General features: G+C 38.1%; 1 protein-coding gene across 7 annotated transcripts; it reads right to left on the bottom strand.

Annotated features, from left to right (window-relative positions):
• Positions 1-8,062: 8,062 nt before the first annotated feature.
• Positions 8,063-231,789, bottom strand: MTMR8 (myotubularin related protein 8). 7 transcript variants are annotated; one of them, XR_014258437.1, is made up of 15 exons: positions 225,175-231,789; positions 174,580-174,702; positions 171,483-171,645; positions 170,042-170,199; positions 154,454-154,582; positions 153,134-153,268; positions 150,215-150,347; positions 148,778-148,887; positions 142,595-142,720; positions 141,685-141,734; positions 138,762-138,962; positions 135,832-135,960; positions 41,332-41,381; positions 31,793-31,919; positions 29,522-29,632 (listed from the first exon to the last, which is right to left on the bottom strand). XR_014258437.1 is itself a non-coding variant. In XM_082444952.1 (14 exons), the coding sequence occupies exons 1-14, from the start codon at positions 225,196-225,198 to the stop codon at positions 29,162-29,164; spliced, it is 2,079 nt and encodes a 692-aa protein (XP_082301078.1). In that variant the 5' UTR covers positions 225,199-231,789; the 3' UTR covers positions 8,063-29,161. The 7 variants fall into 7 exon arrangements, 6 of the variants coding, with proteins under 6 accessions (XP_082301078.1, XP_082301079.1, XP_082301080.1 ...); XM_082444952.1 differs by lacking the exon at positions 41,332-41,381 and having other exon boundaries at positions 8,063-29,632; XM_082444956.1 differs by lacking the exon at positions 29,522-29,632 and having other exon boundaries at positions 31,779-31,919.
• Positions 231,790-288,358: the final 56,569 nt, after the last annotated feature.

The following is a 288,358-nucleotide window of genomic DNA, read 5'->3' on the forward strand; positions in this document are numbered from 1 at the left end:
GAAACAGCTTTTAGTTTTATTGATCTTTGCTATTGTTTCCTTCATTTCTTTTTCATTTATTTCTGATCTGATATTTATGATTTCTTTCCTTCTGCTAACTTTGGGGTTTTTTGTTCTTCTTTCTCTAATTGCTTCAGGTGTAAGGTTAGGTTATTTATTTGAGATGTTTCTTGTTCTTGAGGTAGGATTTTATTGATATAAACTTCCCTCTTAGAACTGCTTTTGCTGCATCCCATAGGTTTTGGATCATCGTGTTTTCATTGCCATTTGTTTCTAGATATTTTTTGATTTCCTCTTTGATTTCTTCAGTGATCTCTTGGTTATTTCATAGTCTATTGTTTAGCCTCCATGTGTTTGTGGTTTTTCCAGATTTTTTCCTGTAATTGATATCTAGTCTCATAGCATTGTGGTCTGAAAAGATACTTGATAAGATTTCAATTTTCTTAAATTTACTAAGGCTTGATTTGTGACCCAAGATATGATCTATCTTGGAGAATGTTCCATGACCACTTGAGAAGAGAGTGTATTTTGTTTTTTTTGGATAGAATGTCCTATAAGTATCAATTAAGCCCAACATTTTTAATGTATCATTTAAAGCTCTGTTTCCTTATGTATTGTCATTTGGGATTATCTGTCCATTTGTAAAAGTGGGGTGTTAAAGTCCCCTATTATGACTGTGTTACTGTCGATTTCCCCTTCTATGGCTGTTAGCATTTGCCTTATGTATTGAGGTGCTCTTTTGTTGGGTGCATAAATTTTACTATTATTATATCTTCTTCTTGGATTGATCCCTTGATCATTATGTAGTGTCCTTCTTTGTTTCTTGTAATAGTCTTTATTTTAAAGTCTATTTAGCCTGACAAGAGAATTGTTACTCTAGCTTTTTTTTTATTTCCATGTGCATGGAATATGTTTTTTCCATCCTCTCACTTTCAGTCTCTATGCATCCCTAGGTCTGAAGTGGGTCTCATGTAGATAGCATATATACGAGTCTTATTTTTGTATCCATTCAGTCAGTCAATGTCTTTTGGTTGGAGCATTTAATCCATTTAAATTTAAGGTAATTATTGATATGTATAGTCCTATTACCATTTTCTTAATTGTTTTGGGTTTGTTATTGTAGGTCTTTTTTTCTCTTGTGTTTCCTGCCTAAAGAAGTTCCTTCAGCCTTTGTTGTAAAGCTGGTTTGGTGGTGCTGAATTCTCTTAGCTTTTGCTTGTCTGTAAATGTTTCAATTTCTCCATTGAATCTGAATGAGATCTTTGCTGGATAGAGTAATCTTGGTTGTAGTTTTATCCCTTTCATCACTTTACATATGTCCTGCCACTCCCTTCTGGCTTGCAGAGTTTCTGCTGAAAGATCAGCTGTTAACCTTATAGGGATTCCCTTGTATGTTATTTGTTGTTTTTCCCTTGCCACCTTTAATATTTTTTCTTTGTATTTAATTTCTGTTAGTTAGATTAATATGTGTCTTGGCATATTTCTCCTTGGATTTATCCTGTATCAGACTCTCTGCGTTTTTTGGACTTGATTAACTATTTCCTTCCCCATATTAGGGAAGGTTTCAACTCTAATCTCTTCAAAAATTTTCTCAGTCCCTTTCTTTTTCTCTTCTTCTTCTGGGACCCCTATAATTCGAATGTTGGTGCATTTAATGTTGTCCCAAAAGTCTCTGAGACTGTCCTCAATTCTTTTCATTCTTTTTTCTTTATTCTGCTCTGTGGTAATTATTTCCACTATTTTATCTTCCAGTTCACTTATCTGTTCTTCTGCCTCAGTTATTCTGCTATTGATTCCTTCTAGAGAATTTTTAATTTCATTTATTGTGCTGTTCATTACTGCTTGTTTGCTCTTTAGTTCTTCTAGGTCCTTGTTAAACGTTTCTTGTATTTTCTCCATTCTATTTCCAAGATCTTGGATCATCTTTACTATCATTATTCTGAATTCTTTTGCAATAGACTGCCTATTTCCTCTTCATTTGTTTTGTTTGGTGGGTTTTTACCTTGTTGTTTCATCTTCTGTTTGTTTATCTGTCTTCTCATTTTAACTTAATGATTTTGGGGTCCCCTTTTCACAGGCCGCAGGTTCGTAGTTCCCATTGTTTTTGGTGTCTCTCCCCCGTGGCTAAGTTTGGTTCAGTGTGTTGTGTAGGCTTCCTGGTGGAGGGGGCTAGTGCCTGTGTTCTGTTGGATGAGGCTGGGTCTTTTCTTTCTGGTGGGCAGGACCATATCCGGGGGTGTGTTTTGAGGTGTCTGTGACCTTATTATGATTTTAGGCAGCCTCTCTGCTAATGGGTGAGGTTGTGTTCCTGTCTTGCTAGTTATTTGGCATAGGGTGTCCAGCACTGTTGCTTGCTGGTCGTTGAGTGGAGCTGGGTCTTAGCATTGAGATGGAGATCTCTGGGAGAGCTTTCACTATTTGATATTACCTGGAGCCAGGAGGTATCTCATGGACCAATGTCCTGAACTTGGGTCTCCCACCTCAGAGGTACAGGCATGACACCCGGCCGGAGCACCATGACCCTGTCAGCCACATGGTTCAGAGGAAAAGGGAGAAAAAAGAAAGAAAGAAAAAATAAATAAAATAAAGTTATTAAAAAAATAAAAAATAATTATTAAAAACAAAAAATTAAATAGTAATTTAAAAAAGAAAAAAAAAGAAAGAGAGCAACCAAACCAAAAAACAAATCCACCAATGATAACAAGCACTAAAAAGTATACTAAAAGAAAACAAAACAAATAAAACGGACAGAGACCCTAGGACAAATGGTAAAACCAATGCTATACAGGCAAAATCACACAATGAAGCATACACATGCTCACTCACAAAAAGAGAAAAAGGAAAAAGTATATATATCGTTTCTCCCAACGTCCACCGCCTCAATTTTGGTATGATTCCTTGTCTATTCAGGTATTCCACAGATGCAGGGTACAGCAAGTTGATTGTGGAGATTTAATCCACTTCTCCTGAGGCTGTTGAGAGAAATTTCCCTTTCTCTTCTTTGTTTGCACAGCTCCTGGTGTTCAGCTTTGGATTTGGCTTTGCCTCCACATGTAGGTCACCTGAGGACATCTGTTCTTCACTCAGACAGGACGTGGTTAAAGGAGCAACTGATTAGGGGGCTCTGGCTCACTCAGGCCTGGCAGAGGGTGGGGTACAGAATGCGGGGCAAGCTTGCAGCGGCAGAGGCCGGCATGACGTTGCAACAGCCTGAGGCATGCCGTGTGTTTTCCCAGGGAAGTTGTCCCTGGATCATGGGACCTGGCAGTGGAAGACTGCACAGGATCCCTGGAGGGGAGGTGTGGATAGTGACCTGTGCTTGCACACAGGCTTTTTGGTGGCTGCAGTAGCAGCCTTAGCGTTTCATGCCCGTCTCTGGTGTCTGCGCTGATTGCCGAAGTTTGCGCCCATCTCTGGAGCTCGTTTATGCAATGCTCCGAATCCCCTCTCCTCGCCCACCCCAAAACAATGGTCTCTTGCCTGTTAGGCAGGTCCAGACTCTTTCCAGGACTCCCTGATGGCTAGCTGTGTCACAGTAGCCCCCTTCAGGCTGTGTTCACACAGCCAAACCCAGTCTGCTCCCTGGGTTCTGAACTCTGAAGCCTGAGCCTCAGCTCCCAGCCGCCACCAGTCCTGGTTGGCGGGTGAGCAGAGAAGCCACTCGGGCTGGTGAGTGCTGGTCGGCACTGAACCTCTGTGCTGGAATCTCTCAGCTTTGCCCTCTGCACCCCTGTTGCTGTGCTCTTCTCTGTGGCTCCGAAGCTTCCCCTCTGCCACACGCCCCCATCTCCACCAGTGAAGGGGCTTCCTAGTGTGTGGAAACTTTTCCTCCTTCACAGCTCCCTCCCAGAGGGGCAGGTCCCATCCTTATTTTTTTGTATCTGGTTTTTTCTTTTTTCTTTTGCCCTACCCAGATATGTGGGGAGTTTCTTCTCTTTGGGGAAGTCTGAGGTCTTCTGCCAGCGTTCAGTAGGTGTTCTGTAGGAGTTGTTCCATAGGGAGATGTATTTCTGATGTATTTGTGGGGAGGAAGGTGATCTCAATGTCTTACTCTTCCGCCATCTTGAAGGTCTCCCCCAGTAACATACTGACTTGATTACTGTAGCCTTGTAGTATAGTCTGAAGTCGGGAAGCCTGATTCCTCCAGCTCCATTTTTCTTTCTCAAGATTGCTTTGGCTCTTCAGGGTCTTTTGTGTTTCCATACAAATTGTGAATTTTTTTGTACTAGTTCTGTGAAAAATGTCATTGGTAGTTTGATAGGGATTGCACTGAATTTGTACATTACTTTGGGTAGAATAGTCATTTTCACAATGTTGATTATTCCAATCCAAGAACATGGTATATCTCTCCATCTCTTTTTATCACCTTTAATTTCTTTCATCAGTGTCTTATAGTTTTCTATGTATAGGTCTTTTATCTCCTAGGGTAGGTTTATTCCTAGGTATTCTATTCTTCTTGTTGCAAAGGTAAATGTGAGGGTTTCCTTAATTTCTTTTTCAGATTTTTCATCATTAATGTATAGGAACGCAAGAGCTTTCTGTGCATTAAGTTTGTATTGTGCTACTTTACCAAATTAATTGATTAGCTCTAGTAGCTTTCTGGTAGCGTCTTTAGGACTCTCTATGTATAGTATCATGTCATCTGCAAACAGTGACAGCTTTACTTCTATTCTGATTTGGATTCCTTTTATTTCTTTTTCTTCCCTGATCACTGTGGCTAAAAATTCCAAAACTATGTTGAATAATAGTGGTGAGAGTGGGCAACCTTGTCTTGTTCCTGATCTTAGTGGAAATGGTTTCAGTTTTTCACCTTTGAGAACGATGTTGGCTGTGGGTTTCTTATATATGGCCCTTATTATATTGAGATAAGTTCCCTCTATGCCTACATTCTGGAGGGTTTTTATCATAAATGGGTGTTGAATTTTGTCAAAAGTTTTTTCTGCATCTATTGAGATGATCATCATCTATTGAGATGACCATATGGTTTTTATCTTTCAATTTGTTAATATGTTGTATCACATGGATTGATTTGCGTATATTGAAGAATCCTTGCATTCCTGGGATAAACCCCACTTGATCATGTTGTATGATCCTTCTAATATGCTGTTGGATTCTGTTTGTTAGTATTTTGTTGAGGTGTTTTGCATCTATGTTCATCAGTGATATTGGCCTGTAATTTTCTTTCTTTGTGACATCTTTGTCTGGTTTTGGTATCAGGTTGATGGTGACCTTGTAGAATGAGTTTGGGAGTGTTCCTCCCTCTTCTATATTATGGAAGAGTTTGAGAAGGATAGGTGTTAGCTCTTCTCCAAATGTTTGAAAGAATTCGCCTGAGAAGCCATCTGGTGCTGGGCTTTTGTTTGTTGGAAAGTGTTTTAATCACAGTTTCAGTTTCAGTGCTTGTGATTGGTCTGTTTATATTTCTATTTCTTCGTGGTTCAGTCTCAGAAGGTTGTGCTTTTCTAAGAATTTGTCCATTTCTTCCAGTTTTTCCATTTTTTTGGCATATAGTTGCTTGTAGTAATCCCTCATGGTTCTTTGTATTTATGCAGGGTCAGTTGTTACTTCTCCATTTTCATTTCTAATTCTGTTGATTTGAGTCTTCTCTCTTTTTTTCTTGATGATCCTGGCTAGTGGTTTATCAATTTTGTTTATCTTCTCAAAAACCAGCTTGTAGTTTTATTGTTCTTTGCTATTGTTTCATTCATTTCTTTTTCATTTATTTCTGATCTGATCTTTATGATTTCTTTCCTTCTGCTAACTTTGGGTTTTGTTTTTTCTTCTTTCTCTGATTGTTTTACGTGTAAGGTTAGGTTGTTTATTTGAGATGTTTCTTGTTTCTTGAGGTAGGACTGTGTTGTTATAAACTTTCCTCTTAGAGGTGCTTTTACTGCATCCCATAGGTTTTGTGTCGTCGTGTTTTCATTGCCATTTGTTTCTACCTATTTTTTGTTTTCCTCTTTGATATCTTCAGTGATCACTTGGTTATTTCGTAGTGTAGCCTCATTTGTTTAGCCTCCATGTGTTTGTATTTTTTACGGGTTTTTTCCTGTCATTAAAATCTAGTCTCACAGCACTGTGTTCGGAAAAGATACTTGATAGGATTTCAATTTTCTTAAATTTACCAAGGTTTGATTTGTGACCCAAGATATGATCTATCCTGCAGAATGTTCCATGAGCACTTGAGAAAAATGTGTATTCTGTTGTTTTTGGATGGAATGTCCTATAAATATCAATTAAGTCCATCTTGTTTAATGTGTTCATTTAAAGCTTGTGTTTCCTTGTTTATTTTCATTTTGGGTGTTCTGTCTATTGGTAAAAGTGGGGTGTTAAAGTCCCGTACAATGATTGTGTTGCTGTCAATTTCCCCTTTTTTGGCTGTTAGCATTTGCCTTACGTATTGAGGTGCTCCTATGTTGGGTGCATAAATATTTACTATTGATATATCTTCTTCTTCGATTGATCCCTTAATCATTATGTAGTGTCCTTCTTTGTCTCTTGTAATAGTCTTTATTTTAAAGTCTATTTTATCTGATATGAGAATTGCTACTGCAGCTTTCTTTTGATTTCCGTTTGCATGGAATATCTTTTTCCATCCCCTCACTTTCAGTCCGTATGTCCCTAGGTCTGATGTGGGTCTCTTGTGGACAGCATATATATGCATATTGTTTTTGTGTCCATTCAGCTAGTCTACATCTTTTGGTTGGAGTGTTTAATCCATTTACATTTAAGGTAATTATTGATATGTATGTTCCTATTCCCATTTTCGTAATTGGTTTGGGTTTGTTTTTTTCGATCTTTTCCTTTTCTTGTGTTTCCTGCCTAGATAAGTTCTTTTATCATTTGTTGTAAAGCTGGTTTGGTGGTGCTAAATTCTCTTAACTTTTGCTTGTCTGTAAAGGTTTTAATTTCTCTGTCAAATCTGAATGAGATCCTTGCTGAGTAGAGTAATCTTGTTTGTAGGTTTTTCCCTTTCATCACTTTAAATATGCCCTGACACTCCCTTCTGGCTTGCACAGTTTCTGCTGAAAGTTCAGCTGTTAACCTTATGGGGATCCCCCTGTATGTTATTTGTTGTTTTTCCCTTGCTGCTTTTTTATATTTTTTCTTTGTATTTAATTTTTGATAGTTTGATTAATATGTGCCTTGTCGTGTTTCTCCTTGGATTTATCCTGTATGGGACTCTCTCTGCTTCCTGGACTTGATTAACTATTTCCTTTCCCATATTAGGGAAGTCCTCAACTATAATCTCTTCAAATATTTTCTGTCCCTTTTTTTTTCTTCTTCTTCTGGGACCCCTATAATTCGAATGTTGGTGCATTTAATGTTGTCCCAAAAGTCTCTGAGACTATCCTCAATTCTTTTCATTCTTTTTTCTTTATTCTGCTCTGTGGTAATTATTTCCACTATTTTATCTTCCAGGTCACTTATCTGTTCTTCTGCCTCAGTTATTCTGCTATTGATTCCTTCTAGATTATTTTTAATTTCATTTATTGTGTTGTTCATCATTGTTTGTTTGCTCTTTAGTTCTTCTATGTCCTTGTTGAACGTTTCTTGTATTTTCTCCATTCTATTTCCAAGATTTTGGATCATCTTTACTATCATTACTCTGAATCCTTTTTCAGGTAGACTGCCTATTTCCTCTTCATTTGTTTTGTTTGGTGGGTTTTTACCTTGCTCCTTCATCTGCTGCGTATTTCTGTGTCTTCTCATTTTGCTTAACTTACTTTGTTTGGTGTCTCCTTTTTGCAGGCTACAGGTTCATAGTTCCCGTTCTTTTTGGTGTCTGACCTCAGTGGGGAAGGTTGGTTCCATGGGTTGTGCAGGCTTCCTGGTGGAGGGGACTGGTGCCTGTGTTCTGGTGGGCGGTGCTGGATCTTGTCTTTCTGGTGGGTAGGACTGCATCTGGTGGTGTGTTTTAGGGTGTCTGTGAACTTATTATGAGTTTAGGCAGCCTCTCTGCTAATGGGTGGGGTTGTGGTCCTGTCTTGCTAGTTCTTTTGCATGGGGCGTCCAGCACTGGAACTTGCTGGTCATTGGGTGGAGCTGGGCCTTAGTGTTGAGACAGGTATCTCTGGGAGAGCTCTTGCTGATTGATATTATGTGGGGCCTGGAGGTCTCTGGTGGTCCAATGTCCTGAATTCAGCTCTCCCACCTTGGAGGTTCAGGCCTGACACAAGGGTGGAGCGGCAAGACCCTGTCAGCCACACGACAGATGAGTGGCTTATTATCGAGGATATTTAACCACACAACAAACAGCCAGATGAAGAGATTCATAGGCTGAGGTCGAGAACAAAGAAACTTCAGTCCTCTTGGAGTTTGGAGCCCAGCACAGTGGCACATGGAGGCATTCTGCTTCACCAACCTGGAAGCTCTCTGGAACCTCTCCTTTTGGATTTTAATGGTGGCTTCACTACACAGCCATGGTTGATTAAATCCTTAGTCATCGGTGATTAATTCAACCTCCAGAACCTTTCTCCTCCTTCTGGTAATCAGGGTGTCGGCCTGAAAGTTCCAACCATCTAATCAAGTTGGTTTCAGAACACTTTTATAGAGGGGGAAAGGAAGTTGGCAAGGCTATAGTAAACAGAATTCATCACTTTTCATTGGCAGAGTCCTTGCCAGGAAAAAAGTCCTCTTCTTCCTATTGGGCTCTGCTATCCTCACAGGGCATGAGAGCTCCCCCTTCTTGTCTCCCAAGTATTTAATTGAGAGTTCTCTGGTTTTGCTTTTACAGTTCTTCCATGTCTTTTTATCACTTAATATCTCATTTATTTTCAGTGGTGGATTATTTTCCATTTTCTGGATGTTCCACAATTTATTTATGAATTCACCTACTGAAAGACATTTTGGTGGCTTTCAAGTTTTGGCAATTATAATGCTGCTAGAAACATCTGTATGTGAGTTTTTGTGTGGATATAAGTTTTCAATTCCTTTGGGTAAATTCCAAGGAGTGCAGTTTCTGAAATGTATGATAAAATTATGTTTAGCTTTGTAAGAAACTGCCAAACTGTCTTCCAAAGTGGCTGTACCATTTTGCATTCCCACCAGCAATGAACAAGGGCTCCTATTATTCCAGATCTCAGCATTTGGTCTTGTCAGTGTTCAGGATTTTGGCAATTCTAATAGGTGTGTAGTAGTATCTCATTTTTTTATTTTGCATTTCCCTGATGAATATGATGTAAGCATCTTTTCATATGCATATTTGCCCTCTGTATATCTTTTTTGGTGAGGTGTCTGTTATGACCTTTGTCCCATTTTTTAATTGGGTTGTTTGTTTCCTTATTGTTAAGTTTTAAGAGTTCTTTGTGTAATTTGTATAGAAGTCCTTCATCAGATGTGTCTTTTGTGAATATTTTCTCCCAGTCTTTGGCTTCTCATTCTCTTAAAAGTGTCTTTTGCTGAGCAGACTTAAAAAAATTTAACTAAGTCTTGCTTATCAATAATTTCTTTCATGGATCATGCCTTTGGTGTTGTACCTAAAATGTCATTGCCATACCCAAGGTCATCTAGGTTTTCTTCTAGGTTATCTTCTAGGAGTTTTATAGTTTTCCATTTTACACATAGGTCTGTGATCCATATTTAGTTAATTTTTGTGAAAGTGTAAAGTCTGTGTCTAGACTCATTTTTTTTTTTGCATGTGGATGTCCAGTTGTTCCAGCACCATTTGTTGAAAAGACTATCTTTGCTCCATAGTATTGCCTTTGCTACTTTGTCAAAGATCAGTTGACTATATTTATGTGGGTCTATTTCTGAGCTTTCCATTGATCTATTTGTCTATTCTTTGCCAATAACACACTGTCTTGGTTACTGTAGATTTGTAGTAAGTCTTGAAGTCGAGTAGTGTCTGCTCTCCATTGTTCTTCTCCTTCAATATTGTGTTGCTTAGTATGGGTCTTTTGCCCCTCTATATGAAATTTATGATAACTTTATAATCAGTTTGTTGATATTCACAAAATAACTTCCTGAGATTTTGATTGAGATTGCATTGAATCTATAGATCAAGTTGGAAAGAACTGACATCTTGACAATATTGTGTCTTCTATCCATTAACAAGAACTATCTCTCCATTTATTTCATTCTTGATTGATTTCATTCATCAGAGTTTTGTAGTTTTCCTCATGTAGATCTTGTACATATTTTGTTAAGTCTATCCTTATGTATTTCATTTTTGGGGTGCTAATGTAAATGGTATTGTGTTTTGGATTTCAAAATTCTTATTCATTGCTGGTGTATAGGCAAATGATTGGCTTTTGTATATTAATCTTGTGTCCTGCAAGCTTGCTATAATTGCTTATTAGTTCCAGGAGTTGTTCTGTCCATCCTTTTGGATTTTCTACATGCAATAATGTCATCTAGTACAAAGACAGTTTTATATCTCCCTTCCAAATTTTATACCTTTTATCTTCTTTTCTTGTCTTATTACATTAGCTAGGACTTCCCGTATGATATAGGAAAGGAATGGTGAGAAGAGATATACTTGCCTTCTTGCCAATCTGCGTGGGAATGCTTTGAAGTTCTTACCATTACGTATGATCTTAGCTGCAGGTTTTTCACATATAGTGTTTATCAATTTGAGGACGTTCCCCTCTACTCCTATTTTAATGAGTTTTTGCCATAAATGAGTGTTTGATATTGCAAATGCTTTTTCTGCATCTATTGATATGATGATGTGATTTTTCTTTTTCAGTATGTTGCTATGATATATTACATTAATTGATTTTCAAATGTTGAACCAACCTTGTCGTCATTCCACTTGTTCATGTTGTATTATTCCTTTTATACATTGATTTTATTTGCTAATATTTTGTTGAGGGGTTTTGCATCTATGTTCATGATAGATATTGGTCTGTACTTTTCTTATGAAGTCTTTGCCTGGCTTTGGTATTAGGATAGTGTTGGCCTCATTGAGTGAGGTAAGAAGTATTCCTTCTGCTTCAATTTCTGGAAGAAATTATAGGTAACTGGTATAATTATTTTCCCTTAAGTGTTTGGTAGAATCCACCAGTGAACCCATCTGAGACTGGTGATTTCTGTTTTGGAAGGTTATTAACTTTTTTAGAAATTATAATTGACATACAAATTATATGAGTTTCAGGTATACAACATAGTGATTCATCAACATGATAGATCTAGTTACCATCTGTCACCAGACAGAGTTATTACAATATTATTAACTATATTCCCTATACTGTACTTTACATCCCCATGACTTATTTCTTTTATAGCTGGAAGTTTGTACCCCTTAATCCCCTTCATCTATTCACCCATCACCCAACAACCCTCCCCTCTGGCAACCACCAATTTATTCTTCATACCTATGAGTCTGTTTCTGTTTTAGTTTGTTTGTTTGTTCATTTGTTTTGTTTTATAGATTCCAAAACATATAAGTGAAATCATACAATATTCATCTTTCTCTGACTTATTTAACTCCACCCATATTGTCATAAATTACAATATTTCATTCTTTTTTATGGATGAGTAATATTCCATTATTTATGTATCCCACCTCTTCTTTATCTATTTGTCTATCGATGGACACTTAAGTGGCTTCCATTATCTTAGCTATTGTAAATAGTACTGCAATTAATATAGGGGTACATATATCTATTTGAATTAGTGTATTTTTATTTCTTTGGATAAGTACTCAGAAGTAGAATTGTGGATTAGATAGTAGTTCTATTTTTAGTTTTTTGAGGAATCTCCATACTGTTTTTCATAGTGGCTATACCAATTTACATTCCCACCAACAGTGTATGAGGGTTCCCTTTTCTCCACATGCTCTCCAACACTTGTTTTTTGTCTTTTTGATAATAGCCATTCTGACAGGTGTGAGGTGGTATTTCGTTGTGGTTTCAATTTGCATTCCCCTGATGATTAGTGATACTGAGTATATTTTCATGTGCCTGTTGGCCATCTGTATGTCTTCCTTGGGGAAAAAAAAATCTATTCAGCACCACTGCTTATTTTTTAATAGGGTTGTTGGTGTTTTGATATGGAATTTTTTATATATCTTGGATATCACCCCCTTATTGGATATATTGTTTGCAAATATCTTCTCCAATTCAGTTGGTTGCCTTTTTGTTTTGTTGACAGTTTTCCTCACTGTGCAAAAGCGTTTTAGTTTGTACTGTCATTTGTTTACTTTTTCTTTTGTTGCTATTGCCTGAGAAGACATGTCCAAAAAAATATTGCTAAAACCAATGTCAGAGAGCATACTGCCTATGTTTTCTTGTAGGAGTTTTATGGTTTCAGGTTTTACATTTAAGTCTTTAATCCATTTTAAGTTTATTTCTGTGTGTGGTGTAATGAAGTGGTCCTGTTTCATTCTTTTGCATGTAGCTGTCTAGTTTTTTCAACACCATTTATTGAAGAGACTGTCTTTTCCCCATTGCCTCCTTTGTTGTAGATTGAGCACGTAAGTGTGGGTTTGTTTCTGGGCTCTCTATTCTGTTTCATTATTATTTCTTGATTCAATTTTTAAATAGATATAGGCCTATTCAGATTGTCTATTTCTTCTTGTGTGAATTTTTGTTGATTTTGTCTTTCAAGGAATTGGTCTGTTTCATCTGGGTTATCAAATTTCTGGGCATACAATTATTCATAATATTCTCTTACTATCCTTTTATTGTCCAATTAATAATTTGTGTCTTCTCTCTTCTTTGCATAATTAACTTGGCTAGAGGCTTAGCAATTTTAGTAATCTTTGCAGAGCACCAGCTTTTGGTTTTGTTGATTTTCTTTATTGAATTTCTGTCTTATTTGATTTTTTGATTTTCCTCAATGTCTGCTCTAATTTTAATTTTTTTTCTTCTCCTCTCTTTGGTTTAATTTGCTCATTTTCCCTAGTTTCCTAATGTGGAATCTTATTTATTTTAGATCTTTCTTGTTTTCTATTCAATGTTATAAGTTTCTCTCAATGCATTACTTTCAATGCATCCCATGAATTTTGATAAGCTGTATTTTAATTTTCACTTAGGTAGAAACATTAAAAATTTTCTCTTGAGGCTTCTTCCTTGACCCATCTGTTATTTAGAAGTATGTTGTTCAATCTCCTAGCATACTGGGCTTTTCCAGCTACATTTTGATTATCAATTTCTAGTGTAATTCTATTGTGGTCTGAGAGTATACTTTGTTTAATTTCTATTCTTTTATTTATTTTTCCAGCTTTATTGTGATATAATTGGCATACAACATTATGTAAGTTAAAGTATACAATGTGATGATTTGATACACATATATATTGTAGAATATCTACCAAAATAAGGTTAGTTAACACATCTTTCACCTCACATAATTATCAATTGTTGTTATGGTGAGAACATTAAAACTCTATTCTCATAGAAACTTTCAAGTATAGAATATAGTATTGTTAACTGTATTTAACATGCTGTACCTTAAATCCCCTGAACTTATTAATCTTGTAATTGAAAGTTTGCAAACTTTGACCAATGTCTCCCAGTTTCCCCCATCCCTCAAGCCCTGACAACCACTGTTCTGTTTCTATGAGCTTGATGTTTTTAGATTTCACATTTAAATGAGATCATTCAGATTTGTCTCTGTTTGTCTGACTTATTTCATTTAGCATAATGCCCTCAACGTCTATCCATGTTGTCACAATTGGCAGGATTTCTTTCTTTGAAATGGCTGCATAATATTATATATCTGTATCTATATTTAAAATGTTTTCTTTATCCATTTATCTGTCAGTGGACACTTAGGTTGTCTCCATGTCTTGGCTGTTGTGAATAATGCTGCTATGAACATGGCAGTGCAGATATATCTTTGAGACAATGATTAAATTTCCTTTGGATACACACTCAAAAGTGAAATTACTGGATCATATGGTAGTTCTACTTTTAATCTTTTGAGTAACCATACCATTTTTCATAGTGACTCTACTAATTTACATTCCCACTAGCTGTGCACCAGGATTCCCTCTCTCCACATCTTTGCCAGCATTTATTACCTCTTGTCTTTTTGGTAATAGTCCTTTTGAAACATGTGAAGTGATATCTCATTGTGGTTTTGATTTGTATTTCCCTGATGATTAGTGACATTGAACACATTTTCATGTACTTATTGTCATTTGTATATCTTCCTTAGAGTCATGTCTCTTCAAGTCCTTTGCCCATTTTTAATCAGGTTCATTTTGGTTTTTTTGTGTTGAGTTGTAGGGTTTCTTTATATATTTTAAATACTAATCCCTTATCAGATATATGCTTTACAAATATTTTCTCTTATTCTATGTTTTACCTTTCCATTCTCTCAGTAATGTGTTTTGATAGACAAAAGTTTTTAATTTGGGTGAAATCCAATTTATATATCTTTTCTTTTGTTGTCTCTGCTTTTGATGACATGTACAAGAAATAACTGCTAAATCAAATGTCATGAAACTGTTCCCCTATATTTTCCAATTCGATTCTTTGGTATGTAGATATCATTTTACCAGTACCACCTGTTGAAAAGACCATCCTTTTTCCGTTGAGTGATCTTAGCACTGTTATTGAGAATCACTTGATCATATATATGAGAGTTACTTCTTGACACTCTACTCCATTAGTGTATTTGCCTATCTTTATACAAGTACCACATTGTTTTGATTACTGTAGCTTTCTATAATTTATGAAATCAGGAAGTGTGAGGTCTCCAGCTTTGTTTTTCTTTTTCAAGATGTTTTTGTCTCTATGGGGATACTTAAAATTCCATATGAATTTTTGGATGGAATTTTCTCTTTCTGACAAAAAATGTCTCTGGAATTTTGATAGGGATTGCACTGAATCTGTAGATTACTTTGGGTAGTATTGACATTTAACAAAATTAATTCTTCCAATCCATGAATATGAATGTCTTTCCATCTGTGTCTTATTTCTTTCAGCATCCTTTTGTAGTTTCAGTGTACATTTCTTTTACCTCCTTTGTTAAATTTACTCCTAGGTATTTTATTATTATACATGCTTTTGTAAATGGAATTGATTTCTTAATTTCCTTTTCAAATTATTCACTGTTAACATATAGAAATCCAACTGATTTTTTGCATGTTGATTTTGTATCCTGCAATCTTGCTGGGTTCACTTATCAGTTCTAACACTATATTGTATATTTCATTTATTTTATATCTTTATGTATTCAAACCTAGATAACAGATTATTTTGACTCTTCCTTTCCAATTTGGATCCCTTATATATATATATTTTTTTCTTGCCAATTGCTCTTCCTAAAACTTCCAGTACAATGCTGAGTAGAAATGGTGTAAGCAGGCACTATCGTCTTGCTTCTGACTTTAGAGAAAAAGTTTTCACCATTGAGTATGATGTTCACTTTGGATTTTTCATATATGGCCTTTATTGTGTTGAGATAGTTTCCTTCTATTCCCAGTTTATTGAGATGTTTTTGTTTTCTTTTAATCATGAAATCGTGTTGTATTTTTTCAAATGTTTTTTCTTCATGAATTGAAATGATCATGTGATTTTTTTCCCCTTTCATTTTATTAATGTAATAGGGAAGAACAAATCTGACTCCATATTAGATCCATTCTTTTTACTTTAACCTTACTTTAAGCTTTGTACTCTGTTGCCTGTGCTTAGGCTGTCTCTGCACCTTTTGTAAGAGAATGTTGCCTATATCTTGAAATATACAAAATAGCCTGACCATGACCTGGCCTGAACAGAGAATAGCATTTGTCTTGTTGGAGGTTTACAGGAACATTGTGACCTGACTGTGACCTGACCTACATGGACAGCTGCAAGAACAAAGGATCCGACACCAAGAAGTTTGCAACAACTAACTACACTCCTCCCTCACCTTGCCTTTAAAAAGGCTTTGCTGAAAGCCTTCGGGAGTTTGGGCTTTTTAAGGCATGAGCTATCCGACTCCTTGCATGGCCCTGCAATAAACCTTTCTGTGCTTCAAACTCTGAGGTTTCGGTATTGTTTGGCCTCACTGTGCATTGGGCACACAGACTTGCATTTGGTAACGTTAATGTGGCATATTACACTGATTGATTTTAGTATGTTGAACCATTTTTGTATTCCAGGAATGTATCCCACTTGGCTATAGTGTATGTGCTTTCAATGTGCTGTTGAATTCTGTTTGCTAGTATTTTGCTGAGGACATTTACTTCAATATTCAAAAAAGAATATTGGCCTGTACTTTTCTTATAGTGTCTTTGTCTGGCTTTTGTATCAGGGTAATGCTGGCCTCATAGAATAATGTAGTAGGTGTTCCCTGCTCTTCAAGTTTTCAGAATAGTTTAAGAAGAATTGAATTAATTCCTCTTTAAGTGTTAGAATCCACCAGGATTGCCATCTTGTACTGGGTTTTCTTTGTTGGGAGGTTTTTGATTATTGATTCAATATCCTTAGTAGTTATGGGTCTATTCAAATTTTTCTTTCTTCATGATTCATTCTTGGTAGGTTGTGTGTTTCTAGGACCTTGTTTATTTCATCTAAGTTATCCAAGTTTTTGGTATACTCTATTATAATCCATTTCTATAAAATTCTATAATTAGAATATAGAAATGTATGGAAAATTTATAAAATTAGTAGTAATTCTATTAAATTCTATATTTTAGATATAAAAATGTATGGAAAATTTATAAAATTAGTAGTAATTCTATTAAATTCTATATTTTAGATATAAAAATATACAGAAAATTCCATAAAATTGGTAGTAATTCTATGAAATTAGTAGTAATGTCCACTCTTTTGTTTCTAATTTCTGATATTTGAGTCTTCTCTCTCTTTTTTTTTTCCTTAGTAAATCTAACTAAAGTTGCATGAATTTTGTTGATCATTCCAAAGAGCCAACTCTTGTTTTTGATTTCCCTTATTGTTTTTGTATTTTCTATTTTACTTATTGAAGCTCCAGTCTTTATTATTTTCTTATTTCTGGCAGCTTTGGGCTGCTATATCTTTCTGGTGAATTGATACTTTTGTTATTATATAATGTCCTTCTTTGCCTTTTGTCATAGTTTTTATTTTAAGTCTATTTTGTCTAGTATTAGTATAGCCACCCCTCCTCATTTTTGGTTACTATTTGCGTGGACTATCCTTTTCCAACCTTTTTCAATCTATTCATGCCCTTGGATCTAAGTTGGGTCCCTTGTTGATAACATACAGTTAGATTCTGTTTTTTTTTTTTTTAAATCCATTTTGTCAACATATATCTTTTTATCGGGGAGTTTAATTCATTAACATTTAAAGTAATTACTGTTGGTGAAAAGCTTACTATTGTAATTTTGTTATTTGTTTACTGTGTTATACCTTTATTGAACCTCATTTTCTCCATTATTGCCTTCCTTTGTGCTCAGTTGACTTTTTTTGTAGTGATACATTTTGATTCCCTTCTCATTGCCTTTTGTATATCTTCTTTAGATATTTTCTTTATGGTTACCATGGGGATTACATAAAACATCTTAAAGTTATAATAATCAATTTTAAATTGATACCAGCTTAACTTCAATTGCATACAGAAACTGCCCTTTACAGTTCTGCCTCCCTTTCTTTATGTTAGTGATGTCACAAGTTACATCTTTATACTATGTGCACCCATTGACACAGAGTTCCAATTATTTTTTAGGCATTTGTCTTTTGCTTCAACTTGAAGGACTCAAGTTTTTTGAGTAGGGCAGGTCTTGTGATAACAAATGGCTGCTTATAAATGTAATAACTCCCCTAAGAGTTAACACCCCAGCTTCTCAAGGCCTTTGCTTTTATACTGTGCTTCTCTACCAGTATTTTCTTGCCTCCATTTTCTGTGGCTCTGTAGTCCTGTGACTTTCACGAGATGTGCTCAGTTTCATGTGGTTTTTCCTAGCCTGAGATCTGAGGTCCATTTTAAACAACACAGAGACTGATCCTTCCAGCAGCCCCCAGGAAGGTTACAGCATGGCAAATTAGTTCCACTCTGCTTTCTCTGGTTTGACAAAGTAACTGGGGACGGGGCCACTGCTTCCCTCCATCCACATCATGCCAAGGAGGGAGTGGGTCAAGGATGAGTAAAAAAAAAAATCACAAAATTTTCTAGCTTTGCGAATGGGGCTTTTTTTTTGATTGGGCATTTGATTGGATACTATAGATATTTGTCTGATATCCAGAAGTCTTATAAAGTCATTTTATTTAGTCTCTAGTCATTTTAAAATATGTTTCTATGGGGGAATGAGGATTTGGATCTTCCTATTCTACCATCTTGCTTTAAGCTTTTATCTCCTTCACATTTGAAGAATAATTTTACTGGCACAGAATTTTAGATTGGTGGTTTTCTTCTTTTAATGCTTTAAATATTTTATTCTACTCTCTCTGTGCTTGCATGGTTTTGAGGATTAGTTTAACACTTATCCTTGATTTGTTATAGGTATAGCATTTTCCCCTCTGTGGCTCCTTTCAAGATTTTCTCTTTGTCTTTTATCTTCTGCATTTTAAATATGATTTACATATGTGCAGATTTTTCTGGTATTTATTCTTCTTGGTATTCTATGAACTTCCTAGATCTGTGGTTTGGTATCTATCATTAATTTTCAGAAATCCTTAGTCATTATTGCTTCAAATAGTGCTGGTTTTCCTCCCTCCCTCCCTTTCTTTCTTTCTTCCTTCCTTCCTTCTTTCTTCTCCTTACACCCATGTTATACCTTATGTAATTGTTTCACAGTTCTTGGTTATTCTGTTATGTAATTTCCATTTTAAAAATCTCTTCGGATTTCAGTTTTGGAGGACTCTATCGATGTTTCTTCAAGTCACTGATTCTTTCCTTGGCTGTGTCCAATCTATTGATGAGCTGATCAAAGGCATTCTTCATTTCTATTACATTGTGCTTCATTTCTAGCATTTCTTTTTCATTCTTCCTTAGCGTTCCCATCACTCAGCTAAAATTACCCATCTGTTCTTGCATGTTGTTCACGTTTCCCTTCTGTTGAAGAACTTCATTTAACCAGTATTTAAGAGTAGGTCTGCAAGCAAAAAATTCTTTTAGTTTGCCCTCATCTGAGAATGTCTTTTTCCTATGCATTCCTGAAGGATAGTTTCAATGAGTATAGAGTTGGCAGTTAATAGGTTTTTTTTTAACAGTTGAAAAACTATCCAACTCTTCTCTGGCTTCCACAGTTTCATATGAAAAAATCACTCTCACTTGAATTGGTAGCTGCCTATAAAATCCTATCGATAATGTGTCATTTCACTCTGGCTGTTCTCAATAGTTATTTTTCTCTCAATATTTTTTGTCTTTAGTTTTTAGAAGTTTAATTATGATGTGTCCTGGCAGGTATTTCTTTGGGTTTATTTTGTTTGGGGTTTGCTCAGCTGAAATCTGTAAGTTTGCACTTTTCACCAAATTTGGGAAGTTTTCAGCCATTATTGTTTCACATACTCTTTCAGCCCCATTCTCTTTCTACTTTCCTTCTCCAATTCCAAAGATACAAATGTTGGCTTAAAAAATGTTACACAGAGGCTTCCCCGGTGGCACAGTGGTTGGGAATCCACCTGCCAATGCAGGGGACACGGGTTCAAGCCCTGGTCCAAGAGGATTCCACATGCCGTGGAGCAGCTGGGCCTGTGCGCCACAACTACTGAGCCTGCGCACCACAATCACTGAGCCCACGCACCACAACTACTGAAGTCCATGCACCTGGAGCCCATGCTTCGTGGTGGGAGAGGCCACCACAAAGAGAAGCCCACGCACCTCAATGAAGAGTAGCCCCCCTCACCACAGCTAGAGAAAGTCCACACGCAGCAACGAAGACCCAACACAGCGAAAAATAAATAAAACAAACAAACAAACAAAAAATGTTACACAGGTCCCTGAGGCTCTACTTATTTATTTGTTTATTTTAAAAGTCAATTTTCTATGTTTTTCAGATTGGGTAAATTCTATTAACCTGTCCTTAAGTTCACAGATTTTATCCTGTTATCTTCATTCTACTAGGATACCAACCAGTGAAGTGTTTTTCTTTCTTTTTTTTAATATGAAGTGAGAGAGTAGCATTGACATATATACACTACCAAATGTAAAATAGATAGTGGGAAGCAGCTGCATAGTATAGGGAGATCAGCTCAGTGCTTTGTGACCACCTAGAGGGGTGGGATAGAGAAGGTGGAGGGATGCTCAAGAGGGAGGGATATGGGGGTTTATGTATACATATAGCTGATTCACTTTGTTATACAGCAGAAACTAACACAACATTGTAAAGCAATTATACTCCAATAAAGATGTTAAAAAAATTTTATTGTATTTTTCTGTTGTATAATTTCTGTTTGGTTCTTTTTTTAAAAAAATAACTTCTATTTCTTTACTGTGACTTTCTATTTTTCATTTGTTTTAAAATAATTTATTTGCCTTTTTATTAGTGTTTTATGATGAGTTTTAAAATCCTTTTCAGATAATCTGATTCATCTCAGTGTTGATGTCAGCTGTTTGTCTTATTCAAATTGTGATTTTCCTGGTTGGAAAATGACTTTCTATTGTATCCTGAACATTTTAGTTTAGTATGTTAGGAGACTCTGGGTCCTATTTAAATCTTTTTTAGTAGGCAGTCACCTTAATTTTAGCATGTGGATTCTGGCCTACTTCTGTCAGCTGTGGTTCCAATGGAAGTTTAGGTTTTAGAACCTTTGTGGTGCTATTTTTCTGCCTGATTTATCTGGTGTCACCAGGGTTCCCACTGGTTTTTGCTTGTGCTACCTCAGAGGGTGGAAGGGCTTTCCCCAGGCCTGTTGCCCAGTGTCTCTCACTGGGGGATGGAAATCTCAGGTCTGCAAGAACAAAAAGGCTTCCCTGGCTGGTCTTTTACTTTTACAGTGTCCTCCCTGCCTGTGGAAATGGAGAGAGCTTCCTGGGATGAGCACTTGTTGTGGCAGGGCATCTCTTATTGATGCCTCCTGGCTACTGCAGTGTCTCTGGGTGGGAAAGGGCAGAGATGAGAGCCCTTCACTTAGTTTATTATTATTAGTGGGGAATATGGTCTTGTTCAATCCTCTTTGCCAATGCTGCCAGGCTCACCTCCTGTCAGAGGGAATCCTGTTCAATCTGGGGGAGAAATGAGCCTCCCTGGGCTGCCTTCTGTTGTTAAGTTGGAGGTCAGGAAATACCCAAGAGAGGCCTAGAGAAATGAGGGAGACTTTCAAATGTGCTGTGACTCACATATACCCAAGTGACATTTTCCACTTAAAGAAGTGACATTGTCAGTTCTCAGTTATTTGGTTCCTTGCTTCTGTGTGATAGCGTCTATGTTTGACAGGAAACCTGAAACTTCTAGGTTCAGTTTGACGGGATTTACCAACTTATATATGAAAATCACCTCCAAAGTTATAAAGTGATTTTGCAGCTACAACTTCCCTTGCTTTCCACAATCACAGTGTGAGACCAGCAAGATTGAGATTATTCCTATTTTGCTAATAAGAAAACACAGTAAGTTGGGAGACTGAGACTCATCCAGAAGTGATTTCTCATTCAGGGCCTTCCATTGATACTTTTCCCCTTGTGAAACCAGACCTTTACTGGGTGACAGGAGGCTGTGGAAATAGTTGATTTAAAGGGACCCAGCTTGCCATGTCCTCGGCTGCAACTAACACAGTAGGTTACCATGGAACTACAGAGTGGATAAATAAGTTCAAGTTCAAGCTTATGTTCCGTATAAAGTACCCTGAGAATCTGGAAATCAAATTACCCTTAGAGAATCTGTTGGTAAAAAATCTTCCCAGATAGATGAAATTATCCATCTGAACAGGTCACCTCAGGGAAGAGGGTATCATATCAGAAAGGAGGTTGCTGAATTCCAATAGAGGGAAATGGGGTGTAGTCCACAAAGGCAAGATTGAAATTTGATGTAAAAAGCTGTAGCCTGACCAAACAATAGGGAGTTGGTTGAATAAACTATAGTTCATACAGTGAGATACAATGTGATCATTAAAAGTGAGATCAATTTATATATATATAGAGGTAGAAAGGTGTTCAAAATATATAAGCAAGAAACATATAGGAGTGTATAGTACGATCTGATTTTTATTCTATATGCATGCATGTAGATTTATCTCTGCATAGAGGAATTATGAAGTCTTTTTTTTGGTTCTCTATATTTTAAAAACATTCTATAATGAACAAATGTTTCTCAGTTAATTATAAAATAGAGCCATAGCCTAATCCACTTGTTATGAACTGAATGTTTGTGTCCCACCAAAATTCATATGTTGAAATTCTCCCTCCCCCAATATGATGATAATAGGAGATGGAGCCTTTGGAGGTGATTTGGATTAGATGAGATGATGAAAGTTGAACCCTCATGAATGGGATCAGTGACATTTTAAGAGTCATGAGAGACCTTGCTTCTCTCTCTGCTCTCCACCATGTCAGGATACAGTGAAAGACAGCTGTCTAGAAAGCAGGCTCTCATCGGACAACAAATCTGCCAGGTCTTGGGCTTCCCAGCCTCCAGACCATGAGAAATAAATGTTTTTTATAAGCCACCCAGTGTCTGGTATTTTGTTATAGTAGCCTAAATGGACTGACAGAAGTTGTATTGTAACCTTATTGTATTGTAACTTGATTGTCTAAAGACAATGTGTCAAGAGTAAGAAGGGTGTTGAATGGATTGAAGAAAAAGGAAGCCTAAGAATAAGAATTGGTTTGTTTAATTAGTAGCAACAGGGCTGAAAGTAGAAGGAGCCTGACTAATGTATTTTGATTGATTTTTAAAAATTTGCCAGGCACTTAAGCAGGTAGTACGTCACATGTTAGCTCAGTTAATCTGCATAACCACTCTGTGTGGAAGGTATGATTATTACCCCCATTTTCCAGATGAGGCCTCTGAGCCTCACAGAGGGGAAGTAACTTGCCCAAGGCCATACAGCTAATAAATGGCAAAGCCAGGACTAGAACCCAGATCTCCTTGTGTTCTACCCACTGGAGGCCCTGGGCATGTAGTTTCCAGAGAGGGAGGCTCTGCTTTGGGGCAAGGAGAGATCACTGGCCTCTTTTGTGGCCTGGAGGAAATAACCGCTGAGTTCATGAGGCTCCATGTGTGAATATTCTTGTTGGATGGGAGGTGGAGAAAAGAGAAGGGGCCGTGGAGGGGGTGAAGAGCCAGATCCCTGGATAGATCTATCCCCCAATGTGAATGAACAAACTGGTGTTCAGTCAGTATGCTTTTGTGAGTTAAGTGGGTGTCAGTCTTGTCCTCCCAGCTCATCAATGCTAGATAGACTCTGCACTCCACAGTGCTGTCCAGAACCAGGCATCCTCTCTGATACCTGTTTTGTCTTATTTTAACATCAACATTTAACCTACCTGCAGATTCTGTCTTTATAAGGTGGTTCATCCATTAAGGCTAGGTCAGGGTACCTTTTTTTTGAAGGTACGCCACCTTTCCTTTAATTTGTAGCTATTACACAGTAAACTCACACACATAAATGATTGAAGGTTTTAAATTCTAGACCAAAAAACTGTATCAACCAACATCTTCAAATCGGAACACAAGTGCAGAAGGGAGCCAGTGAGCAATTTGGCACTGGACTAAACGAATGACAGTGAACATTGTGACAGGGTCACACACCCATACCCCACTGGTATGACAGGTTCAAGATAACACACAACAGGAAGTTTAAAGTCAATCATATACACTGTTGTATCTTGGAAAGTTCAGACTTGAGCTGCTGCGACAATCATTCTGTAAACCTGGGGCTAATGAAAAGTCAGGTTCTCAAAGAACCTACACAGCCTGGGTTCTGATTTATACATCAGTTGCATGACGTTCATGCAGGTATATGGCTAACATTATCACACTACAGGTAACAATGGTCATATATTTGAATACTACTTCTAAAGCTGCCTGATCAATACACCCCAGCAAAAAGGACAATTACTTCACCATCACTTTGGTTTGTATCTCTGGCTTAACAAGTCCTAAAGTCCCCATGGCACTTAGCTGGACAATATCAAAGTTAGAGGTCTAGCACTAAAACAGTTTTTTATTCTTGGATAAATTCTCTTCATCTGAATGCCCAAATGACCTGTCCAACCAGATGCTACTGAAGTTACAGTAAACACATACACATACACAAATACTCTTACTATGAGTTACATTCCAAAAAGACTGAATTTATTACCTGTTCCTAAGCCTGAGGCACTGTTAACTAGAATACAGGACATGGTCTGTTTCAAAACTAGCATACATGCTCTGCATTCCTATTGGCATTCACAAAATACAGAAATAACCCTGCCTGCAAATGTGAGGTGGTGGCATGGAAATACTTTATATGAACTGGTGTGGCCAACTGCATGTGAGGTAGGATCAGAGACATGAGTCTTTTGACAGTGATCACCTAGTGACTTTGGTGTACATAGTCTCATCTGACTGGTGGCAGGGGTTCCAATGATGTTTCACCTACAAAGAGGCAAAGAAGGAACTCAGGACCCAACAGCCTTAGAGACATATATTAATGGGAGAGAATACCACCTACCATCCTTGACACTTTAAAAGAAAAGGAAACCCAGGACCACATACCCTAGAAGAGAAAATTGTTGACATAGAAAATACACAACTCAGAGCATTCTAAAGGAAATAATTTCTACCAGTGTAAAAGATAGCCTTAAAAGAAAATATGTCGGCCATAATACTACCTGGAAAAGAGGACCTTTTTTGGACCTTATTGGAGCACATTCAATCTTAATTAATTGGTATGCTGGTCATCCTGGACTAGCATATACTCCTTCAGCTTAATTGGCCAGGTGTATTTCTATACTACCTTCTCTTTCCTCCTCCCTTCCCCCCACCTTCTCCACAACTGGGATTCTATAAGGGCTAGTGTAGAGCTCTCTAAAGAGTCAGAGTACAAAGCCATGAAAGTGGTTGAAAAGCAACAAAGCTTTGGAAGAGAAAGAGGCTTTTAGGTCACCCCCAAAGCTTTAGAAAATACCAGGGAAGAGAGCACCAGGCTTAACACAGAAGCTGTTGGTTTCACACAGGCCAACTTCTGAATATGTTTTTGTTTAGCCCCAGCAAGACACATGGGCCTAAATTAGTTTTCAAAGCGCACTTGCCTTTTGTGAAGACAAGTCACAAATCACAGAGCATGTAACACACTTTTACTTGCACTGACATCTAAAGGAGACATGGGCTGCTGTGACTGGTGATGAAACCAATACTTCCTATTTAAGGGGAAGGCACAGACTGTCAAGTCTCACAGCCAGGGAATCAGAGAAGACATGTTCTGTATGGCTTGAAAATCACTTTTTTTTTTTTTTTTTGCATTGGAAAAGCTTCTGTTGCTGCCATCAAATGCTTTGAAAATGGAAATGTCTCTAAAAGGGAAACAAACTAAGAGTCCTTTACAACCCCAAATCTTTTCCCTTGTCCTTTGTTTGTTTGGCGTCACCTAATAGCCAAGCCATTTCTTCACATTATGTTAAAAAAATAACTGAATAGGAAAAAAAATTAAGGCTTAATCCATGTCTGCTTTTTGTTTATAAATGTCTATATAAAAAGTCAGGTCTAGATTTGGCACTTAGAAGAAAGTAACCAGATTTGGTTACAATCACATCTGCCTGTATCATACATAGAATTCTGGGAGGGAGAGGCCTGAGGGTGGGGGAGAGATTTGGTACAACAGATATCATTAAATCATATACTTTGGAACTTGAGAAAGTGAGAACAATCTTCGTAGGAAGAAACCAATCTGAAGTATAGTATACCCCTTTTGAGACAAGTATTTTTCTTACAGGAAATTTACATTTCCCTACACAACTGTTTTTTTAAAAAGTCACTTTATAAAATGCTCTCAGAAAGATTTCCCAGTGGTACATCAAAGCTTAATATCATCAAGAAAAGGTGTTATGTGTTTAATAAAAGTCACTATGTAACAAAGATCGGACATAGTTATTAAACTTCTCTGTCTGCTAAATTCAGGCCAAGCTTAAATATTTACCAATCTGGTTTGAAAGCAACTCATAAAAAGACTTGGATTCCTTCTGGTTGGAAGTGTTCAAGGAAAGATCTTGCATTCAGTGAAGTGTGAAGTGTTTCTTAGACAAAATATGTCCATGCATGTTGACAGGCATGACAACTGACTTGGTAGTAATTGAACACAGTTTCTAGGATGACTTTCCAAAAGATACCTGTGCCTAATACATGTACCATAAGCTTTATGTTCTTGCCCAGTTAGTGCCAAATAAAGTTTCATGCTTTCTTTCATACAGCAAACCCCATCCTTGAATTTCTTCTTTAAAAAGCTGTTACTTAGGTTTGTTATTTAGGATTGTTTTAGTTATTACCATGAGGAATCTGTTATTCTATAAACTAACACTTAATGACTTTTTAAGAAAGGTGTTCATGTAGAATCTGAGCATGGCCACACTCCCAGGCACAGAGCCTGCCTCATGCTTGGAAAAGATAAGGAGTGACCCCAGGCCCATGTAAGCTGTGTAGGAAACAGGCAGATGTCAGGTTCATGGATGAGACAGTGGCAGGTGGTTAAATGCCTTCCTATTTAAGTGGGGCAGTCACATGAGAATGGAATTTTCTACTCAGGGAACTGGAAGGGTAGGGCAGTGGCGGAGGGCGTCACATTTCTTTCACAGCATAGGTGCTATATGAGGGTATGAAATGAAAGCCATTAATAGATGATCTTTTTTAGTATACCCAGTAACTTTCCTTCAGGAGCCTCCCCTCTATTGCTAGGCTCCTGACTACAGATAGCTACTGGGTTTTTACCAGTGCATAAATATTTGGATTCTACTGAACTTTTTCCCTCCTTCAGATTTACAAATCCAACTGTAAAACAGGGAGGTGTTATGTGTTGAGAGTAAATAGGGGATTTTCACAAGGTTTTCCTTAGTTCCATGTATGTCATATACAGGTAACATAGGACATGCTGGGGAATAAAAATAATAAAAGACCAAACAAATTGACTGGAAATAGCAGTGTTGCTCTTCACCACTTCTCAGTCTAGAACTATATTGAAAAGAACTTGTCACTAATGATTAATTTTGTTTTGGATCTAAGAAATAAGGTTTGGTACTATGTACAGGTCTGTAGAAATAAATCTGAGACCCTTAAACTAACTTTTTATAGGATTTGTAAAGGTCATTTGCCTTTTTTCTTTCTCTGAAAAGACCTTAACACACTATTGGAAATATCATACTAGTTAATGGACTATAAAATTCAGATTGAGATATGGGAGAAAGCCCTGGGTATAAAGCAAGATCCAGAATAAACTCATTTGTAGCAGATGATTGGTATTGTCATCCTCTTTGATAACTTCCTTCACAGAGCCAGGGTTTAGATAGAGCTTCCAGATCAAAATGACTTGTACAAATACCAATTATTTTCCAGAATTAAGAAGTCAAATGACAACTGGCAACATCTGATGATTTATGTTATATAAGCCAAAGACCAAACAGTGGAAAGAGGGGATGAGAAGATACAATAGGAAATCACATTGATGTTTTAAAATTATAGGAACAAGGCAGCTATCAAGGAGAGGTAAGTAGAAAAATGGCCCCTATTTACATATGAAAAAAAGACAACCAAAATGACTTAGAGTTCTTCCGCTAAATAGGAATTTTTTTGTGTGTCCATAGTTTAGCTAGGGGTAAGAAATCAAGGAACTATCCTGGGTCTTCTCTGCTACTTCTAACACTTCGATTAAAAGGTCCCTCTTTCTTATAGAGAAAAGTAACTAATGAGGTGATCCTTCAGAGGTGTCTGTATTTACAAATGGATATGGTAGTAACAGAGATGGCTCTTTCACTAAGACATCTAATTTTTTAGCTTAAACTAGACATATGGTATACAGAATAGACATCTTAGGTGAAGACATGGATTCTATTGGCAATGGGAGTTCTGAAAATGCTGACAATACGTAGTGCATGACCCAAACTACCCAAGACTTACCCTACCCCAGCATGTGGAAGTGGGTAAACTATGACTGAATATCCAATAGGAAAGTGTACAGCGTGTATCAACCCCAAATGGGGGAAAGTTTGGTGTTTAAACAACACATCCCCTTCTCCCTGGAGTATTTGGGCATGCTTTAAGAATAGACTTTTTTCAAAAGTGTACATTAGCACAAGGTGTTAAGACTACGAGATTTTAAAAGTAGTGCCAATTATGTCTAAAAATCCACAAACTTGATGTGATGTCTAGGGAAGTAAAACCACTGGTCTTCATAAAAATACCTAAGAAGAGGGACTTCCCTGGCAGTCCAGTGGTTAAGATTCCATGCTTCCACTTCAGGGGGAATGGGTTCGATCCCTGGTCAGGGAACTAAGATCCCACATGCCATGCGGTATGGCCAAAAAAAAAAAAAAAAAGACCTAAGAACAGTCCTGTTTTAGGAAAACTTAGATGGGCACATATACCATGTGCAAGCCAGGGTCTAAAGCGCTGAGATTTTCAGTTGTCTCCTGAACTGATGTTGAGAATGCTATTGATCAATATTATTAATTCAGACCTCACTATTTTGGAATTGATCATTTTACAATGTAGTGGATTTAAGTTTATCAATGGGCTATCTATTAAAAAGGGATTTGGCTGAGTATTATAAGACCTAATCAGGGTGTGAGTTGGGGAAAACAAGTGTTGTAACCTAAGAAAACTATTTCCTTATATGTTCTAAACCACCAAGCACCCATGGATCATTTTGATTTATTTCTCAGGCAAATGTTGGGGTCTCTATTGGCAATAATGTTAGCTTACATTGTATGACTAAATATAATTCCAAGTAAAATTTTCTTTTAAGCTATTATGCAATTCAGCTACCTGTTGCACACCATCTCTCCCCTCAACAGGGGCTTAATTCTCCACTGTGACAATATTTCAACTTGTTCTCATGCTATAATAGTAAGGGTGGAAATGTTAGGGAGGCTGATCTTTAAGGAAAATGGAATAATGGAACCAGCCTAATATCTCAGCTGAAAAGCAATATTTTTAAAGCTAAATCCCATTCTAGAATAATAACATATTCTTTCTCTTGCCTATATTCTGGGCTGCTTGACATGCATATACTGGTTGCTTAACTAGTAAAGGCCCTAAATCCCCTTCCAGACTCTTAAGTGGGACGAGGGGTGCCCTGGCCTTGCCCATTTAATCCAATTAGAAAAGCAGCACAGCCTTTTTTTGAGACAAGGATCATTGTGGGTGTTGCAGGTGCACCTAATATGGAAGCAGATGAATAGCTCACTGTTGCTTAGAGAAACCTGCCTCCTTGATGATGGCCTTAGAGAGTCCTGTGTCTTCAGAGAGGCCTGTGGTCCCAGAGAAGCTCATGGCCCCAGAGATGCTGATGTCTTCATAGAAGCCCATAGCCTCAGAGGTGCCCGTGTTGCCAGAGATGCCTGAGACCCCAGAAATGCCTGTGTCTCCAGAGAAGCCGACATCCCCAGAAATGTTTATGGCCCTAAGGTTGCCCATGGTCCCATAATAGTCAGGGTGGAGGTCTGCACACTGGCTTTTTACTTGATCCATCTGAACTCGAGGGCCTCCTTCCCTAGAAAGAGTGCCATTCTCCATCAAGGTATTCAGGTCTCCATCAATACCCATAAAGCTGAGAGGATTGGTTAAAGGAATTCCCAGGTGTTGAGATAATAAACGCCCTAATTGAGAGCAGGTACAGACTTCTTCTGGTGGCTCATCATGGGCTTTCACTTTCTGTCATGGGAGCAAGGAATGGTTGAAAAGAATTAGAAACCGGAGTAAAACTAGGCAAATATCACATTGACTTATAGGGATCCTGCCTGCTGTCACTTATATGGTAGCAAATGACCTTTTGCCCCCTCCTCATCCTCAAACATCTTTTCTTCATCACTTGACATAGTGCTTTAAAAGCCCTACTACTAAAGACCCTCAAGGGTCTTGTATATATAAAAGTTCCCTTTTCTGATAAATGCAATTTTATTACTGGGAGCAGGGAGGGCAAGGGAAAGGATCACTAACATTTATTGAATACCTCCATGTGCCAGGCACTTTGCATATAGTATTTCCTTTTATACTTAAGAGTCTTATTAGTTAGGAATTAGCTGTATTTTACAGATGAGGAAACTGAGGCTCAGAGAATTTAAGTCACCCCAAATTCACACATTTAGGAAGTGGTAGAGCTGGGATCTGACCCTGCCTCTTCTTAATGCCAAAGTCTATTATCTGTCTACTACTTCATGCTATCTCCAATGGATATTTTCACCTTCAGGGATAACACAATGATTCACTGATACTTTACAACAGTGATTCTTAACTTTTGTGGGTCATAGACACCTTTGAAAATCTGAAGAAAGTGATGGACCTTCTTCTCAGAAAACTGCATGCATTCACATGTGAGTGCATGAGATGGCACACAAACAGTTTTTAGGTATAATTTCAGGGGTTTCACACACAGATCCCCTGAAGGGCATCTGTGGATATCTATGGGTTCATGGACTCCAGTTAAGAACTCCTGCCTTAGGGTATAAGCATACCACTCTTATTTTCCTGGAAATCACAAAATCACACACACACACACACATACACACAGTGATAACCCTTGGAGAGAGAAACTGAATGGGTAGGTGGCTGGGAGAGTTTTTTCAATGTTCCATTTTGTACATTTTTGTATTCTGCATATTCTAACTTTATACTTGTACTGCCTTTTTTTTTTTAAATGTCAACGGGGTTATCTGTTGGGCTGCTTTTGCTTCTCTTCTCTGTATTAAAAAAGGAATGTTAATAATAGTTATTATTTTAAAAGGAAGCCTTACTTACTTTTGAACTTTAGAATCAGAAAGTGATCTGATTCAATCTAGAATGAATCTGATTCTCTCAGGAATTAGGCAGGAATAAGTGAAAGGGCTGGGTTTAGAATAGGAGACCTGCTCTGGAGGCCTTGTGGAGAAGGCTGCTAATAGGTAAAAAAAGGAGGCAGGAGACACTAGGAAAAAGGTTTCCTACTTTTCAGTTCTGCCTAGGGCTTGACCTTCCTGGGGCTGCTTGTTTCCTTTGTTTCCTATGATTTTAAGTTATGCTCCAGTTTTTTCCTTCCCCTTCCCCTTCTTCTTCTTTTTTTTTTAATGGAACCAACTAACTGACCGTTACCTGCCAAGAGGACATTCAAAACTTTAGGATCTGATGTAATCACAATACATTTATTTTCACAATAAAAGGATATTTGTTTACTTACAGTGAGCAGAAAAGCTATGCCTTATCTGGTCGAAAGGAGGTTCACACCCAGTTCCTAAACAGCACACCCTTTCCAAGAATTCTTTTCTAAAAAATATCCCTCCCCTCTACTTCAAACACACCCTTAGGGACCTCTGGATTCCAGAAGCAGTTCAGCATTTTCCATTTTTTGAAAGGAAATCCCTGTTGACTTGTTTAACTTCTAATTAAAAACAAGTGTGTGACTTTGGTTTTGCTGGTACAATAAGCAGAGTTTATAATCTACATGGGAAGGAAATCAGATTTTTTATAAGGTTTTCCTAATTGGAAATATAACAATTTCATTGTTCTCATTAGTACACCCAAGAAGTTATACTTATTCTCTTGATGGATAACAAATACTTGTATTACTTCCCTGTCATTCCCTCTTGTTCCTCCTAATAATTCCATCCAGATCCAAAAAGGGAACCAATCCACTTGTTTAGCTGAGTGTTATATTTACCACTTAATATGGGACGTAAAAAAAGAGTTGCACCTTAGAGCTTTATAGACACAGGATGCTTGGAAAGCAGAGAGTATAACAAGCCAGCCAGGCAGCTTCTCACATGTACCAATTCAACTCTCAGTGGATTGGGCCTACTCAGAAGGGGCAAGAGGTTCTCATTTTGAGATTTAACTCTTCACCTTTTCTAGTTTGTGCACATCTGCCTCCAGCATTGATCTCTGCTTCTTAATTTCCAAGAGGCTCTCTAGCATACTCTGCTTGGGCTGCAGCCCTTTGTCAAAGCGGTTATACATCCCACACCAGAACCTTGAATAAACAAAAAGAAAAAAAGTGGGTTAGCTTAGCTGGAGAAATAGATTGTTTATGTTTTCCTCATGTCAAGAAAATATTAGCCTGGTAGGTAGGCAGATCTCAAAAGTAAGGTAACTTTGATGACATTAAAAAGACTGGACACGCTCATAATTCAAGAGTAAAGTTCCTAACAGAAAGATCTCTGCTGAAGACAGGCTTCCTAAAGTCGTACTGAGCTCACAGCCACCTCTAAACACACCCCTTGACATGGCCCTGCCCCCATAGGGACAAGACCCAACTTCACCCACCAGTGGGCAGGCACAAGCCCCAGGACCAAACTTAACCACCAGGGGGCAGACACCAGAAGCAAAAGGAGCTATGATCCTGCAGGCTGCAGAAAGGAGACCACAAACACAGAAAATTAGACAAAATGAGATGACAGAGAAATATGATCCAGAAGAAGGCACAAGATAAAAACCCAGAACAACTAAGTGAAATGGAGATAGGCAATCTCCCTAAAAAATAATTCAGAGTAACAATAGTAAATATGATCCAAGATCTCAGAAAAAGAATGGAGGTACAGACAGCGAAGATATAAGAAATGTTTAACAAAGAGCTAGAAGGTTCAAAGAACAACAAACAGATGAACAGTACAATAACTGAAATGCAAAATACACTAGAAGGAAATCAATAGCAGAATAAATGAGGCAGAAGAACGAATAAGTGAGCTGGAAGACAGAGTGGTGGAAATCACTGCCACAGAACAGAAAAAATAATGAAAAGAAATGAGGACACTCTCAGAGACCTTTGGGAAAACATTAAATGCGCCAATGTTTGCATTATAGGGGTCCCAGAAGGAGAAGAGAGAGAGAAAGGGTCTGAGGAAATATTTGAAGAGATAATAGCTGAAAACTTCCCTAACATGAGAAAGGAAATGCTCACTCAAGTCCAGGAAGCACAGAGTCCCATACAAGATAAACCCAAGGAGGAACACAGCAAGACACATATTAATCAAACTGACAAAAATTAAAGACAAAGAGAAAACATTAAAAGTAACAAGGGGGCTTCCCTGGTGGCGCAGTGGTTGAGAATCTGCCTGCCAATGCAGGGGACACGGGTTCGAGCCCTGCTCTGGGAAGATCCCACATGCCGCGGAGCAGCTGGGCCCGTGAGCCACAATTACTGAGCCGGCGCGTCTGGAGCCTGTGCTCCACAACAAGAGAGGCCACGATAGTGAGAGGCCCGTGCACCGCGATGAAGAGTGGCCCCCGCTCGCCGCAACTGGAGAAAGCCCTCACACAGAAACGAAGACCCAACACAGCCAAAAATAAACATAATAAATAAATAATAAATAAAAATTAAAAAAAAAAAGTAACAAGGGAAAAGCAACAAATAACATACAAGGGAATCAAAATAAGGTTATCAGCTGATTTTTCAGCAGAAACTCTGCAGGCCAGAATCTGGTGGCATGATATATTTAAAGTGATAAAAGGGAAGAACCTACAACCAAGAATACTCTGCCCAGCAAGGCTCTTATTCAGACTTGACAGAGAAATCAAAAACTTTACAGACAAACAAAAGTTAAGAGAATTCAGCACCACCAAAAAAGCTTTACAACAAATGCTAAAGGAACTTCTGTAGGAGGAAATGAAAAGGCCACAACTAGAAACAATAAAATTATGAATAGGAAGGCTTACCAGTAAAGGCAAACACGAATTTGATAAAGCTGCAGGATACAAAATTAATACACAGAAATGTCTTGCATTCCTATACTCTAACAATGAAAGATCAGAAAGAGAAATTAAGGAAACAATCCCATTTACCATCACATCAAAAATAATAAAATACTTAGAATAAACCTGCCTAAGGAGGGAAAAGACCTATACTCTGAAAACTATAAGACACTGAGGAAAGAAATTGAAGATGATGCAGATAGATGGACAGATATACCATGTTCTTGGACTGGAAGAATCAAAATTTTGAAAATGACTATACTACCCAAGGCAATCTATAGATTCAATGCAATCCCTATCAAATTACCAATGGCATTTTTCACAGAACTAGAATAAAACATTTTAAATTTGTATGGAAACACAAAAGACCCCAAGTAACCAAATCAATCTTGAGAAAGAAAAAGGGAGCTGGAGGAATCAGGCTGCCTGACTTCAGACTATACTACAAAGCTACAGTCATCAAAACAGTATGGTACTGGCACAAAAACAGAAATATAGATCAGAACCAAGATGGCGGGGTAGAAGGACGTGCTCTCACTCCCTCTTGCGAGAGCACCAGAATCACGACAGGCTGCTGGACAATCATCGACAGGAAGACACTGGAACTCACCAAAGAGGATACTCCACGTCCAAGGACAGAGGAGAAGCCACAGTGAGACGGTAGGAGGGGTGCAATCAGAGTAAAATCAAATCCCATAACTGCTGGGTGGGTGACTCACAGACTGGCAAACACTTATACCACAGAAGTCCACACACTGGAGTGAAGCTTCTGAGCCCCACGTCAGGCTTCCCAACCTGGGGGTCCGGCAACGGGAGGAGGAATTCCTAGAGAATCAGACTTTGAAGCCTAGTGGGAATTGATTGCAGGACTTCGACAGGACTGGGGGAAACAGAGACCCCACTCTTGGAGGGCACACACAAAGTAGTGTGCACATCGGGACCCAGGGCGAGGAGCAGTGACCCTGGGGGAGACTGAACCAGACCTACCTGCTGGTGTTGGGGGGTCCACTGCAGAGGCGGGGGGTGGCTCTGTTTCACCGTGGGGACAAGGACACTGGCCGCGGAGGTTCTGGGAAGTGCTCCTTGGCGTGAGCCCTCCCAGAGTCTGCCATTAACCCCACCAAAGAGCCCAGGTAGGCTCCAGTGTTGGGTTGCCTCAGGCAAAACAACCAACAGGGAGGGAACCCAGCCCCACCCATCAACAGTCAAGTGGATTAAAGTGTTAAGGAGCTCTGTCCACCACAGCAACAGTCAGCTCTACCCACCACCAGAGCCTCCCATCAAGTCTCTTAGATAGCCTCAACTACCAGAGGACAGACAGCAGAAGCAAGAAAAACTACAATCATGCAGCCTGTGGACCAAACCCCACAGTTACAGAAAGATAGACAAGATGAAAAGGCAGAGGGCTATATATCAGATGAAGGAACAAGAAAAAACCCCAGAAAAACAACTAAATGAAGTGGAGATAGGCAACCTTCCAGAAAAAGAATTCAGAATAATGAGAGTGAAGATGATCCAGGACCTCGGAATAAGAATGGAGGCAAAGATTGAGAAGATGCAAGAAATGATTAACAAAGACCTAGAAGAATTAAAGAACAAACAAACAGAGATGACCAATACAATAACTGAAATGAAAACTGCACTAGAAGGAATCAATAGCAGAATAACTGATGCAGAAGAACGGATAAGTGACCTGGAAGACAGAATGGTGGAATTCACTGCTGCAGAACAGACTAAAGAAAAAAGAATGAAAAGAAATGAAGACAGCCTAAGAGACCTCTGGGACAATATTAAACGCAACAACATTTGCATTATAGGGGTCCCAGAAGGAGAAGAGAGAGAGAAAGGGCCAGAGAAAATATTTGAAGAGATTATAGTCGAAAACTTCCCTAACATGGGAAAGGAAATAGCCACCCAAGTCCAGGAAGCGCAGAGAGTCCCATACAGGATAAACCCAAGGAGAAACACACCGAGACACATAGTAATCAAAATGGCAAAAATTAAAGACAAAGAAAAATTATTGAAAGCAGCAAGGGAAAAACAAAAAATAACATACAACGGAACTCCCATAAGGTTAACAGCTGATTTCTCAGCAGAAACTCTACAAGCCAGAAGGGAGTGGCAGGATATACTTAAAGTGATGGAAGGGAAGAACCTACAACCAAGATTACTCTACCCGGCAAGGATCTCATTTAGATTTGATGGAGAAATCAAAAGCTTTACAGACAAGCAAAAGCTAAGAGAATTCAGCACCACCAAACCAGCTCTACAACAAATGCTAAAGGAACTTCTCTAAGTGGGAAACACAACAGAAGAAAAGGACCTACAAAAACAAACCCAAAACAATTAAGAAAATGGTCATAGGAACATACATATCGATACTTACCTTAAACGTGAATGGATTAAATGCTCCAACCAAAAGACACAAGCTTGCTGAATGGATACAAAAACAAGACCCATATATATGCTGTCTACAAGAGACCCACTTTAGACCTAGGGACACATACAGACTGAAAGTGAGGGGATGGAAAAAGATATTCCATGCAAATGGAAATCAAAAGAAATCTGGAGTAGCTATACTCATATCAGATAAAATAGACCTTAAAATAAAGAATGTTACAAGAGACAAGGAAGGACACTACATAATGATCAACGGATCAATCCAAGAAGAATATATAACAATTATAAATATATATGCACCCAACATAGGAGCACCTCAATACATAAGGCAACTGCTAACAGCCATAAAAGAGGAAATTGACAGTAACACAATAATAGTGGGGGACTTTAACACCTCACTTACACCAATGGACAGATCATCCAAAATGAAAATAAATAAGGAAACAGAAGCTTTAAATGACACAATAGACCAGATAGATTTAATTGATATTTATAGGACATTTCATCCAAAAACAGCAGATTACACGTTCTTCTCAAGTACGCACGGAACATTCTCCAGGATAGATCACATCTTGGGTCACAAATCAAGCCTCAGTAAATTTAAGAAAACTGAAAGGATATCAAGCATCTTTTCTGACCACAATGCTATAAGATTACAAATGAATTACAGGGAAAAAAACGTAAAAAAGACAAACACATGGAAGCTAAACAATACGTTACTAAATAACCAAGAGATCACTGAAGAAATCAAAGAGGAAATCAAAAAATACCTAGAGACAAATGACAATGAAAACACGACGACCCAAAACCTATGGGATGCAGCGAAAGCAGTTCTAAGAGGGAAGTTTATAGCTATACAAGCCTACATAAAGAAACAAGAAAAATCTCAAGTAAACAATCTAACCTTACACCTAAAGAAAGTAGAGAAAGAAGAACAAACAAAACCCAAAGTTAGCAGAAGGAAAGAAATCATAAACACCAGAGCAGAAATAAATGAAACAGAAACAAAGAAAACAATAGCAAAGATCAATAAAACTAGAAGCTGTTTCTCTGAGAAGATAAACAAAATTGATAAGCCATTAGCCAGACTCATCAAGAAAAAGAGCGAGAGGACTCAAATCAATAAAATCAGAAATGAAAAAGGAGAAGTTACAACAGACACTGCAGAAATACAAAACATTCTAAGAGACTACTACAAGCAACTTTATGCCAATAAAATGGACAACCTGGAAGAAATGGACAAATTCTTAGAAAGGTATAACCTTCCAAGACTGAACCAGGAAGAAACAGAAAATATAAACAGACCAATCACAAGCAATGAAATTGAAACTGTGATTAAAAATCTTCCAACAAACAAAAGTCCGGGACCAGATGGCTTCACAGGTGAATTCTATCAAACATTTAGAGAAGAGCTAACACCTATCCTTCTCAAACTCTTCCAAAAAATTGCAGAGGAAGGAACACTCCCAACCTCATTCTATGAGGCCACCATCACCCTGATACCAAAACCAGACAAAGACACTACAAAGAAAGAAAATTACAGACCAATATCACTGATGAATATAGATGCAAAAATCCTCAACAAAATACTAGCAAACAGAATCCAACAACACATTAAAAGGATCATACACCACAATCAAGTGGGATTTATCCCAGGGATGCAAGGATTCTTCAATATATGCAAATCAATCAATGTGATACACCATATTAACAAATTGAAGAAGAAAAACAATATGATCATCTCAATAGATGCAGAAAAAGCTTTTGACAAAATTCAACACCCATTTATGATAAAAACTCTCCAGAAAGTGGGCATAGAGGGAACCTACCTCAACATAATAAAGGCCATATATGACAAACCCACAGCAAACATCATTCTCAATGGTGAAAAACTGAAAGCATTTCCTCTAAGATCAGGAACGAGACAAGGATGTCCACTCTCACCACTATTATTCAACATAGTTCTGGAAGTCCTAGCCACGGCAATAAGAGAAGAAAAAGAAATAAAAGGAATACAAATTGGAAAAGAAGAAGTAAAACTGTCACTGTTTGCGGATGACATGATACTATACATAGACAATCCTAAAACTGCCACCAGAAAACTGCTAGCACTAATTAATGAATATGGTAAAGTTGCAGGATACAAAATTAATGCACAGAAATCTCTTGCATTCCTATACACTAATGATGAAAAATCTGAAAGAGAAATTATGGAAACACTCCCATTTACCATTGCAACAAAGAGAATAAAATGCCTAGTAATAAACCTACCTAGGGAGACAAAAGACCTGTATGCAGAAAAGTATAAGACACTGATGAAAGAAATTAAAGATGATACCAACAGATGGAGAGATATACCATGTTCTTGGATTGGAAGAATCAACATTGTGAAAATGACTATACTACCCAAAGCAATCTACAGATTCAATGCAATCCGTATCAAATTACCAATGGCATTTTTTATGGTACTAGAACAAATCATCTTAAAATTTGTATGGAGACACAAAAGACCCCGAATAGCCAAAGCAGTCTTGAGGGAAAAAAACGGAGCTGGAGGAATCAGACTCCCTGACTTCAGACTATACTACAAAGCTACAGTAATCAAGACAATATGGTACTGGCACAAAAACAGAAACATAGATCAATGGAGCAAGATAGAAAGCCCAGAGATAAACCCACGCACCTATGGTCAACTAATCTATGACAAAGGAGGCAAAGATATACAATGGAGAAAAGACAGTCTCTTCAATAAGTGGTGCTGGGAAAACTGGACAGCTACATGTAAAAGAATGAAATTAGAATATTCCCTAACACCATACACAAAAATAAACTCAAAATGGATTCGAGACTTAAATGTAAGACTGGGCACTATAAAACTCTTAGAAGAAAACATAGGAAGAACACTCTTTGACATAAATCACAGCAAGATCTTTTTTGATCCACCTCCTAGAGTAATGGAAATAAAAACAAAAACATACAAATGGGACCTAATGAAACTTCAAAGCTTTTGCACAGCAAAGGAAACCATAAACAAGACAAAAAGACAACCCACAGAATGGGAGAAAATATTTGCAAACGAATCAATGGACAAAGGATTAATCTCCAAAATTTATAAACAGCTCATTCAGCTCAATATTAAAGAAACAAACACCCAAATCCAAAAATGGGCAGATGACCTAAATAGACATTTCTCCAAAGAAGACATATATAGACGGCCACGAAGCACATGAAAAGCTGCTCAACATCACTAATTATTAGAGAAATGGAAATCAAAACTACAATGAGGTATCACCTCACACCAGTTAGAATGGGCATCATCAGAAAATCTACAAACAACAAATGCTGGAGAGGGTGTGGAGAAAAGGGAACCCTCTTGCACTGTTGGTGGGAATGTAAATTGATACAGCCACTATGGAGAACAATATGGAGGTTCCTTAAATAACTAAAAATAGAATTACCATATGACCCAGCAATCCCACTACTGGGCATATACCCAGAGAAAACCGTAATTCAAAAAGACACATGCACCCCAATGTTCATTGCAGCACTATTTACAATAGCCAGGTCATGGAAGCAACCTAAATGCCCATCAACAGACGAATGGATAAAGAAGATGTGGTACATATATACAATGGAATATTACTCAGCCATAAAAAGGAACGAAATTGAGTCATTTGTTGAGACGTGGATGGATCTAGAGACTGTCATACAGAGTGAAGTAAGTCAGAAAGAGAAAAACAAATATCGTATATTAACGTATGTATGTGGAACCTAGAAAAATGGTACAGATGAGCCGGTTTGCAGGGCAGAAGTTGAGACACAGATGTAGAGAATGGACATATGGACACCAAGGGGGGAAAACTGCGGTGGGGTGGGGATGGTGTTGTGCTGAATTGGGCGATTGGGATTGACATGTATACACTGATGTGTATAAAACTGATGCCTAATAAGAACCTGCAGTATAAAAAAACAAACAAACAAAACAACTAATACTAAACTTTCATTGGGTTATTTGTATGGAAATATGTTAATATAAATGTTTCAGATATTACATGAAATTTCTAAAAATCTTATATGTTCTGGTATAATGTTATAAGTCATAATCCTAGTTATTACCTTAAAATGTATATCTCAGAAATAACTAATTTTCTTGTCAACTTCATTGTTATGAACTTTCATCAAATTTTTAACTGTGGTCATTTTTAAGTCTTTTGTCATTTACAGACAGTTCTGTGTGTACTCTCATGCTTTTTCAAATATGTTCCTATAAAAGGGTTTCATCTTTAAGAAATTCATGGAAAAGACTCTGACAAGTACAGGTTTCTGGTAACTGACTGTACTGTTGAACTGAATGAATAAGCATTTTCAGAACTCTAATGAAAAACTGATGAACTCATAAAAGTGCTAACAAAAGATCAAGATGAAAAAAAAATTAATTACATGGGACTGAGTGAACTGATGAGGATGAGTATAATTTTTGTGACTTTCTGTCTGAATTAAAAAAAAATCCAAAAAAAAAAAAGAAATATAGATCAATGGAACAGATAGAAAGCCCAGAAATAAACTCTTGCTCCTATGGTCAATTAATCTATGACAAATGAGGCAAGGATATACAATGGAGAAAAGACAGTCTCTTCAATAAGTGGTGCTGGGAAAACTGGACAGCTACATGTAAAAAATGAAATTAGAACATTCTCTAACACCATACACAAAAATAAACTCAAAATGGATCAAATACCTAAATGTAAGGCCAGACACTATAAAAGTCTTATAGCAAAACAGGCAGAACACACTCTGACATGAGATTAGCTCAAGTTGGTGGAGTATAAGGATGTGAGCTCACACCTTTTTATGAGAACACCAAAATCACAACTAACTGCTAAACAAACATTGACAAAAAAAATGCTAGAACTGACCAAAAAAGATACCCTATATCCAAAGACAAAGAAGAAGCCACAATGAGATGGTATGAGGGGCACAACTGTGATAAAATCAAATCACATTCCCACCAGGTGGGTGACCCACAAACTAGAAAACAATGAAACCACAGAAGTTCTCCCACAGGAGTGAAATTTCTGAGCCCCACATCAGGCTTCCCAGCCTGGTGGTCCAGCACTGGGAGGAGGAGCCCCCAGATGATCTGGCTTTGAAGGCCAGTGGGGTTTGATCTCAGGAATTCCACAGGACTGGGGGAAACAGAAACTCCACTCTTGGAGGGTGCACACAAGGTCTTGTGTGCACCAGGACAGAGGGGAATAAAGCAATGACCCCATAAAAGACTGGGCCAGACCTACCTGCTAGTATTGGAGCGTCTCCTGCAGAGGCAGGGGGCGGCTGTGGCTCACTGTGGAGACAAAGACACTGGCAGCAGCAGTTCTGGGGAGTACTCACTGGCATGAGCCCTCCTGGAGGCTGACGTTAGTCCTACCCAACAGCCTGTAGGCTCCAGTGCTGGGACACCTCAGGCCAAACAACCAACAGGATGGGAACACAACCCCACCCATCAGCAGACAAGCATCTTAAAGTTTTCCTGAGCATGGTCCTGCCCACCAGAAGGACAAGACCCAGCTCCACCCACCACTGGGCAGGAACCAGTCCCTCCTATTAGGAAATCACAGCAATATCTTTTTTGATCCACCTCCTAGAGTAATGAAAAAGAAACAAAAATAACAAATGGGACCTAATTAAACTTAAAAGCTTTTGCAAAGCAAAGGAAACCAGAAACAAAACAAAAAGACAATGCACAGGTTGGGAGAAAATATTTGCAAACAAAGTGACTGACAAGGGGTTAATCTCCAAAATATACAAACAGCTCATGCAGCTCTATGTCACAAAAACAAACAACACAATAAAAAAATGGGCAGAATATCAAAATAGACATTGCTCCAAAGAAGTCATACAGATGGCCCAAAAGCACATGAAAAGATGCTCAACATCACTAATTATGAGAGAAATACAAATCAAAACTACAATGAAGTATCACTTCACACTTGTCAGAATGGCCATCATCAAAAAATCTAGAAACAAATGCTGGAGAGGGTGAGGAGAAAAGGGAACCCTCCTACAATGTTGGTGGACTGTAAATTAGTACAACCATTATGGAGAACAGTATGGAGGTTCCTTAAAAAACTAAATATAGAAGTACCATATGATCCAGCAATCCCACTCCTGGGCATATATCCAGAGAAAACCATAATTCGAAAAGATACATGCACCCCAATTGTAATTGCAGTGCTATTTACAATAGCCAAGTCATGGAAGCAACCTAAATGTCCACTGATAGAGGAATGGATAAAGAAGATGTGGTACATATATACAGTGGAATATTACTCAACCTTAAAAAAGAACAAAATAATGCCATTTGCAACAACATGGATGGACCTAGAGATTATCATATTAAGTGAAGTAAGTCACACAGAGAAAGACAAATATCATATGATATCACTCATATGTGGAATCTAATTTAAAAAATGATACAAATGAACTTATTTACAAAACAGTTTCACAGATTTCGAAAACAAACCGATGGTTACCAAAGGGGATACATGGGGATGGGGAGGGATAAATTAGGATTTTAGGATTATCATACACACACAACTATATATAAAATAGATAACCAACAGTGACCTACTGTACAGCACAGGGAACTCTACTTAATATTCTATAATAACCTATACGGGAAATGAATCTGCAAAAGAATGAATATATGTATATGTATAACTGAATCACTATGCTGTACACCTGAAACTAATACAACATTGTAAATCACCTATACTCCAATAAAATTTTAAAAAAAAACAAAGGACCTGAATAAGTTTTTTCAAATAAGAGATACAAATGGACAATAAGCACATGAAACTATCATCACTACTCATTAGGGAAATGCAAACTAAAACCATAACATATCATTTCATACCCATTAGAATGGCTACTATTTGAAAAAACAAAAAAACAAAAACAAGTGTTGGCAAGAATGTGGAGAAATTGGAACTATTGTGCACCACTGTGGGACTGTAAAGTGGTACAGTTTCTATGGAAAACGCTATGGTCATTCCTCAAAAAAATTAAAAATAGATTAACCATATGATCCATTAATTCCACTTCTCAGTATATATCCAAAAGAATTTGAAAATAGGGCCTCAAAAATAATTTTACACCAACGTTCATAGCAGCATTATTTACAAGAACCAAAAGGTGGAAGTTATCCAAGTGTCTATAGATAGATGAATGGATAAACAAAATGTGATATGCAATCAATGAAATATTACTCAGCCTTAAAAGAGAATGAAAATTCTGACAGAAGGTTCACATGGATGAACCTTGAGGACATCATACTAAGTGAAATAAGCCAGAGATGAAAGGACAGATAATATATGGTTCCACTCATATGAGGTATCTAGAGTATTCAAATACATAGAGACAGAAAGTAGAATGATAGTTGGCAGGGGATGGAGTGAGGCAGAAATAGAAAACTGTTTAATGGATACAGACATTTCAGTTTTGTAAATGGAAAATTTCTGGAGATTGATTGAACAATGCAGATATACTTAATATTACTGAACTGTACACTTAAAAATGGTTAAGATGGTAAATTTTGTGCCATGTGTATTTTACCACAATTAAAAAAAGAAATAATAAAGAGTGATCCCCAAAATGCTTTACCCAGGTTCTTCAAAGGATAACTAGTATAATATCACAACTAGGATGATATTGATATTGTCAAGATAACAATTCCCTCACCATAAGGAGTACTTCTATTGTACTTTTATAGCCACACACATCTCTGTACCCTCTATCCTCCACCCTGTCCTTAACCCCTGGTAACCATTAATCTTAACCATTAATTTTGTCTTTTTAAGAAATTTATATAAATGGAAGCATAAAGTACGTAACATTTTGAGATTAGCTTTTAAAATTCATCACAATTCTCTGCAAGGTGTTGCATGTATCAATAGTTCATTCCTCTTTATTGCTGAGTAATAATCTCTGGCATTGATGTACCAGAGGTTTTTTTTTTTTTTTACCTATGAACAATTTACTTGTTGAAGGAAATTTGGGTTGTTTTCAGTTTTTGGCTATTATGAATAAAATTGCTATGAACATTAGTGTACAGGTTTTTGTGTGAACAAAGTTTTCATTTTTCTGGGATACATGTCCTAGAGTGCAATTAGTGCAATTGTTAGAGCATATGGTAGTTGCATGTTTAGTTTTTTAGGGAAGTGAAAAACTGTTTTCCATAGTGATTGTACTATTATACATTACTGTTATATAAATGAGCTAAAGATGGCCTCTGCATATTGGCTCTATATTGTTTACTTCTTCATAGAAGGCTGGGACGTGTTAGCTGAAAAGCCCATCAGTGCCAAACTCAAAATTTTACCCATCCAATTGTTTTAAACATAGCCCAAATAAGCAGTTTTTAGCCATTTAAAGCCTACTTGCTTTGCATACCCTGAGAATCTGCACTCAGTATCTGCAAGCCATAGATAAGATGAATTTCAGTGCAACAACTGAACAGGTGCTCTGAACCACTAGACATGTGTTGAGTTCTGCCAGAGGGTGCTTCTCACCAGGGCACTGTCTAAAGATGAGGTAGAAGCTTAAACTTCTGGGGGAGAGGAAATGGAAGGCAGGACCCTATGAAAGAGGACTAGTGCCCACTAGAGGGCAAGGCAACACAATACCATCATGATAGTGATGAGGATATATTATCCTCTGCTTTTCTGGTAACTACTTGCAAAAGTTAAAGATATAGAAATGGCACAAGGGGAGGGCCAAAAAGGAGGGGCTGGTTCTCAGTTGGATAAAGAGATATAACCTCTCTTTTTTCCTGAGGCCCAGTCTCTCCTTAAAGACCTAACCCTGGAATCAAGTAAAAAAGGGGCTGCCTGGCTATATAGAATAGATCTGGTGAGGAACAAGCTTCACCTTATGGGGGCTGAAATTGGTTGCCAGAATTGGTGGCTCAAAATGGAAAAAAATGGTGTCCCTACTAATTAGTGTGAAAGGTGGGAATGACCAACAGAGGAGGCTTTGGACCCCAGTCTATATATACCTTTTGATATAGATTTTTATGGCTTGGAGGGCTAACCATCCTATGTTAGACCTCATAAAGGCCTAGGAAGACTAGCAATGGAAAATGTTAACTGAGGCCAAATATCTCCTCCATCAGCTGGGATGTTGGAGTGGACTTACTAGGTAATAGAGGATACAGTATGGCATGAAGTATGATGACTCTGCAAGTCCAGAGGTGACTTAATTAGGTCCTGAGTCTACCCAGTTGTTTGTCAGGAGGGCTCCTGTTAAGTATAAATTCTTTTTATGAGCCATGACAGCTAATGCTAAAACAATTGAAGAGGTCACAGCTGCCCTACATTTAAAAGAAACTCATGAAAGACAAACTCAGAGTTGTGTCGCTTGTTAATTCTACAAACAATACCCTATTTGGCCTAAATTGAAATTGCTATCAACAGTGATGCCTCTTTCCTCTAGGCTAAACAAACCAATTACAACCAGGCCCGTGCTTAAGTGTGAACTATGAGATGAACAAGAGAGGTTATACTGGATCCAAAGAAACAAAGGGAATCCAAATTGGATGATCTCTGGTAAACTGGTGGAGTAATTACAATATTTACTAGGGTTAGATTACAATCCTCAAAATGCATCACATTCAAAGACAGCTACCCCTGCAAAGACTACTCCTGATCTCCTTTAGTGGCAGGCACCAGCCCCCATATAGGGATCTGGCAGTCACAGAAGGGGTGGTTGTAGAAGCCAGCCCCTTCTAGTAGACAATCACACTTTCAACATATTAACTATAGTTTTTATTTTTTTGATATTGAGCTGCATGAGTTGTTTGTAAACTTTGGAGATTAATCCCTTGTAGACTGCATCATTTGCAAATATTTTCTCCCATTCTGTGGGTTGTCTTTTTGTTTTGTTTATGGTTTCCTTTGCTGTGCAAAAGCTTTTGAGTTTAATTAGGTCCAATTTGTTTATTTTTGTTTTAATTTTCATTACTCTAGATGACTGATCAAAAAAGATATTGCTGTGATTTATGACAGAGAGTGTTCAGCCTAAGTTTTCCTCTAAGAGTTTTATTGTGTCTGGCCTTACATTTAGGTCTTTAATCCATTTTGAGTTTATTTTTATTTATGGTGTTAGAGAATGTTCTAATTTCAGTCTTTTACATGTAGCTGTCCAGTTTTCCCAGCATCACTTATTGAAGAGACTGTCTTCACCATTGTATAATCTTGCCTCTTTTTAGTGAAGATTAATTGACCATAGGTGCGTGGGTTTATCTCTGGACTGTCTATCCTGTTCCATTAATCTATATTTCTGTTTTTGTGCCAGTACCATACAGTCTTGATTACTGTAGGTTTTTGGTATAGTCTGAAGTCAGGGAGCCTGATTCCTCCAGCTCCGTTTTTCTTTCTCAAGATTGCTTTGGTTATTCAGGGTCTTTTGTGTCTCCATACAAATTTTAAAGTTTTTTATTCTAGTTCTGTGAGAAATGCCATTGGTAATTTGATAGGGATTGCAATGAATCTGTAGATTGCCTTGGGTAGTACAGTCATTCTGACAATATTGATTCTTTGAATCCAAGAACATGGTATATCTTTCCATCTGTTTGTGTCATCTTTGATTTCTTTCATCAGCATCTTAGTTTTTGGAGTACAGGTCTTTTGCCTCCTTAAGTAGGTTTATCCCAGGTATTTTATTCTTTTTGATGCAATGGTTAATGGGATTGTTTCCTTAATTTCTCTTTCTGATCTTTGGTTGTTAGTATATACAAATGCAACAGAATTCTGTGTATTAATTTTGTAACCTACAACTTTACTGAATTCACTGATGAGCTCTAGTAGTTTTCTGGTAGCATCTTTAGGATTGTCTATGTAAAGTATCATGCCATCTGCAAACAGTGACAGTTTTACTTCTTCTTTTCTAATTTGGATTCCTTTTATTTCTTTTTCTTCTCTGATTGCTGTGGCTAGGACTACCAAAACAATGTTGAGTAAAAGTGGGGAGGGTGGACATCCTTGTCTTGTTCCTGATCTTAGAGGAAATGCTTTCAAATTTTCACCATCGAGTATGATGTTAGCTGTGGATTTGTCCTATATGGCTTTTATTATGTTGAAGTAGGTTCCCTCTATGCCCACTTTCTAGAGAGTTTTCATCATAAATCGGTGTTGTATTTTGTCAAAAGCTTTTTCTGCATTTATTGAGAGGATCATATGGTTTTTATTCTTCAATTTGTTAATGTGGTGTATCACACTGATTAATTTGGGCATATTGAAAAATCCTTGCATCCCTGGGATAAATCCCACTTGATCATGGTGTACAATCCTTTTAATGTACTGTTGGATTTGGTTTGCTAGTATTTTGTTGAGGAATTTTGCACCCATGTTCATCAGTGATATTGGCCTATAATTTTCTTTTCTTTGGTATCCTTGTCTGGTTTTGGTATCAGGGTGATGGTAGCCTCATAGAATGAATTTGAAAAAACCAAACAACCCAATCAAAAAATGGGCAGAAGACCTAAATAGACATTTCTCCAAAGAAGACATACAGATGGCCAAGAGGTACAGGAAAAGATGCTCAACACCACTAATTATTAGAGAAATGCAAATGAAAACTACAATGAGGTATCACCTCACACCAGTCAGAACGGCCATCATTAAAAAGTCTACAAGCAATAAATGCTGGAGAGGGTGTGGAGAAAAGGGAAACCTCCTGCACTGTTGGTGGGAATGTAAATTAGTACAGCCACTATGGAGAACAGTATGGAGATTCCTTAAAAAACTAAACATAGAGCTACCATATGATCCAGCAATCCCACTCCTCAGCATATATCTGGAGAAAACCACAGTTCGAAAAGATACATGCATCCCAATGTTCACTGCAGCCCTGTTTACAATAGCCAAAACATGGAAGCAACCTAAATGTCCATCTACAAATAAAGAAGATGTGGTACATGTAGACAATGGAATATTACTCAGCCATTAAAAAGCATGAAAGAATACCACTTGCAGCAGCATGGATGGGCCTGGAAATTATCATACTAAGTGAAGTCAGACAGAGAAAGACAAATATCATATGATATCACTTATATGTGGAATCTAAAAAAAAACAAAAAACAAATGAACTTATTTACAAAACAGAAACAGACTTACAGACATAGAGAACAAACTTTTGGTTACTAGGAATGAAGGGTTGGGGGCAGTGATAGATTGGGAGTTTGGGATTGACATATATACACTACTATATTTAAAATAGATGACCAACAAGGACCTACTGTATAGCATAGGGAACTCTGCTCAATATTCTGTAATAACCTAATGGGAAAATAATTTGAAAAAAGAAGAGATATATGTATATGTATAATTGAATCACTTTGCTATACACCTGAAACTAATACAACATTGTAAATCAACTATAGTCCAATATAAAATGAAAAAAAATTTAAATAACTATAGTTTGGGTTTCAAGATCTAAACAGCACTGTCTGGCTTTATTGGCCACGTTTTTCCAAATCTCCCTTATCCCAGAAATCACTTATGTACTTATGTTTCAAAGGGACCCCTCGACTCCCCACCCCACCCAAGAGGTGATCAGCTTGGGAGGAAGAATAATTAAAGTAGTAATTACCCACTTTATTAAAATTGGCCCAGTTCTACAAAAAGAAGTTTCTGCCCTGGTTGTAACTGTCACCCCCTATACCAAGACTATCCATTTTCCTATTACGGGGATGGAGCTCTTCAGTCAGCAAGTATTTCATGGAACAAGTTTAAGTGGTGGGCATTGCATGGTAGTAACCAGTTAATCATCCATTACTGGTGCAGGTGCTAAATATGACACAGTATCAGCTAAGACAAGGCACTGAAGGATTATGGCCTGACTTAAAGATCCCAGTAGGAAGCCTCACCTGTAAAAGGGTGCTATCAGGTGATCCATCCAGAACACCAAGGTATGCTGACTAGGAATATCCTTGTTGAAGTGAATCTGTGAGGTCTGGAAGAGGAGACTGCTTACTCAAATGTGCAGATCAGGTAAACATGACACCACCAAAGGAAATTAATAAAGTTCCAATAACTGACCCTAAAGAAATAGAGATGTATGAAATATCTGGCAAAGTGTTCAGAATAATCCTCTAAAAGTTTAGTGAACAACAAAAACACACAAACAACTAAATAAAACTAGGAAAACAATCCATGAACACAATGATAAATGCAACAAAGAAATAGAAACAAAAAAGTTTATTCTAGAGCTGAAGAATACAATGACTGAACTGAAGAATTCAACAGAGCTTCAATAGCAGACTCAATTAAGAATAAGAAAGAATCAATGAACACAAAGATAAATCATATGAACTTATCCAGGCAGAGGAGCAAAAAGAAAAAAGAATTAAAAAGTGTGAAGAAAGCCCACTGGATTTATGGGACAAACCAAAAGAAACAATAAATGCATTATGGGAATCCAGGAAGAAGAGAAAGATAAAGGAACAGAAAATATATTTAAAGCAATAAAGGCTGAAACTTACCAAATATATTGAGAGAAATGGACGTCCAGATTCATGAGCCCCAAAAGGCCCCCAAAAGGTTGAACACTTTTGACACCAAAAGCAAAGGCAACAAAAGCAAAAATAAGCAAATGGGAATATATCAAACCAAACACGTTTCTGCACAGCCAAAAAAATCATCAACACAATGAAAAGGCAACCTACCAATTGAAAGAAAATATTTTCAAATCAAATATTTGATAAGGGGTTAATAGCCAAAATATATAAAGAACTCATGCAACTCAGCAGCGACAAAAAACAAACAACCCATTTAAAAAATGGGCAGAGGCTCTGAATAGGCATTTTTTGAAAGAAGATATACAGATGGGCAACAGGCACATGAAAAGATGCTCAACATCACTAATCACCAGGGAAATGCAAATCAAATCCACAATGAGATATCACCTCACACATGTTAGAATCACTGTTACCAACAAGACGAGAAGTAACAAGTGTTGGCAAGGATGTGGAGAAAAAGGAACACTTGTGCATTGTTGGTGGGTTAGTTGGACCACTATGGAAAACAGTATGGAGGTTGCTCAAAAAATTAAAAATAGAATTCCCAGATCCAACAACTCCACTTTTGGGTATATACCTGAAAGAAATAAACTCACTGTTTCAAAGACATATCTGCACCCCTATGTTCACTGCAGAATTATTTACAATAGCCAAGACATGGAAATAACCCAAGTGTCCATTGATGGATAAATAGATAAACTGTGGTATATATATATATATATATATATATATATATATATATATATATAGAATAGAATATTATTCAGTCATAAAAAAGAGGAAATCCTGTCATTTGTGACAATATGGATGAACTTTGAGGGTATTATGCTAAGTGAAATAAGTCAGTGGAAGACAAATACTGTATGCTCTTACTTGTATGTGAAATCTTAGAAAATAAAACTGAAACCTAATACTAATACACTATTAAATGTCAATCAAATCTCAATTAAAAAAAGAAATGGGCAAACAATTTGAACAGACATTTCTCCAAAGAAGAGACACAAATGGCTAATAATTACATGAAAAGAGGCTTAGTACTAACCATTAGATAAATGCAAATCAAAACAACATGATACAATTTCACACTCATTTGGATGGCTACTATAAAACAAACACACAAAGTAAAACCAGAAAATAACAAGTGTTGGCAAGGATATTGAGAAATTGTGCCCATTATGCAATGCTGGTAGGAATGTAAAATGGTGCAGTTACTATAAAAAACAGTATGGAAGTTCCACAAAAAATTAAAAATAGAATTACCATATGATCCAGCAATTTCATTTCTGGGTATATGCCCATCAGAATTAAAAGCAAAAACTCTAACTGATATTGTGCAACCATGTGGATAGCAGCATTATTCACAATAGCCAAAAAGTGGAAGCAACACATCCATCAACAGATAAACTGACAAACAAAATTTCATGTAAACATACAATGTAATATTATTGAGCCTTCAAAAGGTAGGAAATTACTTTTTATTGAGGTTTAGATGATGTAAAATATTATATAAGTTTCAGGTATACAATATAGTGATTCACAATTTTTAAAGATTATATTCCATTTACAGTTACCATAAAATAGTGGCTATATTCCATGTGTTGTACAATATATCCTTGTAGCTTATTTATTTTATACATAGTAGTTTATACCTGTTAATCACCTACCCCTATCTTGCCCCTTCCTCTTTCCCTCTCCCCACTGGAAACCACTAATTTGTTCTCTATATCTGTTAGTCTGTTTCTTTTTGATATATTCACAAGTTTGTTGTATTTTTTAGATTCCACATAGAAGTGATAACATACACTATTTGTATTTCTCTGTCTGACTCCTTTCACTAAGCATGAAACCAACCAGGCCCATCCATATTGTTGCAAAGGGCAAAATTTCATTCTTTCTTATGGGTGAGTAGTATTCCATTGTGTGTGTGTATATATATGTATATATATACATATATACCACATATTCTATTTAAAAAAATTTTTATTGGAGTATAGTTGATTTACAATGTTGTGTTAGTTTCAGGTGTATAGCAAAGTGAATCAGTTATACATATATATGTGTGTATATATATATATATATACATATATATATACATATATACATATATATATATACATATATACATTCTTTTTCAGATTCTTTTCCCATATAGGTTATTAAACAATATCGAGTAGAGATCCCTGTGCTATATAGTAGGCCCTTGTTGGTTATCTATTTTATATAGTGTGCATATGTAAATCACAATCTCCTAATTTATCCCTTCACCCCATGTTTCCCCTTTAGTAACCATAAATTTGATTTTGAGATCCATGAGTCTGTTTCTCTTTTATAAATAAGTTCATTTGTATCATTTTTAAACTAGATTCCAGATAGAAGTGATATCATTTGACATTGGTCTTTCTATGTCTGACTTACTTCACTTAGTATAATAATCTATAGGTCCATTCATGTTGCTGCAAATGTCATTATTTCATTCTTTTTTATGGCTGAGTAGTATTCCATTGCATATATGTACCAATCTAGGTTTCATAAAAAAATTTTATTGGAGTATAGTTGATTCACAATGTTGTGTTAGTTTCAGGAGTACAGTAAAGTGAATCAGTTATACACATACATATATCCACTTTTTTTTAAGATTATTTTACCATATAGGTCATTACAGAGTATTGGGTAGAGTTCCCTGTGCTACACACTAGGTCCTTATTAGTTTTCTGTTTTATATATAGTAGTATGTATATGTCAATCTCAATCTCCCAATTTATCCCTCCCCACCTTCCCCCCGGTAACCATAAGTTTGTTTTCCTCATCTGTGACTCTATTTCTCTTTTGTAAATAAGTTCATTTGTATCATTTTTTTAGCTTCCACATATAAGTGATATCATATGGTATTTGTCTTTCTCTGTCTGACTTCCTTCACGCAGTATGACAATCTCTAGGTCCATCCATGCTGCTGTGAATGGCATTATTTCATTCTTTTTTAAGGCTGAGTAATATTACAGTGTATATATGTACCACATCTTCTTTATCCACTCATCTGTCAATAGACATTTAGGTTGCTTCCATGTCTTGGCTATTGCAAAGAGTGCAGCAATGAACATTGGGATGCATGTATCTTTTCAAGTTATCTGGTTTTCTCCAGATACATGCCCAGGAGTGGGATTGGTAGATCACATAGTCGTTCTATATTTAGTTTTTTAAGGAACCTCCATAATGTTCTCCAAAATGGTTGAACCAATTTACATTCCCACCAACAGTGTAGGAGGGTTCCCTTTTCTCCACACCCTTTCCAGAATTTATAGTTTGTAAATTTTTTGATGATGGCAATTCTGATTGGTGTGAGCTGATATCTCACTGTAGTTCTGATTTGCATTTCTCTGATAATTAGTGATGTTGAGCATTTTTTGATGTGCTTTTTGGCCATATGTCTGTCTTCTTTGAAGAAATGTGTATTTAGATCTTCCACCCATTTTTTGATTTTTCTTTGTATATAGGTGCATGAGCTCTTTGTATATTTTGGAGATTAATCCCTTGTCAGTCACTTCATTTGCAAATATTTTCTTCCATTCTGTGGGTTGTCTTTTCATTTTGTTCATGGCTTTCTTTGCCGTATAAAAGCTTTTACATTTAATAAGGTCACATTTGTTTATCTTTGTTTTGATTTTCATTACTCTAGGAAATGGATCAAAAAGACGTTGCTGCAATTTATGTTAGAGAGTATTCTGCCTATGTTTTCATCTAAGAGTTTTATAGTATCTGGCCTTAAACTTAAGTCTTTAATCCATTTTGAGTTTATTTTTGTTTATGGTGTTAGAGAATGTTCTAATTTCATTCTTTTACATGTAGCTGTCCTGTTTTCCCAGCACCACTTATTGAAGAGACTGTCTTCACCATTGTATAATCTTGCTTCTTTTTATTGAAGAGGCAAGATTTTTTATTTATTTAATTGACCATAGGTGCGTGGGTTTATCTCTGGACTTTCTATCCTGTTCCATTAATCTATATTCCTGTTTTTGTGCCAGTACCATACAGTCTTGATTACTGTAGCTTTTTGGTATAGTCTGAAGTCAGGGAGCCTGATTCCTCCAGCTCGGTTTTCTTTCTCAAGATTGCTTTGGTTATTCAGGGTCTTTTGTGTCTGCATACAAATTTAAAAGTTTTTTTTTCTAGTTCTTTGAAAAATGTCATTAGTAATTTGATAGGGATTGCAATGAATCTGTGGATTGCCTTGGGTAGTATAGTCATTTTGAAAATACTGATTCCTCCAATCGAAGAGCATGTTATATATTTCCATCTGCTTGTGTCATCTTTGATTTCTTTTGTCAGCATCTTATAGTTGTCAGAGTACAGGTCTTTTGCCTCCTTAGGGAGGTTTATCCCTAGGTATTTTATTCTTTTTGATGTGATGATAAATGGGATTGCTTCCTTAATTTCTCTCTCTGATCTTTTGTTGTTAGTGTATAGGAATGCAACGGATTTCTATGTATTAATTTTGTATCCTGCAAATTTACCTAATTCATTGATGAGCTCTAGGAGTTTTCTGGTAGCATCTTTAGGATTTTCTATGTATAGTATCATGTCATCTGCAGTGACTGTTTTAGATACTCTTTTTCAATTTGGATTCCTTTTATTTCTTTTGCTTCTCTGAATGCTGTGGCTAGGGCTTCCAAACCTATGTTGAATAAAACTGGCAAGAGTGGACATCCTTGTCTTTCTTGTTCCTGATATTAGAGGAAATGCTTTCAATTTTTCACCTTTGAGTCTGATGTTAGCTTTGGGTTTGTCATATATGGCCTTTATTATGTTGAGGTAGGTTCGCTCTATGCCCAGTTTCTGGAGAGTTTTTATCATAAATGGTTGTTGAATTTTCTCAAAAGATTTATCTGCATCTGTTGAGATGATCATGTGGTTTTTATTCTTCAGTTTGTTAATATGGTGAATCACACTGATTGCCAATATTGAAGAATCATTGCATCACAGGGATGCATGGTATATGATCCTTTTAATGCATTGTTGGATTCGATTTGCTAGTATTTTGTGGAGGATTTTTGCATCTGTGTTCCTCAGTGATATTGGTCTGTAATTTTCTTTTTTTGTGGTCTTTGTCTGGTTTTGGTATCAGGGTGATGGTGGCCTCATAGAATGAGCTTGGGAGTGTTCCTTTCTCTGCAACTTTTGGAAGAGTTTCAGAAGGATAGTTGTTAACTCTTCTCTAAATGTTTGATAGAATTTGCCTGTGAAGCCACCTGGTCCCGGACTTTTGTTTGTTGGAATTTTAAAATCACAGTTTCAATTTCAGTACTTGTGATTGGTCTCTCATGTTTTCTATTTCTTCCTTGTTCAGTCTGGGAAGGTTGTACATTTCTAAGAATTTGTCCATTTCTTCTAGGTTGTCCATTTTATTGGCATACAGTTGCATATAGTAGTCTCTTATGATCCTTTGTATTTGGGTGGTATCAGCTGTAACTTCTCCTTTTTCATTTCTAATTTTGTTGATTTGAGCCCTCTCCTTTTTGTTTCTGATGAGTTTGACTAAAGGTTTATCAATTTTGCCTATCTTTACAAAGAATCAGCTTTTACTATCATCAATCTTTTCTATTGTTTTCTTCGTCCTTATTTCATTTATTTCTGCTCTGATCTTTATGATTTACTTCCGTCTAAGAACCTTGTGTTTTTTGTTCTTGTTTCACTAGTTGCTTTAGGTGTAAGCTTAGGTTGTTTATTTAAGATCTGTCTTGTTTCCTGAGGTAAAATTTTACTGCTACATACTTTTCTCTTAGAACTGCTTTCACTGAGTCCCATAGGCTTTGGATCATCGTGTTTTTGTTCAAATCTGTGTCTAGGTATTTTTTGATTTCCTCTTTAATTTCTTCAGTGATCCATTGGTTGCTTAGCAGTATATTGTTTAGCCTCCACATGTTTTTGTTTTTTAGAGTTTTTTTTCCCCCTGTAATTGATTTCTAATCTCATAGTGTTGTGGTCGGAAAAGGTGCTTGATATAATTTCCGTTTTCTTAAATTTACTGGGGCTTGATTTATGCCTCAAGATCCTCAGAAATGTTCCATGTGCACTTATGTGTTCCATGAGAAGAAAGTGTATTCTGCTTTCAGATGGAATGTTCTATAAATATCAATTAAGTCCATCTGGTTTAATGTGTCATTTAAGGCCTGTGTTTCCTTAGTGCTTTCCTGTCTGGATGATCTGTCCATTGGTGTAGGTGGGGTGTTAAAGTCCCCCACTATTATTTTGTTGTCAATTTCTCCTTTTATGGTTGTTAGCATTAGCCTCATATATTGAGTTGCCCCTATGTTTGGTACATATATATTTACAACTGTTATATCTTCTTGGAGTTATCCCTTGATCATTATGTAGTGTCCTTCCTTGTCTCTTGTAACAGTCTTTATTTTAAAGTCTATTTTATCTGATATGAATATATTGCTTCTCCAGCTTTCTTTTGATTTCCATTTGCATGTACACCGGTTTCCATCCCCTCACTTTCAGTCCATATTTATCCCTAGATCTGAAGTGGGTCTCTTGTAGACAGCAAATATATGGGTCTTATTTTTGTATCCATTCAGCCAGTCTATGTCTTTTGGTTGAAGCATTTAATCCATTTACTTTTAAGGCAATTATCACTATGCATGTTCTTATTGCCATTTTCTTAATTGTTTTGAAATTTACTTTTTAGGTCTTTTTTCTTCCCTTCATCTTTTGTTCTCTTCTCTTGTGATTTAAGGACTATATTTAGTGTTGTGTTTGGATTCCTTTTTATTTTTCGTGTGTGTATCTATTTTAGTTTTTTGGTTTGCAGTTCCTATTAGGTTTTGATATAGCATTGTATACATATACAAGTTAGTTTTAAGTTTCTGGTCTCTTAATTTCAGATGCATTTCCCATTTCCTGCATTTCTACTCTCCTCATTGTTGCTGGTTTTGATGTCATATTTGCATATGGATGATTGCCTACTTCTACTGCATGTTTGCCTTTACCATTGAACTTTCCTATTTGTGATTTTCTTTTTTTTTTTTTACTATTTTTTAAATTTAAGTATAGTTGATTTACAATGTGTCATTCTCTGCTGTACAGCAAAGTGACTCAGTTTTACACATATAAACATTCTCTTTTTAAATATTCCTTTCCATTATGGTTTATTCCAGGAGGTTGGATATAATTTCCTGTGTGATACAGTAGGATCTTGTTGTTTATCTATTCTAAATGTAATAGTTTGCATCTACCACCCCAAATTCCCAGTCCATCCCTCTCCCTCCTTCCTGCCCCTTGGCAACCACACCGTCTGATCTCTATGTCTGTGATTCTGTTTGTTTTGTAGATAGGTTAATTTGTGCCATATTTTAGATTGATATATATGTGATATCATATGGTATTTGTCTTTCTCTTTCTGACTTACTTCACTTAGTATGATAATCTCTAGTCACATCCATGTTGCTGCAAATGGCATTACTTTGTTCTTCTTTATGGCTGAGTGGTATTCCATTGTATATATGTACCACATGTTCTTTATCCATTCATCTGTCAATGGACATTTAGGTTGTTTTCACGTTTTGGCTATTGTGAATAGCGCTGCTATGAACATAGTGGCACATGTACCTTTTGGAATTATAGTTTTGTCCAGGTACATGCCCAGGAGTGGGATTGCTGGATCATATGGTAATTCTATTCTGAGTTTTCTTAGGAACCTCCATACTGTTTTCCTTAGTGGCTGCACCAACTTACATTCCCACCAACAGTGTAGGAGGGTTCCCTATCTCCACACCCTCTCCAGCATTTGTTATTTGTAGACTTTTTGATTAAGATAGAATAATGGAAATTACCCAGTCAAAATAGCAGACAGAAAGCCAAATGAATAATAAAACGAAAGCAATATAAGAGACCTGTGGGATAATATAAAGCATCCCAATCTATGCATAGTAGGGATTCCAGAAGGAGAAGAAAGAGAAAAGGGGATTGAAAATGTATTTGAAGAAATTATGGTAGAAAACTTCCCAAACGTAAAGAAGGAAACAGATATCCAGATGCAAGAAGCACAGAGGGTTCCAAGCAAGATGAAACAAAACAGACATATGCCACGACATAGTATAATAAAAGTGGCAAAAATTAAAGATAAAGAGAGGATTACAAATGTGGAAAGTGAAAAACAAAGAGTTAATTACAAGGGAACCCCCAATAAGGCTGTCAGCTGATTTCTCTACAGAAACACTGCAGGGTAGAATGAAGTGGCAAAATACATTCAAAGTCTTGAAATGGAAAAATCTGCAACCTAGAATAGTCTACCCAACAAGATTATCATTTAGAATAGGAGGAGAAATAAGGAATTTCTCAGACAAGCAAAAACTAAAAGAATACAACAATACTAAACCTATCCTTAAAGAAATATTGAAAGATCTTCTCTAAATAGAAAAGAAGCAAGAAGATATAGAAAGAAGGAAATAATAATTTGAAAGTAAATCAAATTAGCCAGTACACAGATCAAATAGAGAAAAAAAAACCTATTTGTGAAAGTGATCATAAACACAAGCAACAGCAAAAGGATGAATCTGAAGATGTAAAAAAGGAAATCAAAATCATAAAACGTGGGAAAGGAGAGTACAAAAATGCAGTCTTTTGGAATGTGTTTGAGCCTCTGTGACTATCATTGTAAAGCAATAATATATAGGAAGGTGTTAACATACATGAAAAACAGGGCAACCAAACATAAAAAACATACAAGATATTCATAAAAGCCAAAAAGGAGAGAATATGAGCATAAAATAAAGGAAATCATCAAAACACAAAAAGAAAGACAAAAAGAGAAATAAAGGAACAAAGAAGAAACAAAGAATCAACAGGAAAACATGGTGTAAAATGGCAATAAATACATATATATCAATAATTACTTTAAATGTCAATGGACTAAATGCTCTAATCAAAATACACAGAGTAGTAGATTGGATGAATAAAAAAAAAAAAGAAAAAAAAACAAGAGCCAACAATATCCTGCCTACAAGAGACCCACCTTAGGGCAAAGGACACACACAGGTTGAAACTGAGGGGATGAAAAAAGGTATTTCATGCAAACTGAAATGAAAAGAAAGCAGGAGTTGCCATACTCATATCAGATAAAATAGATTTTAAAGCAAATGCTATAAAGAAAGATAAAGAAGGACACTATATAATGATAAAAGGATCAATTCAAGAAGAGGATTTTACAATCATCAACATAGATGCACCTAACATAGAAGCACCCAAATATATAAAACAAATACTAACAGACATAAAGGGAGAAATTGATTGGAATACAATAATAGTCGGAGTTTCTAACACCCCACTCACATCACTGGACAGATCTTCTAGAGAGAAAAATCAATAAGGCAACAGAGATCCTAAATGATACAATAGAACAGTCAGACTTAATTGATATTTTCAGGACATTACATCCAAAAAAAAGAAAACACATTCTTTTCAAGTGCACATGGAGCATTCTCTAGGATTGACCACATACTAGGGCACAGAAATAACCTCAACAAATTTAAGAGTATAGAAATTATTTCAAGCATTTTCTCTGACCACAACAGCATGAAACTAGAAATCAACCACAGGAAAAGAAATGAGAAAAAACCCGGCTACATGGAGACTAAAAAATATGCTACTAAAAAAACCAATGGTTCAACAAGGGAATCAAAAAGGAAATTAAAAAATACTTTGAGACAAATGACAATGAAAACAACCACCATACAAAATCTATGGGATGCAGCAAAAGCAGTTCTTAGGGAGAAGCTGATAGCAATACAGGCCTTCCTCAAAAAACAAGAAAGATCTCAAATAAACACATAATCTACCACCTAAAAGAATTAGAAGAAGAACAAACAAAACCTAAAGTCAGCAGGAAGGAAATAATAAAGATTAGGGAGGAAATAAATAAAATAGAGATAAAAATAATAGAAAAAAATCAATAAAACCAAGAGCTGATTCTTTGAAAGGGTAAACAAAACTTACAAACCTCTGGCTACGCTCACTAAGAAGAGAGAGAACACAAACAAAGTAAGAAATGAAAAAGGAGAAATATTAAATGAGACCCTAGAAATACAAAAAAAAAACATAAGAGAATACTATGAACAATTACATGCCAACGAATTTGACAACCTAGAAGAAATGGAGAACTTTCTAGAAACATACAGCCCACCAAAATTGAATCAAGAAGAAATAGATAATTTGAACAGACAGATCACTAGATGTGAAATAGAATCTGTAACAATTAAAAAAAAACAATTCCCTACAAACAAAAGTCCAGGACCAGATGGCTTCACATGCAAATTCTACCAAACATACAAAGAAGAACTTATACTGATCCTTCTCAAATTGTTCTAAAACACTGAAGAGGAGGGAACACTCACAAAGACATTCTCTGAAGCCACCATCACCCTGATACCAAAACCAGACAATGATACCACCAAAAAAAGAAAATTACAGCAAAAATTCTCAGCAAAATATTAGCAAACAGAATCGAACAACACATAAAATAGATCATACCCTATGACCAAGTGGGATTCATCCCAAGCTCACAAGGATGGTTCAACATATGCAAATCAATTAATGTAATACACTACATTAACAAAAGTCAAAATCCTATTTCTGATTTTCTTGTTTCTAGTTGTGGCCTTTTTTTTTTTTTCTCCCTCCTAGGGAAGTTCCTTTAGCATTACTTGTAAAGCTGGTTTGGTGGTGCTGAATTCTCTTAGCTTTTGCTTATCTGTAAAGCTTTTGATTTCTCTATCAAATCTGAATGAGAGTCTTGTTGGGTACAGTATTGACTGGAGGTTTTTCCCTTTCATCACTGGAAATAATCATGCCACTCCCTTCTGGCCTGCAGTGTTTCTGCTGAAAAATCAGCTGATAACCTTATTTTGATTCCCTTGTATGTTATTTGTTGCTTTTAACATTTTTTTATTTCTATTTAATTTTTGTCAGTTGGATTAATATGTGTCTTGGCATGATCCTCCTTGGGTTTATCTTACATGGGACTCTCTATGCTTCCTAGACTTGAGTGCTTCCTTTCTCATGTTAGGGAAATTTTGGGCTATAATCTCTTCCATTATTTTCTCAGGACCTTTCTCTTTCTCTTCTCCTTCTGGGACCCCCATGATGCAAATGTTGGGGCATTTAATGTTGTTCCAGAGGTCTCATTTCTTTTAATTTTTTTTCTTTATTCTGTTCTGTGGCAGTGATTTCCACCACCCTGTCTTCTAGCTCACTTATTCATCCATCTGCCTCAGTTATTCTGCAATTGATTCCTTCTAGTGTATTTTTCATTTCAATTATTGCATTGTTTATCTCTGTTCTTTAAATCTTCTAGCTCTTTGTTAAACATTTCTTGTATCTTCTCGGTCTGTGCCTCCATTCTTTTCCTGAGATTTTGCATCATCTTTATTATCATTACTCTGAATTCTTTTTCAGGTAGATTGCCTATCTCCTCTTCATTTAGTTGTTCTTGTCTGAAACCTATTTCTCTCTCATCTCATTTTGTCTAATTTTCTGTGTTTGTTGTCTCCTTTCCACAGCCTGTAGGGTTGTAGTTCCTCTTGCTTCTGTTGCCTGCCCCCGGTAGGTGAGGTTGGTCCAGTGGCTTGTGCAGGCTTCCTTGTGGGAGGGGCTGGTGCCTGCCCAGTGGTGGGTGGAGTTGGGTTTTGTCCCTCTGGTCAGCAGGGCCATGTCAAGGAGTGTGTTTAGAGGTGGCTGTGATCTCAGTACGACTTTAGGCAGCCTCTTTGCTAATGGGTGGGTCTGTGTTCCTATCCTTCTGGTTGTTTGGCCTGGGGCATTCCAGCACTGGAGCTTGCAGGCTGTTGGATGGGGCCAAGTGTTGGTGCTGAAATGGGGACCTCCAGGAGAGCTCACACCGATCAGTATTCCCTGGGGCCTCTGCCACCAGTGTCCTTGTCTCCACAGTGAACTAGAGTCAACCCCTGCCTCCCCAGGAAACCCTCTAAGACTCATAGGTAGGTCTAGCCCAGGTTCCTATGGAGGTACTGCTCTGTGCTGGGTCCCAGTGCACATGAGACCTTGTGTGCACCCTCCAAGAGTGGAGTCTCTGTTTCCCCCAGCCCTGTGGAGCTCCTGCACTCATGCCCCACTGGCCTTCAAAGCCAAATGCTCAGCAGGTTCTTCCTGTTGATGTCAGACCCTCAGACTGTCTTAGAGGGCTATTTTTATGTGGGAACACCCCTTTGTAGCCTACGTGGGATAAATATTTTTTGGTATGAGGGCTGTTTTAAGTATGGATATCTGTCACCTCTTTCAGTGTATGCTGGCCATTATCTCCTTGATAGGAGGTGTGACTGATGCTATGGTGACCAGAGCCTGCACTGTATATTGAGTGGGGCCTCTCTGTTGCCCTGTGTTTGTCACTGCCCTTTCAGGGGCAGGGTCTGCTCCTTAGTTGTTGGAGTAGAAGCCTCAGATCTATTTTTTTATAGCTACTTTATTTATTTATTTATTTATTTATTTATTTATTTATTTATTTATTTATTTATTTATAGCTGTGTTGGGTCTTCGTTTCGTGCGAGGGCTTTCTCTAGTTGCAGCAAGCGGGGGCCACTCTTCATCGCGGTGCACGGGCCTCTCACTATCGCAGCCCCTCCTGTTGCGGGGCACAGGCTCCAGACGCGCAGGCTCAGCAGTTGTGGCTCACGAGCCCAGTTGCTCTGCAGCATGTGGGATTTTCCCAGACCAGGACTCGAACCCGTGTCCCCTGTATTAGTAGGCAGATTCTCAACCACTGCGCCACCAGGGAAGCCCCCAGATCTATTTTTGTGCTGTGTTTCTGATCTGTGGTATGAGGTAGGTGGGATTGGAGCACTCCCATTGGGAAAGAAGGCACTGAGTATTACTCCTCTGGAGCTGTTCACCTGTTGAGTGTGCTCTGTTGTGACACTTTTCACTTGATGTGCAGGCTCACAAAAGTACACTGTTGTTGGAACTGCTCTCAGCACCACCTTAACTGTGGGTATGCTGGCAATTGGTCCTGGTGTCACTCAGACATTGTTTTCACCAGGCCACCAGTGCAGATCCACTGAAGTCAGGTCCCAGGACTGCAGTAGTCATGCACCTGGACCCATTGTGGGAACTATGGAGGCAGCTCAGACTCTGGCCTGGCTCACCCCGACGTGTATGTGCCCACAAAGAGCATAGCTGCTAAAGCCAGACCCGTCTCAGCTGCAGGAGCACTTGTCTGTTCAAATGTTCTTCAGGCATTGAATTTACAAAGCCGTCAATGGAGGTGTAAATCTGTGGTTTGCGCAGCTGCACAGAGAGATTTCAGCCCTTCTTCCTTAGCTGCACAGCCCTGATGCTCAGCTGTGGTTTCAGCCCTACCTCTGTGTGTGGGTCACACACTGGCATCTGCTCCCAAGGCAGCCCTGGGGTACACAAGCCTGCCCATGTGGGAGGGGGCCGGGGCCATATTCAAGGCTCACGAGCCCACTCAGGTGGTAGTGGGTCAGAGCAGTGATTGGGTTGTGCAAGCCTGCTCAGGCAGAGGCCAGAGCAGTTATCAGGGCAACCATGCCTGTTCAGGTGGGAGGGGGCTGGAGTGGCAACTGAGGTGCATGAGGCCACTCAGGTGGGAGGGGGCCAGGGTGGTGGTTGAGGTGTGTGGGCATGCCCAGGTGGGAGGGAGCTGAGGCAGTGACTTGGGCATGGGAGCTCGCTCAGGCAGGAGGGGGCCAGGGTGGTGATCTGGGTGTACAAGCCTGCTCAGGTGGGAGGGGGTTGAGACAGAAGTTGGGGCATGTGCGCCGCCCAGGCAGGAGCACTTCCTAGTGCCTGTGGAGGCACGGGTTGGCGTGTGGGGAAAGAGGCTGCAATGGCAGCCCCACTCTTTGTGTGCCACTCAACAGTGGCACTTTGCTTCTATGGCAGCCTGGGCTTATTGCATGAACATTCCTGGTTGTGGAGCTCCACACTCCTGTCTCTTCAAGCTGTCTCCATACAGCCAACAGCAGTCCTCTCCGCAGATCTGCTCTCCCAACTCCACATTCCAGCACTCAGCCCCCCTCCACACCAGTGGACATATGTCTCAGGCGGGGCACACAGGGCTGTGGCACTGACCATCTGTGTAGGTCTCACTCTGTCCTGCCTGCCACAGACCAGTTGTCACGCTCTCCTCCAAGCCCCCGAAGCTCCCCTTCTGTTCCTGATGATCACTCTGCTGGTGAGGGGGCTTCCCTGGGTGTGGGAACCTCTCTTCTCCTTCAGCTCCCCCAGAGGCACAGGTCCCATTCCACTTCCTCTTTTCTTTTCTTTTTTTCTTTCTTTCATCCTACTCAGTTACACAGGGATCTTTCTTGTCCTTTTAGGTGTCTGAGGTCCTCTGTTAGTGTTCAGCAGCTGCTCTGTGAGAATTGTTCCATTTTTGATTAGATGTATTTTTGATGTATTTATGGGGAGAAGTGAGCTCCATGTCTTCCTACTCCACCATCTTGACTGATACCACATATTCTTTATCCATTCATATGTTGATGGATGCTTAGGTTGTTTCCATAGCTTAGCAATTGTAAATAATGCTGCTATGAACATTGGGGTGCATGTATCTTTTCAAATTAGTGTTTTTCATTTTTGGGGGGATATATACCCAGGAGTGGAATTGCTGGGTCATATGGTAGTCCTATTTATAGTTTTTTGAGAAACCTCCATACTGTTTTCCACAGTGGCTGCAAAAATTTACATTCCCACCAACAGTGAACTAGGGTTCCCTTTTCTCCACATCCTTGCCAACATTTGTTGCTTGTGGCCTTTTTTTAAATTACAGTATATTAATAATAGTTTTTATTTACTTATATATTTACAACCACAGCAAGAAAGTTCTTAAAAATTTTAAATGTCACATGATAACCACAGTTGCTTGTGGCCTTTTTGATAAAAGCCACTCTGACAGGTGTGAGATGATATCTCATTGAGATTTTAATTTGCATATCTCTGATGAGTAATGATGTTGAGCATCTTTTCATATGCCTGTTGACCATCTGTACATCTCCTTTGGAAAAATGTCTATTCAGGTCTTCTGCCAGTTTTTAATTTGGTTGTTTATTTATTTATTTATTTTTTGATGTTGAGTTGTATGAGCTGTTTGTGTACTTTGGATATTAACTCCTTATCGGTCAAAATATTTGCAAATATTTTCTCCCATTCAGTAGGTTGTCTTTTTCTTTTGTTGGTGGCTTCATTTGCTGTGAAAAAGTTTTTAAATTTATTTAGGTCCCATTTGTTTATTTTCGTTTTTATTTCCTTTGCTCTAGGAGACAGATCCAAAAGAAATGTTGCTAAGATGTATGTCAAAGAGTGTTCTACCTAGGTTTTCTTCTAGGAGTTTTATGGTTTGCAGTCTTACGTTTAGGTCTTTAATCCATTTTGAGTTTACTTTTGTATATGGTGTTAGAGAGTGTTCTCATTTAATTTTTTACATGTAGCTGTCCAGTATTCCCAGCACCACTTACTGAAGAGGCTGTTTTTTCTCCATTTGTATATTCTTGCTTTCGTTCTCATTAATTGCCCATAAGTGTGTAAGTTTATTACTGGGATCTCTATTCTGTTCCATTGATCTATGTGTCTGTGTTTGTGCCAGTACCACACTGTTTTGATTACTGTAACATTGTAGTATAGTCTGAAGTCAGGGAGCATGATTCCTCCAGCTCTGTTCTTCTTTCTCATGATTGTTTTGGCTATTCGGTGTCTTTTGTCTTTTCATAAAAATTTTTAAATTACTTGTTCTAGTTATGTGAAAAATGCCCTTGGTATTTTCACAGGGATTTAACTGAATCTGTAGATTGCCTTGGGTAGTATAGTCATTTTAACAACAATAATTCTTCCAATCCATGAAGACAGTATATTTTTCCATCTGTTTGTGTTGTTTTCAGTACAGGAGCATAAAGAGTATAGGTCGTTTACCTCCTTAGGTAGGTTTATTCCTAGGTATTTTATTCTTCCTGATGCTATTGCAATGGGATTATTTCCTTAATTTCTCTTTCTGATAGTTCATTAAAAAGGCAGGAAATTCTGACCCATGTTACAAGATGGATGAACAATGAAGACATTTAAGCTGAGTAAAAAAAGCCAGCCACCATAATAAAACAAATACTGTAAGATTCCACTTATATAAGGCACCTAGAGTAGTCAAATTCATAGAGACAGAAAGTAGAATGGTGGTTGCCAGAGACAGAGGGAAGGGGAGAATGAATAGTTACTGTTTAATAGGTATAGTGTTTTAGTTTCACAAGATAATAAAAAAGTTCTGGGATAGATGGTGGTGATGGTTGCACAAAAATATGAATGTACTTAATGTTTCTGAACTGTACACTAAAAATTGTCAAAATGATAAATTTTATGTTAAGTACAATTTGTCACCATTTTTTTAAAAAAATAGTAAAAAATAGAAAACTCTATAGGGTCTCAGAGAATAAATCTGAGGATTCAAATTTGAGAAAAAGTTCTTAAAGGTGAACCTCCAAATCATTCCTTTCTTTTTTCTCCCTGCCCCATCTTTCCCATTTCCATGGGATTGTTGGACATTCTTAGTGCAATTAACTCCACGTTTTATTTAACTCAAGGCCAGAGCAGAGATTCTTTCAGTGTGATAATGAAATTCTACATGGAAAGATGGCCTTTTAAATCCTGCAGTTGTGCTGTAGCAAAATGGTAATAGAATTAGTCTGAAGGGGTTTACAAGAAATTTTACCTGCTGTGACTAGAAATGAGCTGTATAAAATTATTTTAAGGAAAAAAAAGCAAACAAAAACCAAACTCATATATTTACTTCTTATTTTCTGATTTGGAACGCTTTTCTTTCTTTTTCTTATGTGATTGCTGTAGCTAGGACTTCCAAAACTATGTTGAATAAAAGTGGCAAGAGTGGACATCCTTGTCTTGTTCTTGATCATAGAGGAAATGGTTTCAAATTTTCACCATTGAGTATGATGTTAGCTGTGGATTTGTCCTATATGGCCTTTATTAAGTTGAGGTAGGTTCCCTCTATGCCCACTTTCTGGAGAGTTTTTATCATAAGTCAGTGTTGAATTTTGTGGAAAGTTTTTCTGCATCTATTGAGATGATCATACGGTGTTTATTCTTCAATTTGTTGATGTGGTGTATCAAACTGATGTGCAGATATTGAAAAATCCTTGCACCCCTGGGAAAAATCCCACTCAATTATGGTGTATAAACCTTTTAATGTATTGTTGGATTGGATTTACTAGTATTTTGTTGAGAATTATTCCGTCTACGTTCATCAGTGATACTGGCCTGTAATTTTCTTTTTTTGCTGGTATCTTTGGTTTTGGTATCAGGGTGATGGTGGCCTGATAGAATGAGTTTGGAAGTGTTCCTTCCTCTGCCATTTTTTGGAATAGTTTCAGAAGGATAGGTGTTAACTCTTTTCTAAATGTTTGGTAGAATTCACCTGTGAAGCCATCTGGTCCTGGACTTTTGTTTGTTCAGAGTTTTTAAATCACAGACTCAATTTCAGTGCTTGTAATTGGTCTGTTCAGATTTTGTTTCTTCCTGGTTCAGTCTTGGGAGATTGTACCTTTCTGAGAAGTTGTCCATTTCTTCTAGATTGTCTATTTTATTGGCATATAGTTGCCTGTAGTAGTCTCTTATGGTCCTTTGTATTTTTGTGGTGTCAGTTGTAACTTTTCCGTTTTCATTTCTAATTTTATTGATATGGGCCCTCTCCCTTTTTTCCTTGATGTGTCTAGCTGAAGGTTTATCAATTTTGTTTATCTTTTCAAAGAACCAGCTTTTAGTTTCATTGATCTTTTCTATTGTTTTCTTTGTCTCTATTTCATTTATTTCTGCTCTGACCTTTACGAGTTTTACAAAATTATTTTAGGGAAAAAATAAGCAAACAAAAACCAAACTCACAGAAACAGAACAGCAGTGGTGTTGTGAGGAATGGGTGAAAGCAGTCAAAGGGTACAAACGTCCAGTTATAAGATTAATAAGTTTTGGGGGTGTAATGTACAGCATAGTGACTATAGTTAATAATACTGTATTGCATATTTGAAAATTGCTAAGCCAGTTGATTTTAAATGTTCTCACCACACACAAAAAAGTGTAACTATGTTAGGTGATGGATGTGTTAACTAAAGTCATAATTTTAAAATATATACATGTTTAAAACCACTATGTTGTATACCTTAAACTTACACAATGTAATATGTAAACTGTATCTCAATAAAGCTGGAAAAAAATTTTAAACCACATCATATGCTCTTATTGCCACCTAGAATTCAGAACTGTGGTAAGTCATACAAATTTACCTTCAAAGAAACTCAAAGAATATAGGCAGTAGAGGGAGCTTTGTGGGTATGTAAGGGAAGAAAATGGCTTCTCCTATCACAAGCTTCATTTTGTCCAACCCTGCACAATATTTCCTGAATTTGGGTTTGTCTCAAAATCCAGTATATTTTACACAGCTGAGTAACTTCCAGTACTTGCCCCCACAAACCCTACTTGCTGCACCTTCCCAATGCTACAAATGAGGTTTCCCGCTTATCTCCCTGGTGTTGACCACCCTGGCATCATTAAGTTTGGGAGCAATAGGAGAAGCATAAGTGTGGAACATCACACAATAATTAAACAGAGATAGCCATTTCTAAGAAATTATCCACATGAATTTAACAAATGGAACAAAGGACTGGAACTCCTGGCCGAATCTTCTGCAGCTATGGTGATAGAAAACTGCATAGCCCTACACTGTTTATTACCTGCATGAAGGAAGGGTCAGCAAACGTGTTAATACATTTTGATGTATGCAGGTAGATAAAACTTACCAGGATTTACAGATAGCTAGGGACATGCATTAAAGGAGCCATAATATCACTATGCTAACAAAGATTGAACAAATGAAAGCATTTTCCTTTTCTGATGTATTCTCCTGGCTTTCCCCCAGTAAATGGGCAAACTGGCTGTGAAAGTGCTTTAGAATTTTAGGTTGTTCCCTTATAAGATTTTTTAAGATTCTTTAAGATTCTTTATTGTTGGCACTAAACTTAGGCATTATGAATTCACATACAACATTAAATTGTAAAACTATATACAGCCAATGTTCAGTAATGGTTAGAATGACCAGAAGAATATCAATAAGGAAACAGAGAACTTGAACAACCCTATAAACCAACTAGACCTAATAGATGTATACAGAAAATTCTACCTCAAACCAGCAGAATATGCATTTTTCTCAAGTGTACATGGGACATTCTCCAGGATAGACTACAAGACAAGTCTTAACAAACATAAAAAGATTAAAGTAATACAAATTATCTTTTTCGATGACAGTGGGAAAAAACTAGAAATAAGTTAAAAAAGAAAAATGGGAAATTAACAAATATGAGAAAATTAAACAACATACTTTTAAACAACCAACAGGTCAAAGAAAAAAACACAAATGAAATTAGAAAACACCTTGAGATAAATTAAAACAAAAATACAACATACCAAACATTAGAGATGCTTCAAAAGCAGTGCTAGGAAGGAAATTTAGAGCTGTAAATGCATACTTTAAAAAATGAATATCTCAAATTTAGAACCTAATTTTACACCTAAGGATGTAGAAAAGTAATAGGAAACTAAACCCAAAGCTAGCAGGAGGAAGGTAATAATAAAGAAGACTGAAGATAAATTAAATAAAGAACAGAAAAAAATAGAGAATCTCAATAAAGCCAGAAGTTGGTTCTTTGAAAAGATTAACAAAATTGACAAACTTTTAGCTAGATTGATGTCTATAAAAAAAGACTCAAAATATTAAAATAATAAATGAAAGTGAGGACAATGCTACCAATTTTATAGAAATAAAAAAATTACTAGAGATTACTATTAATAATTGTATACCAATAAATTCAATCACCTACATGAAATGGACAGATTCCTGGAAACACAATCTACCAAAACTGACCTATGAAGCAAAAGAAAACCTGAATAGACGTATAACTACTAAGAAGATGGAACAGTAATCAAACTCCTCATAGCAAAACAGGCTATGAAAATGGCTTCACTAGTAATATATATAAAACATTTAAAAGGAATTAAAAGCACTCCTTTTCAAACTCTTCCAAAAGACATAAGAGGAGAAAACACTTCTTAACTCATTCAACTAGGCCAGCAATACCCTGATAACAAAGTTAGACAAAGACACTACAAGGGAAAAAAAAAACAACAGCAGTAACTATGGACCAATATCTCTTATGAACATTGATGCAATAATCCTCTCAAGAAAATACAAGCAAATCAATTTCTTCAGCCTACATGATGAATATATCCCTAGTGGATATATTCCAAGAAAGAAAGGATGATCCAACATACAAAAATCAATCAGCATAATATACCACATTAATAGAACTAAGGAAAAAAAACCCTTATGATCATCTCAACTGATGCATAAGAAAGGATTTAATGAAATTCAAAACACTTTCATGGAAAAAAGAAACAATTAATACAATAGGGAAAAAAATTCCTCAATATGACAAAGGCCATATATGAAAAACCTACAGCTACCAATGTACTCAATGGCAAAAAACTAAAAGCTTTCCTCTAAGATCAGGAACAAGACAAGTATGCCCACTCTCACCACTTCTATTCAACACAGTAGTGCAAGTCCTAGTCAGAACAATTAGGCAAGTAAAAGAAATAAAAGGCACCTAAATTGGAAAGAAAGGAGTAAAATCATCTCTATTTAAAGATAATACAATCTTACATGCAGAAAACTCTGAAGATTATACATGCATGCACATACGAACAACAGACACATCACAGTCAAAGCTAATAAACAAATTCAGCAAAGTTGCAGGATATGAAATCAACATGAGAAAATCAGTTGCATTTACATTTCTATATAATAGCAATGAAAAATCTGAACAGGATAATTAAGAAAACAATTACATCTACAATGGCATCAAAAAGAATAAAATACTTATGAATGAATTTAACCAAGGAGGTCAGAGACTTGTACACTGAAAGCTAAAAATCATTGGTTAAAGTAATTAAAGAAAATACAAATGGAAAGACATTTGATTGGAAGACAACATTGTTAAGATGTCAATACTACCCAAAGTGACCTACAGATTCAATGCAATCCCTATCAAAATCCTGATGACAATTTGTTGCAGAAGTAGAAAAGTCAATCCTACAATTCATATGAAATCTGAAGGGATCCCAAATAGCTAAAACAATTTTGAAATACAAGAACAAAGTTGGATGACTCACACCTGATTTCAAAAGTTAGTACAAATCTACAATAATCAAAATAGTGTTGTACTGTCACAAGGACACACATACAGACCAACTGAACAGAAAAAAGTCCAGAAATAAACCCTTGCATATATGACCAATAGATTTTTTATTGAAGTATAGTTGATGTACAACATTATATGTTACAGGTGTACAATATAGTGATTCACAATTTTTAAAACTATGCTCTATTTATAGTTATTATAAAACATTGGCTATATTCCCTGTGTTGTACAATGGTCAACAGAGTTTTTACAAGGGTTCTAAGACCATTCAATGTGGAAATAACAGTCTTTTCAACCAATAGTGCTGGGAAAACTGGATATCCACATGCAAAAGAATAAAGTTGACCATACACAAAAATTAACTCGAAATGTATTAAAAACCTAAATGTAAGAGCTAGACTATAAAATTCTTAGGAGAGAAATAAAGAAAATCTTTACAACATTGGATTTGACAATGATTTCTTGGATATGACACCAAAAGCACAGACAACAAAAGAAACAAATAGGTGAAAGGGACTTGATCACAATTAAAACTTTTGTGCATGAAAGGGCACTATCAAGAGAGTGGAAAGACAAAATAGAGAATGGGAGAAAGTATTTGCAAATCATATATATGGTAAGGGATTAATATCCAGAATATATAAGGAACTGCTAAAGCTCAACAACAAAAAAACAAACAATCCTATTAAATAATGGACAAAGGACGTAAGTGCCTCTCCAAAGAAGGTATACAGATGGCTAGTGAGCACAATTAAAGATGCTTACCATCACTGATTGTGAGGGAAATGCAAATCAAAACCATAATGAGATACCACTTCACACACGTTAGGATTGCTGCTATCAAAAAAATTGGAAAAAAGAAGAGTCAACAAAGATGTGGAGAAATTGGAATACTTGTGCATTGCTGGTGAGAACAGAAAACTGCAGTCACTGTTGGAAACAATTTAGCAACCCTTCCAAAAGTTAATCATAGAATTACCATGTAATCCAGCAATTCCACATCTAGGTATATACTCAAAATAACTGAAAGCAAGGACTCAAAAAGGATATTTTTAAACCAATGTTAATAGGAGCATTATTCACAAGAGCCAAATATGGAAACAACCATATGGCTATCAACAGGTGAATGATTAAACAAAATGTTGCACAGACATACAAATGAATATTATTCACCCTTAAAAAGCAATAAAGTTCTGGGAGAGTGGACAAGATGGGGCAGTAGGAAGACCATAAGCTCACTTCCTCCCAAGGGCACAATAAGATTACAACTATTTACAGAGTAACTATCAATGAGAATGACCTGAAGACTAGAAGAAAAGATCTTTTACAAATAAAGGTATAAAGAAGGAACCACAATGACACAGGCAGAGGGGTCGAGATACAGTATAGTCAAAACTCATACACTCAGGTGGGCAACACATAAATGGGAGGATAATCACAACTGCAGAGGTTCTCCCCAATGAGCGAGGGGTCCAAGGTCCACATTGGGCTCCCCAGCCTGGGGGGTCTTGCACTGGAAGACAAATCCTAGAATATCTGGCTTTGAAGGCCAGTGGGGCTTACTTTCAGGAAAGACAGAGAGCTGTGGAAAAAAGACTTCACACATAAAGGCTGCACACAAAATCTCACACACACCAAAACCCAAGGCAGAAGCAGTAATTTGAAAGCAGTCTAGATTAGACCTACTTGCTGATCTTGGAGAGCCTTCTGGAGAGGCAGGAGGCAACTGGGACTCACCCTGGAGAGACAGATGTTGGTGGCAGCCATTTTGGGGAGCTCCTTCTACCACAGGGACACTGATACTGTCAAGCAGTATTTTGGAATCCCCCCCTCTAGCTGATTAGAGACGGGACTCCACCACACTGACCAGCTGGCCCTCACCAGTCCTGGGATGCCCCAGGCAAAGCAGCTGCTGCAGGATTCCCTGAGCACCAAGTCTCCCATGGATCCTGCCCCACCCACCAGAAGGCCCAGGACCCGGCCTCAACTACTAGTGGGCTGGCACTAGCCCCAGGACCCCTGAGGCCTGCAGCCAGGAAGAGACTCAGCCCCACACTTCAACAGGCAGACACCAGTTCCAGAACCCTTGGGCCCTGCAGCCAAAGACCCCAGGACATGGCTCTGCTCACCAGTGGGCTAGTGCTATCCTCAAGATCCTCTGGGCCCTGGACTTGCCCACCAATGGGCAGAAACCAGCTCAGGGAAACCTGGGCCCTGAAGGCAGAGACTCTAGCACATGACGGCACCCACCAGTGGCCAGACACCAGCCCCAGGACCACCTGGGACCCAACCTGGCCGACCAGAGAGCTGACACCAGCTCTGGGACACTTTGATCTTGCAGCCAGAGACTCCAGGAATTGCTTCTGTATACCAGTGGGCTGCATTAGCCCCAAGACATGACCTCATCCACCAGAGGACCAACACCAGCTCTGGGATATCTTGGAACCCACAGCCAGCCAAGTCAGAGAACAGCCCCACCCATCAGCAGGCTGACACTAGCTCCAGGACCCACAGCATCACATGCAGCCATCCTGGGACAAATTCCACCCACCAACGGGTCAGCAGTAGCACTGGGACCCTCCAGGGCATTGCACCCAACTGCCTCATGACCTGGCCTTACTCACCAGCAGACTAGCAACAGGACTGGGACTCCCCAGGACATGCAGCCAGCCATGCCAGGACCTGCCCACACCCACCAGCAGCTAGCAGCCTTTGCACTAGGCAGGGCCTGGCAACCAACTGGACTGGGGGCCATCCAGCCAGGGCTACAAGCACATCCACAGTAGTAAACCTTCTACAACAGAAGGATCAATGCAGGCCACATAGAAGGTAACCTTAGAACATATAGCACTAATGACCAGAGGACAGTGTGCTGATGGAACCCATAGCATGTCTCCGACATAAGGCCACTTCTCCAAGAAATGTAACATGTCAAATATATAGAAATAAAAACAGCAAATTACACAAAATGAGGCAACAGAGGAATATGTTCCAAACAAAAGAACAAGATAAAATACCAGAAGAACTAAGTGAAGTGCAGATAAGAAACTGCCCTGATAAAGAGTTCAAGGTAATGATTATAAAGATGCTCAAAGAACTGGGGAGAAGAATAAGTGAACACAGTGAGAAGTCATAAGTTTCTAACAAACGGTAAGAAAATATTTTTTTAAAAAGCAGAGCTGAAAAATACAATAACTGAAATAAAAAAAACAGACTGAGAGGAACCAACAGTAGATTCAATGATATAGTGGAAAGGATCAGTGAACCAGAAGAAAGAGTAGTGTAAATCACTCAAGCTAAACAACAAAAAAGAATTTAAAAAAATGAGGCCAGGACTTCCCTGGTGGTCCAGTGGTTCAGACTCTGTGCTTCCACTGCAGGGGGCATGGGTTTGATCCCTGGTTGGGGAAGTTCCACATGCCGCGTGGTGTGGCAAAAAAAAAAAAAAAAAGGACAGTCTAAGAGACCTCTGGGATAACATCAAGCATACAAACATCCTCATTATAGGGGTCCCAAAAGGAGAAGAGAGAGAAAGTTGCAGAGAGTATGTTTGAAGACATAACAGCTAAAAACTTCCCTAACTTGGGAAAGGAAACAGACATCCAAGTCTAGGAAGCACAGAGAGTCCACAACAAGACCAAACCAAAGAGAACCAAACAAAGACACACTGTAATTAAAATGGCAAAAATTAAAGAGAACGTTAAAAGCAGCAAGGGAAAAGCAACTAGGTATGTACAAGAGAACTCCCAAAAGGCTATTACTTGACTTTTCAGCAGCAAGTCTGCAGGCCAGAAGGCAGTGGCATAATATATTTAAAGTAAATATAGGAAAAAAACCTGTAACCAAGAATACTCTACCTGGCAAGGCTATCATAAAGATTTGAAGGAGAGGTCAAGAGTTTTACAGAGAAACAAAAGCTAGAAGAGTTCAGCACCATAAAACTGGCTTCAGAAGAAATGTTAAAAAGACTTCTCAAAATGGAAAAAAAAAGTCACAATTGGAAATATGAGAGAAAAATCTCTTTGGTAAAGTAAAATATGCAGTAAAGGTAAGTAGATCAACCACTTATAAAGCTAGTAGGAAGGTTAAAAGACAAAAGTAGTAAAATCATCTGTTCCACAATAAGTAATTAAGGGATACACTGAAGAAAAAGCTGTAAAATATGATTCCTAAAACATCGAATGTTGGGGGGGTAGTAAAAATGCAGGGTTATAAAATGTGTTTGATTTTAAGAGATCAGCAACTATCATACATGTGTGACCCAGCAATCCCACTCCTAGGCATATATCCAGAGAAAACATAATTTGAAAGGATGCATGAACCCCAATGGACTATTTACAATAGCCAGGACATGGAAGCAACCTAAATGTCCAATGACAGAGGAATGGATAAAGAAGATATGGTACATATATACAATGGAATATTACTCAGCCATAAAAAGGAATGAAATAGTGGATGGACCTAGAGATTGTCACACAGAGTGATGTAAGTCAGAAACAGAAAAACAAATATTGTTTAATATCACTTATATGTGGAATCTAGGAAAATGGTACAGATGAACTTATTTGCAAAGCAAAAATGGAGTCACAGATGTAGAGAAAAAACTTATGGTTACCAAGGGGGGAAGGGGGGGTGGGACGAATTGGGAGATTGGGATTGACATATATACACTACTATGTATAAAATAGATAACTAATGAGAACCTACTGTATAGCACAGGGAACTCTACTGAATGATCTGTGGTGACCTAAATGGGAATGAAATCTAAAAAAGAGTGGATATATGTATATGTATAATTGATTCACTTTGCTGTAGAGCAGAAACTAACACAACATTGTAAAGCAATTCTACTCCAAGAAAGATGTTAAAAAAAACATTGTAAAGCAACTGTACTCCAATAAAAAATATCACATGTGTATATGTAGATTGCTATATATAAACCTCATAGTAATGACAAACCAGAAACCTCTAAGAGATACATACGCAAAAAAACAGAAAGGAATCCAAAAATAACACTAAAGATAGTCATTAAATCAAAAGGGAAGAGAGAAAAAGGAAAAGAAAGACACAAAAAAGTCCTAAAAAAATGTGAGTGGACTAAATGCTCCAATCAAAAGATACAGAGCGACTGAATGGATAGAAAAACATTACCCATCTATATGCTGCATACAGTAGAATCACTTCAGATCTAAAGAAACACATAGACTAAAAGTGAGGCAATGGAAAAAGTTATTCCATGCAAATGGAACTCAAAAGAAAGCTGGGGTAGCAATACTTTTATCAGAGAAAATAGACTTTTAAATAAAGACTGTAACAAGCGATAAAGGACATTACATAATGATATTGAGATCAATCTAAGAAGAAACTATAACAATGGTAAATATATATGAACCAAAAATAGGAACACCTAAATATATAAAGCAAATATTAAGAGACATAAAGGGAGAAATTGATAGTAACACAATAATAGTAGGGGATTTTAAACCTCACTTACATCAATGCACAAATCATCCAGATGGAAAATTAATAAGGAATCACTGGCCTTAGGCAATACATTAGACATATGAATATATATATATATATATATATATATATATATATAAAACATTCCATCCAAAAGCAGCATAACAAACATTATTTCTAAGTGTACATGGAACATTCTCTAGGATAGAGCATATGATAGAACACAAAACAAGACTCAGTAAATTTTAGAAGACTGAAAGCATATTAATCATCTTTTTCGACCATAATGCTGAGTCTAGAAATCAACAATAAGAAAAAAATGCAGAAAAAACAAACACATGGAGTTTAAACAATATGCTACTAAAGAACCAATGGGACACTGAAGAAATCAAAGCGTAAATTAAAGAAATACCTAGAGACAAATGAAAATAAAAACACAGTAATTCAAAAATTATGGCACACAACAAAAGCAATTCTAAAAGGAAAATTTATAGTGATACAAACCTACTTCAGGAAACAAGATAAATCTCAAATAAACAGCCTAATCTTATACCTAAAGGAAATAGAAAAACAAGAACAAACAAAACCCAAAGTTAGTAGAAGGAAAGAAATAATAAAAGTCAGAGTAGAAATAAATGAAATAGAGACTGAAAAACAATAAAAAGATTAATGAAACTAAGAGCTGGTCATTTGAAAAGATTTAAAAAAATGATAAAGCTTTAGCCAGACTCATCAAGAAAAAAAGACAGAGGGCCCAAATAAATAAGTTCAGAAATGAAAGAGGAAAGTTACAACAGATACCACAGAAATACAAACTATCATAAGAGATTACTATGAACAATGATTTGTCAATAAAATGGACACCTACAAGAAATAAATTCCTAGAAATGGACAGTCTCCCAAGACTGAACCAGGAAGAAATAGAAAATATGAAAAGACCAATTAGCAGTAATGAAGTTGAATCAGAAGAAAACCCAGAAAAACAAAAAAACCAATGAAACAAACAAACAAAAAACAACTCCCAACAAACGAAAGTCGAGGGCCAGAAGTCTTCACAGGTTCATTCTGTCAAACATTTAAGAGTTAACACTTATTTTCTTCAACTATTCCAAAAAAATCACAGATGAAGGAATGAATCCAAACTCACTCTATAAGGCCAACATCACCCTGGTACCAAAACCAGACAAAGACATCACAAAGAAAGAAAATTACAGGCCAATATCACTGATGGACATAGATGCAAAAATCCTCAAGAATATGTTAGCAAACCAAATTTAATAATACATTAAAAGGATCATACACAATGATCAAGTGGGACTTATCCCAGTGATGCAAGGATGGCTCAGTATCCATAGATCAATAAATACGATACACAACATTAACAAATTTAACAATAAAATGATCATCTCAATAGATGCACAAAAAGCCTTTAACAAAATTCAACATCCATTTATGATAAAAACTCTCAATCAAGTGAGCTTTGAGGGAACATACCTTCAAAATAATACAGGACATACCTGACAAGCCCAAACCTCACATCATACTCATTGGGGAAAAGCTGAAAGCATTTCCTCTAAGATCAGAAACAAGACAAGGGTACCCACTCTTACCACTTTTATTTAACATAGTATTGGAAGCCCTAGCTACAACAATCAGACAAGAAAAATAAATAAAATAAATCCAAATTGGAAAGGAAAAGTAAAGTTGTCACGTTTTGCAGATGACATGATACTATAGATATAAAATCCTAAAGATGCACCCCTCAAAAACGACTAGAACTCATAAATGAATTCAGTAAAGATGCAGCATAAAAAATTAACATACAGAAATATGTTGAGTTTCTATACACTAACAACAAACCATCAGAAAGATAAATTAAGAAAACAATCCCATTTACAATAGCATCACAAAAATAAAATACTTGGGAATAAATCTAACTAAGGAGGTCAAAGACCTGTAATTGGAAAAGTATAAGACACTGATGAAGGTAATTGAAGATGACACAAACAAATGGAAAGATATACCATGCTCATGGATTAGAAGAATTAATACTGTTAAAATGACCATACTGCCCAAGGCAATCTACAGATTCAATGCAGTCACTATCAAAATACCAATGTCATTTTTCACAGAACTAGAATAATTCTAAATAATTCTAAAATGCATATGGAAACACAGAAGACCTCAAATAACCAAAACAATCTTGAGAAAGAACAAAGCTGGAGGCATCAAGCTCCTTGATTTCAAACTATACTACGAAGGTACAGTAATCAAAATAGAATGGTACTGGCACAAAAACAGACACATAGATTAGTGGTACAGAATAGAGAGCCTAGAAATGAAGCTGCACTTATAAGGTCAATTAATCTATGACAAAGGAGGCAAAATATACAATGGGGTAAAAGATAGCCTGTTCAATAAATGGTGTTGGGAAAACTGGACAGCTACATGCAAAAGAATCAAACTGGACTACTTTCTTACACCGTATACAAAAATAAACTCAAAATGGATTAAACAGTTAAGTGTAAAACCTGAAAACATAACATTTCTATGAGAAAACATAGGCAGTAAGCTTTTTGACAATGGTCTTAATAATTTTGGGGGGGATATGTCTCCTTAGGGAAGGGAATCGAAAGCAAAAATAAACAAATGGGACTATATCAAACTAAAAAGCTTTTGAACAGTGAAGGAAACTGTCAACAAAATGAAAAGGCCACTTACTGAATGGGAGAAGATATTTGCAAATGATATATCTGATAATCAATTAATATCCAAAATATACAAAGAATCCATACAACTCAACATCAGAAAAACAAATAACCTGATTTTAAAAATGGGCAAAGGACCTAAATGGACATTTTTCCAAAGAAGACGTACAGATGATCAACAGGCACATGAAAAGATGCTTAACATCACCAATCATCAGGGAAATGCAAATCAAAACCACAAGGAGATACCACCTTACACCTGCCAGAATGGCTATTGTCAAATAGACAAGAAGTAACAATTGTCAGCAAGGATGTGAAGAAAAGGGAACCCTCGCGCACTGTTGGTGGGAATGTAAATTGGTGCAGCCTTTATGGCAAACATTATGCAGATTATTCAAAAAATTTAAAATAGAACTACAGTATGATCCAGCAATTCCACACTGGGTATTTATTCAAAGAAAATGAAAATACTAATTCAAACCCCTATGTTCACTGCAGCATTATCTACAATAGCCCAGATATGGAAGTAACCTAAATGCCCATCAATAGATGAATGGATAAAGAAGCTGTGGTATACACACACACACATGTACGTATAATGGAATATTAGCTAGAAAAAAGAATGAAATTTTGCCATTTGCAACATGGATAGACCTAAAGGGTATTATGCTAAGTAAAACAAGTCAGACAGAGAGAGACAAATACTGTATGATTTCACTTATATGCAGAATTTAAAAAACAAATGAACAAATATAACAAAAAGGAAACAGAGTCATGGATACAGAGAACAAACAGGTGGTTGCCAGAGGGTAGGGGTTTGGTGGGAGGAGAGAAATAGGCGAATGAGATTAAGAGGTACAAACTTCCTGTTACAAAATAAATGAGTCATGGTTATGAAATGCACAGTGTGGGGAATACAGTCAATAATTATGTAATATATTTGTATGGTGACAGAAGGTAACTAGACTTATCATGGTGATCATTTTGAAATGTATATTAAATCACTCTGTTGTATACCAAGAACTAACAGTGTTGTAGGTCAATTATACTTCAAAAACAAACAAACTCAAAGAAAAAGAGATCAGATTTGTGGTTACCAGGGGCGGGGGTGGGGGGAGGGAAGATTGAATGAAGGTAGCCAAAAGGTCCGAACTTCTAGTTATACAATAAATAAATACTAGGGATAAAATGTATAACATGATATATATATATATATTATATATATATATATAATATATATATTATATATAATATATATATAATATATATATGTAGTTAACACTGCTGTATGTAATAAATGAAAGTTGTTAAGAAGGTAATTCCTAAGAGTTCTCGTAACAAGTAAAAAAATTTTTTTCTATTTCTTTAATTTGGAATCTGTATGAGATGTTGGATGTTCACTAAACTTACTGTGGTAACCATTTCATGAAGTATGTAAGTCAAATCATTATTCTGTACACCTTCAACTTATACAATGCTGCATGCCAATTATATCTCAATAAAACTGGAAGAAAAAGAAAAGGAAGTTCTGATTCATGGTATAACATGGATGGACCTTGAAAACATTATGCTAGTGAAATAAGCAAGACACAAAAGGAAAAATACTGAATAATTCCACTTATGAGACACCTAGAATTGGCAAATTCTTAGAGACAGAAAGTAGAATGGAGGTTGCCAGGGGCTACAGATAGGGGGAAATGGGGAGTTATTGTGTAAAGGGTATGCAGTTTCTGTTTGGGATGATAAAATGGTTTTCTGGAAAAAAATAATGGTGGTGGCTGAATAACATTGTGAATGCCACTGAATTGTACATTTAAAATCATTAAAATGGTGAATTTTACATAATGTATATTTCACCAAAAAATAAACAACAAAAAAAACATGGAGTCAGGAGATGGATTGTTATATAAATGAGCCAAAGATGGCCTCTATATAATGCCTCTATGCAATGTACTTTTTAGGACCCATTAGTTCAAAATCCTGCCAGAAGCAAACTCAAAAGTTTACACATCTAATTGTTTTAAATATAGCCCACATGAGCATATTTTTATCCAATAAACCTGCCTGCTTTACATATCCTGCAAAACTGCACCCAATAGTTGCCAGCCCTTGATGTGATAAACACAGGGCAATAAAGACCACAAGCTGGTACTAGCATTCAGAGCTCTCTGACCTAGAGATTCTGCCCACATCCCCAAAGCTGCAGAATGACATCATTAAGACACTTAAGGCTAAATGACCCTCCAATCCCCCTCTCCCTGAGGAGTTTCTTGCCCTTGTCCCCTTCTGCAGGGTACATATATGGCAGCATGGTCTCATGATGTGAGGGATTTCCTGGGTATGAACCTGCCAAAGCATCACCCAAATAAAGCTCCTTTTATGCTAATACCACCTTTGTGGTATCTTTATCTCCAATCAGGCATGAAATCCTTCAAAGTCACAACAGTTCCCACCAGCAATGTATGAGAAAATCAGTTGTTTAGCATCCTTGTCAGCATTTGGTATTGTTAGTATGTTTTTTAGATTCTTTTAATTGAAGTATACTTGATTTACAATAGTTGATTTACAATATTTAGCCATCGTGGTAGTTGTTATTCATTGACCTTTTAATCTTACTTCCCTAACGGCTAATATGTTAAACATCTTTTTGTGTGCTTATTCATCATCTGTATATCCTCATTAGTGAAATGTTTGTTCATGTCTTTAGCCCAATTTATAATTAGATTTTTATTTACTATTGAGTTTTAATAGTTCTTTATATATTTTATATATATTTATATATATAAATATATTTATATTTTTATATATTTTTTATATACTTTATATATTTTAGATACTATTTCTTTGTCAGATATGTGGTTTGAAATATTTTATTCCAGTATGTAGTCTTACCTTTGATCCTCTGCACATAGGCTTTCAGAAAGCAGACGTTTTTAATTTTGTCAGGCTCTAATTTGTCTTTCCATTTATGGATTATACGTTTAGTATCAAGTGCCTTGCCTAAGTTCTAGAATTTTTCTGTTTTCTTCTGAAGATTTATAGTTTTAATGCTTTACATTTAAATCTATGATCCATTTTGTGTTAAACTTTATAAAAAGTATGAGGTTTAGATGGAGGTTGGTTGGTTTGTTCTCCAACGGATGTCCAGTTGCTCCCTGGTCACTTGTAGAAAAGGCTGTCCTTCATTGAACTGCTTTTGCAATCAGTTAGATACATTTGTGTAGGCCTCATTCTTGGTTCTCAATCCAGTTCTATTGAATTATAAGTAAGTCTATCCCTCACCAATACCACACAAACTTGTTAATGTAGCTATATAGTAAAGTCTTCAAATTGGGCGTAGTAATTCCTCCCACTTTATAATTCTATCTTTTAAAGACTTTTTTTTTTACAGCAGTATTAGGTGCACAGCAAAATTGAGGGGAAGGAACAGACTTCCCCTATATACCCTGAACCCACACATGTTTAGCCTGCTCCATTATCAACATCCCAACCAGAGTGGCACATTTGTTAAAATTAATGAACCTACACTGACACATCATACTCACTCAAAGTCCATAGTTCACCTAGGGATTCACTCTTGGTGTTTTACATTCCAAGGGTTTGGACAAACATATAAATTACATGGATCCATCATTAAAGTATAATATAGAGTATTTTCACGGCCCTAAAAAGCCTCTATGCTTTGCATATTAATCTCTCCTCGCACCCTCAACTCCTGATCTGTTTACTGTCTCCAAAGTTGTGCCTTTTTTCAGGATGTCATATAGTTGTATTTATACTGCAGGTAACTTTTCAAATGGATTAGTTTACTTAGTAATATGCATTTAAGGTTTCTCCATGTATTTTCAGGGCTTGATAGCTCATTTCATTTTAGCACTGAATAATATTCTACTGTTTGCACGTACCACAGTTTATTTAACCATTCATATATTGAAAGGCATCTTGGTTGCTTCCAGGTTTTAGCATCTACGAATTAGGCTGCTATAAACATTTGTGTGCAGGTTTTTGTGTGGACATAAATTTTCAACCCCTTTGGGTAAATACCAAGGACCACAGTTGCTGGAATATATGATAAGAATATGCTTAGTTTAGTAAGAAACAATCAAACTATCTTTCAAAGTGTCTATACACTTTTGAAATCCCACCAGATATGGAAAAGAGTTCCTGTTGTTCCAGAGCCTTCTCAGCATTAGGTTCTGATATTTTGGCCATTCTAATAGGTATGTAGTGGTATCTCATTGCTTTATTTTGCATTTCCATGATGAGATATGATGTAAGCATCTTTTCATATGCTTATTTGTCATCTGTATACCTTCTTTGGTGAGGTATCTGTTATGATCTTTGGCCCGTTTTCTAATCAGGTGGTTTGTTTCCTTATTGTTGAGTTTTAAGACTTCTTTATGTAATTTGTATAGCAGTCCTTAATCAGATTAGTCTTTGGTAAATATTTTCTCCCAGGCTTTGGCTTCTCATTCTCTTAAGTGTCTTTAGTAGAGCACACATTTTTCTTTTTAATTTTAATGAAGTCCAGCTTATCAATGATTTCTTTCATGGATCGTGCCTCTAGTGTTTTATCTAAAAAGTCACTGCCAGACCTTCAAGATGGTGGAAGAGTAAGACGTGGAGATCACCTTCCTCCCCACAGATACATCAGAAAAACGTCTACATGTGGAACAACTCCTAAAGAACACCTACTGAACACTGGCAGAAGACCTCAGACTTCCCAAAAGTAAAGAAACTTCCCAAATTCCTGGGTAGGGCAAAAGAAAAAAGAAAAAACAGAGACAAAAGAATAGGGATGGGACCTGCAACACTGGGAGGGACCTGTGAAGGAGGAAAAGTTTCCACACACTAGGAAGCGCCTTCACTGGCGGAGACAGGGGGTGGCGTGGGGGAAGCTTCAGAGACACGGAGGAGAGTGTAGCGATAGGGAGGGGTGCAGAGGGCATAGTGGAGAGATTCCTGCACAGAGAATTGGTGCCAACCAGCACTCACCAGCCCGAGAGGCTTGTCTGCTGAACCGCTGGCCAGGAGAGATGGGGGCTGGGAGCAAAGGCTCGGCCTTTGGAGGTCACATCCCAGGTAGAGGGCTGGGGTTGGCTGCGTGAACACAGCCTGAAGGGGGCTAATATACCACAGATAGCTGGGAGGGAGTCCGGGAAAAGGTGTGGGCCTGCCGAAGAGGCAAGAGACCATTGTTTCAGGGTGCACCAGGAGAAGGGATCCAGAGCACTGCCTAAACGAGTCCAAAGAAGGGCACAAGCCGTGGCTATCAGCACAGACACCAGAGGTGGGCATGAGATGCTAAGGCGGCTGCTGCAGCCAGCAAGAAGCCTGTGTGCAAGCACAGGTCACTATTCACACCTCCACTCCCGGGAGCCTGTGCAGCCCACCAATGCCAGGGTCGCACGATCCAGGGACAACTTCCTGGGGAGAACACACGGCACACCTCAGGCTGTTGCAATGTCATGCTGGCCTCTGCCACCACAGGCTCACCTCGCATTCTGTACAGCTCCCTCCCCACAGCCTGAGTGAGCCAGAGCCCCCAAATCAGCTGCTACTTTAACCCCATCCTGTCTGAGTGAAGAACAGATGCCCTCAGGTGATCTACACGCAGAGGCAGGGCCAAATCCAAAGCTGAAACCCAGGAGCTGTGCGAACAAAGAAGAAAAAGGGAAAGTTCTCCCAGCAGCCTCAGGGGCAGAAGATTAAATCACCACAGTCAACTAGATGTACCCTGCATCTGTGGAAAACCTGAATAGACAACGAATCATTCCTAAATAGAGGCAGTGGATGTTGGGAGCAAATATATATACACATTTTTCCCTTTTTCTCTTTTTCTGAGTGTGTTTCTGTATGTTTCTTTGTGTGATTTTGACTGTATAGCTTTGCTTTTACCATTTGTCCTAAGGTTCTGTCTGTCCGTTTTTTGTTTTTGTTTTTTTGTATAGTTTTTAGTGCTTGTTACTATTGGTAGATTTGTATTTTGGTTTGATTGCTCTCTTCTTTCTTTTTTTTCCTTTTTTAATTATTTTTTAATTTTTTTATTTTTAATAATAATTTTTAAATCTTATTTCAATAACATTATTTTATTTTTTCTTTCATTCTTTCTTTTTTTTTCTCTCTTTTCTTCTGAGCCATGTGTCTGACAGGGTCTTGGTGCTCTGGCCGGGTGTCAGAGCTGTGCCTCTGAGGTGGGAGTGCCGAGTTCAGGACATTGGTCCACCAGAGGCCTCCCGGCTCCATGTAATATCAAACCGTAAAAGCTCTCCCAGAGATCTCCATCTCAATGCTAAGACCCAGCTCCACTCAACGACCAGCAAGTTACAGTGCTGGAGAGCCTATGCCAAACAACTAGCAAGACAGCAAAACAACCCCACCCATTAGCAGAGAGGCTGCCAAAAATCATCATGTCACAGACACCCCAAAACACACCACCAGACACAGTCCTGCCCATCAGAAAGACAAGATCCAGCCTCATCCACCAGAACACAGGCACTACTCCCTTCCACCAGGAAGCTTACACAACCCACTGAACCAACCTTAGCCACTGGGGGAAGACACCAAAAACAATGGGAACAATGAACCTACAACCTGTGAAAAGGAGACCCCAAACACAGTAAGTGAAGCAAAATGAGAAGACAGAGGAACACACAGCAGATGAAGGAGCAAGGTAAAAACCCACCAGACCAAAGAAATGAAGACGAAATTGGCAGTCTACCTGATAAAGAATTCAGAGTAATGATAGTAAAGGTGAGGCAAAATCTTGGAAATAGAATGGAGAAAATAAAAGAAACATTTAATAATGACCTAGAAGAACTAAAGAGCAAACAATGATGAACAACACGATAAATAAAATTAAAAATTCTCTAGAAGGAAACAATAGCAGAATAACTGAGGCAAAAGAAAGGATAAGTGACCTGGAAGATAAAATAGTGGAAATAACTACTGCAGAGCAGAATAAAGAAAAAAAAATGAAAAGAATGGAGGACAGTCTCAGAGACCTCTGGGACAACAGTAGATGCACCAACATTCGAATTATAGGGGTCCCAGAAGAAGAGAAAAAGAAAGGGACTGAGAAAATACTTGAAGAGATTATAGTTGAAAGTTGCCTAATATGGGAAAGGAAATAGTTAATCAAGTCCAGGAAGCACAGAGAGTCCCATACAGGATAAATCCAAGGAGAAACACGCCAGGACGCATATTAATCAAACTACCAAAAATGAAATACAAAGAAAAAATATTAAAAGCAGCAAGGGAAAAACAACAAATAACATACAAGGGAATCCCCATGAGGTTAAAGGCTGATCTTTCAGCAGAAACTCTGCAAGCCAGAAGGGAGTGGCAGGACATATGTAAAGTGATGAAAGGGAAAAACCTACAACCAAGATTATTCTACCCAGCAAGGATCTCATTCAGATTTGATGGAGAAATTAAAACCTTTACAGACAAGCAAAAGCTAAGAGAATTCAACACCACCAAACAGCTTTACAACAAATGCTACAGGAACTACTCTAGGCAGGAGACACAAGAGAAGGAAAAGACCTAGAATAACACAATGAACACAATTAAGAAAATGGTAATAGGAACATACATATCGATAATTACCTTAAATGTATAAGGATTCAATGCACCAACCAAAAGACATAGACTGGCTGAATGGATACAGAAACAAGACTGGTATATATGCTGCCTACAGGAGACCCACTTCAGACCTAGGTACACATACAGACTGAAAGTGAGGGGATGGAAAAGGATATTCCATGCAAATGGAAATCAAAAGAAAGCTGGAGTAGCAATAGTCATATCAGACAAAATACACTTTAAAATAAAGACTATTACAAGAGACAAGGAAGGACACTATATAATGGTCAAGGGATCAATCCAAGAACAAGATATAAGAATTGTAAATATCTATGCTCCCAACATGTGAGCACCTCAATACATAAGGCAAATGCTAACAGCCATAAAAGGGGAAATTTACAGAAACATAATGATAGTAGGGGACTTTAACACCTCACTTTCACCAATGGACAGCTCATCCAAAATGAAAATAAATAAGGAAACACAAGCTTTAAATGATACTTTAAACAAGATGGACTTAATTGATATTTATAGGACATTGCATCCAAAAACAACAGAATACACTTTCTTCTCAAGTGCTCATGGAACATTCTCCAGGATAGATCATATCTTGGGTCACAAATCAAACCTTGGTAAGTTTAAGAAAATTGAAATTGTATCAAGTATCTTTTATTGACCACAATGCTATGAGACTAGGAATAAATTACAGATAAAAATCTGTAAAAAATAGACACATGGAGGCTAAACAATACACTACTTAATAACCAGGAGATCACTGAAGAAATCAAAGAGGAAATCAAACAATACAGATAAAGAAATGACAATGAAAACACGATGACCCAAACCTGATGGGATGCAGCAAAAGCAGTTCTAAAAGGGAAGTTTATAGCAATACAATGCTACCTCAAGAAACAAGAAACATCTCAAATAAACAACAACCTAACTTAACAACTAAAGGAATTAGAGAAAGAAGAACAAAAGAACCCTCAAAGTTAGCAGAAGGAAAGAAATCATAAAGATCAGATGAGAAATAAATAAAAAAGAAAGGAAGCAAACAATAGCAAAGATCAATAAAAGTAAAAGCTCGTTCTTTGAGAAGATAAAAAAAAATGATAACCATTAGCCAGACTCATCAAGAAAAAAGGGAGAAGACTCAAATCAGCAGAATTAGAAATGAAAAAGGAGAAGTAACAACTGACACTGCAGAAATACAAAGGATCATGAGAGATTGCTACAAGCATCCATATGCAAATGAAATGGACAACCTGGAAGAAATGGACAAATACTGAGGAAAGTACAACCTTCTGAGACTGAACCAGGAAGAAATAGAACATATAAACAGACCAATCACAAGCACTAAAGTTGAGAATGTGATTAAAAATCTTCCAACAAACAAAAGCCCAGGATCAGATGGACTCACAGGTGAATTCTTTCAAACATTTAGAGAAGAGGTAACACCTGCTGTTCTCAAACTCTTCAAAAATATAGCAGAGGGAGGAGCACTCCCAAGCCCATTCTACGAGGCCACCATCACCCTGATACCAAAACCAGACAAAGATGTTACAATGAAAGAAAACAACAGGCCAATATCACTGATTAACATAGATGCAAAGATTCTCAACAAAATACTAGCAAACAGAATCCAAAAGCACATTGGAAGGATCATACACCATGATCACGTGGGGTTTATCCCAGGAATGCAAGGATTCTTCAATATATGCAAATCAATCAATGTGATACACCACATTAACAAACTGAAGGCTTAAAAACCTATGATCTCAATAGATGCAGAAAAAGCTTTTGACAAAATTCAACACCCAGTTATGATTAAAATCCCTCCATAAAGTAGGCAAAGAGGGAACTTACCTCAACATAATAAAGGCCATATATGACAAACCCAGAGCCAACTTCATTCTCAATGGTGAAAAATTGAAACAATTTTCACTAAGATCAGGAACAAGACAAGGTTGTCCACTCTCACCACTATTATTCAATATAGTTTTTGAAGTTTTAGCCTGAGCAATCAGAGAAGAAAAAGAAATAAAAGGAATCCAAATTGGAAAAGAAGAAATAAAGCTGTCACTGTTTGCAGATGACATGATACTATACATAGAGAATCCTAAAGATGCTACCAGAAAACTTCTAGAGCTAATCAATGAATTTGGTAAAGTAGCAGGATACAAAATTAATGCATAGAAATCTCTGGCATTCCTATACACTACTGATGAAAAATCTGAAAGAGATATTAAGGAAACACTCCCATGTACCACTGCAACGAAAAGAATAGAATACCTAGGAATAAACCTACCCAAGGAGACAAAAGACCTGTATGCAGAAAACTATAAAACACTGGTGAAAGAAATTAAAGATGATACAAACAGATGGAGAGATATTCCATGTTCTTGGCCTGGAAAAATCAACCTTGTGAAAATGATTATACTACCCAAAGCAATCTACAGATTCAATGCAATCCCTATCAAACTACCAATGGTATTTTTCGCAGAATGAGAACAAAAAATTTCACAATTTGTATGGAAACACAAAAGACCCCGAATAGCCAAAGCAATCTTGAGAGAGAAACACGGAGCTGGAGGAATCAGGATCCCAGACTTCAGACTATACTACAAAGTTACAGTAATTAAGACAGTACGGTACTGACAGAAAAACAGAAATATAGATCCATGAAACAGGATAGAGAGCCCGGAGATAAACCCACACACATATGGTCACTTTATTTTTGATAAAGGAGGCAAGAATATACAATGGAGAAAAGACAGCCTCTTCAATAAGTGGTGCTGGGATAACTGGAAAGCTACATGTAAAAGAATGAAATTAGAGCACTCCCTAACACCATACACAAAAATAAACTCAAAATAGATTAAAGACCTAAACGTAAGGCCAGACACTCTAAAATTCTTACAGGAAAACATAGGTGGTACACTCTATGACATAAATCACAGCAAGATCCTTTTTGACCCACCTCCTAGGGTAACGGAAATAAAAACAAATGGGGCCTAATGAAACTTAAAAGCTTTTGCACATCAAAGGAAACCTTAAACAAGATGAAAAGACAACCCTCAGATTGGGAGAAAATATTTGCAAATGAAGCAAGTGACAGTGGATTTATCTCCAAATTTTACAAGCAGCTCATGCAGCTCAATATCAAAAAAACAAACAACCCAGTCCAAAAATGGGCAGAAGACCTAAATAGACATTTCTCCAAAGAAGATATACCGATTGCCAAGAAGCACTTGAAAGAAGGCTCAATGTCACTAATCATTAGAGAAATGCAAATCAAAACTAAAATGATGTATCACCTCACACCAGCCAGAATGGCCATCATCAAAAAATCTACAAACGATAAATGCTGGAGAGGGTGTGGAGAAAAGTGAACCCTCTTGCACTGTTGGTGGGAATGTAAATTGATACAGCCACTATGGAGAACAGTATGGAGGTTCCTTAAAAAACTAAAAATAGAACTACCATACAACCCAGCAATCCCAATACTGGGCATATACTCTGAGAAAACCATAATTCAAAAGGAGTCCTGTACCACAGTGTTCATTTCAGCTCTATTTACAATAGCCAGGACATGGAAACAACCTAAGTGTCCATCAACAGATGAATGGATAAAGAAGATGTGGCACATATATACAATGGAATATTACTCAGCCATAAAAAGAAATGAAATTGAGTTATTTGTAGAGGTGGATGGACCTAGAGTCTGTCATAAAGAGTGAATTAAGTCCGTAAGAGTAAAACAAATACCATATGCTAACACATTTATATATGAAATGTAAAAAAAAAAAAAAAAAAAAAGGTCTGAAGAATCTAGGGGCAGGACAGGAATAAAGACACAGACGTAGATAATGGACTTGAGGACACGATGGGGGAAGGGCCAACTGGGATGAAGTGAGAGAGTGGCATGGATGTATATATACTAACAAATGTGAGATAGACAGCTATTGGGAAGCAGCTGCATAGTTCAGGGAGATCAGCTCGGTGCTCTGTGACCACCTAGAGGGGTGGGATAGGGAGGGTGGGAGGGAGATGCAAGATGGAGGAGATATGGGTATATATGTATATGTATAGCTGATTCACTTTTTTATAAAGCAGAAACTAACACACCATTGTAAAGCAATTATACTCCAATAAAAATGTTTAAAAAAAATTAAAAAATAAAAATAAAAGTACCAAAAAAAAATTCATTGCCATACCCAAGGTCATATAACTTTTCTTTTAAGTTATCCTCTAGGAGTTTTATAGGTTTTCATTTTACATGTAGATGTCTGTGATCAAGTTTTAGGTAATTTTTGTGAAGGTGATAAAATCCGTGTCTAGATTCCTTTTTTTTTTTTTTAAGTTTGGATGTGCATGTCCAGTTGTTCCAGCATTTGTTGAAAAGTTTATCTTTGCTCCACTGCATTGTCTTTGCTACTTTGTCAAATATCAGTTGACTAAATTCATCTGGGTCTATTTCTGGGTTCTCTATTCTGTTCCATTGATCTACTTGTATATTATTTTGCCAATAGCAAACTGTCTTGGTTACTGTAGGTTTATAGTAAGTCTTGAAGTTCAGTAGTGTCAGTCCTCCATTGTTCTTATCATTCAATATTGTGTTGGTTAGTATGGGTCTTTTGCCTCTCTATATAAACTTTATAATCATTTTCTTGATATTTATAAAATAACTTGCTGGGATTTTGACTGGGTTTGCACTGAATCTATAGATCAAGTTGGGAAGAACTAAATATTGAGTCTTCCAATCCATGAAGAAGGGCTAGCTCTCTATTTATTTAATCTTCTTTGAGTTCCTTCATCAGAATTTTGTAGATTTCCTCATATATATCTTGTACATGTTTTATTAAATTTATACCTATGTATGTGATTTTTTTCCAAGTGCTAATATAAAGTGGTATTATTTTAAAATATATTTTTTATATTTGAATTATAATTAAACTATAATTTATAATTAAATTTAATTGGGTATTAATTTCAAATTCTACTTGTTCATTATTGGTATATAGGGAATCGATTGACTTCTGTATATTAACCTTGTATCCTGCAACCTTGATATAATTGCTTATTACTCCCAGATTTTCTGTCCAGTCTTCCATGTTTTCTACATATAATCATGTCATCTGTAAACAAAGACAGTTTTATGTCTTCCTTCCCAATCTGTATACCTTTTATTTCCTTTTCTTGTCTATTACATTAGCTAGGACTTCCAGTATGATGTTGAAAAGGAGTGGTGACAGGGGACATCCCTGCTTTGTTCCTCATCTTATGCTTTGAGATGCTCACCATTAGTTATGACGTTATCTGTAGGATTTTTGAAGATATTCTTTATCAAGTTGAGGAAGTTCCCTTCTATTCCTAGTTTACTGAGAGAATGTTGGATATTGTCAAATGCTCTTTCTGCAACTGTTGACATTATGACTTTTCTTTTAGCATGTTTCTGTGATGGATTACATTAACTGATTTTCAAATGTTGTACCACCCTTGCATACCTGGAATAAATCCCCCATCGTTATGGTGTATAATTCTTTTCTTTTCACTTTTATTTATTCAGTTTATTGTTTGAGCACCCACCTGCCCTCAGGGACAGGAATTCCCCTTATTTCCCGAAGCCTCCTCCAACCACCCTACTTGGGCAGGAACACTAGGGACTTAGTTCAAAGAAGACTGGTCCTGCTGCAAGAACCCAGGAAGAGAGAGAAAACCAGGAAGCACGACCAGTCCACTAACACCGTGGCTTGTGTCTCTGCCACATGAGGTTACAGGTGGTCCTGCACATTCTGATGGCAGGAAATTTGTTCATGGTTGCTATGATACTCCTATTAACTCAGCTCTTTTCTTTGAATCACCCCTGCAGCATCCCCGAGCTCTCAGGATGCTTCTCTTTTAGATCACACTCCCATACTCAACCCTTTCCACCTAATGCTTAGCACAGTGCCAGGTGGGCCACATTGGAGAAGAACCCAGCCCCAGCCTCCTGAGGTGCTGGAATAAATCTTCCCCATGGAGCCTGGTTCACTCCCCATGCATGGGACCACCTCAGCACATCCCAACAAGGGATCTCCTCATTGCACATAAAGGGAAAAGGCAAATGTTGATAAGCAACACACATTTTACATACCTACACCTACGCCTACACACAAACTTTCACTGGCAAGGATTGCCTGTTTGCCTTAAATTTTCATCACTTAGGGAGTCTTTTAAATCCTTCTCTACAATGAAGCAGTATCCTCCAAGGGACTGTTCTTGGCTTTACAGTAGAAATGGCACCTCATTCCAATACTAAGTTTTCATAAAGAAAAGTCTGCTCCAAGACTATGGCTATTGAGTGAGCCCAGGTAATCATTATTCAGGGCTTGAATGCTTATGGGAGAGAGTTAATCAGCCATTTGCATCTTCCCCAGCATCTGGTAGTTTTACCCAGCATTAACATTTTTTTAAAATTTGTAACACATGTAGCTGCAAAGGATAAATATCCAAAATATATAAAGGGTGCCAATGGTCAAGAAAGAGTGTAGTAGAAAAATGGTCATTTCACACAAAGGATTAATATCCAAAATATATAAAGGATGCCAATAATTCTTTTTTTTAATTTTTGGATTTGATTTGATAATACTTTGTTGAGGACTTTCATATCTACCTTCATTAAACGTATTGGTTTATACTTCTTTTTCAAACTGTTTTAACGATTCTGGTTCCTTTGCCTTACTATATACATTTCAGAATATTGACAATATCTCCAAAAATCTTTCTGGAATTTTGATAGGAAATGCATTATATCCATATAACAATTTGAGGAGAACGGACATCTTTACTATATTAAGTTTTCCAATCCATGACTATCTTATGTCTTCCCATTTATTTAGTCTTTTATTTCTTTCAGCAGTGTTTTATAGTTTTCAGCACACAAGACCTATATATATTTTGTTAGATTGTCACTTAAGTATTTCTTTTTTTTATTAGATTGGTTAGATGGAATGTTTCCTGGTCACATTTTTTTTTATTGTGGTAAAAAAGACATAACATTAAAATTACCATCTCAACCATTTTTAAGTGTAAAGTTCAGTAGTGTTAGGTATCATTACATTATTGTGCAACAGATCTCTAGAACTCTATTTTGCAACACTGAAACTGTACACTTACTAAACATAAATTCCCTCCTCACCTGCACCCAGACCTTGGCAACCACCCCTCTACTTCCTGTTTTTCTGATTTTGACTACTTTAGATACTTCATAGGAGTAGAATAATACAAAAGTTGGCCTTTTATGACTGACTGATTTCACTTAGTATAATATCCTCAAGGTTCTTCCACGTTGTAGCATGTGACAGAATGCCCTTCTTTTTTAAGGCTGCATAATATTCCATTTTGTTGTATATACCAAATATCCTTTATCCATTTCTGTGTCAATGGACATTTGGGTCACTTCTAACTCTTGGCTATTGTGAATAATGCTGTGATTAATGTGGGTATGCGAAAGTTCTTAGAGATATTGAATTATTTTGGATATAAATCTAGAAGTAGGATTGCTGTACCATGTGGTAATTCTATATTTAATTTTTTGAAGGACTGCCAAATTATTTTCAACAGTGAGTACATCATTTTATATTCCCACCAGCAATGCACAAAGGTTCCAACTTCTCTAAATCCCTGCTGATTGATCTTTTTTACCATGTTTTTGATAGTAACAATCCTAATGGGTGTGAAGTAGTATCTCACTGTGGTATGATTTGCATTTCCCTTATGATCAGTGATGTTGAAGGCTTATTGTCCTTCTTGTGCTTATTGGCCATCTGTATACCTTCTTTGGAGAAGCGTTTATTTAAGTCCTTTGCCCATTTTTGAGTAGGATTATTTGTTTTTTTGTTGTTGAGCTTTTAGAAGTTCATTATATACTCTGGATATTAACCTCATACTATATATATGACTTGCAAATATTTTCCCATTTTCTAGTTTGACTTTTCACTCTCTTGATAGTACCATTTTTTTGAGGGGGGGGGCACGCCATGCAGGATCTTAGTTCCCTGACCAAGGATTGAACCCATATCCCCTGCAGTGGAAGCATGGAGTCTTAACCACTGGACCACCAGGGAAGTCCCGATAGTACGCTTTCATGCACAAAAGTTTTCAATTGTGATCAAGTCCATTTTACCTAGTTTTTCCTTTTGGTCCACTCTTGGTGTCATATCCAAGAAACCACTGCCAAATCTAATGTTATGAAGATTTTCTCTATGTTTACAAATTTTATAGTCTAGCACCTACATTTAGGTTTTTAATCAATTTTTAGTTAATTTTTGTATTTGGTGTAAGGTAAGGGTCCAACTTCATTCTTTTGCTGTGGATATCCAGTTTTCCCAGTACCATTTGTTGAAAAAACTGTCCTTTCCCCATTGAATGGTCTTGCAACTCTCATTGAAAACCTATTGACTATATATGTGAGGGATTATTTTTAGGCTCGCTATACTATTCCATTGGTCTATATGTCTGTCCATATGCTAGTACACTATTTTGATTACTGTTGAGTTGTAGTAAGATTTGAAATCAGAAAGTGTGAGTCCTTCAACTTTGTTCTTGTAATTTAAGATTGTTTTCTGGCTAATCAGGATCTCAAGCATTATATTTAGGGGAATGATTATAAACAGTATACACATTTTTGTTTCTGTATCCCTTTTTTCATTACTAGTACATGCAAAAACAATCGATTTTTGTACATTCATCTTGTATCCTGTAATCATGCTGAACTCACCTATTAGTTCTAAAAGGATTTTTACAAAATTGTTATTAGATTCCTTGGGCTTTTGAGCTTATCCATTCAGTATTTTTTTTAAAATTCCTATTATTTTATTTTTCAGTTGTATAATTTCCAATTGATTCTATGTTTTCAGTTTCTTTTCTGAGTTTTTTCATTTGTAAATGTTTGTTGAAGAATTTTAATGATGGCTATCTAAAATCTTTGTCAGACAATTCTAACATCACTGTTATCTTTCTGTTGATGTCTACTGAATGCTTTTTTCATTTAAGTTGATACTTATTCTTGGTATGATGAGTAATTTTCAACTGAAACTTAAGAAATTTTGGTAATATTGTTATGAGACTCTGGTGCTTATTTAAACCTTTATTTTAGCAAGCTATGACACTGTTCTGGCAGAGGAAATGTGGGTGCTTCTTATTAGTGCCAGGAGGAAACAGAGTTTAAGGTTCCCCACATGGCTTCCACTGACACTCAAGTTGGGGAGGGCCCCCACAGTACTGCTGCATGGGAGTGGGGATTCAAGCACCTCACTAGTGTTATACTGATAGTACCCCAGCTGGAGTGGGCAGACTTACTTCATTACTTCTCCCCATGTAAATTCTAATGATGCCATAGGGTTTGGTCTCATTAATGCTGGGTGGTAGTTAAATTCATGACTCTCCACTAGGCCTCCTTCAATACCATCAAACTGGGGAGAGGGAAAGGTAACTAATTATCAGTGAGTGGAGGTGGAAGTCCAGGTTCCCCATACGATCTCTATTGACACTATCAGGAGGGGAGTATCTGGTGGGGATAAAAATCCCAGCTCCTCACTTGACCTTCTCTGACACCACTCTGGGGAGAGGATATAGGGGCACTTGGGTGCTTTGTTACAGCTTGATGGGGGTAGAAATCTAGGCTCTTTACTTGGCCTTTGCTAGATAGGTAGGGCCACAGTTTGTTTTTGTAGTGTTTGACTGGAGGAGAACAGTTATTCTCTAACTAAAGCTGCCCATTTTTTGGTCCTTTGGCTAAAGAGGGCAGGCTTCACATATGTCTTTTTCGTCTGTCTCCTTGATGTTTCTTGGTTGCCAACTTCTTCAGCTTCAAGTCTAGAATATATAAAGCAAACAAAACAAAACAAAACAAAAAAACCAAAAACCATGGAACTCACCATTGTGTTTTCCTTTAGTTCTGTGGACCATAGTCGGTCTGCCATCTTCTTTCCAACTTTTGTAGTAGCTTAATGTTTGTTTTATAATATCCAGGGGTTTTAGTTCTACTTAGTGGGAGAAGTAGGGAAAAACATTTCTCCTACATCTTTCCCTTAATAGGTATTTTCTGTTGCTTTTTGGTAACAAAAAAATACCTATCATTGGTGATATCACTGAAAAGGGTGAAGTAGGGATCTCCAAAACTCTGTCCCCTCACTAAAGCAATGATCAAGCAGGCAATAATCAACTTATTTTAAACTTCAAAATCTAAGCGAAAGCTTACAACAATCAGTGGAAGGCTTAATCAAAGAAAAACCTGCTAAATTTTGGTAAGAGAGTAGTATAACATATTGATTTACCTGCCTTCCAGTCTCACTCTCCAGCTTACCAGAAACTTTGGGAATGGCAGTTCACGTTAACAGTGTGGCTTTCTGGTGCCAGAGGGGACAACACAGACCTTGTTATTAAATTAAATTACATTGTTATTAAATTATTAAGTTAAATTAAATTGTTATTAAATTATTGTGGTTGTATATTTTGACCTCCCTGGTAGCTCCTCCTGGATGAGCTCAGGGGCTCTTTTTGTCCACTTCAGAACTTTTTCAGGGCTAGAGTGGCCTTACTGACATTGTCAAAAAATTTAAAGGCAAATATACCATCCACAGCCACCTGAGGGAAGGGATAATATATGGGGCAAACAGCAGACAGACTGAAAAGCCTAGGAAGAGGCTTGGCAAGGAGATACATGGGAAAATAAGGGCACTGAAAAGCTCCTGTATATACCAGGGAAAGTAGACAGCCAGGTACATGACCAGAGCTGGACACACGTTCAGAAAATATCTGACAAGAACCTAAGCTTTCATCTGTTGCTGATTTCTAGGTTTTGCCCAAGCAGGAAGTGATGGTTAAGGAAGTGTTATAAATGATTTGGTTAAGCACTGAAGGTATACACCAATACAGAGTCAATCTGCACAGACAGGAGACTATTTTTATTTTTGGCTTTTAAAGAAATCTCTGTCAAATCACTAGTTGACAACTAAGCTAATGGAAAGAGAATTCAGTCATGACTGATGACAATGAATACAGTCTTGACAAAAATAGCTTTCAAAAGCCACTAATCAGAAAACTGCAACCCACAACAAGTAGCAACAACAAACTCTAAAGAGGGGAGAGAATCTGATTTCTGGAATTATCACATTATATTATTCAGCTGTCCAGTTTTCAACAAAAAATGAGGCATGAAAGAAAGCAAGAAAGGATGGCCCATTCACAGGAAAAAAAGAAACTAATATAAACTGTCCATGAGGAAGCCCAGACATTGGTCTTACTAGGAAAAGACTTTAAATCAATTGTCTTAAATATGCTAAAAGAACTAAAGGACAAGAGGTAAATGAAATCTCATGAAATAATGAGTATTAATAAAGAGAGAGAAATTATTATAAGAAAAGAACCAGATAGAAATTCTGGAGATGAAAAGTACAATAAGTGAAATGAAAAATTCACTGGAGGTACTCAACAACAGATTTGAGCAGTCAGAAGAATTACTTAACTCAAAGATAGGTTCACTGAAATTACCCACTCTAAGGGGCAGAAAGAAAAACAATAATGAAAAGTGAGGAACATAAGGGACCTGTGGGAGACCATGAGCATACCAACAAACACACAATGACAGTCCCAGAAGGAAAGAAGATAAAGAAAGGGGTAGGAAAAATATTCAAAGACATAACGGCCAAAAAAATCCTAAATTTGACGAAAGATGAATCTGTGCATCTAAAAAGCTCAATAAACAATAAGAAGGATGAATTCAAAGGGATCCACACTGAGAGACTATTGGGTAAGCAACAAAACAGAAGCTACTCACCACATACAAGGGATCCAGCCTCAATAATATTAACAGCTGATTTCTCATTATAAACCATGGAGGACAGAAGGCAGTAGGATAGTGTATTTAAAGTGCAAAAAGAAAAACACCTGTCAATCAAGAATTATGTATCTGGCAGATCTTTCTAAAATGAAGGAGAAATTAAGATATTTCTTGATAAGGCAGAGCTGAAGGAGATCATCATTAGTAGTCTCGAACTATAAGAAAAGCTGTAAAGTAAACTTCAGGCTGAAATTAAAAGACACTATACAGTAAATCTAATCCAAACAAAAAATAAAGAATACCAGTAAAGGCAACTAATTAGATAAATATAAAAGCCAACATTATTGTGTTCTTGGTTCATAATTCTGCTTTTCTTTCCCCTTAAATAACTATGTCTTTGTTAATGGGTATACAATGTACAGAATGTAATTTGTGACAATAACATAAAGAGGGGAATGGAGCTCTATATAAGCAGAGATTTTGTACACTATTGAAGCAAAGTTGGCATGAATTAAAACTAGATTGTTATGAATTTAAGATGTGAATTGTAACTGCCGAGGTTAACGATAAGAGAATAACTAAAATATATACAGAAAAGTAAAGGACAGGAAAATCAAAATGATACACATAAAATTCAATTTAAGACAAAACAAAATAGTAATGGAGAAATTAAGGAACAAAAAAAGGTGTAAGATACAAAGAAAAGAACAGCAAAGTAGCAGAACTCCTCCTACCAGTAATTATTATAAATATAAATGGACTAAACTGTCCAACAACAATGCAAAAGTTGGCAACAGGGATAAAAACATCTGACTACATGCTGTCTTCAAGAGACTCACTTTTTTTTAACATCTTGATTGGAATATAATTGCTTTACAATGGTGTGTTAGTTTCTGCTTTATATTTATTTATTTATTATTATTTTTGGCTGTGTTGTGTCTTCATTTCTGTGCGAGGGCTTTCTCCAGTCGCGGCAAGTGGGAGCCACTCTTCATCGCGGTGCGCGGGCCTCACTATCGTGGTCTTTCTTGTTGCGGAGCACAGGCTCCAGACGCGCAGGCTCAGTAGTTGTGGCTCACGGGCCCAGTTGCTCCGTGGCACGTGGGATCTTCCCAGACGAGGGCTCAAACCCGTGTCCCCTGCATTAGCAGGCAGATTCTCAACCACTGCGCCACCAGGGAAGCCCAGTTTCTGCTTTATAAAAAGTGAATCAGTTACACATATACATATGTCCCCATATCTCTTCCCTCTTGTGTCTCCCTCCCTCCCACTCTCCCTATCCCACCCCTCTAGGTGGTCACAAAGCACGGAGCTGATCTCCCTGTGCTATGCAGCTGCTTCCCACTAGCTATTTATTTTACGTTTGGTAGTGTATATATGTCCATGCCACTCTCTCACTTTGTCACAGCTTACACTTTCCCCTCCCCATATCCTCAAACCCATTCTCTAGTAGGCCTGTGTCTTTATTCCCGTCTTGCCACTAGGTTCTTCATGACCATTTTTTTTTTAGATTCCATATATATGTGTTAGAATATGGTATTTGTTTTTCTCTTTCTCACTTACTTCACTCTGTATGACAGACTCTAGGTCCATCTACCTCACTACAAATAACTCAATATTGTTTCTTTTTATAGTTGAGTAATATTCCATTGTATATATGTGCCACATCTTCTTTATCCTTTCATCTGTTGATGGACACTTAGGTTGCTTCCATGTCCTGGTTATTGTAAATAGAGCTGCAATGAACATTTTGGTACATGACTCTTTTTGAATTATGGTTTTCTCAGGGTATATGCCCAGTAGTCGGATTGCTGGGTTGTATGGTACTTCTATTTTAGTTTGTTAAGGAACCTCCATACTGTTCTCCATAGAGGCTGTATCAATTTACATTCCCACCAACAGTGCAAGAGGGTTCCCTTTTCTCCGCACCCTCTCCAGCTATTATTGTTTCTAGATTTTTTGATGATGGCCATTCTGACCGGTGTGAGATGATATCTCATTGTAGTTTTCATTTGCATTTCTGTAATAATTAATGATGCTGAGCATTCTTTCATGTGTTTGTTGGCAATCTGGATATCTTCTTTGGAGAAATGTCTATTTAGGTCTTCTGCCCATTTTTGGATTGGGCTGTTTGTTTTTTTGATATTGAGCTGCATGAGCTGCTTGTAAATCTTGGAGATTAATCCTTTGTCAGTAGCTTCATTTGCAAATATTTTCTTCCATTCTGAGGGTTGTCTTTTCGTCTTGTTTATGGTTTCCTTTGCTGTGCAAAAGCTTTTAAGTTTCATTAGGTCCCATTTGTTTATTTTCCTTTTTATTTCCATTTCTCTAGGAGGTGGGTCTGGTTGTGATTTATGTCATAGAGTGTTCTGCCTATGTTTTCCTCTAAGAGTTTGATAGTGTCTGGCCTTACATTTATGACTTTAATCCATTTTGAGTTTATTTTTGTGTATGGTGTTAGGGAATGTTCTAATATCATACTTTTAAATGTACCTGTCCAGTTATCCCAGCACCATTTATTGAAGAGGCTGTCTTTTCTCCACTGTATATTCTTGCCTCCTTTATCAAAGATAAGGTGACCATATGTGGCTGGCTTTATCACTGGGCTTTCTATCCTCTTCCATTGATCTATATTTCTGTTTTTGTGCCAGTACCATACTGCCTTGCTTACTGTAGCTTTGTATATATAGTCTGAAGTCAGGGAGCGTGATTCCACAAGCTCTGTTTTTCTTTCTCAAGATTGCTTTGGCTATTCCGGGTCTTTTGTGATTCCATACAAATTGTGTAATTTTTTGTTCTAGTTCTGTGAAAAATGCCAGTGGTAGTTTGATAGGGATTGCATTGAAACTGTAGTTTGCTTTGGGTAGTATACTCATTTTCACAATATTGATTCTTCCAATGCAAAAACATGGTGTAACTCTCCATCTATTTGTATCATCTTTAATTTCTTTCATCAGTGTCTTATAATTTTCTGCATACAGGTCTTTTGTCTCCTTGGGGAGGTTTATTCCTAGGTATTTTATTCTTTTTGTTGCAATGGTAAATGGGAGTGTTTCTTTAATTTTACTTTCAGATTTTTCATCATTAGTGTATAGGAATGCTAGAGACTTTTGTGCATTAATTTTGTACCATGCTACTTTACCAAATTAATTGATTCGCTCTAGCAGTTTTCTGGTAGCATCCTTAGGATTATCTATGTATAGTATAAAGTCATCTGCAAACCGTGACAGCTTTACTACTTCCTTTTCGATTTGGACTCCTTTTATTTCTTTTTCTTCTCTGATTGCTGTGGCTAAACCTTCCCAAACTATGTAGAATAATAGTGGTGAGAGTGGGCAACCTTGTCTTGTTCCTGATCTTAGTGGAAATGGTTTCAGTTTTTCACCATTGAGGACAATGTTGGCTGTGGGTTTGTCATATATGGCCTTTATTATGTTGAGGAAAGATCCCTCTATGCCTACTTTCTGCAGGGTTTTTATCATAAATCAGTGTTGAATTTTGTTGAAAGCTTTCTGTGCACCTATTGAGAAGATCATATGGTTTTTCTCCTTCAATTTGTTAATATGGTGTATCACATTGATTGATCTGCGTATATTGAAGAATCTTTGCATTCCTGGGATAAACCCCACTTGATTATGGTGATTGATCCTTTTAATGTGCTGTTGGATTCTGTTTGCTAGTATTCTGTTGAGGATTTTTGCATCTATGTTCATCAGTGATATTGGCCTGTAGTTTTCATTCTTTGTGACATCTTTGTCTGGTTTTGGTATCAGGGTGATGGTGGCCTTGTAGAATGAGTTGGGGAGTGTTCCTCCCTCTGCAATATTTTGGAAGAGTTTGAGAAGGATAGGTGTTAGCTCTTCTCTAAATGCTTGCTAGAGGTCGCCTGTGAAGCCATCTGGTCCTGGGCTTTTGTTTGTTGGAAGATTTTTAATCACAGTTGCAGTATCAGTGCTTGTGATTGGTCTGTTCATATTTTCTATTTCTTCCTGTTTCAGTCTCGGAAGGTTGTGCATTTCTAAGAATTGGTCCATTTCTTCCAGGTTGTCCATTTTATTGGCATAGAGTAGCTTGTAATAATCTCTCATGATCCTTTGTATTTCTTCAGTGTCAGTTGTTACTTCTTTTTCATTTATAATTCTATTGATTTGAGTCTTCTCCCTTTTTTTCTTGATGAGTCTGGCTAATGGTTTATCAATTTTGTTTATCTTCTCAAAGAACCACCCTTTAGTGTTATTGATCTTTGCTATTGTTTCCTTCATTTCTTTTTCATTTATTTCTGATCTGATCTTTATGATGTCTTTCCTTCTGCTAACTTTGGAGTTTTTTTGTTCTTCTTTCTCTAATTGCTTTAGGTGTAAGGTTAGGTTGTTTATTTGAGATGTTTCTTTTTTCTTAAGGTAGGATTGTATTGCTATAAACTTCCCTCTAAGAACTGCTTTTGCTGCATCCCATAGGTTTTGGGTCGTCATGTTTCCACTGTCATTTGTTTCCAGGTATTTTTTGACTTCCTCTTTGATTTCTTCAGTGATCTCTTGGTTATTAAGTAGTATATTGTTTAGCCTCGATGTATTTGTATTTTTTACAGATTTTTTTTCCTGTAATTGATATCTAGTCTCATAGCGTTGTGGTCGGAAAAGATACTTGATAGGATTTCAATTTTCTTAAATTTACCAAGGCTTGATTTGTGACCCAAGATATGATCTATCCTGGAGAATGTTCCATGAGCACTTGAGAGGAATGTGTATTCTGTTGTTTTAGGATGGAATGTCCGATAAATGTCAATTAAGTCCATCTTGTTTAAAGTATCATTTAAAGCCTGTGTTTCCTTATTTATTTTCATTTTGGATGATCTGCCCACTGGTACAAGTGGGAAGTTAAAGTCCCCTACTATGATCGTGTTACTGTTGATTTCCCATTTTATGGCTGTTAGCATTTGCCTTATGTATTGAGGTGCTCCTATGTTGGAGGCATGAATATTTACAATTGTTATATCTTCTTCTTGGATCGATCTGTTGATCATTATGTAGTGTCCTTCTTTGTCTCTTGTAACAGTCTTTATTTTAAAGTCTATTTTTATGATATGAGAATTGCTACTCCAGCTTTCTTTTGATTTCCATTTGCATGGAATATCTTTTTCCATCCCCTCACATTCAGTCTGTATGTTTCCCTAGGTCTGAAGTGGGTCTGCTGTAGACAGAGTATATACGGGTCTTGATTTTGTATCCATCCAGCCAGTGTGTGTCTTTTGGTGGGAGCATTTAATCATTTTACATTTAAGGTAATTATCGATATGTATGTTCCTATTACCATTTTCTTAATTGTTTTGGGTTAGTTATTGTAGGTCGTTTCCTTCTCTTGTGTTTCCTGCCTAGAGAAGTTCCTTTAGCATTTGTTGTGAAGCTGGTTTGGTGGTGCTGAATTCTCTCAGCTTTTGCTTGTCTGTTAAGGTTTTAATTTCTCCATCAAATCTGAAGGAGATCCTTGCTGGGTAGAGTAATCTTGGTTGTAGGTTTTTCTCCTTCATCACTTTAAATAGGTCCTGCCACTCCCTTCTGGCTTGCAGTTTCTGCTGAAAGTTCAGCTGTTAACCTTATGGGGATTCCCTTGTGTGTTATTTGTTGTTTTTCCCTTGCTGCTTTTAATATTTTTTCTTTATATTTAATTTTTGACAGTTTGATTAATATGTGTCTTGGCGTGTTTCTCCTTGGATTTATCCTGTATGGGACTCTGTGCTTCCTGGACTTGATTAACCATTTCCTTTCCCATATTAGGGAAGTTTTCAACTATAATCTCTTCAAATATTTTCTCAGTCCCTTTCTTTTTCTCTTCTTCTTCTGGGACCCCTATAATTCGAATGTTGGTGCGTTTAATGTTGTCCCAGAGGTCTCTGAGACTGTCCTCAGTTCTTTTCATTCTTTTTTCTTTATTCTGCTCTGCAGTAGTTATTTCCACTCTTTTATCTTCCAGGTCATGTATCCGTTCTTCTGCCTCAGTTATTCTGCTATCGTTCCCTTCTAGAGTATTTTAAATTTCATTTATTGTGTTGTTCATTGTTGCTTGTTTACTCTTTAGTTCTTCTAGGTCCTTGTTAAATGTTTCTTGCATTTTGTCTATTCTATTTCCAAGATTTTGGATCATCTTTACTATCATGATTCTGAATTCTTTTTCAGGTAGCCTTCTATTTCCTCTTCATTTGTTAGGTCTGGTGGGTTTTTGCCTTGCTCCTTCATCTGCTGTGTGTTTTTCTGTCTTCTCATTTTGCTTAACTTACTGTGTTTGGGGTCTCTTTTTCGCAGGCTGCAGGTTCATAGCTCCCGTTGTTTTTGGTATCTGTACCCAGTGGCTAAGGTTGCTTCAGTGGGTTCTGTAGGCTTCCTGGTGGAGGGGACTAGTGCCTGTGTTCTGGTGGATGAGGCTGGATCTTGTCTTTCTGGTGGGCACGTCCACGTCTGGTGGTGTATTTTGGGGTGTCTGTGGCCTTATTATGATTTTAGGCAGCCTCTCTGCTAATGGATGGGGCTGTGTTCCTGTCTTGATAGTTGTTTGGCATAGGGTATCCAGCACTGTAGCTTGCTGGTCGTTGAGTGAAGCTGGGTCTTGCCATTGAGATGGAGATCTCTGGGAGGTTTTCACCATTTGATATTACGTGGTGCTGGGAGGTCTCTTCTGGACCAGTGTCTTGAACTTGGCTCTCCCACCTCAGAGGCACCGCTCTGACGCATGGCTGGAGCACCAAGAGCCTTTTGGCCACACAGCTCAGAATAAATGGAAGGAAAAAAAGAAAGAAAGAAAGAAAGAAGATAAAATAACATAAAGTAAAATAAAATAAAATAATTAAAATATAAAATAAGAAAATATTAAGATTTTCAAAAAGTAAAAAAAACCAAAAAACAAAAAAACCGACGGGCAGAACCCTAGGACAAATGGTAAAAGCAAAGCTATACAGACAAAATCACACACAGTAGCATAAACATACTCACAAAAAGAGAAGGGAAAAAATATATGTATCTTTGCTCCCAACGTCTACATCCTCAATTAATGATGATTCATTCTCTATTCAGGTATTCCACAGATGCAGGGTACATCAAGTTGACTGTGGAGATTTAATCCTGTACTCCTGCGGTTGCTAGGAGAAATTTCCCTTTTTCTTCTCTGTTCACACAGCTGCCAGGGTTCAGCTTTGGATTTGGACCCGCCTCTGCATGTAGGTCGCCTGAGGGCATCTGTTCTTTGCTCAACAGGATGGGGGTAAAGAGCAGCTGATTTAGGGGCTCTGGCTCACTCAGGCCAGGGAGAGGGAGGGGTATGGAGTGCTGGGCGAGCCTGCGGTGGCAGAGGCCGGCATGACATTGCAACAGCCTGAGGCGCGCTGTGTGTTCTCCCGGGGAAGTTGTGCCTGGATCAACGAACCCTGGCAGTGGCGGGCTGCACAGGCTCCTGGGAGGGGAATTGTGGTTAGTGACCTGTGCTTGCACACAGGCTTTTGGGTGGCTGCAGCAGCAGCCTTAGTGTACCATGCCCGTCTCTGGGGTCCGCGCTGATAGCCTCGGCTTGCGCCCATCTCTGGAGCTCCTTTAAGTGGCGCTGTTAATCTCCTCTCCTCACGCACCAGGAAACAAAGAGGCAAGAAAACATCTCTTGCCTCTTTGGCAGCTCCAGACTTTTTCTCGGACTCCCTCCCGGCTAGCTGTGGCGCACTTGCCCCTTCAGGCTGTGTTCACGCAGCCAACCTCAGTCCCCTCCCTGGGATTCGACTGAAGCCCAAGCCTCATCTCCCGGCCCCCATCCATCCCGGCGGGTGAGCAGACAAGCCTCTTGGGCTGGTGAGTGCTGGTCGGCACTGATCCCCTGTGCAGGAATCTCTCCGCTTTGCCCTCCGCACCTCTGTTGCTGCACTCTCCTCCGTGGCTCCGAAGCTCCCCACCTCCGCCACCCACAGTCTCCACCCACAAAGGGGCTTCTTAGTGTGTGGAAACCTTTCTTCCTTCACAGCTCCCTCCCACTGGTGCAGGTCCCATCCCTATTCCTTTGTCTCTGTTTTTTCTTTTTTCTTTTGCCCTACCCAGGCCTTTTGAGAAGTCTGAGGTCTTCTTCCAGCGTTCAGTAGGTGTTCTGTAGGAGCTGTTCCACATGTAGATGTATTTCTGATGTATTTGTGGATAGGAAGGTGATCTCCACGTCTTATTCTTCTGCCATCTTGAAGCTCCTCCCCCAAGAGACTCACTTTTGATTCAAAGTGAAATACTTGACTGAAGAGAAAAAGATATTCCATGCAAAGAGTAAACAAAAGAGAGCTGGTGCAGCTGTACTAATAAAGACAAAATAGGCATTAAGTCAAAAATTGTTACAAGAGACAAAGAAGGACATTATGTATTCATAAAAGAATAAATTCATCAAGAATATATAAATTATAATCACATAAGCACCTAACAATAAAGCCCAAAGTGTATGTAGCAAAAATTGATGGAATTGAAGGGAGAAATAGACAATTTCACAGTTAGTCAGAGACTTCACTATCCCACTTTCTATAATGGATAGAACAATGAGACGGAAGATAAATAAGAAAACAGAAGACCTGAAAAACATCACATACCGAGTAACACTGACGTATAGAACATTATGTCTAAAACAGCAGAATCAACATTCTTCTCAAATGATTCATATCATTCACAAAATAGATATTCTCCAGGACAGAACACATGTTAGCCATAAAACAAGTCATTAAAATTTTAAAAGATTGAAATAATACAAAGTATGTTCTCTGATCAGAACTGAATAAAGTTAGAAATCAATTACAGTTAAAGAAGGACAACCAGAGAATTCACAAATAAATGGGGATTAAACAACACACTCTTAAACTATCAGTGGATCAAAGAAGGAATATAAAACATATTTTGGGATAGCTGATGTCAGCATCGTGGCAATGTGAGACAATCTCTTTGTCTATCCCCTTCAATCTACAACCAGTAAAACATCCATAACTCAGCAAAGGTTCCTTTGCTCAACACACCAGGACACTGAACAGTTCCATATATCTGTTCATTTAAAGGTGTGTGGACTGGAACAAATACAGGAGGTGAAACCAGATGAACAGTGGAGGAGGTGCCTGTGATCACAGTGCCCCATCTGCAGTGGCTAAGCGTGCAGCCTCAGAGAATCTGGTAGCAGCAGGGGAGGTGATGCACATGACACTGGCTTTCCAGCTTCAGTGTTGTCTGTGGCCACAGCAAACCAGGTATCAGCAGCAGTGGGGCCTGCAATCCCACCACTCCAGCCATGGAGGCACCTGTGATACTAGCCCCCCACTGTCAGTGGCAGAGCCCAAGAACTCAACAACCCTTGGACATGGCAGAGGTGCCTGTAACCCCAGGTCCATGACCCCAACCTGCTCTCCTGAGGAAGTGGTGCTTGTGACTGAGATGAACCCAGATGTTTTGGAGGCACCTGTCATCTTGGCAGCCCAGGCAGCAATGCTGAAGACAGCAGTGACACTGGCAGCAATAATGTACCAGTAAACCCAGAGGCACAAGGGCCTGGAAAGAAAGCACTGGGTGACATCTCTGGCAGAGATGGTGGATGGTTGAAAGTGCCCATTCTGAAATATAGCAAGAGGCAGCTCAGAATCAAGTTATAAAAACTTTACTAAACATCATGGGTATGCTCTATTCTTGGGCCAAATGAAATTTGTTGACCATTCTGAATGTTGTGTCCCTGAAGCCTGTAACAGATTCCAAACAAGATGGCAGAGTAGAAGGACTTCAGCTCACCTCCTATCATGAAAACACCAAAATCACAACTAATTGCTGAACAACTATTGACGAAACAGGATGGAACCTACTGAAAAAGATATTTTACATACAAAGACAAAGAAGAAGTCACAATGAGATGGTACAAGGGGCACATTTGTGGTATAATCAAATCCATAACTGCCAAGGGGGGGACTCACGAACAGAAAATAATTATATTGCAGAAGTTCTCCCACAGGAGTGAGAGTTCTGAGACCCAGAACAGGATCCCCAGCCTGAGGGTCTGGCCTTGGGAAGAGGAACCCCCAGAGCATTTGGCTTTGAAGGCCAGTGGGCTTGAGTGCAGGAGCTCCACAGGACTGGGGGAAACAGAGACTCCACTCTTGGAGGGCACACACAAGGTTCCATGTGCACTGGGGCCCAGGACAAAGCAGTGACTCCATAGAAGACTGGGCTAGACTTACCGGTGGGTCTTGGAGGGTCTCCTGGGGAGATGGGGGCTGGCTGTAGCTCACTGTGAGGGCAAGGACACTGGTGGCAAAGGCCCAGGGAATATTGATTGGAGTGAGCTCTCCCGGAGGTCACCATTTAGGCACCAAGACCTGGCCTGACCTAAGAACCAGCAGGCTCCAGTTCTGGAATGCCTCACACCAAACAACCAGCAGGGTGAGGACACAGCCCCACCCATCAGTAGACAGGCTACCTAAAGTAATACTAAGATCACAGCCACCTCTAAACACACCCTTTGACATGGCCCTGCCCAACAGAAGGACAAGACCCAGCTCTACCCAACAGTGGGCAGACACAAGTCCCTCTCACCAGGAGGCCTGCACAAGCCCCTGGACCAAACTCACCCACCAGGGGGCAGACCACAGAAGCAAGAGGAACTATGAGCATGCAGGTTGCAGAAAGGAGACCACAAACACAGAAATTTAGACAAAATGAGATGGCAGAGGAATATGGTCCAGAAGAAGGAAGAAGATAAAAACCCAGAACAACTAAGTGAAGTGGAGACAGGCAATCTACCTGAAAAATAATTCAGAGTAATAAGAGTAAAGATGATTCAAGATCTCAGAAAAAGAAAGGAGGCACAGATTGAGAAGATACAAGAAATGTTTAACAAACCTCTAGAAGATTTAAAGAACAAAGAAACAGATGAAAAATACAATAACTGAAATGAAAAATAAACTAGAAGGAATCAGCAGCAGAATAACTGAGGCAGAAGAACAAATAAATGAGCTGGAAGACAGAGTGATGGAAATCAATGCCATGAAACAGAATAAAGAAAAAAGAATGAAAAGAAATGAGGACAGCCTCAGAGACATCTGGGACAATATTAAACACACCAACATTCGCATCATAGGGGTCCCAGATGGAGAAGAGAGAGAGAAAGGGCCTGAGAAAATATTTAAACAGAGTATAGCTGAAAACTTTCCTAACAGGGGAAAGGAAACACTCACTCAAGTCCAGGAAGCACAGAGAGTCCCATACAGGATAAACCCAAGGAAGAACACACTGATACACATATTAATCAAACTGACAAAAATTAAAGACAAAGAGAAAATATTAAAAGCAACAAGGGGAAAGCAACAAATAACATACAAGGGAATCCCCATAAGGTTATCAGCAGAAATTCTGCAAGCCAGAAGAGAGTATAATGAAGTACTTAAAGTGATAAAAGGGAAAAACCTACAACCAAGAATACTCTATCCAGCAAGCCTCTCATTCAGATTTGATGGAGAAATCAGAAACTTCACAGACAAGCAAAAGCTAAGAGAATTCACCACCACCAAACCAGCTTCACAACTAATGCTAAAGGAACTTCTCTAGGTGTAAAAGAAAAGGCCACAACAAGAAACAAGAAAATTACAAATAAGAAAGCTTACCAGTAAAGGCAAACATACAATAAAGGTAGGACATCATCCATACTCAAATATGATATCTAAACCAGGAATCATGAGAAGCGAAGAGTATAAATGCAGGATATTGAAAATGCATCTGAAATTTAGAAACCAGCAACATAAAACAATCTTGTAGATATATGATATGCTCTATCAAAACCTCATGGGAATGGCAAATAAAAATCTACAATGGATACACACACACACAAAGAAAAAGCAATCCAAACACAACACTAAAAATAATAATCAAAACACAAGAGAAAAGAATGAAAGAGGAAGAAAAGAAAAAGACCTACTAAAAATCCAAAATAATTAACAAAATGGCAATAAGTACATAGATTGATAATTACCTTAAAGGTAAATGGATTAAAGGCTCCAACTGAAAATCACAGACTGGCTGAATGGATACAAAAACAAGACCCATATATATGCTGTCTACAAGAGACCAACTACAGATCTAGGGAAACAAACAGACTGAAAGTGAGGGGATGGGAAAAGGTATTTCATGCAAATGGAAATCAAAAGAAAGCTGGAGTAGCAAATTTCATATCAGACAAAATAGACTTTAAAATAAAGACTGTTACAAGAGTCAAACAAGGACACTACATAATGATCAAGGGATCAATCCAAGAAGAAGATATAACAATTGTAGATATATATGCTCCTAACATAGTAACACTTCAATATATAAGGGGAATGCTAAGAGCCATAAAAGGAGAAATCAACAATAACACAATAATAGTGGGGGAATTTAACACCTCACTTACATCAATGGATAGATCATCCAGACAGGAAATCAATAAGGAAAAACAAGCCTCAAATGACACATTAGACCAGATGGCCTTAACTGATATTTATAGAGCACTGCATCCAAAAGTAACAGAATACACATTCTTCTCAAGTGCCCATTGAACATTCTCCAGGATAGATCACATGCTGGGACAGAAAGCACACCTTGGTACATTTAAGAAAATTAAAATCATATCAAGCATCTTTTCTGACTACAACGCTATGGGCTTACAAGTCAATTAGAAGAAAATAAAGTGTAAAAAACACAAACACGTGGTGGCTAAACAATATGTTACTAAACAACCAATGCATAAGTGAAGAAATCAAGAAATACCTAGAGACAAATAACAATGAAAACACGACGATACAAAAACCTATGGAACACAGCAAAAGCAGCTCCAAGAGGGAAGTTTATAGCAATACAATGTTACCTCAGGAAACAAGAAAAATCTCAAATAAACAACCTAACCTTACACCTCGAGCAACTAGAGAAGGAAGAACAAAGAAAACCCAAAGTTAGTAGAAGGAAAGAAATCATAAAAATCAGAGTATCAATAAATGAATTACAGACGATGAAAACAGTAGAAAAGAACACTGAAACTAAAAGCCAATTCTTTGAAAAAATAAACAAAATTAATAAACCTTTAGTCAGACTCATCAAGAACAAAAAGTAGGGGTCTCAAATCAATAAAATTAGAAATGAAAAATAAGTTACAACTGACATCACAGAAATAGAAAGGATCATAAGAGACTAGTACAAGCAGCTATATGCCAAAAAAAAGGACAACCTGCAAGAAATGGACAAATTCTTAGAAATGTACAACCTTCCAAGACTGAACCAGGAAGAAATAGAAAACATGAAAGGACCAATCACAAGTACTGTAACTGAAAGTACTATTAAAAAAATTTCAACAAACGAAAGTCCAGGACCAGATGGCTTCACAGGTGAACTCTATCAAACATTTAGAGAAGAGTTAACACCCATCCCTCTGAAACTCTTTTAAAAAATTGCAGACAAAGGAACACTTCCAATCTCATTCTATGAGTCCATCATCATCCTGACACTAAAACCAGACAAAGATACCATAAGAAAAGAAAATTACAGGCAAATATTACTGATGAACATCAACACAAAAATCCTCAACAAAATGGTTGGAAACCGAATCCAACAATACATTAAAAGGATCATACGCCATGATCAAGGGGGATTTATTCCAGGGATGCAAGGATTCTTCAGTATCCACAGGTCCATCAGTGTGATGCACCACATCCAAAAATTGAAGAATAAAAACCATATGATCATATCAATACATACAGAATAAACTTCTGACAAAATTTAACACCCATTTATGATAAAAACTCTCAAGAAAGAGGGCATAGAGGGAACATACCTCAATTTAATAAAGGTCATATACAACAAACCCATAGCAAACATTATTCTCAATGGTAAAAAGCTGAAAGCATTTCCTCTAAGATCAGGGACAAAGCAAGGATGTGCACTCTCGCCACTTTTATTCAAAATTAGTTTTGGAAGTCCTAGCCATGGCAATCAGAGAAGAAAAAGAAATAAAAGGAATTCAAATTGGAAAGAAGAAGTATAACTGTCACTGCTTGTAGATGACATGATACTATACATAGAAAATCCTAAAGCTGCTACCAGAAAACAACTAGAGCTCATCAGTGAATTCAGTAAAGTTGCAGGATAAAAAATTAATACACAGAAATCACTTGCATTCCTATACACTAACAATGAAAGAGAAATTAAGGAAACAATACCATTTACCATCGCATCCAAAAGAATAAAATACCTAGGAATAAACTGACCTAAGGAGGTAAAAGACCTGTACTCAGAAAACTATATGACACTGATGAAAGAAATTGAAGATGACTCAAACAGATGAAAAGATATACCATGTTCTTGGATTGAAAGAATCAATACTGTCAAAATGACTATACTACCCAAAGCAGTCTACACATTAATTAATCTTAAAAGCTTTTGCACAGCAAGGGAAACCATAAACAAAATGAAAAGTCAACTCACAGAATGGGAGAAAATATTTGCAAATGAAGCAACCAACAAGGGATTAATCTCAAAAATATACAAACAGTTTATGCAGCTCAGTATCAAAAAAACTAACAACCCTATAAAAAATGGGCAGAAAACCTAAATAGACAACTGTACAAAGAAGACATACCAATAGCCAAAAAGCACATGAAAAGTTGCTCAACACTGCTAATTATTACAGAAATGCAAATCAATACTACAATGAGGTATCACCTCACACCGGTCAGAATGGCCATCATCAAAAAGACTACAAAAATAAATTCTGGAGAGGGTGTGGAGAAAAGGGGAACCCTCCTACACTGTTGGTGGGAATGTAAATTGGTGCAGCTACTATGGAGAAGAGTATGGAGGTTCTTAAAAAACTAAAAATAGAGCTACCATATGATTCAGCATCCCTCTCCTTGGCATATATTCAGAGAAAACCATAATTTGAAAAGATCATGCATGACAACATTCACTGCAGCACTATTTACAATAGGCAAGATGTGAAAGCAACCTAAATGTCCATTGACAGATGAGTAGATAAAGAAGATGTTGTACATATATACTATGGAATATTACTTAGCCATAAAAAGAATGAAATAATGCCATTTGCATCAACATGGATGGACCTAGAGATTATCATACTAAGTGAAGTAAGTCAGAGAAAGACAAATATCATATGATATCACTTATTTGTGTAATCTAAAAAATGATACAAATGAACTTATTTATAAAATAGAAACAGACTCACAGACTTAGTAAACAAACTTATGGTTACCAAAGGGAAAAGGTGTGGGGGAGGGATAAATTAGGAGGCTGGGATTAACATATACACACTACTATATATAAAAGATAATCAAGAAGGTCCTACTGTATAGCACAGGGAATTATACTCAACACTCTGTAATAACATATATGGGAAAATAATCTGAAAAGAATAGATATACGAATATGTATAACTAAATCACATTGCTGTATACCTGAAACTAACACAATATTTTAAATCAACTATACTCCAATATAAAATAAAAAATTTAAAAAAATAAAAGCTTTACCTGAAGAAGAAAGGCTTTTCTGATTTCATATACACTGGTAGATAAACGACTCATCAAGCACCATGAAAAACCACAGTAATATTGTTACACAAAAAGAAAATGACAATTCACCAGAAATCAAACTTAAAGTCATGGAATAGGTTAAGACTGGCAGAGAAAGCAGAGTAGAAAGACCCTGAGCTGATCTCTTACAGGCACACCAAAATCACAACTATTTGCAAAAAAAATTGATGAAAAAGCCTAGAACCTACCAGAAAAGATTTTCTACAACTAAAGAAATAAAGATGGAATCACAACAAAATGGGCAGGAATGACTGTTCTCAATATAGTCAAGTCTCAGTATAGTCAAATACCCCTGGGCTGGTGACCCACAAACAGGAGAATCATTACAACTGTAGAGGTTCTCCTAAATTAGTGAGAGGTCTGAGCACAATGTTGGGCTCTCAAGCCCTTGGGTCCTGCACTAGTAAGACAAGGGCCCAAGAGCATTTGACTTTGAAGGCCAGTGGGACTTACTGTCAGAGGAATGTCAGAGGGCTGTGAAACAGAGACTTCACTTTTAAAGGGTGCACACAAAAATCTCACACACTCCGGGACACAGGAAGAAGCAGTAGTCTGATAGGAGCTTGGGCCAGACCTATTTTCTGATCTTGCAGAGTCTGCCAGACAGGCGTGAGAAAACTGCAGCTCACCCTGGGGAAATAGGCACTGGAAGCAGCCATTACAGGGATTTTGTTATACCATGTGGACACTGGTGCTGGCAAGTGCGAATGTCGAATTCTCCCTGTATCCAATTAGCCCCAGGGTCCAACCCCACCACAGGCCAATGGACTATAGACGGCAGTACTGGGACGCCTCAAGTCAAGCAACTAACCAGGTAGGGACACAGCCCCACCCACCAGCAGACAAGCAACCTTAAGACCCCTCGAGTCCACAACTGCCTCTGGACATGGCCATTCCCACCAGAGGGCCCAGGACCCAGCTCCACTCACCAGTTGGCAGGAACTAGCCCCAGAATCCCAAAATCTTCCAGAATTCCATGGAGGGCCTTGTCTTCCAGGGAGCCTACCATAGCATCTGGACCAGCTGCACCCATTAGGGGGCAGACACTACACACAAGAAAACCACAGTCCTGCAATTTGTGCACCTGATCTGCTCATCAGAAGGCCAGCCCCATTCTGGGACGAGCTGGGCCCTGGCAATGCAACACTAGCAAGCCTGCTCTAGCCTTGGGGTCAGCCTAACCCACCAGCGGGCAGAGAGCAGCCATGAGAAAACAGCAGCCATGTATCCAGTGGACCCAGCCTACCCACTAGCAGGCCAGATTCTGCACTGGAACCAGCTGGGCCCTGGCCCCAACTACAAGTGGGCCAACAGAAGCTTTAGGAGACCCCAGACTGTACAATAAACTGTGTCAGGAACAGGCCCCAAGCACCAGCAATCCAATACCAGCTCTTGGAGCCCCGAGCCTTGTAGCCAGACTCTAGGACATGGCACTGCCTGCAAGTAGGCCAGCACTAGCCCCAGGACCTGGCTACACCCACCAGCAAACAGGCAAAAGACCTGGGGTCTCCTGAACCTTGACTCTTCCCACCAGTGACCCAGCACTTGCAGCAGAGCCCCCCAGGGTTCTGCAAAGACACCCTGTGTCCCAGTCCCACCAACCAACAGCCAGCAGCCTCCATGTAAGGCAAGACATGGCAACCAACCAGACTGGGGGCCAACCAAATTTACCAGACTGCCCACATAATCAGCATAACACAAAAGAAAGACCCACAAAGCCTATGTAGCAGGAGCCCCTAGAGCATATATATTGGGTTATGAAAGAGGAATTTGCTGCTGGGATGCATTTGCATTAGGACGTCTTCTACAAAAGGCCACTTCTCTATGGCTGGGAACATAATCAACCTACAAGATACATAAAAATAAAAACAGCAACTTAGGAAAAATGAGGTGACAGAGGAACATGTTCCAAATGAAGGAACAAAATAAAACACCAGAAGAAGAACTAAGTGAAGTGGAAATAGGCAATCTACCTGACAGAGTTCAAGATAGTGATCAAAAAGATGATCAAAGTACTCGGGAAAAAAATGGAGGCATAGAGTGAGAAGTTAAAAGTTTTAACAAAGAGAATGAAAATATAAAGAACAACCAGGGATGAAAAATACAATAACTGAAAGGAAAATAGAAAAGAAGGAATCAATAGTGGACTAAATGATACAGAGGAACAGATCAGCGAGCTGGATGACAGAGTAGTGGAAATTACTGATGCTGAACAGAAAAATAAAGAAAAGAATGAAATGAAATAAGGACAGTTTTAAGGACAGACCTCTGGGACTATATGAAATACACAATATTCGCATTCTAGGGGTCCCAAATGGAGAAGAGAGAGAGAAAGGGGCTGCGGACATATTTGAAGACATAATAGCTGAAAATTTCCCTAACCTGAGAAAGGAAAGAGACATCCAAGTCCAGGAAGCACAGAGCCCCATATAAGATTAACCCAAAGATGAACATACCAAGATACATTGTAATTAAAATGGCAAAAATTAAAGATAAAGAGAGAACATTAGAAGGAGCAAGGAAAAAGTAACAAATAGCATACAAGGGAACACCCAAAAGGCTCTCAGTTGACTTTTCAGCAGAAACTCTGCAGGCCTGAAAGGAATAGCACCAAATATTTAAAGTGATGAAGGGTAAAAACCAATGACCAAGAATTCTGTACCTGGGAAGGTTCTCATTCAGATTTGATGGAGAGATCAAAAGCTTTACAGACAAGCAAAAGCTAAAGGAGTTCAGCTTTACATTAAATGGTAAAGAAACTTCTCTAAGGGAAAAAGAAAAGGTTACAACTAGAAACATGAAAATTATGAAAGAAAAGCTCATCGGAAAGACAAACATACAGTAAAGGTAGGAAATCATCCACACACAAAACTAGTAGGAAGGTTAAAAGATAAAAGTAGTAAAATCATCTACATCCACAATAAGCAGTTAAGGAATATATGAAAAAATTAGATGTAAAATATGATATCAAAAACAGTAATTGTGAGGAGAGGAGAATACAAATGCAGGGTTGTAAAAATGCATTTGAAATTAAGATATCAGCAACTTAAAACAATCACGTATATAGATCAATTGCTATATGGTAACCACAAACTCTATAAAAAATACACACACACACAAAAAAAGGAATCCAAACATAACACTGAAAACAGCTATCAAATCACAAGAGAAGACAATAAAAGAAGGAAGCCAAAAAAACCTACAAAGACAATGCAAAAACAATTAACAGAATGGCAATAGAAACATGCATATCAATAATTACTTTAAATGTAACTAGATTTAAAGCTCAAATTAAAAGACATAGACTGGCTGAATGGATACAAAAACAAGACCTGTATATACAAGAGACTCACTTCAGATCTAAATACAAAACATAGACTGAAAGTGATGGGATGGAAAAAGGTATTCTGTGCAAATGGAAATCAAAAGAACGCTGGGGTAGTAATACATATATCAGACAAATAGACTTAAAAATAAAGACTGTTATAAGAGACAAAGAAGGACATTACATAATGATCAAGAGATTGATCAAAGAAGATATAACAATTGTAAATATATACGTACCCAACACAGGAGCACCTAGATACATAAAGCAAATATTAACAGACATACAGGGAGAAATTAACAGTAACACAATAATAGTAGGGCACTTTAATACCCCACTAACATCAGTGGACAGATCATTCAGACAGAAAATCAATTAGGAAACACTGGCCTTAAATGACATATTAGACCAAATGGACTTGATATATATACTATATAAAACAGTCCACGTAAAAGCAGCACAATACACATTTTCTCAAGGTCACATGGAACATTCTCAGGGGTAGATCACATACTAGGCTGCAAAACAAGCATCAGTAAATTCACAAAATTTAAAACTTATCACGCATCTTTTCCAACCACAAAGCTGTGAGACTAGAAATCAACTACCAAACAAACCTGCAAAACAACACGTGAGGCTAAACATATGGTACTAAACAACCAATGGATCACTGAAGAAATCAAAGAGGAAATCAAAAAATACCAGGAGACAAATAAAAACAAAACACAATGATTCATAATCAATGAGACACAGCAAAAGCAGTTCTAAGAGGGACGTTTGTAGCAAGACAAGCTTACCTCAGGAAACAAGAATAACCTCAAATAAATAATCTAACCTCACACCTAAAGGAACTACAAAAAGAAGAACAAACAAAACCCAAAGTTGATAGAAGGAAAGAAATCATAAATATCAGGGCAGAAATAAGAGAAATAGAGACTAAAAAATAAAGGTCAATGAAAATAAGAGCTGGTTCTTGGAAAAGATAAACAAAACTCATAAACCATTAGCCAGATTCATCAAGAAAAAAAAAAGAGGGCCCAAATAAGTAAAATCAGAAATGAGAAAGAAGAATTTACAACTGACAGCAGAGAAATACAAAGGATCATAAGAGAGTACCATGAACAATTACATGCTAATAAAATGGACAACTTAGAAGAAAATGAAAAATTCCTAGAAATGTACAATCTCCTAAGACTGAACCTGAAAGAAATAGAAAATATGAATGGACCAATTACCAGTAATGAAACTGAATCAGTAATAAAAATACTCTCAACAAAATAAACCTCAAGAACCATACGGCTTAACAGATGAATTCTACCAAACATTTAGAGAAGAGTTAACATAGCTCCATAAATTATTCCAAAAAATTTCAGAGGAAGGAACGCTTCTGACCTCAATCTATACGGCCAGCATCACCCTCATACAAAAACCAGACAAAGAAAACACAAAAAAGAAAATTACAGGCCAGTATCACTGATGAACATAGATGCAAGAATCCTCAAAAAGATATTAGCAAACTACATCCAACAACATATTAAAAGGATCACACACTGTTATCAAGTGGGATTCATCTCAAGGATGTAAAGATTTTTCAATATCTGCAAATCAATCAATGTGATATATCATATTAACAAATTGAAGAATAAAAACCATATGATTAGTTCAATAAATGCAGAAAAAGCTTTTTTTTTAAATTTTATTTTATTTATTTTTATTTTTGGCTGCGTTGGGTGTTTGTTGCTGTGCACAGGCTTTTCTCTAGTTGCGGCGAGCAGGGGCTACTCTTCGTTGCAGTGTACGGGCTTCTCATTAGGTGGCTTCTCTTGTTGCAAAGCACGGGCTCTAGGCGTGCGGGCTTCAGTAGTTGTGGCACTCGGGCTCAGTAGTTGTGGCTCGTGGGCTCTAGAGCGCAGGCTCAGTAGTTGTGGCGCACGGGCTTCATTGCTCCGTGGCATGTGGGATCTTCCTGGACCAGGGCTCGAACCCATGTCCCCTGCGTTGGCAGGCGGATTCTTAACCACTGCGCCACCAGGGAAGCCCCCAGAAAAAGCCTTTGACAAGATTCAAGTTCCATTCATGATAAAAAACTCTCATCAAAGTTGGTATAGAGGGAACATAACTCAACATATGGATTGGAAGAATTAATTTATTGAAATAAGCATACAACCCAAAGCAATATACAGAATCAATGCAATTCTTGTCAAAAAAAGGAACTTTTAAGAGAACTAGAACAAGTAATTTTAAAACTTCTGTGGAAAAAATGAAAGACCTCAAATAGACAAAACATTCTTGAGAAAGAAAAACAGAGCTGGAGGGATCATGTTCCCTGACTCCAGATTATACTACAATGCAAATCAAAACAGTATGGTACTGGCACAAAGACAGAAACGTAGATCAATAGAACAGAATAGAGAGTCCAGTAATAAACCCACACAACTATGGTCAATTAATCTATGACAAAGGAGGCAGGAAATTACAATGGAGAAAAGATAGTCTCTTCAGTAAGTGGTGCTGGGAAAACTGGACAGCTACATGTAAAAGAATGAAATTAGAACACTCTCTAACATCATATACAAAAATAAACTCTAAATGGATTAAAGACCTAAATGTAAATCTACAAACCATAAAATTCCTAGAAGAAAACATAGGCAGAACACTCTTTGAAATAAAGCATAGCAGTATTTTTTTGGAACTGTCTCCTGCAACAAAGGAAATAAAAGCAAAATAAACAAATGGGACCTAATAAAACTTAAAAGCTTTTTGCACAGCAAAGGAATCCATTGACAAAACAAAAAGACAACCTACTGAATGGGAGAAAATATTTGCAAATGATATGACTGATAATGAGTTAATATCCAAAATATATAAACAGTTCATACAACTCAACATTAAAAAACAAACAACCCAATTGAAAAATGGGCAGAAGAACTGAATAGACATTATTCCAAAGAGGAAATGCAGGTGGCCAACAGGGACATGAAAAGATACTAAACATCATTAATCATCAGAGAAATGCAAACCAAAACCCCAATGAGATATCACCTCAGACCTGTCAGAAGAGTCAAAAGATGTCAGAATCCAAAAAGAACACAAATAAGGATGTGGAGATAAAGGAACTCTTGTACACTGTTGGTGGGAATGTAAATTGTTAGAGCCACTGTGGAAAACAGTATGGAGGTTTCTCAAAAATCTAAAAATAGAACTATTATACCATATAACCCAGCAATTCCACTGCTGGGTGTATATCAGAAGAAAATGAAAACACTAATTTGAAAAGCTACATGTACTCCAATGTTCAAGGCAGCATTACTTACAATTGCCAAGATATGGAAGCAACCTAAGTGTTCATCAACAGATTAACGAATAAAGATGTGGTATACACATATACAATGGAAAACTACTCAGCCATAAAAAAGAATGAAACGTTGAACTAGCTGCTGGACAATCATTGACAGGAAGACACTGGAACTCACCAAAAATGATACCCCACATCCAAAGACAAAGGAGAAGCCACAATGAGACGGGAGGAGGGGCGCAATCACAGTAAAATCAAATCCCATAACTGCTGGGTGGGTGACTCAGACTGGAGAACACTTATACCACAGAAATCCACCCACTGGAGTGAAGGTTCTGAGCCCCACGTCAGGCTTCCCAACCTGCGGGTCTGGCAAAGGGAGGAGGAATTCCTAGAGAATCAGACTTTGAAGCCTAGTGGGAATTGATTGCAGGACTTTGACAGGACAGGGGGAAACAGAGACTCCACTCTTGGAGGGCACACACAAAGTAGTGTGCACATCGGGAGCCAGGGGAAGGAGCGGTGATCTCACGGGAGACTGAACCAGACCTACTTGCTAGTGTTGGAGGGTCTCCTGCAGAGGTGGGGGGGTGGGAGGCTGTGGCTCACCGTGGAGACAAGGACACTGGCAGCAGAAGTCCTGGGAAGTACTCCTTGGCGTGAGCCCTCCCAGAGTCTGTCATTAGCCCCACCAAAGAGCCCCGGTAGGCTCCACTGTTGGGTTGTCTCAGGCCAAACAACCAACAGGGAGGGAACCCAGCCCCACCCATCAACAGTCAAGCTGATTAAAGTTTTACTGAGCTCTGCCCACCAGAGCAACAGTCAGCTCTACCCACCACCAGGCCCTCCCATCAGGAAACATACACAAGCCTCTTAGACAGCCTCATCCCCCAGAGGGCAGACAGCAGAAGCAAGAAGAACTACAATCCTGCAGCCTGTGGAACAAAAAACACATTCACAGAAAGACAAGATGAAAAGGCAGAGAGCTATGTACCAGATGAAGGAACTAGATAAAACCCCAGAAAAACAATTAAATGAAGTGGAGATAGGCAACCTTCCAGAAAAAGAATTCAGAATAATGATAGTGAAGATGATCCAGGACCACGGAAAAAGAATGGAGGCAAAGATCGAGAAGATGCAAGAAATGTTTAACAAAGACCTAGAAGAATTAAAGGACAAACAGAGATGAACAATATAATAACTGAAATGAAAACTACACTAGAAGGAATCAATAGCAGAATAACTGAGGCAGAAAACGGATAAGTGACCTGGAAGACAGAATGGTGGAATTCATTGCTGTGGAACAGAATAAAGAAAAAAGAATGAAAAGAAATGAAGACAGCCTAAGAGACTTCTGGGACAACATTAAACCCAACAACATTTACATTATAGGGGTCCCAGAAGGAGAAGAGAGGAGAAAGTACCCGAGAAAATATTTGAAGAGATTATAGTCGAAAAGTTCCCTAACATGGGAAAGGAAATAGCCACCCAAGTCCAGGAAGCGCAGCGAGTCCCATACAGGATAAACCCAAGGAGAAAGACGCCAAGACACACAGTAATCAAATTGGCAAAAATTAAAGACAAAGAAAAATTATTGAAAGCAGCAAGGGAAAAACAAAAAATAACATACAAGGGAACTCCCATGAGGTTAACAAGTGATTTCTCAGCAGAAACTCTACAAGCCAGAAGGGAGTGGCATGATGTACTTAAAGTGATGAAAGGGAAGAACCTACAACCAAGATTACTCGACCTGGCAAGGATCTCATTCAGATTCGATGGAGAAATCAAAAGCTTTACAGACAAGCAAAAGCTAAGAGAATTCAGCACCACCTAACCAGCTCTACAACAAATGCTAAAGGAACTTCTCTAAGTGGGAAACACAAGAGAAAAAAAGGATCTACAAAAACAAACCCAAAACAATTAAGAAAATGGTCATAGGAACATACATATCGATAATTACCTTAAACGTGAATGGATTAAATGCTCCAACCAAAAGACACAGGCTTGCTGAATGGATACAAAAACAAGACCCCTATATATGCTGTTTACAAGAGACCCACTTCAGACTAAGGGACACAAACAGACTGAAAGTGAGGGGATGGAAAAAGATATTCCATGCAAATGGAAATCAAAAGAAAGTTGGAGTAGCTATACTCATATCAGATAAAATAGACTTTAAAATAAAGAATGTAATAAGAGACAAGGAAGGACACTACATAATAATCAAGGGATCAATCCAAGAAGAATATATAACAATTATAAATATATATGCACCCAACATAGGAGCACCTCAATACATAAGGCAACTGCTAACAGCTATAAAAGAGGAAGTCGACAGTAACACAATAATACTGGGGGATTTTAACACCACACTTACACCAATGGACAGATCATACAAAATGAAAACAGATAAGGAAACAGAAGCTTTAAATGACACAATAGAACAGATAGATTTAATTTATATTTATAGGACAGTCCATCCAAAAACAGCAGATGACACTTTCTTCTCAAGTGCGCACGGAACATTCTCCAGGATAGATCACATCTTGGGTCACAAATCAAGCCTCAGTGAAGATAAGAAAATTGAAATCATATCAAGCATCTTTTCTGACCACAACACTATGAGATTAGAAATGAATTACAGGGAAAAATACGTAAAAAAGACAAACACATGGAGGCTAAACAATACGTTACTAAATAATGAAGAGATCACTGAAGAAATCAAAGAGGAAATCAAAAAATACCTAGAGACAAATGACAATGAAAACACGATGATCTAAAACCTATGGGATGCAGCAAAAGCAGTTCTAAGAGGGAAGTTTATAGCTATACAAGCCTACCTCAAGAAACATGAAAAATCTCAAGTAAACAATCTAACTTTAAATCTAAAGCAACTAGAGAAAGAAGAACAAACAAAACCCAAAGTTAGCAAAAGGAAAGAAATCATAAAGATCAGAGCAGAAATAAATGAAATAGAAACAAAGAAAACAATAGCAAAGATAAATAAAACTAAAAGCTGCGTTCTTTGAGAAGATAAACAAAATTGATAAACCATTAGCCAGACTCATCAAGAAAAAAAGGGAGAAGGCTCAAATCAATAGAATTAGAAAGGAAAAAGGAGAATAACAACTGACACTGCAGAAATACAAACGATCATGAGACCTTACTACAAGCAACTCCATGCCAATAAAATGGACAACCTGGAAGAAATGGACAAATTCTTACAAATGCACAACCTTCCATGACTGAACCAGGAAGAAATAGAAAATATGGACAAACCAGTCACAAGCACTGAAATTGAAACTGTGATTAACAATCTTCCAACAAACAAAAGCCCAGGACCACATGGCTTCATAGGGGAATTCTACCAAACATTTAGAGAAGAGCTAACACCCATCCTTCTCAAACACTTCCAAAAAATTGCAGAGGAAGAAACACTCCCAAACTCATTCTATGAGGCAACCATCACCCTGATACCAAACCAGACAAATATACTACAAAAAAAGAAAATTACAGACCAATATCACTGATGAATATAGATGCAAGAATCCTCAACAAAATACTACCAAACAGAATCCAACAACACATTAAAAGGATCATACACCATGATCAAGTGGGATTTATCCCAGGGATGCAAGGATTCCTCAATATACACAAATCAATCAATGTGATATATCATATTACAAATTGAAGTATAAAAACCATATGATCATCTCAATAGATGCAGAAAAAGCTTTTGAGAAAATTCAACACCAATGTATGATAAAAACTCTCCAGAAAGTGGGCATGGAGGGAACCTATCTCAACATAATGAAGGCCATATACGACAAACCCAGAGCAAACATCATTCTCAATGGTGAAAAACTGAAAGCATTTCCTCTAAGATCAGGAACGAGACAAGGATGTCCACGCTCACCACTATTATTCAACATAGTTTTGGAAGTCCTAGCCACAGCAATCAGAGAAGAAAAAGAAATAAAAGGAATACAAATCGAAAAAGAAGAAGTAAAACTGTCACTGTTTGCAGATGACATGATACTATACATAGAGAATCCTAAAGATGCCACCAGAAAACTGCTAGAGCTAATCAATGAATTTGGTAAAGTAGCAGGATACAAAATTAATGCACAGAATCTCTTGCATTCCTATAGAGTAATGATGAAAAATCTGAAAGAGAAATTATGGAAACACTCCCATTTACCATTGCAATGAAAAGAATAAAATACCTAGGAATAAACCTACCTAGGGAGACAAAAGACCTGTATGCAGAAAACTATAAGACATGGATGAAATAAATTAAAGATGATATCAACAGATGGAGAGATATACCATGTTCTTGGATTGGAAGAGTCAATATTGTGAAAATGAGTCTACTACCCAAAGCAATCTACAGATTCAATGCAATCCCTATCAAATTACCAATGGCATTTTTTATGGAGCTAGAACAAATTACCTTAAAATTTGTATGGAGACACAAAAGACCCTGAATAGCCAAAGCAGTCTTGAGGGATAAAAATGGAGCTGGAGGAATCAGACTCCCTGACTTCAGGCTATACTACAAAGCTACAGTAATCAAGACAATATGGTACTGGCACAAAAACAGAAACACAGATCAATGGAACAAGACAGAAAGCCCAGAGATAAACCCACGCACCTATGGTCAACTAATCTATGACAAAGGAGGCAAAGATATACAATGGAGAAAAGACAGTCTCTTCAATAAGTGGTGCTGGGAAAACTGAACAGCTACCTGAAAATGAATGAAATTAGAACACTCCCTAACACTATACACAAAACTAAACTCAAAATGGATTCGAGACCTAAATGTAAGACCAGACACTATAAAACTCTTAGAGGAAAACATAGGAAGAACACTCTTTGACATAAATCACAGCAAGATCTTTTTTGATCCACCTCCTAGAGTAATGGAAATAAAAACAAAAATAAACAAATGGGACCTAATGAAACTTCAAAGCTTTTGCACAGCAAAGGAAACCATAAACAAGATGAAAAGGCAATGCTCAGAATGGGAGAAAATATTTGCAAACGAATCAACGGACAAAGGATTAATCTCCAAAATATATAAACAGCTCATGCAGCTCAATATTAAAGCAACAAAAAACCCAATCCAACAATGGGCAGAAGACCTAAATAAACATTTCTCCAAAGAAGGCATACAGATGATCAAGAAGCACATGAAAAGCTGCTCAACATCACTATTAGAGAAATGCAAATCAAAACAACAATGAGATATCACCTCACACCAGTTAGAATGGGCATCATCAGAAAATCGACAAACAACAAATGCTGGAAAGGGTGTGGAGAAAAGGGAACCCTCTTGCACTGTTGGTGGGAATGTAAACTGATACAGCCACTAGGGAGAACAGTATGGAGGTTCCTTAAAAAACTAAAAATAGAATTACCATATGATCCAGCAATCCCTCTGCTGGGCATATACCCAGAGAAAACTATAATTCAAAAAGACACATGCACCCCAATGTTCCTTGCAGCACTATTTACAATAGTCAGGTCATGGAAGCAACCTATATTACCATCGACAGACGAATGGATAAAGAAGATGTGGTACATATATACAATGGAATATTACTCAGCCATAAAAAGGAACGAAATTGAGTCATTTGTTGAGATGTGGATGGACCTAGAGACTGTCATACAGAGTGGAGTAAGTCAGAAAGAGAAAAACAAATATCGTATATTAACACATGTATGTGGAACCTAGAAAAATGGTACAGATGAACCCGTTTGCAGGGCAGAAGTTGAGACCCAGATGTAGAGAACAAACGTATGGACACCAAGGGGGGAAAACTACGGTGGGGTGGGGATGGTGGTGTGCTGAATTGGGCGATTGGGATTGACATGTATACACTGATGTGTATAAAATTGATGAATAATAAGAATCTGCAGTATAAAAAAACAAACAAACAAAAAAAACAACTAATACTAAATTTTCTTTGAGTTATTTGTATGGAAATATGTTAATATAAATGTTTCAGACATTACATGAAATTTCTAAAAATCTTATATGTTCTGGTATAATGTTATAAGTCATAATTCTAGTTATTACTTTAAAATGTATATGTCAGAAATAACTAAATTTCCTTGTCAATTGCATTATTGTGAACTTTCATCAAATCTTTAACCGTGGTCATTTTTAAGTCTTTTGTCATTTACAGACAGTTCTGGGTGTACTCTGATGCTTTTGCAAAAATGTTCCTATAAAAGGGTTTCATCTTCAAGGAGTTCATGGAAAAGACTCTGAGAAGTACAGGTTTCTGGTAACTGACTATACTGCTGAACTGAATGAATAAGCATTTTCAGAACTCTAATGGAAAATGGATAAATTCATAAAAGTGCTAACAAAAGATCAAGATGAAAAAAAATTAATTACATGGGATTGAGTGAACTGATGAGGATGATTATAATTTTTGTGACTTTCTGTTTGAATAAAAAAAAAATCCCACAAGGACTCAGAGTCAAAAAATATACAAATGAATTTTCACTGAAATGTAAAGGAGCTGTTACAGTGGAAGATTTCTGGACTGAATGTCAATATTATGACATAGTATGAGTGTGTTACACATTTGGTAATTGCAATCGTTGTTTTTGTTGTGGTCATCCATTTACAATGCTTGGTGTCAGTTTATTTGTCTCTTGTAAAAATAAAATCAGTGTGTGTGTGTGAAAAAAAAAGAATGAAATGTTGCCATCTGCAATAACATGGATGGACCTGGAGGGTATTACGCTATGTGAAATCAGTTATACAGAGAAAGACAAATACTGTATGCTATCACTTACATGAGGAATCTAAAAAATAAAACAGAGTAGTGAACATAACCAAAAGAAACTGCCTCACAGTTATAGCGAAGAAACTAGTGGTTATGGGTAGAGAGAGGGAAGAGGGGTGTGGCAAATTAGGGGTAGGGAATAAAGAGGTATCAACTACTATGTATAAAATATGTAAGCTACAAGAATATATTATACAGCATATGGCCAGTATTTTATAATAACTATAAATGGAATATAACCTTAAACAATTGTATTACCATGTTGTATACCTGAAACTTATATAATATTGTGCATCAACTATACCTCAGTGAAAAAAATGTCATGGAATACAGTGATCTGATTGAAAATTCAAAATATTTCTCATGAAGAAACTCAATAAGCTATACGAAAACTCAGAAAGGCAGTTCAATGAGCTCAGGAATAAAATTAAATAACAGAAGGAATAATTTACCAAACAGATTAAAACTCCAAAAAAGAACCAAACAGTAATTCTAGAACTAAAGACCACAATAAATGAGATGAAGAATGCAATAGAAACCACTGGAAAACAGAGTTGACCATATGGAAGAGAAAATTATTGAGCTTGAAGATAGGAATCTAGAGATGACACAAGTAGAAGAGGAAAGACAAATGAGATATTAAACAATGAAGAAATTGCATGGGAGCTATCCACCTCTTTTAGGCAGGTCATCATTAGGGTAATGTGTATCCCAGAAGGATAAGACAAGGAAAGGGAGTAGAGAGTTCATTTGAAGAAGTAATAGCTGAGAACTTTCCAAACCTGGGTAAGGAACTGGATATATATGTCCATGAAGCCAAGAGAACACCTAATTACCTTGGTGAAAAAAGACCTTCTCCAAGAAATATTATATTAAAACTTTCAAAAGTTAATGACAAAGAAAAAATTTCAAAGGCACCCAAGGAAAAATAGATGGTAACCTACAAAGGAACCTACATTAGGCTATCAGCAGATTTCTTAGCAGAAACTCTACAGGCCAGGAGGGAATGGGATGCCATTCTAAAAATACTGAAAGATTAAAAACTGTAACCCAAGAATACTCTATCCAGTAAAGTTATCATTCACTTATGAAAGAGAAATGAAGGTTTTCCCCAGAGAACAAAAGTTGTGGAAGTTCATCAGCACTAGACTTGCCTTACAAGAAATGTTAAAAGGAGCTCTTCTACCAGAAAGAAAAAGGCAAAGGTACGGAAAATGTTGAATAATGTGGTAAATAGACAGAATCAGAAAATTACAACTGTATATTAGAATAGATTGTTTAAAACTTAATTATAACATAAAAGTTAAATGGAAAAAGAAGCAAAACTGACTATAGCTACTTCAAGTTAGTAACAAACTCACAACTTAAAAAGGGATAATTTGAGACAACAGAAATATAGAAAGGGAAGAGGAAAAGGATGGAACCTGTATAGAAACATGAAGGTAAGATGTTATCAGAAGAAAAAAACTACTTTATTTAAGAGACACTTTGTGTAAACCTTATAGTAACCACAAAACACAAATCTAGAGCAGAGCATGAAACATGAAAGAGGTAACTGAGAAAAACATCATAGAAAACCACCAAACTAAAATAGCAGACAGAAGCACAAAGAAAAAGAAACAGTAGAGATATATATCAAACATAAACAAAAGTGTATATGGCATTACTAAGTCCTTGATAGCAATAATCACCCTAAATGAAAATCGGTTGAATTTAGCAATCAAAAGACACAGAGTGGCTGGACAAATTAAAAAACAAGACCCAACTACATGCTGCTTCCAGGAGACTCACCTCAGCTCTAAAGACAAACATAGGCTCAAAATGAAGGAAATGACAGCCAAAAAAAAGCAGGTGTAGCCATACCATATCAGACAAACAGACTATGCCAAAAAAAAATGTAACAAGAGACAAAGATGGACATCATAAAATGATAAAGGGTACAATTCATCATGAAGATATAAAAATTATTAATATATATGCACTATATTAAGGAGCAACAAAATATATAAAGGAATTATTAACAGAATTAAAGGGGTACATTGAAAGCAACATAATAATTGTAGCAGACATTAACACCCCACTTACATCAATGGACAGATCATCCAGGCAGAAAGTCTTCAAGGACACAGCAGCCTTGAAGGAAACATTAGACCAGGTAGATCTGATAGATTTGTATTGAACATTCCTTAAAATTACAGCACAATACACATTCTTCTCAAGTGCACATGGAACATTCTCAATGATAGATCATATGCTAGGACACAAAAAAGTCTCAATAAATTTCAGAAGCCTGAAATCATATCAAGCCTCTTTTCTGATCACAGTGGCATATATAATTAGAAATTAACTACAAGAAATAAGCTGGAAAAAAAATCACAAATACATGGAGACTGAAAAACATGCTACTAAACAACTCTTGGGTCAATGAAGAAATTAAAGGCAAAATCAAAAAATACCTGAAGACAATGAAAATGAAAATATGACATACCAGTAAAAGGAAGGAAATAATAAAGATCAGAGTGGAAATAAGAGAAATAGAGATTAAACAGACAATAGAAAAGATAAATGAAACTAGGAGCTGGTTCTTTGAAAAGATAAACAAAATTGACCAACATTTAGCTTAACTCATAAAGAAAAAAAAAGAGAAGGCTCAGCTAACTAAAATCAGAAATAAAAGAAATTACAATGGATACCACAGAAATACAAATGATTATAAGAGAATACTATGAACAGCTATATGGCAATAAATTAGACAACCTAAAAAATGGACCTTCCAAGACTGAATCATGAAGAAATGGAAAATCTGAATGGACCAATCACTAGTAAAGAGACTGAAGCAGTAATCAAAAACCTCCCCCCAAGAAAAAAAAAATTGAGAACCAGATGCCTTCACAGGTAAATTCTACCAAACATTTAAAATTGATTTAATGCCTACCCTTCTCAAACTCTTCCAAAATATTGAAGAGGAAGGAACGCTTGCTAACTCATTTTATGAGCTCAATACTACCTGATACCAAAACCAGACAAGGGCAATGCAAAAAAAGAATTGTATAGGTCAGTATTTCTAATGAACATAGATGCAAAAATTGTCAACAAAATATTAACAAAGCATATACAGCAATAAATTAAAAGGATACAACATGATCAAGTGGGATTTATTCCAGGCATGCAAGGATGGTTCAACATTCACAAATCAGTCAATGTGATATACCATATCAACAAAGTGAAGGGTAAAAATCATATGATCATCTCAATAGATGCAGAAAAAGCATTTGACAAGATTCAACACCCATTTATGATAAAAACTCTCAATAAAATGGGTATAAAATAAATGCACCTCAACATAATAAAAGCCATACATAACAAGCCCATAGGTAACAACATACTCAACAATGAAAAACTGAAAGCTATACCTCTAAGACCAGGAAAAAGACAAGGATGCCCACTCTTGCCAGTCTTATTCAAAATAAGAAGTCCTAGCCAGAGCAATTACAAAAGAAAAAGAAGTAAAAGGCATCAAAATTGGAAAAGAAGAAGTAAAACTGTAACTATTTGTGGATGACATAATTTTATATATAGAAAAACCCTAACAACTCCACCAAAAAACTATTAGAAATAGTAAATGAATAAAGTTGCAGGGTACAAAATCCATATGCAAAATCTGTTGAGTTTCTACACACTAACAACAAACTAGCAGAAAGAGAAATTAAAAATAAAATAATCCCATTTACAGTCACAACAAAAAGAATACCTAGGAATAAATTTAACCAAGGAAGTGAATGACCAGTACACTAAAATCTGTAAGATACTGTTGAAAGAAACTGAACAAGACACAAAGAAACGGAAAGATATTCCGTGGTTGTGGCTTAGAAGAATTAACATTGTTAAAATGTCCATATTACCTAAAGCAATCTACTGATTCAATGCAATCCCTATCAAAACCCCGATGACATTTTTCACAGAAATAGAACAAAACATCCTAAAATTTATGTGGATCCTTAAAAAACCCTGAATACCAAAATAAATCCTGAGGAAAAAGAACAAAGTGGAGGTATCATCCTCCCTGATTTTAAAGTATACCACAAAGCTGCAGTACCAAAACAGCATAGCATTGGCAGAAAAAAGACACACAGACCAATGAAACAGAAATGACAGCAAAGAAATAAACTCATGCATATATGGACAATTAATTTATGACAAAAGAGCAAAGAACGTACAATGGAGAAAGGTAGTCTCTTCAATAAATGGTGTTAAGAAAACTGGACAATCCACATACAAAGAAAAATGAAACTAGACCACTATCTCATACCAGACACAAAAATCAAATCAAAATGGATTAAATCCTTGAATATAAGACCTGAAACCATAAAACCCCTAGAAGAAAACATAAGCAGTATGCTCTTTGACACTGGTCTTAGCAATATCTTTCTGGATATTTTCCTCAGGCAAGAAAGACAAAGCAAAAAACAAACAAATGGGACTACATCAAACTAAAAAGCTTCTGTACAGTAAAGGAAACCATCAGCAAAATGAAAGGACAACCTACCAAATGGGAAAAGTTATTTGCAAATCATATATCTGATATGGGGTTAATATCCAAAATATATAAAGAACTCATACAACTCAACAACAACAAAATAAACAATATGATTAAAAAATGGGCAGAGGATTTGAAGAGATATTTTTCCAAAGAAGACATACAGATGGCCAACAGGCACATGAAAAGATGTTCAACATCACTAATTATTAGGGAAATGCAAATCAAAACCAAAACATATCACGTCATGCCCATCAGAATGACTATCATCAAAAAGACAAGAAACAACAAGTGTTGGAAAGGATGTGGAGAAAAGGAAGTCCTTGTGCACTGCTAATTGGAATGTAACTTGATGCAGACACTATGGAAAGAAGTATGGAGACGCCTCAAAAAGTTAAGAACAGAAATATCATACAATCCAGCTATTCCATTTCTGGGTATTCATCTGAAGAATGCGAAAATAATAATTTGAAAAGACACACACAACCCCTATATTTGTTGCAGCTTTATTTACCATAGCACACAACCCCTATATTTGTTGCAGTTTTATTTACAATAGCCTAGGTATGGAAACAACCCAAGTGCTCACTGATGGATGAATGGATAAAGAAGATGTCATATATGTGTACACACACACAAACACGCACACACACACACAAAATACACAATGGAATACTACTCAGCCATAAAAAAGCCAAAATCTTGCCATTAGTGACAACATGGATGGATATTAAGGGTTTTATGTTAAGTGAAATAAGTCAGATGGAGAAAGACAAATACTGTATGATTTCACTCATATGTGGAATAAAAAGAAAAATGAACAAACAAGACAAAACAAGACAAACACATAGATACAGAGAACAGGGTAGTGGGAGAGGGGAAGCACGGATACAGGCCCATTGCAATAGGCTCCAATATAGCTCATCACAGCACTGGTCAGAACCCTAAATTGTTGATAAAACGGGCAGGGCTGTCTCCTGAAAGAAGTAGGTAGAGGGGTTGGGCTGGGAAGTCAGGCTCTTCCTTCTGAGAGAGAGAGTAGCAGGTGACCCCCACAAGAGGGTCAGGCTCAAGAAGAAACAACTAAGGCTAATCTGGCATCACCTACTAACGAATTAAACACACACATTCCCTTCAACCCACATATTCCCTTCCTTCGAATCTATTCCATAGACCTTTAAGGAACAAAGTGATTTAACTGACTGCTTCCTGGAACCTGAATGGGAAAAGGGATGTCCAGGGGGTCTCACCTGGGTGAAGATGACACCAAGGGAGATGAGAGAAGCTGTGTCTTGAACGCCCCAATTCACCATTTCTTACTTTTAATTTTTAACTGTAACTTTCAAATCCATTTCTGTATACATTTTAGAACTGTCTTTAAATGCATTAAAGAGACATATCATCCAAGCTTTTTAAGCAAATTATTTTTTGTTTATCTGAAATTCAAATTTAAAAATACTTTGGGATGGGTATAAACAAAAACACAATATACCAAAACTTATGGGATACAGAGAAAGAACTGCTAAGAAGGAAATTTATAGCTGTAAATGCATTCATTAAAAAAGAAGAAAGATCTCAAGTAAATCACTTTACACCTTATGAAACTAAAAATGAAGAGCAAATTAAACCCAAAGTCAGCATAAGGAAAGAAATAATAAGGATTAGAACAGAGATAAAAGAAATAAAGATTATAAAAAAATAGAGAAAATCAACAAAACTAAAATTGGTTCTTTGAAAAAATCAATAAATTCAACAAAACTTTAAGCTAAACTGATTAAAAACAATGAGAGTGCTCACTTTAGCAGCACATATAATGTAATTGGAATGATACAGGGATTAGCATGGCACGTGTGAAAGAATAACATGCAAATTTGTGAATTGTTCCATATTTTTGCTATGAGTGTAGAGCTTTAATATTCTTACCATAACAACAGCAACAGCAAAATGGTAATTGTATGAGGTAGAGGATGTGCTAACTGATCTTATTGTGGTAAGCATTTCACAATATTTACATGTATCAGATCACCACATTGTACACCTTAAACTTACACCATGTTATATGTCAATTATATCTCAATAAAGCGGGAAAAAAATGCCCCCAAAACCCCTAAATGTCATAGAAATGTATCATTTAATATGTATTATCCAGTTTACGTACAGAATGCTTTGGATATTAAAGGAAAGTATTTCAGCCTCAAAAAATAAAAGAGAAAAGTCTCAAATTACTAAAATCATAAATTAAATTAGGGATGTTACTACTGAATTTACAGAAATAAAGAAAAATATGAGAGAATATCCTGAACAACTGCATGCCAACAAATTAGACAGATGAAATGGACAAATTTCTAGAAACACACAAACTACCAAAAATGACTCAAGAAGGAATAAAACATTTGAACAGGCCTATAACAAGTAATCAAAAACTTCCCAACAAAGAAAAATCCAGGACCAGATGGCTTCACTGGTGAATTCTGCTAAACATTTAAAGAATTAACAACAATTCTTCTCAAACTGTTCCAAATATTGAAGAGAATGGAACACTCCTAGCTCATTCTATGTGGTCACCATTACCCTGATACCAAAGCCAGACCAGGACATCACAAAAAAACAAAACTGTAGATTAATATGCTTTATGAATATAGATGCAAAAATCCTCAACAATATAGTAGCCAACTGAATGCAGCAGCATATTAAGAGGATTATACACCATGGCCAAGTGGGATTTACCCTAGGAAAGTATGGATGGTTCAACATCTGAAAAATCAATCAATGTTATACACCATATTAATACAATTAATGAGAGGGAGTTCCCTGGTCGCCTAGTGGTTAGGATTCTGGGCTTTCACTACTGTGGCCCGGATTCAATCCCTGGTCAGGGAACTGAGATCCTGCAAGCTGTGTGGCATGGCCAAACAAAAAAGAAACAAAAAAATAAATAAAAAATAAATAAAATTAAGGAGAAAATAACATATAGTCATCTGCATCTCAACATGATTCAGAAAAAACATTTGATATAATCTAACACCCTTTCATCATAAAAGCACTCAACAAACTAGGAACAGACAGGAATGTCCTAAACGTGATAAAGGTCATTTGTAAAACAAAACAAAACAAAACTATAACATACTCAATGGAGAAAGACCAAAAGGTCTCCCCCTAAGATCAGGAACAGTACAAGGATGCCTGCTTTCACTACTTCTATTCAACACTGTAAGTTCTAAACAGGGCATTAGGCAAGAAAATAAAAGGCATCCAAATTGGAAAGGAATAAGTAAAACAATCTCTATTCAGAAATGACATGATCTTACATATATAAAATCCTAATGAATATACAAAATAAACCGTTAGACTTAATAAATGCATTCAGTTCTGTCTTGTACTCATTGAGTTGTGGTCAGTGAGCATGGCACCCTATACTTTACACTTTTGGGGGAAAGTAGAGCAAACAATACCAGCACATTCTCTTTCTCTGTTTTTCCTTCTCTTTGTTGGGGAAAAGGATGGGAAAGAAGAGGAATATACAAGGAAAGACTCAAAGGAATGAAACAACCTACATCTTGACTGGTTGTATTACTACAAATCAACTATTGTTTCTTGTTTATTTCCCTCAGCAAGTAACAACAACCAAAGAGAGTGTGGTCTTGTTTTCAGAGGCAGCAAGGAATGGGTGATCTGGGGAGAGAGTGTCCTACTCCATAGCCAGGCTTATGGAGATGATGTCAGCTATACAAGGAGAGGCAAAGCAGCTGAGGCCCTGGGCTTGCTGTAAGAAAGGATGGGACAGCTTAGGAACTTACTGAATGTTGTAGGGCACAGTACTAGGATTGAGTACCCCATACACAGTGAAGCCTTTATAGAGAGGGTTCCTGAAGTCTGGTTTCCTCTGAACCAAGAAAGGCCACACGGAATGGGTTTTCTCATAGATTCTGTCAGAAAAAAAAAGCCAAAAAATTAAAAGCAGCAAGCAAGTAAAATCAACAGTCCTGTTGAACTTGATAATCATCCAAATTTTATTAACAATTAACCTAATTCAAGACAGAGGGACAGGGGGCTTCCCTGGTGGCGCAGTGGTTGAGAATCTGCCTGCTAATGCAGGGGACACGGGTTCAAGCCCTGGTCTGGGAGGATCCCACATGCCGTGGAGCAACTGGGCCCGTGAACCACAACTGCTGAGCCTGCGCGTCTGGAGCCTGTGCTCCGCAACAAGAGAGGCCGCGATAGTGAGAGGCCCGCGCACCGCGATGAAGAGTGGCCCCCACTTGCCGCAGCTAGAGAAAGCCCTAGCACAGAAACGAAGACCCAACATAGCAATCAATCAATCAATCAATCTTTAAAAAAAAAAAAGACAGAGGGACAGGATATGATAGAAGGAAAGTGAAAATAAGTGGTAATGAACACTGATAGAGTAACAAATTATCTGGGCTTCAACTTACCAATCTTTAAATGAATTAGAGGTTAGAAAGACTTCCACATTTAAAAGCAACAGATGCTGAGTATAGTCTCTGCCATGGAGTAGCTATGTAATCTGAGGAATGTCCCTAGCTCTTTCTGGGCCTATTTCCTCATTTGTAAAATATGACCTTTAAGGTCTCTTCCAAATCTCAGATTCTATGAACTAATGACCTTTCCAGTTTTAAAAAATCTAGAATTGCTTTTAAAAATCTGGTAAGTTAACAGAAAGACTAGAGGGTGAATTTCTGGCTTTTCTATATTTTATTTTATTTCAAGCCAGCTTCTCCTCCTCTCAGAAGGTATAAGACAGTGAAAGACAATTAGCAATTTATATTAGCAAATATTTGTGAGTTATCTAGGTGAGCAGCACAGACTGTGACATTTATATTGCAAGACTGATTCTTCTTATACCTTAGTTGGGTCCTTGGGGAGCCACTTAGTTAACACTGCAAAAAACATGGGATCCATTGTCCCAGTGAGAGCTGCTGCGTAACAATGCATGGGAAGTTCATTTACTCACACAGTGTCAAAGAAAGCTCAAGGAGGACAACAAAGAGAAGCAGTATGGGTTGTAGGACCTAAACACTGTAGTCTTGAAACTTTTAGAATCCTCAGACCATTTTAATGAGGTCAAAGGACTTGTATATCCATCTTTCTCATTTGTTTTTGGTTGAAAAAAGAAAAAAAATATTTCAGAGGTAAGGTAACTAGTATTTGTTGAGTATGTACTATGTGTGAAACACTGGTCCAGACTCTACCTAAAATACCTCATTAAATTTTCATAATAAAATCCTGTGAGATATTTTATCCCCAAAATAATAATGAGAAAATGAGACAAAAAAATAATTTGAAAAAAGTCACATAGCTAGTAGGTGACAGAGCCAAAATTTGAACCCAACTCTCTCTGATTCTAGAGTCCATGCCTTTTCTTTTATGGATGAATGATATTTCTGTTTATTTTATGCAATCACTATTTTAACATGTTAAAATTTTCAACTTTTGTACTTTTACATGGAGATTCAGATTTGTGTGGGGAATGGGTCTAGGATATATTAGCCTCATTTTAAGAGGGCGGAAAAAAGAATATGGAAAAGATCTTAGATTTTAATGCTAGAAAAGCAGGTCAGAGACAGAATGAATGTGTCTGAAAGCATCTGCGAAGAGGGTAAGAAAGGTCTAGTTGCAAAATGAAACAGAAATGTGCATAGAAGCTACCAAGTAAGCACAAATGTTAAAGCAGCAAGATCCATCTCTGTGTTGACAAGAAAACAGAATTAGAGATGTCATCCGATTCATCCAGGATACATCACAGAGGGGCCTGAGAACTTGAGCTAACTGCCACTCAACCAACAGCTATGAAACAAGAGTGGGTTGGGCTGTGCGACAGCTACTTCCCTCTCTATTTCTTTTTCTCTGACTCTAAAACAAGGAGAATACTATTCACAGAAACTCTATCTTGTCAACTTCAAAAATTATTTACGTTTTATATATTGTGAGGATGTTAGAGTTTTAAGTCTGGTGCAAATTCAACCACCTATAGGAGCTGGGAAGATAACATTAGAAGTGCACTGAGAATAAACTATAGAGAGGGGTGAGAACTGGCAAACGAGAGTGAGTTTGCGTCATTCAAGTGGAGCAGCTGTTATTCAGCTCTAGCTGATTACTGCCATTAGAAAATGCAGGTCAGGTACTGCCAGAGCTCCTGATTTTGCAGAATATCTTGGCACAACAGCTTTTTGATTTATGAAAAAAATCCTAAAATAACTGGATTTTTGTGTGAAATATCGTGATATTTAAATGTTGACATCTTATTCACAGTTTAAAAAATACTCCACAGACTAAACAAAATATACCTGTTAAGCTAGATTTGGCCTATGAGCTGCCATTTGGTGATCTTTGACACAAATGATTAAGGACTGTAGCTATTGACTACTCACACATGATCTTTGACACAAATGATAAAGGACTGTAGCTATTGACTACTCACACCTGCACAGTAATTCATTCCTTACAAAGTCCTTGCACATCCATTGTTTTACTGGTTCCTCAGGATTGCTCTGAAAAGTAGGTATTATCCCTATTTCACAGATAAAGAATCTGAGGTTTTGAGGAATCTCCATGGAAACACTGAGTGATTTATGCTTCAAAAGTTATTTTTATAGTTGTCATCTCCTCCCCTTTCGTGAACTGCTGTCCCAAATTCAGGGTGGTGGGTAAATTTCTTTTACACTGATCCCCTCTCCCTATTCAGTGTTTTTTCACAAACTGAATTCACCTCAGATCTTCTCGATCCTTCTGGCAGTTTCCAAGGAAGTTCCCAAACTGGCAGGAGAAAACATGGTCATGAATTTCCAGCAAGAAATTTTCATTAAACTCAAAGGCACAAGGAAATTGTTCCATTAATTGCCAGATACAGTCTAGGAACTGTGTGAAGATAGGGGATACTTCTTTAGAGTCCCCATCCAGGTGGCCACACCTGAGAGATGCAAATAAAGGTAAAGAAAGACAATGATTAACATCAGGGATTACACTGTTTGGAATAGGCTATAGCAAGGTCACCTTTTGTCTCTGTTGGCATTGGTAAGGAAATGCCTAATGCCAAAATGCCACCCAGAATCTCAAAGTTAATTAATCCCAATGGACCTCTTAGCCACCAGCATCCTTCACTATTATCCAGATTGTAAGCCCTTGGTCATCTATTCTATTTCCTTTTACATCCTCTACAATAGAACTTTCTGCAATGATCAAAATGTTCCATATTTGTGCTCTCCAATATGGTAGTCACTAACTATTAAGCACTTGAAATGCAGCTAGTGTGACTAAGGAACTGAATTTTCAATTGTATTTAATTTTAATTAATTTAAACAGCTACCTTTAGCTTCATGTGAGCAAGGACCATATCTATCTTGTTTATAGGACAGTGCCTGGCATGAAAAGGGTATTTAATAAGTTTATTAAATGAATGAAAAAACCTCATCCCAGAATTGTTTAATGTTTCCTCTCCCATGATGTCCTCTTTCCCAACTCTACCATCCATTAGAAACCCTATTCCACTAGAAATAAACATGGAATCCTTAGCTTTTACACTGAATGTTCTACCTTTTGATTTAATTGAAATCCATCTCACCAACAACACTACTTCTTCTTGGGGCCCAAATCAAATGGAGAATGCTCATCATTCCACTCTCCATGTATAATAATCCTAAAACAGAGCAGAAGTGGGATCGGCTTTCTCCTTTCTACTACTCCTTTCACTCTCTTAAAAACACTTCCACTATGGGTCATGCTGTTGTTCACTTTCCTCAATGTTGTGTTCCACAATCTTTGGGTTACTTCTCTACATTTTCTGAAGAATCTGACTCCAGTCATAAATACTTATCTTTGGAGTCGATGCAGATGACCTACACGTACACGTGGCTTAGCAGGTTCCTTAACTAACTCAAATCTAATTATCTTCACCGATCTTTACCTCTACTTCACATCAGCCTCTCGTATCCATGGCTGTTTCTTGATGTTAGCTAAAGGTCCTTCCTCCACTTTGAAACCTTAATCTCAATATCCTACTCTGATCACCATATATTATATTTCCAAAGGCTGCTCATCTTATCTCCTCCAGCCTCATCTCTGGACCTCTCACCTTTCCAGATTCCTACTAGCTTCCCTTTCTTCCTTACCCAGACTATATGCTATGGTCTGCCCCATCAACTATTCTCTCTCCATTTTCTTCAATTTTCTGGTCATTTTTTTGGTCATTATTCTCCTTCAAAATCCAACCATTGATGAGCCTAAGAAGCTATGTTCTCTACTCCCACATCTTGACTGATAAATGCTGCTTGAGAAAATTATAAAACCATGCAAATTGATATCATGTCTCCATACTCAGCTGGAACTTAATTGCTCCCAAATAACCTTTATGAATATCCTTAACACAGTTTTCCCATTAACCCTTACAGCTCTTGCAAATTTTAAGCTATCTTCTTAAACCCTAACCCATTTCACATTGACGTCTACAGTGTTAATGAAAAAGATCAAGGCTATCAAGTAAAAATATCTAACTTCTGCCTTGGACACTCACAAACTTAGTTCCTTCTCCTCCTGTCCTTCCATGTGGAGAAAAGGGAAACATCCTACACTGCTGGTGGGTATGTAAATTGGTGCAGCCACTGTGGAAAACATTATGGAGATTTCTCAAAAACTAAAAATAGAATCAACCTCATCTTCTTAATGTTCTAAAATGCCATCAGTTCTAGGAAGCTTTCTTTGCCCAGAATAGGTAAGGTTCCCTTGTATATGTTTACCTTTGACTTAGCACTTATCATACTATACTATCATCATTGATTTTATTTTCTATAAAAGAAGGGACAGAGACCATATCTGTTCTAATACAGTCTCCTTAAAACCTGGCATATTGCTTGGCCCAATGTTTGTTGACAAAGGAAGAATGAATGGATGGACCCAAATAGCTAGAGAGCAACAATCAAATGAAATTAAATGGATACACACAGATGCAGGAGAATAAGACCTGAATAGTAACCTCCTTGAGGGTAAAACTCACATTTTATGTGCCTTTGGCACCAGCTCAGTGTCTGATATAGTATACAGCATACTGTTAGGTGTTCGGTAAACATTTGTTATTGTTCTCATAACACACATAAAGTCTCAGTGAGGCTGCTTGGCTTATAGCAGCATTAGGTCACTAAATAAATGTAAGTCCTTGCATCCACCTCTTACCAAAGAACAGAAATCCGCACATGCCTTTTCTTCTTATACAAGGTTAAAAAGTACATTGTCTTAGATATTATTCCCTCTGCCTGAATGCCCACCATTCTCTCTAGCAAACTCCTATTCATTCCCTAAAATTCACTTTTAAATACTGCCTATTCCTGGAAGGCTATCCTGTCTTCTTCAAAAACAGTTAAGCACTTTTTCCTCTGTAGCCCGTGATGTCTGTTCTTCCCTGAAATATTTAACAATTTGATATAATCATTTGCTCACTTTGAAGGCAGATATGATATTCTAGTCACCCTTGTAGCCCTAGTCCCTTAGCATAGTGTCTGGAATATGTGTTTCTTGATGAAAAGAGATTTATGCCATGTTCAACCTACTCTTCCTTCTTTCACAAGAACATATTGGGGTTTTTGATAAATCTCACCCTAATAAATTCTCCTTAGCCTCTACCGTTAAGGTAATATTTTTACCTTTGGGAGAACTTGTGGCCCATGGATATCCATTCCTTCTCTATCAGGATCTTCATTTTTATACGAAAAGAAAACTTTGCATTAGGAAAACCATAAAATTAATTAACCATACCTATAAAATATCAAAACACTTTGCTGAAGTGGACTTTGTACAAATTTGTGTTGAACTGATCATAAAGTTAATTTCCCAAACGATAAATAAGTAACTTGGATTTCATTTAAAAGCCTATACAGGCTGCCTTCAAATTTCAAAGCTCTCAGGAGAAATTATTCTGGATTTGTATCCATTGTCACATTTCTTTTGGCTTTTACATAATGTGTGATAAGCCATTTGAGCCATAACTAAACGCAATCTTGATAAACACATTACATTCAACCTATGAAAAAACAGGAATCCAAAGGCAGTACTTGAGTTTATATCAGGAACAAATCTTGATATAAACACATTTTCAACCATTAAAAAAAATAAAGCATTTCCAAAAGAAAAATGAGGATAAACTCCTACTGTGAGTTCTGTTTCATAGAAAGACAAACTAAGAAACCTTGGATTCAGCACCAGAAAAAAATCATGAGTCTGACATCCAGACAGCTGATGTTGAAGATGATGAGCCCATCAGTCTGCTTATTTAAGTCATCCATTCAACTTTGCAAACTTTTGGAGTCTTTCCTACCCCTTACATCAGCCTATTACATCCAACTTATCTTCTGATGGGTAAGAAACTATGTTGAGTGTGCAATGGAAAGTATATAGACTGTAAATGCCTAGTTTAGTAGAAAGAAGCTAAATTGAAAAACAGAGCTGTTTTTGTAGACCTCTTTCTTGTAGAAAACAAGTTGGCTGAGAGTTATTTTTGACCTATTCACAATCTCCCACTTGTGCAAAGTAAAATCCAATCACTTGTTCTCTTACCATGAGTCCTTTGAATGTCCTATAAAATGGATCTAGGAGGATGCTGGCCACAGAGCAGACCTGTGCTGTGCGGTCCCACCCATCAGAACAATGGACTAAGACATTGGTCTTTTCTACCTTCACTGCCTGTTAAGACAAGAGGCAAAAAGTAGCATAGACAATTTTTCATAGTATGCCGGGTTAATAAATAGGGTTACCATCCCTACAGCAGAGAACTTGGTCTTACTGGGCTACATTAATTTCTTCTCAAAATATTAGCATCCTGTATGGGAATGACAAAGAAAATAAAGGAGTGTAACAGAAGGTGAGCTTACCTAATAAGGAAAAGAAAATCAAAATCAACACATGATACAGGGTAAAAAGAAAAACAAAAGGAGGTCTACATTCATAAAACTTCTGAAGAAGACATGGATCAATTCTCAATTCTCAGAGAGAGAAGTGGGCAAGAGGAAGAATTCATGCTCAAAAACAGACAGGACAGTTCTGCATTCCAGTCCCAGACCTGACAATAATTTCCTCTGGAAGCTTTAGCCATTTAGCCTTACTAATACAAATCCTTCCAACTTAAGATGGAGAGGTTTATCTGTCTTAGGTCAGTTTCTGTACAATCAGAACTATGTAAAAATATGGGCAGTTACTCAACCTGTGCAATTTTGGCAATGGTAGATATTGAGCATTCACTTATTCATTCTAACACTTAATTATGTATATACCTCTGTGCCAGGTATGTGTTAAGGATTAGAGATACAAAGATGAGACTCAGTTTCTGACTTCAATGAGCAAACTAGTCAGGGTGACCAAAGGTAAATAAATAAATACAATGCAGTGGAAAAACTGCTGCTATAGGGTAATGTGTAGTAATTATATCCTTTTGTAGGAGCCAGGGAAGCTTGAGCCTTGAAGAAAATGTAGGATTTTCTCAGGTGAGGAAGGAGAAGGAAATTTATTCACTCATTCATTCATCTACTCACCTAGCCAATAATTACTGAGTGACTACACAAGATGCACTATTGTGTGCACTAGGTACATAAAAAAAGACAAACATTTAAATGAATGACTACAAACCAATGATAACCAAAACAATAAAAGTTAATACCAGGTACAACAAAGGCACACAATAACTAAAGAAGAGGAGACAATTAAAGTGGGTCTTGTCAGATGAGTAGACATTTGTCAGATGGACCAGGAGGAAAGGACATTCCAGGCAAGGGGCATAATATGACAACATGTACAAAGGCAAGGATGCGAGGCATAGGTGAGGAATTCTTAACTAGCTTGGTGGTTGAGGCTAGGCTGGGAGTGAGGGAGTGAGGAGAGACAGGTCTGGCCAGGAGGGCAAGGGTCAGACTGACAAGTGTGCATTATATCTGGTGGCAACAGGGAGTCACTGGTGTGTTAAAAGCAGAGGAGTGCCATGATCAGATGTACTCACTGTGGTGACAGTAGGAGAATAGAGGACATAAATTTGGATTTAGGAAGACCAGTCAAAGAGTTACTAAAATTGTGAAATGCAACAAGGACCTGAACTAATGCAGTAGCAGTGGGGCTGAAAAGGAGAAGAGGGATGTTAAGAATGAAGATTTAACAGGACATAGTAAGAGAATGGATGTGGAATGAAGGAGAAGGAAAAGCCAAAGATGACTCTTAAATGTGTCACTTAGTAACTAGGTGGATTACAGTACCATTAGCCTGAACAGTGAACACAGAAGAAGAAACAAGTTTTAGTTGGTGTTGGGAGTAGATAAGATTTCATTTGGGGCCATGGAGATTCTGAGGTAGTTGAAGGACATCTAATGGAGCATCCAGTGGACAACTGCATATGTGGGTCTGGAGTTCAGGAGAAGGAGGAATCTGAGCCAGAGTATAGATTTGACCACTATATGAACAGAGATGGTAGTGGATACTGTGTATGGCTGGTGCTGTCCAGGCAGAGACCAAAGTGAGAAAAGGAAAGACCTTAGAAAGTAGTAACGTTTAAAGGGAAAGTAGAGGAAGGGGGGCGGGCTATTACAGGAGTCAGCTTATGAAAAAGAAGCCTGAAAGGTAGAAAAAGAACCAGGAAGTAGCAGTGGGATTAAGGTCAGAACTACAAAAATGGTTCAAAGAGAAAGGGGATAACAATGTCAAATGCAGCAGAGTGGTCAAAATAGAATAAAGATTAAAGAGTGACCCTGAGATTGACAAGTTAGGGGTCATTAGTGACCTCAGCAAGAACAGTAGTAATGGTATGTAAACTGGATCACAGTGAACTGAAGAGTGAAGGGAGGTGAGGAAGTACGAATAGGGAAGGCCAATTACTTTCAAGAAAGCTCTAAGCAAGAGGAAAGAGAACAGTAACTAGAAGAGAATAAGAAAAGTTCTTTTTCTTAGGAATAAGAAAGTATTGAGCATATTTCTGAGGGATGAAGCCAGTGAAAGGAAATGTTTGAAAATGTAGGGGAAAGAGGCTCCTTGAAGAAGGAGGGGATGGGATTAAGAATAGAGGTAAAGGGATTAGTCTTACACAGAAGATGAGGCACCATTTCCTCTGAGATAGCAAGAAAGGAGCAAAAAAAGTTGGTAAGAATAGTAGTGGGAAGATGAGAGGTTACCTTTATTTTTCTATAAAGAAGAAGACATGTCTGAATATGTGCTTACAGAGAGGGGAGTAACAGTGGTGTAGCCAGCTTGAAAGTAAAATACAAATTAGGAATATCTGCTTGGTGGAACAGGGCTGGAACCAACCAGGGACACATAAAATGACTGTTAAGTGGTCCTAAGACTATAGGACTACAGTCAATATTAGAGACCATAAATCTGTAATTATACCAAGTAACATGGCTATGGGATTTATTTCTTTGTGGTAATGTTTAGTTTTCAGGGCATAAGAGCAGAGAAAGTAGAGAATGAATGGGATTAACAGGGCAGGTAGAGTGGAAGGATAAAGAGGCAAGGTGGAATAGATGAGGTGCTACACCACTAGGTTTTGGCTCGATAGGGAAGAAGGTAGGAAAAGGTGGAAAAAGTGGAGTTAAAAGTGTAGAGGTCTCCATGGGATAGAAGAACCAGGTTAGCTGGAGTAAGAGTGTAAGAACTGGAGTACAAAAGCTCAAAGAACTATCAGTGCAGAGTGTTTTATAGGTTGTACATGGACAGTCAAATCTCCTGGGATTGAGAGGAAGAATCAGGATGGAGAGGAAACCACCTACCTAAAGCGGTTTCCAAAGTCCTTAATGGAGAAAGAAGAGTCACTAGGAGAGGTATAGAGTGGTATAGCTAACTGCAGTAGACCTAAAAGGAGGAAGGAGTTTTGTAAGGAGCAAGGGGAACACTGAACCTGTCATGGACCGTGCGGTTCATGGGGTGTGGGAAAATGAGTAACCTTTGTAGTAGAAGGTAAAACAGAAATTATATTCCTAGAAGGATAGTTAGGTTGCGAGTAAGACAAGAGTTAGAGAGATCTGGAAAAAAGTTTCTCAACCTTTGAAACTCTTCAGTTAACCAGATACCTCAGATAGTATCAGAGGCCTAATAGTAGCGAGTATACTCTTTCCTTAGGACTCCAAATGGAGTGAAAAGTCACTGGTGGACAGGAAAAGATGCTCAATTTCACTAATGATTAAAGAAATGCAAAATAAACATGACATAAAATGCATAACCTATCAAATTGGCAAAGATTAAAAAGATGGATGATAACCATTGCTGGCTATGTGGAGAAAGAGGCATTGTTGGTGGGAATGGAAACTGGTGCATCCTATTTGAAGGGCAATTTGGCCACATCTAGTAAAGTCTGAAATATTCATACTCTTCAACTGAAAATCCACTTTTAAGAATGCCCACACATATAAAGATATATGTTCAAGGATATTTGATGCAACAATGTCTGCATTTGTGAAAAATGTGAATAACTGAATTGCCCATGAACAGGGACCATGATAAATTCACTTAATGGAATATTATACAGTCACTGAAAAGAATGAGGTCACACTGACTGAACTGACCTGGAAAATGTTCATCATACATTAAGTATAAAAAGTTAGTTGCAGAAAAATATGCACAACATAATCTCATTTTTACAAATTAGTAATAATATATGTAATTATATATGTTGAAAAATTCTAGACCTGTACTGTCCAATATGGTAGTCACTAGCCACAAGTGGCTATTTAAATTTAAATTGATCAAAACTAAATAAAATTAAAAATTCAGTTCCTCACTCTCACTAGCCACATTTCAAATGCACAACTGCCACATGTGGCTAGTGGCTATTGTATTAGTACAGATCCAGAACATTTCCACCATCACAGAAAGTTCAAATAGTGCTGATCTAGCAGCATACATTAAACTATTAATAGTGTGTGTTGTGGGGCAAACTACAGGGAATATTTACATTTTATATTATATATTTCTGAAATGTTTACTTCTTAGGTAACGTACATGTATAACTTTTGTAATGAGAAAAAAATAAATAAAATAAAGATAATGAGAGACAAAGCAAGAGAGGGAGGGATACTATAGTGTTTTTGAGAGCAACAAGAATCTCACTAATTACCAGGGTCTTACGGGCAATGGGGAACCAATGGAGGATTTTGAGTTTAAAGTGACATTATCATATGTGCTCAAGAAATATGGCTTTAGAAGCAATCTGGTGGCCATACTGGGGGGAGCAACTACTAGAGACAAGTAAACCAGTCAGGAAGTTATTATAGTACTTAAGGCAGAGGTGGGGAAGAACGGATATTTGGGAAACGCTTTTGAGGAGAACTGACAGGATGAGGCAATTGCCAGATGGAGGGGAAGAGAGAGAATTCAAAGCTGACAGAGTTTTCAAGCTTGGGATACTGGATAGGTACTGATGGAGATGGGAAGCACAGGATAATCGTGCAATCAAAAGCCTATCTTTTTCATCCACTCATTTAAATTCAACCAATATTTATGAGGTTGTACGGTCTATCAAATCTATCCCTCTTCTCCATTCTCACTCTCTTTGGTCTAATGAAGTCAGTTTCAGAAAGGAAATACAAATGTATGGGTATAGGGCATGCGAAAAAGGAACAGTATAAAGAATGGCTAGAACAGTGGGCTTGAAATGACCAAGAGGGTCACATAGTAAGCACTAATAATAAATTACAGTGAAAAATGTAGGCAACAGGACTAGGAAGTTGGAAAACAATAGGGCTGGATATTTAAGACAGTTAATTACACACGCTCTCTAAAAACCTTTTAAGCCAGAAGCTATAAATCTCATTATCTTCAACTGAAAAAATGACAGCAGAGAGGTGAAGAGTGATTCTCTCCTTTTCTTTACTTCTACCAAATAATAGGGGTGTGGTGAAAAGAGCAAGTTCTCATGTAGGAATGTATAAACAAAACTTCAAAATGAGAAAATGTACACTCCAAATTTCTTCTTCTGTTTTTTTTTTTAAACATTACCTAACAAATGATACAGAAGCCAGGGTTCTGAAGGTCAGAAAATAAGTGAGTCAGCATAAATGAGTGATGAAGCCTACTTAGACTGCATTCAGAGGCAGACCTATACAAAGAAGTCAGAAAATCGTCTGCTTTATACTCAGAGCTCTGAAAACCCATAGAAACACAAGCTCTGCATTTATTTTACACCCAGTCTTACTTCCACTTGATACCTTAGAATCAACACAAAAATACATCAGAGTATTTGAGCTGGAAAGACCATGAGAATATTTGAGCTGGAAGGACCATGAGAGATTATCTAAGAGTTTTTAACTTGAGATCTGGGGTCTGTGTACCCCGTGAAATTAAGGTCTATTTTCTGTATGTATAGCCATATGTACATTTTTCTAGGGGCAGAGGGTCAATCATATTCTCAAAGAGCTCAGTGGGCCCCCCAAAACTTATACCATTAGATTCTAGTAGAACCACCTTGTTTTACAGACAGAGAAACTGAGGCCCAGAGAAGGGAAGAGATTTTCCAAGGGCACGCAGTAAATTAGTGGCAGACCTGAATCTAGAAACCAGGTTTTTTTTCAATATTCTTTCTACCATGAATACACTGCTACCTCAAGAGATCCCATAATTAAGTCAGTACAAGTTCTTAAAAGTCCTGATTATTAACTGCGGTGGGGTGGGGATGGTGGTGTGCTGAATTGGGAGATTGGGATTGACATGTATACACTGATGTGTATAAAACTGATGCCTAATAAGAAAAAAAAAAGTCCTGATTATTACCTTTGCAATGAAAATTCCAGCTTCCATAATAGCTCTAATGTGTCTCAACCACCCTGAGCTCTCCAGGCCGCTAAGAAATTCACTCATTGTTGGAGTTTTCAATTCACAAACTAAGGTAGAAAAGGAAGCAGAGATTGAAATTCACAATTACCTCAGTTTATTCACCAAGAAAGGGGACAAAGTGGATCCCCATTTTGTAAATGAGGAAGCTGAGGCACAGAAAGGTTAAATGATTAGTTGGAAACCACACAGTGAATCAGGGACAGGACTAGGGCTAGAGCCTACCATATCTCCTAGCTCGGGTCTCTGCTTTCTTGACTTGTAGAACCCACCCCAAGCCCACAGAGATCTCTGAAGAACAGAGCCAGAAGACTGAGTCAGCATCCACAGGAAAATACTCACATCTCCTCTGATTAGAAAACACATTTGATTCCCATCTTAACTCCTCCTACTCAGCCTAACTTTGTAGACCCTTAACATCTGTCTCTGCTTCCACACCCCCACCTACTCCCTTGCAGCCCTGTGCTGTCTCAACAGGTTGAAAAAACATCAGTTAATTTTCATGCATTTTGCACTGGTTATCCAGCAGAGGGCAATCTTTTGCCTCAAAAAATCTGCAAAAAGTCTTCTTACACTCCTACTAGAATATTCTGGGACAAAAAAGAAAGGAGGAAGAGACCCAAGGAAGAGGAACATTAATATCCTAAAAGGGCTGCAGACTGAGAAGACAGGATCTGGTAAGGGTTGTGTAAGGGAGAGGTCCTGGCAGAAAGCATAAGTGAACAATTGAAGAAAAGAGAGGAAGAACACGGAGTTCACTTAATGAGGGCAGGTTTTCCCTATGTGTGCCTGAGATGACATACCACATCATGGAATCCTGGGTAGTGGCTTTGGGAGAAATGTTCTAGACTCAAGAGTCCTGTAAAGCCCTGATCTCACCTTGCCCCCATTCTGATCCCAATTACATTGCGGTGATGACAGATGACCCAAATTGTCTGATAGCAGCTTTATTCCTTTGAAGTCTAAATTCGCCCCCTTCATCAGCACAGTGATGAAATTGGACTGACTCCTTACAGCAGATTAAATGAGGAAGATGACATAAATCCCAATTCATTTATATTTATGTTGACCTACCCACCCCTATACAGCAGTCTCTGTAATTCTATAGAGAGAAATTATTTCCATAGCCACTAAACCCAGATGAATTCCACAGAGTTATGAAAACTGAACATTGTAGTTCCTCTGTCAGACCAACACTGCTATAATTCAGTACTATCTATGCAAACTGGATTTATACTATAGTCAAAAATCTTATCACCTGTTGATTCTGCTCACCTGGTTGCTTTTATGTTTCACCACAAAATCAGGCATACTTTTTGCTTACATAATTATGCAAGCTATATAACCTCTGGCCAAGCCCAGGTGAAATCCCTGTACCTTCCAAGAGTTTCTGCAGGCTGCTCCGCATCACATGGATGTTCTCAATGCCCATGAACCTGAAGCGAATGTTGGAATAGTTGTCTTCTTTTTCATACCCCTTCCCAGCTGCTCGGTTGGCCATGGCATTTAACTGCAATATAGAGGACATAACAGAACAGATAGGGCAGATGATAAAAGAACATGGTTCATCAATCTCAATGCTTCATTCTAAACAGTTTTAAATCTTACCCATCTAAAAAGAAGTTAGATCACATAGGGCACATTCTGGAATGAAGAGAATCTCACTGGCATTTAGATCGGGTATCTTAAGTAACAGAGTAGTATAGGGAAAGAGAAGGAGATTTAGTGTTTTTATTTTATTACTAAAACCCTGCTTAAGAGATTGATTGAAGGATATGGCAGCTATGAGGATATCTGATCTGAAGAACTAAGATAATAATTTTGAGCTTCCTATCACAAACAAATGGGCTTTATACTGAGAAACATGTGAAAGTTCAAAAATCCTTATAACTGAAAAGCTCTAGAAAGAAGTCTAAGAACTTCAGGGTCAATTAATTATAAATAGCTACTTAGAAAAATGTCTAAAACATGACTGCATAAGATAAATGACTTTCATTCACTGATAAAATTGAAATGGAGATACCAAGAGCTGTTTTAACACTATATTCAGCTTGTGGTAATCAGAATACTTCTAGGTCATATGAAGAATGTTGCGTGGGGTAGTGAGTAAATGAGACTTGCAGAGAGGAGATATTAATCCAAAAACTAGAAAGGGGCTTCCCTGGTGGCACAGTGGGTTGAGAATCCACCTGCCAATGCAGGGGACACGGGTTCGATCCCTGGTCTGGGAAGATCCCACATGCCACGGAGCAACTAAGACCGTGCGCCACAACTACTGAGCCGGTGTGCTGCAGCTACTGAAGCCTGTGTGCCTAGAGCCCGTGCTCTGCAACAAGAGAAGCCACCGCAATGAGAAGCCCGCGCACAGCAACGAAGAGTAGCTCCCGCTCGCTGCAACTAGAGAAAGCCCATGTGCAGCGACGAAGACTCAACACAGCGAAAAATAAATAAATAAAATAAATTTATATATTAAAAAAAAAACTAGAAAGCAGCCAAGATATCTTCTATGATTATAACCATCTTACTAATTAAATGTTTTTCTGTTGTCTGGGCCTATTTTCTAATCTCCCATTGTTGTGCATTTCAGAAGGTAGGAGGAGAATGCATATGGATAAGGTGTAGTTTTTGTATTAATAAAAAAGAATGCCATTAAAAACCTCAAAAGCACAAACTATTCACATTAACACATGCAGGGAAGAAAAATCTACATGTCAACATATTCTATTTAGAATGCAGGATATTTGTTAAAGGGAGAAACATGATGGTAATATTGATCTCTTATCACACAAAGAATGTCACTGAGCTTTCATTAAATTAAGGACAAATCAATGAGACACCTGAGGAGGTGTAAGCAACAGCCACCTAGTAACAAAAAAGTTTGTTATGACTGATGGATGCTTCAGCAAATGAAACAATAATTACAGCAGTCCCTACCCAGGTCTGGGCAGCAGTAGAAAGGCCAGCTACTACAGATAGCTAGCTACATCATACCAGTATACACTCTTTGGGAACAGGACTGGCATATCTGAGAAACTGCTACATATTAGCAGCCTAATGTTCAAGTAGGAAAGAACATATAATATTTACTGAGCCCCTAGTATGTATGTGCCAGACACTGTGCTAGATCCTTCACTTATATTATCTCATTTAATCCTCATGACAGCTCCTAAAGATAGGTACTATTATTATTCCCATAAGGAAACAAGTTCAGAGAGGTGAACCAATTTCAACCAGGATCATATGGATAAAAGCTGAAGGCAGGATCTGACCCCAGATTTGACTGACTCCTAAGAATGTAACTTTGTCACTACAATACAGTTTCTACTAAAAGTATATATCTAGCCATCCAGAAGAGGAGTGTTGCTAGATATTTCTAGGCTCTCTGAGAGAGGAAAAAGAGACCTATCAGAAAGGACTTTTTGGTCTTTCATTTGGACAAAGGGCATCAATCCTTTAGTTTTTCAAAAGCTTGGTACTTCTCTTTACCATTTTAAGACTAATACTGATGGAAGACACAGATTTGATTAAACTCCTTCTAATCCCAGAATGTCAAATGCAGTTATAGTTGAAGCCAGACAGCAAAGTTCTGAGAAACTGAAGGATGGTACCTGAGCAGAAAGGGAAATTATTTTCTCTATTGAGCCCAGTCAGTTCTAGGTAGCCCTGCAGAATAGTCAGTGAGAGATCCCCAAAATAGGCAGACATCTGTCTAAGACCACTATCTGGTTTCAAGCACAACCAATTGCTTAACTCTGAAGTCACAACCACCTGGCTTAGGCTTAGAATATAAATCACTGACTTAGCAATCCCTAGTTAGCAATGAAACCTCCTAATCATCCACAGTCAACATATCAAAGTATAAGCAAAATTATTTCTTTCTGGGGCTGTTTGTAAAAAGAACAGCCTTTAAGAAAAGGAAATCTGTCCTTTACTTGCCTTGTGGGGCACAATTAATTCCTCTACGATCCCTTATTAAAGCTAGACAAAATGTTGAGGGTCAAGGAATTAATGCAGAGAGTTTAGGTTGATCTGAGGACCCTCCTCTCTGTGACATTCACAGGCAGTGGCAAGACTAAGTTGTTCAAAGTACCTTCTCATAGTCTTGCTTGACAGTGACAGCTATGATAAAAGGAGTTCCAAATGGCTTACTCAAATGACTTTACACAGTTATGACATAATAAGCCCATATACACAAACCTAACTTTCCCATTAACACTGCAAAGCTCAACATGTGGGGAAGGCGATTATAACATGAGTAAAGTAGGAGTATTAGAGAGGTCATTGATACATAGATACCTTTGGTCTGGTGTCTACAACATACATAAACTGGCTCCCTGGGTTCGTCTGGCTAATAGCCTCTAGCAGGAGCTCATCATCTATGCAACGCGTATAAAATCCAGACAGAGGCTGGCTACAGCGGCAAATGGCAGCCTGTAAGGAAAAAATGTATCAGTTGAGTGGTCAAATGTACAGGTGGTCAAAAATCCTCCTTGATCCCATGTTCAGTGAGTAGAAGAAGAGGATGAGACAACTCAGGATAGTGAAGTAAAAAGAAATGTAGCTCTGAAGCCCAGGCATTCCAATGACATTGGGCTCAGCCTCCTGCCTCCCTCCCCACTCCAGCATGTGGGCTGTATTACCACAAACTGTTGCTCAGATAGTCTTTTTTTCTTCTACATGGCTATGATTCCCAACCCAGTCTCGGCAAATCCAGACTACAAGAAAATCACACCCTGAATGTTTCCTTAATAAAATTCTATCTATTTTCAATATGTATTAGGCTAGTATTTACCTGAAACTTTCTTGCTTTTTATAGTCCCAGTAATATCACCCATATAAACCAGAGGCTCACAGTGACAGCAGAATTCAAAGACCTAGAGTCTCTTAAGAGAACAGGGTTCACTCATTTCAGGAGTTAATGCCAAATCAGAGGGCTGGTTTCTTTCAAGCCATTTCAATAGGAAAACAACATAGCTATTTAGCAGATACATCTGGTAATAATTTGTTAGTGAACTGCATTACACTTTGGTGTGTTTTTTATGGAGTCTGCTTACTTCAATAATTTGACACAAAGACACCCACTTGTATTACTGTACTTTTTAGCACTTGATAGTTGCCTACCTGAGAACTTGACTGTTTGTGTAATTCCAGATCTCAGAGAGACCACAAGAGGCAAGAACTATTATCCCTTCCTATGGAAGGCGACTCAGAGGATTCAAGCGAAATTTTCCCCTACTACCTTAAATTGTATGAAAAATAGTGAGAAAGAATCAAGGACATCTGTGTTCTAGTGGGAGGCCACAGTCCCCAAATATCCTTTCATACAGCTATTCTCTTTTATTCAACAACTTGCCATCAAGCAGGAGTCCACAGAGAAGAAAAGAAATAAATGAACACACTACAAATGCCACTTAACAGCTGCACAACACTTTACAATTTACAAAGTACACATATATTTTTCTCTAATATTACACACTTAAAAACTCTCAGAAGTACTAAAGTTCAGAGAAGTAACTTGCTTGAGGTCACATAGCTAGTAAGTGGCAATGGTGTGACTTAAACCCAGGTCTTCTAGCACCAAGTTAAGTTCTCATGAGAGAAATTTGCTCAACTCACATTGTTCTCTTTGTAGAGGTAGGAGAGCACAGGCACACGTTCTTTACTTCTGAACTTCGAACTTCCAACCACCGTTCCCAATGTAACAGATTTAGGAACCACTATTTCAGGAGGGTAGGTACTGCATATCTAAAACAAAATAAACTCAATTTTTTTTAAACTCAATTTTTTTTACATATTTTTACCTGCTAGCAATAGGTTAGAATAGCAATCACTCAAGAATTAGCTGTCTGTTATTTATCATCTAGAATCATCCATTCCTCAGAAATAAGAACAAACTTATCCTTGATGGGAGGACATTCAAGATGGCAGAGGAGTAAGACGTGGAGATCACCATCCTCCCTACAAATACATGAAAAATACATCTACAGGTGGAAAAACTCCTACAGAACATCTACTGAACGCTGGCAGAAGACCTCAGACTTCCCAAAAGGCAAGAAACTCCCCACTTAACCAGGGTAGGGCAAAAGAAAAAAGAAAAAACAGAGACAAAAGAAAAGGGACAGGACCTGCACCTCTGGGAGGGAGCTGTGAAGGAGGAAAAGTTTCCACATACTGGGAAGCCCCTTCACTGGCAGAGATGAGGGTGGTGGGGGGGAAGCTTCGGTGCCACAGAGGAGAATGCAGCAATAGGGGTGCAGAGGGCAAAGCAGAGAGATTCCCGCACAGAGGATCAGTGCTGACCAGCACTCACCAGCCTGAGAGGCTTGTCTGCTCACCTATTGGGGCGGGTGGGGACTGGGAGCTGAGGCTTGGGCTTTGTGGAGTTCAGATCGCAGGGAGAGGACAGGGGTTGGCTGCGTGAACACAGCCTGCAGGGGGCTAGTGCGACACAGCTAGCTGTCAGGGAGTCTGGGAGAGAGTATGGAACTGCCTAACAGGCAAGAGACCATTGTTTCAGGGTGCGCAAGGAGAGGGGATTCGGAGCATCTCATAAATGAGTTCCAGAGATGGGCGCAACTGCGGCTATCAGCGTGGACAACAGATACGGGCATGAAACACTAAGGCTGCTGCTGCCACCACCAAGAAGCCTGTGTGCAAGCACAGGTCACTATCCACACCTCCCCTCCCAAAAGCCTGGGCAGCATGCCACTGCCAGGGTCCCGTGATCCAGGGACAACTTCCCCGGGAGAACACATGGCACGCCTCAGGCTGTTGTGACGTCACCTTGGCCTCTGCCACTGCAGGCTCACCCCACATTCCGTACCCCTCCCTCCCCATGGACTGAGTGACCCAAGGCTCCCTAATCAACCACACCTTGAACCCCCTCCTGTCTGGGCAAAGACCAGATGCCAGAGGGGGACCTACATGCAGAGGCGGGGCCAAATCCAAAGTTGAACCCCAGGAGATGTGCGAACAAAGAAGAGAAAGGGAAATTTCTCTGGGCAGCTTCAGGAGCAGCAGATTAAATAGCAACAATCAACTTGATGTACCCTGCATATCTGGAATACCTGAATAGACAATGAATTATCCCAAAATTGAGGTACTGGACTTTGGGAGCAACTGTAGACTTGGGGTTTTTGCTGTATGTGACTAATTTCTGATTTTATGTTTATCTTAGTATAGTTTTCAGCACTTGTTATAATTGGTGGCTTTGTTTATTGGTTCCGTTGCTCTCTTCTTTTTTCTTTAATTACTTTTTAAATATTTTTAATTTTAATATTTTTTCATTTTTTATTTTAATAACTTTTAATTTTATTTTATTTATTTACTTTTTCTTTCTCTTTTTTTTCTCCCTTTTCTTCTGAGACGTGTGGCTGACTGGGTCTTAGTGCTCTGGCCGGGTGTCAGGCCTGAGTCTCTGAAGTGGGAGAGCCAAGTTCAGGACATTGGACCACCAGAGACCTCCCGGCCCCACGTAGTATCAATCAGCGAGAGCTCTCCCAGAGATTTCCAACTCAACGCTAAGACCCAGCTCCATTCAAGAACCAGCAAGGTCCAGTGATGGACACCCCAGGACAAACAACAGCAAGACAGGAACACAACCCAATCCATTAGCAGAGAGGCTGCCTAAAATCATAATAAGGTCACAAACACCCCAAAACACACCACCAGACATGGTCCTGCCCACTAGAAAGACAAGATCCAGCCTCATCCATCAGAACACAGGCACCAGTACCCTCCACCAGGAAGCCTACACAATGAACTGAACCAACCTTATCCACGGGGGGAGGACACCAAAAGCAAAAGAAACTACGAACCTGCAGCCTGCAAAAAGGAGACCCCAAACACAGTAAGGTAAACAAAATGAGAAGACAGAGAAATATGCAGTAGATGAACGAGCAAGGTAAAAACCTACTAGACCAAACAAATGAAGAGGAAATAGGCAGTCTACCTGAAAAAGTATTCAGAGCAATGATAGTAAAAATGATCCAAAATCTCTGAAATAGAATGGAGAAAATAAAAGAAACATTTAACCTAGAAGAACTAAAGAGCAAACAATGAGGAACCACACAATAAATGAAATAAAAACTTCTATACGAGGAATCAACAGCAAATTAACTGAAGCAGAAGAACGGATAAGTGACCTGGAAGATGAAATAGTGGAAATAACTACCACAGAGAAGAATAAAGAAAAAAGAATAAAAAGAATCACGACAGTCTCAGAGACTTCTGGGACAACATTAAACGCACCAACATTTGAATTACAGGGGTTCCAGAAGAAGAAGAGAAAAAGAAAGAGACTGACAAAATATTTGAAGTGATTATTGTTGAAAATTTCCCTAATATGGGAATGGAAATAGTCAATCAAATCCAGAAAGCACAGAGTCCCATACAGGATAAATCCAAGGAGAAACACGCCAAGACACATATTAATCAAAATATCAAAAACTAATACAAAGAAAAAATATTAAAAGCAGCAAGGGAAAAGCAACAAATAATATACAAGGGAATCCCCATAAGGTTAACAGCTGATATTTAGCAGAAACTCTGTAAGCAAGAAGGGAGTGGCAGGACACATTTAAAGTGATAAAACGGAAAAACCTACAACCAAGATTACTCTTAACGAGCAATGATCTCATTCAGATTCAACAGAAAAATTAAAATCTTTACACACAAGCAAATGCAAAGAGAATTCAGCACCACCCAACCAGCTTCACAACAAATGCTAAAGGAACTTCTCTACACAGGAAAGACAAGGGAAGGAAAAGACCTACAATAACAAATCCAAAGCAATTAAGAAAATGGTAATAGGAGCATACATATTGATCATTACTTTAAATGTAAATGGATTCAATACTCCAACCAAATACACAGATTGGCGGAATGGATACAAAACAGGACCCGTATATATACTGTCTAGAAGAGACCCACCTCAGATCTAGGGACACATACAGACTGAAAGTGAGGGGATGGAAAAAGATATTCCATGCAAATGGAAATAAAAGAAAGCTACAGTAGCAATTCTCATATCACACAAAATAGACTTTAAAATAAACACTATTACAACAGACAAGAAGGACACCACATAATGATCAAGAAATCAATCCAAGAAGAAGATATAACAATTGTAAATATTTATGTACCCAACGTACGAGTACATCAATACATAGGGCAAATGCTAACAGACATAAAAGGGGAAATTGATAGTTACACAATAATAGTAGGGGACTTTAACACCCCATTTTCACCAATGGACAGACCATCCAAAACGAAAATAAATAAGAAAACACAAGCTTGAAATGACACATTAAAAAAGATGGACTTAATTGAAACTTATAGGACATTCCATACAAAAACAACAGAATACACTTTCTTCTCAAGTGCTCATGGAACATTCTCCAGGATAGATCATATCATGGGTCACAAATCAAGCCTTGGTAAATTTAAGAAAATTGAAATTGTATCAAGTATCTTTCCTGACCACAACGCTATGAAACTAGATATCAATTACAGGAAGAAAACCATAAAAAACACAAACACATGGAGGATAAACAGTATGCTACTAAATAACAAAGAGATCACTAAAGAAATCAAAGAGGAAATCAAAAAATACCTAGAAACAAATGACAATGAAAACACAAAGAAGCAAAACCTATGGGATGCAGCAAAAGCAGTTCCAAGAGGGAAGATTATAGCAATAGAATCCTACCTCAAGAAACAAGAAACATCTCAAATGAACAGCCTAAACTTACACCTAAAGCAATTATAAAAAGAAGAACCAAAAAAACCCAAAGTTACCAGAAGGAAATAAACCATAAAAATCAGATCAGAAATAAATGAAAAAGAAATGAAGGAAACAATAGCAAAGATCAAAAAAACTAAAAGCTGGTTCTTTGAGAAGATAAGCAAAATTGATAACCATTAGCCAGACTCATCAAGAAAAAAAGGGAGAAGACTCAAATCAACAGAATTACAAATGAAGATGGAGAAGTAACAACTGACACTGCAGAAATACAAAGGATCAGGAGAGATTACTACAAGAAACTCTATGCCAATAAAATGGACAGCCTGGAAGAAATGGACAAATTCTTAGAAAAGCACAACCTTCTGAGACTGAACCAGGAAGAAATAAAAAATATAAACAGACCAGTCACAAGCACTGAAATTGAAACTGATTAAGAATCTTCGAAAAAACATAAGCCCACAACCTGATGGCTTCACAGGCGAATTCTAGCAAACATTCAGAGAAGAGCTAACACCTATCCTTCTCAAACTCTTCCAAAATATAGCAGAGGGAGGAACACTCCCAAACTCATTCTACGAGACCACCATCACCCTGATAACAAAACCAGACAAAGATGGCACAAAAAAAGAAAACTACAAAAAAAAAAAAGAAAAGAAAACTACAGGCCGGTATCACTGATGAATATAGATGCAAAAATCCTCAACAAAATACTAGCAAACAGAATCCAACAGCACATTCAAAGGATCATACACCGTGATCAAGTGGAGTTTATCCCAGGAATGCAAGGATTCTTCAATATATGCAAATCAATCAATGCGATACACCATATTAACAAACTGAAGGATAAGAACCATATGATAATCTCAATAGATGCAGAAAAAGCTTCTGACAAAATTCAACACCCATTTATTATAAAAACCCTCCAGAAAGTAGGCATACACGGAACGTATCTTAACATAAAAAAGGCCATATATGAAAAACTCACAGCCAACATTGTTCTCAATGGTGAAAAAATGAAACCATTTCCTCTAAGATGAGGAACAAGACAAGGTTGCTCACTCTCAACACTATTATTCAACATAGCTTTGGAAGTTTTAGTGACAGAAACGAGAGAAGAAAAGAAATAAAAGGAATCCAAATCAGAAAAGAAGTAAAACTTTCACTGTTAGCAGATGACATGACACTATATATAGAGAATCCTAAAGATGCTACAAAAAACTACTAGAGCTAATCAATGAATTTGGTAAAGTAGCAGGATACAAAATTAAGGCAAAGAAATCTCTTGCATTCCTATACACTACTGATGAAAAATCTGAAAGAGAAATTAAGGAAACACTCCTATTTATCATTGCAACAAAACGAATATAATACCTGAGAATAAACCTAACGAAGGAGACAAAAGACCTATATGCAGAAAACTGTAAGACAGTGATAAAAGAAACTAAAGATGATACAAATAGATGGAGAGATATACCATGCTCTTGGATTGGAAGAATCAACATTGTGAAAATGACTATACTACCCAAAGCAATCTACAGATTCAATGCAATCCCTATTAAACCACCAGTGGCATTTTTCACAAAACAAAAACAAAAAATTGCACAATTTGTATGGAAACACAAAAGACCCCAAATAGCCAAAGCAATCTTGAGAAAGAAAAACAGAGCTGGAGGATTCAGGCTCCCTGACTTCAGAATATACTACAAAGCTACAGTAATCAACACAGTACAGTACTGTCACAAAAACAGAAATATAGGACAATGGAACAGGATAGAAAGCGCAGAGATAAACCCACCTACATATGGTCACCTTATCATTGATAAAGGAGGCAAGAATATACAATGGAAAAAAGACAGCCTCTTCAATAAGTGGTGCTGGGAAAACTGGACAGCTACATGTAAAAGAATGAAATTAGAACACTTCCTAACATCATACACAAAAATAAACTCAAAATGGATTAAAGCCCTAAATGTAAGAACAGACACTATAAAACTCTTAGAGGAAAACATAGGCAGAACACTCTCTGACATAAATCACAGCAAGATCCTTTTTGACCCACCTCCTAGAGAAATGGAAATAAAAATAAACAAATGGAGCCTAATGAAACGTAAAAGCTTCTGCACAGCAAAGGAAACCATAAACAAGACGAAAAGACAACCCTCAGATTGGGAGAAAATATTTGCAAATGAAGAAAATGACAAAGGATTAATCTCCAAAGTTTACAAGCAGCTCATGCAACTGAATATCAATAAAACAAAGAACCCAATCCAAAAATGGGCAGAAGACCTAAATAGACATTTCTCCAAGGAAGATGTACAGATTGCCAACAAACACATGAAAGAATGCTCAACATCACTAATCATTAGAGAAATGCAAATCAAAACTACAATGAGGTATCACCTCACACCAATCAGAATGACCCTCATCAAAAAATCTAGAAACAATAAATGCTGGAGAGGGTGTGGAGAAAAGGGAACCCTCTTGCACTGTTGGTGAGAATGTAAATTGATAGAGCCACTATGGAGAACAATATGGAGGTTCCTTAAAGAACTAAAAATAGAACTACCATACGACCATACGACCCAGCAATCCCACTACTGGGCATATACCCTGAGAAAACCGTAATTCAGAAAGAGTCATGTACCACAATGCTGACTGCAGCTCTATTTACAATAGCGAGGACATGGAAGCAACCTAAGTGTCCATCGACAGATGAATGGATAAAGAATATGTGGCACATATATACAATAGAATATTGCTCAGCTATAAAAAGAAACAAAATTGAGTTATTTGTAATGAAGTGGATGGACCTAGAGTCTGTCATACAGAGTGAAGTAAGTCAGAAAGAGAAAAACAAATATGCTAACACATATTTATGGTATCTGAAAAAAAAAGGGTTCTGAAGAACCTAACGGTAGGACAGGAATAAACACACAGACATAGAGAATGGACTTGAGGACACAGGGAGGGGGAAGGGTAAGCTGGGACGAAGTGAGAGTGGCATGGACATATATATGCACTATGAAATATAGCCAGTGGGAAGCACACGCATAGCAGAGGGAGATCAGCTTGGTGCTTTGTGACCACCTAGAGGGGTGGGATAGGGAGTGTGGGAGGGAGACGCAAGAGGGAGGGGATATAGGGATATATGTATACGTATAGCTGATTCACTCTGTTACACAGCAGAAAGTAACACAATGTTGTAAAGCATTTATACTCCAATAAAGACGTTAAAAAAATATCCTTGATGTAAAAAGCTCTTCCACGTATGCTATTATTTTCTAGAAAGGAAGATATTGAGATATATAAGAACAAAATGTACCTTTACAATAACTAACTTTATAGGTAGAAATGAATGTATAACCTACCCTGAAACTCCTACACTTGCCTAACTGAGAAAACAATGTATATTATAAGCAAGTAAATTAAAACAAATAGACTCAAATGCAAGCCAGACAGGTAAAGAAGGGGGAAACATGATTTACCCTTTCTTAAAATGCCTACTAGGTTCGTAATATGCACGTCTTGAGGACCTTTAAAATCCTAGTCTTGGGGTAGAAGTATTGACATTTTAGGTAGGACTTACTCTATAAGACTGATAAACTATCTCTAATTTATCAGCTTTTAGTGGTTTCCAAAATATATTGTTCCAAAGAGACAGTGACAAAATATTACAACAGCACAGACCTGATATTGGCATATTAATTCTAATCCCTCCTCTAAGAATGGATCAAACAAATTAAAAAATGAATACGCAAAAGAAGTTCAAGGTGGAATAGATCAGGAATGGCTCTACGTAAATCGTTAAAGCCAGTGTCTCAGAATGCAGAACATTTGAAAGAGAAAAAGTTCTCTACCCATCCCCTTACCTAGATGTAGGCTTTGGATAAGCTGGTCATAAAAAGAGAAATAAATGTAGTTTCCCTTTCAACTCAGAAGGCTACACGTGTGAAAGGTGCCAAAGGAGCTATTTCAGACCTCATTTGGGGGACTTAGACACATATTTGAACTGGAAAGAATCCACCTCATCTCTTCTCATTCCTGTTAATTATGACTCTAACCAGCCACCTCACCCTGCTGAGTGATAGCTCATCAGTCCAATATCTAGTGGATATTCAAAACGTAATTACCAGAGAAGGACCTTCAAGATGACAGAGGAGTATGACGTGGAGATCACCTTCCTCCCCACAAGTACATCAAAAATACATCTACATGTGGAACAACTCCTACAGTACACCTACTGAAGGCTGGCAAAAGACCTCAGACTTCCCAAAAGGCAAGAAACTCCCCATGTACCTGGCTATGTGGCTGACAGGATCTTGGTGCTCCGGCCGGATGCTTGAATCTCTGAGGTGGGAGAGCCAAGTTCAGGACACTGGACCACCAGAGACCTCCCACCCCACGTAATATCAATCGGCGAGATCTCTCCCAGAGACCTCCGTCTCAATGCTAAGACCCAAATCCATTCAACGACCAGAAAGCTCCAGTGCTGGACACCCCATGCCAAACACCTAGCAAGACAGGAACACAACCCCACCCATTAGCAGAGAGGCTGCCTAAAATCATAATAAGGTCACAGACACACCAAAGCACATAACCGAATGCTGTCCTGCCCACCAGAAAGACAAGATCCAGCCTCATCCATCAGAACACAGGCACCAATCCCCTCTACCAGGAAGCCTACAAAAACCACTGAACCAACATTACCCAATGGGGGCAGACACCAAAAACAACAGGAACTACAAACCTGCAGACTGCAAAAAGAGGACGCCAAAAACAGTTAGTGCAGCAAAATGAGAAGACAGAGAAATACGCAGTAGATGAAGGAGCAAGGCAAAGACCCACCAGACCAAACAAATGAAGAGGAAATAGGCAGTCTACCTGAAAAAGTATTCAGAGTAATGATAGTAAAGATGATACAAAACCTTGGAAATAGAATGGAGAAAATACAAGAAACGTTTAACATAGAATAACTAAAGAGCAAACGATGAACAACACAATAAATGAAATAAAAAATTCTCTAGAAGGAATCAATAGGAGAACAACTGAGGCAGAAGAACGGATAAGTGACCTGGAAGATAAAAACGTGGAAATAACTACTACAGAGCATAATAAAGAAAAAGGAATGAAGAGAATTGATGACACTCTCAGAGACTTCTGGGAAAACATTAAACACACCAACATTCGAATTATAGGGGTCCCAGAAGAAAAACAGAAAAAGAAAGAGACTGAGAAAATATTTGAAGACATTTTAGTTGAAAACTTCCCTAATATGGGAAAGGAAATAGTCAATCAAGTGTAGGAAGTGCAGAGTCCTATACAGGATAAATCCAAGGAGAAACATGCCAAGACACATATTAATCAAACTATCAAGAATTAAATACAAACAAAAAATGTTAAAAGCAGTAAGGGAAAAGCAGCAAATAACATACAAGGGAATCCCCATAAGGTTAACAGCTGACCTTTCAGCAGAAACTCTGTAAGCCAGAAGGAAGTGGCAGGACATATTTAAAGTGATGAAAGGGAAAAACCTACAACCAAGATTACTTTACCCAGCAAGGATCTCATTCACATTCAATGGAGAAATTAAAATCTTTACACACAAGCAAATACTAAGAGAATACAGCACCACCAAACCAACTTCACAGCAAATGCTAAAGGAACTTCTCTACGCAGAAAAGACAAGAGAAGGAAAACACCTACAATAACAAATCCAAAGCAATTAAGAAATGGTAAGAGGAACATGCATATCGATAAATACTTTAAACAAAAATGGATTAAATGCTCCAACCAAAAGACACAGATTGGCTGAATGGATACAAAAACAGGACTCGTATATATCCTGTCAACAAGAGACCCTCTGCAGACCTAGGGACACATACAGACTGAAAGTGAGAGGATGGAAAAAAATATTCCATGCAAATGGAAATCAAAAGAAAGCTGGAATAGAAATTCTCATATCATACAAAATAGACTTTAAAATAAACACTATTACAACAAAGAAGGACACTACATAATGATCAAAGAATCAATCCAAGAAAAAGATATAACAATTGTAAATATTTATGCAGCCAACATAGGAGTACGTCAATGTATAAGGCAAATGCTTAGAGCCTTAAAAGGGGAAATCGATAGTTACACAGTAATAATAGGGGACTTTAAACACCCCACTCTCACCAATGGAGACATCATCCAAAATGAAAATAAATAAGGAAACACAACCTTTAAATGACACATTAAACAAAATGGACTTAATTCATATTTATAGGACATTCCATCCAAAAACAACAGAATACACTTTCTTCTCAAGTGCTCATGGAACATTCTCCAGGATAAATCCTATCTTGAGTCACAATTCAAGCGTTGGTAAATTTAAGAAAACTGAAATTGTATCAACTAACTTTTTTGACCACAACTATGATATCTCTAGCTAGGAGACTAGATATCAATTACAGGAAAAAAAACTGTAAAAAAACACAAACACATGGAGGATAAACAATGTGCTACTAAATAACCAAGAGATCACTGAACATATCAAAGAGGAGATCGAAAAATACCTAGAAACAAATGACAATGAAAACACGATGACCCAAAACCTATAGGATGCAGCAAAAGCTGTTCTAAGAGGGAAGTTTATAGCAATACAATCCTACCTCAAGAAACAAGAAAAATCTCAAATAAACAACCTAACATTCCACCTAAAGCAATTAGAGAAAGAAAAACAAAAGAAACCCAAAGTTAGAAGAAGGAAAGAAACTATAAAAATCAGATCAGAATAACTAAAAAAAAATGAAGAATATGATAGCAAAGATCAATAAAACTAAAAGCTGGTTCTTTGAGAAGATAAACAAAATTGATAAACCATTAGCCAGACTCATCAAGAAAAAGAGTGAGAAGACTCAAATCAACAGAATTACAAATGAAAAAAAAGGAACAACTGACACTGCAGAAATACAAAGGATCATGAGAAATTACTACAAGCAACTATATGCCAATAAAATGCACAACCTGGAAGAAATGGAAAAATTCTTAGAAAAGCACAACCTTCTGATACTGAACCAGGAAGAAACAGAAAATATAAACAGATGAATCAAAAGCACTGAAATTGAGACTGTGATTAAAAATCTTCCAACAAACAAAAGCCCACAACCTGATGGCTTCACAGGCGAATTATATCAAGCATTTAGAGAAGAACTAACACCTATCCTTCTCAAAATCTTCCAAAATATAACAGAGGGAGGAACACTCCCAAACTCATTCTATGAGGCCACCATCACCCTGATACCAAAACCAGACAAAGATGTCACAAAGAAAGAAAACTACAAGCCAATATCACTGATGAACACAGATGCAAAAATCCTCAACAAAATACTAGCAAACAGAATCCAACAGCACATTAAAAGGATCATACACAATGATCAAGTGGGGTTTATACCAGGAATGCAAGGATTCTTCAGTATATGCAAATAAATCAATGTGATATACCATATTAACAAACTGAAGGCTAAAAACCATATGATCATTTCAATAGATTCAGAAAAAGCTTTTGACAAAATTCAACACCCATTTATGATAAAAGGCCTCCAGAAAGTAGACATAAAGGGAATTTAACCTCAACATAATAAAGGCCATATATGACAAACCCACAGCCAACATTGTTCTCAATGGTGAAACTGAAACCATTTCCACTAAGATCATGAACAATACAAGTTTGCCCACTCTCACCACTATTATTCAATATAGTTTTGGAAGTTTTAGCCACAGCAATTTAGAGAAGAAAAATAAGTAAAAGGAGTTCAAATCGGAAAAGAATTAAAACTGTCACTGTTTGCAGATGACATGATACTATACATAGAGAATCCTAAAGATGCCACCAGAAAACTACTAGAGCTAATCAATGGATTTGATAAAGTAGCAGGATACAAAATTAATGCACAGAAATCTCTTGCATTCCTATACACTAATGATGAACAAACTGAAGAGAAATTAAGGAAACACTCCCCTTTACCACTGCAACAAAAAAAATAAAATACCTAGGAATAAACCTACCTAAGGAGACAAAAGACCTGTATGCAGAAAACTATAAGATACTGATGAAAGAACTTAAAGATGATACAGATGGAGAGATATACCATGTTCTTGGATTGGAAGAATCAACATTGTGAAAATGACTATACTACCCAAAGCAATCTACAAATTCATTGCAATCCCCATCAAACTACCAATGGCATTTTTCACAGAACTAGAACAAATAATTTCACAATTTGTATGGAAACACAAAAGACCCTGAACAGCCAAAGCAATCTTGGGAAAGAAAAATGGAGCTGAAGGAATCAGGCTCCCTGGCTTCAGACTATACTACAAAGCTACAGTAATCAAGACAGTATGGTACTGGCAGAAGAAAAGAAATAGAGATCAATGGAACAGGATAGAAAACCCAGAGATAAACCCACCCACATTTGGTCACCTTATCTTTGATAAAGGAGGCATGAATATACAAAGGAGAAAAGACAGTCTCTTCAATATGTTGTGCTCGGAAAACTGGACAGCTACGTGTAAAAGAATGAAATTAGAACACTCCGTGACACCATACACAAAAATAAACTCAAAATACATTAAATACCTAAATGTAAGTCCAGACACTATAAAACTCTTACAGTAAAACACAGGCAGAATACTCTATGACATAAATCACAGCAACATCCTTTTTGATCCACCTCCTAAAGAAATGGAATTAGAAACAAAAATAAACAAACGGGACCTAATGAAACTTAAAAGCTTTTGCACAGCAAAGGAATCCATAAACAAGACGAAAAGACAACCCTCAGAATGGGAGAAAATATTTGCAAACGGAGCAACTGACAAAGGATTAATCTGCAAAATATATAAGCAGCTCATGCAGCTCAATATTAAACAAACAAACAACCCAATCCAAAAATGGGCAGAAGACCTAAACAGACATTTCCTAAAGAAGATATACAGATTGCCAACAAACACATGAAAGGATGCTCAACATCACTAATCGTTAGAGTAATGCAAATCAAAACTGTAATGAGGCATCCCCTCACACCAGTCAGAATGGCCATCATCAAAAAATCTACAAACAATAAATGCTGGAGAGGGTGTGGAGAAAAGGGAACCCTCTTGCACTGTTGGTGGGAATGCAAATTGATACAGCCACTATGGAGAACAGTGTGGAGGTTCCTTAAAAAACTAAAAATAGAACTACCATACGATGCAGCAATCCCTCTACTGAGCATATACCCTGAGAAACCCTTAATTCAAAAAGAGTCATGTACCACAATGTTCACTGCAGCTCTATTTACAATAGCCCAGACACGGAAGCAACCTAAGTGTCCATCAACAGATGAATGGACACAGAAGATGTGGCACATATATACAATGGAATATTACTCAGCCATAAAAAGAAATGAAATTGAGTTTTTTGTAGTGAGGTGGAAGGACCTAGAGTCTGTCATACAGAGTGAAGTAAGCCAGAAAGAAAAAAACAAATACCGTATGCTAACACATATTTATGGAATCAAAAAAAAAAGAAGGTTCTGAAGAACCTAGGGGCAGGACAGGAATAAAGACACAGATGTAGAGAATGGACTTGAGGACACAGGGAGGGTGAAGGTTAAGCTGGGACGAAGTGAGAGAGTGGCATGGACTTACATATACTCCCAAATGTAAAATTGATTACATTTGATTACATTGATTTCACATAGCATACATGTGCTATGTTGGAAGCAGCCGCATAGCACAGGGAGATCAGCTCGTGCTTTGTGACCACCTAGAGGGGTGGTATAGGGAGAATGGAAGGGAGATGCAAGAGGGGGGAGATATGGGGATATATGTATACGTATAGCTGATTCACTTTGTTATAAAGCAGAAACTAACACACCATTGTAAAGCAATTATACTCCAATAAAGATGTTAAAAAGAAAACAAAACTGAAATACCAGAAAGTCATTAAATTTACTGTCTTTTTATGATAGTAAAAAGCTGGAAATGAAGATCCAACAGTTCAGAAATACCACTTAAACACCCTATGCAGAAAAGTTATCATAGCAGGCCTGACTGCTGTCCTTGGAAAGGCCAACTTGCAAGGTTGCCCCTTGGCTGATGCCTGTGAGCTTGAATTTTGGAAAGGTTCCCTCCATTCCCTAACTGATAAGAGTGACTCACTGTGCCTAAACTGTACAAACAATGTGGTTTATGCTAAATACTTGCTTTCCTTGTGAGCATCTAGAACTTTGGTATACACCAGGCAGAGTGCTTATGTGACCAACCCCCAATAAAAATCCTGGCACTGATTCTCCAATGAGCTTCTCTAATAAAAAACGTTTTTCACATGTTGTCACAATTTGTTGCTAGAGGAGTTAAAGCACATCCTATGTGACTCCCCTGGGAGAGGGCTCTGAAGTTTGTGCCTGGTTTTCTCCAGACTTCACCCCTTTTCCCTTTGCTGATTTTGCTTTCTATCCTTTCACTGTAATAAATCACAGTCACAAGTATGACTATATGCCAGGTCCTGCGAGTCCTCCTAGTGAATCAATGTGCTTGAGGGATGGTCTTGGGAACCCCCAACACATTCCCAAGCTTCTATATTTGGCTCAGGGCTCTTTCTTGAGACCTAGACTCAAATGCTTGATAACAAATACCTGATATGTTTTTAATCACCTTGAATTCAAGTCTAAAACTGAAGACACTGTCTGTCCTTCTCCTTGTGCTCCTTATCTTGCTAACATATCCATAACCACTTGGGTCACCTAAGCCAGAAACCAGGAAACCTGGGATGCATACTAAACTTCTCCCTCTTTCTCCCAACCACATTAATGTGTCACCAGGTTCTTTTAATTCTACCACCTAAATATCTCTTAAAACCATCTCCTCCTCTCCATCCACAGTCATTGCCTTAGTTCAGGTTCTCATCACTTCTCATATCACTCTCCTGCATTCTTAGTTCCAGCAAACCAATTCTCCATACCAAAACCAAAGTCATCTTTCTAAAATAAAAATATACTTACAGTCCTTTCTAGCTTAAAATAAATACTCTTGTGATTGCTCTCTTCAGGATAATGTTCAAATTCCTCAATCTAGCCATGAAGCCTTTCATGATCTGAGTTCACTTACTGACCTCTTTCCTTCTCTCTCTGTGTAGGTTAGGATAGAATTCCTTCTCCAGGCTATTACCCAAAGCATAAGGCTGTTTCTGGCTTCCCAGTCTGAATTCCATATTCTTCATCTATGCTCCCATAGCACCCTATGCTTTAGACTATGAGAACTCTGACTCGGTGTTTTGAGTGCACTAGTTATTTAAAAAAAGCTTGTTGAATTGCTGAATGTTGAATGAAAAGGAGAGATCATGAGCTGTTTTTTCCCTTTTCTTAAAAATTTGCTGGTATTCTTCTGTTTTAATTAAATGAACCAAAAGAAAGCAACAATGAAAAAATTACCTCATAGTTTCTGTTGGCGTCTGTTATGGTCCAGTACCTGTTAGGAAGTCCCATACGTCCAAAGTCTGATATTGGGTCAATCAGCTTCCATCCATTTTCCCTCATCTCTTTTGAGGATTTGGGATTGTAAGAAAAAGCATACAGATCTTCATGTAATGCTAGAGAAGAAAGATAGGCATGAAAACAAAGTAATAATGAGTGAAACTTAATACCAAATAGTGCAAAAAAGCCTAGATTTTCTTCTCTCTAAGGGAATGTTTGTCAACAGCCCCTGAAAAGGACAATAGTTTGTGTACAAGGTTGCCTTTATTTGTATACAAGGCATAAGAACTGAAATATTGCTTCAGAGTCTTCTTTTAAAAATATTTAAATTTATATGATCCCAATACAAAGCAGGAACATTCTGCCTGGTTTCCTGTGAATTGCTGGATAATGGACTGAACTCAAGCTTCCAGGTTTCACATCCTAAGAAAGTGGTCCTTACCATAAGTTTTTAACTGAACTTCAATGTCCCAATTGCACTGTTTGTTGTAACATACTGCAAAACATTAACAGTGTTCTTGCATTCTACTCGTCAGGTCAATACCTGTTTCTGGCTGATAAATGGCCATTTCTTCTCTTCTTCTGGTCAACCCCACTTCCTCCCTTCACAAAGTTCAACATGTAATCAATAACTCATTTGACCAACTTATGTGGCAGTAACTTTTCCAGAGATGGATGGAGTCTTCCAGAGCCTTTTACAAAGTGTTGGGCCAGCTAACAGATAGCCTCTGTCAATAGAGCACCAGCAAATTCTAAGAAATTATTCTAGGGAAAGGGTAGAAGAAAATGGGGAGGGAAATGTAATTTTAATCCACAGACTAGGACATTAGTCCACAGACTAAAATCAGAGGAAGCTGATGGGTTAGCAACCTGGAGTTGGGGCTGGAAGATGAGAGGGTGAGGCTGGAGGAAGCAGGGATAACTGCATTAAGGACTCTGATAAACGTCCCTAGTTTGCTAGTTGGAACTAAAAGTAGGGGTAGGAACAATAGGCCAAACATAAAGCTTGCAGGACAACAGTAAACAAATTTTGCTCCAAAGCAGTCTTACTTCCTGAAGTGTTGAAAAATTTACAAGTTGATACTTAAGAGTAAAGAGGGAAAGAGAAGGAAATAACAGCTGTTAAACATCTACTATATACCAAGTACAGAGTAAAAATGCACACATGCATTTAAACCTCAAAACAACCACCACAGGGAGCTTATACTATCATTATTTTTACAGGTGAGGAAGCTGAGTTCAAAGGTTATGTATCTTGTCCAAATACCATGGAGCTGTAAGAGGCAAAACCCAGATTCAAACTCTGCTCTATTTAACTCCATAACCAATGATCTTTCCATTATGCCATTCTGGGAGAAAAAATTACAATGGTTTTAGATAAAAATACTATCATAACTACCTGGCTGAGAAAGTTTTAACAGTGAAATGTAAACCTCATGGCACACAACGTCAGATTCTAAAACAAAGTGGGCCACCTGGAAGTTCTTACAGCGGAGGATCAGGGGACAACCCAGGCTAGTGATGGACAACTTCTCCACAGTGGCAATATGATGCAGTGCAATCTACAAAACAGAAAAGAACCAAAATAATTCACAGACATGCACTAGATCTATCACTCTCAGTGTGTCTGACTCTCAGTAACGGTAACAGCATGGCCAGAGATGTGATCACATCTACAGTCTACAACCATCCTTTGTAAGGTACAACTGGGTTTCTTTTAAACAGAAGTAAATAGTGGTAAAGCAATGAAAAGCAAATTACAATATTATAAAACTTCCCTCTCCTTAGGGATATAAGGTTAAGAGATTCACGGGGCAATTGTGATGAACTGGCTCAGAACAAATGGCTTCTAGCATGCTGTGGTGGAGTTTAAAAATCATAGTAGAATGATTGTCAGGAAAATAGAACTTCCTTTTTTTCTACCAAATTACTAATTAAAATGATTAATAATTGGTATTGTGCTTTACTGCTCATGAGGTAGTCCATGATCATTAACTATTTAATCCCTGTAACAACACTTTGACGTATAATCATCCCATTTCAGGAATGAAGAAACCAAAGCTCTGAGAAGTGAAGTCTTCATCAGAGGCCACACAGCCAAAAAGTGGCACAAACAGGATTTGAACCATGGCAGTCTAACTTTGTTCAGGGTTATTTCTCTAGAAATTCTAAACTCTAGTCCTGGAATTAGGATTTAACTAGAAATATTACAGGGAAAATTTATCGTCCACATTTTAGACTCTAGTGACAGTGAAGCAAAGAATGAAATGGGGGAAATTTTTACCTAAGTGACTAAGGGAATGAGTAGAGACTATAAGACTAAGGACTAAAGGAACTATACATAAGCACTGTACTGCAGTTAATAAAGTTGTTTCCCATGGGAGTACAGGTTAATAATTCTGATTTTTTTAAAAATGAAGGATTATTAAATTTTTAGTCTCATGATTCCTGCTCATGCTGATGCCAGCAAAACAGAAATGCATGGAAAGGGAACCGGTACAAGAAACTGTATACAAATAATACAAGTCTCTCTTTATAATTTCAAAAAGACATGGAATCATGGTTTTACATTTTAGTCTTTGATGTTCTCCTCCTATCTGTGTCTCTGATGTTTCCTACAACTAGAGCCTGAATGTACTCTTTTCATTCTCTGGACTCCCTGTCCTGTGCCTGGAATGGCCTTCCGATCATCATTGTCTTTTCTTTTCCTCCATCTCACACAGTCTATGCCCCAGTCCCCATTTATTTGGAAAAGAAATCTCTTCCTGGAAATCTTTCAATCATATCCATCATCTAAGAATGGGGTAGATGTAGGGACTATTCACATATTCTGAGAAGGAATTTTCCATCTTAATTTCTGTCTTAACTATTCTGTCAAACTCAATTCCTGTTATGGCAGTTTTGAAGGGTCATAAAAACTATTGATAATGTAACAGGAATTAATGTATCAAATTTCAAGAAAATCAAAGGCCTGTTGATCAATATGGGAGACCTGTGTTTGGGTAGTAAAACAGTGATCATCGAGATCAGGTGCCGGGCAAAAACTGGTGAATTGGAAAGAGGCAGAAAGTGAAGCAGACTAAGGATGGAAAGAGCTTCATTAATAGTACTAATTGGGTAAATATGCCTCCTTTGACATATAGAAATAATTTACATAAGTTCTCCCTTCCCAATCTAGTCCATTAGGTTTGAAATAATACCCAGTAGAAACAAATCTGGAGACATGTGCTGTCTGTAAATGCAGGTAGAAAGGGGAAAGGCTCATGGCACAGTACTAAAGAACTGGTTCCCAAACTGTTAGAAATGGAAGAGTCCTTACTAATTATATAATCTAACAACCTCATTTTACGTATGAGGAAACTGAAGCCCAGAGAGCAAGAGTCACTTACCCAAGGTCATATAGCCAGTTAGTGCACAACTGAGTCTAGCTAGAACCAACTCTCCTGATTCCTCTTTTCTCATTCCTTTCATCATAACAAAGTGAACAAGATACAATGTCATATGGGGAAAGCTCACAGTGTTTTTAAAAAGGAAGTATTAAAATGCTTCTTTCAAATGTATATTCTGTTTAATTCATTTTATACTTATATAATCATATCTATCATGTGCCAAACACCAGTTTAAGCATTTACAACATTAACTTTTTTATTCCATAACCAGGTATTATTTCCTCTATTTTAGAGATGAGGGAAGTGAGCCTCAGAGAAGTTAAATAACTTGCCCAAGGTTACAAAGGTAGTAAATGTTGAAGCTGGGATTTCACCCTGAGCAGACTGGCTCTAGAGTCTGTGATCTTAATCACTATGCTATGCCATATACCAGAAGCATGTTTTACTTGTTACAGAGGGCTAAGCATAAGTCTGACTAATGATTAAGATTAAATGGTCCTACTTTAGGATGAGGTAGGCATAAAGTAACATTAGCGGTGCTAAACTAATTAGACAACATTGTTTAAAGGTATAACAAAACACACACACATACACACACACACCCACACACACACCCCCCCCCCACACACACACCACCCTGTCTTAGGTCAGAGTGTTGGTCAAAATTATTGATACTCAAAATGTAGTCCATGAGCCACCAGCATCACCTGAGAGCACTTTAGAAATTTAAAATCTGAGGCCTGAGATTCTGCATTTTTAATAAGCTCCCAGGTGATACAGATGTTCTTGGTTTTTGGACCACACTTTATAGGTAGCAAGGCTTTAAATTACTTCGGGATGCTTACCAAGTAGGCTCAGAAAATGAGCAGAGACTACTTTACCTAAAAATATTGAGGAAAAGTCCCATGTAGCTTAAGATGACTATAGTCAACAACTTGAGGGACGAGAAATCATATGATTCAATCTCTGAAAAGACCCTCCCCCAGAATAGATTCTTTGAAGAAAAGGTTTTACAGCAATTTAACTGTTAACTGAAATTTAACCATGTTAGAAAGCATGTATACACAACTCTTCCAGACCCTTTGATATTTCTGCTCATGAACATACCCATGTCTCTTTTCGGGCTGCACCAGAAGCCTCCACATAGATCAGGTGGGTTGCAGTAAGATATAGACTCCCATTAGCTGGTTTCTTACCTACATAACGATCCAGTAATTTCACGTTTTCTACCTGTTATATGAGGGGGGAGAAAAATACAGATTAAGTTATCAACTCACCACCTGTGATTAAAGTGGTGTAATTCACAGCAAGATAAATGCTGTTAATTTGCTATAAAATTTCTTTGAGGCTTTCTAGGTCCTGTCAAAGTGGCAAACTGGTATGATCTGTGTTTCCTTTTCCAAAATCAGCCCTGAAGAAACTATAAAAGTGAGAGGGAAACGTGGATTCTTAGAAGGATTAAAATTCTAGATGATGTTACTATGATGGGGTAGATGTGTGTGGAAGATAAATAGGACATAAGAGCCTGCTGAGGTACTAATCTTGTTAGAGGGAAGTGGCAGTTACTGTATGTGGAAAAATCAATAGGTGTAAATAACGTGAGATTAGATCTTAAGTTAAAGGGCAAGAAAATAGAGTATATAACTTTCTAAAAAGCAGGAGAAAACTTGATCTATCCAGTGGAAAGTAGGAAAGAAAAAAAAAAGAAGCAAACAAAAAAACCCCAAAAAGAGTACCATAAATGGAAAGTATAAAATTAAATGCCAGGAATAAGTCCCAATATAAGAGAAATAACAAATGTACACAAATTAAACTTACCAGTTAAAAGACAGACTTAGAGACTGAATTAAAACAAATACTCAACAATATTCAGTCTAGAAGATATATACCTAAAATAAAGAGATGTAAATAAGTTGAAAATAAAAAGATAGAAAAGATATACTAGACAAATATGAACAAAGCTTGAGTAGATTTAATATCTGACAAAATAGAATCAAGAGACAAAGAACAACAGGACAAGAAGATATATTGATCATAAATATATATGCATCTTACAAGACAGTTTCAAAATACATCTTGCTTGATGTACTTGCTTGTAGCAGAACTGCAGAGAGAAAAGAAACACTTGGATACTTTAACACTTTAGTTAGGAATTGATAGATCAAGCACACAAAAATAAAAAACAAAAATGAATAGAGATACAGTATACTTGCACAGTACAACTACAAAGTTCAAGCTATTAGACATACAGAGAACTCTATATCCAACAAATAAAGAACATAAAGTCATTCAAGACAACTAATAGAACATTTCTAAAAAGACATCATGATAATGGCTGTAAAGGAAGCCTCAATAAATTCTAAAGGTTCAATATCACACAGTCTACATTCTCCAACCATGACACAATGACATTAGAAATTAATAACAAAATAATAGGCAAAGTTAGCATATGTTTGGAAACAAAATAGCATACTATTAAATTAACCTTGGGTTAAAAGGAAATCATAAATAAAATTAATAAATATTTAGAAGTGAATAGTAATAAAAACACAACAAATGAAAATTTGTGGGGCACAGCTAAAGCAGAACTAAGAAGGAAATGTATACCTTTAAGTAAACTTATCATTAAAGATGAAACGTTGATAAACTAGTTAAGCATTCAATGCAATGAAGAAAGCAAAAGAACAGAGAAACAAGGAAGACAAAGGACAGAAATTAAGAAGCAGAGAATTGCCCCCCCACATACACACACACACCAAAAAAACCAACAGAAAAGATGAACAAAACTAGAATTTAATTATTTTAAAAGGTTAATAGATCTTTTTAAATTAATTTTTATTGGAATATGGTTGCTTTACAATGTTGTGTTAGCCTCCACTGCACAACAAAATGAATCAGCCATACACATACAGATATCCCCTCCCTTTTGGACTTCCCTCCCATTTAGGTAGAGTTCCCTGTGCTATAGAGTATGTTCCCAACAGTTGTCTATTTTATACATAGTATCAATAATGTATATGTGTAAATCCCAGTCTCCCAATTCCTCCCACTGCACCCCTTTCCCCCTTGGGATCCATACATTTGTTCTCTACGTCTGTGTCTCTATTTCTGCTTTGCAAATAAGATCATCTATACCATTTTTCTAGATTCCACATATATGCATCATTAAATGATATTTGCTTTTCTCTTTCTGACTTACTTCACTCTGTATTACACTCTCTAAGTCCATCCACGTCTCTACAAATGACCCAATTTCATTCCTAAAGGTTAATAGATCTTTGACAAGACTGATCAGGAAAAAAAGGGAAAAGAGGCAGATACACAAGCTACAGAATGAAAAAGGGAAAACAATGTAACAAATTTCTTTAAATAAGAGTATTATGAACAATATGCTAATAAATTGAAAAACCTACATGAAGTGAAAAAATTCCAAGGAAAATACCTCAGGATGACTTATTAGTGAATTCTACCAAACTTCCAAGAAACAGACTACCTTATCCAATTGATTCCAGTTATTAGAAAAAGAATGACAGTCTATTTTATGTATGAGGCTAGCGTAATCTTGATTCTAAAACCAAATAGACAACTATAAGAAATGAAAATTTATATCCATTTCACTTAAGAAATGTAGATGCAAAAAAATCCAAATAAAAATTATTTAGTGAATCAACAGTATATTTTTAAAAATACATTTGATCAAGTAAATTTAACTCAAGAAAGCAAAGATAGTTCAACATTGAAAAACTTCAATGGAAAACATCACATTAACAGATTAAAAGAGAAAAATCAAATGCTTTATCTCAATTAATAGAGAAAAATACTTTTGAGTTCACTTCTATTTATGATAGCTCTTAGTGAATTAGGAACAGAAGTAAACATCCTTAACTTGGTAAAGATTATATATCAAGAGCCTACAAAGAATGTCATGTGTAATGGAGAAACTAAATGCATTAATTTAAAATCACAAAAAAGACAAACTGGACCCATCTATCACTGCTACTCTTTTAGATATCCTAGCCAATACAATAAGAAAAAACAGGGGGAAAATTAAGACATGAAAGGATTGGAAGTGAAGTGCTATATCCGGCGCAATTTACTGGGAAGATAATTTTCCCAATAAAAAGATAATAGAAGATCTTCTACCAAGAAAAAAACAAAAGAATCAACAAACTATTAGAACTTAAATCAGAGGAATTCAGCAAGGTTGCAAGATAAAATATCAACCTACGAAACTCAAGTGTTTCTCTAAACCAGCAATAACCATTAAGAAAATACCATTCACAGTGGCAACAAACACCATGTTGAATCCAGGAATTAGCTTAACCAAGCATATATGAGACTTTTACAGAGAAAGCTTTAAAACTCTAATAAGAAAACTGAAGATAACTTAAAGAAATGAAGAGACATCCATGGTCTTGGATGGGACAACTTAATTTTGTAAAGTTGGCAATTATCCCCCAAATTAATCTATAAATTTAATGCAACTACAATTAAATTTCAAAGTGGATTTTCCACAAATGTATTCTAAATTTAAGTAGAAGACTATATCCCATAAGTAGCTAAATAAATCTTAAAAGAGAACAGTGAAGAAGGGAAGATTTGCTCTACTAGATATTAAGACATACCCAAAGCCATGGGGTAAAAAAAAAAAAAAAAGCCTGAAGTACTAGTGTAAGAATAGACAAATAGACCACTGATAAAGGACCATAGCTCAAAGACAGACTCATGTATGAATGGGTGCTTCATATAGGATAAATGTGGCACTACAAATTATGAACAAAAGATAAAAGTACTTACTAAATGTGTTGGGGAAACTGTATGAATACATGGAGAAAAATAAAACTAGATCCCTGTAACACCATATACAAAACTGGAATCTAGATATATCTATATGTAAGAAGAAAAACTATAAAATTACTAGAAAAAATGCAAAATACCTTGGGTCTAGAGACAGGAAAAGACTTCAAAACTTAATAACAGAAAGGAAGAAAATATATAAAATGTCTGAAATTAACAAGAGATTATTAGGGAGGAACCAAGATGGTGGAGTAGAAGGACATGCTCTCACTCCCTCTTGTAAGAACACCAGAATCACAACTAGCTGCTGGACAATCATCAACAGGAAGACACTGGAACACACCAAAAAAAGATACCCCACATCCAAAGATAAAGGAGAAGCCACAATGAGACGGTGGGAGGGGCACAATCACAGTAAAATCAAATCCCACAACTGATGGGTGGGTGACTCACAGACTGGAGAACACTTATACCACAGAAGTCCACCTGCTGGAGTGAAGGTTCTGAGCCCCACGTCAGTCTTCCCAACCTGGAGGTCCGGCAATGGGAGGAAGAATTCCTAGAGAATCAGACTTTGAAGTCTAGTGGGATTTGAGTGCAGGACTTCGACAGGACTGGGGGAAACAGAGACTCCACTCTTGGAGGGCACACACAAAGTACTGTGTGCATCGGGACCCAGGGGAAGGAGCAGTGACCCCAGGGGAGACTGAAACAGACCTACCTGCTAGTGTTGGAGGGTCTTGTGCAGAGGCAGGGGTGGCTGTGGCTCACCGTGGGGACAAGGACACTGGCAGCAGAAGTTGTGGGAAGTACTCCTTGGTGTGAGCCCTCCCAGAGTCCACCATTAGCCACACCAAAGAGCCCGGGGAGGCTACAGTGTTGGATTGCCTCAGGCCAAACGACCAACAGGGAGGGAACCCAGCCCCACCCATCAGCAGTCAACCAGATTAAAGTTTTACTGAGCTATGCCCACCAGAGCAACAGTCACCTCTACCCACTACCAGTCCCTCCCATCAGGAAACTTGCACAAGCCTCTTAGATAGCCTCATCCACCAGAGGGCACACAGCAGAAGGAAGAAAAACTACAATCCTGCAGCCTGTGGAACAAAAAACACATTCACAGAAATATAGAAGAGATGAAAAGACATATAGCTATGTACCAGATGAAGGAACAAGATAGAACCCCAGAAAAACAAGTAAATGAAGTGAAGATAGGCAACCTTCCAGAAAAAGAATTCAGAATAATGATAGTGAAGATGATCCAGGACCTCGGAAAAAGAATGGAGGCAAAGACCGAGAAGATGCAAGAAATGTTTAACAAAAACCTAGAAAAATTAAAGAACAAATAAACAGAGATGAACAATACAATAACTGAAATGAAAACTACACTAGAAGGAATCAATAGCAGAATAACTGAGGCAGAAGAACGAATAAGTGACCTGGAAGACAGAATGGTGGAATTCACTGCTGTGGAACAGAATAAAGAAAAAAGAATGAAAAGAAATGAAGACAGCCTAAGAGACCTCTGGGACAACATTAAATGCAACAACATTCGCATTATAGGGGTCCCAGAAGGAGAAGAGAGAGAGAAAGAACCCGAGAAAATATTTGAAGAGATTATAGGCAAGAAGTTCCCTAACATGTGAAAGGAAATAGCCACCCAAGTCCAGGAAGCGCAGAGAGTCCCATACAGGATAAACCCAAGGAGAAACACACCGAGACACATAGTAATCAAATTGGCAAAAATTAAAGACAAAGAAAAATTATTGAAAGCAGCAAGGGAAAAACAACAAATAATATATAAGGGAACTCCCATAAGGTTAACAAGTGATTTCTCAGCAGAAACTCTACAAGTCAGAAGGGAGTGGCATGATATACTCAAAGTGATGAAAGGGAAGAATCTACAACCAAGATTACTCGACCCAGAAAGGATCTCATTCAGATTTGATGGGAGAAATCAAAAGCTTTACAGACAAGCAAAAGCTGAGAGAGTTCAGCACCACCAAAGCAGCTCTGCAACAAATACTACAGGAACTTCTCTAAGTGGGAAACACAAGAGAAGAAAAGGACCTACAAAAACAAACCCAAAACAATTAAGAAAATGGTCATAGGAACATACATATTGATAATGACCTTAAACGTGAATGGATTAAATGCTCCAACCAAAAGACACAGGCTTGCTGAATGGATACAAAAACAAGACCCCTATATATGCTGTTTACAAGAGACCCACTTCAGATCTAGGGACACATACAGACTAAAAGTGAGGGAGTGGAAAAAGATATTCCATGCAAATTGAAATCAAAAGAAAGCTGGAGTAGGAATACTCATATCAGATAAAATAGACTTTAAAATAAAGAATGTTACAAGAGACAAGGAAGGACACTACATAATGATCAACGGATCAATCCAAGAAGAAGATATAAAAATTATAAATATATATGCACCCAACATAGGGGCACCTCAATACATAAGGCAACTCCTAAAAGCTATGAAAGAGGAAATTGACAATAACACAAAAATAGTGGGGGACTATAACACCTCACTTACACCAATGGACAGATCATCGAAAATGAAAATAAATAAGGGAACAGAAGCTTTAAATGACACAATAGACCAAATAGATTAAATTGATATTTATAGAACATTCCATGCAAAAACAGCAGATTACACTTTCTTCTCAAGTGCGCATGGAACATTCTCCAGGATAGATCATACCATGGGTCACAAATCAAGCCAAAGTAAATTTCAGAATATTGAAATCATATCAAGCATCTTTTCTGACCACAACGCTATGAGATTAGAAATGAACTACAGGGTAAAATATGTAAAAAACACAAACACGTGGAGGCTAAACAATACGTTACTAAATAACCAAGAGATTAATGAAGAAATCAAAGAGGAAATCAAAAAAAAACCTGGAGACAAATCACAATGAAAACACGACGATCCAAAACCTATGGGATGCAGCAAAAGCAGTTCTAAGAGGGAGGTTTATAGCTATACAAGCCTACCTCAAGAAAAAAGAAAAATCTCAAATAAACAATCTATCCTTACACCTAAAGGATCCAGAGAAAGAAGAACAAACAAAACCCAAAGTTAGCAGAAGGAAAGAAATCATAAAGATCAGAGCAGAAATAAATGAAATAGAAACAAAGAAAACAATAACAAAGATCAATAAAACTAAAAGCTGGTTCTTTAAGAAGATAAACAAAATTGATAAACCATTAGCCAGACTCATCAAGAAAAAGAGGGAGAGAACTCAAATCAATAAAATTAGAAATGCAAAAGGAGAAGTTACAACAGACACTGCAGAAATACGAAGCATCCTAAGAGACTACTACAAACAACTCTATGCCAATAAAATGGACAACCTGGAAGAAATGGACTAATTCTTAGAAAGGTATAACCTTCTAAGACTGAAGAAGGAAGAAACAGAAAATATGAACAGAGCAATCAAAAGGAATGAAATTGAAACTGTGATTAAAAATCTGCCAACAAACAAAAGCCCAGGACCAGATGGCTTCACAGGTGAATTCTATCAAACATTTAGAGAAGAGCTAACACCCATCCTTCTCAAACTCTTCCAAAAAATTGCAGAGGAAGGAACACTGCCAAACTCATTCTACGAGGCCACCATCACCCTGATACCAAAACCAGACAAAGATACTACAAAAAAAGAAAATTATAGACCAATATCACTGATGAATATAGATGCAAAAATCCTCAACAAAATACTAGCAAACAGACTCCAACAAAACATTAAAAAGATCATACATCATGATGAAGTGGGATTTATCCCAGGGATGCAAGGATTCTTCAATATACGTAAATCAATCAATGTGAAAAACCATACTAACAAATTGAAGAATAAAAACCATATGATCATCTCAATAGATGCAGAAAAAGCTTTTGACAAAATTCAACACCGACTTATGATAATAATGCTCCAGAAAGTGGGCATAGAGGGAACCTACCTCAACATAATAAAGGCCATATATGACAAACCCACAGCAAACATCATTCTCAATGGTGAAAAACTGAAAGCATTTCCTCTAAGATCAGGAATGAGACAAGGATGTCCACTCTCACCACTATTATTCAACATGGTTTTGGAAGTCCTAGCCACAGCAATCAGAGAAGAAAAAGAAATAAAAGGAATACAAATTGGAAAAGAAGAAGTAAAACTGTCACTGTTTGCAGATGACATGATACTATACATAGAGAATCCTAAAGATGCCACTAGAAAACTACTAGAGCTAATCAATGAATTTGCTAAAGTTGCAGGATACAAAATTAATGCACAGAAATCTCTTGCATTCCTATACACTAATGATGAAAAATATGAAAGAGAAATTATGGAAACACTCCCATTTACCATTGCAAGAAAAAGAATAAAATACTTAGGAATAAACTTACCTAGGGAGACAAAAGACCTGTATGCAGAAAACTATAAGACACTGGTGAAAGAAATTAAAGGTGATACCAACAGATGGAGAAATATACCATGTTCTTGGATTGGAAGAATCAACATTGTGAAAATGACTATACCACCCAAAGCAATCTACAGATTCAATGCAATCCCTATCAAATTACCAATGGCATATTTTACGGAACTAGAACAAAAAATCTTAAAATTTGTATGGAGACACAAAAGACCCCGAATAGCCAAAGCAGTCTTGAGGGAAAAATACGGAGCTGGAGGAATCAGACTCCTTGACTTCAGACTATACTACAAAGCTACAATAATCAAGACAATATGGTACTGGCACAAAAACAGAAACATAGATCAATGGAACAAGATAGAAAGCCCAGAGATAAACCCATGCAGTTATGGTCAACTAATCTATGACAAAGGAGGCAAAGATATGCAATGGAGAAAAGACAGTCTCTTCAATAAGTGGTGCTGGGAAAACTGGACAGCTACATGTAAAAGAATGAAATTAGAACATTCCCTAACACCATACACAAAAATAAACTCAAAATGGATTCGAGACCTAAATGTAAGACTGGACACTATAAAACTCTTAGAGGAAAATATAGGAAGAACACTCTGTGACATAAATCACAGCAGGATCTTTTTTGATCCACCTCCTAGAGTAATGGAAATAAAAACAAACATAAACAAATGGGACCTAATGAAACTTAAAAGCTTCTGCACAACAAAGGAAACCATAAACAAGACGAAAAGACAACCCTCAGAATGGGAGAAAATATTTGCAAATGAATCAATGGGCAAAGGATTAGTCTCCAAAATATATAAACAGCTCATGCAGCTCAATATTAAGAAAACAAACAACCCAGTCCAAAAATGGGCAGAAGACCTAAATAGACATTTCTCCAAGGAAGACATACAGGTGGCCAAGAAGCACATGAAAAGCTGCTCATCATCACTAATTATTAGAGAAATGCAAATCGAAACTACAATGAGGTATCACCTCACACCAGTTAGAATAGGCATCATCAGAAAATCTATAAACAAGAAATGTTGGAGGGGGTGTGGAGAAAAGGGAACCCTCTTGCACTGTTGGTGGGAATGTAAATTGATACAGCCACTATGGAGAACAGTATGGAGGTTCCTTAAAAAACTAAAAATAGAATTACCATATGATCCAGCAATCCCACTACTGGGCATATACCCAGAGAAAACCATAATTAAAAAATACACATGCACCCCAATGTTCATTGCAGCACTATTTACAGTAGCCAGGTCATGGAAGCAACCTAAATGCCCATTGACAGACGAATGGATAAAGAAGATGTGGTACATATATACAATGGAATATTACTCAGCCATAAAAAGGAACGAAATTGGGTCATTTGTTGAGACGTGGATGGATCTAGAGACTGTCATACAGAGTGAAGTAAGTCAGAAAGAGAAAAACAAATATCATATATTAACGCATGTATGTGGAACCTAGGAAACTGGTACAGATGAACCGGTTTGCAGGGCAGAAATTGAGACACAGATGTAGAGAACAAACATATGGACACCAAGGGGGGAAAGCGGCAGAGGGGTGGGGGTGGGGGTGTGATGAATTGTGCTATTTGGATTGACATGTATACACTGATGTGTATAATATTGATGACTAATAAGGACCTGCTATATAAAAAAATTAATAAAATAAAATAAAATAAAAAACCAAACAAGAGATTATTATCTAGACAATATAAAGGACTCCTGTAACTCAATGAGAAAAAGACAGAGGCTGTAATAGAAAAATAGGCAAAAACATAAGAAAAAGGCAAGTTACATAATAGGAAATCCAATAAGCATACAACTGTGAAGAGACACTCAAAATATTGGTAATCACATAAATGAAAATTAAAACCAAAAGATATTGCTTTAAGTCTGTAAGACTGGCAAAAACTGGAAGGCTAGAAAATGCCAAGTGTTGGTAGGGATGTGGGGATAAAAGAACCCTCATCTACTAAAACTGGCAGGGGGCGAGGGGGTATAGACAGATTGAGACTACTTAGGAGGGAAATCTGGTACTACATAAGCAAAGTACACATAAAAAAGTACACTCTATGACCCAGAAATGCTATTGCTGAAAATGAGCCCAAAGAAATTTTCATATAGATCCTAAAGAGAACATATACAAGAATGAACAATTCCATCACTGGGAGAATGGATAGGTCAGATGTGGTGGAGCATTAAGCAGGTATTAGAAGCAATGGGTTGGAGGTACACATAGCAACATGAATAGATCCAAGAAATACACAGCTTAGTGAAAAAGTAAGAAACAGAATGATATACTGAAGATATCACTAGTTACATAAATTAAAAATTCATACATATGAAACAACCATCATGTTTTAAAGGACATATTCATTGAATCTGTAGATTGCGTTGGGTAGTATAGTCATTTTCACAATGTTGATTTTTCCAAACCAAGAACATGGTATATCTCTCCATCTATTTGTATCATGTTTAATTTCTTTCATCACTGTCTTATAATTTTCTGCATACAGGTCTTTTGTCTCCATATGTAGGTTTATTCCTAGGTATTTTATTCTTTTTGTTGCAATGGTAAATGGGAGTGTTTTCTTAATTTCACTTTCAGATTTTTCATCATTAGTGTATAGGAATACAAGAAATTTCTGTGCCTTAATTCTGTATCCTGGTACTTTACCAAATTCATTGATTAGCTCTAGTAGTTTTCTGGTAGCAACTTTAGGATTCTGTATGTATAGTATCATGTCATCTGCAAACAGTGACAGCTTTACCCCTTTCCCAATTTGGATTGCTTTTATTTCTTTTTCTTCTCTGATTGCTGTGGCTAAAAGTTCCAAAACTATGTTGAATAATAGTGGTGAGAGTGGGCAACCTTGTCTTCTTCCTGATCTTAGTAGAAATGGTTTCAGTTTTTCACCATTGAGGACGATGTTGGCTGTGCGCTTTTCATATATGGCCTTTATTATGTTGAGGAAAGTTCCCTCTATGCCTACTTTCTGGAGGGTATTTTATCATACATGGGTGTTGAATTTTGTCGAAAGCTTTCTCTGCATCTATTGAGATGATCATGTGGTTTTTCTCCTTCTATTTGTTAATATGGTGTATCACATTGATTGATTTGCATATATTGAAGAATCCTTGCATTCCTGGGATAAACCCCACTTGATCATGGTGTATGATCCTTTTAATGTGTTGTTGGATTCTGTTTGCTAGTATTTTGTTGAGGATTTTTGCATCTATATTCAGCAGTGATATTGGCCTGTAGTTTTACATCAAACTACCGCTGGCATTTTTCACAGGACTAGAACAAAAAATTTCACAATTTGCATGGAAAAACAAAAGACTCCGGATAGCCAAAGCAATCTTGAGAAAGAAACATGGAGCTCGATGAATCAGGCTCCCTGACTTCAGACTATACTACAAAGCTACAGCAATCAAGCCAGTATGGTACTGGCACAAAAATAGAAATATAGATCAATAGAACAGGATAGAAAGCCCAGAGATAAACCCACGCACATATGGTCACCTTATCTTTGATAAAGGAGGCAAGAATATACAGTGGAGAAAAGACAGCCTCTTCAATAAGCGGTGCTGGGAAAATAGGACAGCTACATGTAAAAGAATCAAATTAGAACACTCCTTAACACCATACACAAAAATAAACTCAAAATGTATTAAATACATAAATGTAAGGCCAGACACTACCAAACTCTTAGAGGAAAACATAGGCAGAACCCTCTATGACATAAATCACAGCAAGATCCTTCTTGACCCACCTCATAGAAAAAATGTAAATAAAAATAAATATAAACAAACAGGACCTAATGAAACGTAAAAGCTTTTGCACAGCAAAGGAAACCATACACAAGGTGAAAAGACAACCCTCAGAATGGGAGAAAATATTTGCAAATGAAGCAACTGACGAAGGATTATTCTCCAAAATTTACAAGCAGCTCATGCAGCATAATATCAAAAAAACAAACAACTCAATCCAAAAATGGGCAGAAGACCTAAATAGACATTTCTCCAAAGAAGATATACAGATTGCCAACAAACACATGAAAGAATGCTCAACATCATTAATCATTAGAGAAATGCAAATCAAAACTACAATGAGATATCATCTCACACCGGTCAGAATGGCCATCATCAAAAAATCTACAAACAATAAATGCTGGAGAGGGTGTGAAGAAAAGGGAACCCTCCTGCACTGCTGGTGGGAATGTAAATTGATACAGGCACTATGGAGAACAGTATGGAGGTTCCTTAAAAAACTAAAAATAGAACTACCATACGACGCAGCAATCCCACTACTGGGCATATACCCTGAGAAAACCATAATTCAAAAAGAGTCATGTAGCAAAATGTTCATTGCAGCTCTATTTACAATAGCCAGGACATGGAAACAACCTAAGTGTCCATCAACAGATGAATGGCTAAAGAAGATGTGGTACATATATACAATGGAATATTACTCAGCCATAAAAAGAAACGGAATTGAATTATTTGTAGTGAGGTGGATGGACCTAGAGTCTGTCATACAGAGGGAAGTAAGTCAGAAAGAGAAAAAGATATACCATATTCTAACACACATATATGGAATTTAAAAAAAAAAAGGTCCTGAAGAACCTAGGGGCAAGACGGGAATAATGACACAGACCTACTAGAGAATGGACTTGAGGATACGGTGAGGGGGAAGGGTAAGCTGGGACAATGTGAGACAGTGGCATGGACATATATACACTACCAAATGTAAAATACATAGCTACTGGGAAGCAGCCGCATAGCACAGGGAGATCAGCTCGGTGCTTTTTGACCACCTAGAGGGGTGGGATAGGGAGGGTGGAAGGGAGGGAGATACAAGAGGGAAGAGATATGGGAACATATGTATATGTATAACTGATTCACTTTGTTATAAAGCAGAAACTAACACACCATTGTATAGCAATTATACTCCAATAAAGATGTTTTTAAAAAAGGACATATTCAAATATAAATATAACATTAATCATATTAGAATGCTTGCATATATTAAGGGAGGGAAATAGAAGAAAAGGAGGCTAAATAAATAGATACAGGCATACCTTTTTAAAATGTGTTTCATTTTATTGCTCTTTGCAGATATTTAGTTTTATACAAATTGAAGGTTTGTGGCAAACTTGTGTCGAACAATTCTATCTGTGCCATTTTTCCAAAAGGATTTGCTCATTTCTTGTCTCCGTGTCATATTTTGCTAATTCTCACAATGTTTCAAACCTTTCATTATTATTATATTTGTTATGGTGATGTGTAATCAGTGATCTTTGATGCTTCTATTATAATTGTTTGGGGATGACATTAACCGTGCCCATACAAGACAGTGAACTCAATCAATAAATGTTGTCTGTGTTCTCACTACTCCACCAAACGGCCATTCCCCTTCTCTCTCCCTCTCCTTGGGGCCTCCCTATTCCCTGACACACAACAGTATTGAAAATAGGCCAATTAACAACACTACAATGGCTTCTAGTGTTCAAATAAAAGGAAGAGAAGCATGTCTCTCACTTTAAGTCAAAACCTAGAAATGATTAAGATCAGTAAGGAAGGTAGACCTTCAAGATGGTGAAGGAGTATGACTTGGATATCACCTTGCCCCCCACAAATACATCAGAAATACATCTACATGTGGAACAACTCCTACAGAATACCTACTGAATGCTGGCAGAAGACCTCAGACTTCCCAAAAGGCAAGAAACTCCCCATGTACCAGGGTAGGGCAAAAAAAGAGAGAAAAAACAGAGACAAAAGCATAGGGACAGAACCTGCACCACAGGGAGGGAGCTGTGAAGGAGGAAAAGTTTCCACACACTAGGAAGCTCCTTCACTGGCAGAGACGAAGGTGGAGGGGGTGGGAAGCTTCGGAGCCACAGAGGAGAATGCAGCAGTAGGGATGCAGAGGGCAAAGCAGAGAGATTCCCACACCGAGGATCGGTGCCAACCAGCACTCACCAGCCTGAGAGGCTTGTCTGCTCACCCACTGGGACGGGTGGGAGATGGGAGCTGAGGCTCCGGCTTTGGAGTTCAGATCCCAGGGAGAGGACTGGGTTTGGCTGTGTGAAGACAGCCTGAAGGGGGCTAATGCACCACAGCTAACAGGGAGGGAGTCCAGGAAAATGTCTGGAACTGCCTACGAGGCAAGAGACCATTGTTTCCGGGTGCACGAGGGGAGGGGATTCAGAGCACCACCTAAATGAGCTCCAGAGACGGACATGAGCCATGACTATCAGCGCAGACACCAAGACAGGCATGAAACGCTAAGGTTGCTGCTGAGCCACCAAGAAGCCTGTGTGCAAGCACAGGTCACAATACACACTTCCCCTCCCAGGAGCCTGCGCAGCCTGCCACTGCCAGGGTCTTGTGATCCAAGGAAAACTTCCCCGGGAGAACAAACGGTGCACCTCAGGCTGCTGCAATGTCACATCGGCCTCTGCTGCTGAAGGCCCACCCCACATTATATACCCCTTCCTCCCCCTGGCCTGAGTGAGCCAGAGCCACCTAATCAGCTACTACTTTACCCCTGTCCAGTCTGAACGAAGAACAGACGCCCTCAGGTGACCTACACACAGAGGTGGGGCCAAATCCAAAGCTGAACCCCAGGAGCTGTGGGAAAAAGGAGGAGAAAGGGAAATTTCTCCCAGCAGCTCCAGGAGCAGTGGATTAAATCGCCACAATCAACTTGATGTACCCTGCATCTGTGGAATACCTGAATAGACAACTAATCATCCCAAAATTGAGGTGGTGGATTTTGGGAGCAACTGTAGACTTTGGGTTTGCTTTCTGCATCTAATTTGTTTCTGGTTTTATGTTTATCTTAGTTTAGTATTTAGAGTATACTATCATTGGTGGATTTGTTTTTTGGTTTGGATGCTCTCTTCTTTCTCTCTTTTTCTTTTCTTATTACTTTTTTTAAATTTTTAATAATTTGTTTATTTTTTATTTTAATAACTTTATTTTATTTATTTTTTCTTTCTTTCTTTCTTTCTTTCTTTTTTTCTCCCTTTTCTTTTGAGCCATGTGGATGACAGGATCTTGGTGCTCCGGCCGGGTTTCAGGCCTGTGCCTCTGAGGTGGGAGAGCCGAGTTCAGGACATTGATCAGCCAGAGACCTCTCAGCTCCACGTAATATCAAACGGCAAAAGCTCTCCCAGATAGCTCCATCTCAACACTAAGACCCAGTTCCACTCAATAACCAGCAAGCTTCAGTGCTTGACACCAGATTCCAACAACTAACAAGAGAGGAACACAAACCCACCCATTAGCAGAGAGGCTGCGTAAAATCATAATAAGGTAGCAGACACACAAAAACAAACCACCGAATGCAGTCCTGCCCACCAGAAAGAGAAGATCCAGCCTCATGCACCAGAAAACAGGCACCAGTCCCCTCCACCAGGAAGCCTACACAACCCACTGAACCACCCTAGCCACTGGGGGCAGACACCAAAACTACGGGAACTACAAACCTGCAGTCTGCGAAAAAGAGACACCAAACACAGTAAGTTAAGCAAAATGAGAAGACACACAAACACACAGCACATGAAGGAGCAAGGTGAAAATCCAACAGACCAAACAAATGAAGAGGAAATAGACAGTCTACCTGAAAAACAATTCAGAGTAATGATAGTAAAGATGATCCAAAATCTTGGAAATAGAATGGAGAAAATAAAAGAAACACTTAACAAGGACCTATAAGAACTAAAGAGCAAAGAAACAATGATGAACAACACAATAAATGAAATTAGAAATTCTCTAGAAGGAATCAATAGCAGTATAACTGAGGCAGAAGAACAGATAAGTGACCTGGAAGATAATAGTGGAAATAACTACCTGAGAGCAGAAAAAGGAAAAAAGAATGAAAAGAACTGAGGACAGTCTCAGACCCCTATGGGACAACATTAAATGCACCAACAGTGGAATTATAGGGATCACAGAAGAAGAAGAGAAAAAGAAAGGGACTGAGAAAATATTTGAAGAGATTATACTTGAAAACTTCCCTAATATGGGAAAGGAAATAGTCAATCAAGTCCAGGGAGCACAGACAGTCCCATACAGGATAAATCCAAGGAGAAACACGCCAAGACACATATTAATCAAACTATCAAAAATTAAATACAAAGAAAAAATATTAAAAGCAGCAAGGGAAAAACAACAAAAAACATACAAAGAAATCCCCATAAGGTTAACAGCGGATCTTTCACCAGAAACACTGTAAGCCAGAAGGCGGTGGCAGGACATATTTAAGGTGATAAAAGGGAAAAACCTACAACCAAGATTACTCTACCCAGCAAGGATCTCATTCACATTTAATGGAGAAATTAAAATCTTTACAGACAAGCAAAAGTTAAGATAATTCAGCACCACCAAACCACCTTTACAACAAATGCTAAAGGAGCTTCTCTAGGCAGGAAACACAAGAGAAGGAAAAGACCTATAATAACAAACCCAAAACAATTAAGAAAATGGTAATAGGAACATACATATCGATAACTACCTTAAAAGTAAATGGATTAAATGTTCCTACCAAAAGGCAGAGACTGGCTGAATGAATACGAAAACAAGACCCATATATATACTGTCTACAAGAGACCCATTTCAGACCTAGGGACACATACACACTGGACCTGAGGGTATGGAAAAAGATATTCCATGCAAATAGAAATCAAAAGAAACCTGGAGTAGCAATTCTCATATCAGACAAAATAGACTTTAAAATAAAGACTACTCCAGGAGACAAAAAAGGACACTACATAATGATCAAGGGAGCAATACAAGAACAAGATATAACAATTGTAAATATTTATGAACACAATATAAGAGCACCTCAATATAACACAAATGCTAACAGCCATAAAAGGGGAAATCGACAGCAGCACATAAGAGTAGGGGACTTTAACACCCCACTTTCACCAATGGACAGATCATCCAAAATGAACACAAATAAAGCAACACAAGCTTTAAATAATACATTAAACAAGATGCACTTAATTGATAGTTATAGGGCATTCCATCCCCAAAAAACAGAATACCCTTTCTTCTCAAGTGCTCATGGAACATTCTCCAGAATAGATCATATATTGGGTCACAAATCAAGCCTTGGTAAATTTAAGAAAATCGAAATTATATCAAGTATCTTTCCTGACTACAATGCTATCAGACTAGATATCAATTACAGGAAAAAACCTGTAAAAAATAAAAACACATGGAGGCTAAACAATACACTACCAACTAACCAAAGATCACTGAAGAAATCAAAGAGGAAATCAAAAATTACCAAGAAACATATGACAATGAAAACACGATGACCCGTAACCTATTGGATGCAGCAAAAGCAGTTCTAAGAGGGAAGTTTATAGCAATACAGTCCTACCTCAAGAAAGAAGACACATCTCAAAAAAACAACCTACCCTTTCACTTAACGCAATTAGAGAAAAAAGAAAAAAAAAACCCAAAGTTAGCAGAAGGAAAGAAATCATAAAGAAATGAAATAAAAAGAAATGAAGGAAACAGTAGCAAAGATCAATAAAACTAAAAGCTGGTTCTTTGAAAAGATAAACAAAATTGATAAACCATTAGCCAGACTCATCAAGAAAAAAAGGCAGAAGGCTCAAACCAACAGAATTACAAATGAAAAAGGAGAAGTAATAACTGACACTGCAGAAATACAAAGGATCATGAGCGATTACTATAAGCAACGATACGCCAATAAATTGAACAACCTGGAAGAAATGGACAAATTCTTAGAAAAGCACAACCTTCTGAGAGTGAACCAGGAAGAAGTATAAACTATAAACAGACCAATCACAAGCACTGAAACTGAGACTGTGATTAAAAATCTTCCAACAAATAAAGGCCCAGGACCAGATGGCTTCACAGGGGACTTCTAGCAAACATTTAGAGAAGAACTAACACCTATCCTTCTCAAACTCTTCCAAAATATAGCAGAAGGAGGAACACTCCCAAACTCATTCTATGAGGCCACCATCACCCTGATACCAAAATCAGACAAAGATGTCACAAAGAAAGAAAACTACAGGCCAATAACACTGATGAACATCGATGCAGAAATCCTCAACAAAATACTAGCAAACACAATCCAACAGCACATTAAAAGAATCATACACCATGATCAAGTGGGGTTTATCCCAGGAATGCAAGGATTCTTCAATACACACGAATCAATCAATGAGATACACCATATTAACAAACTGGAGGAGAAAAACCATATGAAAATCACAATAGATGCAGAAAAAGCTTTTGACAAAATTCAATACCAATTTATGATAAAAACTCTCCAGAAAGTAGGCATAGAGGGAACCTACCTCAACATAATAAAGGCCATATATGACAAACCCACAGCCAACATCATTCTCAATGGTGAAAAACGGAAACCATTTCCAGTAAGATCAGGAACAAGACAAGGTTGCCCACTCTCACCACTATTATTCAACATAGTTTCGGAAGTTTTCACCACAGCAATCAGAGAAGAAAAAAAATAAAAGGAATTCAAATCAGAAAAGAAGAAGTAAAGCCTTCACTGTTTGCAGATGACACGAGAGTATACATAGAGAATCCTAAAGATGCTACCAGAAAACTCCTAGAGCTAATCAATGAATTTGGTAAAGTTGCAGGATACAAAATTAATGCACAGAAATCTATTGCATTCCTATACACTAATGATGAAAAATCTGAAAGAGAAATTAAGGAAACATTTCCATTTACCACTGCAACAAAAAGAATAAAATACCTAGGAATAAACCTACCCTAGAAGACAAAAGACCTGTATGCAGAAAACTATAAGACACTGATGAAAAATTAAAGGTGATACAAAGAGATGGAGAGATATACCATGTTCTTGGATTGGAAGAATCAACATTGTGAAAATGACTATATTACCCAAAGCAATCTACAGATTAAATGCAATCCCTATCAAACAACCAATGGCATTTTTCAAAGAACTAGAACAAAACATTGCACAATTTGTATGGAAACACAAAAGACCCCGAATAGCCAAAGCAATCTTGAGAACGAAAAATGGAGCTGGAGGAATCAAGCCCCCTGACTTCAGACTATACTACAAAGCTACAGTAATCAAGACAATATGGTACTGGCACAAAAACAGAAATACAAGTCAATGGAACAGGATAGAAAGCCCAGAGATAAACCCACGCACATATGGTCACCTTATCTTTGAAAAGTAGGCAAGAATATACAATGGAAAAAAGACAGTCTCTTCAATAAGTGGTGCTGGGAAAACTGGACAGCTACATGTAAAAGTATGAAATTAGAACACTCCCTAACACCATACACAAAAATAAACTCAGAATGGATTAAAGACGTAAATGTAAGGTCAGACACAATCAAACTCTTAGAGGAAAACATAGGCAGAACACTCTATGACATAAATCACAGCAAGATCCTTTTCGACCCACCTCCTAGAGAAATGGAAATAAAAACACAAATAAACAAATGGGACCTAATGAAACTTAAAAGCTTTTGCACAGCAAAGGAAACCATAAACAAGACCAAAAGACAACCCTCAGAATGGGAGAAAATATTTGCAGATGAAGCAACTGACAAAGGATTAATCTCCAAAATTTGCTAGCAGCTCATGCAGCTCAATATCAGAAAAAAAACAACCTAATCCAAAAATGTGCAGAAGACCTAAATAGACATTTCTCCAAAGAAGATATACAGATTGCCAACTAACACATGAAAGGATGCTCAACATCATTAATCATTAGAGAAATGCATATCAAAACTACAATTAGGTATCCCCTCACACCTGTCAGAATGGCCATCATCAAAAAAATCTACAAACAATAAATGCTGGAGAGGGTGTGGAGAAAAGGGAACCTTCTTGCACTGTTGATGGGAATGTAAATTGATACAGCCACTATGGAGAACGGTATGGAGGTTCCTTAAAAGTAAAAATATAACTACCATATGACCCAGCAATCCCACTACTGGGCATATACCCCGAGAAATCCATAATTCAAAGAGTCATGTACCACAGTGTTCACTGCAGCACTATTTACAACAGCCAGTACATGGAAGCAACCTAAGTGTCGATTGACATATGAATGGATAAAGAATATGTGGCACATATATACAGTGGAATATTACTCAGCCATAAAAAGAAATGAAATTGAGTTATTTGTAGTGAGGTGGATGGACGTAGAGTCTGTCATACAGAGTGAAGTAAGTCAGAAAGAGAAAAACAAATACCATATGCTAACACATATATATGGAATCAAAAAAAAATAGTTCTGATGAACCTAGGGGCAGGACAGGAATAAAGACGTAGATGTAGAGAATGGACTTGAGGGCACGGGAGGGGTCAGTGTAAGCTGGAATCAAGTGATAGAGTAGCACTGACATATATACACTACCAAATGTAAATAGATAGCTAGTGGGAAGCAGCCACATAGCACAGGCAGATCAGCTCAGTGCTTTGTGACCACCTAGAGGGGTGTGATAGGGAGGGTGGCAGGGAGATGCAAGAGGGCGGGGATATGGGGATAACTGTATACATATAGCTGATTGAATTTGTTATACAGCAGAAACTAACACAACATTGTAATGCAATTATACTCCAATAAAGATGTTAAAAAAAACACATATCTGAAAAATGACTGATACGCATATATATAAAGAACTATTAAAACTCAACAATAAGACAACAGAGAACCCAATAAACAAATCGGCAAAGTTCTGAATAGACATCTCACTAAAGAAGATATGCAGGACTTCCCTGGTGGCACAGTGGTTAAGAATCCACCTCTCAATGCACGGTACACGGGTTCGAGCCCTTGTGCGGGAAGATCCCACATGCTGTGGAGCAACTAAGCCCATGCACCAAAACTCCTGTGCCTGAGCTCTAGAGCCCACATGCTGCAACTACTGAAGCCCGTGTGCCTAGAGCCTGTGCTCCACAATGAGAGAAGCCACCGCAATGAGAAGCCGGCGCACCACAACAAAGAGTAGCCCCCTCTCGCCACAAGTAGAGAAAGCCTGTGCACAGCAATGAGGACCCAACACAGCCAAAAATAAATTTAAAAAATAAATAAATTTAAAAAAAAAGAAGATATGCAGATGGCAAAGCATATGAAAAGATGCTCAACATCATATGTCATGAAGGAAATGGAAATTAAAACAACAATGAGATACCACTATACACCTATTAGACTAGCCAAAATCCTAAACACTGACAACAGATGCTGGTGAGGATGTAGAGCTACAGGAACTCTCATTCATTGCTTATAGGAATGCAAAACAGTACAGTCACTTTGGAAAACATTTTGGTGGTTTCATACAAAACTAAACATAATCTTACCATAAAATACAGCAACTGTGCTCCTTGGTATGTGCCCCAATCAGTTGAAAATTTATGCCCACATAAAACCTGCACACATTTATTGCAGCTTTATTCATAATTGCCAAAACTTGGAAGCAACCAAGATATGCTTTAATAAGTGAATGGATAATGAAACTGTGTTACATTCAGTCATTAGAATGCTATTCAGTGATTAAATAAAATGAGCTATCAAGCCATGAAAAGACATGGAGGAATCTTCAATGTATATTGCTAAATGAAATAAGCCAATATGAAAAGGCTACATACTGTATGATTTCAACCACATGGCATTCTGGAAAAGGCAAAACTCTGGAGGCAGAAAAACGATCTATGATTCCAGGAGTTGGGGGGTGGGAGGAGATATGAATAGGCAAAGCATGCAGGCATTTTAGGGCTATAAAAATATTCTATATGATACCGTACTGATGGGTACATTTGTCCGAACCCATAGAATGTACAAAACCAAGAGTGAACCCTAATGTAAATGATGAATTTAATCATAATAATGTATCAATATTGGGTCATCAATTGTAAGAAATGTATCACACTAATGCAAGATGTCAATAACAGGAGAAACTGAACGGGGCAGGGGGAGGGTGGATGAGGGTGTATATGGGAAAACGTCCCAATTTTTCTGTAAATCTAAATTGCTCCAAAACACTGAAGTTTTCTTTTTTAAAAAAAAGAATGAAAGGAGTGGCCTGAATTCTCAGTAATTATCTCACTTGATCTACAAGCAGACATAGTTAGCAATCCTTCCTCCTTGAAACACATAGAAAGTTAATGGCAAACCTGAGCTGAAACTGAATGGATATAGAAAAAGAGGGTTGGATCAAAAAAGATTCTACTCAAATTGGGTGATTATTTATTCTGGTTAAAAGACTGAAAGAGAGTACGTACTCATACTGGAGGGAAAATATTTTTTTCAAGGTTGTGTGCATGGCATATTATAGCACAACACTGTGCAATAGGAAACCTGGGTACAAATCCAGCTCTGCCAATGGTGTAACCTTAGGGAACTTACTGCAACTCTCTGTACCACTTTCCTCATCTGTAAAATGGGGAAAATTATGCCTGCCATGTGAATTTATTATAAACATCAAATGTATATAATAGCACTTAATAAACTGTAAGAGGTGATTACTACAGGATAGTTTGACCCAGAAAAGCTCACATATTTAGATTCTAACTTAAGAATTAGGTTATATCTATAGCAATTAAAACTCTGCAGTGTCTTAGCCTCACAAGCACAAGCTTCCTTTCAGGTAAATTAATGGTCTTCAACATGGGCTATATACCAGAGGAGCTTTAAAACAATGCAAAATAAAAACAAAACAAAACAAGGACTATGCAGGCCTCACCCCCCAAACTGATTTAATTGGGGTGGGGAAGTGGAAGTTTTTAAAACCCCACAGGTGATTCTAATGTGTAGCCATCATTGAGAACCAGTGAATTATTCCAAACAACATATCTAAATAAAATGTACAGTCGAGAAAAACTTAGACATGCAAAATTAATGGAAGCCAAAATCATTAAATATATAAATTTAAATATAGATTAATAAACATAAACATAAATGTATATATATATGTATATATATACACATACACACACACACACACACACACACACATATATATATATATATATATATATATATATATATATATATATATATATATATATATAAATGCTTAGCTAAATATTGGAATCAACTGGGCAACTTTAAAAATACTGATGCCTGATTCCCACTCTTAAGGGTTTTGATGTAATTGGTTTGGTCTTGGAAGTTTGAAAAAGTTTCCCCAGGTGATTCCAGTAGGTAGCCAGGTTGAGAACCACATCTTTAGGGAGTTACAACTTCATCCTTTTATTTTCCAGGGTTAGGTTCCAAGTTTCACCTCTCAAACACAGGAACAACCGTAATAACAACATATAGAAGTTACTATGCACCAAGTATTGTGCTTTACATGCTACGTTTCATTTTAATCTTTACTACGACCCAAAGTAGTTATGCTTGAGAAAAAAATCTCTCTTGAACACCTGCCCCTAGGACTCAACCCTGTAAAGTCATTCTTAAAACTGTTCTCCAGTACTGAGAGTCCTAACCAGAGCAATCAGACAAGAAAAAGAAATAAAAGGCATCCAAATTGGAAAAGAAGAAGTAAAATTATCTTTGTTCACAGATGACATGATCTTATATGTAGAAAACTCTCAGGATTCCACCAAAAAACTGTTACAATAAACAATTTCAGTAATGTTTCAGGATACAAAATCAACATACAAAAATCAGTTGCATTTCTATAAACTAACAATGACCAATCCGAAAAGGAAATTAAGACAACAATCCCATTCACTATAGCATCTAGAAGGATAAAATACTCAGGAATAAACTTACCAAGGAGGTGAAAGACTTGTACACTGAAAACTAGAAAACATTGTTAAAAGAAGTCAAAGAAGATACAAATAAGTGGAATTGATATTCCATGCTTGTGGATTGGAAGACTTAATATTGTTAAAATGTCCACACTACCCAAAGTGATCTACAGATTCAATGCAGTTCCAATCAAAATCCTGATGTAATTTTTTGCAGAAATAAAAGAATGATCGTAAAATCTAAAATTCATACGGAATCTCTAAGGATCCCAAATAGCCAAATCAATATTGAAAAAAAAGAATAAAGTTAGAGGTCTCACACTTCTTGATTTCAAAACATACTACAAAGCAACAGTAATCAAAATGTGTGCCACTGGCATAAAAACAGATATACAGACCAATGTAACAGAATAGAGCCCAGAAATAAACCCATGCATATTTGACCAACTGATTTTTGATGAGTACCAAGACTACACAATGGGGAAAGGACAGTCTCTTCCACAAATGGTGTCAGGTAAACTGGCATGATGTTAGACCCTTACCTTATATCATATAAAAAAATTAACTCAAAATGGGTTAAAGAGCTAAACGTATGACCAAAAACTATAAAACTCCTAGAATAAAACATAGGGGAACAGCTTCAGGATACTGGATTTAGCAATTATTTCTTGGATATGATACCAAAAAGCACAGGCAAAGAAAGATAAGAGACTGCATCAAAATTTAAAACTTCTGTGCAACAAAGGAAACAATCAACTGGGTGAAAAGGCAACCACAGAATGGGAGAGAATATTTCTGAATCATACATCTGAAAAGGGTTTAATATCCAGAATATAAAAAAGAACTTTTACAACTCAACCATACACACACAAATATAATAATAACCTGATTTTAAAATTGGCAAAGGACTTGAATAGACAGTTCTCCAAAAAAGATCTACAAATGACCAATAAGCATATGAAAAGATCAATATCACTAATCATAAGAGAAATTCAAATCAGAACCAAGAGATATCACCTCACACCCATTAGGAGAGCCATTATAAAAAGAACAGAAAATAACAAGTGTTGGTGAGGATATGGAGAAGTTGGAACCCTTGTACACTGTTGGTGGGAATGTAAAATGGTGCAGCCATTATGAAAACCAGGATACAAGTGTCTCAACAAACTAAAAAGAGAATTATCATATGATCCAGCAATCCTATTTCTGGACTTATGTCCAAAATAATTCAAAGCAGGATACTGAAGAGATATTTGTACACCCATATTCAATGCCGCATTATTCACAATAGCCAAGAGGTGGAAGCAACCCAAATGTCCATAGACAGATGAATGGATAAAGAAAATGTACACACAATGGAATATTATGCAGCCTTAACAAATCCTGCCACATACTAAAACATGGATGACATTATGCTATATGAAATAAGCCAGTCATAAAAGGACAAATACCGTATCATTTCCCTCATACGAAATATCTAAATTAGTCAAAATTATAGAAACAGAAAGTAGGAAGGTAGTTGTCAAGGGCTGGGGGGAGGTGGGAGGGGAAATCAGTGTTTAGTAAATACAGAGTTTCAGTGTTGTAGGATGAAAAAGTTCTAGAGATTTGTTGAAGAATAATGTGAATATACTTAATACTATGGAATTATACACTTAAAAATGGTTAAGTTGTTAAATTTAATGTTATGGGGTTTTTTTCCCACCATTAAAAAAAGAAGTCTTTACCAATCCCAAGAAAAACTGATCTTGTTTTCCTGTACAGGCTATGAATGAGGCAGGAGATAGATGGACTCCAGGTTAGACATTTACAACTGGCCTTCTGTTTACATTTCATGGGGCAGGAAAAAGCGGGCTTCAGGCTGGACACTTACAACTAGCCTCCTGTTTGCATTTCCTGAGACAGGAGATGACAGGTGGGCTTCAGGTTAGGCATTTAAAATCAGCCTCCTGTTTGCTCTCCGAAATGGAAGTAATGACAGAGACAGGGTAAATAGCCAAGCTTTGTCTCTTGGGGATGTCTTAAGATAACAGTCATGGCAAGAACAAAGAAGGCCAAAATCTTGTCTGAATAAAGGATCAAGGGATCTCCACTCCCCACCCCCCGACCCACCCCTTGGGGTAAGAGAGACACTACGCATGCGCAGAAAGGCTCCTTGGGGGTCAAAAGTCAGGGGACAACTCCAGGCCATAATAAGACTTGCTTCTCCCAGACGCCTTCACAGCAGGATCATCTTGACTGAGAGGTGTGTGTGCGCACCTATGAGGAGGGTCCTGAGACTGATTAGCCAGGAGGGACAAAGCAAGATGATTTGCCAGAAGGGAAAAAAAGACCCAGAAAACTGTCCCCTTATAAAGGATTTAAACTTCCCAAAGGTGCGACTCTCTCTCTGAGTTCGCCCATGCGTCTTTCCGTATGTACTTTGTTTTTCCAATAAACTTTTTACTTTTCTCTTTACCTTCTGCCTCCTCGCCTGAATTCATTCTTGCCAAGGCAGGCAAGAACTAGGGACCCAGGCCCTAGCCGCTGGCCTCTGTGGGCTAGCAGTTAGGACTCCCAGCCCAGGAACTAAGATCTTGCTTCCAGCTACTGCTCGCTGATGCTTGCTGCAAGCTGCCGCTTACTGATGCATGCATCCGAAATCAGGAAGGCATTTATTTGCAGCACAGAGTCACCCATGCCAGAGGTACAGATATAGAAGGTGGCTAAAGGGTGACTGGAGAAAAAGAAGGAAGGGAAAGATAGCAAGAAGTGTCCAATTAGAGAAGGGAAGGAGGGTGAAAGGACAAGGCCAGAGAAGGAGTAGAGTTAAGCAAAAAGCCAAACTCAGAAGGCCCAGTATAAGATAAAGAAAAAAGAACTATTAGAACCTAGGAGATATTTTAAGGCCAAAAACCCAAATGGAGAAGGAAGGTGCTTTGGTCTGAATGCTTGTGTCCACCCTCCAAATTCATATGTTGAAATCCTAATGCCCAAATATGATGGTATTCAGAGGTGGGGCCTTTGGGAGGTGATTAGGTCATGAGGGCGGAGCTCTCATAAATAGGATTAGTGAGATTAGTACCCTTATAAAAGAGGCTCCAGAGAGATTCCTTGCCTGCTTTTGCCATGTAAGAACACGGTGAGAAGTCATCGGCAGTTTGCAACTCAGAAGAGGGACTTTACCAGAACCCAAACATGCTACTAGCACCCTAATGTTAGACTTCTAGCCTCTAGAACTGTGAGAAATAAATTTCTGTTGTTTATAAGCCACCAATCTGTGGTATGTTATTATAACAGCCCAAATGGACTAAGAAGAGAAAAAAAATAAAAAAGAATCCACAGCACCCTTCAGGCAGAGAACAAGTAGAAGAAGGTTAGGAATGAGGTACGGGGTAAAAATGCTTATAGGAAATGCTGCAAAGTAATGCTGCAAAAGAAACATGAGTGCATACCATTTCCTTTCCTGATGAGGAAGCTGTAGGTAAGCATTTGCTAATCTGAATGCAGGAGGCAATGTAAAATTGATGAGAATAATTTGGTTAAAGCATGTGATTGCTTCAGCTAATTGAAAGTTAAAAGGAAGTAGTCTTACTGTTGCTAGAAGGAACTATATTGTGATTATGTTAATAGAAGACATCAGTGCCAGTTGGAATAAGGGCTCACTCTCTCATACTCAGGAAAAGAAGTCACACTTCAGGAAAATAATGGCAAGGGGTGAGGAGTAGAAATTGAAACTATAAAGCATCTTTAGCACTCTCCTGCCTGTCCCAGGACAGGCAGCCTTGAATGGAAGGAAATGCGCAACAAAGGGGAAAATCGACCACTCAAAAGGAGTTGCTGCTAAGGCCCAGGGCACTATCTACCAAAAGGCTACAATGTCCGTGTATGAAGGTTACCAACTGCCTCAGAGAGAGGGAAATTGTTAATATTGAAACTGTTAATATGGACTTCCTGGAGGGCTCCACACTGCAGGGAACCTGTGTGTATTAGCAGGTAGGACCTTTTAGGAAACCTGCGATTACTCAGACCCACCCCTTTCTCTACTCGTAGGCACCAGAGATCCCTCTGGTTCTAAGACAGTGTGTAAGAGGATGTCTCTGCCTGGTGTGCTTTTTTCCCACAGAAATCTGGGTCCCATAGTATGTGTATAGGGGGAAGAGAGAAAGAAAAAGAGAGAGGCGGGGAAGAGACTTAAAAGACCTGAGGGTAGGGTGAGGGGAGAGAAAGGATCGAGGGGGGAGAAAAAGGAAAAAGGAGAGAGAAAGAGAGAAGGGAGGAGAGGGAGAGTAAAGAGAGAGAGATGGAGAGAGAAAGAAAAGAGGTGAGAAGAAGATGACCACCACTAAGTACTATAGAGACTCTAAGTCCCAGTAAGGCCACCCAACTGCTTTGTTAGTTTTGCACACCTGGACTGTAAACAGAACATGCTGACATTTACAAGATCTTTGCTCTTAGAGAAGATGTAGACCATAAACCATGTTTGTTTGGTTTTTTTTTTCATTACCCTTCCAGGAAGGGAGGAAGGGAGGAAATCAGGTGCACTTCAGAGGTCTCTGAATTCATTTACTATCCTTATTTGTCACAATTACTGGTAACAAATTGGAAACACTGCAAAAATAATTAAATAAAAGACAGGGCATCTGGCTCCAGGAGGACTAACAGCGTGGTGATATCTAACAGCCCGTGTTCCACATAAGCACTGCTCTATGTGGCATCACCTCTGACAACAAAGAGTATTCATCATGAAAACAATTGCTGCACCCTGCACATATTAAAAAAGCTTTCTCCTATTTTCATAACAAGCAGCTCTGATTTAAGTCTCTTCTTTTAAGTAATAAGTGAGAAAATATGTAACAGGGCAGGAAGGAGGAAAGGAAAAGGTAGAGGGCAAATGAAGTCTTTTGTGTTAAGATGTACAAGGTCATTTGAAGCAAGTGTTAAAAATGCAACCCAGACCAGCCTTGAATTTATGCCTCATCACACCGTAATTTGCAGCACCCCTCCAATTAAAGAAAATTTGAGACTCAGAAAGGAATGCTTCATTTTACAGTCCACATACCTATCATTATTAAGTGCTGGAAGCACTTAAGAGAATGAATCTTCCAGATTAACACCAGCATTTCTCAAAGCACATTCTATAAACCCTAGTTCCACAGAATGTTACTAGGTGTGTGTTCATGCACACGCACACACACGCACGTGCACACATACACACAGAGTTCTGTGGTCATGTTAGGGAAACACTGCATTATAAGCAGGTTTCTTACAGGGTTTCTCAGAGACTTTAACAGGTGAAAATTCACTATCAATCTCCACAGTGTTTGTGGTGTCAACATATTTTACCTTAGAATCCTTTTTTCTTTTCTAAACAACTTATCTTGTGGGACTAGTGGTCATCAGGAACACAGTTTAGGAAGTGCTGGTATAATCCAATCTGCTCATTTTATTGAAGCAGTACAGTGCAGGGGTTAAGAGCACAGGCTTTTGAGTCACAGACTGCTTCATTTTCTGACTCTCAGCAAGTTGCTTAAGCTTTCTGGGTCTTGATTTCTTTATCTTTGAAATGAGGATAATGATAGTTATTGTTGTGAGTCTTAAATGAGTATATAAATATGCAATATTTATGTAAAGCACTTACAATAGTGCCTGGTACTTAGTAATCGCTCAATAAAGGTTAGATATTATTATTTTATCCACAAGGAAAATAAAACCTAAGGTCATGCAGCATGTCAGTATCAGCCCAGGCCTCCTGACTCCCTGTCCAGTATGCATTTCTCAACCAAGGAAAATGTCTTTGGAGATTATCGAAAACTCTTTCTAAAGCACTTAAATATTGCATCACAAAACCACAAAATGATTTTTAAAAGACACAACCCTAAAATAAATCCCAATGGTTTCTAGGAGTAACAGCTTCATTGGGGTTTCCCAAGTACAAAGTGATGTCAAAGGAGGAAGTTCTGGTGGTGAGGAAAACAATTCCAATCCCTATAAAATAGTGGCCACAGTATCAGACCACTGCTACCAGGGCTTCCTTGGTAGGCTTTCTCTTTGAACTGTAGTACCAAGAGCCTTGGTACTCAGGATGCTCAGGAAAATACTCCTCTTTGAGACGGGCTGATCTTTGAGACCTTCGAGGACTAATATATATATATACTAAAGCCTCTACCATTGTTGTTTGGCTCTGATGGAAAACGAAGGGAATACATAGTCATGGAACACTTAATTTGTGTCAGTCCCTTATCATACCATATCTTAATCTTCATCATAGTCCCAAGATGTAGATATTACCTCCATTTTACAAAGGAGGAAACTGAGACCCAGATCTTTTGAGTGATTTGCCCAAGAATCGGAGTTAAGAAATAATACATCTGGAATTCAAACCTGGCTCTGTCCACGTTTTTTCCCCACTACATTATACTACTTCCTTGACTGAAAGGATCAAAGCGAAGCCAACTGGATTTAGGCTTTTGAGAACTGAAAGAGGAGTACAACCCTTGTCTCTAGAAGTCACATTTCCTTGATAATGAAAAACACTTTACCCAGTTTCATCTTGATTGATTTTGACCTTACCTCTTTCCTAAATGAATTTGAGGTGGTTTATAATAAAACATAAATCTACAATTACGCTATCAGAACAGAAAATCAAAGCCATGAAAAAGGAGGAGGAAGCAATAATGCTAAATACAAGGGCTAATGTAGTTAATATGATTGAACATTAAATTTAGTTCTCAGTTTCCTGGAAGTCAAGCCAAAAATTATCTGCTTTTAGGAAAGCGTGATATAAATTTTTACGTTGAGAGCAGGTAGGGTGGCTTGAAAAGCACTTTGTAAACAGTAAAGTACTATAAAGTGTTATTACTTACTACTATTATCCAGAATAGCATTGCATACCCATCCAGCATTCCCAATTATTTTGGCTCTTGTTTCAATGATAATTCCATACAATTTATCATAGTCTGAACCAGTCATGCATACTAAACAACAAAAAGAGAATGCTGGCTCTGACACTTGCTAGATGTTTGACCTTGGACAAGAAACTTCAGCAATCTGGGCCACAGCTTTCGCATTTGTGAAATAAGAGGCTTGGACTATCATGAGATGATCTTATTCATTCATTCGTTCATTCATTCATAACTTTAATGAACTTACATACCATAAAATTCACTTGTTTTGCATGTACAATTCATTGATTTTTTAGTGAATTTACAGTTATAAAACCATCACCACAATATAATTTTAGAACATTCCTATCATGCAAAAAAGAAACTGCATTCCCATTCCTCATTTAGATAATCTTTTTAAAGGTCCTTTCTAACTTTTGCATTCTATGTTCTAGACTTACAAAGCTTTAGCAGGTTGTTGCTACCTGTAGAACCAAGTTCAAGTTCCTCAGTGTAACATTCAAGGCGTTCTACAATCTACAAAACCTATTTCTCCAACTTAATTCCTTGCTTCATTCCTCTCAATCCTGCCTCTGAGCTTAAGCCTCTGAGCTTATGCTCTTGCAGTTCCCTTGGTAGGGAGTCCCTCTCACCTTCCCAGTCTCTGAAGAGTAAAATCCTATTATTCAGACTCAGCTTACACACCACTCCTTCTATAAAGCTTTCTTCATTTCATACTCTTCACACTCATCTAGAACTGGATCCTATTTGCCTTTAAACTCCAATAGTATTTCATTTGTCCCTCTCTTGAAAGTTCTCACTTTCATTCTTGAATCTTATGCTTAACATCTCATCACCTTACTTAAGAGATCCTAGAGGATAGTTCCTATATCTAAGATGGCTATGTATCCTTAACAACTCCCAATGTGGGGTTCTGTAAATAGTAACAATTAATAATGATGATGATGATAGTAATCAGTAGCTAAATTAAGCATTCACAATGTGCCAGGCACTGTTCTAAGCACTTTTACAAATATTAACTCATTTAATCCTTATAACAACCCTGCGAGATAGGTACTATTATTATCACCACCATTTGACAGATGAAGAAACTGAGGCACAGAGAAGTTACATACTTGTCAAGATCACAAAGTTAGTTAAGTAGCAGAGTTGAGATTGAATTCAGACAGTCTGGATCCAAAGCACACACTCTTAATCACGACAGTAAATTTCTAAGCCAGTTGAAACTCAATAAATGTTAACTGAAAAAAATCCTAATTAATAAAGTTTCATTCCAGGAAGGTAAGGTAATCAAGAACTCTATGTGCTAAATAACACAGAAGTGATGGGGGGTAGGATAATTTCTGATTTAGACAGGAGAGTCACTAAACTTTTGGGTAGTCCTGAGGTGCTACAAAAATCATAGTTAAACCCTAAGGCTATAACTTTAAAGGACAGATCCTGTCTTATACATAGGTGTTGGGGGTGCAAAACTGGTAGTATTTACTCTAGCTGAATGAATGCATATCCTACTATCCAGAAATTTCACTCCTATGTATACCCCAACAAAAATGCATGTGTATAGCTGTCAAAAGAATGCTCTACTTGTAACAGCCAGAACTGGAAATTTCCCATCAACAGAAAAATGGATACATCACATGTGGCATGCTAACAGGAAACATTATATAGCAATGAGAATGATCTACAATTGCAAGGAATAATATGGATGAATCTTTAAAACATAGTATCAAGCAAAAAAAAATCCAGATACAAAACAGCATATACTGCATGAATCCATTTATGTTAAGTACAAAAAATGGCAAAACTATTCTGTTGGAAGTCAGGATAGTGGTTACCCTTGGGAGGGGTATTGACTAGAAGAGGAATGAGGGGATTCCTAGTAATGTTCTGTTTCTTGGACCAGGGTGCTGGTTACATGGGTATGTGCAGTTTGTGAATATTCATGGAGTACAAACTTATAATCTATGAACTTTATGTATGTTATACTTTAATACAGTTTTTTTTAAAGTCTTCCCAAGAAGAGAAAAAGACTCAAGCAAGAGCCAAAAGTAAAAGTCACTTTTGCACTTGACATGCAAAACTAATGACTGACAAGCTCATGGTTATCTCTTTGTCCTGAAATGAACAAGACAGATGTATTTCCCTTTTGTGGAAATGGTGAATAAATAAGAGAGAGGCAATTCTAAGTCCTTGTCAGTAGTTCAACCCTAATTCTTCCCAGAACTTAGAATAAAGTAAAAATAGTAGACTTCTGGCAAGATACCACCTATGGGCACTCACAGCCCTGCCAGGCACCAAAAGAAATGCCAATTTTATTTAAAGAACTAAGTCTTCATTTGGAATTTTTATTTATTTTCAAGACTTACAATCCCATCCATGAAGTACAAATGGAGTCTGAACATGATGCCAGTTAAAGTTTTCTTGAGCACTAACCCCATCTCCACACCAGTCTAAAACTTATCACTCCTATCTTTATTAGACAAGTCACTTCACCTCTAATGGTCCCAGTTTCCTCATCTGTGACATGGGAGTATTAATACTACCTCCCTTATGGGTTGTTTAGCACAGTGCTTGCCACATAGTTAAATACTCAATGTATTAGCTGCTTCTATTATTTTGATGTGGGTGGGATAATGGTATCTTCTCCCTTACCATACAGCTAGCTCAGTTTTATAGCTTGAATCCCCCAATAGGGGGGTTTTAATATTTTAATTTTTTAAATATTTTAACACTCAAGTACAAGGGCAGTTCTGCCTCCCTTTCTCCCCCAGGTGAAAAGGTCAAAAAAGGAAGAATTCAGATAAACTCATTTTGAACTGGGCAAGTACGGTGGCCCAGGGTTAGGTGGGTTGGGAGAAGAGGTTGTATGAATAGCAGAAGCCCCTTTGCTTTGTGAGGCCACCTTCCTCTACCATGCCAGGGAACCTGGTGCAAATGATATGACCTGGAAAGGAAGGGGCCCAGAAAAAAGCAAGGCTGGATCCTACCAGGGATCTTGCTTGGAGTTCCTGCTTTGCCCGTCAAGCAGCATCATAATCTTAAGTTAACAAGTAGGGAGAAGACTTTTCTAGTATGAAAATAACTGTCAGGAATGACTGAGACATGACCTGAGCACCTCCATGTTTGCTGCCCATGCTGGACTTTTGCTTAACACTCCAAATTGAAACTGCTATATAGTTGCTGAGTCGCTAAAAGGAAAGAATAATGCTGAGAACTGGACTTTATTTGGCCTAAGAAAACATACCTTTCTTTAGTAACAAATGAGATGCATTCCATAACCTAAACATATTATATAGAATAATTTTGACCTCCAATCCAAATTCTTGGTAAACAACTTGTGTAAACCTGCATTAACTTCCCTATTTTCCTATAAAAACCCCCACCATTCTCCTCTAGTGAGACACTATTCTGGTATCGTCCAGAATCTATGATTCCTGAATTGCAGTTCTAAGACCCCAAATAAACTGCTTTTTGCGTTTTTACAGACCGTGGTCCTTTCAGCTGACATTATTAGTGTCAGAAGTGGGATCTGAAGTGATATGCCCAGCTCCGAAGCTGCCATGGATTTGAGCAAGGTACCTGTGTGAGCCCCTTGTGCTTTACCGCCTCCCTGGTGGCCCCAGGCCTGGGCAGTAAGTCTTTTTGGTCCAGAACCTCCCTCTTTGGTTGAGGTTCAGGCCTTTATTCTGGGTGTCTTTTGTTTAATCAACTGATCGCTTAAGGACTTACTTCCTTTTGGTGAGTGCATAATAATGGGACGGTCACAGTCTCAGACTGCTATGGGGGAAGATTCTCACCCATCTGGGACTCCTGCTGGGTACATATACAAAAAGTATGGGGCTGCCTCCTGTGCTTACCTAGGTAAATGGCAATGGTATACCAGAGATGACATAAAAGAACCCTGTTAGCACCTGTTATCTGGTAGACTACAGGGTTTGGTCCCCTGCAGAATTACGGGCCATAGCTCAGGAATTTCCCAAGGTCACTGAGGACCACCCCCCTGGTTTGTGGAAGAATTTAACTTTGTGATACGAACCTATGATCCAGACTTCTCTGTCTTGTATCAACTAACCCACATCTTAATTGGAGAAAGCCAAGCCAGACATTGGCAAACTACTGCCAACTGGCTTCATAGAAAGATATCCATAGAAACGACACTGATGCAGTGGCACCAGCTTCTCAGGTAGCTCTAGCCCTTCATGAAGCAACTTCTCAGGCTCTTCCACGTACCACTTCCTGGGGAAAAATTCAGTCTACTACACAACGACCTGATGAAACTGTCCATGATTATTACTCATGCCTATAGACAGTATTCTGGGAAAACTCCAGAATACCTGCTGGGGCAAACAATACTCAAACCCTCTTTAATTCAATCTTTGTTGGGGGATTAGATGAGGAACTCAGACTGCTGGTGAAACAGGTACAATTAAATTGGGAAATAATGGCCACTCCTGATCTGGTCAATTTGGCTAATTAGCTATCTAAAACAATCAAACACACAGAAAAACGCAAGACCATTAAAATCATGAATTTGCAGCTGCAGCAACTGGCCACTGCTGCTCAGCGGCTGCCTCAACAGAAAGACCAAAATTCCTCTAATGGACCCTACCAAGATCAAGGCCCCAACCCGACCACTGGAAGAAGCACCCAAAGTTAAAAAGAGGGCCCTATCAGCATCCCAAAGCCCCTCACCCTGGCCCCTTTCATGAACTCTCTGAGAAATTTGAGAAGCACCTCCCTTTTTTAGACACTCACAAATAGGGATGCTCTGGAAGAAAGTATTGGGGTCTTCCCAGTATTCCCACTAACACCGTTGGGAGAACTGGACCATTTTATAGGAGCTGAAGCTATTACTGCTCTTCTGAACACAGGAGCAACTTTGTCTAGAACCTCACCAACCTCAAGGCTCCCCGTTCCTCGAAGTACAGAAAAGGTACAAATGGTGGGAGTTTCCAACACAGTTATGAAGGTAAGCAAATTGTCCCCATTGTCTTTTTTTGTTTTTCAGGGGAGAGTGCGCACGCAGTACCCCACCACCACAAATTACACAGTCGAGTTTTCCCCATTTGGGGAAATCACAGGGGTCAGCACACTCGCAGTGCAGTGAATGAGGCTCACCCTGGGAAAACCACCTTCATGATCATGGTATCTCTTCTGCCAGGTAAGTATCCCATTGTCTTTTGAGATAGGCTATTTTCAGGGAATTCACCCCAGTTCCTTCTTGTTCCTTCTGCTCCTGTACACCGTTTGGGCCAAGACCTACTGGAAAAATTACAAGCTAATATTTCCTTTTACCCAAAAGGGGAAATACATTTACAAATTCTTGACCCCTTGAGATTCACTTCTGAATCTAGTACTAATATTGAAATTCCTCTTCTTGCTCATACCTTGTCAATTCTCAGTCATAAGGATTTGCTAGATTCTGTTCCTCCTACCTTAAGGTCCACCTCTTCAAATGACATAGAATACATTCATTCAGCACCACCAATTAAGATACAGATAGACCCTAATAAATCTTCACCTCACCTCAGACAATGCCCTCTCAGGCCTGAGGCCCTGGAAAGAATTCATCCCACTGCCAAGGTACACCTCCAGAAGGGTCTCATAATCCCATGAACTAGTCCTTGTAACACAACAATCCTTCTGATATTCAAGCCTCATGGTCGAGGTTGTCATATTATTCAAGATCTCCGAGCCATAAACAATATAGTCATACCACGTAACCCTGTAGTCACCAACCCTCATACCATTCTCAATTTAATCCCTTTAAACACACAATTTTTTACAATCATAGATTTATATAGTACTTTCTGCACCATTCCTGTCCATCCAGATAGCCAATACCTGTGTGCCTTCAGGTGTGAGGGATGTCAATTTACTTGGACTATTATGCCTCAGGGCTACATGGAAAGCCCTACTTATTTTTCACAAATACCGAGACAAGACTTGGCCAATGTGAATTTAGCCCATGGCTCTACTTTACTCCAATATGTTGATGACCTTTTGTTATGCTCCCCCACTGAGGAAGCAAACCTCAAGGACAGGCTACATCTCCTCACTCAGCTAGCACACAAAGGGCATAAGGCCTCAAGGGATAAGCTCCAATTTGTTCCAACTCAGGTAAGATACTTGGGTTATTTGCTTATGCCCCTCCCCGAGGACTACTGCTTCATCCTACACACATCCAGGGCATATCTCAGTTACCACTTCCTGGCACCAAATGTCAATTGAGAGGCTTTCTCAAGCTAGGAAGCTATTGCAGAAGTTGTGTTCCCAATTTCTCCTTGTATGCACAACCCCTTTATTCCCTTTTAAAAGACAACAGAGACCTTCAAGATGTCGGAAGAGTAAGACTTAGAGATCACCTTCCTCCCCACAAATACATCAGAAATACATCTACATGTGGAACAACTCCTACAGAACACCTACTGAAAGCTGTCAGAAGACCTCAGACCTCCCAAAAGGCAAGAAACTCCCCACGTACCTGGGTAGGGCAAAAGAAAATAGAAAAAACAGAGGCAAAAGAATAGGGACAGAACCTGCACCTCTGGAAGGGAGCCGTGAAGGAGGAAAAGTTTCCACACACTAGGAAGCCCCTTCACTGCTGGAGACAGTGGTTCGGCTGGAGGGAAGCTATGGAGCCACGGAGGAGAGTGCAGCAATAAGGGTGCAGAGGGCAAAGCAGAGAGATTCCCGCAAAAGGATCAGTGCCGACCAGCACTCACCAGCCTGAGACGATTGTCTGCTCACCCGCCAGGGCAGGTGGGGGCTGGGAGCTGACTTCGGAGGTTACATCCCAGGGAGAGGACTGGGGTTCGCTGTGTGAACACAGCCTGAAGGGGGCTAGTGCACCACAGCTAGCCAGGAGGGAGTCTGGGAAAAACTCTGGAACAGCCTAAGAGGCAAGAGACCATTGTTTCGGGGTGCACGAGGAGAGGGGATTCAGAGCACTGCCCAAAAGAGCTCCAGAGATGGGCACGAGCTGCGGCTATCAGCGCAGACACCAGAGATGGGCATGAGATGCTAAGGCTGCTACTGCAGCCACCAAGAAGCCTGTGTGCAAGCACAGGTCACAATACACACCTCCCCTCCTGGGAGCCTGTGCAGCCCACCACTGCCAGGGTCCCGTGATCCAAGGACAACTTCCCCGGGAGAACACATGGCATGCCACAGGCTGTTGCAACATGACGCCTGCCTCTGCCACCGCAGGCTCGCCCCGCATACCGTACCCCTCCCTCCCCCCGGCCTGAGTGAGCCAGAGACCCCTAATCAGCTGCTACTTTAACCCTGTCCTGTCTGAGCGAAGAACAGATGCACTCAGGCGACCTACATGCAGAGGTGGGGCCAAATCCAAAGCAAAACCCCAGGAGCTGTGCGAACAAGGAAGAGAAAGGGAAATCTCTCCCAGCAGCCTCAGGAGCGGCCGACTAAATCTCCACAATCAACTTGATGTACACTGCATCTCTGGAATACCTGAATAGACAATGAATCATCCCAAAATTAAGGTGATGGACTTTGGGAGCAACTGCAGACTTGGGGTTTGCTTTCTGCATCAAATTTGTTTCTGGTTTTATGTTTATCTTATTTTAGTACTTAAAGTTTATTATCATTGGTAGATTTGTTTAATGATTTGGCTGCTCTCTTCCTTTTCTTTTATATATGGATATATATATTGTTCTCCTTTTTCTCTTTCTGAAGCTGTGTATGTATATGCTTCTTTGTGTGATTTTCTCTCTATAGCTTTGTTTTTACCATTTGTCCTAGAGTTCTGTCTGTCCCTTTTTTATTTATTTTTCTTAGTATAGCTTTTACTGCTTGTTATCATGGGTGGATTTGTTTTTTGGTATGGCCGCTCTCTTCTTTCTTTCTTTCTTTGCTTTTCTTTTCTTTATTACTTTTTAATTTTTTATTTTTAATAGCTTTTAAAAAAATTTTACCTTAATAACTTTATTTTATCTGTTTTTTTTTCTTTCTTTTTTTCTCCATTTTCTTCAGAGCTGTGTGGCTGACAGGGTCTTGGTGCTCCAACCGGGTGTCAGGCCTGTGCCTCTGAGGTGGGAGAGCCGACTTTAGGACACTGGTCAAACATAGACCTTCAGGCTCAACGTAATATCAAATGGTAAAAGCTCGCCCAGAGATCTCCATCTCAACGTAAGACCCAGCACCACTCAACGACTAGCAAGCTACAGTGTGGACACCTTATGCCAAACAACTAGCAAGACAGGAACACAACCCCACCCATTAGCAGAGAGGCTGCCTAAAATCATAATGAGGTCACAGACATCTCAAAACACACAACCGGATGCAGCCCTGCCGACCAGAAAGACAATATCCAGCCTCATCCATCAGAAGACAGGGACCAGTCCCCTCCACCAGGAAGCCGACACGACCCACTGAACCAAAATTCACCACTGGGGGCAGACACCAAAAACAACAGGAACTACGAACCTGCAGCCTGTGAAAAGGAGATGCCAAACACAGTAAGTTAAGCAAAATGAGAAGACAGACAAACACACAGCAGATGAAGGAGCATGGCAAAAACCTACCAAACCAAACAAATGGAGAGGAAATAAGCAGTCTACCTGGAAAAGAATTCAGAGTAATGACAGTAAAGCTGATCCAAAATCTTGGAAATAGAATGGAGAATATATAAGTAATGTTTAACAAGAACCTTGAGGAACTAAAGAGCAAAAAAACAAGAATGAACAACACAATAAATGAAATTAAAAATTCTCTAGAAGGAATCAATAGCACTATAAGTGAGGCAGAAGAACGGATAAGTGACCTGGAAGATAAAATAGTGGAAATAACTACCACAGAGCAAAATAAACAAAAAAGAATGAAAAGAATTGACCACAGTCTCAGAGACCTCTAGGACAACATTAAACGCACCAACAGTGGAATTATAGGGGTCCCAGAAGAAGAAAAGAAAAAGAAAGGGACTGAGAAAATATTTGAACAGATTATAGTTGAAAACTTCCCTAAAATGGGAAAGGAAATAGTCAGTCAAGTCCAGGAAGTGCAGAGAGTCCCATACAGGATAAATCCAAGGAGAAACACGCCAAGGCACATATTAATCAAACTACCAAAAATTAAATACAAAGAAAAAATATTAAAAGCAGTAAGGGAACAACAACAAAAAACACACAAAGGAATCCCCATAAGGTTAACAGCTGACCTTTCAGCAGACACTCTGCAAGCCAGAAGGGAGTGGCAGGATATACTTAAAGTGATGAAGGAGAAAAACCTACAACCAAGGTTACTCTACCCAGCAAGGATCTCATTCAGATTTGATGGAGAAATTAAAACCTATACAGAAAAGCAAAAGCTGAGAGGGTTCAGCACCACCAAACCAGCTTTACAACAAATGCTAAAGGAAATTCTCTAGGTAAGAAACACAAGAGAAGGAAAACACCTACAATAACAAACCCAAAACAATTAAGAAAATGGTAATCAGAACATACACATCGACAACTACCTTAAATGTAAATGGAATAAATGTTCCCACCAAAAGGCACAGACTGGCTGAATGGATAAAAAATCAAGACCCGTATATATGCTGTCTACACCAGACCCACTTCAGACCTAGGGACACATACAGACTGAAAGTGAATGGATGGAAAAAGATATTCCATGCAAATGAAATCAAAAGAAAGCTGGAGTAGAAATTCTCATATCAGACAAAATAGACTTTAAAATACAGACTATTACAAGAGACAAAGAAGGACACTACATAATGATCCAGGGATCAATCGAAGAAGAAGATATAACAATTGTAAATATTTATGCATCCAACATAAGAGCACCTCAATACATAAGGCAAATGCTAACAGCTATAAAAGGGGAATTGAACAGTAACACAATCATAGCAGGGGACTTTAACTCCCCACTTTCACCAATGGACAGATCATCCAAAATGAAAATAAATAAGGAAACACAAGCTTTAAATAATATATTAAACAAGATGAACTTCATTGATACTTATAGGACATTCCATCCAAAAACAATAGAATACACTTTCTTCTCAAGTGCTCATGGAACATTCTCCAGGATAGACCATATCTTGGGTCACAAATCAAGCCTTGGTAAATATAAGAAAATTGAAATCATATCAAGTATCTTTCCCAACCACAAGGCTATGAGACTAGATATCAATTACAGGAAATAATCTGTAAAATATACAAACACATGGAGGCTAAACAATACAATACTAAATAACCAAGAGATAACTGAAGAAATCAAAGAGGAAAAAAAAATTTCAAGAAACAAATGACAATGAAAACAAGATGACCCAAAACCTATGGGATGCAGCAAAAGCAGTTCTAAGAGGGAAGTTTATAGCAATACAAACCTACCTCAAGAAACAAGAAACATCTCAAATAAACAACCTGACCTTACACCTAAAGCAACTGGAGAAAGAAGAACAAAAAACCCCAAAGTTAGCAGAAGGAAAGAAATCATAAAGATCAGCTCAGAATAACTGAAAAAGAAATGAAGGAAACAATAGCAAAGATCAATAAAACTAAAAGCTGGTTCTTTGAGAAGATAAAGAAAATTGATAAACCATTAGCCAGACTCATCAAGAAAAAAAGGGAGAAGACTCAAATCAATAGAGTTAGAAATGAAAACGGAGAAGTAACAACTGACACTGCAGAAATACAGAGGATCATGAGAGATTACTACAAGCCAAAAAAATGGACAACCTGGAAGAAGTGGACAAACTCTTAGAAAAGCACAACCTTCTGATACTGAACAAGGAAGAAACAGAAAATATAAACAGACCAGTCAGAAGCACTGAAATTGAGACGGTGATTAAAAATCTTCCAACAAACAAAAGCCCACAACCAGATAGCTTCACAGGCAAATTATATCAAACATTTAGAGAAGAGCTAACACCTACCCTTCTCAAACCCTTCCAAAATATAGCAGAGGGGGGAACACTCCCAAACTCATTCTACGAGGCCACCATCACCCTGATACCAGAACCAGACAAAGATGTCACAAAGAAAGAAAACTACAGGCCAATATCACTGATGAACATAGATGCAAAAATCCTCAACAAAATACTAGCAATCAGAATCCAACAGCACATTAAAAGGATCATACACCATGATCAAGTTGAGTTTATCCCAGGAATGCAAGGATTCTTCAATATACGCAAATCAATCAACGTGATACATCATATTAACAAATTGAAGGAGAAAAACCATATAATCATCTCAATAGATGCAGAAAAAGCTTTCAACAAAATTCAACACCCATTTATGATAAAAACCCTCCAGAAAGTAGGCAGAGAGGGAACTTATCTCAACATAATAAAGGCCATATATGACAAACCCACAGCCAACATCGTTCGCAATGGTGAAAAACTGAAACCATTTCCATTAAGGTCAGGAACAGGACAAGGTTGCCCACTCTCACTGCTATTATTTAACATAGTTTTGGAAGTTTTAGCCACAGCAATCAGAGAAGAAAAAGAAATAAAAGGAATCCAAATGGGAAAAGAAGAAGTAAAGCTGTCACTGTTTGCAGATGACATGATACTATACATAGAGAATCCTAAAGATGCTACCAGAAAACTACTAGAGCTAATCAATGAATTTGGTAAAGTAGCCGGATACAAAATCAATGCACAGAAATCTGTTGCATTCCTATACACTAATGATGAAAAATCTGAATGAGAAATTAAGGAAACACTTCCATTTAACACTGCAACAAAAAGAATAAAATACCTAGGAATAAACCTACCTAAGGAGACAAAAGACCTATATGCAGAAAACTATAAGACACTGATGAAAGAAATCAAAGATGATACAAACAGATGGAGAGATATACCATGTTCTTGGATTGGAAGAATCAACATTGTGAAAATGACTATACTACCCAAAGCAATCTACAGAGTCAATGCAATCCCTATCAGACTACCAATGGCATCTTTCATAGAACTAGAAATAATTTCACAGTTTGTATGCAAACACAAAAGACCCCAAATAACCAAAGCATCTTGAGAAAGAAGAACGGAGCTGGAGGAATCAGGCTCCCAGACTTCAGACTATACTACAAAGCTACAGTGATCAAGACAGTATGGTACTGGCACAAAAACAGAAATATAGATCAATGGAACAGGATAGAAAGCCCAAAGATAAACCTACACACTTATGGTCAATTAATCCACAACAAAGGAGGCATGAATATACATTGGAGAAAAGACAGTGTCTTCAACAAGTGGTGCTGGGAAAACTGGACAGCTACATGTAAAAGAATGAAATTAGAACACTCCCTAACACCATACACATAAATAAACTCAAAATGGATTAAAGACCTAAATATAAGGCTGGACACTATAAAACTCTCAGAGGAAAACATAGGCAGAACATTCTTTGACAAAAATCACAGCAAGCTCTTTCTTGAACTGCATTCTAGAATAATGAAAATAAAAACAAAAACAAAGAAAAGAAACCTAACGAAACTTAAAAGCTTTTGCATAGCAAAGGAAACCATTAACAAGACAAAAAGATAACCCTCAGAACAGGAGAAAATATTTGCAAATGAAGCAATGGACAAGGGATTAATCTCCAAAATATATGAACAGCTCATAGAGCTCAATATCAAAAAAAAAAAACGCAATCAAAAAAATTGGCAGAAGACATAAATAGACATTTCTACAAAGAAGACACACATATGACCAAGAGGGACATGAAAAGATGCTCAACATCACTAATTATTAGAGAAATGCAAACCAAAAGTATAATGAGGTATCACCTCACACTGGTCAGAACGGCCAACATCAAAAAATCTACAAACAGTAAATGCTGGAGAGGGTGTGGAGAAAAGGGAACCCTCCTGCATTGTTGGTGGGAATGTTAATTGATACAGCCACTACTGAGAACAGTATGGAGATTCCTTAAAAAACTAAAAACAGAAGTACCATATGACCCAGCAATCCCACTACTGGGCAGATACTCTGAGAAAACCATAATTCAAAAAGACACATGCAACCCAATGTTCATTGCAGCACTCCTTACAATATCCAGGTCATGGAAGCAACCTAAATGTCCACCAACAGATGAATGGATAAAGAAGATGTGGCACATATATACAATGGAATATTACTCAGCCATAAAAAGAAACGAAATTGAGTTATTTGTAGTGAGGTGGATGGACCTAGAGTCTGTCATACAGAGTGAAGTAAGTCAGAAAGAGAAAAACAAATACCATATGCTAACACATATATATGGAATCTAAGAAAAAAAAAAAAGGTCATGAAGAACCTAGGGGCAAGATGGGAATAAAGACACAGACCTACTAGAGAATGGACTTGAGGATATGGGGAGGGGGAAGGGTAAGCTGTGACAAAGTGAGAGAGTGGCATGGACATATATACACTACCAAACGTAAAATAGATAGCTAGTGGGAAGCAGCCGCATAGCACAGGGAGATCAGCTCGGTGCTTTGTGACCACCTAGAGAGGTGGGATAGGGAAGGTGGGAGGGAGGGAGACACAAGAGGGAAAAGATATAGGAACATATGTATAACTGATTCACTTTGCTATAAAGCAGAAACTAACACACCATTGTAAAGCAATTATACTCCAATAAAGATGTTAAAAAAAAAAGAAGATGTGGTACATATACACAATGGAATATTACTCAGCCATAAAAAGAAACATATGGGGTCATTTGTAGAGACATGGATGGACCTAGAGACTGTCATACAGAGTGAAGTAAGTCAGAAAGAGAAAAACAAATATCGTATATTAACACATATATGTGGAATCTAGAAAAATGCTACAGAAGGACTTGTCTGCAAGGCACAAACAGACACACAGACATAGAGAACAAATGTACGGATGCTAACGCGAAAGTGGGGGTGGGATGAATTGGGACATTGATATAGATATATATACACTAATATATATAAAATAGATAACTAATGAGAACCTGCTGTATAGCATAGGGAACTCTACTTAATGCTCTGTGGTGACCTAAATGCGAAGGAAATCCAAAAAAAGAGGGGATATATGTACATGTATAGGTGATTCCCTTCACTGTACAGCAGAAACTAACACAACAATGTAAACCAACTCTGCTCCAATAAAAAAAAAATGGCGCCAAACATTAAAAAAAATGGGCCGAAGACTTCAATAGACATTTCTCCAAAGAAGACAGACATATGGCCAAGAAACACATGAAAAGATGCACAACATCACTAATTATTAGAGAAATGCAAATCAAAACTACAGTGAGGTATCACCTCACATTGGTTAGAATGGCCAGCATCAAAAAATTTACAAACAATAAATGCTGGAGAGGGTGTGGAGAAAGGGAACCCTACACTGTTGGTGGAAATGTAAATTGGTACAGCCACTATGGAGAACAGTATGGAGGTTCCTTATAAAACTAAAAATAGCAGTACCATATGACTCAACAATCCCACTCCTGGGCATATACCTGGAGAAAACCATAATTCAAAAAGATACACGCACCCCAATGTTCATTGCAGCACTATTTACAATAGCCAGGACATGGAAACAACCTAAATGCCCATCAACAGAGGAATGGATAAAGAAGATGTGGTGCATATATACAATGGAATATTACTCAGCCATAAAAGTGAACGAAATTGCGTCATTTGTAGAGACATGGATGGACCTAGGGACTGTTATACAGAGTGAAGTAAGTCAGAAAGAGAAAAACAAATATCGTATATTAATGCAGATATTTGGAATCTAGAAAAATGGTATAGATGAACTTATTTGCAAAGCAGAAATAGAGACACAGACATAGAGAATAAACATATGGATACCAAGGGGGGAATGGGGAGTGGGATGGATTGGGAGATTGGGATTGACATATATACACTACTATGTATAAAATAGGTAACTAATGAGAACAGACTGTATAGCACAGGGAACTCTACTCAAGGCTATGTGGTGACCTAAATGGGAAGGAAATCTAAGGAAGAGGGGATATATGTATACAGGTGGCTGAATCACTTTGCTGTACAGCAGAAACTAACACAACATTGTAAAGCAACTATTCTCCAATAAAAGAAAAAAGGATATTATTAGAGATGGGCAATTGCATGATACAGCTAAGTAACAGAGGTGGTTTTCTGAAGGATGCACATTTGATCAACTTACTGGGCTTTGGTATAAGCCAATGGCCACCCTCCTCTTTCTGAAGCCACTCAAGAAACCATACTAAAATTAATACATTAAGTGACTCATTGGGGGAACTGATAAAATGATAGCCTGGGGAAAACAATACTTTTGGAAACCTTCTCCCAAAGTAGTAGCTGAAATATGTCAGAGGTGTCAGATCTGTCCTAAGTATAACCCAGAAAAACCTATTTATACTTCTCAGAACCACTTTCCTTTGCCTCCTGGTCCCTTTGCTATCTGTCAACTGGGTGTTATCTACCTGTCTCCCTCTCAAGGATACAAATATGTTCTGATGATGGTGTGCATGTATTCCCATTTGGTGGAAGCCTTTCCTTGCAGATGTGCAACTCCCCTTACAGTGGCCAATATTGTTGGAAAGGATTATTCTTAATTGGGGAATTCCCCTGCAATTACATAGTGATAATGGTGTCCATTTCACTGGACAAATTCTAAATGCTGTTTGTGAAATCTGGCCTATACTACCACATTTCCACTGTGCTATCATCCTCAATCTTCTGGTCTAATGGAAAGAACAAATGACATAATCGAGACCTAACTAGCAAAAATCTCTGAGGCCTTCAGCCTTCCTTGGCCTAAATTGCTACCCATAGTTCTGGTAAACTTAATATCTATAACCTTTCGAAAACACAAACTGTAACCATTTGAAAAAATTATTGAAAAACCCATGATTCTTGACTCAGGACTATATAAGCCCCTTCTAGTCAAGGGAGATCTTTTACATTATTGTCAGTCTCATTAAGGCTCTAAAAAAATGAGCACCTGGTTGAAAACTTTTTCCACAGTGAGCTCCTGGGAGATGGAGATACAGAACACCACAATTTAAAACCAGTGGACTATGTTTATTGGAAAAGACGTATTTTAAAGGACTCCTTACAACCCAGATAGAAGGGACCCTATTAGGTACTTTTAACCAACACCCTGTGCTGCTAAACTTAAAGGCATTGATTCTTGGATTCATGTTTCCAATTTTAAAAAAAAGGCTTCCCCACCTGTGTGGGCCTCTGAAACAGTTGGAGACCTAAAGCTGAAATTGGCCCAGAAGTGACTCAGATGGCACCTAATGTAGATGGCTCTCCCAAGACTTTGAACAAGGCCGGTACTCTCCATGATCCTCACTGATGAAATCCCTCAAGTTACCCTCGTTCTAATTGCTGTCATCATAGAGTTGTTACATCTCCTTCATTATGTAATAACTGATGAGGCATCAAATTGCCTTTCCTTCTTATATACATACTTTCAAGGAGTGAAAATTTTCATGAATAGGTTGATGTCCAGGAATTAAAGTTTAGAGGAAATGACCCTGGCCCTTTGGTCCTTCGATTTTGACTATGAAGGACTGGAGAATTGAACTTTTGGGACTCTTCCTTGAAGTTACAGTTTTATTAATGCGCTTTGCCCTATTACATACAGTGGGCATCCTCCATGAGTGGTAATTCTATCTTGCATTAACTCTGCTGGGAATAAGCCTCTGGCTCCAATTCTTGCCCATTCGATTAATCTATTCCGCTTGGGATTCTTTCACCAACCAAGACCAGGAGTTACCCTTAGTCTTCTTTATATTAAAATGGTTGACTTTTCTTGGGATAGTTCTTTTACTAGAGTTATGTTATTATCTCTCTTATTATCCACGCAGGCTCCTTATGCCTGGGAAAATAATGCCTTATTCTGCATTTCCTAAAGTCTAGCCACTGGAGGAAATCTAACAGACTATTGGATATGCCATCAGCACCCTAGATCATTCACTGAATACCCAGGATCCCCTTGCCTTGGCTATCTCCAATCTTACTGGTATCCCTCTACCATATCCTTTTCAGAATTCATCTATTCTCCAAGCATACCATGTTCATCTACTCAAATCCACAGTTCCCTTTCCTTGTTTGCCTTGTTTGGAGCCAGATAAAACCCAGAATATTCCCTTAGGAACATGTGTTCCAACGAGGCCCTTTGGTTACTCGGAAACATCAGATCCAGCTTCCAAACACCCAACTTTACTTCACTGTGCAAAAACAAAACATATTCTCATGATAACCCCCATGTATTCCTACAAGGAAGGCTTCTAGGCTGCTCAAATATAACCAACCCATGGTTGAATTTCACCTTTGACACCTCCTTTCTCTATGCTCCATCTATGTCTTTATTGGTGGTTGGAAGAGTACCACCTGGGGGATGTCCTGCCCCAACACTCTAACCCCACGTTTTCAATGTGCTCTAGGACTTTTAATAGTTCCTTTGACTGTGTTAAATTCTTCAGAAATTACCAAATGGCACACACACTCTACTTTCTGCCTATGCCAAGAAACCCCTTCTGAGGGATTTCAAAGGTTCCCAAGAATTATTCAAACCACGTGGGGAGTTGGAGCCATTGACAAAATTATTCGAAATCTCTCTGCTACCATAGCAGACACAGCTAATGCCACAGCTAGAGCATTAAGTGCCCAAAAAGACTCCCTGAATTTGCTTGCTCATGTTGGGTTAGATAAAAGATTTGCTTTGGATTACCTTCTTGCAGAACTTGGAGGTGTCTGTGTCATCTTAAATAACACCTGTTGTACTTGGATAAATGCCTCTGGTATAGTAGAAACTCAAATTAAGATCTTAACAAAAGAAGGCCAATTGACTTCATTCTGATAGTCTTAATACTCCCCTAATGTTTGATTTGTTTAGTTGGTTACCCTGAAACATTGGATCTTGGTTCAAAACTGTTCTGCAAACTGGGTTATTACTCTTAATAATTGTTGTCAGCTTCTTTATATTGATAAAGTGCTTGCTTAAATTGATTACTTCTATACTTAGCCATTCTACTGCTCAGCTGATGTTCACACAAGTCAATAAACTCGAGGCAGCACAACATCACGGTGCCTCCAATGAATTTTACAATCCATCCATTGATTCATTCACACAACCACCCTCTAAGGGACATGATGGACCTGGAGCAGGCAACCAAGCCATTCTGGCTATGTGGGAATAAGAATTGCTCCAATGATGTTTTCTTCAGGAAAAAGCATGGGCAAAAGGGGGAAATGTGAAAAGAACTATGTCAGGAATGACTAAGACATGACCTGAGGACCTCCATGTTTGCTGCCCATGCTGGACTTTTGCTGAACACTCTAAATTAAAACTGCTAAAGAGTTGATGAGTTGCTAAAAGGAAAGAATAATGCTGAGAACCGGACTTTATCTGGCCTAAGAAAACATAACTTTCCCTAGTAATGAATGAGATGCATTCCATAACTCAATCTTATGTACAGAATAATTTTACCCTCCAATCCAAATTGTTGGTAAACAACTTGTATAAGCCTGCATTGACGTCCCTCTTTTCCTCTAAAACCCTGGTCATTTCCTCTAGTGGGACACTATTCTGGTTTCTTCCAGACTTTCTGTGATCCCTGAATTGCAATTCTAAGATCCCAAATAAACTACCTTTTTGCCTCTTTACAGTTAGTGATCCTTAATGGTTGATACAAAAAAAGCTTAGTTACAAAAAAGCTTTCACACACATCCTTTTATTTAGTCCTTACAACCACCCTGTGAAGTGAGGAGAACAAATTTCATTATCCCCATTTGGTAAAGGAGGAAAGACAGTCTCAGAGAGGTTAATAAATTTGTCCAGTCATAAGCTACTAGTTGAGGGGACCGGCATTCTAACTCGAGTCTTCCGGCTTCAAAATCCGTGCTCTTTCGATTACAACATACTGGGCTTTTATGTGTGTGTCAGTTAGCCTGGGCCACATCTGTTATGATGGATAGAAAAAAATTAAGCAGAGACTAGTTGTAACTCTTCTCTGATCCTCAGCCTGATAATAGAAAGAAAACTGACAGGAAGGACATGGAATCCGAATAGAAAGAAGCTGGAGTTGGGGAGGGAAAGAGTAGGCTCTGGAAAGAAAAGAAGTAGAAGAGGCTCTAACTGGGGGGTCAGCTATACACAGATGCCAGCTGGCCTGGCAATGTCACCTCTCGGGTTTTCCTTCCCAGCTGAGCAAGGCCAGGTCCACTCTGCTACACCTCCTTCCTTTCTCATAGCCCACCTTGGGGCTGGACAGATGCTTTTGCCCCCAAAACCCACACATGCATGCGGGGGGGGCTGGGGTGGGGGTGATGGTGGTGGTCTAGGCAACTGCTGGGGCAGGTCAGGGGCAGGAGTCAAAAGGAGAGTAGGGAAACGCTGGATAAAGGAAGTAACTCTCCAGGAGGCAATGCCAAGTGCGGTGCTCAAGAAAGGCTGTTACAACTGCAGCGAGTGTATATAAAAGGCTGGAGTAAAGGCGTGTATGAGGTAACGACTGGGGAGCCGGGAGGAGCTGGGGTCGGAGGGACAGGTCAGGGAGGGACCCGGCAGGCAAGCACCCGGCGCGGGGTCGGCGTCACGTGAGAGGACGGTTGGCACAGGACCACCTCTCCTTCGCGCCGCAGCCGCCAGCAGGCGGATCCCAAGGAGAAGAAAGTTCAGATTGGGTGAAAGAGGGTGTGAACCGAGGAATATCACTCGGGTCCCGCGCGGAAGAGGGCGTCAAAGAGCACCCTGAGAAGGCTTGAGGGGGCGTGCCTGGGCTCACGGCTGAGCACCGAGAGGGAGCCTACGGCTCCCAGCCTCGCCGAACTCTTCTCCTTACCTTGGGCACCGTGATATGGTCCATGACCGCGGTTCCCGCCACCCGAATGCCTCACCGCTCCTCGGGCTGCTGCCGCCACAACCGTTCTGCTTGCCTCCTTGCCCAACCCAGGTTCCAGCTCCCGCCCTCCCCGTACTGGATCAAGCTCTCGTCACCTGATCCTCGCGGAGGCTCCTATCGCGAAACTTCGCCCATGGCCGCTCCCGCCATCTTGCTTCCTGGCAAATGCCCTTTTCTTTGGGGGAGCCTGTCAAAATGCCATTCCTTTGGCAGGGGAAACTGCTAAATATACATTCTAGCTCTCTAAGAACACTTAGTTTAAATAAAATCCAGTGATTGTGAGCTTTTTCATATTTTTTAAGTGCAAAGCTACTAAGAATGTAGACAGGAGGCAAAACAGTGACATATTAGGCTCACAAATATTTCTAGGACTGTTTCCATTTTCTTAAGATTAAAAATCAACAACAGATTGTTCTAGCTCAGACTCCAGGTTTGGCCGGGGAGTTCTTAAGTCCAAGGCTCGAGTGCTGACACCCTTCTCACATCCCATGATGCTGTAAGGATTCTGAGCACCAATATCATTCCACTACTATTTAATGTTAACAGCAATGCACCAGGCAGAGATAATACAGACTGCCTTGTGGTGATGACTGGTTTTCTGAAGAGTTTCCTGTGAGACCTTGGGCAAGTCACTGTAGAATATTTTTGAAATGGTTTATAAGCATTTCCTCCTTCCCCTTATCCAGGGGGAGCCTACTACCATCAATCTAGTTAAAGCCTGGACTATTACAGTAGCCTCATAACTTTTGTCATCACAGATGTGGGGAAAGGACCAAGGACCCACTGGACCACCTCTCAGATGAGATGCAGTTACTCAGTAGTGTTCTCTGAATCAGACTTGTGATGGCCAAAACAACAGTCTGGGAGTTGGAAAACCTGGTGTTTTTGTTTGTTTTTAACATCTTTATTGGAGTATAATTGCTTTACAATGTTGTGTTAGTTTCTGCTGTATAACAAAGTGAATCAGCAATACGTATACATATATCCCCATATCCCCTCCCTCTTGCATCTCCCTCCCACCTTCCCTATCCCACCCATCTAGGGGGTCACAAAGCACCGAGCTGAACTCCCTGTGCGATGCGGCTGCTTCCCACTAGCTATCTATTTTACATTTGGTAGTGTATATATGTCAATGGAAAACCTGGGTTTTACTTTCAGGTCTGCCACTAACATGCTGTGTGACCTTGAGCAAATCATGTCACCTCTCTGGGCCTTAAGTTGACCAAGGTTACAATGAGGGTATTGGCCACAGTTTGTAGGGTCATTTCTACCTCACTGTTGTGATGTTATGGTTTGAAATATCACCTTCCCTACAAAGTGATTTTTTCTTCTTTTTGTATCCATAACATTTGCTAGTTAAACTACTCATTCATCATATTTTGCTTTTTTCCCTAGCCTAAAAGCCCTTCCCTCAATCCATGACCCGAGTATCGCTTCACTTCCACGTCTTCAGAACATACTCACTGCATGCTAAACACTCCTCTCAATTGGCTCTTTTACAATCATCCTGAACTCCAGTTGCTGCATCCAATAGCTCTTCGCAGTGTTCAATCTCCATTTGTTTTGCAGCTTTTTACACTGTTGATTCACTTTCCTTTATGACATTCTCTCTTCCCTTGGCCTTTATTATAAAGCAGACTCATTGCTGGCATCACTCAGTATTCCTTTTCTGCCTTCCTCCCAACTCCTCTTTGCCCTTATTTATCCATTTCCCTGGCTTCTGTCCTCATTCTTCTACTCTTTCTGTTTTCTTTCCCTTGGTAATCTTGATCTCATTCTCAAGTTATATCCTTATCCACTGGTAGGGTACTCCCAAATTTACATCTCAAGTCCTGTGACCCTTCTCCTGTGCTCAAGTTTGGAACTTCCAACTCTCCCCTGAGAGTTCCAGTTTGGTGTTCCGGCTAGCACATTAAAGGCATCACGACTGAAAACAAACTCCTCATCTTTTACACCTTCCTCCTACCTCTTGCCCTCTCCCACTTCTGCCACCGGCTCTTTCTCAAGTTTTCTTTATCCCTAGTAATGCCACCATCATATACTCAGTTACTTAGACTTTAACCTCATGTCCATGCTGTTTAGGATAGTTAAAAGGAGTATGGACTTCAGGTTAAAATTTCGACTCTGCTATTTGCTAATGGTATATGACCCTGGACAAGTTACACAACATCTCTGAGTCTCAGTTTTCTCATCTGTAAACCAAGTCTAGTAAGGTGCTTGTGAGGATTCAAAGAAGTAACGTATATCAGGTACCAGGAACATCATAAGGGCACAATGAATATTGGCGGTTACCTTCCCTTCCTCAACTCAGTTATTAAATATTTCTGTTCTCCTCTCTCTCAGATCATTACCCTGCTTCCTTGTTCACTGATAAAATAGAAGACATCAAAAAGGAACTTCCACATCCTCCCACAACCAAATCTAATTGCTGCTCTGCATGTGAACCCATATAATCTTCCTTCAATGAATCAACTGTTCCCGAGCCTTCCTAAGGCAACTCCTCCACTTGTCCACTCAATTGCATACTCCCTCCACTACTAAATTGTCCCTTCTTTCCTTTATCATAAAACATTCCCACTTTACCAGATCATTTCCATCAGCACAAGAACATGTTTATAATAACATGTTTATTTCCAATTTTAAAAAACCCTTTCTTGACCCACATTCCTCTCCCCCACCTACCATCCCCTACCCCATTTCTCTATTGTACCTTATAGCAAAATTCCTCCAAATATTTGTCTAAATTATCTACTTCCACTTCTTTTTCTCTCCTCCCATTCTCTCTTGAAAACACTCTAATCAGGTTTTACCCCCACCACTCCAACAAACTGTCCTTGTCAGGGTTACCAGTAATCTCCATATTGCAAAATCCAATGGGTAATCCTCAGATTTCTTTTCCTCTCAGGAGTATTTGATCACTCCCTTCCCCTTGATACATTTTTTTTTCACTTGGTTTCAGAGACACTGCTCTCTCTCCTACTTCTCTGACATCTCTTTCCCAATCTCCTTTGCTATTTCTCCCTTATCTTACCTTCTTTATATGTTGGAATGCTGTCAGGGCTAAGACCTGGGTCCTCTTCTCTATTTACACTTATTCCCTGGGTGCTGTCATCCAGTCTCATGCCTTTAAATACCATATTTGCAAAAAACTTCCAAAATTTTATCTCTATTCCTGATCCATCCTGTTAACTCTTAAACTTATATAATATCCAACAGCATACTGACATGTCTACTTGGATGTCTTAGAGGCACCTCAAACTTACCATATCCAAAGCAGAATTTTTGATTTCTACCTATCATCTCCTCAAATCTGCTCTTTTTATAATATATCTCATATTAGAAATTGGCAACTCCAGTTGTTTAGGATAAAAGCCTTGGAGACATTCTCTTTCTTTCATGCCCCATACTCAACTCATCATCAAATCCTATTAGCTCTTCTTTCAAAATATTCCAAATCTAACCACTTCTCACCCTTGTATTCTGGCCCCAACCTCTATTTATCTAGCCTGGATTATTGTCATAGTCTAGTCTCCATGTTTTGGCCCTGGTTCCCCTAGCATCTGTTCTCTACATAGCATCTTCTAGACTCTAGAATCTATAGAAACGTCTCTCCTTTGCTTAAAACCTACCAATGGCTCCCCATCTCAGAGTAAAAGCCAAATCCTTACATGGCCTATGAAGCCCTACATATGATCTAAGCCTAGTGCCTCTCTGACTATACCTTCTATCACCCTTTTCTTTCTCTGTTTATGTCATATTGATCTTCTTGTTCTTTCTCAAATATACCAGACATGCTCCTGCCTCACGAGCACTTGCTGTTCCCTCTGCTTAGAATGCTCTTCCCCCAGAAATCCACATGTTCACTCCCTCATCTCTGTCAGGACTCTGATCAAATGTCACAATATCAGAGAATCCTTACTCGAGCACCTCATATTAAATAAAACCACCACCACTTCTTCCCCAGCATTCTCTATCTTCTTAACCTTTTTTCTTTATAGTTATCAGCACCACCTGATATGCTATAAATGTCTTTGTCAGTTATTTGTCTCCCCCTCTAGGATGTCAGCTTCATGAGGGCAGGGACTTTCTGTCCACTGCTAGATCTCCAAAGTCTAGGACAGACCTGGAACACAGTAGGTACTCAATAAATATTTGTTGAATAAATGAATTTTCTAAACTGTCCCAGATTTTCTCCATCATTAACTTTAACCATTCCTCCTAACATTCCCTCCTTAAGGCAAGTTAGTGTCATTTCAGAGGAAATTAAGATACAGATGGTGACTTGTCAAAGGTTGCAGAAGAGTCACATGTCAGATTGGACCCCAACAGGAGTAGAGAAAGCCTGGGACTAAGAGGAAAAATATGGAAGAAGAAAGTATTAGACTTGTAAAATATTTTCTGTGAAAGGGATACTATTATCTATTATTTATTTGTTTTCTGCCATTACGATATGAACTCCATGAGGTATTTCTCTGTGCACTGCTGTACCCCAGTGCCTAGAAAAATACTTGGCACATAGCTTATGCTTGATAAATACTTGCTGAATGACTAAACGAAAATGAATTACTCTAGACTCACAGCTGGTGTGGGCCAGAGGGTAAACAACTAAAGGGAAAGAGTCTGAAGGCAAGGAAATCATTAGGAGGCTATTACGTTCATCCCCCAAAGGTTGTAAGCCAGTGAGCCTGTGGGCTTTTTGACTTTGTACCTAGAGCTCAGATCTTAGTTTAGCCAACGTCTGAGATACTAGTTGCCACACTAAACCTCACCTGTCCTGCTTTATATGCAAACCTCCAACTCAGTTATTACCCACTTATTTTCTACTTTGAGGGATTTTCTGCTATTAGGGGTTGGTGTTCTTCCCATGGTATCCTAGGGAAGTAAGTAGGTGTGCTTTGCCCCAATATCTCACTAGCTGGAGATATAACCTAAGAAAGCTACTGCCAAAAGTCATCCGTGAAGCGGTGCATTATGACTATTTAACAAGCCACAGAGCCTTTGTGACCTCACTCCTGCTCCAGAGGTAGCTTGATAAGTCACAGCAGAGGGCAGTTGGGGCATAACTTCACACAAGTCATCAAGACCTCCTCCACCTTGCTGCTGGGGAGAAGCCATCAGAAAGAGACTGTATTTTTAGCTTATTTCAGTTTCAGTTTATCAGTCATCTTGGGCCAACTACCGACAAACTTCTTTTGAAGACCAACTTGCCAGAAAGCACTTTTTTCATCTTTCAGATACAGCTTACTTGAATCATGCAGTGCATAGGGGGTATCAGTGAAGAAGTCTGGTAAGACTGGATCATCCTCTTCCTACAGACTGGAATGCGCTGTGATGCAGCGATAATCACCAATTCCCCACCCTGGTTGTTAGCTTCTTATCCTGAAGGCAACTTGTTTCAATTGACCCAGGAAGAAATTCAGATCTTGCTAGTGAGAGAGGAGAGAGAGAAGTTGTTTCTTCAGGGAATCACCCTTGCAGGGACCAAATGTTTGTTGACCGGGGACAACCTGTACACTGAGGGCAACAACACCATGGACCTCCACACCAAAGGCCAGAGTTGGGGCAACCAGGCAGTGACAGTAGTTCAGATCGAGTCTGTATACCTTGTGGTGATGGGACACCAAGGAACAGAAGGAGGGTCTCTCAACCTCAAGGCTTTCAAGATGGCGGGTTACATCAGAGAGGCCATTCATCAACTCCTGGCCCATTTCTAACTAAATAAAAAGGCACTGGTGTTTGACCTGGAATTTGAATCAGTGTTATCTGATTCACCTTCTAGATTAACATAGTCTTTAGGAAAATAAAAGGAGATCCCAGATCAGGTTTGGAGGTGTGTGTGTGTGTGTGTGTGTGTGTGTGTGTGTGTGTGTGTGTGTGTTAGGAGAGGGGCAGATTGGGGAGTGAATATTCAAGAATTTGTTTTTTTGCACATTTTTTACACCTAGAACACAATCCCTCCCTTCTCAACACTTGGAAGGAAGAGTAGTGGACTGGGAAGTAGAAAATCTTGGTTGTGCTCCCAACTTTTTCCTGACTTACTATATTTTTCTCTGGGCCTCAGTTTCCTTATCTGTACAATGAGGAGTGCACTATGACTCTAAGGGCCCTTCAAGCTCTAGAAATCTATGATTTTGTAATAATCACATACATCCTTCAAAATCCAGCACAAGTACTACCTCCTTGAGGAAGCTTTCTCTGCCTGCCTCAACCTTAGGGCTGACCGTAATTTGAATTACTAAAGCACTAACTCTCTGGGTAATTTGTTTGGACTTAATCATACTTTGCCCAACATTTCTTGTATGATTGTCCTGTGATCTTGTTTAACTTTTCACATACACATTAGTTTTGTTTCCCAACTTTATTATAATATCCTAGAGGGCAGGTTGTTTGTCTTCTACTTCTCTATTTCCCTCCTGGGATAACCCAGCATGGGGCTTTGCTAGGGGAGTTGGCTACACACATAAAATCACTTATCAGGAATAGAGAGATTTTCCAAAGTGGGGATTCTGCTGGGTGTGGATGATCCAGGGCGCTTGTGGCTAGATTTTATTCTTCCAATTTGTAGCTCACCTTTGGACCATTTATCTGTTCATTGTTGTCACCATCAGGGGAAACATGGGTGGGCAGAACTAAGAAAGAAGGTAAAAAGTTCTAACCATTCCATCTGGCTTGTTGCTAGCTACTGTGGACAAGCTGGGGTGAAAGAAGACAGGAATGAGAAAGATGAGGTTGAGTAATAAAGCATAGTGCTTATTTGACCCTGCTGCCACCAGTCCCCAGGAGCAGTGATTATGGAGAACCCTCTTCTCTGTCAGTTACAGGGAACCACTTCAAACCTCCCCCCAATACACACTCTCACAAGCCTGTAAAGGTCAAGGTTTAAACATGGAGGTTGTAAAATATCTGTGTGCTATTCAATACAAATATAATGCCTGTCATATATGTAACTTAAATATTTTAATAGCCACATTAAAAAACAAAAAATGATACAGGTGAATTTAATTTTAAGAATGTATTTTATTTAACCCATTACATCCAAAATAGTATTATTTAAACACATAATCAATAAAAATATTATTGATGGGATATTTTACATGTTTGCATACCAAGGCTTCAAAATCTGGTGTGCATTTTACATTTGCAACACACCTCAATTCAGACAAGTCTCATTTCAAATGCTCAATAGTCACAAGTATCTAGTGGCTACCGTATTTGGCAATGTGGGTCTAGGCCAACGCCATCCAATGTTTGAAACCCCTCTACAACATCCTTGCCAATTAATTACCTAGCCAATGCTAGGTAATTAATAAAAATGTCAAAATAATTGAGAAAAGAAGTTTCTTAGATAAAATTCTAGTGGGGACAAAACAAATGAAAAATAAGTTGCAATACAATGAGGTAGATGGCATGAAAAAGTTTGTTTATGCAAATATGTATTTAGCTCCCACTGTGTCGGGCACTGTTCTAGACACAGCAGTGAAGAAAATACACAAAACCCTATGTTCATAGAGCTTACATTCTAATGGAAGAAACAGAATATGTGTCAGGAGATAATAAGTGTCCTGAAGACAAACAAAGCAGTATAAAGGGAGATAAAGAGTGATGGGAGGGACTATTTTAAATAGGAGGTCAGGGGCAGCGTCTCTGGAGAGACAATATCTGTACAGAGGCCTAATGAAGTGAGGAAGTGAGCCATGACAAGAACTAGGGGAAGTGTTTCAGGTAGAGACAAGAGCCATTCAAAGGCCCTGAGACAGGAGTGTGCCTGATCTTTTGAGGAACTATCAGGAGACCAATGTGGTTGCAGCTTCCCAGGACAATGCCCCTTTCCCTTCCCACCTGCAGCATCCTCAGGCATGGTGGTGAGGCAGCAGATACTGCCTTCTGGGGTGGAAGAGCAAAGCAGAGCAAATGGTCTCATTGCTCTCCTTCTGGGTTCTCTTTTTCTAATGAAATTGCTTTAACTTTTATATTGGCAGCCATATTATACTGCTGACTGACATTGAGCTCCTAGTTAACTAAACCCCCTAAGGCTTTTTCACACTGGCTGCTGTTAAGAAAAGAGCTTGAAATAGTGGTAGGGCAATAAGCCAGGGAAAAAATTAAATGTGGAAGTGGCTTCAGTAGAGCCTTCATCTTGGATAGAGCCTCAGTGTGGCATGATACATATCCCTGAAGGGAAAGAGAGAGAGGTGAGATGGAGGGAAAAGAAGGAAAATTCTTAAGTTAATTGAGCCTTCTACATTACTCTTTGCAGCCTGGATCTCCCAGGCAAAAAAGACATGTTCAGGAATTGGGGCCACTGAGGAAAATGGCCTTGCCAGTTAGAAAGGCCTAGGCAAATCTTTCATTAGAGGACAAACTAAGTACTCAGATTCCCCATTGAACAAGAGACTTAATTGGGTGTATGGCTGACTGAGGCCCAAGGTGGTAAGCTAGGAAGGGGAAGGGAGCCTAGGTGGTCGCCACATAGCAGAGATCCTGCCCTTTCCAGCCAGAGAGAAGCACTTCACTGTGGTACCAGGCCATGCCTAGCTTGTTGCCATGGTGAGTCTTTCCCTGGAAACTGAACCTGTCTTGCATAAGTAAGGTACAACTGAATGTAGAGAAAAATTCATTCGGGCTCTTCTATTCCCAGAAGGGATCAGGATAGGCTATGTGAGGGCTCAGGGTCAGTACAGAGAAGCTTGAGACTTGCTGTGAGGATTCATCTCTTCTCTCCATCCACCCTGTGTGTCCTTGTTGCTTTAGGTACTCACAGTGGAATTCTGAAGCTAGCCTTAACCTTCATCTGCCACCTTGGTGCCCACTTTTCCTTTCTTGTACTCTGCAGTCCAGCCACACTGAACAGGTCATTGTTGTCAGGACATGCTTCACAATTTCTTCCATGGTGTTCTCAGAATTCACTGTTACTTGCCCTCCCCTCTTCTTCTCTAACAATCTCAAGCACGTATCCTACTTACTTGCCTAGGCCCAGTCACCAGGTCCATTCCTATAATGATATTCCTTATTCCCCAGGTTTGGAGGTGTTTCCTCATGACTTGGAATCCCCCACCTTGTGCTTTGAACCTCTCTCATAACACTTAACTCTTTCAACTTTCAGTTCTTTCTATGCATATATATATCTTCTCTCCCTTATTAGCCTACAAGTTCCCCTAAAGATGATTATTTTGTTGTAATCCCCATTAGCAGGCTTTTGTGCTGGAAGTTCTCAATGAATACACAACTTGCTGGATGATTAAATAAATGACAGACATAATGAATGGATAAAGGTTGATTTTCCAACCAAGCCACTTCCTTGGTTTCCTGTATTTTAAATTAATGGAGAATGAAGGGAGGTTGTTGAGTCCTCTTTGTCCTTCCTCTCCCCGACTCCCCAGCACCTGTCATAACTCCCTTGCCTCTGGGCAGCAGGGTGTCTCACTCTGGGAAATCTTCACCTCTGGCTTTGAGGCTTTATGTGATTATTATGTTCCTTGCATAGGGTGAGGTCCATGCCAACTGAATGGTATACACAATTAATGGTGTAGGAATTAAGTGGAAAAACTCTGATGAGTGCTGTCCTTGCTCATTATTGTATGGAATGTGCATTCTCTCTGCTAATCAGGAGTTCTACATGCAGTATGTTCATTTATTCATATGTTTATTTATTTTCCTGTTGGATTTTTTTATACAGGCATTTACAATAGGGTGAAAATACTTGAATTCTAAGAATATGATTCCCAGCGCTGAGCTATCATTTATTAGGTATATAACCCTAGGCTAATCACTCTATGGGCCTCTGGTTTTTCACCTAGAAAATGGAGATGTTGATACTGGCAAGGTTAGCGTGGAGATCAAATTTAAAAATGGGCACAAAGTGTTTTGGAAAATATAAAGTGCTTTAAATATCAGGTCAGGTATGGGGATATGTGTATGGGGGTTAAGTTAGAGATATCTGTCTTCAGACAGGTACCTGGAAGTGGGGGGAGCAGGCTGAGCACCCATGCAATTGACAACAGAGTCTAGAAACTTTAGGTCTGAAGTTCTAGTTACAAAAGAGGCTTTAACTGATTTTGAGATGACCAAGAGTGAGGTGGGGTGAGAATAAAGTGTTGCCTCCTGTGGAAAAGGTAGAGGTAGTTCTTAGGAACAGCAGTAACCAGCTGTTCCTACGAAAAATCCAAACAAATTTTTGGCCAACCCAATATCATGTCATCTGCAAATAGTGACAGCTTTACTTCTTCCCTTCTAATTTTGATGCCTTTTATTTCTTTTCCTTGTCTGATTGCTGTGGCTAGGACTTCCAGTACTGTGTTAAATAGAAGTGGCAAGAGTGGACATCCTTGTCTTGTTCCTGATTTTAGAGGAAAGGCTTTCAGCTTTTCATCATTGACTATGATGTGAGCTGTGGGTTTGTCCTAAATGGCCTTCATTGTGTTGAGGTATGTTCCCTCTATACCAAATTTGATGAGAGTTTTTATCATAAATTGATGTTGAATTTGATCAAATGCTTTTTCTGCATCTATTGAGATGATTATGTGATTTTATTCTTTGTTTTGTTAATGTGGTGTATCACATTAATTGGTAAACAGGTAGTGAACAATCCTTGCATCTCTGGAATAAATCCCACTTGTTCATGGTGTACGACCCTTTTAATATATTGGTAAATTCAGTTTGCAAATATTTTATTGAGGATATTTGCAGCTATATTCATCAGAGGTATTGGCCTGTAATTTTCCTTTTCTGTAGTGTCTTTGTCTGATTTTGGTTTAAGGTTATGGTGGTCTTTTAGAATAAATTTGGGAGTATTCCCTCCTCTTCAATTTTTTGGAATATTTTGAGAAGGATAAGTATTAACTCTTCTTTATATGTTTGGTAGAATTCCCCTGTGAAGCAGTCTACTCCTGGACTTTTGTTTCTTGGGAATTTTTTGATAACTGATTCAATTTAAACACTTGTGATCAGTCTGTCCTTGTTATCTATTTCTTCCTGATTCAGTTTTGGAAGATTGTATGTCTAGGAATTTATCCATTTTTTCTAGGTTGTCTAGCTTGTTGGCGTATAACTGTTCATAGTGTTGTCAGGATTGTTTGTACCTCTGTGATATCAGTTGTAACTTCTTTTTCATTTCTTATTTTGTTTATTTGGATTCTCTCTATTTTTTTCTTAATGAATCTGGCTCAAGGCTTACCAATTTTGTTTATCTTTTCAAAAAATTATCTCTTGTTCTTCTTTTTCTAATTTCTTTAGATGGTAGGTTAGATTGTTTATTTGAGATTTTTCTTGTTTCTTGAGGTAGGCCTATCTCACTATAAACTTCCCTCTTAGAAATGCTTTTGCTGCATCCCACAGATTTTGGAAAGCTGTGCTTTTATTTTCATTTGTCTCAAGGTATTTTCTGATTTCCTCTTTGATTTCTTCATTGACCCATTGGTTTTTTAGTATCATGTTATTTACTCTCCACATGTTTATATTTTTGCCATTTTAACTCTTGTATAGACATTTATTAAATCCAACTAGTCTGGAATAGCACATTTTTATTGGATATGAGTGCAGTGGAAGGGAGTGGGAGATAAAAGTGATTACCTCCACATCTATATGATTTCATTATTCCTCCTCTGCAGAAATGGCATCACCATTTCCTCAGATGATTAAGGCAGACATTTGGCAGTCATCTTTAATATCTCCTTCTCCTATAAATCCACTCTAATGTGCAGCCAGTCACCAAGTTCTATTATTCTTTCTAAATACCTCTCAAGTCTGTTCATTTTCTCTCCATTGCCACTGGTACCACACTAATCCAAGCCACTTTTGTCTCTTACTTATAACTCAGCCTTGTAGCTAGTTTTCCTTACTCTAGGCTACCCACATCCCTAATTAATCTACACAAAGCATCTAGAATGATGCTTTTAAATGCAAAGCTGATGACACTTTCTTGCTTAAAACACTTCTGTGGCTTCCAGTTGTCATTAGGATAAAAACAGAAAACCTCATCATAGCCTGAAAAGCTTTTCAAGGTCACGTCCTACTTACCTCTTGAACTTCATTTTGTACTATACTCCTTCCTTCTATGCTACAGCCATAACCAAATGGATCAGAGTCTTTCTCACCTTAGGGACATTTACACATATGTTTCCCTCTGCCTAGACCCCTACTTCTCTCCCTCCTTCACTTCTGTTCCCCAGTGTCTCCCAGTAATGCCTCTGTATCCTTCAGATCTCATCTGAAATGTTGCTTTCTCTAGGAATCGCTTAAAGAAAATGTGTATTAGGTTAGATCCACTTAGTATGTTCTTCTCAGCACCCCATACTTGTCCTTCAGGCATTCAGAGAACTTTTTCATTGTCTGACTTTCCTATCCAGCTGTTGGCATCAGAAGAATTAAACTTAGTTTGCCTTGTTCACTGCTTCACTCCGCCTATATCACATAATTGATGATCAATAAATATTTGTTGAATTAATCAATGAATTATTATCTTACAGGACCGTTAAATTCATTATTTACAAAACTGAACTTATTATCTCTGCTTCCACCACCATACCTGCTCTCTCTTCTAGTACTCCATATATTAATTTACAGCCTCACTGACTTATTTAGGTTTTCTTGAAAACAGAGCCTGACACAAGTATTTAGGAATAGTAATTTATTTAGGAGGTGTTTCCAGTAAGCATGAATGAGACAGCAGAGAGAGACATTGAATGAGGAAATCTAATGTAAAGATGTATTCTTGAGGTCATTAATGTAGACAACAGAAGCGTGTTTCCACCAAGGTCTCTGAGAAGCATGCAGAATGTCCCCCAGAATTGTCTACCTGAAAGCCTTTCAGAGGCTGGAAGATATATCTAATTCCATTTCCCTTTCTCTGCTGATTGAGGGTTGCCAGTGTGGGCATTAATTTTTCCTGAACTTCTGGGTTACTTTTGAGAAAGCTCCACAGCATCAGAACAACTGGGGTATAATGCAAAAAGGTGTTCAGTATGCCCTTGAGGTAGGAAACTCGCAGCTAGAGGTGAGTCAGACCTGTCCACTATAACTGTAGCTGAAAATCAGAGGTGGCCCAAAGGGATGTAATATGGGTGCCAAAGTTTTTGCTCAACCACTGTATTACTTTCTATTGCTGTGTAACAAATTACCACAAACTTGGCAGTTTGAAACAAAATTCTTTTGTTAGCTTACAATTCTGTATGTCAGAAGTCTGGGCAGGTTTAGCTGGGTTCTCTGCTTAGGGTCTCACAAGGCTGAAATCAAGATGTTGGCCTGACTGAGCTCTTATCTGGAGGCTCTGAGGAAGAGTCCAGTTCCAAGTTCATTCAGATTTTTATCAGGATTCAATTCTTTATGGTTGTAGGACTGAGGTCCATTTTTCATTGCTGGTTGTCACCTGAGTGTCACACTTAGCCCCTAGTGGCCACTTTTAGGTATTTACTTCCACATGGCCTCTGCCATTTAAGAAATGAAGAATCACCCTCAATTCAAATTCCGTTCACTTCAAATCTCTCTGATTTCCTTTTTTTCCCTCCTGCTAGAGAAAATTCTGTGCTCTTAAAGGGCTCGTGTGATTAGACAGGCCCCATCTAGAAAATTTTCCCTCCTAAAAGTCAAAAGATCAGTAAACTTAATTACATCTGCAAAAGTCCTTCTGCCATATAATGTAACATAATCATGAGAGTAAAACGGGCGGGGGGTGGGGGCAAAGATCCCAGGTACCATCTTAGAGTTCTGCCTACTTTTTAACCACCATCTACTTAATTCCCTTCTTCCTCTCTCTCTGTCCCCAGTCACTGCATCATGCCAATTTTATCTTGTCTCCAACTTATCCTATCTCTATCCTCTCCTCTCCATCCTACTGCCTGGTGTCAGGCCTTCATCTTCTCCCACCTACACAACTGAAACGATCACTTGTGTGGTTTCTCCATTTCCAATCTCATCCCTTCTCTAATCCATCTTTCACAATGCAGTCAAACTTGTCTTTCTAAAGTGTAAACCAAATCATGTCACTCTGCTTTTAAATTTTCTATAGTTCCCCACTGTTTAAAAGGTAAAGCTCAAATCCTTTACATTTTATTTATCAATATCTTTATATTCTACTTTCCCCAGAAATGAGTGGCAGCAACTTATAAAAATATCTCATAATGTTATACTAAATAAAGTCATAACACATAAAATAATGGAATGTAAACAGAAAATGAAGACCAAGGAAAAGAAAAATATAAAATGAAGATCGTAGGCTTAGTTGAGTTTTCCTTTTGGCTCTGAGCTCCCTGATAACCAAGACAAAAATGAGATATGATCAATTATATTAATCTCATTATCAGAAGGAGGAAATAAATATTTGATTAGCTCTGGGTGATAAATTGAAAGATGTCTTGCCCTAACATCTTTGTAGTAAAAACGGCAATGGATTTCAAATGACTATGTGTAACAGCTGGGCAGGACAGAGCAGATTCTTCACAGTCTATCTTTGGACTTCCCAGACCCACTCCTGCAGTTTCCCAAGAAAGCACTTCTGCCTTAGTCCTCAGAGCTACGTTCTGCCATGCAAACATAGCCTATGGGTTCATGCATCCATTCCTTTGCTTGGATTAGTCCCTCTGCCCTTTTATTTAGGACCTAGGTAAAATGACATTTTCTCTGTGAAGCATTCTTGTTACCTACTCCAGAGTTCCTCCCTTTACATGAGAGATTGAAAACTCAAATGAATTCAGGGGTCAGGCAAATATAATGGAGAACTTGCAGCCATAGAGAACTTACTACATTAACTCTTTACATCCTCACAAACTCCTTAAGAGTTGGCATTATCATCCTCCTCATATACAGATGGGGAAACTGAAGGACAGCTAGTAAGTGGCAGATCTAGGTTACACAAACAGGAGGTTTGATCTTAGAGCTCTAGCCTTGTTAAACATTGCACATACTGTCTCTCAGTATAAGACAACAGAGAGTGTTTTGGACTTGAGAGTTTATACCCCATGTAAAACTCATCGTGTTAATACTTTTTAAAAACATCATGCTGGCAAAACAATCATGACTTCAGGCCATAAGAAGAGCTATCACCAGTTTGCAACCCTTGCTTTATCCTCTTTACCATATTCTGCCTGAAGTAACCCACACCAGGATAAATCATAAGGCCAGATTTGTCTTTGATGAGTATCCCCTCTACCTAGCTCACTACTTCCCATCTAGGTTTCAGCCAGTCAGGGGACTCAGCAACCATAACTTAATCCCACTTGCTACTTCCAAGGGGCCATGAGAGGTGTAGAGTTTAAGCTCTGTCTTTCTCTCTCCTCAAGAGAGTTGCTGGCACTGAGTCTGTGGCAGGAAGATCTAATGTCTAATGGGGTTCCACCCATCATGCAGATCTGCTGTTCAATTTCCTGTGACTAAACAAGCTCCAGTACTAAATGCTGGTAACAAAAATAGCCACATTTCTGCTTGCGGTCTGGGTTTTTCTTCCCCCTCCTCCTCACTACTTCCTTCAGTACAACACCCCATAACTTTGCAAGACTGAATCCCATCTTTCCTCTGCCTTTTCCACAAAACGCCCTCTATAAAACATGGTTCCATTCCACTTTTGACCTGATCCCAATAAAAAGAGAGCTATTGAGCACCTTCCTTCAAGTATTGAAACCTATTTGAGGAGGAAGCATTCTGCTCTTTTCACAGATCAAAAGATGACCCAGAATTTGAGTGATTAAATAAAGAACAAGCCAAACAACCTCTCAATTCTAGAAATCTTCTCTGAGTCTCTGGTTCGGTTTAGAAAACAGAGGAATCTGTGGATTTCCTGCCTCAAGCAGCGCTCAGATTCTTCTTTAGTGTTGAATTGTAATTGTGCTTAATTTAGTCAGAGCTCTTGATTCAACCTGGGACAGAGACACTAAGTGGCTATGGAGTAGGGTAGATACCTGAAGACCAAGGACCAAAAGGAAGGGTTAAACTTAGAAGGGTCATGAGGTAAGCCCTGTGTGTGAGGTAAACCCTGGAGTCAAAACTGGCCATGGGTCCAGAATTCATTCAAGAAGCCCTGCTTCTATTCCATCAGTCTCCCATACTCACCTTTCTTGATTTATTTTTTAACTCAATTTAAGTCAACAGGGCCTATGTGATTTGGCTCCCCACTACTTCTCTGACCTTGTCTCCTAACACTCTTTCCCTCCCTCGTTCACTCTGCTTCAGCTACACTGGCCTCCTTCCATGTTCCTACCTCAGGACCTTTGCACATGCTGTTTATATAATGTAAAGCACTCTTTCTCTAGATATCCCCATGTCTAACTCCCTTATTTATTTTAAGATTTCTACTGAAATGTTACCTTTTCTCTGAGGCCTTCCCTGCCTCTCCTAACATAGCTCCTACCCTTGTAACTCTCCCTTTTACCATGCTTTACTTTTAAAATACCACTTATTACTTTCTAACATAGGATATATTTATTTATTTATTATCTATATTGCATAATAGAATATAAGTACCATGAGAGCATAGACGTTTGACTGTTATGATTATTGTTATATCCCCAGTAAAACTAGCACAGTGTCTGGCACATAGGAGGTTCTCAATAAATACTTGTTGAAAGAGTATATGAACAAACATTTTCAAGGGCCTAATATGCTGCAGATCTTGTGTTAGGCTATACTGAGAGGAGAGAGGGAGTTGGAGATAGAGTTTCTGCCCTGGGGTGGGAGGAGGAGGCTTACAAACTAGACAGGGAGTCAAATCCACCCACTAGTAACTCTCCTGAGGTAGAATGTGGTAGCTACTATAATGAGTGTCTATAGTCCTCAATGCAATGTCAGGGGCGAGAGAACTTAATTCAGAATAGGGTAGTTTCTGAAAACTTTGAAAGAAGGTGGGATATGACTTGTGGTTATGGAGATGTACAGAACTGTCAAAGGTGAGAAGAATCAAAGGGAAGGGAATTTCAGATAGAGGGGACAGCTTGAGTAAAGGCACAGAGAAGAAAAAGTGGCAGAAATGTTTGGACAGACAACAGAAGGTTGTCTAGGGTGGCTGGCTGGAAAGTAAGCTGCATCAGAGTGAGTGGGAGAGGCAGACTAGGTTCAGGGCAGGAGGCTTCTGGCTCTCTAGGCCAACTATGAAAACTGAGAAGCACCTGACAGAAATGAATAGTGTGTATTTATGAAAACAAGCAGCAAGAATACTGGATTAAGTTTATCTCAAAAAGAAACAACAACCTTCACTGTGGAATTAATGCTTGGCACCATCAGAAAAATCCCTACAGGGGTACTAGTGGATAGTGAAAAATATAGAGGATATTTATCAGGCTTTTATATTTTTCTGAACCTGCCTGCAAGCTTGATTTTAGATGTTCCAAAAGGTTTCTCACTCAGTTCTCACACCTGGGACAAATTGTTGCCATCAAAGACATCTGTTCTTTGTTAAATGGCCCAACACCCAGGTAATCTGGAAGAATTGCATGCTATGTATAAAAAATCATTTGCGCATTGCTTTTTAAAAAATCTTCCAAGCCCACATTGCTGCTTCTCAGTACTCTTACAATGTCAGCTACCTAGTGCACTCTGCCCCATCCTCATCCTCATCATTGTCATTGCCATCATTATCATTATCACTATCACCATCATCATATTATTGCTTTAGGGTGAGGAGGGGGGGGACAGGAATATTTCAGTAGTTACTTTAAGAGGCCAGTCATTTTCATGGATCTCTCCTCTCACTCATAGTATGGGCATCTTTGTTTTTGAGTGTTTCTCGTTTTTATCTTACCAGCATCCCTTTTCTTTCTTTTGATAGCTGTCTCCCCAATTTCCCTTTCCTCAGTGGTTCAGGTAGGTTGGCACACCTCCTCTTCCTGACTCATTGTTCCCCTGACCACAGTGAGTGGTTCAGGACCAGAAAGTGACCAATGCTGGGCCAATCCTGGGACTTTTGCTGAAACGACTGGTAATATTATATTTTATTTCCATTGGAATTACTAGATATAAGGATGAGGATAATAACAGAAATCCCTTGTTGAGTATTTACAATTATTCTAAATCCTTTACATGGATTAACTCATTTCATCATCACAGTAACTCTATGAGGTAGGTAGTATTATAAACTCCATTTTACAGAGGGTACAGAGCATCAAGTAACTGTCAAAGTCACACAGTAAGTGGCAAAACAGGGAGTCTTCTGGCAGTGGAACTTCAGAGCTTGTGCTCTTGACCATTAGGCTATATTGTAGATGAATATATTATATAAGTCTAAAGTAGTTGGGGGTGAAGCTGGAGTGACTGAGAATGAAACTGAACTATGAAGAGAGAGAAGTCAGGTCCTAAAGATGTCATTGAGCTCCTGAATCCAAATACCCTTGATCTTCTGAGGTCTCTGAATCAATAAATTCCCTTTTTTGCTTACGCCAGTTTGAATTGTATTTCTGACACTTGCAAACCTAATCTTCCTCCCATTTTGTCTTACTCAGAGCCTCAGATTTCCATGAATTGGAAGGGGAAGAGGAAGAGTCTTGGACCACTTCAGGCACTGACTGACTCCATTATCTCCTCCTCTTGGAGCCACATGACCTCTGCCTATAGGTCCAAGACCACCTTAGTCTTTGGAACTATCACTGACCTAAGAAAAGGGAATTTAAATCATGGCTGAGGAGATTCCCCATCAAGTGCCATTGGCTGGAAGCCTTGCTTGGACATTGAATCACAGTACTACTCACTAAGCTTTTGCCTCGCTATCAAACCTTGTCCCCATCTTAAAGTCTGGTTTCAGTAGTTCAGTTGCTTCCTGTATTCCTCTTTTTTTCACTGCCTCAGCAATCTGCCTGTTGTCATCATCCCTCAGGAAAAAGGGTCCAGGCTTTTCCTTGCCTTTTCATTTCCCAGCCACCGGAATCCATCTTGAAACCTCAAGTTGATGGCTGAGGTTCTGCTACTTGCTAAGTAAGAGGCTTCTCAAATGCCAAATGCCCACCTGATTTTCTTGTATCATATATATCTGACTTACGCATGGTACTTGCTGCCAGTCTGCTTTAGTCTGGTTTTGGCATATAAGACATGCTCAATAAAAGGTTGAACATGCCCTATATGGCTGTAGTAGGCATTTATTGTTTACCTTCATATCATCCACTCCCCAGCATCCCTCTTCCCCTAAATCCCTGGCTTCTTTTTATGGATCCATATAATGAGGTTTCAGAGAGGCTGATCCTACCCTTAACTCCAGGAGTTGATCAATAAACACATTCTACCCTTTATCTGCAAAGATTAGTTCAAGGATGATTATGTGATCGAAGCTGGTCAAATCAAAATGAATCTCACACATATAATGGGAAAACTGGAACAAAGGTGCTTTCTTTTTTCTTTTAGATGTGAAAATTGAAGAATGTAGCCCTTGAAGGTGTTGGCAACCATCTTGGGGAACTAGCCTTAGTCTGAAGCCAAAATCATGGAAGGCAGGGTGAAGAGAGGGAAAGAAATCAGACCCTCTTGACATTGTTGAGCTACCAGAAAAAGCTTCACTTGAAGCTAGCCCTATCTCTGGACTTCTCACTTGTGTGAAATAATTTTATTTTTCAGTCAATTTGAGCAGGATTTCCTTTCAAATTTAACCATAAGAATCTCAAATGATTTACCTACTGTTTTTGTGGCCCCAATTATTTCTGGTCGGATGCTAACTGGGCCATATACAGTAGCATAGAGAGATTCAAAACTAACATATGCTTTAGGAAAGGCAGAGATGAGATGGAAGAGTATATGGTAAAGGGTGTGAGGGCAAGTACTTTGGGAAAGAGGATGGCTGATTTTTAAGGTCTAGAGTTGCACTATCCAATACTATAGCCACTAGCCATATGTAGTTATTCAAATTTAAATTAATTAAAATTTGTTGAAATTAAAAACTCAACTCCTCCCTCATGCTAGCTACATTCCTAGTGATCCATAGACATATGAGTGGCTACTCTATTGAATAGTGCAGATTAAAGAACACTTTCATCATCAAAAAATTTTATTTGGAAAGTGTTGCTCTAGAGCAAGAAGCAAGAGCAATCATTTTCAACGATGGCTGCACATTGGAAACACTGGGGAGCTTAAAATACATATACTGGGGTCTGGGCAAGATGGCGGAAGAGTAAGACACGGAGATCACCTTCCTTCCCACAGATACAGTAGAAATGCATCTACACGTGGAACTGCTCCTACAGAACACCCACTGAACCCTGGCAGAAGACGTCAGACCTCCCAAAAGGCAAGAAAATCCCCACGTACTTGGGTAGGACAAAAGAAAAAAGAAATAACAGAGACAAAAGAATAGGGACGGGACCTGCACCAGTGGGAGGGAGCTGTGAAGGAGGAAAGGTTTCCACACACTAGGAAGCCCCTTCGCGGGCAGAGACTGCAGGTGGCAGAGGGGGGAAGCTTCAGAGCCACGGAGGAGAGCGCAGCCACAGGGGTGCGGAGGGCAAAGTGGAGAGATTCCCGCACGGAGGATCGGTGCCGAGTAGCACTCACCAGCCCGAGAGGCTTGTCTATTCACCCGCCAGGGTGGGCGGGGCTGGGAGCTGAGGCTCGGGCTTCGGTCGGATCCCAGGGAGAGGACTGGGGTTGGCTGCGTGAACACAGCCCGAAGGGGTTAGCGCACCACAACTAGCCGGGAGGGAGTCTGGGAAAAAGTCTGCAGCTGCCGGAGAGGCAAGAGACTTTTTCTTGCCTCTTTGTTTCGTGGCGCGCAAGTAGAGGGGATTCAGAGCGCCACCTAAACGAGCTCCAGAGACGGGCGCGAGCCACGGCTATCAGCGCAGATCCCACAGCAACAGGGGCGCAGAGGGAAAAACAGAGAGATTCCCGCACAGAGGCTCGGCGCCGAGCAGCACTCAGCAGCCCGAGAGGCTTTTCTGCTCACCCGCCGGGGCGGGAGGGGGCTGGGAAATGAGGCTCGGGCTTCGGTCGGATCCCAGGGAGAGGACTGGGTTTGGCAGTGTGAACACAGCCTGAAGGGGTTAGCACACCACAGCTAGCCGGGAGGGAGCCTGGGAAAAAGTCTGCAGCTGGCAAAGAGGCAAGAGACTTTTTCTTGTCTCTTTGTTTCGTGGCGCGCAAGGAGAGGGGATTCAGAGCGCCGCCTAAACGAACTCCAGAGACGGGCGTGAGCCGCGGTGATCAGCGCGGACCCCAGAGACGGGTGCGAGCCGCGGTTATCAGCGCGAACCCCAGAGACGGGCATGAACCACGGCTATCAGCGCGGACCACAGAGACGGGCACGAGACGCTAAGGTTGCTGCTGCCGCCACCAAGAAGCCTGTGTGCAAGCACAGGTCACTCTCCAAACCGCCCCTCCCCGGACCCTGCGCAGCCTGCCACAGCCAGGCTCCCGTGATCCGGGGACAACTTCCCCAGGAGAATTCACGGCACGCCTCAGGCTGCTGCAATGTCACGCAGGCCTCTACCGCCGCAGGCTATCCCCGCATCCGTACCCCTCCCTCCCCCCGGCCTGAGTGAGCCAGAGCCCACTAGTCAGCTGCTCCTTTAACTCCGTTCTGTCTGGGCGGGGAACAGACGACCTCAGGTGACCTACATGCAGAGGCAGGTCCAAATCCAAAGCTGAACCCCGGGAGCTGTACGAACAAAGAAGAGAAAGGGAAATCTCTCCGAGCAGCCTCAGAAGCAGTGGAGTAAAGCTCCACAAACAACTTGATGTGCCTGCATCTGTTGAATACCTGAAAAGACAACGAATCATCCCAAATTCAGGAGGTGGACTTTGGGAACAGGATATATTAATTTTTCCCCTTTTCCTTTTTTTGTGAGTGTATACGTGTATGCTTCTGGGTGAGATTTTGTCTGTATAGCTTTGCTTTCACCATTAGTCCTAGGGTTAGGTCCGTCCGTTTTTTGTTTGTTTTTTACTTAAAATTTATTTTTCCAAATATATGTTTTCTTAATAATTTTTTCTTAAAAACTAAAAAAAAATTTTTAATGACTTTTTTCATATTTTTTATTTTAAAAAATTAAAAATTTTTTTCTTAATAAATTTTTTAAAAAAATTTTTTTCTTATTTTTTATTATAAAAAATTAATAAATATATTTTTAAAAATTAAAAAAAAATTTTCTTAATAAATTTATTCTTAAAATTTTTTTCCAAATTTTTTATTATAACAGCTTTATTTTATTTTATTTTATCCTCTTTCTTTCTTTCTTTCTATTTTTTCTCCATTTTATTCTGAGCCATGTGGATGAAAGGCTCTTGGTGCTCCAGCCAGGCATCAGGGCTGTGCCTCTGAGGTGGGAGAGCCAACTTCAGGACACTGGTCCACAAGACACCTCCCAGCTACACGTAATACCAAATAGCGTAAATCTCTCAGAGATCTCCATCTCAACATCAAGACCCAGCTTCACTCAACGACCAGCAAGCTACAGTGCTGGGCACCCTATGCCAAACATCTAGCAAGACAGGAACACAGCCCCATCCATTAGCAGAGAGGCTGCCTAAAATCATAATAAGGCCACAGACACACCAAAACACACCACCAGACGTGGATGTGCCCACCAGAAAGACAAGATCCAACCTCATCCACCAGAACACAGGCACTAGTCCCCTCCACGAGGAAGCCTACACAACCCACTGAACCAACCTTAGCCACTGGGGACAGATACCAAAAACAACGGGAACTACGAACCTGCAGCCTGTGGAAAGGAGACCCCAAACACAGTAAGATAAGCAAAATGAGAAGACAAAAAAACACACAGCAGGTGAAGGAGCAGGGTCAAAACACACCAGACCTAACAAATGAAGAGGAAATAGGTAGTCTACCTGAAAAAGAATTCAGAATAATGATAGTAAGGATGATCTAAAATCTTGGAAATAGAATAGACAAAATGCAAGAAACATTTAACAAGGACGTAGAAGAACTAAAGAGGAACCAAGCAACGATGAAAAACACAATAAATGAAATTAAAAATACTCTAGATGGGATCAATAGCAAAATAACTGAGGCAGAAGAACGGATAAGTGATCTGGAAGATAAAATAGTGGAAATAACTACTGCAGAGCAGAATAAAGAAAAAAGAATGAAAAGAACTGAGGACAGTCTCAGAGACTCTGGGACGATTAAATGCAACAAAATTCAAATTATAGGGGTCTCAAAAGAAGAAGAGAAAAAGAAAGGGACTGTGAAAATATTTGAAGAGATTATAGTTGAAAAATTCCCTAATATGGGAAAGGAAATAGTTAATCAAGTTCTGGAAGCACAGAGAGTCCCATACAGGAAAATTCCAAGGAGAAACACGCCAAGACACATATTAATCAAACTATCAAAAATTAAATATAAAGAAAACATATTAAAAGCAGCAATGGAAAAACAACAAATAACACACAAGGGAATCCCCATAAGGTTAACAGCTGATCTTTCAGCAGAAACTCTGCAAGCCAGAAGGGAGTGGCAGGATATACTTAAAGTGATGAAGGAGAAAAACCTACAACCAAGGTTACTCTACCCAGCAAGGATCTCATTCAGATTTGATGGAGAAATTAAAACCTATACAGAAAAGCAAAAGCTGAGAGGGTTCAGCACCACCAAACCAGCTTTACAACAAATGCTAAAGGAAATTCTCTAGGTAAGAAACACAAGAGAAGGAAAACACCTACAATAACAAACCCAAAATATTTAAGAAAATGGGAATAGGAACAAACATATTGATAATTACCTTGAATGTAAATGGATTAAATGCTCCCACCAAAAGACACAGACTGGCTGAATGGATACAAAAAGAAGACCCATATATATGCTGTCTAGAAGAGACCCACTTCAGACCTAGGGACACATACAGACTGAAAGTGAGGGGATGGAAAAAGATATTCCATGCAAATGGAAATCAAAAGAAAGCTGGAGTAGCAATTCTCATATCAGACAAAATAGACTTTAAAATAAAGACTATTACAAGAGACAAATAAGGACACTATATAATGATCAAGGGATCGATCCAAGAGGAAGGTATAAAAATTGTAAATATTTACGCACCCAACATAGGAGCACCTCAATACATAAGGCAAATACTAACAGGCATAAAAGGGGAAATCGACAGTAACACAATCATAGTAGGGGACTTTAACACCCCACTTTCACCAATGGACAGATCATCCAAAATGAAAATAAATAAGGAAACACAAGCTTTAAATGATACATTAAACAAGATGGACCTCATTGATATTTATAGGACATTGCACCCCAAAACAACAGAATACACATTTTTCTCAAGTGCTCATGGAACATTCTCCAGGATAGATCATATCTTGGGTCACAAATCAAGCCTTGGTAAATTTAAGAAAATTGAAATCGTATCAAGTGTCTTTTCCGACCACAACGCTATGAGACTAGTTATCAATTACTGGAAAAGATCTGTAAAAAATACAAACACATGGAGGCTACACAATACACGACTTAATAACGAAGTGATCACTGAAGAAATCAAAGGGGAAAACAAAAAATACCTAAAACAAATGACAATGGAGACACGACGACCCAAAACCTATGGGATGCAGCAAAAGCAGTTCTAAGACGGAAGTTTATAGCAATACAAGCCTACCTCAAGAAACAGGAAACATCTCGAATAAACAACCTCAACTTGCACCTAAAGCAATTAGAGAAAAAAGAGCCAAAAAACCCCAAAGCTAGCAGGAGGAAAGAAATCATAAAATCAGATCAGAAATAAATGAAAAAGAAATGAAGGAAACAATAGCAAAAATCAATGAAACTAAAAGCTGGTTCTTCAAGAAGATAAACAAAACTGATAAACCATTAGCCAGACTCATCAAGAGAAAAAGGGAGAAGACTGAAATCAATAGAATTAGTAATGAAAAAGGAGAAGTAACCACTGACAATCCAGAAATACAAACGATCATGAGAGATTACTACAAGCAACTCTATACCAATAAAATGGACAACCTAGAAGAAATGGACAGATTTTTAGAAATGCACTATCTGCCGAGACTGAACCAGGAAGAAAGAGAAAACATGAACAGACCAATCACAAGCAGTGAAATTGAAACTGTGATTAAAAATCTTCCAACAAACAAAAGCCCAGGACCAGATGGCTTCACAGGCAAATTCTATCAAACATTTAGAGAAGAGCTAACACCTATCCTTCTCAAACTCTTCCAAAATATTGCAGAGGGAGGAACACTCCCCAACTCATGGTGGGTGAGGCCACCATCACCCTGATACCAAAACCAGACAAAGATGCCACAAAGAAAGAAAACTACAGGCCAATATCACTGATGAACATACATGCAAAAATCCTCAACCAAATACTAGCAAACAGAATCCAACAGCACATTAAAAGGATTATACATCATGATCAAGTGGAGTTTATTCCAGGAATGCAAGGATTCTTCAATATATGCAAATCAATCAACGTGATACATCATATTAACAAACTGAAGGAGAAAAACCATATGATCATCTCAATAGATGCAGAGAAAGCTTTTCACAAAATTCAACACCCATTTATGATAAAAGCCCTGCAGAAAGTAGGCATAGAGGGAACTTTCCTCAACATAATAAAGGCCATATGTGACAAAGCCACAGCCAACATTGTCCTCAATGGTGAAAAACTGAAACCATTTCCACTAAGATCAGGAACAAGACAAGGTTGCCCACTCTCACCACTATTATTCAACATAGTTTTGGAAGTTTTAGCCACAGCTATCAGAGAAGAAAAAGAAATAAAAGGAATCCAAATGGGAAAAGAAGAAGTAAAGCTGTCACTGTTTGCAGATGACATGATACTATACATAGAGAATCATAAAGATGCTACCAGAAAACTACTAGAGCTAATCAATGAATTCGGTAAAGTAGCAGGATACAAAATTAATGCACAGAAATCTCTTGAATTCCTATATACTAATGATGAAAAATCTGAAAGTGAAATTAAGAAAACACTCCCGTTTACCATTGCAACAAAAATAATAAAATATCTAAGAATAAACCTACCTAAGGAGACAAAAGACCTGTATGCAGAAAATTATAGGACACTGATGAAAGAAATTAAAGATGATACAAATAGATGGAGAGATATACCATGTTCTTGGATTGGAAGAATCAACATTGTGAAAATGACTCTACTACCCAAAGCAATCTACAGATTCAATGCAATCCCTATCAAACTACCACTGGCATTTTCCACAGAACTAGAACAAAAAATTTCACAATTTGTATGGAAACACAAAAGACCCCGAATAGCCAAAGCAATCTTGAGAACGAAAAATGGAGCTGGAGGAATCAGGCTCCCTGACTTCAGACTATATTACAAAGCTACAGTAATCAAGACAGTTTGGTACTGGCACAAAAACAGAAACATACACCAATGGAACATGAGAAAGTCCAGAGATAAACCCTCGCACATATGGTCACCTTATCTTTGATAAAGGAGGCAAGAATATACAATGGAGAAAAGACAGCCTCTTCAATAAGTGGTGCTGGGAAAATTGGACAGGTACATGTGAAAGTATGAAATTAGAACACTCCCTGACACCATACACAAAAATAAACTCAAAATCGATTAAAGACCTAAGTGTAAGGCCAGACACTATCAAACTCTTAGAGGAAAACATAGGCAGAACACTCTATGACATACACCACAGCAAGATCCTTTTTGACCCAGCACCTAGAGAAATGGAAATAAAAACACAAATAAACAAATGGGACCTAATGAAACTTAAAAGCCTTTGCACAGCAAAGGAAACCATAAACAAGACAAAATGACAACCCTCAGAATGGGAGAAAATATTTGCAAACGAAGCAACTGACAAAGGATTAATCTCCAAGATTTACAAGCAGCTCATGCAGCTCAATAACAAAAAAACAAACAACCCAATCCAAAAATGGGCAGAAGACCTAAATAGACATTTCTCCAAAGAAGATATACAGATTGCCAACAGACACATGAAAGAATGCTCAACATCATTAATCATTAGAGAAATGCAAATCAAAACTACAATGAGGTATCATCTCACACTGGTCAGAATGGCCATCATCAAAAAATCTAGAAACAATAAATGCTGGAGAGGGTGTGGAGAAAAAGGAACCCTCTTGCACTGTTGGTGGGAATGTAAATTGATACAGCCACTATGGAGAACAGTATGGAGGTTCCTTAAAAAACTACAAATAGAACTACCATTAGACCCAGCAATCCCACTACTGGGCATATACCCTGAGAAAACCATAGGTCAAAAAGTGTCATGTACCAAAATGTTCATTGCAGCTCTATTTACAATACCCAGGACATGGAAGCAACCTAAGTGTCCTTCGACAGATGAATGGATAAAGATGATGTGGCACATATATACAATGAAATATTTCTCAGCCCTAAAAAGAAATGAAATTGAGTTATTTGTAGTGAGGTGGATGGACCTATAGTCTGTCCTACAGAGTGTAGTAAGTCAGAAAGTGAAAAAGAAATACCGTATGCTAACACATACATATGGAATCAAAAAAAAAAAGGTTCTGAAGAACCTAGGGACAGGAGAGGAATAAAGACACAGATGTAGAGAATGGACTTGAGTACACAGGGAGGGGGAAGGTTAAGCTGGGAAGAAGTGAGAGAATGACATGGACTTATATACACTACCAAATGTAAAATAGATAGCTAGTAGGAAGCAGCCGCATAGCACAGGGAGATCAGCTCGGTGCTTTTTGATCACCTAGTTGGTTGGGATAAGGAGGGTGGGAGGCAGACGCAACAGGGAGGGGGTAGGGGAATATATATATATATATATATATATATATATATATATATACACATATAGCTGATTCACTTTGTTTTATAGCAGAAATCAACACAGCATTTTAAATCAATTACACTCCAATAAAGATGTTAAAAAAAGAAAAGTACAGTGAGGTATCACCTCACACGGTCAGAATGGCCACCATCAAAAAATCTACAAACAACAAATGCTGGAGAGGGTGTGGAGAAAAGGGAACCCTCTTGCACTGTTGGTGGAAATGTAAATTGATACAGCCACTATGGAGAACAGTATGGCGGTTCCATAAAAAACTAAAAATAGAACTACCATATGACCCAGCAATCCCACTACTGGGCATATACCCTGAGAAAACCATAATTCAAAACGAGTCATGTACCAAAATATTCATTGCAGCACTGTTTACAATAGCCAGGACATGGAAGCAACATGAGTGTCCATCAACAGATGAATGGTTAAAGAAAATGTGGCACATATATATGATGGAATATTATTCAACTATAAAAAGAAACAATATTGATTTATTTGTAGTGAGGTGGATGGACCTAGAGACTGTCATACAGAGTGAAGTAAGTCAGAAGGGGAAAAACAAATACCATATGCTAACACACATATATGGAATCTAAAAAAAAATAAAGATGCAGACATGGAGAGTGGACTTGAGGACACGTGGGGTGGGGGGATTTTAAGCTGGGACGAAGTGAGAGAGTAACATTGACCTATATACACTAACACATGTAAAATAGAAAACTGGTGGGAAGCAGCTGCATCACACATGGAGATCAGCTCGGTGCTTTGTGACTACCTAGAGCATTGGGATAGGGAGTGTGGGAGGGAGACGCAAGAGGGAGAGCAGATGGGTATATATGTATACATATAGCTGATTCACTTTGTTATACAGCAGAAACTAATACAATATTGTAAAGCAATTATACTCCAATAAAGACGTTAAAAAAAAAGATACTGATGGAAAAAGTAAAAGATGACATAAAGAGATGGGGAGGTATACCATGTCCTTTGATTGGAGGAATTAATATTGGGAAAATGACTACACTACCCAAAGCAGTGTACAGATTCAATGCAATCCCTATCAAATTATCAATGGCATTTTTCACAGAATTAGAACAAATAGTTTTACAATTTGTGTGGAAACACAAGGGACCATGAATAGCTAAAGCAATCTTGAGCAAGAAAAACGGAGCTGGAGGAATCAGGGTCCCTGACTTCAGACCATACTACCAAGCTACAGTCATCAGAACAATATGGTGCTGTCATAAAAACAGAAACATTGATCAGTGGAATAAGGTAGAAAGTCCAGAGATAAACCCACACATTTATGGTCACCTAATCTATGACATAGAAAGAATATACAATGGAGAAAAGACAGTCTCATCAATAAGTGGTGCTATGAAAACTGGACAGCTCCATGTAAAAGAATGAAAATAGAAAATACCCTAACACCATACACACAAAAAATCTCAAAATTGGTTAAAGACCTAAATATAAGTCCGGATACTATAAAACTTTTAGAGGAAACCATAGGCAGAACACTGTCTGATGTAAATCCCATCAATATTTTTTCGACCTGTCTCCTAGATTAATGGAAATAAAACCAAAAATAAACAATTGGAACCTAATTAAACTCAAAAGCTCTTGCACAGCCAAGGAAACCATCAACAAAACGAAAAGACAACCCACAGAATGGGAGAAAATATTTGCGTACAAAGTAACTGACAAGGGATTAATCTCCAAAATATACAAACAGCTCTTGATGCTCAATATCAAAAAATGCGTGGAAGATATAAATGTACAATTCTTCAAAGAAGACATACAGATGGTTAAAAAGCACATGAAAAGATGCTCAACATCACTAATTATTAGGAAATGTAAATCAAATCTACAATGTGGTATCATCTAACACCTGTTAGAATGGCCATGATCAAATCTACAAACAATAAATGCTGGAGAGGGTGTGGAGAAAAGGAAACCTTTCTTTTGCTGTGCAGAAGCTTTTTAGTTTGACATAATGCCACTTATTATTTTGCTATTGTGCTTGTATATATTGCTTGTGCTTTTGTTGTCATATCCAAAAATATCATTTCTGACTATTGTCAGGGAGCTTTCCCCCTATGTTTTTTCTAGGGGTTTTACCATTTCAGGTCTTACATTTAAAAATGTAATACATTTCATTTTAATTTTTGTGAGTGGTGAAAGATAGGGGTCCATTTTCATTCTTCTGCTTGTGGTTACCCAGTTTTCCCAGCACCATTTATTGAACAGACTATCATTCCCCAATGAGTATTTCTGTAAATAAATTTTCTGCTCACTTATCCCTTTCTTCTCCTTCTGGAATTATAATTTTTCTAATATTTCTTCTTCTGATGGACTCCTATAGATCACATAAGTTTTTTTTTTGCTCTCTTTCATTCTTTTTTCTTTGATCTCCTCTAATCCGGTTATTTCAAAGTTCCTATTCTCTAAATCACTTATTCTTTATTCTGCCTGATCTATTTTGCTGTTGATGCTCTCTATTGCATTGAATTTATTAATTGAATTCTTCAGCTCCAGAATTTTGATTTGGTTCTTTTTATCATTTCTATCTGTTTGTTAAATTTTTAATTTTGTTTGTGTATTGTTTTCCTTATTTTGTTGAATTGTCTTTCTGTGTTTTCTTGTATGCAATTGAATTTTATTTAAATAGCTATTTTGAATTCTTTATAAGGTAAATCACAGATCTCCATGTCATTGGATTTAGTTACTAGAGGATTATTGTGACATTTTGGTGATATCATGTTTCCTCAATTATTCAGATTCCTTGGAGTTTTTCATTGCATTTTTTGCATTTGAAGTAGCAGTCACCTCCTCCTATGTTTACTAGCTGCCTTCAGATGTGGGATACTTTCCATTGTTCCTGTTTTATATTCTGAGGCTTTCTTTGGCCTTGTATGAATGCACTGCTCTACGCTTCTTGCTCCCTCTTGTGGAAGAATTCTTAAGTTAGTATATCTCCTCTTGATCTTACAGTGCTGCAGTGAATATTGTGATACATCACTCTTTCTGAATTATGGTTTTCTCAGGGTATATGCCCAGTAGTGGGATTGCTGGGTCATATGGTAGTTCTATTTTTAGTTTTTTTAGGAACCTCCATACTGTCCTCCATAGTGGCAGTATCATTTTACATTTCCACCAACAGTACAAGAAGGTTCACTTTTCTCCACACCCTCTCTAGCATTTACTGTTTGTAGACATTTTGATGATGGCCATTCTAAAAGGTGTGAGGTGATACCTCATTGAAGTTTTGATTTGCACTTCTCTAATTGTTAGTGATGTTGAGCATCTTTTAATGTGTTTGTTGGCAATCTGTATATCTTCTTTGGAGAAATGTCTAATTAGGTCTTCTGCTCATTTTTGGATTGAGTTGTTTGTTTTTTTGATATTGAGTTGCATGTGCTGCTTGTATATTTTGGAGATTAATCATTTGTCAGTTGCTCTGTTTGCAAATATTTTCTCCCATTCTGAGGGTTGTCTTTTCATCTTGTTTATGGTTTCCTTTGGAGTGCAAAAGCTTTTAAGTTTCACTAGGTCCCATTTGTTTATTTTTGTTTTTATTTCCATTTCTCTAGGAGGTGGGTCAGAAAGGATCTTGCTGTGATTTATGTCATAGCATGTATTGCCTATGTTTTCCTCTAAGAGTTTTATAGTGTCTGGCCTTACATTTAGGTCTTGAACCAGTATGAGTTTATTTTTGTGTATGGTGTTAGGGAGTGTTCTAACTTCATTCTTTTAAATGGACCTGTCCAGTTTTCCCAGCACCAATTATTGAAAAGGCTGTCTTTTCTCAATTGTATATTTTTCCTCCTTTATCAAACATAAGGTGACCATATGTGCGTGGGTTTTTCTCTGGGTTTTCTATCCTGTTCCATTGATCTATATTTCTGTTTTGGTTCCAGTACCATACTGCCTTGATTACTATAGCTTTGTAGTATAGTCTGAAGTCTGGGAACCTGATTCCTCCAGCTCTGCTCTTCTGCCTCAAGATTTCTTTTGCTATACGGGGTCTTTTGTGTTTCCATACAAATTGTGAAATTTTTGTTCTAGTTCTGTGAAAAATGCCATTGGTAGTTTGACAAGGATTGCATTGAATCTGTAGATTGCTTTGGGTAGTATAGTTATTTTCACAATGTTGATTCTTCCAATCCAAGAACATGGCATATCTCTCCATCTGTATCATCTTTAATTTCTTTCATCAGTGTCTTATAGTTTTCTTCATATAGGTCTTTTGTCACCTTTGGTAGGTTTATTACCAGGTATTTTATTTTTTGTTGTTGCAATGGTAAATGGGAATGTTTCCTTAATTTCCCTTTCAGATTTTTCATCATTAGTGTTAGGAGCACAAGAAATTTCTATGCATTAATTTTGTATCCTGCTACTTTACCAAATTCATTAGTAGTTTTCTGGTAGCATCTTTAGGACTTTCTAGGTATAGTATCATGTCATCTGCAAACAGTGACAGTTTTGCTTCTTCTTTTCTGATTTGGATTCTTTTTATTTCTTTTTCTTCTCTGATTGCTCAGGCTAAAACTTCAAAAACTATGTTGAATAATAGTGATTAGAGTGGGCAACATTGTCTTGTTCCTGATCTTAGTGGAAATGTTTTCCGTTTTTCACCATTGAGAGCAATGTTGGCTGTGGGTTTGTCATATATGGCCTTTATTATGTTGAGGTCAGTTCCCTCTATGCCTACTTTCTGGACGTTTTTCATCATAAATGAGTTTTGAATTTTGTCACAAGGTTTTTCTTCCCCTATTGTGATGATCATATGGGATTTATTTTGTTATTCTTTTTTTATAATTTTGTCTAGTCCTTTACTGAAAGATGATATGTCAAACACTGTTCATTAAAGTTTCTTTTTTTAATTATTTATTTATTTATTTATTTATGGCTGTGTTGGGTCTTCGTTTCTGTGTGAGGGCTTTCTCTATTTGTGGCAAGTGGGGGCCACTCTTCATCGCGGTGCACGGGCCTCTCACTATCGCGGCCTCTCTTGTTGCAGAGCACAGGCTGCAGACGTGCAGGCTCAGCAATTGTGGCTCACGGGCCTAGTTGCTCCGCGGCATGCGGGATCTTCCCAGACCAGGGCTCGAACCCGTGTCCCCTGCATTGGCAGGCAGATTCTCAACCACTGTGCCACCAGGGAAGCCCCGATCATATGGTTTTTATTCTTCAATTTGTTGATGTTGTGTATCACACTTATTGATTTGTGGATATTGAAGATTCCTTGCATCCTTGGGATAAATCCCACTTGGTTATGGCGTATGATCCTTTAAATGTGCTGTTGGATTCTATTTGCTAATATTTTGTTGAGGATTTTTGCATCTATGTTCATCAGTGATAGTGGCCTGTAGTTTTCTTTTTTTGTGACATCTTCGTCTGGTTTTGGTATCAGTGTGATGGTGGCCTTGTAGAATGAGTTGGGGAGTGTTCCTCCCTCTGCTATATTTTGGAAGCATTTGAGAAGGAAAGGTGTTAGCTCTTCTCTAAATGTTTGATAGAAATCGCTTGTGAAACCATCTAGCCCTGGGCTTTTGTTTTTTGGGAGATGTAATCACAGTTTCATTTTCAGTGCTTATGATCAGTCTGTTTATATTTTCTATTTCTTCCTGGCTCAGTCTCAGAGGGTTGTGCATTTCTAAGAATTTGTCCATTTCTTCTAGGTTGTCCATTGTATTGACATATAGTTGCTTGTAGTAATCTCTCATGATCCTTTGTATTTCTGCAGTGTCAGTTGTCACTTATCCTTTTTCATCTGTAATTCTGTTGATTTGAGTCTTCTCCCGTTTTTTCTTGATGAGTCTGACTAATGGTTTAACAATTTTTTTTTATCTTCTCAAAGAACCCACTGATAGTTTTATTGATCTTTGTTATCATTTTCTTCATTTCTTTTTCATTTATTTCTGATCTGATCTTTATGATTTCTTTCCTTCTGCTAACTTCGGGAATTTTTTGTTCTTTTTTCTCTAATTACTTTAGGTGTAAGGTTAGGTTGTTTTTTTGAGCTGTTTCTTGTTTCTTGATCTAGGATTGTATTGCTATAAACTTCCCTCTTAGAACTACTTTTGCTGCATCTCATAGGTTTTGGTTTGTTCTGTTTTCATTGTCATTTGTTTCTAGTTATTTTTTGATTTCCTCTTTGATTTCTTCAATGATCTCTTGGTTATTTAGTAGTGTATTGTTTAGCTTCCATGTGTTTTTATGTTTTACAGATTTTTTCCTGTAATTGATATGTAGTCTCATAGCATTGTGGTTGGAAAAGTTTCTTGATATGACTTCAGTTTTCTTAAATTTACCAAGGCTTGTTTCATGACGCTAGATATGGTCTATCCTGGAGAATGTTCCATGAGCACTTGAGAAGAACGTGTATTCTGTTGATTTTGGATGGAATGTGCTTTAAATATCAGTTAAGTCCATCTTGTTTAATGTATCACTTAAAGCTTGTGTTTCCTTATTTATTTTCATTTTGGATGATCTGTCCATTGGTGAAAGTGGGGTGTTAAAGTCCCCTACTATTATTGTGCTACTGTCAATTTCCCCTTTTATGGCTCTTAGCATCTGCCTTTCGTATTTATGTACTCCTATGTTGGGTGCATAATTATGTACCATTTTTATATCTTTTTCTTGGATTGATCCCTTGATCTTTATGTAGTGTCCTTCTTTGCCTCTTGTAATAATCTTTATTTTTAAAGTCTATTTTGTCTGGTATGAGAATTGCTATCCAGCTTTCTTTTGATTTCCATTTGCATGGAATATCTCTTTCCATCCCCTCACTCTCAGTCTGTATGTTTCCCTACGTCTGAATTTGGTCTCTTGTAGACAGCATATGTATGGGTCTTGTTTTTGTATCCATTCAGCCAGTCTGTGTCCTTTGTTGGAGAATTTAATCCATTTACATTTAAGGTAGTTATCGATATGTATGTTCCGATTACCATTTTATTAGTTGTTTTGGGTTTGTTATTATAGGTCTTTTCCTTCCGTTGTGTTTCCCGCCTAAAGAAGTTCCTTTAACATTTGTTGTAAAGCTGGTTTGGTGGTGCTGAAATCTTTTAGCTTTTGCTTGACTGTAAATTTATTAATTTCTCTGCTGAATCTGAATGAGATCCTTGCTGTGTAGAATAATCTTTGTTGTAGGTTTTTCCCTTTCATCACTTTAAATATGTCCTGCCACTCTCTTCTGGCTTGCAGAGTTTCTACTGAAACAGCTGTTAACCTTATGGGGATTCCCTTGTATGTTATTTGTTGCTTTTCCTTTGCTGCTTTTAATATATTTTCTTTATATTTAATTTTTATAGTTTGAATAATATGTGTCTTGGCATGTTTCTCCTTGGATTTATCCTGTATGGGGCTCTCTGCACTTCCTGGACTTGGCTGACTGTTTCCTTTCCCATATTAGGGAAGTTTTCAACTATTATCTTTTCAAATATTTTCTCAGTCCCTTTCTATTTTACTTCTTTTTCTGGGACCCCTATAGTTCGTATGTTGGTGCATTTAATGTTGTCCCAGAGGTCTCTGAGACAGTCCTCAATTATTTTCATTCTTTTTTCTTTATTGTGCTCTGTGGTAGTTATTTCCACTATTTTATCTTCCAGGTCACTTATCCATTCTTCTGCCTCAGTTATTCTGGTGTTGATTCATTCTGGCGAATGTTTAATTTCATTTACCGTGTTTTTCATCATTGTTTGTTTGCTCTAGTTCTTCTAGGTCCTTGTTAAACGTTTCTTGTATTTTCTCCATTCTATTTCCAAGATTTTGTATCATCTTTACTATCATTACTCTGAATTCTTTTGCAGGTAGACTTCTTATTTCCTCTTCTTTTGTTTGGTCTGATGGGTTTTTTTTTTATTTCTCTGTCTTCTCATTTTGCTTAACTTACTGTGTTTGGGGTCTCCTTTTTGCAGGCTGCAGATTCGTAGTTCCCATTGTTTTTGGTGTCTGCTCCCAGTGGGTGAGGTTAGTTCAGTGGGTTGTGTAAGCTTCCTGGTGGAGGGAATTGGTTCCTGGTTTCTTGTGGATGAGACTGGATCTTGTCTTTCTGGTGGGCAAGATGGCATACAGTGGTGTGTTTTTGGGGTGTCTGTGCACTTATTATGATTTTAAACCACCTCTCTGCTAATGGGTGAGGTTGTGTTCCTTTGTTGCTAGTTGTTTGGCATAGGTTGTCCAGCACTGTAGTTTGCTGGTCCTTGACTGTAGCTGGGTCTTAATGTTGAGATGGAGATATCTGGGTGAGCTTTCACTGTTTGATATTACATTCAGCCAGGATGTCTCTGGTGTACCATTGTCCTGAACTCGGCTCTCCCACCTCAGAGCCTCAGGCCTTACACCCGGCTGGAGCACCCAGACACTGTCAGCCACACAGCTCAGAAGAAAAGGGAGGAAAGAAAGAAAGAAAGAAAGAAAGAAAGAAAGAAAGAAAGAAAGAAAGAAAGAAAGAAAGAAAGAAAGAAAGAAAGAAAGAAAGAAAATAAAAGTTATTAAAATAAAAAATTAAAAAATTTATTAATAATAAAAAATAAAAATGTAATAAAAAAAAGAAGAAAGAAAGAAGAGAGCAACCAAACCAAGAAGCAAATCCACAAATGATAACAAGCACTAAAAACTATAGTAAAAAAAAGAAAAAGAAAAAATGGACAGACAGAACCCTAGGAAAAATGGTAAAAGAAAAGCTATATAGACAAAATCACACAAAGAAGCACACACATAAACACTCACAAAAAGAGAAAGAGGAAAAATATTTATATTAAAAAAAAAGAAGAGAGCAACCAAATCAATAAACAAATCTACCAATGATAATAAGATCTAAATACTAAACTATGATAAACATAAAACCAGAAACAAATTAGATGCAGAAAGCAAACCCCATGTCTACAGTTGCTCCCAAAGTCCATCACCTCAATTTTGTGATGATTCATTGTCTATTCAAGTATTCCAGAGATGCAGGATACATCAAGTTGATTATGGAGATTTAATCCACTTCTCCTGAGGCTGCTGGGAGAAATTTTCCTTTCTCTTCTTTGTTCGCACAGCTCCCGGGTTTCAGCTTTGGATTTGGCCCCTCGTCTGCATGTTGATCACCTGAGGGCATCTGTTCCCCGCCCAGACAGGACTAGGTTAAAATAGCAGCTGATTAGGGAGTTCTGGCTCACCCAGGCTGTGGGGAGGTAGGGCTATGGAATGTGGGGCCAGCCTGCTGTGGCAGAGGCCAGCGTGACATTGCAACTGCCTGATGCCCACTGTGTGTTCTCCTGGGGAAGTTGTCCCTGGATCACGGGACCCTGGCTGTGGTGGGGTGCACAGTCTCCTGGGAGGGGAGGTGTGGTTAGTGGCCTTTTCTTGCCCACAAGATTCTTGGTAGCTTCAGCAGCAGCATTAGCATTTCATGCTCGTTTCTGGTGTCTGCACTTATAGCCACTGCTTGCATCAGTCTCTGGAGCTCATTTAGGCAGTGCTCTGAATCTCCTCTCCTCACACACCCTGAAATAATGGTCTCTTGCCTCTTAGTCAGTTCCAGACTTTTTCCCAACTCCCTTCTGGCTAGCTCTGGTGTACTCACCCCCTTCAGGCTGTGTTCACGCAGCCAACCCCAGTCCTCTCCCTAGGATCTGACCTCGGAAGCTGGAGCCTCAGCTCCCAACCCCCACCCATCTAGGAGGGTGAGCAGACAAGCCTCTCAGGCTGGTGAGTGCTGGTTGGCACCTATCCTCTGTGCAAGAATCTCTCTGCTTTGCCCTCTGCACCCTCGTTGCTGCGCTCTCCTCCATGGCTCTGAAGCTTCCCCACTGCCACCCCCGTCTCCACCAATGAATGGGCTTCCTAGTGCTTGGAAACTTGTCCTCCTTCAAAGCTCCCTCCCAGAGGTGCAGGTTCCATTCCTGTTTTTTTGCTCTGTTTTTCCTTTTTTCTTTTGCCCTACCCAGGTATGTGGGGAGTTTTTTGCCTTTTGGGAAGTCTGAGGTCTTCTGCCAGCATTCAGTAGGTGTTCTGTAGGAGTTGTTCCACATGTAGACGTATTTTTGATGTATTTGTGGGGATGAAGGTGATCTAGACCTCTTACTCCTCTGACATCTTGAAGGTCCCCCCCCCCATTTGATTCCTATAGAATGCTTTTTGTTGATGTTTTTCTAATACTTGTAACCAACCTATAGTTGCAGTTGTCAAATGTAGTGCAGTTCCAAAAAAATGTTTGTGATAGTTTTATTTTATCAAATAACATGAAAGTGAAACAAATGAAAATGTGGTAGAACTTCACCTGTTTTTCAGTAATATGAGTGACTTTTTTCTTGAATTGGTTACTTTTTAATATTGGAAGAATATTTCCTCAATTATTTTGTGTGCTATTCACAATGTAATAGATACAGACACAGCAGACTTTCAAGTTTAATGTGCAGTGTTAACATTTTCTCCACCACTTCCTTTGGTCTAGACCAGGGGTTATCAAACTATGATCCATGGACCAAATCTAGCCTGCTGCCTATTTTTGTAAATAAAATTTTATTGTAATACAGCCACATGCATTCTTTTATTTATTGTGTATGGCTGCTTTGGCAGTAGACTGTAACAACAGAGTAACACAGTAACAACAGAGACTGCATGGTCCACAGAGCCTAAAATATTAACTATCTGACTCTTTACATATAAAAATGGTGACAACAAGATATACACAGTAAAAAGAACAATAAATTCATAGTGACTGACGATTTCTGTGGTTGAAATACTCTTACCAAGGATAATTTCAAGCTACAATATGAGATCACTGAATGTGGAGTTGGGAAGAGATGTGCAATATCTATCATACATTTATAATATATTTAGATACCCTCAACAGCACAGATAACAGTAAATGTAGTAAAAGATGTAGGATGTGATGAGCTTTGAGTATTTATAAACATTGTTTTTAATATAATTTTTTAAATTTTGAGTTTGTATAATTTGTTTTTTTCACTTTTTATTGAAGTATAGTTGACATACAACATTACGTAAGTTACAGGTGTATAACATAGTGATTAACAATTTTTGAAGGTTATTTCCATCCATAGTTACCAGAAAATACTGGCTATTCCCTGTGTTGTACAATACAGTTTTTTAGCTTATTTATTTTATACATAATAGTTTGGACCTTTTAATCCCTTATGCCTATATTGTCCCACCACCCTTAACCTTGCCCAACTGGTAACCACTAGTTTGTTCTCTATATCTGTGATTCTGATTCTTTTTTGTGATATTCACTACTTCATTGTATTTTTTAGATTCCACATATAAGTGATATCATACAATATTTGTCTTTCTCTGTCTGACTTATGTCACTTAGCAAGAGACTTTCCAAGTCCATGCAGCTTGTTGCAAATGGCAGAATTTCATTGTATATATGTACACCACATATTCTTTGTCCATTTATCTGTTGATGGATATGTGTTGCTTCCATATCTTGGAAATTGTAAATAATGCTGCTATGAATATTGGGCTGCATATATCTTTGCAAATTAGAGTTTTGGGGTTTTTTTCAGATGTATATGCAGGAGTAGACTTGTTGGGTTATATGGTAGTTCTATTTTAGTTTTTTGAGTAACCTCCATACTGCTTTCCACAGTGGCTTTGCCAATTTACATTCCCACCCACAGGGTACGAGGGTTCCCTTTCCTCCACATCATCACTAACATTTGTTACTTGTATTCTTTTTGATGATAGCCATTCTGACAGGTGTGAGGTGATATCTCATTGTGGTTTTGGATTTCATTTCTCTGACGATTAGCAACGTTGAGCATCTTTTCATGTGCCTGTTCATCTATAGGTCCTCTTTGGAAAAATGTCTTTTCAGGTCCTGTCCATTTTTAATTTGGGTTTTTTTTTAATGTTGAGTGTATGAGCTGTTTAAATATTTTGGATATTAACCCCTTATCAGTCATATCATTTGCAAGTATGTTCTCCCATTCAGTAGGCTGTCTTTTTGTTTTGTCAATGGTTTCCTTGTTGTGCAAAAGCTTTTAAGTTTAATTCAGTCATATTTGTTTATTTTGCTTTCCTTTCCTTTGCTTTAGGAGACAGATCCAAAAAAAAACAGGGCTATGATATATGTCAAAGAGTGTTCTGACTATGTTTTCCTCTAATAGTTTTCTGGTTTGCAGTTTTACATTTAGGGCTTTAATCCAATTGGTGTTTATATTTGTATATGGGGTTAGAGAATATTCTAAACTCATTGTTTTACATGTAGCTGTTCAGTTTTCCCAACAACACTTATGGAAGTGACCGTCTTTTCCCCATTGTATATTTTTGCCTCCTTTGTCATCGATTAACTTACCATAATTATGTGTGTTTATTTCTGGGTTCTCTATTCTGTTCCATTGATCTATGTGTCTGTTTTTGTGCTGGTACCATATTGTTTTGATTACTGTAGCTTTGTAGTATAGTCTGAAGTCAGGGAGCTTGATTCCTCTAGCTTTGTTCTTCTTTCCCAAGATTGTTTTAGCTATTCAGGGTCTTTTGATTTTCCATACAAATTTTAACATTTTTTGTTCTCATTCTGTGAAAAATGCCATTGGTATTTTGACAAGGATTACATTGAATCTGTAGTTTGTCTTGGGTAGTATAGTCATTTTGACAATATTGATTCTTCCAATCCATGAAGACAATACATCTTTCCCTCTGTTTGTGTTGTATTCATTTTCTTTCATCAGAATCTTATAGTTTTCCGACTACAGGTCTTTTACTGCTTTAGGTAGGTTTATTCCCAGGTGTTTTATTCTTTTTGATGTAATGGTAAATGGGATTGTTTCCTTACTTTTTCTTCTGATAGTTTGTTGTTAGTGTATAGAAATGCAACAGATTTCTGTATATTAATTTTGTATACTGAAATTTTTAGTGAATTCATCAATGAGCTCTAGTAGTTTTCTAGTGGTGTCTTTAGGATTTTCTGTGTATAATATCATACCATCTACAAACAGAGACAGTTTTTCTTCTTTCTTTCCAATTTGGTTTCTTTTATTTCTTTTTCTGGTCTAATTGCTGTGGCTAGGACTTCCAATACTATTTTGAATAAAAGTAGTGAGTCCTGGCATCCTTGTCTTTTACCTGATCTTAGAGGAAATGCATTCAGATTTTAACTGTTGAGTATGATGTTAACTCTGGGTCTGTCATATATGGCCTTTATTATATTGAAGCATGTCTTCTCTATGTCCACTTTTCAGATAGTTTTTATCATAAATGGATGCTGAATTTTGTCAAAAGCTTTATCTGCATCGATTTAGATGATCACATGGTTTTTATTCTTCAATTTGTTAATATGGTGTGTCACATTGATTGATTTGTGGATATAGAAAAATCCTTGCATGCCTGAGATAAATCCCACTTGGTCATGGTGTATGATCCTTTTAATGTATTGTTGGATTTGGTTTGAAAATACTTTGTTGAGGATTTTTGCATCTATGTTCATCAGTGATATTGGCCTGTAGTTTCTTTTTTTGTGTGATACCTTTGTCTGGGGTTTGTATCAGGGTGATGCTGGTCTCATAGGATGAGTTTGGAAGAGTCTTCCTCTGCAATTTTTCAAATAGTTTGAGAAGAATAGGTGTTAACTCTTCTCTAAATGTTTCGTAGAAATCACCTGTGAAGCCATATGATCCTGGAATTTTGTTTGTTTGGAGTTTTTTATTTGCTAATTAAATTTCTTTCCTGGTATTTGGTCTGTTCACATTTGCTATTTATTCCTATTTCAGTCTTGGGAGATTGTACATTTCTAAAAAATTGTCCATTTCTTATATGTTGTTCATGTTATTGGCATATAGTTGTTCATAGTAGTCTCTAAGGATCCTTGGTATTTCTGTGGTGTCAGTAGTAACTTCTTTTTCATTTCTGAAATTATTGATTTGGCCCCTCTCCCTTTTTTTCCTGATGAGTCTCACTAAATGTTTGTTAATTTTGTTTATCTCTTCAAAGAACCAGACTTAATTTCATTGATCTTTTCTATCTTTTTTATTGTTCTTTTACTGTCTGTTTCATTCATTTCTGCTTTGATGTTTATGATTTCTTTCTTTCTACAAACTTTAGGTATTGTTTGTTCTTTTTTCTCTAGTTTCTTTACATGTAAAGTTAAAGTTAGGTTGTTTATTTGAGATTTTTCTTGCTTCCTGAGGTGAGCCTGTATCATGATAAACTTCCTTTTTAGAATTTATTTGCTGTGTTCCATAGTTTTTGGATCATAATGTTTCATTTTCATTTGTCTCTATGTATCGTTTGACTTCTCCAGTAATCCATTGGTTGTTTAGTAGCGTATTTTTTAACCTCCACGTGTTTGTGTTTTTTGCAGTTTTTCCTTGTAGTTGATTTCTAGTCTCATAGCATCGTGGTTGGAAAAGATGCTTCATATGATTTTAATTTCTTAAATTTACCAAGACTTGTTTTATGGCCTAGCATGTGATCTATCCTGGAGAGTGTTCCATGTATACTTGAAAAGAATGTATATTCTGCTGCTTTCTGATGAAAGGATATATATATATATATATATATATATATATATATATATATATATATATATATATATATATATATAATTAAGTCCAACTTGTCTAATGTATCATTAAAGCCAGTGTTTTCTTATTGATTTTTTGTCTGGATGGTCTATCCACTCATGTAAGTGGGGTGTTAAAGTTCCCTACTATTATTGTGTTATTGCTGATTTCTCCATTTACGTCAGCTAGTATTTGCCTTATGTATTCAGGTCTTCTTATGTTGGGTGCATATAAATTTACAATTGTTATAACATTATCTTGGGTTGATCCTTTGATCATTATGTAGTGTCCTTCTTTGTCTCTTGTAACAGTCTTTATTTTAAAGTCTATTTTGTCTGATAGAAGTATTGCTATTCTGGGTTTCTTCTGATTTCCATTTGCATGGAATAACTTGTCCTATCCCCACACCTTCAGTATGTGAGTGTCTTTAGATCTGAAGTAATTATCTTGTAGGGAGCATAAGTATGGGTCATGTTTTCCTACCCATACAACTACTCTGTGTGTTTTGATCGGAGCATTTAATCCACTTGCATTTAAGGTAATTATTTATATGTATGTTCTTATCATCATTTTGTTATTTGTTTGAGGTTTGTTTTTGTAGGTCTTTTTTCCTTTCTTCTTTTGTTATCTTCTCTTGTAATTTGATGACCATCTTTAGTGTTATGTTTGGATTCCTTTTTCTCTTTTTGTGTGTGTATATCTATTATAGATTTTTGACTTGTGTTTACCATAAGGTTTTTACTTAGCAATATATATGTATCCATGATTGTTTTAATTTCATATGCATTTTTAAAACCCTGCATTTGTACTCTCCTACCCTCATGATTACTGTTTTTGATATCATATTTTATATCTAATTGTGTTGTGTATTACTTAACTGCTTATTGTGGCTATAGATGATTTTACTACTTTTGTCTTTTAACCTTCCTACTAGCTTTGTGCGTGGATGATTTCGTATCTTTACTGTATGTTTGCCTTTACCAATGAGGTTTTTCATTTTGTAAGTTTCTTGTTTATAGTTGTGACTTTTTTTTCACTTAGAGAAGTTCCTTTAACACTTTTTTGTAAAGCTGGCTTGTTGGTGCTGAGATCTTTTAGCTTTTGCTTGTCTGTAAAGCTTTGATCTCTCCATCAAATCAGAATGAGTGCCTTGCTGGGCGAAGTATTCTTGGTTGTAGGTTTTTCCCTTTCAGCACTTTAAACATAATGCATGACTCCCTTCTGGCGTGTAGAATTTATGCTGAAAAATCAGCTGATAGTCTTATTTGAGTTCCCCTGTATGAGATTGGCTGCTTTTCCCTTGTTGCTTTTAATATTCTCTCTTTATCTTTAATTTTTGTCATTTTAATTACAATGTGTCTTGGTGTGTTCATCTTTGGGTTAATCCCCTATGGGACTCTCTGTGCTTCCTGGACTTGGGTGACTGTTTCCTTTTTTCAGGTTAGGGAAGTTTTCAGGTATTATATCTTCAAATGTGTTCTCAGCCCCTTTCTGTCTCTCTTCTCCTTCTGAGACCTCTATAATGCTAATATTAGTGCACTTGATGTTGTCCCAGAGGTCTCATTTCTTTTTGTTCCTTTTTCTTTTTTCTGTTCAGCATCAGTGATTGCCACTTCTCTGTCTTCCATCTCGCTGATCCATTCCTCTGTATCATTTAGTCTACTATTGACTCATTCTGGTGTATTTTTCTTTTCAGTTATTGTATTCTTCATCTTCATCTTTATATTTTCTAGCTCTTTCTTAAAAACTTCCACCTCCTCACTCTGTGCATCCATTCTCCTCCTGAGTTCTTTAATCATTTTTGTGATCATTACTCTGAACTCTTTCTTTGGTAGATTGCCTATCTCCACTTCATTTAGTTCTTCTTCTGGAGTTTTATCTTATTCCTTCATCAGGAACGTATTCCTCTGCCTCCTCACTTTGTCTGAGCTGCTATTTATATTTTTATGTATGTGGTAGGTTAGTTATATTTCTTGACCTTGGAGAAGTGGTCTTCTGTAGGAGACGTCCTATGTGTCCCAGCAGTGCACTCTACCCTCATCATCCAATCTATATGCTCTATGGGTTCCCCCTAAGAGGGTTGGGTGTGTCTTTTTTCATGGCCAGCTGACTATGTGAGTGGTCTGGTAGTCTTGGTTTGCTCCTAGCCCAGTTGTTTGCCAGGCTCTACCTTTGTGGATATTGCTGGCTGATGGTTGGCAGTGCCTAGTCGTGAGGTGGCTACTACAGAGCCCCAGGGTACCCAGGACTAGTTCTGGCTCACTGGTGGGTAGAGTCAGGGTCCAAAAGTCTCTGGGGATTTTGCCCACCCACTGGTGTGTGAAGCCATGTCTTGGGATTAGTGCAAGACTACTGGCACACAGAAGCATGTTCTGAAGTCTGGCTGCAGGCCCCAGGGATACCAGAGCTTGTGTCAGATCACTTGTGAGGGAGGGAGTGGTTCCTTACACAGCTGGGTACCAGGTCCCAAGTTTGAAACTTCTGTTGGTCTGTTAGTGGGCAGGATCTGGCCCAGCTGGTCTCAGGGCAGGCTAGAGGAAGTGTTTTTCTTGCATCTGGGGTCTGCCCCCTAGTGGGTGAGACTACTCCAGAGGGTAGTGCAAGCTTCCAGGAGGGCAGGGCCTGTGTCTGCCCACTGTTGGGTGGAGCTGGGTCCTGGCCCTCTGGTGGGCAGGGCCATGTCTAGAGGCAGCTGTGGACTCAAGAAATCTTTGTGCATCCTATCTGCTGAGGGGTCCCCACCTAGTTAGTTGCTTGTCCTGAAGCATCTTAGCAGTGGTGCCTAAAGGCTGTTATGTGGGGCCAGGTTTTGGCACTCGTGAGCTAGAGGGAGGGCTCCAGAATATCACCCACCATCAGCAGTTTCCACACAGTAGAAGCAACTCCCAAGAATGGCTGCCACCAGTGTCTATGTCTCCAGGGTGAGCTGCAGCTGCCCCCTACCTCTCTGGGACCCTCTCCAAGACCATCAGGTAGGTCTGGCCCACATTCCTATCAACTCACTACTTTTGTCCTGGGTCCCAGAGCATGTGAGATTTTGTCTGTGCCTTTAAGAGTGAAGTCTCTATTTCCCCCAGTCCTTTGGGACTCCTGAAATTAAGCCCTGTTGGCCTTCAATACTAAATGCTCTGGGGGTTCATCATCGTGGTGCAACACCCCCAGGCTGGGGAGACTGAAGTGGGACTCAGAACTTTCACTCCTGTGGGAGAACGTCTGCAATATAATTATTCTCCAGTTTGTGGGTCACCCACCCGGAGTTATGGGACTTGATTATATCATGAGTTTGTTCCTCCTACCTGTCTTGATGTGGCTCCTTCTTTATGTCTTCAGTTGTAGATCTTTTCTGGTAGGTTTTGGTCTTTTTCATTGATGGTTGTTCCACAAATAGTTGTGATTTGGATGTGCTTGTGAAAGTAGGTGAGTTCAGGGTCTTTCTACTATGTCATCTTCTTCAGTGACACTAGGATCATCATTTTATAACACTAGTCTGATTCTGTCTCCCTCTTACTCAAAATCTGTTAATTCCTCAGAGTAGCCTATAGGCATGCAGACTTTTAGCATGGCGTATGAGACATTTTATAATTTGGCTCCTAACTGACATTCTGCCATTTAAGATCTGGCAATACTGAATATTTATATTTTTTGAATACACCATGCTATTTCATACTTCTCTGTCTGGAATTCTTTTTCTTGTCTGTCTAGAAAACTTCAACTAACAGTGTGGCAGAGGGGAAAAGAAAGGGTGCAATAGCCCAACAGAGTTAGATTTAGCTTTATTGCTACCAGCACATTACTCTACACCTTTCTGAACCTTAATTTACTTACCTATGAAATTGGGATAACACCACAGATTGTTACAGGTTTGTTATCTAGGTAAGGGGCCAAGTTCATTAATACATTTTCTGATAACATTACAAACATTTAATAAAGGATTGCTATTATTACTAGACTCTAAATAAAAATAGAGTGAGTGAATAAATGAATAAACATAGGTTTGTAAATCCAGGTAAGATAGAAATGAGGGTTAGAGTCTGGTTAGATCTGGCATAACGTTTTAATCTCTTTCTAATTGGGGAAGTTTCTTTTGTCTTTTTTTTTTTTTTAAAGAAGAACAGATAAGTGTCTAAATCTCTGAGGGCTATGGGAAGGAGATGGTAAACTAGCTGTGTTTTCTTGGCAGTAGAATTCAGGGTGAGGCAGGAGAGCTTGGAATGCAGAAAGCAGGGCTGGCAAACTTAATGGCAAGGAAGTTGCATGACCTCATAAAAATGCAGATAGTTTTATACAGTATTTCTGCCTGGAGATTAGATTCACTAGCTACAGATTTAAGGTGCAAGAGACATTAAATTAAGTCAAATTCTGGACTCCTAGTGGACTCTCATGTGTAAAACATGAAACGTTAACTCATTTCACTTTCCAAGATAGCCTGGGATCTTAAAGGGTGTGTGTGTGTGTGTGTGTGTGTGTGTGTGTGTGTCTAATAAGAAGGAGGGAAGTGGAAGGGGAAGAGGGGGAGAGAGAGATTCTCTTTTTCTTTTATGGAAGAAGTTGATCTCATTAAAATTCTGAAGCTCCTCTTCAGTCTTTTCTTTTTTCCTTGCTCAGGAGGGCTCATTGCATCACCAGAGCAAAACTGGAAGTGTTTCAGCTTTGGAATCAGCACCAGCTTTACTATACACCCACCACTTCCAGGATGCCTACAATGTGCCAGACACAGATTCTGGGCAAAGTGCTGGGTATACAAACGTGATCTCTCCACTTCAGTTTTCTTATTTAAAAAAATGGTGCAATAATTTTACTTACTTTATAGGATGGTTGGGAGTCTTAAATGATTTAATATGTTTAAAACGCTTAGAACAGTGCCTGCACATAGCAAGTTCTATGCAGGTGTTAACTACCTTTATTACTTGAAAAGACATGGCTCTTGCTCTAAAATCTAATGCCGTTGGACCTTAGACAAGTCTCTCTGAATCTCAGTTTCCTCAAGTGTAATATTACATATTTTACAGAGTTTATATTTTAAAAGACAACAAATGTGATATGCTTAACATAGTACCTGGCAAAAAGCAGGGATTCAATACATGTTTCCTCTTTCTTTCTATCCCTCGAACCAGGAAAAGTCTAACATCAAATCTGAAACATTTGGTGTTTAGAGGGATCTTGCTTTACCATTAATTGCAGTGTTTTAGAATATTGAGGTTGGCTAATGTCCTTCTAAGCCCATACTCATCCTTCCCACTGCCCAAACAAGTTCATTCAGTTTGTGATCCTTCAAAGACTATAAGCTCCTTTGAGGGAAAGGACCACAGCACACATTTATATATTGCCCACAACACAGCATATAACTGAACACATAGTAAGGACTCCATAAACATTTTTGAAGCTAAACAAAACAATTGATAGTCATTCTAATGCCACTGTTGTGAGGGACTATTGAGAAAATATTTCAGTCCTTGTCTTCTGGGAATTATGCAGAGAAGCTGAAAATATTGGCAATATTCTGCATTCTCATAACATGCTTTTTTTCTTTTTCTTTCTCCTTCTTCCCTCTTTGGGCCAAATTCCCATGATTCTTCACTTAGAAATTTTTCCCTTCTAAATAGGAAGTAAAAAGGCAAGAAGGTTTGTGCCTGTTTCTTTTAGTATCTGCTCCCTCTTCACAGCAACAGCACTGATGGAAAAGAACCAAACCCAGACCAGAAATTCAGGCAACAAGAAGGAGGACTTAATTTCAAAGTGGTAGTATATTCTGGAGTTTAATGATCACCTCAGAAAACAGCTCAAATGAATGTATAGAGTCATGGAGAATATTTGTTTTCCTCACTTTCTCTCCCCATTCGTTTATTTGCCATTTATTTGCTCTGAATTAATATGTTCATATACCTGGAAATCTACTAAAATAGGTATTGTTACAAGCCATATGACATTAAATAGGGAGTATTTTCTGTGGACTGTCCAGAATAAAATTTAAACCCCTTCACCACATATCTTCACATATCTTCACTACACATCTCTACATGCTCTCAAACGTTCTGAATCAAAAGACATCCTGGTAGATCCATCTCCATGCCCTGGCTTCTCTATGAGATGTGGTGGTCATTGGTGAAGCTCAAGTTGCATACTTGTGCAGCAGGCCCTACAGGATCTATATTGACTCATTCATTCCTGATCTTAATCTCTCTGAAGCCATAACGTTCACTATTCTGTTTTCCAGACAGGTAGTTCCCTAACGCAAGGTTTTAGTTAAATATACATTATGTAGGCTAAGTGACATTAGCAGGATTGCAGCATAGGAATTTCTGGCACTTTTTCACTTACAGAAACTTTATTTTGAAAAACTAACCACGCATGAAGATACCTTAAAAGTGCTAAGGATTTCAGGTGAAGGGTTACAGCATCTGGGTTGGGGAGAGAAATAATAAAAGATGCAATGAAGAGGGTAGGAAAGGCAGTTTCACATTATCCCCTTTACCTCTCCCAGAAGCTTGGGCAGCTCAGATGGAGAAAGACACCCTCCTGTGGGAGAAGGAGAATTAAGTGTGCACCTGACTTCACTGTGGACCCCTGCACCAGGTCCACAGAAGAAGCAGATAAGCTCCCACAGCCTCAGGCTCCAGGCAGGCTCCCCTGGACCCAGGCTCACAACCCTCTAGAACTCCAACTACTACAGACCCAGGCTCCTGGGCTGCTTCAGCTTCCGGCCAGCTCTCATGGCCCCAGGTTACTGACTGGCCACAGTACCAGGCCATCCCCTAAAGACCTAAACTTCAGGCCAGCTCCTGCAGACCAAGATTCCTGGCCTTCCCCAGAAGTGGGCTGACCTCCACAGCCTCAAACTCCAGGTAGGCTCCTGAAGACCCAGGCTTCCAGCATGCCCTGACACTGAACCAGCTCCCACAGACCCAACCTGTAGGCCTCAGACTATAGGCCTATTCTACAACCCCAGGATCCAGGATCATCTCAGTGCCAGACCAGCCTCCAGACCAGCTCCCATGGACTCAGGCTCCTGGTCTGCTCTAGCAGACCCAGCCTCCTTGCCTTATCCTATGGAACCAGACACCAGGCCAGGCCCTGTGGACCTGAGCTCCAGGCTTGTGCACCTGCTGACCTAGGCACCAGACCTGCCTGCCTGAAGACTCCGCAGCAAGCTCATTCATGGACACCAACAGATAACCCATCCAGTATCACTGACAGACTGTTGAAGGGCTTTCCCTGACAAAACCAGCCTGTAAAGAAAAGAAGAGTTGACTACTTCTACAAATGCACAGGCATCAATACAACACCTAAGGATCATGAATAATCAAGGAAACATGACACCATGAAAGGAAGCTAATAAAACTCTACTGAGTAGTCCTAAATATATGGACATCTATTAACTATCTGATAAATAATTCAGAATAATACTCTTAAAGAAATTCAGTGAACATGGATAGAAAACTAAACAAAATTAGGAAAACAATGCATGAACAAAATGAGAACTTCAACAAAGAAATTGAAACAACTTAAAAAACCCCAGAAATCCTAGAGTTGAAGAATACAATGACTGATATGAAGAATTCAATAGAGAGTATAGAGAGTTTCAACAACAGCCTTTACCAAGCAGAATAAAGAATGAGTGAACTATAACAATGGTCATTTGGAATTATCTATTCAGAGGAACAACAACAAAAAGAATAAGAAGCAGTGAAGAAAGCCTATTTGAATTATGGAATATCATTAAAGGAAACAATCTATGCATTATTGCAGTCTTATAAGGAGAAGAGAGAGAGAAAGAAGCAGAAATCTTATTTTTAAAAAATTATGGCTGAGAGCTTCCCAAATCTGGGGAGAGATTTGGACATCCAAATTTATGAAGCTCATAGGATCCCAAAATTTCAACCAAAATTGATCTTCTCTAAGATACATTATAATAAAACTGTCTAAAATAAAAAACAGAAAGAATTTTAAAATCAGAAAGAGAAAAAAATCCTCATAAATCAGAGAACCCCTATGAGGCCATTAGTGAATTTCTCAGCAGAAACATTGCAGAGCAGGAGAGAGTGGGATGATATATTCAAAGTGCTGAAAGAAAAAAAAACTGCCAACCAGGAATACATTACCCAGAAAAGTTGCTCTTCAGAAATGATAGAGAAATAAAGACTTTTCCAGACAAACAAAAGCTGTGGGGGTTTATCACTACTAGACATATCTTGCAAAAAATACTAAAAGGAGGGCTCCCTTTTCTCCACTGTTGGTGGGAATGTAAATTTGCACATCCACTATGGAGAACAGTATGGAGGTTCCTTAAAAACTAAAAATAGAACTACCATATGATCCAGAAATCCCATTCTTGAGCATATATACAGAGAAAACCATAATTAGAAAAGATACATGTACCCCAATGTTCATTGCAGCACTATTTACAATAGCCAGGACACGGAAGCAACCTAAATGTCCACGAATGAAGGAATGGATAAAGAAGATGTGGTATGTATTTACAATGGAATATTACTCAGCCATTAAATAAAATGAAATAATGCCTTTTGCAGCAACATGGATGGACCTAGAGATTGTCATACGGAGTGAAGTAAGTCAGAGAAAGACACATATCATATGATATTGCTTATATGTGGAATCTTAAAAAATATGGTACGAATGAACTTATTTACAAAACAGAAATAGAGTCACAGATATAGAAAACAAACTTATGGTTACCAAGGGAGAAAGTGGGGGGAGGGATAAATTGCGAGATTGGGATTGATATATACACACTACTATATATAAAATAGATAACTAATAAGAACCTACTGTATAGCACAGAGAACTCTACTCAGTACTCTGTAATGACATATATGGGAATAGAATCTAAAAAAGAGTGGGTATGTGTATATGTATAACTGATTCACTTTGCTCTACAACAGAAACGAACACAATATTGTAAATCAACTATACTCTAATAAAAATTAATTTAAAAATTTTAAATAAAATTTTAAAAATACTAAAGGGAGTTCTTCAAGTTGAAACAAAAGGAAGCAACAGAAAACATACGAAAGTATAAAACTTGATGCAAAGTTAAGAATATAGTCAAATTCATAATACTCTAATATTGTAATGGTGGTGTGTAAATAACTTTTAACTCTGGTATAAAAGGTAAAGACAAAAGTATTAAAAATAGCTATAATTACAATAATGTTTTAAAAGATACACCATATATAAAAGATGAAAAATATAACATCAATAACATAAAATGTAGGGGGAGGAGAAATTAAAATGTATATTTTTGTGTGTGCAGTTGACTTAAGTTGTTATTAGCTTAAAATATACTGTTATATGTATAAGATATTTTATGTTAAATGCATGGTAACCAGAATTATAAACCCTGTAGTAAACAGGAAAGAGATAAAGAGAAAGTAATTAAAGCATACCACTACAAATAAATCATCAAATCACAAAGGAAGGCAGCAAGAAAGGAAGAAAGGAACTACAAAGCAGTCAGAAAACAACAAAATGGCAATAGTAAATCTTTACCTATGAATAATTACTTTAAATGTAAATGAATCAAATTCTTCAATCAAAATAAGAGTGGCTGAATGGATTAAACACACACACACACACACACACACAAATCAGGATTGAACAATATGCTGCTACAATAGACTCGCTTTATTTTATTTTTTTAACATTACTGTTATAATTTTATTGTTGTCCTTAAGGTAGAAGAATGCAAACACTTGACATTGAGGTCACTAGTTGAAATGAGGCCCCAGCACTTACTTCTGGTCTTGTTTGTAACAATAGCTTATAAAAAATGAGGAATGAGGTGCTTAGTTGCCTCTAGAAGGGAATACTTTAAATATTACTTCTGCTTACCAGTCTTTTTTCAGGTAACCAGGAAAGATAATCTGGATAGATTTAAGGAATAGAGGAAGATTATAAGACTAAAAGAAATAGAAATATCCTTTAGGCTTCTGTAAAAGACTTTCAGAAATATGTGTCTCTGATAAGGTTAGTGATTTCTCTTTTAGTATGTTCCTATGGCCACTAAACTTCTTAAGTGGATTTTTAAAACTGAAGTATAATTTACCTGAAAGATTATGTTAGTTCCAGGTGCATAACATAGTGATTTGATATTTCTATACATTACAAAATGATCGTCACTATAACTGTAGTCACCATCTGTCAACCACTCAAAGTTATTACAATATTATTGCCTGTATTCCCCATGTTGTACATTTCTTCCTCATGACATTTATTTTGTAACTGGAAGCTTGTACCTCTTAATCTCCCTCACCTATCTCACTCATCCCACACCCTCCTCCCCTCTGGCAACCATCTGTTTGTTCTCTGTATCTCTGAGTTTCTCTTTTGTGATGTTTTTCCATTTGTTTTGTTTTTTAGATTACATATATAAGTAAAATCATATGGTATTTGTCTTCCTCTGTCTGACTTATCTCACTTACCGTAATACCCTTTGTCTATCCATGTTGTTTAATAAGATTTCATTCTTTTTATGACTGATTAATATTCCATTATATATATGAATTATAATAATATTCCATTATATAGATAGATATAGATCATATCTTCTTTATCTATTCATCTATTGATGGACACTTCCATTTCTTCCATATCTTAGATAGTATAAACACTGCTGCAATGAATAGAGGGTGCATGTAGCTTTTCAAATTAGTGTTTTTCTTTTATTTGAAAAAATAGCCAGAAGTGGAATTGCTGGATCATATGGTAGCTCTATTTTTAAATTATAAGGATCCTTCATACTGTTTTCCACAATGGCTGTAGAAATTTATATTCCCATCATCAGTGCATTAGGGTTCTTTTTTCCCCATATCCTCGCCAACATTTGTTATTTGTTGTCTTTTTGATAATAGCCATTCTGATAACAGCCAGGTGTGAGGTGATATCTTGTAAATACCTCTGTTCAGATCTTTGTGACTTCATAGTTGTCCATTTTCGTATCTGACTGTTCCATAAAAGCAGAAGCTGCATAGTATCTCACTTAGTTAGTGCATAATATAACACAAAGCTTGGCCCAGAGTAAAGTGCCCATAAATGTTTGTGTGAATAAAGAAATGCATAGGTGAGAGAGAGAGGAGAAGATGGCAGAAAAGTAAGACGTGGAGATCACCTTCCTCCCCACAGATACATCAGAAATACATCTACACGTGGAACTGCTCCTATAGAACACCCACTGAATGCTGGCAGAAGACGTCAGACCTCCCAAAAGGCAAGAAACTCCCCACATACCTGGGTAGCATAAAAGAAAAAAGAAACAACAGAGACAGAAGAATAAGGACGGGACCTGCACCAGTGGGAGGGAGCTGTGAAGGAGGAAAGGTTTCCAAACACTAGGAAGCCCCTTCTCAGGCAGAGACTGCGGGTGGCAGAGGGGGGAAGCTTCAGAGCCAAGGAGGAGAGCGCAGCCACAGGGGTGCGGAGGGCAAAGCGGAGAGATTCCCACACAGAGGAGCAGTGCCGACCAGCACTCACCAGCCCGAGAGGCTTGTCTGCTCACCCGCCGGGGCAGGCGGGGACTGGGAGCTGAGGCTCGGGCTTCGGTCTGATTGCAGGGAGAGGACGGGGGTTGGCGGTGTCAACACAGCCTGAAGGGGTTAGCGCACCACAGCTAGCCGGGAGGGAGTCTGGGGAAAGTTCTGGAGCTGCCGAAGAGGCAAGAGACTTCTTCTTCCCTCTTTGTTTCCTGGTGCACGAGGAGAGGGGATTCAGAGCGCCGGCTAAACGAGCTCCAGACATGGGCACGAGCCGCGGCTATCAGCGCGGACCACAGAGACGGGCATGAGACGCTAAGGCTGCTGCTGCTGCCACGAAGAAGCCTGTGTGCGAGCACAGGTCACTATCCACACTGCCCCTCCTGGGAGCCTGTGCAGCCCACCACTGCCAGCATCCCATGACCCAAGGACAAACTCCCCGGGAGAATGCATGGAATGCCTCAGGCTGCTGCAACGTCATGCAGGCCTCTGCCACAGCAGGCTCCCCCTGCATCAGTACCCTTCCCTTCCCCCAGCCTGAGTGAGCCAGAGCCCCGGAAGCAGCTGCTCCTTTAACCCCATCCTGTGTGAGCGAAGAACAGATACCCTCAGGTGGCCTACACGCAGAGGCATGTCCAAATCCAAAGCTGAAACCCAGGAGCTGTGTGAACAAAGAAGAGAAAGGGAAATTTCTCCCAGAAGCCTCAGAAGCAGCGGATTAAAGCTCCACAAACAACTTGATGTACCTGCATCTGTGGAATACCTGAATAGTCAACGAATCACCCCAAATTGAGGAGGTGGACTTTGGGAGCAAGATATATTATTTTTTCCCCTTTTCCTCTTTTTGTGAATGTGTATGTGTATGCTTCTGTGTGAGATTTTGTCTGTATAGCTTTGCTTTCACCATTTGTCCTAGGGTTCTGTCTGGCCGTTTTTAAATTTTTTTTTAACTTAAAATTATTTTTTCTTTTTTTCTTAATAATTATTTTTTATTTTTTTATTTTAATAACTTTATTTTATTTTATCTTACATTATTTTATTTTATCCTCTTTCTTTTTTTTTCTTTCAATTTTTTCTCCATTTTATTCTGAGCTGTGTGGATGAAAGGCTCTTGGTACTCCCGCCAGACATCAGGGCTGTGCCACTGAGGTAGGAGAGCCAACTTCAGGACACTGGTCCACAAGACACCTCCCAGCTCCACGTAATACCAAAGGATGAAAATCTCCCAGAGATCTCCATCTCAACACCAAGACCCAGCTTCACTCAACGACCAGCAAGCTACAGTGCTGGACACCCTATGCTAAACAACTAGCAAGATAGGAACACAGCCCTATCCATTAGCAGAGAGGCTACCTAAAATCATAGTAAAGCCACAGACACGCCAAAACACACTACCAGATGTGCACCTGCCCACCAGAAAGACAAGATCTAGCCTCTTCCACCAGAACACAGGCACTAGTCCCCTCCACCAGGAAACCTAAACAACCCACTGAACCAACCTTAGCCACTGGGGACAGATACCAAAAACAACAGGAACTATGAACCTGCAGCCTGCAAAAAGGAGATCCACCCAAACACACTAAGATAAGCAAAATGAGAAAACAGAAAAATACACAGCAGATGAAGGAGCAAGGTGAAAACACACCAGACCTAACAAATGAAGAGGAAATAGGCAGTCTACCTGGAAAATAATTCAGAATAATGATAGTAAAGATGATCCAAAATCTTGGAAATAGAATAGACAAAATGCAAGAAATATTTAACAAGGAGCTATAAGAACTAAAGAGGAACCAAGCAACGATGAAAAACACCATAAATGAAATTAAAAATACTCTAGAAGGGATCAATAGCAGAATAACTGAGGCAGAAGAACGGATAAGTGACCTGGAAGATAAAATAGTGGAAATAACTACTGCAGAGCAGAATAAAGAAAAAAGAATGAAAAGAACTGAGGACAGTCTCAGAGACCTCTGGGACAACATTAAACGCACCAACATTTGAATTATAGGGGTCCCAGAAGAAGAAGAGAAAAAAAAAGGAACTGAGAAAATATCTGAAGAGATTACAGTTGAAAACTTCCCTAATATGGGAAAGGAAATAGTTAATCAAGTCCTGGAAGCAAAGAGAGTCCCATACAGGAAATATCCAAGGAGAAACACGGCAGGACGCATATTAATCAAACTACCAAAAATTAAAGAAAACATATTAAAAACAGCAAGGGAAAAACAACAAATAATACACAAGGGAATCCCCATAAGGTTGACAGCTGATCTTTCAGCAGAAACTCTGCAAGCCAGAAGGGAGTGGCAGAACATATTGAAAGTGATGAAGGAGAAAAACCTACAACCAAGATTACTCTACCCAACAAGGATCTCATTCAGATTTGATGAAGAAATTAAAAACTTTACAGACAAGCAAAAGCTGAGAGAGTTCAGCACCACCAAACCAGCTTTACAACAAATGCTAAAGGAACTTCTCTACGCAAGAAACACAAGAGAAGGAAAACACGTGCACTAACAAACTCAAAACATTTAAGAAAACGGGAATAGGAACATACATATCGATAATTACCTTGAATGTAAATGGATTAAATGCTCCCACCAAAAGGCACAGACTGGCTGAATGGATACAAAAACAAGACCCATATATATGCTGTCTACAAGAGACCCACTTCAGACCTAGGGACACATACAGACTGAAAGTAAGGGGATGGAAAAAGATATTCCATGCAAATGGAAATCAAAAGAAAGCTGGAGTAGCAATTCTCATGTCAGACAAAAGAGACTTTAAAATAAACACTATTACAAGAGACAAAGAAGGACACTATATAATGATCAAGGGATCGATTCAGGAAGAAGATATAACAATTTTAAATATTTAGGCACCCAACATAGGAGCACCTCAATACATAAGGCAAATACTAACAGCCATAGAAGGGGAAATCGACAGTAACACAATCATAGTAGGGGACTTTAACACCCCACTTTCACCAATGGACAGATCATCCAAAATGAAAATAAATAAGGAAACACAAGCTTTAAATGATACATTAAACAAGATGGACCTCATTGATATTTATAGGACATTCCACCCAAAAACAACAGAATACACATTTTTCTCAAGTGCTCATGGAACATTCTCCAGGTTAGATCATATCTTGGGTCACAAATCAAGCCTTGGTAAATTTAAGAAAATTGAAATCGTATCAAGTGTCTTTTCCGACCACAACGCTATGAGACTAGATATCGATTACTGGAAAAGATCTGTAAAAAATACAAACACATGGAGGCTACACAATACACTACTTAATAACGAAGTGATCACTGAAGAAATCAAAGGGGAAATCAAAAAATACCTATAAACAAAGGACAATGGAGACATGACGACCCAAAACCTATGGGATGCAGCAAAAGCAGTGCTAAGAGGGAAGTTTATAGCAATAGAAGCCTACCTCAAGAAACAGGAAACACCTCGAATAAATAACCTAACCTTGCACCTAAAGCAATTAGAGAAAGAAGAACAAAAAAACCCCAAAGTTAGCAGAAGGAAAGAAATCATAAAGATCAGATCAGAAATAAATGAAAAAGAAATGAAGGAAACAATAGCAAAGATCAATAACACTAAAAGCTGGTTCTTTGAGAAGATAAACAAAATTGATAAACCATTAGCCTGACTCATCAAGAAAAAAAGGGAGAAGACTCAAATCAATAGAATTAGAAATGAAAAAAGGGAAGTAACCACTGACAATCCAGAAATACAAACGATCATGAGAGATTACTACAAGCAACTCTATACCAATAAAATGGATACCTGGAAAGAAATGGGCAAATTCTTACAAATGCACAATCTCCCGAGACTGAACCAGGAAGAAATAGAAAATATGAACAGATCAATGACAAGCACTGAAATTGAAACTGTGATTGAAAATCTTCCAACAAACAAAAGCCCAGGACCAGATGGCTTCACAGGCAAATTCTATCAAACATTTAGAGAAGAGCTAACACCTATCCTTCTTAAACTCTTCCAAAATATTGCAGAGGGAGGAACACTCCCAAACTCATTCTACGAGGCCATCATCACCCGATACCAAAACCAGACAAAGATGTCACAAAGAAAGAAAACTACAGGCCAATATCAGTGATGGACATAGATGCAAAAATCCTCAACAAAATACTAGCAAACAGAATCCAACAGCACATTAAAAGGATCATACACCATGATCAAGTGGGGTTTATTCCAGGAATGCAAGGATTCTTCAGTATACGCAAATCAATCAACGTGGTACACCATATTAACAAATTGAAGGGGAAAAACCATATGATCATCTCAATAGATGCAGAGAAAGCTTTTGAAAAAATTCAACACCCATTTATGATAAAAGCCTTGCAGAAAGTAGGCATAGAGGGATCTTTCCTCAACATAATAAAGGCCATATATGACAAACCCACAGCCAACATCGTCCTAAATGGTGAAAAACTGAAACCATTTCCACTAAGATCAGGAACAAGACAGGGTTGCCCACTCTCACCACTATTATTCAACATAGTTTTGGAAGTTTTAGCCATAGCAATCAGAGAAGAAAAAGAAATAAAAGGAATCCAAATCAGAAAAGAAGAAGTAAAGCTGTTACTGTTTGCAGATGACATGATACTATACATAGAGAATCCTAAAGATGCTACCAGAAAACTCCTAGAGCTAATTAATGAATTTGGTAAAGTAGCAGGATACAAAATTAGTGCACAGAAATCTCTGGCATTCCTATACACTAATGATGAAAAATCTCAAAGTGAAATTAAGAAAACACTCCCATTTACCATTGCAACAAATAGAATAAAATATCTAGGAATAAACCTACCTAAGGAGACAAAAGACCTGTATGCAGAAAATTATAAGACACTGATGAAAGAAATTAAAGATGTTACAAATAGATGGAGAGATATACCATGTTCTTGGATTGGAAGAATCAACATTGTGAAAATGACTCTACTACCCAAAGCAATCTACAGATTCAATGCAATCCCTATCAAAATACCACTGGCATTTTTCACGAACTAGAACAAAAAATTTCACAATTTGTATGGAAACACAAAAGACCCCGAATAGTCAAAGCAATCTTGAGAACGAAAAATGCAGTTGGAGGAATCGGGCTCCCTGACTTCCGACTATACTACAAAGCTACAGTAATCAAGACAGTTTGGTACTGGCACAAAAACAGAAACATACACCAATGGAACATGAGAAAGTCCAGAGATAAACCCTCGCACATATGGTCACCTTATCTTTGATAAAGGAGGCAAGAATATACAATGGAGAAAAGACAGCCTCTTCAATAAGTGGTGCTGGGAAAATTGGACAGGTACATGTGAAAGTATGAAATTAGAACACTCCCTGACACCATACACAAAAATAAATTCAAAATGGATTAAAGACCTAAATGTAAGGCCAGACACTATCAAACTCTTAGAGGAAAACATAGGCAGAACACTGTATGACATAAATCACAGCAAGATCCTTTTTGACCCAGCTCCTATAGCAATGGAAATAAAAACACAAATAAACAAATGGGACCTAATGAAACTTAAAAGCTTTTGCACAGCAAAGGAAACCATAAATAAGACGAAAAGACCACCCTCAGAATGGGAGAAAATATTTGCAAATGAAGCAACTGACAAAGGATTAATCTCCAAGATTTACAAGCAGCTCATGCAGCTCAATAACAAAAAAACAAAAAACCCAGTCCAAAAATGGGCAGAAGACCTAAATAGACATTTCTCCAAAGAAGATATACAGGTTGCCAACAGACACATGAAAGAATGCTCAACATCATTAATCATTAGAGAAATGCAAATCAAAACTACAATGAGGTATCATCTCACACCGGTCAGAATGGCCATCATCAAAAAATCTAGAAACAATAAATGCTGGAGAGGGTGTGGAGAAAAAGGAACCCTCTTGCACTGTTGGTGGGAATGTAAATTGATACAGCCACTATGGAGAACAGTATGGAGGTTCCTTAAAAAACTGAAAATAGAACTACCATACGACCCAGCAATCCCACTACTGGGCATATACCCTGAGAAAACCATAATTCAAAAAGAGTCATGTACCAAAATGTTCATTGCAGCTCTATTTACAATAGCCAGGACATGGAAGCAACCTAAATGTTCATCATCGGATGAATGGATAAAGAAGATGTGGCACATATATACGATGGAATATTACTCAGCCAAAAAAAGGAAATGAAATTTGTAATGAGGTGGATGGAGTTAGAGTCTGTCATACAGAGTGAAGTAAGTCAGAAAGAGAGAAACAAATACAGTATGCTAACAGATATATATGGAATCTAAGGAATAAAAAAAGGTCATGAAGAACCTAGTGGCAAGACGGGAATAAAGACACAGACCTACTAGAGAATGGACTTGAGGATATGGGGAGGGGGAGGGGTGAGATATGACAGGGTGAGAGAGTGTCATGAACATATATACACTACCAAATGTAAAATAGATAGCTAGTGGGAAGCAGCCGCATAGCACAGGGAGATCAGCTCGGTGCTTTGTGACCACCTAGAGGGGTGGGATAGGGAGGGTGGGAGGGAGGGAGCTGCAAGAGGGAAGAGACATGGGAACATATGTATATGTATAACTGATTCACTTTGTTATAAAGCAGAAACTAACACACCATTGTAAAGCAATTATATTCCAATAAAGATGTTAAAAAAAAAAAGAAATGCATAGGTGAATTAATAAATGAAGACATACATGCGCACAGTTGGTGCACCATGATGTCATATATATATATATATATATATATATACATTTAATAGACGTATAATTGACTTACAATATTGTGCTAGTTTCAGGTGTACAGCAATGTGATTCAGTTTTATATATGTATATATTTTTTCAGATTATTTTCCATTAGAGATTATTACGAGATATTGGGTATATTTCCCTGTGCTATACAGTAAATCCTGTTGCTTATCTATTTTATATTTACATAGTAGTGTGTATCTGTTAATCCCATGCTCCAAATTTATCCCCCTCTCCTTTCCCCTTTGGTAAATATAAGTTTGTTTTCTACGTCTTTGAGTCTGTTTCTGTTTTATTAATAAATTCAGTGGTATTAATTTTTAGATTTCACATATAAGTGATATCATAAAATATATGTCTTTTTCTGTCTGACTTACTTCACTTATTATGATATTCTGTAGGTCTATGTTGCTGCAAATGGCAATATTTCATTCTTCTTTATTGCTGAGTAATATGTTATCACATATATGTACCACATCTTTGTCCATTCCTCTGTCGATAGACACTTAGATTGCTTCTATGTCCTGGCAATTGTAAATACTGCTGCTATGAGTATTGGGTGCATGTCTCTTTTCGAATTAGAGTTTTCTCTGAATATATGCCCGGGAGTCAGATTGTTGGATCATATATTAGCTCTATTTTTCACTTTTAAAGGAACCTCCATACTGTTTTCTGTAGTGGCTCCACCTATTTACAGTCCCACCAACAGTGTAGTAGGTTTCCCTTTTCTCCACATCCTCTCCAGCATTTATTATTGTACACATTTGATGATAGTCATTTTGACCAGTGTGAGGTGTTACTGCATTGTGGTTTTGATTTTTAATAATAAGTGAAGTTGAGCGTCTTTTCATGTGCTTGTTGGACATCTGTATATCTTCTTTAGAGAAATGACTATTCAGGTCTTCTGCCCATTTTTATATATTTTCATTAAAATTGTGTATATTTAAGATGTACAACATGATGATTTGATATACATATTCATAGTGAAGTGATTGCTGCAGTCAAGCTAATGAACAAATCTATTCACATAGTTACCTTTCTGTGTGTGAGATAAGTGTACTTGAAATCTACTTGCTAACACATTTCCAGTGTTCAATACAGTATTATTAAATTTAGTCATCATGCCTCTATATTAGGTCTCTAAACTTATTCATTCTACATAACTGCAACTTTACATCCTTTGATCAGAAATTCCCCATTCCTTGCCCCCACCCCCACCCCCACCACATCAGCCTCTGGCCTCTGCTTCTCTGGGTTTCACTTTTTAAAATTACATTCCATCTATAAGTGAGATCACGCAGTATTTTCCTTCTCCATTTGGCTTATTTCATTTAGCATAATGGCCTCCAGGTTCCTCCATGTTGTCCCACATGGCAGGATTTCCTTCTTCCTCTTGGCTGAAAATATTCAAATATATATATTATAGAGTTATATATTATAAATATATATATTTTATATATATATATATATATATATATATATATATAAACATTCTTTACCCATTCATCTGTCAACAGACATTTTGATCATTTTCTGTCTTGGCTACTGTGAATAATACTGCAATGAACATGGGAGTGCAGGTGGGTCTTTGAGATTCTGATTTCGTTTCCTTTAGATATATATCCAAAAGTCGTATTGCTGGATCATATGCTGAAAACATATGTTTTCATTTTTTGAGGAATCTCCCTACTGATTTTCATAATGGTTGTACCAATTTACATTCTCACCAACAGTGTATAAGTGCTCCCTTTTCTCCACACCCTCTCCAGCATGTATTATTTGTAGACTTTTTGATGATGGCCATTCTGACTGGTGTGAGGTGATACTTCATTTTAGTTTTGATTTGCATTTCTCTGATAATTAGTGATGTTAAGCATCTTTTTATGTGTTTTTTTGGCCATCTGTAAATCGTCTTTGGAGAAATGTTTATTTAGACCTTCTGCCCATTTTTTGATTGGGTTGTTTGCTTGCTTTTGATATTGAGCTGTATGAGCTGTTTGTATATTTTGGAAATTAATCCCTTCTTGGTTGCATAATTTGCAAATATTTTCTCCCAGTCCAGAGTTTGCTGTTTTGTTTATGCTTTCCTTTTCTGTGAAAAGCTTTTAAGTTTAACTAGGTCCCACCTGATTATTTTTATTTTCATTGCTCTAGGAGCTGGATACAAAAAGATATTGCTGCGATTTACGTCAAAGAGTGTTCGCCCTATGTTTTCCTCTAAGAGTTTTATAGTGTCTGGCCTTACATTTAGGTCTTTAATCCATTTTGAGTTTTTTTGTGTGTGTATGGTGTTAGGGAGTGTTCTCATTTCATTCATTTACATGTAGCTGTCCAGTCTTCCCAGCACCACTTATTGAAGAGACTCTCTTTTCTCCATTGTATATCCTTGCTGCCTTCGACATAGATTAATTGACCATAAGTGCACGGGTTTACTTCTGGGCTTTCAATCCTGTCCCATTGATCTATATTTCTGTTTTTGCATCAATACCATATAGTTTTGATTACTGTAGCTTTTTAGTATAGTCTGAAGTCAGGGATCATGATTCCTCCAGCTCCATTTTTCTTTCAGGATTGCTTTGGC

This window comes from Balaenoptera physalus, assembly GCF_965194825.1.
Source record: "Balaenoptera physalus genome assembly, chromosome: X".
Classification (NCBI taxonomy): Eukaryota; Metazoa; Chordata; class Mammalia; order Artiodactyla; family Balaenopteridae; genus Balaenoptera; species Balaenoptera physalus.

Coding starts and splice junctions, on each gene's coding strand:
- MTMR8 (XM_082444952.1), bottom strand. CDS start 225,198: ATGGACCATATCACGGTGCCCAAG. Junction 153,269..154,453: donor ACCTCTACAAAGAGAACAAT/GTGAGTTGAGCA, acceptor TTTTCCTTACAG/GCTGCCATTTGCCGCTGTAG. Junction 135,961..138,761: donor AAGGATCGAGAAGATCTGAG/GTGAATTCAGTT, acceptor TTTTTCTGACAG/AATCTATGAGAAAACCCATT.